The sequence below is a fragment of the Liolophura sinensis genome, chromosome 5 (assembly GCF_032854445.1).
Source record: "Liolophura sinensis isolate JHLJ2023 chromosome 5, CUHK_Ljap_v2, whole genome shotgun sequence".
NCBI classification, from domain to species: Eukaryota; Metazoa; Mollusca; class Polyplacophora; order Chitonida; family Chitonidae; genus Liolophura; species Liolophura sinensis.
Window position 1 is genome coordinate 2,561,417 of NC_088299.1, and position 279,693 is coordinate 2,841,109.

Below are 279,693 nucleotides of genomic sequence, written 5' to 3' on the forward strand. Positions count from 1 at the left end.
GAGAAGAAACAAACCATGCGTCGTTGATATTCACAAGTATGTTGTGTGCTTTTATTCTGTTGTCGGAATCTGCAGATGGTTGTGGGTTTCCTCCCAGCATAATGCTGGCCGCCGTCATATAAATGAAATATTCTTTGAATACCACGTAAAGCACCAATCAAATAAATAAATAAATTGTTCTGTTGTCTGACATACTATAATTACTGGTCATTATCTGGCATACTTCTAAAAATATATATCATTGGTGTTCATTTTCCCACGCGAGTGAATGGCCAGGAGGGGTGGGGGCTTGAATAACTAGTTAATAAGTAATAAGTAACTCAGAAAATTTGTGAATTGTGCTAAATTGTTATGCAGCGGGTGATGAATACACCTCAAACTTACTGATGGTGAATATTTTTATGTTTTTTGTTCAGTAAATTTGATCAGAGAGCGTGCTTCTCTGTTGTATGTATTCTTGGCCCTCAGTTAAATGACCCTGAATGCATACTAAATCTGATAGAGTAAGGGAGATGGGAGAAAAATCCATTTGTATTAATCAGTAGTATTCCTGTGTCCTGTACCACAACCGTAATGGATTGGGAGAATTAAATAGGAGTACATTCGGTTCTTAAATTTATACAGAGTTACAATTTGGTTGCACACGGTGCGATTTGTCTTTGTGTTAAAAATATCAGAATTAAGAAAAATCAAAACGTCCAAACTGTCCATGGATATTCGTCTAAAGGTACAAATCTTATTGAAAAAGATTTTGTCGTAATTTGATTTGATTCGTCAACAAGTCAAATTGTGGCACCAAACCTGTTTGCCAACCTCTAAAGTAAAGTCACCTTTTTCCTTGTCCATAATCATAGAAGCTTGTCATCGTGTTACATTATCATATGGTTGGATTATTGTACAAACTCATTATCTTGCATTGTTAGTGTTCTTTGTTGAAGAATGACATCGGTGAGACAGTTTAGATACGTGTAGTTGTATCTACATGTAAAGTGCACGTGTCTGGTTTAAAGTGTATCATGTGTCATAGGGAACATAATTATATCGTATCGTAACTCCATCATCTCGTCGTGTCATCATTAAATCGTATATGTATAACTCTCTATACACTTGTTCTGTTTTTTCTCTGCCTCTAATTCTAAGCCTTCTGCTTTGATTTATTAATGAAGATACAGTGGTGTTAGCACACGATTATACTGACTTCATGATACCTTGCGTGGATATCGACATAGCAGACGACAAAAATCCTGTTCATTGATATTGCATTCCTTATTCAGCAAAACATTTTAGATGATGTGGAAGCATCTAGAATGGAAGTAAACCAAGGTACATTTATACCCTGGTTTTGGTTTACCATGTTTCGAGAAGCAGTTTAGCGTTGGTACCGCGTATTTGTCCACATGTGAGAAAGTTCGTCAGTACCTTGTGGAAATTCGCCCACCTGTTACCTCCAGCCCTAGTTCAAATCTTGTTTAATTTGGTTTAATATCATATCACCGTAGCAGATCTGCCATGTGACCATGATATAGATGTCATATTGCAGTAGTGGTAGTAAGAATCTTTGATTCAATTTTCCATGAGATCACATGAATCAAAGCCGGGAGATTCATCGGGTATCTGACCAACGGCGGAAGTCACATCAGCTTTTTGACGCTTAACACACACACAGTCTGGAAGATTCTCATATTGCATACAAATAGAGAGCTATAAATGCATTTTCTGAATAAACTTTAACACGAACAATTTCTTATGTTTTTTTTTCGTCCACAAACGTATAAAAATCTGCGCTTATATGGCAACATTTTAGACTACAGGATACTTCATTCTGTTCTTTGGAATGTTCCATGTTTTTTACTAAGCCCTATGATCCGATAGGCCACTAAGTTTTGCACAGGTACACGTGTAGAATGGCTGTTACCCCCCTTAGAGTAACATATGCAGAGAGACTTGCATACTCCCTACAGCGAGTGAACCGCTTTCTGCGATCACTGTATGCACATCATTGCCACCACTTGCAAATTTTGTACAGGGCATAGTGAGTGGTGTATTCGCTGTAAGGAGTATGACCTAGAGTTGTATGTAAATGTAAGAGGTGGTATAAGTATTACAGCGCGACGAGCCAACTCAAATGCAAACTGTGTCCGTTACGATGTTGCAGAAAAAAATGCTTTATATTTACCTGTACCCACGGGCTATAGTTTGTTCAGTAGGCATGAATACTTTTTATTTCTTCAACTATCATTCCAATACGTACACGTTAATTTGAAAAACAGATAATATTAATTACTTCCGTTGATAAGTCAATAGTCCTTTGATGTTTCGGTAGGCCATCTTGATTTTCTGTACACATTCTAAGCTCGCCTGTACCAAGTACATGTGTAGTTTATACCCTACCCGAGGGTCGGCGTCCCATAACAGGGGCGGCAATGTTAAACACCGTGTTATATATATATACTGAGCTCAGGTTTTTCACAAATGTAGTTCACAGCAACACGTGGGGTATACTCCATCGTTGATTCGATATGTGTAGATTAAATACCGTAAATAGCAAAATTCATTTACTTAATGTATTGTGTATTAGAATCAATGTTAAACAAAATTATACGGGAGGTATCTTAAATAGTACTGCATATATTGACCTGAAGTTTTACATGCATGTAAAACAAAATCACAAGAGGGGATGTTCCAACGATGATTTGTGCATATTAAAAACCGTAAATTACCAAAGTGATGACTGCAGTACTTTATGTATGGAGGTGAAGTTTTGTATTCATATATCTCCTAGAAGCGAACTCTTAGGTATATTTGAGCTGTAGGCCATAAACTCCTAAAAGCTTCTAGCTTTCTGCAGAATAGAGTGTTTTCATGCCATTGGATAAGTTGTCTTTATACGTCTTGATGTCACCAGTGAAACCCAGAATTGCACCATTCAGCAGACCTCCCTATATGAGAAAATGTCGCCGTGTCAACGAAGACGTGAATTAAGGCCCATCCTATTTGAGAGTGCATGTAGCCTTGATTTCTTGTGGCTTAAGACTTCGTGAGAGAGGAAATTGCATGTATGCGAAGAATTTACAACACCAGATACTAAACAGATGTGTAAGCCGATAAAGGCAGCAAGCGAACCTCCGAGAGTTAGAGATAAAAATAAAGCTTTAAAATGAGGAATACATAGTAAATGATAAAGAGAACTATTTGCCTCTTTCAATCTAACACAATGCAAACATTTAATTCTTACGTGAATATGTCATGTGCAGGTACTATGAAAGATGACAGAGGACATATTTTGCCACCTCACTGTTCCTATACTTTGCATGGGTCACTAAGGTCAAGGTAGAGAACTGGCGAAAGTTCCCTTCCTGGCTCCAATAATGAGCCATCATTAGGCCTATTTACCACTTTAAATCTTCCAGTGGTTGGTTTCATGTCGCTTGCACGAAAAGAAATCACACTGTCAATTAGAGATGTACATGACGTCTTTAAAGCTATAGATTCCGAAGAACGACCGCGCGCGAGTGTCTTCACCTGTTTCCAGTTGCCCACCACCTAACCCGCGCGAAAGTTTTAATTATCTCGTACACAGTTCTAGTTATGCAGTGATGAGGAACGCCAGTTAAGCTATCGTATCTACAGCCATGTGTGAACTGTACTGAGAGAGAAAATAACCGATCAGTGAGTGTAAGTATGTATACCATGCACGTGTTAGCGTAAAGTCAGACTTTGAGGGACAACAGTTCTGGGGTAGTCACGTGTATATACAGGCTTAACCTGACCCGGATTGTTGTAAGACTAAATCTGAAGACCTACCCAGTGTCAGTGTTGTGTTGAGCTGTGAGAAAGCCAGATGGATACGGCTTAAGCCCTGACAGAGACTCTATGAAGGATGAAGACGGAGGCATGCATCGCAGGCGGGCCACTGCTGACACCGCCTTCCTAGACCAGGCAGTCTATCTGAACTTCACGTGGCGTACGTAGGGGCCTACGTACATGGTGGGACTAAAATATATAGTCTATATACATATATATGATAGATGTACACGCTCTGAATTCACTGTTTCCTCCTTCCGACGGCTCATGTGCGCCAAGCCAGATTGTAGCAGTCTAACACCGGACAGGGATTGGAATTAGGTAATGTTGATAGTCGCAAATAATCTTTTTCACCCCACCCCCCCTCCAATCACCCCTACTCTCTCTCTCTCTCTCTCTCTCTCTCGCTCTCTCTCTCTCTGCTTTATAAACACTTTTATAAAACGCACGGACCACCCTACAGATGTCCAAAACATATAACACAGTTCCACATATTGTACGCTCCAGTCTTCTGAGGATCGTGAGCTCCTCCCGGGCTTTGCGATTAGCATGTAAGCGGAACACAATGAGCCAAAAATCTCACAAATGTGATCGCTGTAAGCTTTAGTCCTGCTCGTACTGGCTTCCTCTCCGGCCCTAGGAGAGGTCTCCGTTGGAAGGTCTTCTAGCAACATGAAAATGGCCGTGAAGCCGGGTGTGAATGTAATTTTACGGTATGGGTGAGGTGCCAAGTCTGTTTTTTGGGGCAGGATACCTCAGTGGCGGCGGTACTTTGGCGGCATGCATTCGCCCTGCCGTAAGAAGATACCGTATACGTACATTTACACACCTACTGATTCCTCGTCGTCATATGACGTAAACCTCCAAGCATACACACATACTATATCGGGATCTGGGGCTATAGGCTCACTCCGCTAGTCTTCAAATCCCAGTGGTTCTCCGTTACTAACTAAGCCAGTGGACTACTCCTCTACCGGTATGTATTTACTCTGTGCTGGAATGGCGCGTCGCACCATGTCTTTGTTATACCCCTGTAGCCGCTTCCTCAAAGCAATTGAAGGCTGTTGAACTAAATGAACCTACATAAATAAACCCCAGTAGGTACATGTACAAGAAGCTTTATACCATCATTTCGAGTACCAGTACTATATAAGTCTCACTCTAATTAGCGAAGGAAGTTTATGGTCAACAGTTAACATACATGAGGTGTGTGTACGCCAGAGTTAGAACATCGACCAATCCACTCACAGTAACTAGACTGAAACATTCCGTAAAGTGCACATGACGCTCAGCACTGAGAGGTTAGAACAAGGACTGGACAGGACTGGACAGGACTGGTTGGCTCAGTGTAAGTACAATGTGACTGGGTGGGGGCCAGTGTCATGTGTGGTGTCTTCGGCATAACACTTCAGTGACGTCAGCACTTTGGCGGAATGGACTCGCTCTGTCACAATAAAACACGGTATATGCACACGCATCGATTGCCTTCTCGCCGTGATACCACCTGTGTCAGGTGTCAACAACGCCGGCTTGACCAAATAGTATGCGTTACAGTACGCTTATGAGCGTTGGTCGATGAAAAACAAGGTCCTCATATGACGACCTTGTTATTTATAGTTTGAGCCGTTCGGTAATATTAAAAAATTCGACCTAATGCATTGGAACCGATTCAACCGTCCATGACCGATGGCATATAACGATTACGTTCAGATTTTGGAAGTTTAAATGTGTTCTAACTGCATTTTCTTTGCATAATATTGAAATCAAAAATAACGATGTATAGAGCTAATGGTGTTACGGGCCTCTAACGAAAGTCAGTTTTGGTAGTGGATATGAGGGATTTTACGTTATAATAGTTTGGAACACTGTACGGGACATAAACGACAATTACATTTTCTATGTTTATTTTATTTTATTTTTTTTTTTTTTACTTATTGTTTGGTTTCACTCTTGATGAAAACTAATATCTTCTGGATGAAAAGGTTTTTACCGCGGTGAAAAGAGTTTCCACTTGGATTAATAGGTTTTCACCTTGGTGGATACCCACGGTGATCTTGTACCAGAGACGTTGTTTGGGGTCAAAATACAGTTTAGAGGTGTTGGAGAACAGCTTTGATCAGGTAAGTTTTGTGACAACAGTTGTATTTCCATACTCCATTGTGGTCGTTTATGTAAATCCCCTAATTAATATGTATACATGTGGTTAGAATGCCCTTTTCCGGCCAAGACTTCTTATGTCACACAAGTTTCTACCATTGCGGAAAAGTTTTCCCACCCAGGTGAGAAGTCTTTCCAAAACTTCCCACCAGGCTAAGAACGTGTTCCAACCATGTCAAAACACCCAGGTGGAAACTAAAGAAAAAGTTACAAAACTTTTTAAGAAATGTAAATGTCGTACATGGACCACGGTTGTTAGTGAATATAGATTATAACTGGGGGTCTGCTGACTGTCGCTCTCTGTGTAGTGTCTGTCTTGTAGTTATAATACAGGTGACATATAACGCGTATACATGTATCTAGCCTAGACGTCAACGAGGTTCATTCACCGCAATGCTAATCTATCAGATCATCGCAGGCTTGTATGTCACGTTTTTGTGAACTTTAGCCGCAAATACATAACAATTAACTTAAATATGCTCCGTTTAACTGTGATGAAAAAAGCAACATTTTTGTTCTGAATACCAGGCCGCGGAGATTCTGATCACGTGATTCTGCTTGGAGCATCCTCACATCAAGGTTGAGTTTTGTTTACTGAACTAGCAGTATGTATGAAGGCTGTGTTTATGTCTGCTAGCTATACAGGTGCTGGATAGCGTGTGGTTAGAAGACCGTTAAAATCTGGGACAAATGTGCGTGTCAGGGTGAGTTGAGCCAGTATAGATCGATTGCAGGTAGCCTTGAAGGTCAATATAGAGGTGTAAGTACATGATGTAAAAATGGTAGGATTTAACAGAGCCCGTATAGTTGTTATTGGGTATTACACTTCTTGGATAAAGCACAGATTCTAGTGCTGAAAACTGCTAGCATTTGTTGTTCAGTAGCGATGATCGGCTCTGCATTGCCATACCTAATCGCAATAATGAAAGGTTTTGTTACAATATTGTATTAATGATAGGCTTTGTTACAATATTGCATTAAGGATACACAGTAAATGACCTTAAACGTTGCATTTAAGAGGCAAAATAGGGCTTACTTAAGCATTACTTTTACTGGTGAATATCACATTTGCCCAGTTTGATATCATACTATTTCCAAACAATCATAAAAACACCATTCCAAGGCCAATAAACCTTTCATAATCAGATGTGCGCTTCTTTGTCACGAACGAAATTTTAGGTCAATGACTATCGTAGGCTTTGTTTTACGGTGTCGGGAATATGCTTTGTTGTACAGCATATGTGTTGGCATTTATTTATTTATTTGTTAATGTATAACACTTTTGCTATCACCTTCACTTGGCCTGTTTCAGTGTGTTGACGATCGGTTATAGTGGCAGAGTGAAAGCGACAGGTCGTTCTCTGCATTAGGTACATGACCCGCACCTGTGACGGGAGCTGAGGAACTCCTCACCAACATGGCGGCCTCTCCGCAGAGTGGACAGGCGACAGAACTGAAGAAAACAGTTAACTTTTTACACTGCACGGCAATTCTCATAGCCTTAACGGGACACATCGCCATCTTTATCCGTCCATCGGACATTCTGGCGAACATCGGCTCCATCGGTGGCTTCTTCATATTTTTATTCGTCACGGGTCTGACGAATTTACTCCTGGCCCTGTGTTTTGCCGAGGTCGGGACGATTTACCCGAAGGCCGGCGGTCCTTACGCCTTCGTGTTGATCGTGTTTGGCAGCCTGCCAGGCTTTCTGACCATGTGGGGATACGTGTGCCTTGTATCGGGGCCCTTCTGGGCTCTCATGGCTTACACTGCTGTTGTATACCTGGTCAAGCCATTCTTCCCAGGCTGCGATCCACCGGAGACCGTCCTCAAACTACTGTCAGCCTGGACATTAGGTACGTACTTGTATACTATGATACCCCGTTCAGATCAAAAATCATTGAGCCTGCTTTAAACTATTAGCCCGAGATTGCTAGGTTTGGGAGATTTTTCGGGAAGGAAACTATCTAAGTATAGAAAAAAAGTTATTTAAATTCCTCCTCAAATCCTGCAAAAAAGAACCATTGTCAACATTTATTGTACCGTGAATGTGAGACACGGTGGATTCTATCCACAGTGGATGCGCATGATCCGTATATATAGATATGTAGCCCCAGTTATAACGACACGCTTTTGAAAGTACTTACAGTGTTGAGGTTATATTTTAGATATACATGCTTTTGTGCCTTTTTATGCTCCCACATAAAATGAGGGGGTAAGAGTAATGAGATCGATTTTCCTGTTTGTTCACCATGCTTGTGTTATTAAAACTAAGTGAAGAAGAAACATGAATCTCACATGTTATGAGAAAACTAGCCGAATCTTTGCATAAGTAATTGCATAGCTACGCCAGATGTTTTCCGAATTTGGTAAAAGTCTGTGATATTTCAGTTTAAGGAACACCAGATTTGTCTCCAATAACGTTGCTTGCAATCAGCTATCGGTACTTTCGCCTTCCTGTCTTGTCCATTTTCTCCAGTGACGGTGGTGTGATCAACTGTCAGAACTTTAGCCTTAACGTCTTGTCTTTTCTCTCCAGTCACGGCGGTGGTTGCGATCTGCTGTCTGTACTTTCGCCCTATTGTCTTCTCCATCTTCTCCAGTCAGAATGGTTGTGATCAACTGCGTGTATTTTCGTCATATCATCTTGTCTTTTCTCTCCAGTAACGGTGGTCTTTCTTCACCAGTCACAGTGATCAACTGTCTGTATTTTCACCCTGTCATCTTTTCCTCTCCAGTTACGGTACTTGTGATCAACTGTCTGTACTTTCGCCTTATTGTCTTGTCCCTCTTCTCCAGTCACGGTGGTTGTTGGCAGTTGTCTGTATTTTTCATATTATCGTCCTGTCAATCTTCTCAAGTCACGGTGGTTGTGATCAACAGTCTGTATTTTCTTCTTATCGCCCTGTATTTGTTCTCCAGTCACGGTGGTTGTGATCAACTGTCTGTACATGAAGTACATCACCCGTGTCCAGACGTTCCTGAGCGGAACCAAGATGGTGGCCATGTTGATCTTGATCATCGCCGGTTTGATCCAGTTTGGACAAGGTACGTGAATGATCAATTTCAGTGTTTGTCCGAAATTACGGTACTATGGCAAGGCTGTCTGTCTAGGTTAATCCTGGTATTTAGAAGCTGGGTAGTTTTATAGAGAACAAAATTCTTTGTTTCACGGTAACAACGTTTCTGCATACATGTGATATATTTTTTCATTTTTTTTTCTTTAAAAACCTTATCTTTCTTGGGAAGACTGCCATTATTTTTTGCAACGTTGTCACTTTATCGTCACGCACCCCATTTTCGCAAACCTAATCGTCACTCACCTCATAGTCACACACCTCATTGTTTGACACCCCATTGTCTCATATCCGGTAGGGAGGTTTCCCGTTCGAGCTCTTTTATCGCTGATAAAATTCCTATTGTACCTTGTGACCTGTCAAAGATGTTAAGCAACTGTTTTTGATTATATTTACTGTAACATGGGCGTCTGAAACATTTCACGAAATGTTAATTAGAGCAGAAGAACGACGGAGAAAATGGAGAAGTTTAACGTTTGTGAAAGGAAAGCGGTGTAATTTATCCCTCCAGAACAAGGTGAGGTAGGTTATCCGTAAATTATTGTTAAGGAAACCTGCCTAACATTTTTCCCAAGTCACACGAAACAGTAGGACTATTTTTACCTCTACTGACGAAAGAGTTGTCAATGTGTCATAATTAACTTTCTTAAACCACATTGTCTCACACCGGAATGTCATACAGTCCATTTTCACGCATCCCATGGTAACACACCACATTGTATCATAGGCACACACCTCGCTGTCTCATATATAACTGTCTTAAACCACGTTGTCTCACACCTGATTGTCATACACTCCATTTTCACGCAGCCCATTGTTACACACCATGTTGTCTCATATTGTCTCATTGGCACACACCTCGCACCTTGTTCTCACTCAACTCATAGTCATTCATGACCGTGTAAACATGATTCAAATGGTTAAAGGCGCCTTGCAGATGTAGTCCCATAGAAATGCCAGAGTTGTTGAAAATTTGTGGTCTTTGGGTCGTAAATGACTTCTGAGTCATGTACATGGGACAACTGTAACCATTTCATGTCCAAACAATAAGTATCTCATATGAGGAACATTAGGTACATTAAACAAGCCGTCCAGGTGGTGGGCTCTTTTTTCTTTCTTTCTGTGACACGTCACTGTTTCTGTATCCATGTAGTTGTGCTCTTAAAGTAATTAGCCTATGACTGACGTAGTCCACAAGTACTAGAGCGTATCATCAAATACTGATGACGTGGAACGGGTTTGTTTGGATGGGAAATAGTGTGGGAAGCGCTGTCATTACATCAAACACACGTCAATTCTGATTTCACGTTAATCATCTGGTCTTTCTTTTCTTATCCCTACACAGGAGAGAGGGCTAATTTCGATGACATGTTTACGGGCACGACCACTGACGCTGGCGGATTTGCTATGGCAGTCTTTGCTGGAATATTTGCCTATGGTGGCTGGTGAAGAAATTTCTAAACAGTACATTCATTTTCTCCGTAAAATATTTTCTGTCTATCTGGTGCATTTAGCGGTACGTGCAGTTCAACTTTCGGCCTACGACATGCAGCTTGCACGAAATTGTTGTGTCAATTATTTCCCCATGTATTCTGACATGACGTCTCTGTCACGTTTCCAACCCGTTTACATTGGGTGTGTTGCGATCCTGAACAGTTCGTGTGGATATTTTTACACTTTTTGATCAGACCTTTTCCGCATGCGGTTAATATTTATATCCTTATAATAATTCTCTAACTGCACATTCCTAATCTGCTTTAATTTAATTTTAGGGGCCTCCGTGCCTCAGTTGGTTAGCGCACTAGCGCAGCGTTATGACCCAGGAGCTTCTCACCAATGCGGACGCTGTGAGTTCAAGTCCAGCTCATGCTGGCTTCCTCTCCGGCCCTACGTGGGAAGGTCGTAGGTTTCCCCTGGGCTCTGCCCGGTTTCCACCCACCATAATGCTGGCCGCCGTCGTATAAGTGAAATATTCTTGAGTACGGCGTAAAACACCAATCAAATAAATAAATAAATAAATTTAATTTTTTTTTACAATTTATGTTGAAAAAAAAACATCAGCTCTGGAAACATCTCATCTTATTGTCTGATTTTCAACTTTCATATGGATATACTTATATGGTATATTCTGTTGCAACTTTCTGGGTAAAATATACATTATATATTTTGTTGATTTTGAAATAAGCTGTATTAGGATTATCATAATGATTATTGTTATTTTTATCATATTAGGCAAGTGTTACTGAGCCTACTGGAGGAAGTCAAAAGACCTAGTCGGTAAGGAAAGTCATTGCTTTTTTGTGTGTGTTTACGCAACCGCCTGCATCTCACATACTGTAAATGTCGTTTCGTTTGCAAAGGCCTAAATATACGCCTAATTTAACCTTTATATTTAGAGCATTGACATGGTAAAAACTATTTCGATCAATAAGATTCAGTAAACTGCTTTATAAGTTTGAACGTCTTTCACATGCTAAAATTTTCCCTATAAACTGTTAAACAGATCTCAGAACTACTGAAATACAATACTCTACATGGAGATACCTTTAGTTAGTAACTGATCTTTGACAAGAAGTTTGTGGATTCCTCGGCTCTCACTGTTAGCCACTTTTTGGTCACAATAACCGATCGAAGACGCCTTGTGTGAATGTTTGCGAAATCTAACGTTCGTTGAAAACCACACTGGTTTTTAAGAGTATAGTGTGCATATCTGTATATCTCCTGTTTGTCAGAAACTTTCCAGAGGTCGTTAGTATTCCCTAGGCACGTCCATTTCGTCCACTAACATAACTGACTGCCGTCGTACAAGTGACAATTCTTGAGCCTGATGTTAAATAGCAATCAACTAAGTAGTACAGTGCCCTCTTTGAATTCACACCGATATCACATATCTGCTGGCGCAGGTAGATCGAGCCGTGTTTTTAGGTTGGGATACAATAGGAGACAGCGAAGGCCTCCGTGACGAGGTGGTTAGCACGCCAGAACGGTGCAAGAACCCAAGAGGCTCTCATCAATGCTGTGAGTTCAAGTCCATTTCTGGCTGACTTCCTCTCCAGCTGTACGTGAGATGGTCTTGCAGAAACCTGCAAATGGTCGTGGGTTCCCCCGAGCTCTACGCGGTTTCCTCCCACCATAATGGTGGCCGCCGTCATACGATTGAAATATTCTGGAGTATCGCGTAAAACACCAATCAAATAAATAAGTAAATTAACACAGCCTGTGCGGACAGGTATAGCCAGATGTTTGCTCTCTACGAAGAGAACTGAAATAGTCATGAGCAATGGCACATCTGTTGCACATGCACAAACAACACAATGAATGCAGTTTTTATTTTCACTGTTTTCGAGTGTTTATGTATAGTTATGTTTCGTGCAAGATTTGTGAGCATACTGCTTATCTGACAAGGGTTGTATCCTGCTGAACCCGCATGTATACATATATGTCCATAGATTATATATCTGCTTATAATGCATTTATAAATCGGTGCAAAAACAGCAGTATTCCTCTTGACGCGTCTCGCGAGATATCCTAACGCGGCCTCCGTACAATATACATGTACTTCCAATGACATAATGTACCAGAAGGATATCACCCGAGATTATCGGCTGTGATCAGTATGCACAAAATGTATCAAATCGTGTTTTAATGTCACAAATCTCAATTAAACAAGTGCTGTACTCATACACGTCCTGGTACTCGTATTACAGTGTTTTGAATGAAAATGTAAACCGCTAACGTAAGTAACTGTCAAACTCTCCAGATTGTAAAACGGATATTTTTACCCGTGCAGCAGTTGTAGCATTGGTAACTTAAATCGATCAGATGGGCTCCGTCGACCGTTTATTTCCATTAAAACCCGAAGAATAGTGCATGGAGGAAATAAAAATGGTAAAATTCCTGTCCGAGTCTGGAACTGAAGTTTCGAATACAAGACAATCATTTGTGATTCTCAGATATATCTAATGCGTGTTATAATTTCATTTATGGATTTGATTGGTTCTCTAGGACGACCTTCTATGTCGATATTTCGCCCCCCCCCTCCGTTCTTCATCACATATGAAATAACCAGTTAAAGCACAGGTGGTGTAGAATCCTGATGCATTAGTAAGACGTTGATTTTGTCGATTTGACGACTTAAGGCCATAGTAAAGAAATTTCCCGGCACTCCTATTTTTGAACATGCAGAAAAATAAATGAAAACAGTCCCTATTTGCCTACACCACTAGTTACCTTATCCACAACAAATATGAAATATATCAATTTTGGTGTGAAAAAGTATCATTTTTTGCAATGTAATCGCCTAACATGTAGATGTAAAATTTCCAGTCTCCGTACAGCTACTATTTATCGATTGAAAAGTCACTTCAAAAAATGCTTTGAATCATGATCTGTGCAATAAGCGAGCTTTTTAATTTAGGTCCCCTCGAATTAAAACATTAGAATTTTTGTAAAGACCATGTAAAACAGTTTTATGAAGATTTAATATCATTGTATTAATACCGTTGTATAAGCCAACAAGTTTATCATATACCGGTCTTCTTTCCCCAGAGACGTACCACTCTCCTTGTACACTTCGTTTGCCATCCTGATCGGGTTCTACATCCTCAACAACATGGCCTACCTGACACTTCTGACACCACAGGAGATGACTCACTCCAACGCCGTAGCCTTGGTGAGTGCATCTATCTCACTTGGATAAAGCATTCCTTGCGTCTTTCCGTCATCACTGAAAACTGTTCACTGCTTCTCCTTTCATGAATCCGTCCTAATTTCTTCCTTTATTTACTTTCTTTAACTTCTGTGCTGGTTTGTGTTGAACATGGTTTTGAGAATAGATTATTAGACCTCGCACGATGCTCAAGGCCACATCCTTCTTCTAAACACCTATAAATCGGCCCCTATAACTAGTGAGGCCGCAGGTTCGAATCCAGCTTTTGCATGTTCGGTTGCGGCTTTAAGTCAGGATGTTTGTCAACTGCTGGGAAATGTGGGGTTGTTTACTGTGGGCATCCCGTTTCCTACACCCATAAACTTGGCTACTCTCAAGAAATAGTCTTAGATTTTGGAACATGAAGACGATTTCGCAAGATTGGGTATCTGACCCGAGTGCCATCAATATTTCCCTACTTACATTCCGTGATAAAAACGTTTCTTTGAGCTACAGGCTTTATAGATTCAATTCAACATAGACGTGGTCAGCTGTATGTTACCAGTTATCTTGTTGAAAACGGCACTTTTGGAGGATTGCTGACAATGTATGGGCAAATTATATGTTATTGAGACTGTAGAAAGTTTGAACAAAGAAAACTTGGTTCACAAATAATGCATAGGCATCGATGGAAAAGAAAACAGGCCAATCGTTTGAGACTGTGAATACATCCAGTATTCTGAGACGATTCTGTTTACCACATAACAGCTTTGTTCAATCGGAAGCAACAAGTGGAATGATTGTAAGGCCAATAGGGCATCGTTAAAACGTCATCAAAAAGGCAGAAATGAAAAACAGACTGTCGTACACACCTTTGGCCCAGGATTACATGTACTATAACCAGAAAAATTTTCCCATTGGGACTTTCATTGCCTTGGTTTTTGAGGCTGACATTCATGTGTTATTGTTTGTCTGTCAGATGTTTACGGATCGCGTGGCCCCGCCCCTGACGCCTGTCATCTCCATACTGGTGGCCGTGGCCGCCATTGGTGTACTCAATGCTACCATCTTAGGCCATTCCAGGTAAGGCTTCCACTGGAAGAGGAGAAACACGTACCGTGTCCTCGATTATAAGATTTGTTAGCGATTTGGCTGGCATTTTGCCAGCAAACACCAATGTGATTTAATTTATTTTCTTGGGCTTAAAGTTAAATTTATCTGGGCGTGGGTCATGCTTTAGCGGGTACTGTTTAAGTTGATACGTAAAAAATGTATTGTTTCCTTCAGAATCAGACTAAAACAACCAAATTGTACAAACAAAAATGACACTATTTTTGGAGATAAATACTCATTTCTGGGTTTTCTCTCATTGGAGGAAATTTTGATCTCGCTTAAAAACTCAGAAAGCCGACCGAAAATTTTGCCCAGTTAAAATTACATCGGATACAGAGGAATGGTGATTTATGATATTTCAGTGGAACACAGTGAGAATCTAATAAATTTAAACAATACGAGACACCTTGAGGCAAACTAACGTCTGGACACCATTACATGCTTTATGGCGATCATGCATACATGGTATAAGTTATTTTGTTTCGATATTTTTTAACTCGACAGAGTTTCCCCCCTTGTTCCTCTTTTCCGTGCATGGTATTCCGTGCTGATGGCTATCAGCATACATGTTTACTACGTCAGGATGTTGCTTTCATAAACAGTTGCAATAAAACCGCGACTGAGGTACCTGTATACTAGTATATCACCTGGATATTATTCACGGACTGCAGGTTTGAAATTTGGATGTGGATATTATTACAAGAATGTCTGTAAAGTCGTCATTGTAATCTGATGCCTGTTTTTCTCTTATATAGTACCTCCTTTAATTGGTATTAAGTTAAATATTTTTCATCTATTCCTTTGGGAACTGGTGTTTTAGGTTGTACGGGTAATAGATCTTGTGACTCGTGACATGGAACACCCCTTCATGGCGTACGTGCGGTATATGAATGTCGGATTTTGATGTGTAGGTACTAAATGCTCCCAAATCCCTGTGGAGACGTTCACTGCACCGGTATATGCAATTGCTTTGTTTTACGTCTCTTCCCACAGAGTAGTGTTCGCCGCAGCAAGGTCCGGTCATCTCCCTCAGGTCTTCTCCATGATTAACCGGAAGTACCTGACACCCTGGCCTGCCATTGGCCTATTGGTGAGCACGTGATTTTATCGGCTTCCCGATTAGAACACTACCTAGAACAATGCAGATAAAATATACTATTGTCATGTTAGATTATTTAAGGATTTAACGCCGCCGTAGCGATGTTTGTTATGCAACCCGGTAATGCTCAAGCTTATTTCGTACCTCGTGTCTTATTGTTGCGTGACGTAGAAATGTAAAAGTTTACTGTACATGTATTATGACGTCATACCGCTGAGCTCAGATTGGAATGTCTTTATTATTTATTCATAAACTGTGGGAAATAACACTTTTATCACTGAAGGAAATTCCGATAGTTCACCTTTACATAAATCACGAAGAAAATCTAACAAGTAAACAAACTGATATTCTTGTATTTGTAGACATAAAAAGTATGAAATGATATTACTCGGGGAGGTAAAAGCGTTGCGTGACACACTCGATGTTGTTCGAAAGATCATCTCTATTTAATATGTATATTTTGCACACGGCCCGCAACTAACAGCAGGGGTAGAATAGCTGAGTATCGGTATGTGACACATGTTATCTTACGATGAACCGACATTCCAAGCCCTACTGAGCCACACTGACCAGTGGCATTTAGCGAATCTGTGCTTTTGGGCTGCAGAAAATTAGGTGTTAAACTATATCAATTTGTTCGACCCTACTATAACTGGTTCCCAGGACCACACAACACGTTAAGGAACTCTTCCAAACAAACACGTTTTGTTTGTTTGATTTGTTTGACTGGTGTTTTACGCCGTACTCAAGAATATTTCACTTATACGATGGCGGCCAGCATTATGGTGGGAGGAAACCGAGCACAGCCCGAGAGAAACCCACGACCATCCGCAGGTTTGCTGCCAGACCTTCCCACGTAGGGCCGGAAAGGAAGCCAGCATGAGCTGGACTTGAACTCACAGCGACCGCATTGGTGAGAGACTCCTGGGTCATTACGCTGCGCTAGCGCGCTAACCGACTGAGCCATTTACAAGGTCAGGGTAAGAATTAAAATTTTATGATGGGAAATAAGACCTATCTTTCATGTTATCTTGAATCATACCAGAAATACATAAGGTAGCTGACCAGCTCGGTGTGGAAGTACAATGATAAATCTGATGTCAAATTCATTCGTGGAGCTAGTGTATTAGCTAACTTTTCAAAACGTCAAAAATACCATTAAAGAGAGTCAGTGAAAAGAAATAAAATGACATTTTGTGTTTATATAAATAAGTTAGATTAGTCCTAATTCTTAATTTTGGCAAAGCGATTATAGGCACAGACTATAAATCTCATGGTCTTAAATGTTGTTGCTTAGCTTTAAACATAACGGTAGTCATGCTTAGATAAATGCTCGGGAAGATATAATCTTCCAGCAGTTATAATCATCACGCAAAACTCACCCAAGAAAATTATCAATTAATAAGATTAATTCCAATGCTTTTAGTTAGTTTTCGATGATCTATAATAGCAGATAAAACTGGCACATTTACCTTATTGTGCTGTGAAGTGACCATCACGTCCCGTCGCAAAAATGCCTAATTTTTTACGTCACTGTGACAACCGACGTCTTTCGTTTCCACAGTTGCTCATCTCACTGGCCATGCTGTTCACCGGTTCTGTGTCACTTCTCGTCGACTTCATCAGTTTCTTCTCCACACTGTTATCGTTTACCATTGTCTGCTGTCTGCTCTACCTCCGATGGTCCCAGCCAGGTATTGATCGACCACTAAAAGTAAGACATGATTAAACATGATTTTATGAGGGCAGCAGGGTCTGTGCGCCAGTGCTAGCGTAGAACTATGACTCAAGAGCATTTGGCCATTTTCGCTCGCTGTGAGTTCGGTTCGGTGAGACTCGGTTTATCTCCAATGCCACCTGGAAGGTCTTCAGCGATCTGCGGATGGTCGTGGGTTTCCTCCTACCATACTGCTGGCATCCGCCGTATAAGTGAAATATTCTTGAGTACGGCGTAAATTATATATCGATACGAGTAATATGTGAAGATGGCCACTTCTCCTTTGACAACGTACAATAATAATTCTAAATTTTTCCCAAAACATAAAATTTTACAGTATTGGGTAATTGTTGGTTTCTGAGAAAATGAACAAAAATAAATATGTGTTCACAAAAGTAATATGGGTAAATGATGTGTGCGATCAGAACATCTGATTAAATGGCGTGGGTGGGACCCTATGACCCTATGCCTTGGAGTAGACGAAAACATAGGAATAGATTCTAATCTTTATTATAGAAACTGTTCTAATGAATTGGCCCTAATATAGGGGAAACTTTTGATATAATTACTTTCTGATGTGAACAAAGTGTTGAATTTTCTTAAATCTCTTTCAGCTAAATTTGGCCATTCCCATTTCGCAACTTTTCGTCACTATTTTTGTGGAAGTGTTAGCCATTTATACACGTCCTCGTAAGATGGGCCTGGCCATTCTCATTATGGCTGCCGGATTTCCTGTCTACTGGGTGGGAGTCTGCTGGAAAAAGAAACCTAGGGCTATTTGCAGGATATCAGGTAAAACTTCACCATGTCTCTGATCCACATTGTATGTATGTATGTATGTATGGGTATTTTCTCAGTTATATGACGGCGAAGAGACATTAGTTGTGTGTACATATAGTGTGTCTTTTTGTGGTATGGCGAGTGCTGCCGCCACTGGAGTATCATGCCAAAGACACCAGATATGACACCCCACCCAACTCAGTTACATTATGCTGACACCGGGCCAATCAGTCATATTACCTTGCTCTAACCTTTCAGTACTGCATCATCGGCAAGCGATGCACCAACACGTTCTGACCATTTTTGAAGTCTTTGGTATGACCCTACCCAGATTTGATCCTAGTTCTTTCGACTATTAGGCAACAGAAGGGATCCATGCTGTTTTAAGTGGCTTTAAGTCAGGTTGTCTAGCAAAGGGCGGTGGATCACTCTAGTTACCTTTGTTCACTAGCCTGACAATCGCGCGGTGTAAGCGAAAGACAATCTGGAGAATGGAACTAAAGATCATGCAGCCAAGGAATATATATCAAACCAATAAAAGAACGGAGACATGACACGTTAAATCAAAATGTTATCTTTTATCCTGACTTTAAAAACTTCCTTAAGTTCATAATACTTTTTCGGAGTCATTTGTTTGGTGGTGCATGGGGGTTGGGAGGGGGGCTGGTTTGAGCTCTTTCGGATCGCTAATTATCAGGTGTATTATTTTTCTGTTTTCAGATCAAATTACTCGCACAATACAATGTGTATTTGAGGTGAACTACCCCCAGAATCTTTGATCTCCCCATCAGCACAGACTATGGTGCCCAATTGGCAGCTTGTTCCAAGACTATGTCGGTTACTGTGGAGAACCTCAAATCTCATACCGCTGACCGGAAGTGTTGATATATGCGGAGTAATGTCGGTAGCAATATGGGCCACGCAGGGATACATTATCATCGAACTGTAGTCAGGAGATTTTTGGACAATTGAGTTGTTTTATTATGAGTTTTATGCAGATCGTCTATAACATACCGGTGTTTCTTTGCTGTTTTGATCGAAGCCTCTTGTACACCTCTTGGTATCCGAGATTACTTCTGGACTATACCTCAGTAGATTTTGATGACAATGACTGGAACTTTCGCCAGCAGGCCTTTTCCATCTGATTCACTGCTGGACCGTTTGCCAGTAATTATTTATGATATTTGATTTACTATTGGACTGTTTGCCAGTTGATTTTCGTAACTTCTGATTTACTGTTAACGGTTTGCCAGTAGATTTTCATGACATTTGATTTACCGTTGGACTGTTTACCAGTAGATTTTATGACATTTGATTTACTGTTAACCGTTTGCCGGTAGATTTTTATGACATTTGATTTACTGTTGAACCGTTTGCTAGAAGATTTGTTGACGTCGTATATACTATGGCGCACTAGTAGATTATCAGGACATCGGAAATTACTAGAAGATTTGTAAGAAGAATGCAAAAATGAGCTGGATACTACTGGCAGTAGTTGATACGAATGTACATTTTTTAATATAACCCTGATCCCATGACTCATTAAATATGTTTTCCTATTTTATCAAGGATTTTTGTTGGATTTGTGATTCATAATTTTGTACTGTTTGATTGTGCAAACTTCCGGGTAGCAGCATTTAAATTCCCTTCAATCACTACAAAGGGATAATATTCTGCATATGATGTTTGTTTGATTTGGATCTAATCGTTTTCAACATTATCTCGGTCACATCACGACGCTACTTAGTCAAATGTCGAGGGGGAGGTGAGAAGGGGGAGCGGTATGTGTCAGGCTATTCCAGTCCCAAAGGCGAAGGTTCTGGAACAAGGTTTTCAGACATATGATGACGAAGGAGTCCTTGGAGTGTATGTAATGTTCCTCCTTGTTGTAGGACGGATTTCCAGTGCTAGGGAAAGTAAGCAGCCCCGCCCGAGCCATTATACTGATACGGGTTGCACTATCCCCTTAATGCTGAACGCCAAACGAGGAAGTAACAAATTCCGCCTTTTCGGGGTCTGAGGTGTGACTCCACTCAGGACTGAACCTGGATCTACCGTCTCCGAAGCGGACCTTCTACCAACTGTGCTATTGTGGCAGGTCCCACTAAGGGCTACTTAAGACCCGCAAGCTGTGATGTGTCAGACAGCGATACGTTTTAGGAAATTTCTGGTGACAAAATCAGGGCGTGAATCAGAACAAAATACATATTTGACTCTTTTTTAATTCTTTTATCGTCAAGATTCATAACGTTTATTTTCCGGACATATTTTTAATACCCGTGTTTTTATGGTTTTATGAGATGGAATGTCTACCAATATTGGGACAAATATAGTTTATTAGAATTCATTAGCTAAAATCCAAGGTTGTCCATCGAGAAACCCACCCCATACTGAAACCAATGATAATCACAGAAGCCCCATATGACCGATAGAAACCATTCTGACAAGCTTCAGAAGATGTGCTTTCAAAACTGTTGTGTTGGCGTGTATTTGTAAAAACTTCCATTTGGTACATCTGACATTTGCGACTTAAAACGTGAACATGAATGATAGTGTAGAGGCTGCGGTTATACAGTGGGAAAAGGCCACATTTGTCGTCATGTAGACTTAATGACGAATTTTAACAATCGTGCCGTGGAGAGTGTGATCACGTGGTTCTGTTAGGGACGTCCTTTGTTCGTATTTGCTGTTGACTAAATTCAAAGAGTATCACTTTACAATGAATACTGTGTTTACGTACGATAGCTACATACATACTGAATAATGTGTTTTTGAGGGCGGTTTAAATCTGGGGCGAATATTTGTATCAGAGTGAATAGATGCTATAGGAAGATGGCGGTATGTAAAGGCCTTTACAATTATACATACCATTGAACGATTTCGACTGTGGAGATATACTCTATAACATTGGTAGGGTTTAACAGTATTGTCGTTATTAGGGAGTAGTCTCTCTGGATATAGCACCGACTCCAGTGCTGAGAATTGGTAGGATTTGTTACAATATTATATTGATGATATTATATATCGATGATTTTAATAGAGAAAATGTTTATTATTTATAGGCTCAGTTTTCAAAATATAAGTTTGACGATATATTGTATTACAATACTATATATATCAATCATAGGCTTTGTTTTACAATATTGTGCTAATGATATAGGCTGTGTCTTAAAATATTATATTACTGACATGCGGTAAATGACCTAAAACTTCACTGAAAACATTGCATTTTTGCAGATAAAAATGCGTGTGTAAATATTATTTTTGGTGCTGAAACTAACATTTTCCTCGTAGGATATCATACTGCTTTCCAAGACACCTGACAACACCTTCCTAAGATCAATAGAATCCTCACAATCAGCCTCTGCACGTACATGCATGACCTGTGACGGAAGTTGAGGGACTTCTCACCAATATGGCGACTTCACCGCAGAGCGGACAGGCGACCGAACTGAAGAAAACAGTTAACTTTAAACAGTGCACGGCAATTCTCATAGCCTTAACGGGACACATCGCCATCTTTATCCGTCCCTCAGACATTCTGGCGAACATCGGCTCCATCGGTGGCTTCTTCATATTTTTATTGGTGAGCGGCCTGACATGTTTACTCCTGGCCCTGTGTTTTGCCGAGGTCGGGACGATTTACCCGAAAGCCGGCGGTCCTTACGCCTTCGTGTTGATCGTGTTCGGTAGTCTGCCCGCCTTCATAATCATGTGGGGATACATATGCCTTATTGTGGGACCCTTCTGGGTTATCATGGCTCACACTGCCGTTCTATACCTGGTCAAACCATTCTACCCAAACTGTGACCCCCCGGAGACCGTCCTCAAATTACTTACAGCCTGGACCCTGGGTAGGTATATGTACCACTATACATATTTCAGCCAATGTCAATTGTCGAGTTCAAAGCTGTGTCGTTTAATAAAGCTAGCGATGTCCAACATCATTTACCTTGAATTACTTAGCCTTATTAACTCTTCAAAGCCCTGAGCCTGGGTTCTAAGATATGCATGATTCACGTCCCAGTCAGGTTCCGGTTTACAATGCTCCGAAGTTACTGATGCTGAAGTGCGTTCACTGGCCGGCGGGGTGAGTGAGTGAGTTAGTGAGTGCTTGAAGTTTCACGTCGTACTTAACAATTTTTCAGTCAAATGACGACGAAGGAGTCCTTAGAGCGCATGCAATGTGCCTCCTCGTTGCAGGATGGATTTCCACCGCTTTTTTTTTCATCTAGTGCTGCTTCACTGAGACGACTTACCGAAGGCAAGTAAGCTGCCCCGCCCGAGCCATTATACTGATACGGGTGAACCAGTCGTTGCTCTATTCCCTTCATGCTGAACGCCAGGCGAGGATGTTACAACTTCCTCTTTTAAAGTCTTAGGTGTGACTCGACCCAGGATTGATCCTGGATCTACCGCTCCTGACTGGCCGGCGGAAAATCCCCTAGCTGAGGAACGCGAACCGCATTGCCATTGCCATCATTTCCAGTCGAAAAAGTAGGTTTCTGAACAATTTGGTATCTATAGTCAGGGAAGGGAGAATACGAAGCCTACAGCTCAGTATCAACCTTGCTGGTAGGAACATGGGTTTTCATACTGATGTTATTTAAAGTTAAAAAAAAGCTAAATTGTGACGTAAGGTTCATCATACAGGCAACTGAAAACTATGCGTAAAAATACTTTCATTTTTTTTTTGATTTTTCTATGAGTGTTGAAAGGCATTCAAACATTTGAAAACTATGATGGGCTTTATGAGCCATACTGACGATCTATAGGAACTCTGACGTTACATCACCTTTTTTTCCTGATGTTCATGAGAATGAAGGCATTTTTGGGAACATTATTTCAGCAATCTTTCACTCATGGGTAAAAAGACTCGTTCCAACATTAGGTGTCGTCAAACAGTTCAGAAAACTTCCTGTGACCTCTGACAGTATGGTCCACAAAGCCCACTTTAGAATTCAAATGTGTGAGCGCCTTTCACTCTTTTCACAAAAATCTGAAAAAAATAAATGAAAGCATATTTATATACAGTTTTAAGTGGTCTATTTAGTGATGCCTACTTCGATTGTTAGTGGTCTTGTCCTTTAATGAAAGATTCAAGCAACTCTATGAACAAGACATGCTATAAGCCGTAACACTAGTATGTAGTGGAACTGAAGAAGATTTTGTTGCCTTTGACGTTAATACAGCAATGACCGGTTTTATTTAACTAAAAACAATTGATGATAAAATTCCATCAGTTAAATCTTTGAGAGGAAATAGTGGTATTTAGAGTAGTGAAATACCATGTGGATATGTCCCAAAACACATTGAACGTCTAGTTCTTCAGTGAGACGTTTGAGTTTTAGTAAAAATCCACATGTAGCTAACGTATGGATTTTTTTGCAACTTTTTTGCAAATATGTTTTCCAAAATGACTCTACCTTTTACAGCTCCCTCGTGAAGAGGACAAGTACAAGTTTGGTGATACAGCTTCTTGACTCCGCAATAAAGCGAGCTTTGTCTGTGGATGCTGTATATTGGTGTGGTGTGAAGGTGCATATGGGCACCTTTCGATGAGATAAGATTGAATTGTTTCTTTGATTTGTGTTTTACGCCGTACTCAAGAATATTTCACTTATACGACGGCGGCCAGCATTATGGTGGGAGGAAACCAGAAAGTTTCCTCCCAGAAGGATTGTTGTTGTACAAAAGCATGATAGCAATAGTTCTACCAGACAAATGTAATATTGTTTTGAGCTTTGTTGGCGGGAACAATAACGTATTTCTCATCATTATTTAGGTCATCAAGTCGACCTACATTTTGTAAGACGTTCACAACTTGCTTGGCTCTTGTGTGACCATTAGTATTTATAAGATGGCTTGCATACACAATCGTTTTCTTTACAAATGCCAGAGACTGAAGGTTCTCCCTTGTCCTGTTTTACCCCTTTTTTTAGTCTCCAAGTGCCGAAAGGACAACTTCTTATTAGCTTTCATATTTATGTTTCCAGGCTCCCTATACCTCAAACATCTCACAGGTATATTTCGAAGGTAATCATTGATTACAATATTAAGATAACTCGACATGTTAACATGGATAGTAGGTAAAGTTTGACAATTTACAGTCACATTTGTATCTACAAGATGTGTACTCAGACATCACAAAATCTTTGCTTTCGCGTAAGACACTCAGTCTATAACGAACGTCAGACTGCGCGAACAGCCTGACAAGCACCGTCATTTGATGTTACGTCAGGCTCTACAAAAACTGGTAGGATCCCTGCCTTACCTTTTGCATATTTAACTAATTCTTTGAATCCGATTGGTTGCTGATTTATGTGCAGTAACCGGTTTAATATTTTGTCCTATTTAATAGATAAACTGTACAGGCCATAAATCAAGTTTTGAACCAGCTTAATCCATGGATGATATTTGTACACATAAAGTGGAATACGCAATCTCTGAAATCCGCTGGTTAAATTATATTATAGTTATATGTTATAGTTATTTCATGTCAGTTTTTCGTAATTTGCTCATATCTTGAAAAATAATGGAAGTGGCAGGTTACATTGAGCCATATTCATATCATATTGGCATTTAAACAATTAAACCTCTGATCCCGGGATCACGAAGCTATCCTAGATTTAAGTCGAATTTTAAATTTTAATCATTTAAATTCAGTATATTCCTTTATTTTTGCTGAAATTTGTCGTAGAATAACTTATCTAGAAATTACGTTGTCTTGCGATATTTTGAGCTTGTAACATCAGAAATAGCAATTATAAAATGATCTGGAATTTTGACTTAAGCCCAAGATCGCTTCGTTATCCCTCGGACTGGGTCTGAATATACTTGAGTACACATGAATGAGATGCTGTATGATTATAAAAAGCAGGGTTAGTGGACATACTCAAAATCTTAGATTTTAAACTAACTTTGTTGATATTAAATGTTTGAGAGGAACGGTACATAAATTGTATGTTAATCTGGACATTGGTACGCTTCAGTGGTGAAAGCATATTAAGTCTTGAGTATGTTCATGAAATGGCAGAAATTTGAAACACGATGTAGTGGTTAACGGTTTATTGGCTACGCTTCTCCATTCCTATCTTTAGTTCCATTGTCTTGTTCTTGAGCCCTAGACAAGACTGTTGTAATGAGCTGTCGCCATTTTCACCAGATCGCCTTGTTTTTGTGTCCCCGTCACGGTGGCTGTGATCAGGTATCTGCATTTTCACTGTGTCGTCTTGTCGTTTGCCTCAGCCTCGGTGGTTGTAATTGGTTGTCTGCATTTTCACTTTGTCGTCTTGTCTTTGTACTCCCGTGACGGAAGTTGTTTGTATTTTCACCTTTTTCATCTTGTCGTTGTGCTCCAGCCTCAGTAGGTTGTGATTAACTCTCTGTACTTTCGCCTTATTTTTTTGTCTTTGTTCTCCAGTCACAGTGGTTAATATTCAGCTGTCTCCAAACTATTAGGTCCCCAATCCCTATCGTCTTGTCCTTGTTCTAAGGTCACGGTGGTTATGATCAACTGTCTCTACCCAAACTTATCGTCTTGGCTTTGCTCTCTGGTCACAGTGATTGTGATCATCCGCCTGTAGTTGTCCCTCCCATCGCCTTGTATTTGTGCTCTAGTTAGGGTGGTTATGATCAACTCTCTGTGCCCCCCCCCCCCCCCCCTACGCCCTATCGCCTTGTGTTTTGTCTCCAGTCATAGGGACTGTGATAACTGTCTTGTATTTATGCTGTATTTTGTGATTAGCTGTCTGCATTTTCACCTTGCCGTTTTGTTTTTGTACTGCCGTCACGGTGTTGTGACCATTTGTCTGTAATTTAACCCTGTCGTCTTGTCTTTGTGATCCCGTCACGATGGTTATGATCAACTGACTGTATTTTCGCCGTTATATCGTTTTGTATTTGTTCTCCAGTCACGGTGGTTGTCATCAACATTCTGTATTTTCATCTTATCATCCTGTATTTGTTCTCCAGTTACGGTACTTGTGATCAACTGTCTGTACTTTCGCCTTATTGTCTTGTCCCTCTTCTCCAGTCACGGTGGTTGTTGGCAATTGTCTGTATTTTTCATATTATCGTCCTGTCAATCTTCTCAAGTCACGGTGGTTGTGATCAACAGTCTGTATTTTCTTCTTGTCACCTTGTATTTGTTCTCCAGTGACGGTGGTTGTCATCAACAGTCTGTATTTTCATCTTATCACCCTGTATTTGTTCTCCAGTCACTGTGGTTGTGATCAACTGTCTGTACATGAAGTACATCACCCGTGTCCAAACGTTCCTGAGCGGAACCAAGATGGTGGCCATGTTGATCTTGATCATCGTCGGTTTGATCCAGTTTGCACAAGGTCAGTGAATGATCAGTTTCAATGTTGATCCGAAATTATGACCGCATAACCTTTATTTTGGTAAATATATATAGGGGTCATGTCCGACATTCGTATACCATTCGTAGCCCGTAAGCGGCGTTCCAAGTCGATAATCGCAAGATCCATGTCCAAAACAACGTTTAACACTAGTTTCCAAAGACAAAGGTATGTAAGAAATTATACAAATAGGAGATAAAGCTGGTAACACACAAGAAAGAAGTGGTCATCAGTTTTCAATGATGCCCGGCAGACAGAGGATGTTCCAGGCATGAACTCCATATCAAAGTTCAAATCCGTAGTCCATGAATGAGTTCCAGGTCAAATAACAATTAAACAAGGTATCTCAGTCGCGCTTTGATTGCAACTGTTCATAAAGGCATCATGCTGCCTTTACGGCCCCTATCCCCAGGTTAAGCGGTATTTGATACAGTTCAAAAAATGACGAGCGTTACAGACCTTAACCGAACATTCTAAGCAAATTATGATAATTAGAAGCTCGTCTATAGTAAATTTATGTTAGTAGTTGTATGGTAGAACGTTTCAGCGTCAATATATTATACCATCATATCCTTATGTTGTTCCTTGCAACTCCTTCAGAACTCATTGCCGCACACACACACCCCCATTGTCACACATCTCCTTGTCACAAGACCAATTGTCTCACACCGCATTGTCTCACACTGCATTGTCACACACCCAACTATCACACACTGCATTGTCTTAAATATCAATCATAGTCACACGTGTAATTGTCCCACACCTGACTCATACATTAAATTGTCTCGCACCTCAGTTTCTCGTGCCCACCCTTCATGCTTTATACCTATGTTGCAAATATCATTTCAGTCAGTGTTGGCTACTGTAATATATAAGCCTAAACACTTCCTTATTGTGTACTGTATGCTTGACACCGATCGACCAAACTATACTACACTGTTGCTCAAGTTGGAATGAAATATTTTTACCACTTTTATAAACTGACGGCCAAAAGAAACTTTACGACTCCGTGAGTTAAATTTAACCAGCCTTTGTAGCAAATTAATACCAAATTATTGTAGGAAAACATTGTACGAAGCATATGCCCATGTGCAACAATTGTCATATACGTCCACACGAATTTGTTGGTAATAAGTGGTATAAAAACTTTACACACAGTGTGCTGGACTTGCACACTGACCTAAAAACCACCAAAGTAATTTCTCGATTGACTCCAGAACAACGCGAGAGGGCCCTGGGTATGGTATCCATGGGAGCCACCCATGCCCACGTTGCAAGAACCTTCGGCTGCTCTCGTGTAACTGTGTCAAACTTCATGCAACGTTACAGACAGACAGGGCAGACATCGGACAGGCCAAGAACAGGCAAGTCTAGGGTAACTACGCCCAGAGAAGACGGATACCTGCGCACCTTACACCTGTCGAACCGCTTCCTGACAGTGACGTCATCGTCAATAAAAGCCTTAGGTCCAGGAGAATCATAGCTCACGGAATTAGGGCCTATCGACCATTCAGAGGGCAGTTGTTGACAGGTGGGCTCGAATTGTACGCCGTTGACAGCGACGTGATTAGCAACGTGTTGTTTTCATGGATGAAAGCCGCTTCTGCCTGTTCCGAGCCGATGGCAAACGTCGAAGAGGCAAACGAACGGCTGCATCATGCGTCCAGGAGGTGGGTACCGTTTGATGGCGGCAGCGTGATGGTGTGGGATGGGATTTGTGGAGAGGAACGGACACCACTTTTCATCACCTACGGTAACAGCTCAACGTCACGTGGATGAAATTCTACCTCCTGATTCAACAGCAGCCAGGTGGTGTCCTGTACCAATATGACAACGCCAGACCCCATACAACTGGAGTTGTGCAGAACTTCCTGGATGCCAATGATGTCAACGTCTTGCCGTGGCCTGCACGTTTCCCCATATATGTCCCCCATAGAACACCTTTGGGATATCATGGGTCGTCGAGTAAGACAACGGCCACACCTTGCAACCAAGCAAAAAGAACTGGTGTTCGTTCTCCAAGATGAATGGCAACGAATCCCTAGTCATCTCATCAGACGACTGACTTTTTCTATGCGTCAGAGAGTTTTTGCATGCATTGAAGTAAGGGGTGGCCACACGTGATATTGATAGGTTTTGATATTGACTAATTTTAGAAATAATCAACTTTCACTTGTTCACTTGTAAAATGATTTGAGGGCTGCTTGGTCCGTTCTTACTCGAGACTTCAATATCTAAAGTCATTGGTCTTTTCAATATATTAAACTTCAGTCATCCTGTTTTTTGCTTTGGCAAAATAAATTGATTTGAACTCTTTGTAAAGTTTCTTTTGGTCGTCAGTTTAGATTGATTCTTATAGTATATGTTACATGTATTTATGACATCTGAGGTGTATATCACCACAATACTTGATTGTTCAGTCTCTTCAGAACTGCATACTCAGCCTGAACTAAAGACTGAGAGCACAATCATTACTGCCGAGTGCGGCCACCCCTGGAGGAAATCGGGGCCTCAAGACGTTGGGGGTACACTTTCCACAAGGTTGTTAATGATGTCAATGGGCGGGGCTTCCCACTCAGTCAAGAGCCTCAGCTAACTTTTGTTGATTTTGGAGCTGATTGTTCCTGCCATTGATGGCTCGGCCTAAGACATCCCAGGCATGCTTGATAGGGTTGATATCTTTGGAGGAAGAAGGCTTGAAGAAATTCTGTCACTGCAGCTGCCCTGTGCGGCCTAGCGTTGTCGTCTTGCAGTCATGATTTGTTTCCATAAACCCTTCTTGCGAGTGGAAGGCAGTGGTTTCCCAGAATGCCCACGCACACGATGGCGTTGACGTTTCCTTCCGGCATCACCAGCGGCGTTTTCCCTCCATCATTAATACCGGCCCATATTATCGTTGAAGTGCCACCATCTTGAGCCCCTCCCTGAATATAGTCATCTCTGAGGTTCTCACCACGTAATCGTCGAACCCTTTATCTTCGATCTACACGGTCAATGACGTAGTGGTTCTCGTCCGTAAAGACGACATGTTGCCAGTGCCCGGGCAGTTATCTTCTGTGCTCTCTAGCCCAGCGTATTGGAGCAAGTCTGTGTTGAGCACTTAGGCGTGAACATTTGGTCTTTCGTCTTGCTCGGTAACCATGTTGTGGCAATCTTCAGTTCACAGTTTGGCGGGAAACGTGGATTCCATAGTGCCTTCTCCACAAACGACGAAGACGGCTCGTTGGCATTTTCCGGTTTCTACTGCACATATTAAGCAATCGGCGATCATCTCGTCTGGTAGTGTGGTCGTGCTGGAGATTTTCGTGTCCTAAAAATAACCCATCTCTCGATGACGTTGGAGGATTTTATAGACCGCACCCTGTAATATGCCGACCAAATCGGTGACTTCGGCTTGTTTTACCTTCTCCGTTGGAGTACAGGCACTCATTGGCGTATTGGCAATGCCGTTGGGCTCGGCATATCCTAGAAAACCTATGTGTCAGTTTTTGTTGTGAAGGTAACAGCCAATCGTGAAGAACGTGAGCTCCTTTCATACGGGATTTGCGCAAGGAAGAGAACAAAACATCAGACGTCTGGTCCTTTATAGCTCCCAGCAGAAGGCTTTGTTACATAATTCAAGATTTGCATGAATTTGTTTCACTCAGGTCGTGGGCACGCATTATAAAATCATTAACCGGCTCTAATATAATTACTGAGGCGCTCAGAGAGAAATAAATTTGAAGATAGGGCCTGAAATATTTTTATTTTAAATTTATGAGCAGCAGTGTATATAAAATGTTGTCTTCCTTCTTTGATGGCTATTAGCCTGAGATTGTGTAAGGTAAATTTCACATGATCAGCATGCTTTTCCTCACCTGAGCTATTTATTTGACTGGTGGTTATTCCGTATTCAAAAATATTTCATTTATACTACGGCAGCCAGCGTTATAGTGGGAAGTTATCAGGCAGAGCCCGAGATAAACCCACGGGCGTCAACAGGTTGCTGGCAGAACTTATGTACTGCCAGAAAGAGAGAGCAGTATGACCTGGACTTGGCTTTTCTTCAAAAATCCCGATGGAGATCTTTTTTAATCCTGTGTCATTTACAGCAGGTGACTTTACACAGCTTGGAATCGCATGCTATTTTTGGCAGAATAATTTATGTAGTTAGCTTACTAAGTACTGTTAATTACCGTTAATTACTGCGACCTACTTTATTGTTCTCTACATGTCAGTGTCTTCATTTTTTTTATCCCTACACAGGAGAGAGGGCTAATTTCGATGACATGTTTGCGGGCACGACCACCGACCCAGGCGGATTTGCTATGGCAATCTTTGCTGGAATATTTACCTATGGTGGCTGGTGAAGCAGATTTCTAAGTGAAATTTTCACTGAAAAACATCTGAAAATCTGAAAACCTCTCTGTCTCTCAGTATTACATTCAATTGCACTTTACTATTGGGGCCCCACATACAGCTTGTACAGCATTGGAATTTCAATATTTATATTTACATTATCGCTCTCATATTTCCAACTCGTTCACACTGGGTGGGTTTTTTTAATAGTCCTTGTGACACATTTGTCTGTACTGCGTAAGTCAGCTATGTTATTACAATATAACAATGATAATTACAAGTTTTATCATTATAAGGCAGGTATTATCAAGCCTGCTGGAGGAAGTCAAAAGACCTAGTCGGTAAGATACAGCAGAGCTTCTTTTCACCTAAACGCCCGATGTCATTGTGTCATTTGTATATATGAATTTTCAAACTAAATGAATGATTATGGCTTAATATAATTAAAAACGTACAGCATAGAGAGTAAAACCAGAGTAGCGACGACTGTGTGGTAGCTGGCAAATGGTCACACGTAACTGATGAAATACGGCCTCTTGTCTATTTACCCCAGTCAAGGTTTTATTCTGACTGTTTATGTAAATGCGTAAATAGCAGAAATTTACATGCCCCCCCCCCCACCCCAACACAATGTTTTAAGCAGAATTAGGTACAAAATCTTTCAGGTCGTTTATAATATGATATGGGCTTAGGTAGCACTCTACAGATAGGTCTTATCTAATCATGAACAGAGAATTTGTGGATTAACCCGTTCATGTGATTTCATTCCAATGATTCCATTCTGGTGGCCATTCGTTGGTACATTGCGTCTTTTAGTATACATGTAATCCATAATTCTGACTACCACCATATACGCGAAAATTCTTTATTAAACTAACTTCGATAGTAAAAGTGAAAAATTCTTGAGTTAGGCAACTATGAAATACAAATTAATAAGTTTTTTGCCCCAGAGACGTACCACTGTCCCTGTACACTTCGTTTGCCGTCCTGATCGGGTTCTACATCCTCAACAACATGGCCTACCTGACACTTCTGACACCACAGGAGATGATCCACTCTAACGCCGTAGCCTTGGTGAGTGCATCGTAGACTTCACAGGAGCCTTGGTTCTCATCGCAAACCAGTAAGACCGTAGACTTTGCAGCGTAGGAACGGTTTTTAAAGGTGGAACATCGATATTTACCTTTGTATTCTTCCTAAAAGTGTTTATCGACTGCGGTTGTAGATCAGTAAGTGTGTCAGGTACCGAGGGAAAGTCGGTGGTTTTCTCATAAAGCTACCCACCATCGTATAAGTGTAAAATTCTTGAGTGCAGTGTCACACATCATTGAAATAAATAAATAAGTAAATAAACAATTGAATAAATAAACAAATAAATGTTTGTTTGTGCTACGAATAACTGAATCAATTCAGGACTATAGCCGTCAGCTGTAAGCTAATCATGCTAAAACAACACTTTTGTAGCTAGGGTTGATGATAGTGCAGGCATGAATACATCTTGCTGAAAACGTAGCTTAGGCAATGCCAACTTGGCTCACAGATAAATAAATAAATAAATAAATAGGTAGTGCTGGACAAGAGAACAGGTCATTTGAAAATGTTACTTTCGGTATTCCATTTCAATTCTATCCAGCAACAGCTTTGTTCTTCTAAGACCACAAGTGAAAAGATTTTAAGTGTGACTTTCGTGTGCAATGTATGGGAGCTTAAAGTGTTATATGTTATTGTTTGTCTCTAAGATGTTTACGGATCGTGTGGCCCCGCCCCTGACTCCTGTCATCTCCATTCTGGTGGCCGTTGCGGCCATTGGCGTACTAAATGCTTCCATCTTAGGTCATTCCAGGTAAGGCTTCCACTAGCAGAGAAAAAAGCACCTACCATGTCCTCGATTATAAGGTCTGTTAGCGATTTAGCTGGCACCCCGCCTTTAAATATTGTATTATACATTTTTTCTATTTTACTATGTCAATGCCTGACCTACATTTCCCCCCTTTTGTACGTTATATCCTGCACTGTAATTCAGTTGAGCGTTCTCAAGGCTTTGTTAAACAGGGTATACATATGCATCGGTGTTGTAAACCTGTTGACGATCAAACCATCCAGAATATTTTGTACGTTAGTCTATAAATATTTAGCTATTAATCAAGTTCACTTGAAAGCAATCATTTATTCAAGTCCATTTGAGAGCAGTCACATTTACCGTCATCCACCGTTAAGAATTTTGCTGGGTTTGGAGACATGGGCTTTCATGCCATTCAACACTTGTACTCCATTTTCTGTACAGAACACTTTGTGAGCTTGTGTTTCGCCACTTACTATTTTTGGAGACGTTATGTTGAAGCCTGTATCGCTCATTGTCTTTGTGCGATTACGTACATTTCATCCGGGTTTACCCTGAAAAGGACTTTGTGTATATTTCTGAGGCATGAAACATAGCTCGACACCTCGGCATCACAGACGCCACTGAGAAGTTACACATTAACAGGCAGTTGGTGAATAAACCACTTATAAGACTGTCATCCGTAGATTGGGGAATTGATCTTAACGGTGGATTCTATATTTACGTGGACTGACTAGCCTTTGAAAGCCGGAATATTCCACCCGGATTTGGGGGCTGTAAGCGTCGTCGTGTTTCTTTGTTCGATCTTGTGTAAGGCCTATCGCTGATCTGAGAGTTAAACAAGAAAGTTATTTTTCATCTGTACTTTCCGATAGTGGCACACTGACACATTTGCCAACAAACACCATTGTGATTTAATTCAGTCTGTGGACACATCTTGCCTAGAACAACGGCTATCTTCGCTGCATGACGGACAGTCACCATCATACGTGTAACCGACAACTTTGGTGGCCTAATGATAGAGCGTCGGCCTCGAAGACTGGAGACCAGAGGACTGTCTATCTGGTTATTTTTCTCATATTTTTTTGGGAACACGTGAATTACCTTTGAAATGTGTCTCTCGATTATCAACTTTGGGACATTCCTTCATTGTCTATGGATGGTATACGTATGTCGGACTTGCCGCTTAGATTCGAAATGTTGCCAAACCCCAGTATGGACTTTTACTGTGGATAGTGCTGTATTTTTTTCTTTTCCCACAGATTAGCATTCGCCGCAGCAAGGTCCGGTCATCTCCCTCGAGTCTTCTGCATGATCAACCGGAAGTACCTGACGCCTTGGCCTGCCATTGGCCTACTGGTGAGCACGTGGTTTTATTTGCTTCCTGTTTAGAATCCTGCGTCCATCAAACACAAAGCAGAGGAAACACACATTGTAGTTGTCAGGTTCCCATACTAGCTAATTTCTAAAGACATCAAAATTACAAATATACTCCAAGTGCTGGTAGACTTGCATCCCCGAGGCCTAATCTCTTTGAATTGTTTTAATGTGATTGTATATTAAATGTGATGACAACACAGCATTTTGAGTATTTCTAGACCAGTGACGTCTAATAAATTGTAATTAACATCACTTTTTTTTATCTAATTCTGCCTAAGCCAGGGTTCTAGGGGGCGTGTGAATTGCTACTATGCAAGCACTTACGTGAATAGTTAGAATAAAACCCTGACTGAGGTAAATTGACATGAGGTGACCATGTTTAAACCGGCAGATTTACTCTATTGTGCCGTAAAGTGGCGACGTCGTCACATCGCAAAGGGACGTCACTCTGATGTCGTACTGTTGGACGTATTGTTCCGTGACAACCCGTGCCTTTCCTTTCCACAGTTGCTCATCTCTCTGACCATGCTGTTCACCGGTTCTGTGTCACTTCTCGTCGACTTCATCAGTTTCTTTTCCATCTTCCTATCCCTTACCGTTGTTTGCTGCCTGCTCTTCCTCCGATGGTCCCAGCCAAATATTCACCGACCGCTGAAAGTAAGGCCTTTTTAAAACATTATTTGTAAGTGCAGCAGGGCCTCCGCTACCGAGTGGTTAGGGTGCTACTGCAGTGCAATGACTATCACCAATGCGGTGGCTGTGAGTTCAAGTCCAGTTGAAGCTGGCCTCCTTTCCGGTCGTACGTGAAAAAATCTCCCAGCATCCTGCAGAAGGTGGTGGGCTTGAGTGCGGCGTAAAACACCAGTTAAATAGATAATACACATATAAGTGCAGCTGTTATTGTTAACAGTTCTGTATGAAATTCGCCGCCGCACTAATAACTCTACATAAATACAATTTTACAATAATGAATAGTTGTGAGTTTTTTGAGAAAATGAACAAAACAAATAAACATGGTAGCAAAAGTTCCATATGGGTAAAAGATGTTTGCGTTTAGAGCATCTGATGAAATGTGACGGGCGTGGTATCAGGAGCACAGGGATGGAAGTCGACAAAATATAGAGATTCCAGTATTTGTAATTGACACTGTTCCAATGAGTCAGCCCTAATGTGAGTGAAAGTTTTGATGTATTCATTCTCTGACGTGAACAAAGTGTTTAATTTTCTTAAATCTCTTTCAGCTAAATTTGGCCATTCCCATTTCGCAACTTTTCGTCACTATCTTTGTGGAAGCGTTAGCCATTTATACACGTCCGCGGAAGTTGGGTCTGGCCATTCTCATCGTCGCTGCCGGACTTCCGGTCTATTGGGTGGGAGTCTGCTGGAAAAACAAACCTAGGATGATACGTAGGATATCAGGTAAAAATACACCAACTGTCTAATCCGTGCTATTTTATTACATGTAGTTCGGCTGTGGATTTAAGTTTAGTGTCTAGTGAAGGATCATGGATCACTCCGGTGGTCTTCGCCCATAGGCCTGACCACCGTACGGTGTAAGTGAAAAACGATCTCGAGAACAGCTCTAAACAGCATGCAGCCAAGGAATATATACAGCCATTAACTGCCACAAGTCACATGGCACCTTGTTATTACAATATATCGAGTTTTATAATTATATAATCCTAACTTTAAAAACTTCTGTAATTTATAATCCTGGGGCCGATTCCACAAAGACATTTCTGGCTTAAGTCAAAATTTTAAAACGTTACCACAATGTTAAGTTTTCGGTAATGGAAGTTGGAATCTTGATACATTTGTCCTAAGATAGCATTGATGAGGTGATCAAAATTTTAAATTTACAGGGCTAATAAGCTCTAAAATTATGTTTCAAATTTTTGACTTAAGTCTAAAGTGGTAATGGGCCCTTTTGTTATCTGCTATATTTTTGTCTGTTTTCAGATCAAATTACTCGCGTAATACAATGTGTATTTGACGTGAACTATCCTCAGAACATTTGATCTTCCTATCAGCACAGACTATGGTGCCCAATTTGTCGCGTATTGGTGCCCATTTTGTCGCGTATTGGTGCCCATTTTGTCGCGTATTCCAAGACCATGTCAGTTATTGTGGAGGACTTCAGATCTCATCCTGCTGACCGGAAGTGGTGATTTATGCGGAGTGCTTTGGGAGGTAAATGTGGACCACAAAAGGGTACATAATCATGGAACAAATTGTGACATGCCGTCAAACGTTTGAAATCATATCTGGAGACTGCTGGACACTTCAGCACCATGAATGTGGTCCAAAATAAAACAAACATTTCTTTGCTGTGTAGACCGCCGCCTTTAGTACCTTTAACATCTGAGCTTACTTTTTATGGTCCACCCCAGATTTTTATGAGAATGACTAGAACTTTGCCAGAAGGATATTAGCACCTGATTTATTGCTGGACTGGTTGCCAGTAGATCTTCAGGACATTTGACAATACTGTTGGACCAACTGCAAGTAGATATTTTCGACATTTAAAAATACTGATTCAACGTTAACCAGAATATCACAATTTAAACAGCTTCTTTCCGATTAATTGCTTTACCATTTGTCAATAGATCTCCATGACATCATATTTAGGGCTACTTCTTGACCGTTTGCTAGTAGATATTCAAGGCATCAGATAACTGCACAGTGCCAGACACGACATCGGAAAGTACTAGAATTAGATTCTACTTCTGTATACGAGTGTACAAATGTGCAAGTTTGAACACAACTCTGTCCATGATGCTTTTTTTTTTATGAATGGCTTTGTTGGATAGTAAGATTAAATGTTTTTTTCAAATTTACAAGACTCTTTTGATTTACCATTAACCATGTCGTTCGGTTCGATCCACATTTTTTCTTCTGAATTATAAGGCACAACGCGAGTGCAAACCTCCCCGTGGATCATTACAACATAATCTTGTGCATGTTTTGTTTGATTTGGGTTTAACGTCGCTCATATCACGACGGGTTGCCCTCGCATCAGACCAGATCCAATAACGACACAGTGCTGCCTCACTGGAACGCCATGCCATGGACACCAGACATGACGCTCCATCCAGTCACATTGTATGGACACCTGGTCGATCAATACTTGGCCTCGTTTTCTCATACTGAGCAGCAAGATTACTGATGTTAGTCTTTAGTACGAATCTATTTAGGATTGAACCCCAGTTCTCAGTATTTGTCCTCCAAATAGGGAAGAATCCCTATCCAAATCAAATAATGAAGTCCTGAACCCGGATCCGGAACCAAACTTTTAATGATTTACCATTAGCCCAAACATAACGTTTGCCAGAGATAATTTTGCGTGCATGTTTTGTGTGTGCGAATCCTGAATTCGCTGGTTTAATTTTTTTTTGTTTTTAAATGAGAGGTCTAATTGAACGGTCCTCCCTCCACAAACCCGATTGTTGGAAGGCACTTGTAAATTTTCTCACGTAGAGCATAGAACACCCACATTTCCGACACGGTGAGCTTAAAATGCAGAACAGCTCATTTTCGACCCAGATCCTGGATCTACCGCTCCCGAAACGGACGCTCTACCAACTGCTATCCGGGCTGGTCATAATCTAAGAGATTCGTATATTACTTATTTATTTATTGGACTGGTGTAATACGCCGTAGAATATTTTCTTATACGACAGCGACCAGCATTACGGTGAGAAGAAACAAAACAGAGCCACGGGGGGGGGGGGGGGTGGACCCACGGCAATCCACAGACTGCTGTACCACTTGTAGACCAAGAAAGTGCATTTTAAGTCAGTAACCACAAAGACCCAGTTTTCTAAACTAAGCTTCAGTTCCCAACAAATCTTGAAGGAGCAATATATATAAATAGTAAATAAAAACCGATAACATGTACCTTTGTCAAGTTACTAACAAAACTTTACCACGAATGACGAACATACTTGAACGCCAGATTGGAAAACTGCCTTATCAGTTGAACTACGGACCAGTGTGGTTCTGTTCTCGTACAGTGAAGGTTAGCCGATAACAGAACTTTGAATAGAAAAAAAAACAAATCCTGTTTCAGCGAGATGTACAATGTAATATATCTATAAATTCATTTTATATACAAAATAAGTACAATTCAGACAATTTTTAATTTTTCTTACCCAACAATTTTCATTCGCTGCAGATGACATTCCATTCGAGGACAATTTCCGCAGTAACAAGAAAAACACAAACGTACGAATTACGAACTCTTGATTAGAATAACAAAGAAAAACGTAAAACCAAAACAATTTCAAGGATGTTCACGTTAGCGCATTGATTTCACAAATGCCTTTGTTTTGTCGGAAGATGTTCTTGGTGTTGTACGTGAATATGTTTGCGTATCCACACAGACCGACGACGGTAAGGCCAGGAGGGTTGTAGGGGGCCAAAAAGTGGATATCCCCGGAACACGGAAGCTGTTCCATTCGCTTACGGGACCGATGTCTGCTCGTTCGGGTCGCGTCTCTGTCATAGCCACGGTTTGCAGCCCGTCGATTTAACCTAGACGTCTGGACAGTCACCGGTTTGGCCTCTGTCACAGGGTCTTTCCTCAGACTTCGCGAGATTGACTGCAAGGAACTTTTGATGTCATCGGTGAACCATTTCTCCAGGCCGGGAATGGCGAATCTACCATGCTCTCCTCCCTTCATGCTTGGATTGACCCGTGGGATGAAGCCGGAAAATTGCATAGGGTTTAATCCTCTGTCCCGCATCCGACGATCTGGCTCTGGCGAGGCGCTCTCGGTAACTGCCTGCAAGGGGCAAACAAAAAACATTTCTTTTATTCCACAACGGCTTCCTGTGGGAAGCCGGTTCGAGTAATAACATTTTTAGTGCTAACTCACTGGAACGCCAGACAGATAAAATCCAGACAAAACGCCTCAAGTTACAAACGTACAGCGGGCCGACCAGTGATTGGTATTTGTAAGTAATACGAAATCCCGCTTCTAAACCGGAGTTTTCTTCAAAATGATAGTACTGACAGAATTCGCCATCCCTTCTACCAAGTTCAACCTCCTTGCTTTGTGGAGTTGGTCTAATTCTTGCATATTTCTGAAGCTGATTTCACACGAAGCGAAGTTCGGATAGAGAGTCCTTTTGCACACTATGATTATGTACATCATTTACCCGTAGTTGGTCTCGGTTGGTAGCAGACAGTCGCGTCCACTCTCCAACGGTAGAGAATGTTTTTGGATAGGAAAAAAAAATCCGCAATCTCTGGTAGTACTCGCTAGCAGAATACTCGAGCGAGTGAGTGCTTGGGATTTAACGTCGTACTCAATCTTTCAGTCCTATGACGAAGGAATCCTTAGGGTGTTTGTAATGTGCCTCCTTGTTGCAGGCCGGATTTCCACCGCTCTTATCTAGTGCGGCTTCACGGAGACTACTTACCGAAGGCAAGTAAGGCGCCCCGCCCGAGCTATTATACGTATATGGTCAACCAGTCGTTGCACTACCCCTTCACGCTGAACGCCAAGCGTGCAAGTTACAACTTCGTCTTTCAAAGTCTTAGGTGCAGAATACTCTATCTGGCTCGCTAGTCGAAAGTGCGTTCGCGCGAGACACTTTAGTTAAATAAATGTTACTCAATCTTTTCATGCTCGCAGTCACTCCTGGTTATGTATTGTTGGAAATTTCACGTGGTTTCACACATCGTCCTATACAATATGACCGCGTTTTATAATTCAGACTTTACAGTCTTATGCTCGTTTCATAAAAAGTGTAAAGGCTTAGCTTAGACGGTTAGCAGGCTAGCAATTTTGTCTAGCCGTTTTCAAATTTTGAAAGTCCACGGACAGAAGAAGAGAAAAAAAAATCCCGTCACCAGACGATTTGATTTTATTTATTTGATTGGTGTTTTACGCCATACTCCAGAATATTTCACTTATACGACGGCGGCCAGCATTATGGTGGGTGGAAACCGGGCAGAGACCCACGACCATCTGCATGTTGCTGGCAGACCTTCCCACGTACGGCCGGAGAGGAAGCCAGTATGAGCTGGACTTGAACTCACAGCGACCGCATCGGTGAGAGGCTCCTGGGTGATTACGCTACGCTAAAGCGCTAACTAACTGAGCCACGGAGGCCCTAGTATCAACAGATTTAGACAAGCATCCGTTGTTTTGCTTAGACTATCTGGTGAAAGTTATAACCCTACGTTTGCAAATAATCCGTTTCTTTTAGCCAGCCACCTATATACATTCGGTACCAAAATTCCCTTTAGTCAGTTACACCTAACAAGCTTTACACATGTAAAAGTTGAAAGTTCATATTCTTCCAAAGAAAATGAAGATAGAACACTTACTCTAATTCATAATGTTAAACTGCATGAGCTCGGTTTCGACGGCAAGAACTCATTCCCGGGTAACGCCACAATTATTAAAAAAACAAGTGCCACTATTCTTACTGCATTTTCTTTGCAATAATATGGACGTCCAACATATCAATGCGTAGAACTTCTAGTTGTACGGGTCACTAACGGAAAGCAATTTTGGTAGCCAGAAGGACTGATTTTTACAGGTATGTAAATGAATATAGGCGAGTGGGTAACATTATAGAAAGGAAAGTGAAATCATCTTCGACATTTATATATGTAGTAATTTATATGTATTTTGAAGTCGATTTAACAATTATTGTGGATTCTACCAATCATATTGCTGCAGAGCGGCCACATCACATGTTCTGGCAAGCCGGCTAAGCTTTAGACACTTTTGTGAAACGGCGTAGTCTTTTTCGCAGCTAGTTTACGTTAGCCGGTTAAAAAGATCCTTCGTCGACTAATATACCTTTGACGGCTGCGTAAGTTTTGTGAAACAGGACCCAGGTCTTATTCCTGGGCTAAACGAAACGAAAAAAAAACGAAACAAAAGCACGAAAGGGCCTAGTGAGCGTTTACGAGGACGAAGTGGCAAAACCTGGTTTTGCTTCGCACTTCCAGTTCTGTTTTTCCTCTTTTTGTCTTGCTCTTTTGCCTAGTCCTTTCGTTGTTTCGTCCATTCGCATTTTTTGTAGACTAAATCAATAGAAAGGACGAAAACACGCATGGCCGCTATCGGCTTCCATACAGCCATACATCGATCAACAAGGCATCGATCGCAGCCAACCTTTTCTGCCATGAAGTCGAAGTGCCGATTAATCCACGGGAGGTTTTGAAAAAAATCTGCGAACGACAGGTTTCTATATATTAGTGCACAATAAACGCAAAAGGTGATATAACAATTTACCTGCACTTCGAACAATCCACCCGTGTGCGAGCAATTCATCTTTAATTCCACAACCCAAAATGACGAGTTCTGCCTTCGTTCCCACAGGAAGTTAGATTTAGCCAAGTTCAGCGCCTCACTGGTACAAAAACAAAAACTACGATAGATCGCCTGTCAGAATTGCCATTGAGTTAAAGATGATTACATATTTTCCATGACTCACACCAATGAAATCTTAAGACCTTTGATAAACCTTTAACCCAAAGAGCGCATGCACACAATCTTCAGATGGCCATCATAGCATTTACAAAAAGGTCAAAAAGACAAAGATTTCATTTATACATGCATTAAAAAAATATAAATAAAAAAAGAAAATTGTTTATTGCTTGTAGAAAACCGAATGTTCACCATAAAAATTCAAAATTAATTCTGGAAATGTATTCATGTGATGATGCGTTATAAAAAGCCATACCAGTACCCAGTTTTTCACTTCTACTATTGCTGTCCCTTTTTATAGGTGGAAGAAGCCGGAATGCTCGGCGTACAGCAAAGACTTTTCCCCACGTACGAGGTACAGATATATATGCAGATCACAGTGGTGGAAGGCGAGTGACCGTCAACGATTGTTAGACTACACCAAAGACAAGAGGACCGACAAGTATAGAGAACTTTGGAATCAAATTCTCTGCTAAAGGCTGGACTCACACCAGCATCTCTGGTCTCTATATCTCTGGTCTCTATGAGACAGGTTTTTGGAAAAAAAAAAATCTCTTAATCTACTGACTTTGAAAATCATACAAACTTTCTTTTTTGACATGTAATTTCGCTGGACCAGAATTTTAAGGGTGTTATATTTAGAAATACTGCATGTACTGAATACATACTAGACAATATTACTAGTGACGTTCTATCGTTAATACTGTACCTTTTGTACAAAACAATTACAGCAAGTTCACGATTTCGCTTCGCAATGGTATCAATGTTAAAAGGTGGTATCGCAAAATGTACTGCATATATTGACTTCCCCGTTTTGCATACTTGTAAAGTGCAATACTACGAGGGGTAAGATCCATCATGGATGCCCTACATGGGTTTTTTTTTTGCTAGGGTAAATGCTTAAGCCCTTTATACGCGTACCTTAAGTTTTTAATTCAGCCCTGTACATTCCCTGCAACTTTTGATGACCATCTCCACAAAATTTCATGAATTTCCAGTGGAGGTAGTTACGCAAATTAAGCTCATTAATATGCAAATTAATGTAAGTATATATTTGAAACCGCCCAAAGACACGTAAATGATTAATAACAAATCTGTACAAAATGAATTTTGATAGAGGTTAAGAGATATAGCGATGCCGATAGTTTTGCAAATTGAGCGGATTAATATGGAGTTTTAATCCCAGGAAAAACCTAAAATAACCAAGAGGTGGAAATCCCATCGATCATCAACCATGAATTCCATGTAAATACGTTCAACTCGTAGATGCAACAGTGAAGAAAGAGCCGGTAGTAATGGATATTAAACTGATTAATATGCAAATTAATGCAAGGATAAACCTAGAAATGCCAAAAGACCGACAGGGCTACCTCAAAAAGCTCAAAAACTACGTAATATATATGCACCTCGCAGTCATCTTCCTAGTAGGGGTTCCTAGTGCAGGCTTATCAGATGGAGAGTTTGGGGCCTGGTTAGCTTCGGGTCCATACATGTCTAGAAAGTTGTCCCCTATGGCTGAGGCGCGATAATAGTCATCGCCGCTAGAGGGCATCAGATGCTCAATGGGAATGGAACAGGGGTCGTCCATCGACGCACTGCCGGCACACTTATCTTGCGAGCCATTTACAAATCCGCCTTTTAGATACACTTCATCGAAATTCATATTAGCGAACTCTATGATTATCACCGTTCTGTCCGATGGTTCAAATTTACCTGCAATATATTAGAAGAAATGAATTATATTGTTGCGTGGGTTCTAGATTTTGTGGCATATCTTAATACCAGACACGTCTTCTCTAGTCTCCCAATATCTTTTGTCCTATTATAAGGATGTTTTGAGAGTCCCAGTGCTATACTTTCAAAAAGAAAACAAATTATGCAAATCCCACAAGTGGTGGGAAAGGGGAATTTATAAATATAGTAAATATTTTCCACACTTTTTCAGGAGTACAGGACATTTAAAAACAATGGAGTATGATGGACGTTTAAAACCACTCCTTATAATGGAATCCGACACATTCATGCATAAATAAATGCTGACGAGATCTGATCTTGTCTAATTTGTATTATAATTTGGTCTTCAAGAAACAAGTGTTCATATTTCAATTTAACCTGCGGATGGTCGTGGTTTCCCCTCTGGCTCTACCCGGTTTCGTCCCACCATAATGCTGGCCGCCGTCGTATTCTCGAGTACGGCTTAAAACACCAAACCAATAAATAGTTCAGTTTACTTATATTTTCATGATTCGGATTTCGATTTTGCATGTAAAGAAAGAGCAAAAAATATCAGATTACTGTGTTGTATTTTCTCTGCATTATCCTTCCATTTCGGGTTTATGATGATACATTAGCAAGGCTAGGTACGATGCGCATTTTGTCCATGCCAGCATGTATATAAATTTATCTTAGTTGTCCTATTTAAATAGGAGGGTATTTTTTTTTGGAAGGGCGGGGGGGCGGGGGGGAGAATCCTTGCCTTTCATAACACAAGATATTGACGAAGGTATAAACTAACTTCATTACCGATCTTTAATCTCCTTTTTGGTGAAAGTAATTATTTGGGCTACACTAAAACAAATTCCACCGAATTTGTTCTTTTCGCTTTTTTTGCCAAAAATCACCGGTATAGTGTTTGTGCAGGTCAGCGTTATATGCTGGAAATGTATAACATTTTACGCCACTAGTCAAGAGTCAGGAATCTATTACCAGATTTGTTTTCAGTGAAACCTTTAAAACTTAAATATTTTGCATCTAAATATTGTTCACGAAGTTCAAATTGGAGACCGTGCATCTTCAACGTGAAACTTGTTGCATTTTCAAAGTTTTAACTGCCAAGATCCTTACAGGTATATTCAAGTCAAATGTCAAAGTTTGACGGCAGTCCTTACTAACTAATCGGCCAAGGTACCCGTGAGTAATTACAATATCCACTCTAAAATGCTTTAACAGTTCATAATTTTCTTTTTTAAATTTTATTTAAAAGAAAAAATTACTTATTCGGTTATGACTTCCATACGATGCCAGAATTGCACATTTACTTGTGTGTGTCACCGTTATTTTCAACGTTACGTTAGCGCCTTACTGATAAAAACATTAGAAATTATTTAAGGATCGACTAATTTTTTAGGTTTATGGGGTATAAACGAAAAATTCACTGTATGAACTGTATGAATCCTTCTCTATAATTTAATTTAAGGAATAAAAAGGGTACTCAAATGTTTTACTTTCATTAGAAACAGAAATGTTAATTGTTTTTTTTTCAGAAGGGAGCGCATCAGGCTCCAGAATAAACACATTTTAGGAGGGAGATTCTTTGGGCCAATGAAATTGGTGATCAAAGTTCTACAGTTACTAAGCAACGTCATGTGCACAGGGAACCAAATGACGAGACAGTTTACATCTCCGGGTCGTTTCAAGAAGAATTGTGAAGTTTTTCGAAAACCATTCGAAAACCATAATGTGAATTACGAGCTAGGGAACTTTGAGTTAGGCGCAGAAGATGCAGAGGGAGGTAAATTTATTTCACGAGATGCATTTTCTAGAGAAGGCGTTTGAGCGGTTTATAAGAGACTACTGGTGTTGTATGCCAAGGACATGCAGGTAGGGACTTCGTCATGCCGGTTGCAAAACACGCGTAGTTGTAGCATATGGATAGTACCTCAGTATTTCAAACATACTGGTTGTCCAAGAACAATGTATGTTAAACATCAGTTGGAAAGTGATTTTGATCAAACTGGCTTGTGCTTGTTGAGCACTCGCATTTGGCTATACATATGCCCTCGCTGACCCAGTACGTCAACGCGTGTTTGTGATCAAGAGGTCTTAATTCATCCCAGACTGTCCACAGAATTTGCACTGATGCTCCGGTTTATGAATGTCGATACAATGCAGACGAAAGCAGATGTATTATGTATTCTGTGTGTCATTTTACACGAGGTGCGTTGTCTCTTTCAGTTCTATTCTTAGAAAAAGTAGTTCTACGTGGGCGTGGTTACATTTTTTCCGGTTTATTGGGGTATAATCGCAAATCTGACCAATCGGATTGCGCCTTACAAGTGTACATTCAGGAATATTAAAGTATATATCTTTACCATTTATAGGTTACAATGAAAACCATAACAATAGTAGCGGCGTTACAACTCCCGGTCACCTCGTGTTTTATTTATTTGATTGGTGTTTTACGACGGCGGTCAATATTCTTGTGGGAGGGGACTGGGCAGAGCCAGGGGAAATCCCAAGACCATCCGAGGTTGTTCCACACCTTCCCATCCACGGTCGTAGAGAAAGCCAGCATGAGCTGCTTGGTATTTAAGAAACAGTTATACAAGACAATAGGGACTTACCAGTTTGCCGTCGTGCCAACCTGCTATCAAGGATATGGCCTTCAGCCATCAAGATACTCAAGCAGAACACGACCGTGCGAAACATAGTCATCCGTGCCCCGTCTGTAACAAGCGCAAAATCGGGTCTGAAAGGCATGCAAGGCGACATCAAGGTTTACAGCGAGATTCACAGGTTGGCAGATACACTCGTGTTTGCAGGCAAGTCCTATAATTGCAAAGAAAATTCAACTAGAAAAGCGGGATTTAGCAGTACATGAACCGTATCCTCTGGTCAAGAACAGAAGAGACGCTCCCTTCCACGCCTGTACATTTCGTGGGACTGTTTTAAGCTGATGCTGCTGTAATGTGGTAAAGAGACCTCAATGGTAGGGGGCTTCATCGACTAGCAAAGGCATAAACAACTGCCGATTTCGAGTAGTCTTCCACACAGATCCCGTGTTAAGTGAATGGTTCATGTTAATTTATAAGATGTCAAATATTTGACCAACTTACAAACCTACATTGTACTTGTTTGCAGCGGAGGCTGGTGCCTATGCTTCCGAACTGAATTTCCAGCCATAGAAGGAAGTCAGTTTATGAAAACAGTAGACATAAAAATAGTATAAAATTTAAATACGATAAATGTAAGCACCAACACAAACATGATTTGGTATCCTTTAGAAATATGACGTAGATCTTGTGAGAATTAGCAGATTACTTACCTCCGCACGAAAGAAGAAAACAGAAATCGACGCCCCAACCACCGCGGCCACCAGGACCAACCCTTCTGTATGGCAGAGGGCGGGCTGTGCTAAGACTTTATAAAGGCCTGCCAGAAAGAGGCGCGCGTCGGTGAGTTAGACCGTCATCAAACAGTTAATCTGTATGTACGACGACACGAATAAAAAATTCACGAAAAAGTTCTACAAATCCTCTACTATGCATTTGCGCAGGAAAAATCTGTTGGCCAGCATGTGTGTATTTGATGTCGATGATATATGATTAAGGTCAGTACAAACGTATGTATTCAGTGTTGACGGCGAAGCTATAGACTCCATTGCTGATTAAACACTTCATTACAGGCCATACTCTCATCTCAACACTTTATGCTTGGTTTCGGACATGCTTTACATTGGTACATGTATCTGGAATCTTAAGATGCCAGCATTTTTATTCAATCACATTAGCGATGACCGGCATTGTCTACCTTAACTTAGACATATTAACTATATTTATTCAAAGCACTGTGTTGTGGCGATATTTCTTTGATAAATATGGTTGACTCGCAGTTCATTTCACAAGGATTGACTGGCACCTTAGCTACTGACACTGATAGGAGTTTAAGCAACATGACGTTTGAAATAATCTGTAGTGACAAGTACGCAGTGTATGGAATAAGTTTATTTCACAGTAGAAAAAACAACTCACTGTACATGGACTTGTTTGAAAGGCTATCGCAGGACTGTCATTTTAAGGCAAAATAGACGTGATAGAAATTAATGGCGAAACCAAAATAAAACAGGCTACACTGACCGGCCGATCTCATAAAGTGACTTTACGTTGCTCGTTCAAAACACTGCGTATTGTAGCATGTTGTATGAAGGGAACTCGGGACATACAGTTTATTTCTTGTGGAAAGTCGCCTACATTCAGCGGTCTGTAAAATCAGTCATACTCACTATCACGTATCACGTGTCAGTGACACGTAACTCATTGCCTCAGTGACGCAATAATTATTCCAAAACCACTGGCATGCTGGATATTGGGTATCAACGTGTTTTGACGGAGGTCGACACCAGTTACCTAAACTGCTATCGGTTTTACAGTAAACCCTGTTTGTAACACTGTCATATTTGAAATTATTAACACGTTTAGTATAATATAACCTTGCGGGACGCAACCGTTGGCTGTCGAAAAAGTGGGTTTCTGAAGACCTTTACGTTTGCAGTGAAACAAGGGAGATTACGAAGCCTTTAGTGGAGAATCAACCTTGCTGATGACAAAGCAATAGAAATTTTTATCCTCTAGCCAATGTATTTATTTATTTGATTAGAGCTTACGTCCAAATCAATAATATTCCACCGATGACGGCGGCCATCGCTATGATAGGAAGAAAACGAGGGAAACACACGACCGTCCGCAGGTTGCCCCACGTATGGCCGGTGGGGAAGCCAGCATGAGCTGGCCTTGAACTAACAGCAATCCCAAGACAATGTTTGTTGTGGGATGAGACATGTTATCTTTCCTGGCAGTAGGTGCATCCGGTTAACCTTTCTGTTGAAGTCCGTTTTATTCCAATCCCCGGTTTACTCCCACGATAATGTTGGCCGCCTTCGGATAAGTGAAATATTCATATTGGATAAGTAAAATTATTCCAGTCTACTGGCCCAATCGTCGTCAAACTTTGTAGCATATGGTTCTTAGCTTAGCTTCCACACTAACGCCCTACACATTGACATGTTGTACGTTTATCTTATTGCCAGGAAAATGCAATTAGAATACTTGTTATAATTTATAATTTTAAACTTCATTAGTCTTGTTTCAACACGATTATTGACGGGTGACGTCATAATTATTCCAGAACAAGTGGCATGCTGGACAATGGGCGTGGAGAGTAATTTGTTTTACAATAGGTGCACCAACATTGCAGTTAGATCAAACACCATGCAGTAACACAGCCAACACCAGTGTCCCTGCGAATAAACTACATGTACATTGTTTTAATAACAAAATTTTCTAGCATCCAGCGCTACAAACATACTACCGTGATATCATATACAGAAAAAAAAAGAGATTAAATAAAATTCATTTATGAAGGTTACTAGTATGTTACACTAAAACGTGCGGACCATGTGAAATATGGCAGTGTCAGAAACAAGTCGATAGCAGTTCGGTAACTGGTGTCATTCTCATTCAAAACATACATGTACTGAACTCCGCCCAGTGTTCAGAATGTTACCCGAGGCAATGAGTTCTTGCCGTCGAAACCGAGCCTGTTCCGTTTAAAATTACGAATGATAAAAGTGTTCGGACATTTTCTGTGCAGTAGAAATTATGGATTTTCAACACATCCATATGTAGAGCTTGTGTTGTTACGTGCCACAGATGAAAGCCAATTTTGGCAGACGGTATGACTGATTTCACAGACAGCTGAATATAGGCGGCTGGCTAAAAGAAATTGACTGTTGTGCCACCCTAACCACATTTTTGGAAATTTCTGACAATATTATTGTCAAATTAATCATCCAAAATTTACAATTAGTGTTGGTTACATATCTTTATCAGTTTGTAAATATAACATATTTCGACAAGGACAGATTGGGTGCCCCACATTACCACATGACGGTTGTTTTTTTCGTAATAAATCTGGCTTTGCTAAGGAAAAATAATGCAAAGTCACAATATTTTTCTTAAAGGAATGGCTCTCCCGAGGTGGTTTTCTTACCAGCTGACCCTGACAAATTACTATGGTATCCTGCCCAATATGTACTCATTGTGACACGGGCAACCGTTCTCAGTTCCCTGCTCAAATGTGTGGTCCAAAATGCATCATTTTAACACTTAAACAGCAAAATCCAATTTATGGCATCGACATCTGTCTATCCACTATAAGAAACCAGACTGACAACCGAGAGCTAATAGGTTTTTTGGACGTGACAGCAAGTTATCACGTGATGCGTTCAGCGCTAATAATTGGCCAAGTTCATAAGGTCTTCTACAACATGGCTACTCTGAGTGAATTGTCCGTCGGTATCATATCCCAAATGATGAACTTCATCTTCTCGGCTTTCAAAACTTCATAGAATTTTTTAAATATTTTTCTGTGATGGAAAAAATGATATAGGACACAACTATGTATATACAGTGGCAGACTTTATGTTCACTTTAAATATTCCTACGTGCGGCATACATCGATCAAATAAACGATACTTAACCTTATGAAGTCTGTCGTTGATGCCTACAAAGCCCATTGTGTGAGAAAACTAATACGCATGTACCCTTATGATTGTGAGACAATACCCGGATTAATTATAAACCTTACAGCATATTCGGGTTGTCAAAGGCATGCCCTTGGTTCACATTCCTTTCTGCTAGATCATTTATTAATCTCATTGCCCCCACTGAAGTATCATGCCGATAACACGAGACTGGAGACCCTACCTATTCATATTACACTGACATCGGGCCAACCAGTTATGTTTCCTTGCTCTAATGTATCAGTGCAGAGCGCAAAGCGAGGCAACAACAACTACTCACAAAAGTGCCATTTTTGTAAGTCTCTGGTATGACCAGACTGATACCGACTCTTTTGGTTTGATCCCAGGTCTACCGGCATGTCACGTGCGTATATCCTTCACCCTTAGTTAAAAGAAAAAGAGAGGAACCGAAAAACACACGATTCAAGAGCTTTAATTTGGACTTGAAAACGTTACATTCGGAGGAAAAACAAAACAAGCCTGAAAATACAAGGATGATTTCAAATAAAGTTTCTGTAACATTCAAGTAAAACATAACGACTGAAAAAAAAACCCCAATGAAAACAAAAAACAAAACTTATCTGAAAACCAAAAATGAGATAACAGTTGGTTATCAAGTAGAGGTGTGAACTTGAACAATGCTGGCATGTAGGTTACATGTTATAGTTCCTACAGGTCGATGATCTTGTTTACTTCACAGTAGCTTTTCTTGTAATAGAATATATTTGCATATCCGCAGAAGCCGATGTGACTTTCCGCTATATACGGGATGTCCCCACCGATCCCACCCACGCAGGACTCGTCCACAGCTCTATTCGAGGCAGTCTTACCCTCGATGTCGTGTTCGAACCAAAGACGGTCAATCCGAGGCAATTTACCCACCACCTGTAAAGAAGAAAATACTATCAGTATGCCTGTTGCACAAGCTCACTCTAGAATTCCAAAATTTAAATGCGTTTTACTATTTTAAAATTTTTATTTATTTGTTTATTTCAATAGTGTCAAACGCCCTACTCAAGTAAATTTTATTTATATGACGGCGGCCATCATTATGGTGGGAGGAAACCGAGCAAAACTCTAAGGAACCCACGACCATCCGCAGGTTGCTCTCAGACATTACATTTGGTGCGGAAATAAAGGACAGCGATAACGACTTTAGAGGAAGATGTACAAAAAACTACGAGAATGGAAGTTTTGAAATACCACTAATACTAATAACACCAGATTTTATACACAAACACAGGGATTTTATACACAAAGAACTTATTTAAGCACTCCTCTGATTGTCACTGTGGTGATTTTGTACACACGCTATTAACGTTTTTCTGTACCGAAAGAATGTAAAATGTGATTGGAACCCTGTGACCCTTTGGCTAATGAAAAACGACAAAATGATTGGAATCTTATGTGTTTTAATGGTAACGCACATGAATTTCTATCACCACTGGTTTTATGCTTTATGTTGAAGCAGTAGTTGACATTACTCATTAAAAACGTTTGGTGCTGTTTTAGTCAAGATTGGGTGTATCCGTCGAGTGCCTGGAGGACAGCCTGAATTCTCGCACCACAGTCAGCCTTCTGGTATTGTGAAGGGGAAGTTAATGCAATACCTCGTGCAAAGCAGCTCCCAATTGTGTCAGATGATCGTCGTGTGCAAGAAAGGGATCCGCTAGTACGTGATCTGGCCTAGTTGGTTATCGTTCAAACACATGGAATCGAAGGTGTACAATATCGCATTGTGAAAACCAGGGAGGTGCTTAACTATCTTCTTTGTGTATATATTATTCTTGAACAGTGATAATGAATTGCATGATTTTTTAAACGATGTCATAAAACGGGCAAATTTAGCCAACAAACCTTTACTTCGAAGAAGCCGTAGGTTTCCGAACAATCCATATCCAGTTCAACCAACCAGAATGTAGACTTGTTGCGGTCACGTGTCGTCTTCGTCTGCTTTCCGCTCGTGTCCGAGTTGCATCTCGACAAAGCGGCCCTGTTCAGTGAAGAGATAAAAGGCTACTAAGTGATTATAGCGGCATTTTGGAATCTCAGGCTGGATTATCTAGAGCACGTCATCGGTTCATGTGTACGTACAAACTTACATGTAAATGTCTGTTTGATTGAGATTTGACGCCATCCTCCAGAATATCTGACTTATGTACATCATCCATAAGCAGATACGTTTCAGTTAAATGGCAAACGCATCACAGAAATAGCCATTCGGTACGGTATTTCATCGTTTCAATCAATTCATTCGACAAATCTCACTGTTTTAACGCGGCTTTACCAAGATTCCATTTTCCTCATGGGCGTGCCGGCAGCTTCTCTGCCGTCGTGAAGCCCCTGGTTCTCCTCCGCTCCCAGCATGTCCAGATACTTCTCCCCTTGAGCCCAGTCCGTGTAGTTACTGTTATCGCCTTCAGGGATCAAGTGTCTCATCGGGATAGAACACGGATTGTTCGAGGCTATTCCGGAGCAGCTAAATGTGGACGAGCCAGTGTATCCGCCACGGAGAAACACGCTCTCAAACAGATCTTTGTCGAATTCTATGGCGATGATGGTTTTTAGACCAATCATATCGCTGGCGGATGGAACTTCTGTGGGGTCTTCCGTCAGCCAATCAGGGTCATTATCGTCTGGTTTCATAGTGGTGACGGGAGCCTGCATTTCTGTGGGAAAACAAAGAAAAGTAATTTATAATTGATCAGCCAGATGGTGTAGACTTTCCACTTACAAGTACTTCACTGAATGAATGTGGAGGCAATTTTCTACATTCGGTCATAAGATTTATCTGTTAATTTGGTTTATTCATTAATACATTATTTGTTTATACCATTAGATCTTTATAAATGTTAGTAATGCGTTCACCACATTGTAATTAATATCACCGATTTTTTTTTTTTTTTTTTGGCCTCATTTTGCTTAAGCCTTAGTTGCGAGTGTTTAAGTATTTACATGGACATTGGGGTTAGTCATTGAGAGACCGGATGTATCGGTTACGTTTCACCATTTAACAACGAAGACACAGTCGTCTCGGATATAGATTCCTCGGCATGCTGCAGCAGTTTATATTCATAATCCACACGCGAGACTTTATCACCTGAATGACGGTTCAAGTTTATGAGCGACGCAATTTGGTACATAAAATTGCGAGTCAGCTTACATGGGGTTGGCAGGAGCTCATGACGTTCCGGTAATCAAATCATGAACTTCATATTAAACATGCATACTGGAAGTATTGCGAAAGCAAGATATGGCCCTGCCGGTTTGAGTCGTCGAAATTCACAAGATAACAAAAATGATCAGAATTTTGTTCAAAGTACACAAAACGCCTGACAAAACCGTATTTATCAAACGTCTTAAGGGTTGAGTCAAAAATTCAAACACAGCTACAATTAAAATGTTTCGATTTAGAATATATAAAATTCGTAAACTTATTTTTTTACTGCAGAGCAATGTACTAACCACAATTTTATTTCTTTTTTGTTCTGAGTTTGGCTTTTCTTGCCATTGAGGATTTAAGTCTAAAGTTGCTTAATAAATATAGGCCCTGGTTTGTAACAAGTATAGGTTAGAACAAATATCCAACCGTTTTGAAAATCAAGCCCGAAAAACCGATTCGTCACGGACAGACGGATCGACGGACTGACAGAAAATCCGGTAATCGGATTCGTGGAGGACAGACAGAGGAACAGACGGACTGAAAGACTAGTTGTAAACCTATAGTTCCATCTGGTATAGCGGTAAATGAAATTTACAGCAAATAAAGTCACCTGGGTTCTCTTCTTCAAAATCATCCCAAGTCATATCCCGGGATAGATCTGAATCGAGCTGGTTGACAACTGCGGCACGGCATACTGTCAGACACGCCAAAGCCACGGGCAACAGCATTCCAAGGAGTTTCCCCAAGGCACAAAAGTCTGAAGAAAATGACAAGACAAAGAAGACGAGCATATACATGATTATATAAAAGGAAAACAGTTATTTATGCTTTGCTTTATATACTTCAGAATGTTTCATTCATAGGATCATGACGGTTACACTACGGGAAGTGGAGTCGGATAAAAGCGGGGTGGTGGTAGGGGCTTGGCGTGCATTTGCCTTCGGACAAATCTTCGGACGTATTGCCTAACACGGGATGCCAAAAGTGAAGGACTTGTGGGTCATAGAAATGCCAGTTAGGTACTGAATTGAAACTGCTTCTATCTTGTATGCAAAGATGGAATCCAGAAGCAATTTCCTTATATCACATTTAGGGTTGGAGATACTCAACATTTTATTACAGATGTTGTGTCTCTAAAAGCCTAACTACCGGATAAACTTTTAATTTCGTCTTTAGCAATTCTTGAGTATGGCGTTAAACAATTAATAAGATTTATCAGGTTTGAGAACATTTGAGAAAATAAAATCCGTTGGAGTTTCATACCAGATGAGGGGTTGCTTCAACGTAAACAGCACACGAATTTGCTTATTTAGATGAAATGACAATTACACTGTGAAAGTCTATCTCGTCCCCAACACAGGACAACAGAAAATAACAGAAAATAATAGAAAACAACCGAAAATAAATAAAAAGAAATCAAACTACAATCCGAAAAAAATGAAAAGAAATCAAGCTTAACTAAAACGGACTTTAACAGAACCGAACTGAACCAAAACTAAATGGCAAAAGCGTCGGACCACGCCAAAGAATCTGTATTTATACTAAATCCACCATGTAATATCTTCCTGAGACATGTTTATGGACATGCAAATTTCGTAATAACATATCTTCATGTAAGATTACACCAAAAACGTCATTCGTGGTCGGAGTAGACAGGTGTGTGAAGGTCTGGCATGACATGCACAGTGGTGTAAAGGCATATCTTTATCGTGTCGTACTCTTGTGTAGATTTCAGTTTTCATTTCGAGTTTTTCGATAGCTTTAAACAAAAAATGCGGCTTTATTTCAGTAGAACTATATATACTCAGTGATGATTTGGCGGAACTGCTGATGTATATAAGCTGGCTGCAACAGCGTGATGCTTTCGTCTTGCATGTATGGTAAAATGAGGTGTGCCGCAAGGTTGTACTTGCGACCGTATCAGTATAATGGCTTTGGCGGAGCGGTTTACTTGCCTTCGGTAAGTCGTCTCAGTTAAGCAGCTCTGGATGAAAAAAAAAATCGGTGGAAATCTATCCTGCAACAAGGAGGCACATTACATGCGCCCTAAGGACTCCTTCGTCGCCATTTGACTGAAAATTGTTAAGTATGACGTTATTATAAAAAAAAAAGAATAAGAAAGCATCTTGTTGAACGAGATAAATCGAGGATAATATACAATTGTAGAGCGTACGTTTTATTGGATAATCAGTCATGATGTCCAGATCTGACCAATCAAGTACAGGGTATTGCCATCGAAATCACTAGTAGCTCCGCAAAATATCATAGCAGTGGTAAGATTCCAATCCTTTCTCCATGTAGGCGTGATCTATTCATGGGTATTCCTGAAACACGCCATCACTGGAAATATGTTTTTCGGATTAGGGTTAGGAAACAGGGTTAGTTAGACGTGTTTCGTTGATATTCATGAATAGGCCACGCCCAGCTTGGAGAAAGGGTCGGAATCTTACCGCTACCAAATATCATACTGCATCGCGTGATGCTTGGAAACCAACGGACAATGGTAGGTTCCGAATAGTAAAAAAACCCCACCCATTTGATGTAAGGGAAATTTGGTTGGTTCTCTATGGCATTACAAATACGCCTAGATGAGTTTCTTTTCTCAGTCTGTATGAAAATAGGCTCAAGTGCGGAAACCAATTTTTAAAACCTGCCGACATCTTTATAGTTTTTAACAAGTGAGTGTCGATGACAGTATTGAAGTTTCTTGACCGTTACAGACTGACTGTCCTATGGCAGCCCGGTAACATGAAACAAAATTTTAGACACATTTAAATGTGTAATTAGTTTAATGTGTAATGAAGTGTAATGGAGTGACTGGTTTACCTTCTATGTTGTATTTTCATATTGTACCAGAATTCTACTGGCGGAAGCGTCCCCGAGGTCTGGTCCCTTTGCATTGTTTTGAAGAGTTGTAAATTAAATGTAAGAACAATACAGTTTCTTGAGTAATTCGATCAGCCACATCTAATAAAGCAGTTCTAAGAAAAATCACGCACATCGAGAAAACCGAAAACCAAGTTGTTAGTTACAACCAAGCAGGCGCCAGTTTTACAGTGGTGGTTTTACACATTACAGTGGTGGTTTAAATCTGTTTCCACTCTTCTTTCTAAGTAACTCGAGTTATATTATTTGTCGTCTTTTCTATTAGTAAGACAAAAATAAATCAGCGTAAATCCAGTCGAATTTTTTTGACATTATTATATTTATTTACTTGATTGGTGTTTTACGCCGTACTCAAGAATATTTCACTTATACGACGGCGGCCAACATTATAGTGGGAGGAAACCGGGCAGAGCCCGGAGGAAACCCACGGCCTCCGCAGGTTTTTGCAAGACCTTCACACTTACGGCCGGAGAGGGGCATTATTATACAGTAGCCCAAATACAGTAATTGCCTGAAACAAAAAATCAGCCTAGTCTGTGTAAATCGGCGATGAAGTCCCGAAAATTAATAAATGGGGCTGCATTAAATCTTTTTCAAAGCAGTTTCATTCTAGAGCTACATATAGCACAAGTCCGAGTCCTGTGTTTACAAGTAATAATTTGAGCTATTCTTGCCAAATTTTGCAAAAAATGATTTGATTAGAGAATAAGAATATTTTGGCCCAAAAGCTCCGCTAAAGCCTCTTTAAAGACTTGGACCAAAGTCCAGGATCAAGTGTTTTCGTCCGGAAACCATATTTGTGATCATGGAGTCAATAGTCAGATAGACTAATATAAAATGCACAAAATTTGTTGAAATGTGTGTGATTCCCAATGGCTAGGATGCCCTAACCCAACCACGTAGGCTGGTTGGTCATGCAGCAGTCATTTACACTTGAAACCGCCGTCTTGCTTTTTGTTGCACTACCAAGATAAAGTTAGTTATCTGACATCAGGAAGCATGGTAAGATTTGTTTGGTGCCAGTGATGTGTATTTTTCTACCCAGTGAAAACAGAGAGTGTGTCCAGCATCATATCTATTCTTGGAAGAATAAAACACGAAACAATAATGTGGCAAATCTTGACTTGTTTTATTATATGAGCTCTACCTAGATCTAATAACAATAATATGTACATTGTAGTAGCACTCTTCTAAAAGCACAACGATAATGTTTGCTTTAAGTGATGTTAAAACGTCACTGGAGTAAGGAAGTTAGTCCATCTGTCACACAAACACAACCCAATACACCTACTCCGGCTCCAATACGTCAGAGAAAGAAATACTATTAACTTGTCTGAATGGGTTGACAAGTTCGGCAGATATCGACTGTATTCCAGGTTTGGTTAATGTCAAACTTAGTACCAGCACACTTGTTCAAAACCATATACCATGGTTCCCACTAGTTTATCAAGGGCTTTTCAAAGATATCATATCCTAGATTTCACAGGACTTTCTAGGACCATACAGTTCAAGCGCAAACCTTCAAAATCTTCATAAGGAGATTAACGTTCGTTTCTGGTAGTTAATTTATTGGCCCATTCAAACATAATGCATTCTGATATTGTACTTTAAAGGAACTGTACTTCATGGACTTTTCTAAGGACTTTTTAAGCTTTCATCCAAATTCAAGAAGTTGTAGGACCAGTGAGAACCCTGACATACACAATTAGCTAATGTAGTCGAAAATCACTTTTTCTCGGGTGGAGGTTGGTTTTCTGTGCCAGACTGCACCTGTTGCGCCGGTTGTGTCTCGGACTCGCGGAATGACGGGAACATCTCCCATGGGGAACTGTACTCAAACTTCCTAAACTCCTGCGTCAGCTCTATAGGCTCAACAACAACACGCTTCACCTCATCATCATAGCGCACCTGGTGAACAGAAACACAGGGAGTTAAGGTACAGTGAGATGGCCAGTGATTCATGCATTCAAGAAATGTTAAAGACAGCCAACTAACATATTAAAGTCATCAATGTCATCTGCAATAAATCACCCAAAATCAGTCCTTTTTTGTCGCACTTAGAAGAAACTTATAATTTTTAACCTCCCTATAAACTAAGTTTTAAAATCAAGTCCTCAGACATAAGCCAGTTTAGCTCTTATATAATAATTATGTACACTGTACCATATTTCTGGTTGATGTCCAGACAAAGCTAATCAAGTTGAAAATAAAGATGGTCGCAACAGCTATATTATTTTTAATACTCCCATCACTATATTTATTTATTTATTTATTTGATTGGTGTTTTACGCCGTACTCAAGAATATTTCACTAATATGACCGCGGCCAACATTATGGTGGGAGGCAACCGGGCACCGCCTGGGGAAAACCCACAGCCATCTACAGGTTGCTGGCAGACCCTCCCATGTACTGCCGGAGAGGACTTGAACTCACAGCAACCGCACTGGTGAGAGACTCCTGGGTCATACCGCTGCGCTAACACACTAACCCTCAGAGCCACAGAGGCCCTCTCCGCCAACATAAAAGCCACTCTCAGCCAACATATCATTTTAATGTCATACCACTTTCCAAATTGGAAGGTAATTGGCTTATGTGTTCTGGACTTATTCTCCCAGCTTAATTTTCTTGACAGAGACAAAATCCCCTTAATCAATCAGAGACAATGAATGAATGAGATGGATGCAAAACTACTTCCAAACTAACTTTAACAAAGTTGGGAACCTTACACCAGAATATATATTTGAACATACTTGGGTATTTATGTCATACTCAACATATGATGACATAGTGTCATTAGGTGTATGTACATTTACTGTGTCTTCTTGTGTCCATGTGTTAGTCCATGCTAACAAAGTGCTACCACTACTGAAGTACCATGTCAAAGACACCAGACTGTCATGGCACACCACCCAGTCACATTATACTGACACCGGGCCAATTAGTCTTGTTCCCTTGCTCTAACCTCTCAGTGTTGAGTTCTGGGCGCCAAGTCTGGCAGCAACAAATACTACCCTACCTCGTTTTGATCCATGGTCTCCTGACTTCGAGGCAGACGCTCTAACCATTAGGCCACCGAAGTGGTGTTACAGCAGAATAAGCGGTGATTTTACTCTTATTTGCACAGATGGTGTTGCGTAGACCATCAGATTCTCCCAATCTGTTTGGATCCCTGTAGTTTATGATATTTGAACAGTTAGCAATGAAATGTACCTCAACATAACCACTTAAAGGGAAATCTCTTCTTTGCGGGTGTCCCTCAAAACCATAGTCAGTCAGAATCCTCCGCAGATCAGGGTGGTTGGCAAAAAATACACCGTACATGTCCCAGATCTGTAAATGTAATTGTAAAACACAAAGATGTTGCAGTATGTTCATCACTATAGAAAAAATTCAAACATTTAAACACACTTGATTTTTCTGCTGATGTGTATCGGTACCATAGAAAAAATTCAAACATTTAAACACACTTGATTTTTTTGGTGATGTACATCAGTATGGGTACCTTAGAAAAAATTCAAACATTGAATCACACTTGACTTTTCTGGTGATGTATATTGGTATTGTGTTTTAGGCTATGCTTTTCTTTTAAGGAGCAGAACAACTCAAAATCTCAAATGAACTTGTATGAAACGTTTCAGTGCGTACCTCTCTCTCATACCAGTCAGCAGCTGCAAACACAGAGCACGCAGAGTCAAGGGGAGTTAACTCATCTGTGTAGGTTTTGACTCTTATTCGGCTGTTGTATCTCAGGGAAAGCAGATTATATATGATCTACAAAAACAAATACAACAGATTAGGTTTTTTTTAAAGTGATAATACCATTGCATAGTCCATGCATGACCACCTCTGCAAAACTCCATGAATCTCCTTTCAGTGAAATGGCATTGCCCACAGGAGCAAAGATACAGACAGACAGATAGACACGGCAAAATGACACATACTGAACACAGCAATGTATTAAACAACAGTCTTACAAGGGTACCCTGTACTACAGGTCTGGGATGGGGTCAAGGTGGACACCTTTCCACATGTACTGACAGGAATCAATATTTAACACCTTTTGAGGTTCACATACACAGTACAACGCTTCTTATCAATCGGGCATCAGAATTCCACCAAGCCATTTATTATCCAGGCCAAAGAAGATCAATGTACAATTGTGACAGGTATGTTTTGACATACCACTGCTTCAGACATTATGCTCTCCAATCCTTAGATCCAACATTAACCATTGAAACAACACTTGTCACACACCCAAATGTGAAAACCAATGTCCACCACCAAACCTAACAAACCTCCAGAAAGAGTCTTTTTAGAACCAGTGAGAGCTGCACCTGAGTATGTGACCCTATAGGTCAGGGGACTGAATGCTTGCTGCAGTGAGTGCTTGGGGTTTAACGTCGTACTCAACAATTTTTCAGTCATATGACGACGAAGGAATCATTAGGGTGCATGTACGTGTATTGTGCCTCCTTGTTGCAGGACGGATTTCCACCGCTCTTTTATTTAGTGCTGCTTCACTGAGACGACTTACCGAAGGCAAGTAAGCTGCCCCGCCCAAGTCATTATACTGATACGGGTCAACCAGTCGTTGCACTATCCCCTTCATGCTGAACGCCAAGCGAGGAAGTTACAACTTCCTCTTTTAAAGTCTTAGGTGTGACCCGATCAAGGATTGATCCTGGATCTACCGGTCCCGAAGCGGACGAATGCTTGCAGGAAGAACCCTGACATAATAGGTCAGGTGCCTTCACTGCTTGCAAGGAGAACCCTGACATTAAAGGTCAGAGGCTCTGATTGCTTGCAGGAGAACCCTAACATTATGGATCAGGGGCCCTGATTGTTTGCACAAAGAACCCTGACATAACCCTGATTGCTTCCAGGACAAACCATGACATTTAATGAATGATTATACCTTATGTCACTTCAACAATATTACAGCCATATATTGTTGCCACAATGACATTAAAGCTTTACCTCAAATCTATACTGTCTAGAAGGGACGTCCATTCCAGCAATGTCTGACAGGTTAACGAACTGGCCATTGTGATGATCCTTGAGGAAGCTGAGTACAGGTATGACCCCCTCCGGGTGAATCAGTATCTCCAGCTCCCCCAGTGCAACCTGGGCCTTCTGGACGTACTTAGGCAGACATTCAGCCACGTATGCCCCAAAGTCTTGTTGGGTTGTCCTCCACAACTCACTATCAGGGCGACGCACTGTGGCTTTAGATGGACAGATGAAAAATTGTATTTTTCACAATTTCCGTGAAATTTAAGTCAAGAAAATATATCTGCACACAATTATTTATATTAAATGCTCACAGGTTAACTCACAATGCTAGATGTGGCGGTCTACAACAGTATGGAAACATTTCAACAATTTTTACGTGTACACGTGTCATAATAATGACAATAAATATCAAGGTACACTACAGTACAGACCACATTAAAAAGAAAGTTATCAGCTTTTATCTATCACGTATCTATCAGCTGTCTCCCGCTTGTCTCTTGGATATCTCTCGCGTTGTTACTGTATTTCTTTCCCCCTCCTCAGTTAGCCTAATCAGTTAGACTGTTTACTGCCATCGGGGCTGTCTGAGATGTCCACAGTCCCTGTAAGCCAAACACGCTGGCTACCGCAGATCTATCGCAAGTCTATCACTGGTAGATTAACAGCCTTTCCGTACCTATTTTGTATTCTGTAAATGTGTAGGGGATACCTTTCAACCTCAAAACTCTTCCAGATATGGAAATATCCAAACCATCTTTGTGATTACCTAACTAACAATGTATGCTTTGCAACTCCACATAAATAAAAAATCCCATACTCATCTAAACTTTTAAAAAAAAGTAAAGGTTTCTCAAAGACAAAAGTGTATCTTGGTTATGGCTGTTGAAATTGGTCTTATGCATTCCAAACATCTGTCTTCAGAACAGTTGTACATTTTAGATGAAAGTTGTTTGGATATGAAATGCTTGTATATGTTTTCAGGTTTACAGATGGTTACTTATATCCCTGGTCTAGGAGACATCATGTTGTCTTTCTGTAAACGACTGTAAATGACTTTCACAACGACCTATAAATATACATGTTCTCTGTATGATGTATGCTTTGTAGTTTCACGCAATAAATAAATCCGATAAAATAAACTCTTGGAAATGCCAGGTCCATCAAAGAAAAAACTGTATGTTGGTTAATATTGCCGTCTGACTTAGCGCACTGAAAAAACTATGTACAGATATCAAGTGCTTCTATATATTATCCAAAAGTCTTCCCGCAACCTGCATATGATTATGGTTTCCACAAACATCATCCATGCACAGGAGACATCACTCGTACAGTTCAGTTTTTTTAGTCATACAATGTAATTTATTTAAACACTCACGTTTACTTTCCTCAGGCGTGGGAGACTCAGTGGACTGCTTTCGGAAGAGTACTGCTGTGGGCCTGGTGTGTCTTAACACTGGCATGCAGAAATTAAAAGCCATGATGATATGATGTCATTTAATAAAAATACAATTTTTTTTGTTATTTTAATAACAGACATTATTCAAGTTACTTGATATATCTTGACCTACTAAACTCAATTCTGTAGCTAATTTTGATTGTCATCATTTTAAAAGCAGCATTATTTCAGTCCAAGAAAATTTAAGTATGAGAGCCTTGACAGGTCTTGGCCTAATAGCCAGTTTTTGATCCGGCTGGGTATTCCACAAAAATGGTTACAGATCGAATGCTATCGATTTTCTCTAATCAACAGTGTATAATATACGAGGCTTGACTCCGTATTTACCAAGTTATCGTATTTCTATGGCACATATCAGACATCTCTGCTCGATTCCTGACTTTTCTAAGATGGCAGTTGATGGATAACATAAAATTTTGTTTAAAATCCAGTAACAGACTATAGCATTGTTTTGTGGTATAAATGAAAAACCTGGCTCAACTTGATTACCATATCTTGGGATTCATGTTAATAATGCACGATTTTAAACACCTCGATGCTTTTCTTTTCACTTCGACATTTAAAATCGTGCATTTAACACTTAACTGTAGTTCAATTAAACCAAACATCAAATGCCAAATATTTCCTGCTTGTTCGTTAAAATAACTTTGTGCAGTCATGAGTGTCGGGTGTACCAAAAATCTCAGAACCATACTCCAAAAGATACGAAATCAACCTAACAAGGCAGGAACATGCAACCAGTTTTAAATCTGATTTCAGTTTAGCGATGGTTTCACCAGTCATCATGGTTGTAGAATAGAAAGAACAATTTGCCTAGTCAGTCAAGCAAGAAGAGTCAACACTAAAGGTTTCAGTGAAGGCTTGTGGTTATTGTCTGCACAGTTGTCTCATTATCCAGGTTTTCTGCGCTTGGTCTCAGTAATAATCTGGATTTTGGATGCAACCCATACATCGTTGCTGCACACCACGATTTCAAAAAGAGGAAAGTCATCACTTGATCAGTTTTTTTTACCTAGACTGAAATAGATTTAAATGTGTATGAGTGATTGAAAGGATGCTTTTCTCCTCAGTCCACACAAGAAATCGACGTGTGCAGCTGTTTTAGAGTGGAATTAAATTCTTACTTCGTTCCGCGGAATTAACCAACTGGATTTTTCAGCTCAAACAGTCAAGGATTAAACGTTGATAGGTAAATTGTTGAAAATAGACCTCGGCGTTTAGTTTAACTGAACTAAGTTAAATGTTGTCGAAATCTGACGATCTCATATGTATATCCCTTCATGTGTCTTGCACAGCTACGCTACCCAGAAACCAAATGGCAGGTATCGAAATTTGGACTTGGAGTAATACCTTAGCCTCCAAAAGACATATAACATTTTTCATTTCATCAGTTGACACTTGATGACAGGTTACCCAACATGAATGACCACACCGTGAGATGCAGTTGATACTTATTGGTGCCATTACTGATTTTATTAAATAACAATTCATCAAGTTACCTCCTTGTCTTGCGAGATTTGAGACCATCGGCCTTGCCAATCTTCTAAATGCAGACGCCATTTTGCCCAACAACCCGGCCTCGTACCTTTGGTACAAAAAACTTACGCGCTCTTTTATTTCATTTGAAGCCTGTTTTGTCTGATATGTTCTTCAGCGCTAGGTACTATTTTATACTTGTGTCAAAGACACAAAGTGGAAAACTGGATTTATTTTTTGTAACACAACTTTTAAAATCGAATGTCTTGACACTTAAAACTTCAGAAATGTACGAGCCGTGCACTGACAAACATAAAGAGGGTTTACCGAGAGAGGCCGCAACATGTGTAGAGATGCGGTCTTTTGAATTTTAAAGCTAGAAAAACAAAACTAGCTGCGTCATATCATACGGTATATGGCAGACATTTTTTTGTTTATTTCGTAGGGGTTTCGCAAAGGTGAGACGAGGCGACAGATGCACAAAAAAAAAAAGATTTCAAAAGATTTGTACCCGGTACCGGTGATACATGTAATCAGCAATGTTAATCATTAATAAACTTAATTGATTCACTGTGGCTACAATTGACAATAAACAGCCCAAATTTATAATGAATATTTGTCAGGAAAGAGTGGTATAAGATAGAGCTGTACAATGCATGTAGACTTAGCCTACAATGCACAGGCAGACAGGTGTTCTCATGCAGTGCATGTGAGCCTGTTTTGTTGTCAGCTCAGCTTTCTTGTCAGACTGTGGCTATATATGTCTTCATTTCATCCCAGGCTAGAATGACTGAATGACTGAATGAATGCCTGGGATTTTATTCATGCCTAACAATTTTTCAGCCGTATGATATTGAAGAGTATTTAGGTTGGTAAACATATATACTATATGTTTTCATGTGGAAGGGTGAGTCCATGCTGCCTATATGCGGCCACCACTGAAGTATCATGCCGAAGACACCAGACTTGACCGACCGCCCAGTCACATTATACTGACTCCATTCCAACTAGTTCTGTTTCCTTGCTCTACCTCCCAGTGCTGAAGACAAGTACCAAGTTCTAAAGTCTTTGGTATGACCCGACCCGGGTTTGATCCCGGGTCTCCCAAGGCGAGCGCTCTAACCATTAGGCCACAAAAGTGGTCTCCCAGGCTAGAAGGCTAAGATTTTAACCTGCCAGTCTAACTGGGGACATAATACACATAGGTTAAATACAGTTTGAACTGTCATTATGAAGGCGTCAGTCATATGTCAGAGGCCTAGGTGGTTAGCATGCTAGTAAAGCACAATCATCTAGAAGCCTCCCATCGACGTGATCACTGAGTTCAAGCCCATTTCATGCTGGCTTCCTCTCCGGATGCATGTGGTCGTACATTGCCAGCAACTTGCAGATGGTTGTATGTTTCACTCAGGCTTTGCACGGTTTCCTTCCAACATATAATTTACCGGCTGTGATCATATAAGTGAAATAATGCGTCTTAAAACTCCAATTAAATAAATAAATAAATAAATAAACTGTCATCACAGCTTACTGATAACCTATAGACCCACAGCTCAGTGGAACTTACCTAATCCTAAAACATTACTATCAAACTACATGTAACTACATATGTTGGCTAGCAGAGCTCTAATTCCTCCATAATTTCTTTTATTCATTGGATTTATTACTTCATACTAAAGATTGTTTCATTTTAAGTGACTGCGTTCAAGTTTATTGGTGGAGGAAATTAGGGGGGTAAAACAGGTGCCTCAGTGAACAGAGTCTGCACTAGTATCTGCCAATTAAATCACAAAATGGACTAATACAGTTTAGACTGATTTATTAAATATCTTTGCATGTTGCAGATTTGGAGACCGAGAGATAACTCAAGCATGTTGCATTTGCAGAGGTTGGGATGAAAACGACGATCGTCTTGTAGACAAGACTGATGACAGCTGGCGTGACTGCTGACTGAGTTGATCATGGACACTGGTCAGCGGGACTCTCTTAAAGGCCGGGATGAACTGTGCCTGTACTCCATGTTGACTGGGGAATATATAGAGATACCGGAGTCTCACAGGGTACTTAATTAGATGTGTTCAGAAACTTGTACCTCCACTGATTATACAGTTTTATATCTAACACACATGCAGTGTGAGAAGAGAAACTCCAGATTTTGGTCTAACACTACTTTTATACATGTACATGATGTAATTCTTCATTTACATATCATTCATGTACTTTTTTAACTTGCGTTGAATTGTTGTTTAAATGTTAAGAGAAGGTTACATACATGTATATGATTTTGTCAAGATTTACAAGTGGAGGAAAACTGTAGAGCACTGAGCGGCCACCCAACAAACGCCCTGACTAAAGGTGTTACTCCAGCTTCAAGAGAAAGGTGGAAATACTAAAGTGATATGAAAGAAAGCCTGTGGAACAGAGTTAGCACTGTGGTTCTGACGGATTATCAATAAATAACTCTGGTTAACCCTTATAATTAAAGAGTCATCTAAAACAAAAACTTGGCCAGTTTTCATAAACTTTAATTGATTGATGTAATTGAGGTAATTTCAGACAAAAGTGGACATGACAGAAAACTTTTGTTTCGGTATTATCCTAGGGCTGAAACTTACTACAAAAAGTGGTTTTAAGACAGTTCAATTTTTCATATTGAGAGAAAGCAACTCAGACTATCTCGATCTGTATTTTTTGAAATCTGCATTTAAGACACATATGTTTTGATGCTGGTGTGGCTTTTTAAACCTGAACCAGCATGAACTGGATTTGAACCTGCAGCATTATTGGCCAAACTAGAGCATTGTAGCTGTGGTATGAGTGAAGTTAAATCAGAATAACCCATTGAAATGTGTTGCTACCATCACAGACTTACTCCTGTCATTTTATTAATTTTCATTTTAGTTAGGAAAGTGCCGTAGTGTCACCGAATTCGAGAAGATGAATCGAGTAGGAGAGGGTACATACGGAATAGTTTGTGAGTGTTGTCGTTCATTGAGAAACAAAATGGAAAGAGATTGATGATAGGCAGATATTTTATGAAGTTTAAATATTATCAATATTGGGTGCAACCATGTATTGTGATAATGTTTAATGGAGAGTGAGCAAGTCACTGTTGTGCCTGGATTATAAGCTCTTTCTCCATATGTAGGCTTATGTTTGATTTTGAATCCTACTCTATCGGGTAATTAGCTTTCACTTTAAATTGTAAGGATTGTTAACTATATGTACTTCCTAATATAAAGTGGAATATAGAAGTTGATAGATGGGGTTCCCACTGGTCCTTCAAATACTTATATTTATTTTTGTTGAAAGTTTTGTGAGACCTTGAAAGTCCTTGGGACAGAACCCTGTAACAATGCATTTTAGGAAAAGTCCTTGAAAGTAATGAATGAATGCTTGGGGTTTAAGGGCGTGCTTAACAATGTTTCAGTCACATGACGACAATCCTTGAAAGCGAATGCATTTTGGGCAAAGTCCTTGGCAGTGAATGCATTTTGGAAAAAGTAATGAATGCATTTTGGGCAAAGTACTGAATGCATTTTGGGTAAAGTCCTTGGAAATGAATGCATTTTGGACAAAGTCCTTGAAAGTGAATTGATTTAGGGAAAAGTCATATATAAACATTATAGTGCATTATTATTGAAAATGGACCAGAAGGTAAGGTATCAAAAGAGCAAATAAATGGTCCTGGAAATGTGCTGGAAGGCAGAAATCATTAGGCCCCTGAAAATCCTTGATAAACGTTTTATTTGACTGTTGTAGATAAGTAAGGCAGCAAATTTTGAGATGGATGACAACTTTTGGTTTATCACTGGTGACAAACTGTGACTGTTGGTTCTAATATCCATTATTTTGATAACGATGTTAGAACCAACATAGAATCATCATACAAAGAAGTTGACATCTATGGGTAATTTGTTGACTACAGCTTTATATAAGTATCTACATCATGTATATGTACATACAGCTGTCCAGGGTAGTTTCTTCCTCACAACAGTTTCCTCACCACTTGTTTGTTTAAAATATTTTTGAATGTCAATTAAAAAAGTCTACTCTATTTGACCTAAAATTTCATCAATGGCTAACTTCCTTATTTTGATTTTAAGTGATTTCTTGATCTCCCGACATTATCAGGCAGATTTTTACAACAGAAACACAGAAGTGATGTAGACCAAGTCAGTGGCTTAAAGGTTATAACATTTGCCTCAAAGTCAACCTTGGGTCGGATCAAACCAAAGCCTTTAGAAATGATACTTGTTGCTGTCTCATTTGGCGCTCAGAACTAAGAACTAAGAACTGAAACTGAACTGGTTGGCTGGTGTCAGTATGATGTGTCTGGGTGGGTGTCATGTCTGGTGTCTTCGACATGAAACTTTCAGGGGCGGCAGCACTTGGGCGGCATAGACCCGCCCTGCCACAGGAAGACACAATACATATACACACACCTACCCAAATTCCTCGACCTTTTCGCACTCCAAGCATTTATGTACCTTTTTGATTTGTTTTTAGAAACAAAACTACATTAGTTGGATTGTTGATTTCAGGACTTCACAAAAAGTATAATTTTATCAATCTGCACAGAGTAATACCTTGCAAACATTTGAAAAGGTTGACGAATTACATTAGTGTCTCCTTGTTGTCATATGACTGCAAAAATTGCTAAGTATACTGTAAAATCCCATTTCTACATTATAGACACATCTGTGACCAATATCTATTAAAGCATTGTTTGGCTGTTCGCAGATCGAGCTCGGGATACACAGTGTAATGAGATTGTAGCTCTGAAGAAGATGAGGATGGAGAAAGAGAAGGATGGTAATATAGTGTGCATATGGTCACAGGAGTAACTTGTGAACCCTTCAGGCTCATAGCTTTCTTCAGTATTGCGATTCGTTGTCTGGGACTAAATTGAGTAGATGTAATTTCCTACACAGATGAATCGAAACCAGCGAGAATACTTACTGGAGTGAGACTTGAACTCAGATTTAGAATATCTAACCCCAACACTCTACCAACCGAGCTATCCAGCCAGATGGGAAACGTGTGTCTGTGAAAAATCTTTCCCTGCATATAACTAGATTTTAACGAGCAAGCTGTTCCCATCTTGTTGGATAGCTCAGTTGAGGAGAGGCTAGACACTCTCACAAGTTGTGAGTCCTAGTCTCGAGTCTGGATTTTCGCTGGTCTGGGTTTATCAGCGTAGGAAGTTTTCTACTTGTTGCTTCAATATTTTGCTCCTTCCTATCGCTAGGTGACGCAAAGTAGAGATTTAATCCCAGTCTTGCACAAGGAATTTCTGGAGACCCAATTGCTCATTGTTTCTGAGACATGGTGGTGATAAGAAGCGGTTAACAACACTCATATGTGTGGTTATCCCCAGGTGGCCACTTGAACTCTTCTCTTTATACTGGGGTGGAGCAGTATCGTAGCGGAGCAGTATCGTAGCCACAGGGGCAACCAATGGTAAACCATGCACAGATACAAAACAATGGCTGCGATCCAAAATTGGTGTCAGCTTTGGCTCTTACCTCTCAGCACAGGACATAAGAGACCCAAATTCACCTCACAGTCATCGCTAAAGCAGCAGCCTCCATTTTGCCTTCACCACAGTTATGGGCCTTGAAAAGTTATCATTCCTAGATGGCGCATGCGTGTTAAATCTGAAAAGACAAGCCTTATGGCCGCCTTGTTCAGAAATGGCTTGACATGTCGTGAATACGAGGCTGGTGTGCCATTACAAAATGGAATATACATGGGATGTTGAGTGTGCGGGCGAGCTGAGAGGCAAGAGCCAAAGTTGACGCCAGTTTCGGACCGCAGTCATTGTTTAGAAAGGATCTATCAGACATGGCGTGAATCAGTGTATGATTTACCATTGTAAGAGCTGAAGTATAATATATGGACATATGTGCAGCCTAACGTTGGTTGTTGGCCGTTTGTCTTCCACCAATAGGTGAAGCCGCGTTTAGGAAAAATCATCTGTAACTTGCCAATTTACAAGTTTAGCCCCCTTCACTCCACCAGTAAAACTGATCGCCATGAAATAAGCGAAAAATTCAAGACTGCGGCCTTTAAGAACAGTCGAAAACCCAAAAAGGTAGGGCTTCTATAGATTATTTTACGTCTCTGTCTGCCTTAATTTGTGATTCGGGGCCTCCGTGGTTCAGTTGGTTAAGGCGGTAGCGCAGGGTAATGACCCAGGAGTCTCTCACCAATGCAGTCGCTGTGAGTTCAAGTCCAGCTCATGCTGGCTTCCTCTCCGGCCATATGTGGGAAGGTCTGACAGCAACCTGCGGATGGTCGTGGGTTTCCCCCACGCTCTGCCCAGTTTCCACACACCATGATGCTGGCCGCTGTCGTATAAGTGAAATATTCTTGAGTACGGTGTAAAACACCAATCAAATAAATAAATAAATAAATCAATAATTTGTGATTCAAGTCAACATAATTTTAATGTAACAGTATTGAGTTTATTATTATTATTATTATTCTGTGCTTCTACATTATCATTGATTGATTTCTTCAGGTATCCCAATCAGTGGGCTAAGGGAGATCAATATTCTACTCAACCTGCGCCATGAGAACATTGTGGAAATGAAGGAAGTGGTTGTGGGAAAGAGTTTGGAGAGGTGAGAGTTACTAGATAAATCAGTCACCATCTGTTCCCTACAGGAGTTCTCTCCCATATACATATACTTGCATGTGGTTTATGCAAATTCCGACCTTTTAAAGATGGTCCTCTTATCTCTTGTCTACATGTTCATTTCTTTCGAAAATGTATCTCTCTTTTTTAAACAGGTCTAAATTTTTATTTTAAGAATGATACTTTTTCAGTGTCAGAGTGCATAAAGTTGAAATTGACAAATAGTCTTTTTTCTGGAAAAGGTGCACTGTCCCAGTACTTTTTTGAGTTGAGGACATATTTAAATAATTGAAAAGTCTTGAAAAAAAGATCAACAAAAACATCAAAACTGAACAAAATCAAAAAGTGGATTTTAAATTTTATTTTGATTTTTGGATTTTGTTTTAGTGTTGGCATGTCCTTAAAAGACAAAATAAAATTGGTATTGCCTATTTGAAAAAATCTTTCATGCACGAGAAACCCAGTTGCTGAGACATGTTTGTCTTTTCGTCTTACTTCCATGAGGATAGAATTATTGGTATTGAAACTTTGATTAAAGTATCCTCTGTTGTTTCAGTATATTTTTGGTGATGGAGTACTGTGAGCAGGACCTGGCCTCACTACTGGACAACATGGCATCCCCATTCTCTGAGGCTCAGGTGAGTTCTCTCAACGATTCAAATTTAAACAAGCGCAGGTTCGCAGTCAGTGTGACATTCCATAAAAAAGTAACAAGCCTGTGTTGTCTAACAGTCAGGCCTCTGGTTAAGTCAGTGGCACATGGTAAAAGATAACATGTTAAAAATTTTAACTGACCAACAGGCAGGCAGAGGAACTTATAGATCTGGTTGTTGCAGCTAAACTTCTAGAGTATACATGCTGAAAACATGGATCAGATTAACAAGAACAAATGTGCAGTGGTGTCTTGCACTCAGCTACCTTGTGAAGTGAATGGCCGGTGTTAAAAAAAAAAGTTAATGTAAGCCAGATGGATACAGTAACTTACAGCAACCATATCATACATGTGGATAATATACAGAAAAAATTCTAACATTAATTGTGATATAATTCATGTACATGTATCATATTTATTTTTAATTACAGGTAAAATGCATCATGATTCAGGTGTTTAAAGGACTGCGTTACCTGCACGAGAACTTCATTGTTCACAGGTATAATAAACAGGTTCCCTTCTGAAGAGCCTGTTACCCTTCAGGCACTTTCTAGAGTACTGTAAATCACACATATTGTAAATGGCTTAAAATTTTCTCTATGAGCATGTTTTGTCTGATTGTGAGAATTTCATTGATCCTAGAAAGGTGTTTTGAGGTTTGTTTGGAAAGTAGGCTGATGTTGTACTGAAGAAATGTTAGTTTCAGCAGCAGGGGCATTGTTGTATGACATTGATTTATGTAAATTTGCATATTTTGGGGCAAGATTTTAGGTCTGTCAGTGATTCTTTGGTAATCACATCAACACCTGATAAACCTTCCCGTCATGCCAAAACTATTACAATTGTAGTATGTTTTTGTGACTTGATGGACTGAAAGATGCATTTGTTGTAAGGTTGTCTTTTTTCTCTTTCAAAGACTACATTACTAGATTACAAACCGCCAGAGCTGAGCTTTTGAGTTTAAAAATATTGTTTATTTGTTTTCAGGAAAGACTAAATCTGTTAAAATGCAGAAAAATTTGCTTCACCAAAACATCATCAACATCTGTCTCTATTTTTCCACAATAATTTCCATAAACTAAGGTACTTACTGAGTAAAGAAATGTAGTAAGCTCTGTAGATTGATAGATACACTTTAGCTATACTTACATTGTTTGATCTTGTTTGGTTACTTCAGGGTTCGATAAGAGTTTCTTATCAGGCAATCGTAAATATTTCACTTCAGGAAACCAATAATGCTCTTTAGATTGATAAATACAGGTTAATTTTTTTTTCAGAGATCTCAAAGTTTCTAATCTACTTATGACAGATAAGGGATGTGTTAAAATAGGTAAGGCAGCATATATTTTAATTTTGTGTTTTACATGCGAGCTGATACTAAAAATACAAAACTGGAATAATTTATTTTTCCATGATTTTCCTGTTTTTCAAGGCTTTTCGATCACATGAATTTTCAGGAACAGTTTCTGAGACAGTCCACATCTCCCACAAATTAGATTTTAAATTTTCAGTTTTATTTTTATTGTTATTCTTTACTGTGACATTGAAAAAAGATTCATTCTGCCCATGACACAAAGACTTTTATTGGTGTGGTCTAAAGTAGGTTGAAATCTGAAAAACAGATAAACATACAGCAATAAGTAACGGTAAGTGAATTGATCAGTAATGGTTAGGGCCATATACTGGTGGTCACATACAGGAGATGAATTTCTTATCTACATTCTTTAAAGAGATAGACCCAGCTGTCTCCTGAGGTTAAAGCGCTGACTCACAGCAACTATCAGGCACTTGACCAATGAGGTCACATGTTTTGGTCTAGTTCTCGCGGTTTGACTGCAGCTTTGTCTTAGTACGTGGCAGTCTTGGTGAGGGACAGTGGTTACTTCGTCCACCCCTGTTTCCTCTACCCATAAATTAAACGTGATCAAAAAATTCTTCAGTATGGCGTTGGAGCATGACAGGATTATAGAACCCTAGGAAATTCAATCTGTAGAAACACTAACCAGCAATACATGAGCTGAAGGCTCAGTTTACATAGCTTTAGGTTTGTATGCACGTAAGTGTTAAATGTTTATTTCAAGTTGCTTGGAAAATGGGAATTTTGGACATAGAAACAGCCGGGAAATTTGACATTTTTTATGGCCAGTCAGTCAATCAGATCTTTAAAAGATTGTTTGTGTTTCCTAGCTTGTATTCTGTTGTGTGGCTCGATAACTGTTGCCATAGTAATAGAAACAGGGATCCTTGATCTCCAGATTGCATGGGATATTTTCTCTTGAAAAATGTTAATGGAGTTAAAATCATATGTGTGGACCTGGTAATGCACTGTGAAAAAACAAACAATAAAAATAAAGAAAAACTCCCACACCAACTGGATAAAAGTAGTACTGTAATTCTTCAAAGTTTTGCATGTTTGCAAGATGTTTATTCAAGCACATTATCAAGAACAGTATTAAAAATACTGTTTATTTGTTTTCAGGAAAGACTATATCTAATAAAATGCAGAAAAATTTACTTCACCAAAACATCATCACCATCTGTCTCTATTTTTCCGTAATAAACTGATAAAATTATACATTTTGTGAAGCCCTGAAATCTGCCAGCTAAACCATTGTAGTTTGGTCTCCAAAATCAAATTAAAAATGTAAAAACCTTGTACTTACAGTTGTTCTTTCATATATGAAAAGGATGAGGAATTAGGTTACATGCACTTGTGTGATATGTACTGCTCAAATAATTCCCGCGTTCACTTTTGTTGGCTTGTAGCTGACTTTGGTCTGGCAAGGAAGTATGGCGTACCTCAGTGTCCGATGACACCCATGGTGGTTACTCTCTGGTAAGTTCATTCTCCCTATAGCCAAGGTCATATACCTGCATTTCTGTCGAGTTCACTCTGGCATCTTTGCTGTGTAATTCAGGTTCAGTTCAAATGCATCCAATGAATTGCTAGGGCAAAGGATTTATTTATTTCTTTGATTGGTGTTTTACGCCGTACTCAAGAATATTACACTTATACGACGGCGACCAGCATTATGGTGGGCGGAAACCGGGGAGAGCCCAGGGGAAACCCATGACCATCCGCAGGCTGCTGACACTAGGACAAAGGAGCCGTGACCTATCAATGTCCATCTCAAAATGTTCACCACGGATATGATACGATCTGCTTGACTCGAGGTATGTGCAGAGAAATTTCATTGCATGACCTAGATAAGACCTGTAGCTAAATCAAACTAGCTGCAGTGTTAAATTCTGCAAGGAGCCCTACATGCACTTGTACTGCCACGAAGCCAAGGAGAACTATTGACAGCGTGAAGGTGTGGTGAGCCAAGATCAATTCTTTATTAGATTGTGTTATGGACTTTAGTGATAAGAAGTGTCCTACGACCGCCTGGGTAAGCTAATGGTTAAAGCATCACTGGACGCTCAGAAAACAGGACTGGTTGGCACGGTGATAGTATAATATGACTGGGTGGGGTGTCATGTATGGTGTCTTTGGCATGGTGTTTTGGTGATGGCTGCACTTTGGCAGCATGGACTCGCTCTGCCACAAGAAGACACAGTGTATGTGCACACACTTCATCATATGACTGAAATATTGTTCAGTAAAACCCCAAACATACACACATACACAAAGTGTCCTACAGAGTCCAGTGACTTCCACTGTGCTCAGTGTCTTGTGCGTTATCTCCCACTGTTGAAATTGTAAATGCAGGATTTCACCTAACATTAAGTATGTAAAATTTCACCTTCTTAAGCACATAAAGGCCATAAAATGATACTTTTGATGACAATACTTAAGCTTTTCTGGTAATCAAACCTCGCTGAAAACTTCTGAATAGCCCTATAAGGTAGGAAGATCAATGAGAATCAAGCAAACTTTATGACTTGAAAAAGGCCATACTTTTATACTGTAGAAATACAGTAGGTCAAATTCATGAAACACATTGTCATCTAATACTGTATGCGTCCTGCCACTATGGAGAAGTTTCTTCCATTCCATGTGTCAACGATGGATTTTAACGCCAATTGAATATAAAACCAAAAATTCCTAGTCTACCAGTATCATTTGTTTGTCAAGGCTTTGTATTAACACTGGCATGATTTTCACACCTTTAACTCCTCATGTTCCAGGTATCGGGCCCCGGAATTACTGTTAGGTGCTAAAACACAGACAACTGCCATTGATATGTGGTAAGTCAAATCAGGATGTATTGAATTTAACCCGTGTAAGTGAGCAGTACCTAGGTCTAGTGGTGAAACTAAATCGCTAGAAGGGGCCTCCGTGGCTCACTTGGTGAGCCTAATGACCCAGGCTTCATGGTCATGCTGGCTTCCTCTCCAGCCGCAACTGGGAAGGTCTGACAGCAACCTGTGGATGGTCATGGGTTTTCGCGAGGCTCTGCCTGGTTTCCTCCCAACTTCATGCTTGTCGTATAAGTGAAATATTCTTGAGTACGGTGTAAAACACCAATGAAATAAATAATTAAATAAATAAATAAATATGTAAATAAATAAATTGTTAGGACACACAGGTGCAGGCTGAAAAGCTTGCCTTAGGCAGGGAATTTGTGGCTTCCTCCACTTTTACTGCTTGTGGGGTCTTGGTGACAACAAGCACTGTACAGGGCATGTATGGCTGTTTGCACAGTCTAATGTTAATTGAAGACCACATTTGTATATCACTTGTGGAAAAGTTAGCCAGGTGGGTGGTTTTGTACACCAAGCACTTCCCTCACCAATAAATCTCGTGGCCATCGTATGAGTGAAGAATTCTTGAGTAATGTGTTATGCAAACAATTAAATAAATATGGTAAATGATGTAAAATGTCCCAAATGTCTAAATGCTAATCTTCCCTGAGTTCTCTTGATCTTTGAACCTTGTTTTCAGGTTTGTTTGAAAGATAGAATGTGATCCTAGTTTAAGTTTCAGTTACTAAAAGTAATATTTTATAACATTTATTTGCCTCTAGATGTAAAAATTGTTTTTGTTGGATGGAGCAAAATTTAAGGTCATTTACAGTAAGCAAAAGTCAAAACTGAGTGAAGTCCCATATTTGACTACTAAGTCACATGTTTGACCACTATGTCACATGTTTCACAACTAACTCACATGTTTGACCGCTAAGTCACATGTTTACCACTAAGTCACATGTTTGACCGTTAAGTCACATGTTTGACCGTTAAGTCACATGTTTGACCGCTACATGTCTGCCCGCTAAGTCACATGTTTGACCGCTAAGTCACATGTTTGACCACTAAGTCACATGTTTCATCACTAAGTCACATTTTTGATCGCTAAGTCACATGTTTGACCACTAAGTCACATGTTTGACCACTAAACCACGTTTGATCGCTAAGTCACATGTTTGACCACTAAGCCACATGTTTCACCACTAACTCACGTTTGATCGCTAAGTCACATGTTTGACCGCTAAGTCACATGTTTGACCACAAAGTCTCATGTTTGACCACAAAGTCACATGGTTGACAGACTCTTTCCATCTTCCTCTGTACACCAGAGAAGCTGAATAGCGTACAACTGCATTTGCTTTGATGTGTGTTGTGTCCAGTGCAATAATAAACTTGGCAAAAATATGCTGTGTTTTACTTTGATAGAGATCCTATGACTTCAGGAAAAGCCAGGGATATGTTATATAAATACAGTATGGTCTATGTGTCTGTTGAGCTTTGCTATGCCATAATTACTTTGAAATATAATATTGCCTGATCTTGATAAAATTGTGTGTGCAGGTTCATTTTGTCGAACCTCAAATCAAGTTTCATAACCAACCAAATCTGTGCATAATTTTCGCGTGCCTAAAGAACTGAATGAAATTCTCATTGGGTGTATGTTTCTGAACAATAACTGCTCGAAATACTGCCTGATTTTGACTATGCTCGAAATCCAGCCAGATCCATTCAGAAGTGTTTAGCATTCAGAATATTTAGCATGGGATATTTAATATCCTGAATTTAATTTTTGTGTGATTCAGGGCTGCAGGCTGTATACTGGGTGAATTGCTGGGCCACCAACCATTGCTACCTGGCCGTTCAGAGATACACCAGATAGGACTAATCGTGGACATGTTTGGGACGCCTAATGAGAGCATCTGGCCGGTAAGTCTGTACATTGTTAGCTTCATTTTGTACACTGAAACCTGTCAGTTGTCTCATTATCACAGAGAATAGTTTAACTTAAGACAGTGTTCTTTCATTTTATTTAGATTTACTAATATATGTCTAGAGTAGTATTTGTGGAAAGCTGCCCAGTAGACAAAACAGATAGAGAAATCAGTAAACTTTACACACTTTATAGGAGCCTAAGCAGAATAGCATATTCTTCATTAATCTTCGTTGTCGTGATATTCGTTGCACAAATTACTAACGTACATGTATTACGCATGTATTGCTGGGGGGCCTCTGTGGTGTAGTGGTTTGCAGCACAATTACCTATCCAGCAGCCTCTCACCAATGCACCCGCTGTGAGGTTAATTCCAGCCTATGCTGACTTCCTCTGCGGTCGTATGTGGGGAGGTCTGCCTGCATCCTGTGCATCCTCTCACCATAATACTGGCTGCCATTGCATGAAATATTTTAGAGTACTGCGCAAATCTCTTATCAAATAAATAAAACACGCACTCAGAGCTTGGAGGGGAGTCACCATTGAACAGGAAAAAGTACCCCCTTTTTTTGCGAGATTATTCAGGAGTCGTTGCCGGATTTCTGAGCTAAGGCGTTGGTGTCGGCATACATATAGCTGAATGGCCCTTGACTTGGGAGGTTGGGTGCTGGAATCTGGCACTGGTTGGTTTGGTAGCAGCTTTACGTCAGAAGGTTTAGGAGGTACATGGTGAAGAGCAGTGCTTTACTCCATTTCAGTCACTCTGTTTCCTTCAACCCTTTACCCTCACGGTGACATATTCTTGATTGCGCTAAAACAAAAGAAATATAGAAACAAAAAATTTTTGTAATGAGCCAGATTCAAGATAATAATTCTTTTTGGTTAAAGATTGTTAAAATGATAATAGGAAGAAATCTGCATCATCCATGAAAAGCAGTAAAAAAATAAATGACACCGCAATACATAAATGACAATGGTTGAATGAGGGGAGTATCTTTTTTCATGTATTTCCGTGTGTTACTTTGCATGCATGTAGTTTGAAACTACATTGTGCAACATGTATTTATAAATGTGGCTTGGCAAAATGCAACAAAAAGTCACATTCTAAAGAAAAGCTCTGTGCAGAAATTAAATCGGTTTACATGAGATTTGTTTTTTTGGCAGAACTGTTTGAAATTCTTAGAATTACAGCCTGCCAATTTTAATTGTTGGAGTATGCTTCATTCACATTTGTATTTTGGACAATCTAAAGCCAAAGATAAAACTTCGATTTAGACTGAATACCAATATTTAATACTAGATTTGCAGGAATTCATTTTTCAAAATTAAAGAAACTTTTGAACCAAATTTGTAAGATGAAGTGAATCATGGAATTTTAGAATTTCCTGGATATTTGATTATGTTTCTGTCCTTAGCCTGTTTTCAAAACTTTAGGAGTATAATGATTTTGAATACATTAGCCATCAGTAAGACAGTGCTAGTAGATGTTTACCGTTTCTTTTTCTCAGAGTCTCTATCATGTCCTGGATTGAATACCAGTGTTTATTGAGAACAGAAAAGCTCATCCATTTAGATATCTTATCATCATACCATAGCTTTAAAAATGGCACTTGTTGCTGCCTCGCTTGGCGTTTAGTACTGAGAGGTTTGAGGAAGGACACAGGACTGGTTAGTACAGTGTGAGAATAATGTGACCGGTTGGAATGTTATGTCTGGTGTCTGTGGTATGATGCTTCAGTGGCAGCAGCACTTTGAAGACATGGACTTGTCTTTCAACAAGAAGATACAGTATATGTACATGAACTTATTGACTCCTTGTCGTCATGTGACTGAAAGATTTGCTGAGTATACAGTATAAACACTCAGGCATGTCTGCATACATATATATATACAAATCACTGTCAACCAGTTGTCCAGTCCTGTTCATCTTTTAGGGATTTGATGATCTTCCAATGCTGGAGCAGTGTACGCTAAAGTCACAACCGTAAGTAAAACCAAAACTTAAAAACAAACATGGCTGACTTGTCTGTGAGTATCGTCAAAGCACAGAATCAGTTTTATTTGTCAGTATTTTTTTCTGCCACAATATCTGCTTGTGTACCATACACAACAAGGAATAGGCCAAGTGCTGTTTGGCCCGGTGTCAGTACAGTGTGACTGGGTGGTGTCATGTCTGGTGTCTGCGGTATGAAATTCCAGTGAGATAGCACCATTACTATTTATTTATTATTTATTTGATTGATGTTTTACGGCGTACACAAGAATATTTCACTTATACGACGGCGGCCATCATTGTGGTTGGAGGAAACCGGGCACCATTACATCTGCTGCAATGTACTGTGCCAAGGTCATACAGTTGTAGTGAGACTGAAATATTGTTGAAACCAAAAAATAACCCCAATTAAAAAAATAAAAAAAATTGTAAGCTGTGTCCTCCACTCCATGTGGTTAATAACTTTGGTGACAAGGGGTTGTCTAACGTTTGTTGAAGACCACTAGCCTTGCACCAATAAGGAGTAGACATCTCAGTAACTTGTCAGAGGTCAGTGGTTTAGTCCAGGCACTGTAATTAGTGTCCACCACCTGTGAAATTGACCCCAATCATCAGGGCCATATTTAGAGCCAATTAGTTAGACAAAACTTTTGGGCATCCAATCTAATCGGATTGGATAAAACTAACAAGTATTATAAACTTGAAAATATGATGTTTTTTTGTTTTTCAATAAAAAATTTAGTTTTCATATAAATTTCTTTCATTCACAGACTTAAATGCTCTTGGATAGCATCATTTGGATTTTAGTTGTATTAAATTTCTTCATGCACGATATCTGTGCCTTCTTAAATTATTTTTAGACATGGCCTTGATCATATCACTGAAAAAACCTTGAGTATGGCGCACAGCATTCAAATAAATACATTCTTAACTTGCTACTTCTACTCGGTCAGGTACAACAATCTGAGGCACACCTATCCATGGCTCTCAGAGGCTGGTGTCCGACTGCTCAACTTCCTCTTCATGTATGACCCAAAGAAACGGTATGTCATCATTACAAACTTATCTTGTGTCAATTAATTTATATTTAACATACTCAAGAATTTTTTCACTTATACCTCATTGGCCAGCATGAAGGTTGGAGGAAACTGGGTAGAGTTCAGGGGAAACCCACATCCATTCACAGGTTTCTGATTGACCCACATACGAATCCATCATTACCAGCCTGCTATCCAAGCAGTAGCATGCCTTTGGTGCATGAAATTTAAATTAGTATTCTAATATTTAGAATAGGGATATAGTTTACCGGAAGGTGTTTGTTTGTGCTCAGTGATGTTTAAAACTGACCATTATTTTGAGAGTATGGTTCGTTTTTGTTTTTCTTCAGACATGGAAGTTCATTTTAATTATGTCATAAATAGTTTCAGGCTCAGGCCTTTAACGTCTTCAAAGCAGTTTCCAGTATCATACCTAAAAAATTTTTTATGAGCTGAGCTAGACACTTGTATGTGTTTATATGTGAGCTGAACTACTGGCTTCTGACAGAAAGGGGGTGTCTGTCTCTCTGTACCACGGTATTTCCTTTGATTGTTTTCGACTCAACATAAGTTTTGGAAGGAACTTGTTTGGCACTGAGTAGAAATGATTTTGCCTGATTTCCACTGGTCATATTTTCATTCTCTTTATAGTACATTTGTGTGAAAAAATACATACATGTATTTATTTATTTCTTCTCAGGGCCACAGCTGAAGATTGCTTGGAAAGTTCCTATTTCAGTGAAAATCCTCTCCGTAAGTAAAAAGTGTATGCACAGTGTGAAAAGGACAGAAAATCCAAACATTCAAAGAATGTACACTAGATTTGGAATGTAATGTTGATAAAACTTCAGTGTGTTATTTCACATTGAATTTTGTCAAGGAGTAATTCCATTGGAGAAAACCATTTAACATAGTAAGTACGAGAAGTATCATCATCATCATCATCATCATCATCAACATCAACATCAACATCATCACTGTTCTGATGACAGAAGTAAATTTCGAAATACTGAGTCAAGATGAAGGCTTATTTGACAGGTGAACAGTACTTGTGTACTCATTATAAACTGATCAGTGAAACTATGTGTTTCAAGAAAAGATATTAGCAAACATATATCATTAGCATCATGAGATTATGTGTTTTACAATAAATGTATATTCAAGTGAATTGCTTTGGAATTTAGACAAAAGCACTCCTGAGAAAGTTGGAGGTATAAAATATACAAGAGAACAATGATGTCCCTAATCAGAGTGTCAGTATAATGTGAGTGGACGGAGAAGTCATGTCTGGATGATACTCCAGTGGCGGCAGCACTTTGATAGCATGGGGCCGCTATGATATGGCCACAGTATTGCTAATGTGCAGTAAGCCATAATTGTGACATTATTTCATTCTTTTCTTTTAACGTCTTAATTACCAGCCTGCGATCCAGAACTCATGCCATCTTTCCCACAACATCGTTTGAAGAGGAAAGCAGCAGAGAACTCCAAAGAGGAGAGCAAGTAAGCCCATCTCTCAGCAGTAATGACAGTTAATTAATCTGTTAATGCTAGTGAACCGTTTCAAAACAGACATCACAGCACCAATGAATGACCTTAGAAGAGTTAGGTGAGACATTGTGATGCCATGTTTCATTGCTTTCACACGAGGATTACAATGTTTGTGACACAGGGGTACAGTGAGTTGCTTGAAGCCATTTCTACTTCTGAAATCAGTGGCCTAATGGTTATAGTATCCAGCTGAAAGTTAGGTAACCTAGGATCAAACCTTGGTTGGGTCATACCAAAAACTTTGTTTCCGCCTCAGTTGGGGCTCAATACTCAGTGGTCAGAGCCAGGTAACAGGTCAGAGGTCAGAGCTGTTGTAGGTATAACATGATTGGGTAGGGTTTCTTGTCTGGTGTCTTTGGCATTGTACTTGTGTGGAGGATACACTTTGGCAGCTTGGACTTACCCTGCCAAAAGAAGACATGATGTATGTACCCACATCTAGTAATCTTTCGCCATCATATGATTGAAAAATTGTTAAGTATGACATAAAAACCCAAGCATACATACATACTTATAAGGGGCCCTCCATTATAGCTTTGATAAATTAAAATAGATTTAGCTGTAAACTGTGGTGTGATAAAATATATGAATCTGACATTGACATTAATGATGAAACTTACCTTGTAAATGCTTGAACAAAATGTGCTAAAAAATGTGATGCTTAAAATACATGTGCAGTATCCCATAACAAATGCCAAAATTTAATTCAGCTAGTTTAGGAAGCTGTGCCGAAGTGTTTATGTCTAAGTAGGGGCCTCCGTGGCTCAGTGTAATGACCCAGGAGCCTCCTACCAATGCGGTCAGTGTGAGTTCAATACCAGCTCATGCTGGCTTCCTCTCCGGCCGTACATTGTCTTCCAGCAACCTGCGGATGGTGGTGGGTTTCCCCCAGGCTCTGTCCGGTTTCCTACTACCATAATGCTGGCCGCTGTCGTATAAGTGAAATGTTCTTTAGTACAGCATAAAACACCAATGAAATAAATATGTCGAAGTACAGTTGGTTCAAGAAGCTGTGTGCAAGCTTGTTTTTATACAATAATTTTCTAGTTTATGAAACTTTGTCCAGCCATTACATTTCTAACGCTACAGTAACTTCAAGAATCTTTGTCAAAGCTTGTGTGTTTAAGGCAGTCAGTGACAATTTAGAAGAAATGTAGCGTGAATGAAAATATTGATGTATTGGTTTAGTCATGGGTTGTGGTACGTTGGCAGTTCTTTTTTCTGTCTGAGTCCTGGTGAAAAGACTTGAATTCCCAAAAGTAATCAGTTGGTTTCTTGTTTAGCTCCAAAACCTAACTGTTGTTTTGCAGTTGAGTCATTCTTGGTGAAACACCACTGATATATATATATATATATATATAAAGGAAGTTAATCACTTTTTGACAAGGTAGCAAGCATTTCTACTCCATTAGTAAGATGGCGGTTAAATAGTCTGCTTTACTTAGAACAAACGGTGTCATAGATACATGTGATATGTTGTTCCTATTGCAGACCCAAATCATCAGGCAATCGCTCATTTCAGGATCTAAATTTGGACACAACATCAAGTTTTATGGTAAGTTTTCTGCTATGATAAATGATGTGATGTTGGCATGACTTCCATGTTGTTCTCACTGCAGATTCATCATCATTATGATGACAGGTTTTGTCAGGTTTGGCTGGTTTCCTCAACCAAAGACATCTCTCGCTTGTTTCCTCAGCTTATTACGGCTCAGGTTGATTTCTTCAACCAAACATAACTCTGAATGGTTTCCTCAGCCTAACACTGTTTTGACAGGTTTCCTTAACCAAACACAACTCTGACTGGTTTCCACACAAAGCACTGCTCTGCTTGGTTTCTTCAACCAAACTCAGGTGTGACTGGTTTCCCTCAGCCTAATACAGTTCTGACACATTGAAATCTCAATGCAGACCTGGCGTAAATATGTGTTTTTCTGCTAATTGCTGTTTTCTTTACGTGTATGATGCCTGTCTTAGAGATTTTTATAAATGAACCTCATGTGATTGTGGACAAAAAAAGCATATACAAAATAAACTTTCTCATATGAATTAATCATTGTAAAATTAGTCAAGGCTGTACATATAAATGTCATTATAATGTCATGCAAATGAAAGTTGAAACTGTCGTGTCTTGTTCATGGTTCAACTGTGGCTTTACATCTGGAGATATGTCAGGTACCAGGTGAAAGAAGGACAATGGTTTTCCACTGAGTTTTCTCCACACCCTAAACCTGATCATAATTAAACATCCTCTCATATGGCTTAAATTAAACCCATGCTTTTTCAGACAAAGAGGAAGAAGTGAGCCAGTGATGAAAGAAAATCTGCCAAGCGGGTTGTAAAAGATTGTGAATTGATAACCAACCCAAACAGCAACCAGTACACATTGCGATAAGGGTGCAGTGTTCAGATGGACAGGCTTGTGCACAACTAAATCATGGATTGGTGTAAGGGGGAAACCCCTTTTTTGATGACATCACCAGACATGTGAGAGTAATGGATAGCTTCATGTCGGGAGGACGCTTTAGGCTGTTAAGGGTACCTAGTGTGGTATGGTCTATGACAGGTTGATGTGAACCGGTAGCATTTGGCAGTCGACTGGAGTGTTTTGGGATATCCTTGAAGAAGTTGGCTCGCAGCTCTTTTGCTGTCATTGACCTTTTGTTCACAACCTGTTTCGTCAAGGCGCCCTTGTTTGGCTTAACGCAGTAACAGTCTCTTCTGGGACTATGTTATTGCCGCTTTCATGGAGACCCAGGTCTGATCATACCAAAGACTTAAAAATTGTACTTCCCAGTTGCTTCCCAGTTGGGTGCTTTGTGGCACGTGTTTCTTCATGACGTGTCCAGGTATCAACGGAAAAGTGGGGCCACCAGGACTGTTTCTGGTACCATGTTTCTTATTGGTAACTATCTTTCAAAATGGACAATGCGTAACAAAGGGAAATTGTTTTGAACAGCACAGACATCGCAAACTACAGAGAAAGCCTGTGTCATGCTATGTATATTGATAAAATTCTTTTGTTCTGTTATATGATAGCATAGCTATCATGACATTTAATGGTTTGACATTCGTTTATTCAGTGACTAAATTCGTAGAAACAACTATGAAATCATGAGCCGTGGGTAATTTGCTGTCATTTGGAACTTTTTGTCATTTGGATTTACCCGCTTTGGGGGCGGTAGATCCAGTGTCAATCCTTGGTCGGGTCACACTTAAGACCTTAAAAGAGGAAACCACGCTTGGCGTTCAGCATGAAGGGGATCTTGCAACGACTGGTTGACCCGTATCAGTGTGATGGCTATGATGGTGCGGCTTACTTGCCTTCGGTAAGTCGTCTCAGTGAAGCAGCACTGGATGAAAGAGCAGTGGAAATCCGTCCTGCAACAAGGAGGCACATTACATAGACTTTGAGGACTCCTTTGTCGTCATATGACTGAAAAATTGTTAAGTACGACGCTAAACCCTAAACACTGACTCACTCGCACTCGTTTGGACTTGTAGCTTCACGTTGGTAAATTTATTCCGTTCCTGACAATGTGCAGTGGTTTTTCAAGGTCAGATTTGCCCATAAATTTGAAAGCCAGTGTGGGACTAACAGATTCTTTACCGAATGGTGTGAAGAAACAGCCAGATGTGGATGTAAAAGGTGGATGATATAAACAAATATATCAGTTTCCTGGAGTGTAATATTATGATACGTGGTACTTTGATGAGCAATGACTGGCTCATTCAAGTAAATAGTTCGTCACTCTGCAGCTTGCATTCTGCTCTTGCTGGAGTGGCTTTGGCGTAAGGTCGAGGTTTGTCGGGTACGTGGCAAAAGGCGGTGATTTGCGTATGTACTCCATGCACTTGAGTTTCATCTGTGCACGTCGATTCCATCTGTGCACTTTGGTTCCTCCGCTTACCTCTGCTGCATGTCGCATAATATGGAGGAAAAACGTTCATTGTCAATCCTAACTGATTGGGAGGTTAAATGAACTTGGAACTGCGAAAGAGTTAGCTGATAATGACCATGGTCATTTTGGTCTAATTGTTTTTATTAACCCGCTAATAACCTGGTGTCATAAAAAAAGACTTGGGGATCACGACCGTAAGCATTTGTGAATTCGTGAAATTTGATTAACGAAATCTATCATAGGAAATTGTAGTTTAAAGCCATTTTGACTCACCAAGAAGAACGGTGAGAAACTTTTTTTTTCTACTTTTATATGTTGAGCCACACGATAATATCTATATTTGACCTAAGAGATAAAAACCAATCGTTTCATGGATCCTTTAATTATGAATACTTTCTGTAGACACCATGCCTTATCCAGCCCTCTCTACCCGCGGCCTTACATGCACAGTGCACATAACGAGCCGGTAAGACTTTCACATCAGGAATGCACAGAGCACCAATAATGTATGTATGCATGTTTGTATACTTGGGGTTTAACGTCGTACTTAATTTTTCAGTCATATGACGACGAGTCCTCAGGCGTGTGTACATATATTGTGTCTTCTTGTGGCAGGGCTAAAGTGTTGCCGCCACTGAAATATCATGCCGAAGTCATCAGACGGGACACCCCAAGAGTTACATGATACTGACACAGGGCCAACTGGTCATGTTTCCTAGCTCTAACCTCTAAGTGCTGAGCGCCAAGCGAGGCAGCTGCAAATACCGTTTTTAAAGTATTTGGTACGACCCGACCCTGGTTTGATCGTGGTGTATCCCGACTTCGAGGCAGTACGTATAATAAGCCGGTAAGACTTTCACACCAGGAATGTATACAGTACATTTAAAAAAAACAAAACACGGTGAAACACTGACATCAGGAAAGCACATTGTAAACATAATGAGCCGATAAGACTTTCACCTCATAAATGTACACAGTACACATAATGAGCGGGCAAGAGGATCACCTCTGGACATCCATGCTCGCTGAGCCTACAGTTGCCTCCGTTGTCCTCCTGGATGGAGTAAGAGAACGTGACACACTTGTCGCTCTGTACACAGAGCTTAGAACACACTAGGAGACTATCGACCGAGGTCCGGTACAGGACACTAGCAGGGCTGATGGCAGAGTTGACAGAGGCGCGTCTAAAGCCTACCTGCTGGGTGTCATTCTCGATACGAACTGTCAATGAAAAAGGCAATGCAGAGTAACATGACCGTTTTGAATCAATGAATGAATAAACGATTTAAAGAATCAAAAAACGAATTAATCAACGAACCACCATGAAATCAGCGAAAGATTCAACCAAACCAACGAATCAACCAACATTTAACACCATACTCAGAAATGTATCACGTGTTCGGAGGACGGGTTCTCCGTGGTCGAGGTGGTTAGCATGTCAGCGTGGCGCAATGATCCACGAACCTCTGACTAATGTGGTCAGTGTGAGTTCAAGTCCAACTCATGCTGCTTTCCTCTCCGGCTGTACGTTTTTACGTTTACTTTTCTTTTAAGTACTTACGTATCGAACGAGTGTTAATTCGTGAGGCGGACGGGCACACACAGTTCGTAGAAGAGGGTAAGGTTTCTGAAGTCGACTGCGTTGCACTAGTTGGGGAAGATTCTAGCTCTTTGACGTCTGTTAAACCTTTAGGATGGACTGTAGTTACGGAGTCATAGTCTGTCGCCGTCCTGTTTGCTCTTGTATGACTTCCGTCAGTTTGTGTCGCAGCTGAACCGGACACAGCCATTGTCTCTGGAGTTCCCGCGGGCGTTGAAACTGTCGAAGTTATCTGGCTTCCAGGCAAATTGAGAAAACTCATAGTCTCACCTGTACAATGGAACTCGGAATGATCAGTACGGTAGGCCTACATTATTAATTTTACTTTTATGGGTGTAGGATGCCCGGCCTAAACCACCGATCTTTGGCAATATACTAACTTTCCCACATGTGACGTAGCGATATGCACGCCATACCGGCAGAAGACTGCAAACAGTGAGATCGGAGGGATCAGTGCACCAATAATGTTTGGTCATTTTTGTGCTGTACCGGTACTTTAATTTTATTTAATATACAGACATTGGCATGTTGTGCTTAATACATACATATAAGTATAAGGTCATTATAATTCGCATTTATCTCCTGCAAATGAGACGTCCTTGATATATGTGTGTTTGATCAATTCATACATTTGGCATAGAACAGAATCACTTATATGTTTTACATGTATTTCAGTTTTGTATGTGTATGCATGCAGACTTCCGCGCCTTGTGTGTGATACGGTCCTCATGTACACTTACGGTGAAATCTAACACAGCACCTTGTCTTGTTTTCATTCAGAATTGTGTTACCCTACACAGACATGTGTTAAATAAATGTGAAGTAATTGTGTTTGTCTTACAAAAATGAACCAAAATGAGGTAATTAATGCAATACAACAAAAACTTGTATAGTTTGCAACGAGTGTGGTGTATAACCTCTTGTGTTCAATTCTGTCAACACAACATAGTTGTTCAAATATGACACATTTGTTGGAAAGAACACAAGTTTGTGTTCATATATCACAAGTGTTTTTTTTGTGTGTGTGTGTGTGTGTGTAATTCTCATTTATGTCTATTTAGGACATGTTATATAGGTATTTTTCCTTGCGCTATGGCCACCCGCGTGAATGCTGGATTCTTTTGCAAAGTGTGAGTACTGTGTTACCAGTATATCGATATTTCCTCATCACAAAGGCAGCAATGAACAAAATAATACACATTCTGGACCCGCAATACTTTAAACCCGAAAATACCCATTCAGTTTGACATGAAAGGTGAAAATATTCACACATCATGTAAGTACTTGTAATCTATGCGTCGAAATAGACATTTGTATACAAGCCCTCACGCAACAAGGACGTTTCGGATATAAGCGTCAAGTCCGACATTCATATAGGCCTACCATTCGTAGTCCGTAAAAGGCGTTCCAAGTCGATAATCGCAAGATCCATTTCCAAAACAACGTTTAACACTAGCTCCCAAAGATAAAGGTATGTAAGAAACTATACAAATAAGAAATAAAGCCGGTAAAACACAAGAGAGAAGCGGTCATCAGTTTTCAATGATGCCGGGCAGACAATGAATATTCCAGGCATGAATTCCATATCAAAGTTCAAATTCGTAGTCCGTGAGTGAGTTCCATGTCAAATAACAGCTAAACAAGTATCTCAGTCACGCTTTCATTGCAACTGTTCATAAAGGCATCATGCTGATGTAATTAGCATGGCTACCTTTACGGCCCCTAGCCCCAGGTTAAGCGGATAATTAGATATAGTTTGAAAATGACGAGCGTTACACACCCTAACCGATCAGATTATGATTCAATATTTGACGTTGTAGTGACCAACTTACCTAAGACAGCACTGGGGTCAAACCAAAGGTCCGGATTACAGTCATCTACACGAGCTTTAAATGCCCCTTTGAAGAGAGCAACATTGTAAAACATAACGCACGATATGTGTCCGTCGAACCCTGAACTCTTTGCCTCGTTGAAAGAGGCTCCAATCCTAAGGTTGCCTCGTGTGTTCAAGGTTTCAGACTTTGTTTCGAAAACTTCAAAATTCTCGATTCTTTGCTTCGCGTTGTCATAATTCTCCAGTTTGACGGTTTCTAGCGCACCCCATTCTGTTGTGTATACCACACCCAAGAAAGTCCACTCGGAAGCTGTGAAGACCTCACTGTGTTCATGACTCCCTAGGAACTCTCCTGCAACATTATACACGTCAACAATCAAATCTTCTTCGTTCTGAATGAAGGTTAGTCCTTTGCCGGATGAATCTCCTTGGAATTCGAATATTACCCTGTCTTTGTTTTGCACGGAACGCGGGCGAACACTCAGTATCCAGGTGAAACTGTCACCTTCCTCCAATAGACCAGAGCTTCCACTGATTTCAACAAACGACGCGCCTCCGCCGTTGAAGTAAAGAGATCCGGTGCTGGGTATGGGACCCAAGGGGGTAAACTCTGCACCACTCACCGAAGCAGATCTGGTTTGGCTGCTATTAGAATGGTGTGGAAGATCCAGCGGCCAGTGGCGGACAGGCAAAGGCGTGTCCGTCTCCTTAGACACAGCGGATGGACACTTTGATCTCACACCACCACAAGGGGCTTGCACTGAAAAAGCACAAGAGTTTATAGTTTTCAATGATGTTGGAGAGACGCAAAGAATGTTTTAGGCAAGTGTATGAAATCAGTATCCAAATCGTGTACCATACTAGTATATAAGTTGTCGATGTTAACATATGCGTCACAGTTGTGGTTTGAGTACAGTTGTTTATTTACTGGATTGATGATTTACCCCGTACTCAAGAATATTTCACTTATATGACGGCTGCCAGCATTATGGTGGTTGGATGGTTTGAGTAGAACCATGAACATATCCAATGTGCCAGTCTAATTCAACACGATGAATATACGGGCTCTAGCCCTGGGTTGAGCAAAATTAGGCACACTCGTGAAGCAGAGTGCAATAGATTCTAGATATTCAAGAGACTTGTGTCCATTGTAAAACTTATGAGTGAGGCCGTTTGGTGAGAAAACAACAATTTTTGCACTAATATGAGCTGCCAAAAAAAGTTAAATTTTCAGCCAACCCAAAAGCATGCTGGCTCGACAACTCCACTCTCATTGATCGTAGGGACAGCTGATTGGTGCTTCATGCTAGCAACACTTGAAGGTATCCATTGTTGATCGCGCTATTTTCAGGTTAATACTTGTCGAAGGGAAGAGCCTAGTGGAGATCTAACACGCCTTGGATTTTCAAATACAGATACCTTTTGAAGGAAAGCGGAAACATTAAATGACAAATCTTCCACATCTCAAGTTTATCAATACTAATCTAATGAGACCAGAAAGAGCCAAAGAGAAAATCCGCACCTCGGTTTTGCAAATACTGATCGAAGGACCGAAAATATAGGCAAAGGGGAGATCTTCGATGTACATCTCTGTTTTACAAATATTAATATAACGAAACCGGAAAGAGCCAAAGGGAAGATCTTCCACACTTCAGTTTTGCAAATACTGATCGAAGGACCGAAAATATAGCCAAAGGGGAGATCCGCGATGTACATTTCGGTTTTACAAATATTTATATAAGGAAACCGGAAAGAGCCACAGGGGAGATCGTCACACCTCGGTTTTACACATATACTTATCTACTTATCTGGGGCAATAGTGTGTACTGATAATATTGCCTTAAGACCGTGAGCCAGCGTTTTCTCACCCTGAGGCGGGTTCCAAAGACATTAAAATTTAGTCCTGACTTAATTGATGTTGGCGAAGTGGATATCCAGAGTGGATTTGTCCTCATGTCTCTACACTGTGTAAAATCTAGTATCAGTAAACTCCTGTATATATGGCGCACAAATGACTAATTCACCTGTTCATTACAAGCCGTGAGTTGAGCTCCGGTGGGTCTAATAAATTTCAAAAATGGTTACAGGGTACATATATTAATGAATGATAGTAAAACTAATTGTATGCCGGATTACAGATCAATTAAATTTGTGGCTTAATGTCATAGTATTCATTCTTTAATAATTATACAAAATGAAAATGTTTAAATCTATCGACAATAGGCCATCGAGCTTACCTGGTCGAAATTCCGTAATGACGGTGAGAAGGCCAAGCAGGTATGTCAGAAAGTGTACCATCACGCTGTAGGATTAATTTATAGCTTCTCCGACGTGACAGCGATATGTTGAGAATGGAGAAACCTTACTGCTCGAGTTTAGCGTCCATTCACTGTGTCTGAATATATGGAAATGTTTTTGTGGCGGAGGCGTCGTTATAGCCCCGCATCCGTCACGACAATGATCACGTGATACATCCAGGAACTCTCTTTGGCAAAACAGAGGATCGATTGCTTGGATGAAAACAAACAGGGATAAGAGATCAACACGGGGCGAAAATTCAAACCAGATACGCAAGGATGTTTCTAGCAGCATTTCTGTTTGTGTATTACTTGAAGAAAAATACAACCGAGCTCAAGTTAATTTGCACATACTCGGTACAGAACAACTTCTGCATCACGCGTGATAATCCTTGACACAAAGCGTGGGCTTGATAAACAGAATTGTGTAAGAAAATTTCATCACGATTGGTTAAATATCTTGGGGCATATCAAGTAATTAACATTTTGATTTGTTTATGTATTTATTTATTTATCTGATTGCCGTTTTACGCCCTACTCAAGAATACTTCACTTATACGACGACGGCCAGCATTATGGTGGAAGGAAACCGGGCAGAGCAAGGGGAGAAACCCAACGATCATCCACTGGGGCGCTGGAATCTATGCGATGAAGCAGACATTCGTATACCAGCCGTCAACCTGTAAGGGCGTTCCAGGTCAATAATCGCAGAAGGCCTTCCCACGTACGAGCAGCGAAACTAGCACCAGCTGGACTTAAAGTCACAACGTTCGCATTGGGGAGAGCCTCCATGGTCGTTGTGCTGCGCTAGCACGCTTACCACCAGGCCACGGAGGCTCTCTCCACATTTTGAGGGGGAACTTAGGTCTAATTCTATTGAGTTATCAGAGATGTATAAGGCAAAAATGGTTAATAGGGCATGAATCTCTGATTTTGTTGAAAGAAAATGAACGTTGGAAATAGGTGGATTTTACATGCTGTTGATTATGTTATTATCTAAGGAACTATGTAATTTATTTATTCATTTGATTGTTTTCTTGATTGAAAAAGGGATTAGTCTGCACGTACAACGGGACTTATAGAATGATGCCGCGTTTTACAAGAAAAGGCTACACTAAACCAAATGTGTGTATATATATATATATATATATATATATATATATATATATATATATATATATATATATTTATGCCTGGGGTAAGAATGACGCGACATCGTGTTTCCGTTTTTTCTAACATGACACATCCCATTAAGACTCGTAAGAATTCCTCATTGGAAGTTGATTTACAGAGTTACCAAGTACGTCAGAAAATATTACCTGTGGTCGTTTAGGTCTGTTTTATTTATTTATTTTTATTTATTTATTTGACTGGTATTTTACACCGTACTCCAGAATATTTCACTTATACGACGGCGGCCAGCATTATGGTGGGAGGAAACAGGGCAGAGCCCGGAGGAAACCCACGACCATCTGCAAGTTGCTGGAGACCTTCCCACGTACGGCCGGAGAGGAAGGCAGCGTGAGCTGGACTTGAACTCACAGCGACCGCATTGGTGAGAGGCTTCTGGGCCATTACGTTGCGCTAGCGCGCTAACCAACTGAGTCACGGAGACCCCCTAGGTCTGTTTTCACTCCACTTCCTTAATAAATCATGCTAAATTATTTGTCTTTTCTTTTGAAGCATTTACTTACAGTTAGGCAAATCGGCTTCAAGCCTACAGAGGAGAGTATGAGGGCATACTTTTTATCAGTCGCTGGTGATACTGCTACGTATCCGGCGTCAAACAACAATCCATTTAAACCCGGGTTCGGACAATTCGTGTGCAAATACGAAAACAATTTGTTCCCATGTGTTGTGATGGACATCGATTCTCGGGGCTGTATTCATGTATATACATGCATGCCCTTGACAGGCTGGTGTAACACTCGGCTGGCATCACAGCTTCATGCAATAGCTAATAGAAATCGATGTTCTTGCATTTCATCATATGTACGGTACCGTACTTTCCAATCTCGTCTCAGGCCTGTGGCTGATCGGATAAGTTCACACGTGAGCATGTCTTGGAAGGGCGTTAATATCAGAGTCATTTTCCTCTTCACGTAGCTTTCGACAACCCTTCATACATCCACGGATGTTCAATCCACGGCATCCAGCAGCATTATGTTGAAAGGAAAACAGGAACTTTTTGAATAACTGTATATAGGCTAGACACACTTCAATTTTGCTTCCACAATAACCGTCCTTTTTCGAAACAATTGCCATCAACAGACAAAACACTTATCAGCACTTCTGTCTGTCACAGAAAAAAAAATCCTTTTACCATTTGTGTCCTGTATAATCATTTCTTTGCAGAAAATCTATTAACTGCTTACCAACTTGTTTGGAAGAATTGGTTTTCAATTGATCGTTTATCTTGTGATGTGTTACATATTTATATATCTAAGCTAACTTTTTCCGACTCAATGAAAAATACAGTAAAGATATTCCAAAGATAATTTATTTATTTATTTGATTATTATTTTACGTTGCACTCAAGAATATTTCACTTATACAATTGTGGCCAGCATAATGGTGTAAGGGAGGAAAACTTGCAAAGCCAGGGGAAACCCACTACCATCCGCAGGTTGCCAAAGATAATTTACATTTGAAAGGAAAGGCCACATAAAAATGAAGTTAACATCCGGAGAACGACAATTATCTGTCTCTAAAAATATGCATGGAGTTAAGTGCATTCAAATGTTTCAATAGCAAGGTTGACCTCACTGCCAGTAGCAGGGCAAAGCTACATTCAAACAAAATGTCAGTGATTTCTTACCTGGACCATTTAAAACATAACACCAGATTGTACAGCGCATGGCGTTAAACATCAATAAAATAGATAAACGAATAAATATTGTAATAATGGATAACCACACTGCTTACATGAAACATTGGTTTAATGCGATAATTTATTTATTTATTTCTTTGATTGGTGTTTTGCGCCATACTCAAGAATATTTCACTTATGCGACGGCGGCCAGCATTATGGTAGGTGGAAACCAGGTACAGCCCGGGGGAAACCCACGACAATCCGCAGGTTGATGGCAGACTTCCCCACGTACGGACAGAGAGGAAGCCAGCATGAGCTGGACTTGAACTCACAGCGACGGCATTGGTGAAAGGCTCTTGGGACATTACGCCGCGTTAGCGCGCTAACCAACTGAGCCATGGAGGACCCGTTTAATGCGATAATAAAGTTTGAACAAACCAACACGATATTTTAGGCTATTTGTCTTGCATAGGCTTGGTTTTATTTCTCATGATAAAGACTTTACATACCAGTCAAGCAACTTAATGAAGGAAAGCATATAAACTGGCCCATCCTTTTATAAGGAAAGAAAAAAAAAAAAAAAGCCCACATGCAAACTGTGCCAACACTAGTATACCACCTAAAAATGACGGCTTTCAGACTGCGCTCTAACAAACTCACTGTTTCCGTATGATTTAGTGGCACAGCTGGTAAGTTATTGGGGTTTTCGTGCGATTCAGTTTGTGAACTTCAGTCTCACTCAAGTTGGTGGTTTCACTGGCTGGGTGACAAAGTTTGCAGTAGCTTGTAAAACACTGCTTTGTCACACAAACGAATGGGCTTTGCACTACTTGAAAAAAGACGAAAATATGAAAATGATTCTAACTTCAGATAAAAGTGTGTTTCAAGCTTTTGGTATAAAACATCTTTGAATAATAATGTTCTAAATAAGAAAGTGAAGCATGTCCAACAAATATGGATGTAAATTTGTTGTTTATAACCAAACATACACCTTAAATCTGATTTACAAAAATATTTAAGAGGATATAAAAAAGTAAATATGGTAAAAAATCTGGTTTCACCTTTTTGTTAGGAGAAAAAAGCCAAATCTGAGCATCAACAAATTTGTTACACATGCATCACATCTTCAATTAGAGCATTATTACACATAAAGGATATATATCAAAAGGTGGCCCTGAATACTCACCATACACAAATTATTTTCAAATATCTATTTCTCCTTTGAATAAAAATTGGAAAAACATGTGGAAAACTACATTTACAAATAACTTTTCATACAATTTTATGTAAAGTTTGTATCATTTTTTGTTTTCTCCATCTTCAAAATCATATGAGAGCTCTTCTCATATGACTGTGTACACAGATTTAGTTGGCACAGCAGAGGGGCTGTATGAACCTCACAGCACGAGGCAATGTCTCTCTCGATATAGAATGTTTATTGGGTGCAATCATGATTTGGTAATTTAATGACAATTTAGTACTCAAGAAATTTTCCTCTCCACGGTAGTGCTTACTCAACAATTTTTCCTTTCCACAGTGGTGCTTACTCAACAATTTTTCCTTTCCACGGTGGTGCTTACTCAACAATTTTTCCTTTCCACGGTGGTGCTTAGCACAGGGTAAAAACTACCAGCATTTGGCGAAGTACAGACAAACTTTCCCATGTGTGGAATATAGACATGCACGTCATATATCATATGCCATATATCTGTATTTGTGAAAGACAAGTGATTTTCACGGAGCTTTAGACAGTGCAAACACATCATTGATGCCCGAGGCTTCACAAAACAGTAACAGCAGGAGAATGTACTACTTCCTTGTCAAAGACTAGAATTGAACCCAGACATCGTGTGTCAACTGAAAAGCAAGCCTATGAACTACTCGGCCAGAACTCATGACCTACTTTCTTCATTCGGGGAATAACAATATAGGAAATTACATATCAAATAAAATATTTTACTTTACTGGCAAGTTTTTATATTCTTGGGTGTAGACCTATGCACACACATGCAAGTAATTTTTTGAGCAAAGGAAGAGTAAGGAAATTATGTATGTGTATGAAAAAAATTAATGCTTTTTATCATTATGGTACAGCTTGTTGGATGCGATTGTTCTTCGAGACTTCATGTGTTTGCATATTTTATCATGAGTTTTGGTCAAAGATTTTCATAAACAATGACAAAGAGCTCATGCACAATGCCAAGGGTGACATGCTATCATCCAAAAAATCTGCATATAAAAAACATCTTCAGTACCTGTAAACAGCAGCACAAGGGTCCACCTGATTTTCAAATGCTTAAATGCAGCACAACACTTTTTAAAACTCCTTTACTATATTCCAAATTCTACATCCATAAATTCCTGTCCCAGTACATATTTTTGAATTGTTTTCTCCAAAATTAAATAGTTCAAATACATGTGTACTTAAATTCTTAAGTTCTATTTTTTTCATTAACTTTTATGTCCTAAGATGTCTACATTACATACAAAATGATCAGGATGACTTTGACTTGTTCTGTTCTCGTTTTTCTTTGCACTTTCTCACGACTCTGTCAAAACTATCGAGGTAGAAAAGGGAGATAATTCGAAAGAGACCCATAGTGACAACCTGTAAAGGTAAACAAAAAACAACTCATATTTCAGCACAGTTAGTAAGACCAAAAAAACACTGGAACCATTTGACTGGTTGTAATTAAACATTAACATGACTGCTCTTTGGTGACGGAGAAAATCTAGTTAGAATTTAGCCGGGTGTTGACGTGCTCCGGAAATTTTCACTTTTCTGACAGCGCTGGAAATAGAGGAAAAACATCAAGAGCTGGATTTGAACATACAAGTTCACTGGTTAAAGGCCTGACGGTTGTTGTGAGCCAGTGGTTCAAGTTAGCGACACACACCTACACCAACTTTGGTAAAATCCTGCAAAATGCAGTTTCTTCACAAGAACCCTCATCACAGAATTTTGAAGATCTTCATCGTTCCTTCAGGATCAATACTGTAATGCTGTAAAGTATACTAAGTGCTCAGCAAACAGCGTTTGGTTTTACAAATCCTAAACGTTAATATATGTATACATGTACTTGTCTGATGTTTAACCAATATCTTCATAATAATTTTAGCTTTACTACAAACTCCTACCTGTTGAGTGGCTTCTGTTATAGAAATGACAGGTGACATTCCACAAGTCAGGGATGTCAGCATGTATCCATCCACGCCGATATAACACAGGAAACGTCCTAGCTATAACAGTAAACAGAAACATACAGACCTTTCCTTAACACAGTCACTGATGACTTAAAACAGAATGAATGAATATATGCCAGTGTTTCACGGCGTACTTAACAATTTTTCAGTCACATGACGATGAGGAATCATTAGGTGTGGGCACATATATACTGTGTCTTCTTGTGGCAGGGAGAGTCCATACTGCCAAAGTGCTGCCACCTCTGAAGTATCATTGCGAAGACACCAGACATGAAACCCGAACCAGTCACATTATACTGACCCAGGGCCAGGGTCATTTTTCCATGCTCTAACCTCTCAGTGCTAAGCACCAAACGAGGCAGCAACAAGTAATATTTTCAAACTTCTCCACATCTCTAAATATTAAGCAACCGAAGCGGTCTGACTCAAGAAAAAGGGGTGAAGAACCAGAGAAAACTACCCAACTGCCGCATAATTTTGTTGTTTTTTGTACTTACTGCTAAATCCAGAACATTTTTCGGTAAACAACCAAAGAGGAAATCTCATGTCTGCTGAGTTGCCAGCATGCCTTTGTCAGGCCTTTGTAAAACATTGAGATGATGCCGTGAATAATCTCAATGCAAAAAAAAAAAAAACCAAAAAAAAAAAAAAAACCAAAGTCTTCATCAATGCTCCTCCAATTTACAATCTGTAAAAGCAAATGGCTGAAAAAAAAAACATTCTTCTCAGGTTAAAACAGATTGACTGATTGACTGGTCTTTAATAAGCATGGATCACTTATATGATGGCCATCAGGATTATGGTTGGAGGAAACTGAAGTGCACAGAATAAACCATCGCCTGATACCAGTACCTGACAGACCTTTGATTTAAAACCACAACTAAAACACCAAGAGCTGGATCGAACACATGGGTTTAAAAACCTCAACAGGTGAATTGTCACTGATAGGCCTTGATAACTGTAACATTCAAAGTTAAGGAGCCATTGTATTTTGAAACAAAGTTGACCACTGACCAGAGCATCAGACAAGATGGACCTGGCAACAACATCAGGCTTAAATAGTCCAGCAGTCTCTGAGATCAGCCTTGTCTCTTCTGGCTGAAAAACAGAACGATGACAAAACTGTATCAGTCAGTTTGACAAATGAATGAATGATTAATGCTTAAAGTCATATTGGCAATATTTCAGCTATATTGTGGCGAAGTTTGACAACTGAACATCATAGTGAGTTAGTCACCTGTGACTTGCTGTGCACACATGCCCCTAAGCATGAAACTTAGAACTGGTAGCAAGCTTACCAAAGAGCTTACCTGTATGAGACACATGGATGCAAAACTTCAGCTCAGTGCATAAAGAACGGAAATTGTGAATTTGGTAATTTACAGCAATTAATATGCTCACAGAACTCACATGGAACATCTCCCATGAGCCATTGTGTTTTATATACACGTAAAACTTCAGGTCAATACATACAATATAATAAGATACCAACACTAATATTTTGTTTAACAGTGATTCTAATACACAATACAGGAATTCAGTAATTTATGGCATTCACTATGAATGAACCCAATCAACGATGGAATATTGTGCTATTCTGCTCTACGTGTGCGCAAATCCTGAGCTCAATACATGCAGTATTTTCTGAGCTAAAAGGTACACAGAGTAAATAACCCTCACTGATCAAATCTGCTATGTTTGTATGCTTGGCCCCGCAGATCACGAAAGCGATCCCAGACTTCAGTCAAAATTTCAAACCACTTTTAAAATTGTTATTTCTCATGTCATCATATTGCTTGGCGATGTAAATGATGGGAAAGTTATGGTACAACACATTTCAGCTAAAATAACACAAAAAAACATGCCAAATTTGACAATAAAAATTTTGACTATCACTGATTCATTACCCCGGGGCCAAGGGTTTATTGCATCCATAGTTCATTTATTTAATTACCAATTTAAACCTTAAATAACGCTACTCAGGGACATATCATCCAAAACAAGGTGGCCAGGTTTGTGAGTGGAAAAAAACACTGGGCAGACAGCCAGAGATCTCACAGGGCATATGTGCGTAAAGACAGCCCAAAAAGACAAAATACTGTGCTTCACCTTAATATATCTGGCTTGTAAAAATGCACATAAAGGCCTTAAAGTGATATTTTTGATGCCAGTGCTTAAGCTTTTCTGATAAGAAATTAATCAAACTTCACAAAAACCTTTAAATGGTCCAATAAGGTGGATGAATCAATCAGAACCAAGTAAAATGTGCCACTTGAAACAAGCTAATCTTTAGGTGAAATACAACAATGAATGTTTAATCATGAAAACAATCATTAAGAGGTATTAATGATGAAATAACAAAGTATGGTATTAAGGCTAAGGCAAAACACATGTAACCACATGTTAATTACCACGTCAAACAAAAACAAAAAAAGACAACAGGAACAAAATCAAATCAGGGAAAAAGTTTTCAATTTTACTTTTTAATACCTTAGAAATTTGTTCCTCGGCAAATCCTGGAGTGTCTGTATCAGGTGGAAATGCTAGGGACACATAAATATTGTGAGGTTTTAACTGAAACAAAAAGAAATAGAACACAGGTGTCTGAAAGATAACATGTTTTGAAAAGAGAATAAATATAGCATAATATGCGGGTATTGCCATGAAACTTGTCATTTTTCATTTTGTCATTTTTTATTTTTAATTCTTTTATTTTCTGTTGCTGGATGGATTGGGGTACAATCAATGAGTTCATTTTCCTGTATAGTGATTTTAATATATTCCACTTATTAATAAACTCATGTCAGTAGTGGCACAAGTCATATGATACATTTAACTGACCTCTACACGAAAACAAGTAGAATGGTTGACACTGTCATACACAGACATTATGCTCTAATTATATAGTGCTTCTTGCCATTAGATCAACAAGAAAAACTAAAATTGTTATACTGTCACAAATATCACTGTTTATCGTATGCGTAAGGATTGCAGAGCAATGACTTTATGTGTTATAGAGTCGTAAATCATTGTGGAGGTAAAAAGACATTGTGGGCAGTTCGTGCACAACTTTACCACAGAGGTCTTTGATATGCAAACTGCAAATTGCATTTGGCAATCCAAGTACTATGGGAGGCCACTGCAACCCTGTGTATAGCTTAGCAAAATGATGAGCTGTGTCACAGAGGTAAAAGACTTCCTTGGTCTGTCATATGCAAATCACTACCGATGATTGGCTATCTGTGTATGGGTGGCCACTGCAACCCTATGATTGGAAAACTGGACACTACCACCTCTTTGATCTCTGATAGCAAAAATAGTCTGTAACATGAAGAGTAGTGTTAAGTTTATCACTTACATCCATGTTCATAAATTTTATCACCAACAACAACAGATGATGCTGATGTTTTAGCACATGTATTATACACTGGACAAACTGCTCACAGCGTCTGCTCACCTCCATGTGTAAGGCCTCTGCCAAACCTCTGAGTGCAAATTTTGAGGCAGAGTATGCAGTGTAACCAAACAGACCCAGCTGCCCTGCTTGGGAGGACACAAACACAATCCTACCATGCTGCTGAGACTTCATACTGGGGACTACAGCTCGAGTGGCATGCACACTCCCCATGTAATTGATATCTAACATACGCTGAAAAAGAAAACAAAAAATACTGGACATCCCCAATAAACGCAAAAAAAAAAAAAAATTCCATCATGGTTTCACTCAGCACAGAATGCTAAACAACACTGTCTTCAAAATGTAAATAAACCAGCCTTGTAAAATTTAGTGTCTGAAATATAAACGACAGCATCTGTCTTGAACTAATGTTCCCCAAATGAAAAACATGCAAACTAAATCTCTCTTAATTCTTGCAAACTTAAATCTCTTAAAACTACTTTTCATAGTGGTGATACATGTACATGTACTCTGGTTTAAACGTTATATGATACAGATGAGTACAACTGGGTAAACACCAGAAACAAGTTGAGAGTGGGTGAATGTTATGAAAGAGAGACACATTCATGATAACCCAGCCTGTAAATCTACACACCCCCTGGAAAAACCCGAGCATTTCTTCGTGAGTTGTCACTTACATACACACATACATAATCAGATCCCCTCTTGACATATGTTCTCTCTTATATGGAAGTTTACTGTATCAGACCAAGAAAATTGTTCATTATTTCATTGTGTTCTAGAATTTTTTTTGATCTGAGATATCTGAAGACGTATTGTTGAAGAACACATGTATACTGCATATATGTGTATGTGCTTGTTAATGCTGGTATACATATATGCACTTGTTCCAATCTATAAAATCGGCTGGATGGCACATAAAAGAATTCTCATATATACCTGTTGGTAATATATATATACAATTATAATTTAATTATTTATATTATTTATTTCATTTATTCAGTAGTGTAACATACTTGTATTTATGTATATTTTTTCTGTGTATTTTGTTGTTTAATCTGAATGTTTTTGTACTGCACTGTAAGCCTGCTAAATTTTGTTCAGACACTATCCTGGAGTGATGTTTATATAGGCATTGTACCTGTTCGCCAATCCACTTTCATTATTGCGAAATAAATGTTGCTTAAACCACGAAAGTGAACATGTATTTAACTGGTTTAACAAGAGATACAGTTTAGCAAGTCTCTGGCATATTTTTTATATCACAGCATTCACCTTTTCATGTGTTAAAGCAGTTAAAGAGAGCTACAGTTTAGTATGTGATTGTCAAATTGTGTACAGGGCAACATTAACCCCCAAGATCAAAAACTGACTGAGACTCTAGGAGCACAAAGTGATCTTAGACTTTAGTTAAAATTTCAATCATTAACCTTATTATGTTTCTTTCGGTTTTTTTAGCTGAAATTTTTCTTCCAAAATTTCTTACCCAGGATTTACGCTGTCAAGCAATATTTTGTCACTGTTACTTGAAAAATAACAATTTTAAAGTGATCTGAAATGTTGACTAAGTCTAAGATCGTTTCATGATCCTGGGGCCAGATCACTTTTCTAAACTACACGTAATCTGAAGACAGATATCTACATGTATAAGGAAATGAGAGAAAGTTTTCCTAATGATTTCAACCAGATTAAATTCCATAAAAGTCTTACCTTAAACTCTGTCAGTGGTATTTCCTCAAATACACCACTGATCGAGGTACCGACACAGTTTATCAACATCTGAACAGGTCCCAGATTTTGTTCTGCCTACAGAAACACAACAAAGGACAACAGTGTTAACAGTGTGCCACTACCAGACAAGTCCACTAAACTATAGACCATTACATGTAGTATTTATTTATTTATTTAGTTGGTGTTTTACGTCCAGACTCAAGAATATTTCACTTCTATGGCTGCGGCCAGTATTATGGTGGGAGGAACCATGCTAAGCTCGGGAGAAACCCACGACCACTGCAGTTGGACTTTCCAACGTAGAGTCGGAGAGGAATCCAGCAAGAGCTGGACTTGAACTCACAGGAGCCGCATTGGTCAGAGGCTCCTGGGTTATTGCGCCGCGCTGGTGTGCTAGTCCCCTCGGCCACGGAGGCCCTCATGCAGTTTTAAGTTTAGTTACTAACATAGCTACAGAGTGGGCCAGCTAAAGTATATATATAATTATATCAATATCAATTCAGTTAGGGTGAACATACCAATGCACTAAAGTAAATGACCTGAAGTTTTGCCCCAAAAATTGCACTTTTATGGGCAAATAAATGTCATAAAATATTACTTTTTAGGCTGAAACCTACACTTTTTCAGCAGAATATAATCCTACGTATCTTACAACAGAACTCTCACATTCAGGTTATGGGCCAAATTTTAGGTCACTTACCAAAGCGATGATGGTTTGTTTTGTTTTTTTTTTGACTTGGTTAGACAGTAATTTCACTCACTTAACCCTATAACACTGATGTGTATATATTTATTCATTTGACCAGTGTTTTACGCAGTACTCAAGAATATTTCCCTTATACAACGGTGGCCAGCATTATGGGGCGAGGAAACCAGGCACAGCCCAGAGAAACTCACGAGAGACAAACCCAGCATGAGCTGGGTTTGAACTCACAACAGCCACATTCAGTGGTTTGTAAGCAAGAAAGTACCAAACTTCACTTAACTTGGAAAAAATACCAGATCTCCCACTTTTATTGTCTTTTTTAAGATTTGTTTGTAAATCTGCATGTGTCTGTGAAATATGTAAGCAGTATCTACTCACCTCCTTGACAGTCCTCTCTACCTCTGAGAAGTCCCTGGAGAGATCCACAGAGATACACTGTACCTTCTGAAAACAACAAAACACACACCACACAACTAAAAATGAAAAAAAGATAAACCTTCTCAGAAAAGCAATAGTTCATGTTTTAATGTATGTTACTCCAGAGCAAGACAAGCTTCCATAAAACACAGAAAGAAAGGACTTTTTGGCCGTTTTTCTTTGGGTTGTATCACACCACACTTAAACAAAATTTACCTAAAAATACAAGAGCGGTTGTAAAATGGAGCTGAATAAAAATGACTTCAAAATGAGCCCCAGTTATCACCAAGATGACTTCATTTCACGTAAATATTCATGACTTCAGACACATGTGTTTATTGTATTTTATCCACCTCTATGTTGTTTTATGATGATTTATTTATTTATTTATTTGATTGATGTTTTACGCCGTGCTCAAGAATATTTCACTTATACAATAGTGGCCAGCATTATGGTGGATGGAGACCGGGCAGAGCCCGGGGGAAACCCATGACCATCCGCAGGTTGCTGGCAGACCTTCCCACATACGGCCGTAGAGGAAGCCGGCATGAACTGGACTTGAACTCACAGCGACCGCATTGGTGAGAGGCTCCTGGGTCATTACGCTGTGCTAGTGCGCTAACCAAATGAGCCAAGGAGGCCCAAAAATCAAAATCGAAATCAAAATACATTTCACCCCTTTATATCATACTGGATGACCTTAATTTTTATTGAGGTCATCGTTCTGAAGAGTGCATTATGTTATTTCCAGATGCAGCCGTTCCTGTGATTTTTACATGTATTGTCATTTTGAGTAGTCTTTCCCTTTAAAGATAGTACCTGAGTATCTTTATTTTTCACATATTTTTCCACATCAGCTTTAGCAGCTGTAAGCTTTGCCTGAAAAAAAAAACACAAATGTACCAGAATTAACAATTAAGCTGAAAGCCATGATGACAAGTCTCTGCAGCCTGAGGAAAAAATTTTGAACATAAAATCAACAACGAAAGATGTCCATAACCTATGGCCATAATTCTCTGAATTAATTTCTTCAAATGATGTTACAGAATGTTACAGAACAGATTTAAATCTGAGATTACACTATTCATGTATTTAGTCCGCAAAACACCTCTGGGATTAATTTTTAGGCATAAACAATGACAATAAATTTATTAACATTACTGAGGTATTTTGTAGGTTTATTTCCAAGCAGATGCTCATAAAATGGACCAAACTAGCTTAGCACTGGTGTAGAAGTAATAATAAAAAATACAAGAACAGTGTCTAGTCTTGTTAAAGGGGTCATTTATAGTTCTACTCAAAGGATATAATGATACCAGGCTACACTGTCCATCAACTGATGCTTTCAAACCAAATTAAATGCTTTTCAATTTTTCTAAACTCTAATGCCTATCTGAAATCAGTTTATAGAACAAAGGCCCATATGTTTCAATTCCCTTCAAGTAGGTATCACTTTCATGATTTTACCTGATTTCTTGCCAACAGTGAAACATTAGCTCCTGCCTTGACTGCTTCCACGGCTATAGCCTGACCAATTCCACTTGATCCCCCGGTTACCTGTGAACAAGACAGAATACACATGCAAATATGCTTAGTCAAGTTACATATACATCAAGAACAATATGGTTTGGGCAATATCCTAGGCGCAGCCTGTTGTTGTGGAGAGGTAGGTATTTTCTGACCAGGAATGGCGATGGCGATATGTCTCTGTGTCAAGTCAGGACTACATGTACTGTGCATCCCAAACAACCCGATCATTGGGTCTCACAATGATGCATGGTAATGTAAAAATCTGTCACTCACAGTAAACCAGGGACATGTTATTTGGTTTGTCAGCTTTTGGGGAAACTAATGCAGTGGAGGCATGATTGGCGTAGGGTATTCGGCTGGAATGCGGCGGTACTGTATTTACAGGTTTGGACTAATATAACAGACATCTGTCATATGAGTCTCAGACATAGGCCTACCTCCTTGATCTGATGTAATCAAAGTGTCCTTTCAATATTTTCTAACATTTATGTTGCCATTGCTGATTGCACGGGGCTTGCTTTTAAATTAGTTTTTCTGTTTTCCTGGGTCTTGTCAATTACAAAAAGTAGAAAACAACAAAAATAAAATGTAAGAATGTCACTTTGATTTTGAGTCGTGTGCTGTCATTTGAAACTTCCTTATTTTTTTGTAAGCAGATGGATAAATGCATGCTGACAAGTTTCGGAAGACATACCATGACATGAGACCCTTCAAGTTTAAATGGTTTTGGAGCTATCAAAGGAGAAAGTACATAAAGCACAATAATGAACAAGCCAAATAACGAGATAGCCACGATCAGAAACATTTTGTTCGTGTTGTCGTTGTGGCTGTTTATCTACGCCATAAACCGGAGAGCTATAAAAGGGGGGATAACTATTAGGAACCTTTTTCTTCGTGACACCATTAATCAGGGAAGCCTTCTTGTTGGACTTACAAGCAGCATTATAACCTTTGTTTCTGTTTCCAGTATGGTTTGGTTGCAATATCAGGTGTACTACACACAATTTTTAACCCTTTTTAACGATATATGGGATCCAGGCCAATGTAAAGTGTTTTAATCATAGCAGAACTTTCATAAACAATCAGTTATATTCCAGTTAGTAACGTCTCGCTTCCTAACAATGTTAAGGGATCATAGATATAAAAAGCATGGCAACACAGGTAAAAGAAATATATAGAGCAGCTTCATAGTTTCCCAAATTCCTGACAAGGAGCAGGAGTTGACAAATAACATGGAGCTAAACGGGTGAAATGCCGGTTTGCCGATTCCTAAAGTGATACATGTCCTCCTAGATCATGCTGAAACTATCATATTTGAAGGTAGACCCATTGTGATTACATTTCCAGAAATAATTTCCTACCTAAAAGCAATAGTTTTCATTCTCTGTGCTAAAATCTTTTTCAGTGCCTATCTCACCTAGGTTAAATTCACTTTGTTTTCACTTCCAGTGCTTTAGTCACGTGACCAAAGAGTGTGCTTATGATTGGTTCAGAGCATTTATGACATCACTCCAAAACTATGAATTCGTAAACCAGAAAGCTTCATTATTCTGTTGTCTGTCATCCTGTACTGTAATTTTCCATTATTATCAGATGTATCTCTCTGAGTATCGTCCAGTGTTGCTGATTTCCCTATGCATGTACCTTCCCACGTTATCTTTCACCTTGTACGAGTGTCTGCAGTCTTGAATAACGTGGTGTAACGTGAGTTTGGTGCCAATGCTGGATAAGAGGTAAAAAACCTTTGCAGTTCACCTTCAACCTGAGGGCTAGGGCTTTATATGCATTGTGCTGAAGATTTACCTCCCTTCAGTTAGGGCAACAATCTTATAGTGTAAGTGAAATATTTTTGCGTACACAGTGCTTCAGTGTTCAGATGGACAAAGCATCCAACTTAAGTTGAGAGACCTGGATCAAACCTGGCTCGTGTCATACCAAAGACTTTAAAAAATGGTACTTGTTGCTACCTCACTTGGCGCTCAGCACTGAGAGGTTTGAGCAAGGAAGCAGGACTGGTTGTCCCAGTGTTATAATAATGTGACTGGGTGGGGTGTCTTGTCCGCAGTACTTTCAAAGCACGGGACTTGCCCTGCCACAAGAAGGCACAATATATGTACACACACGTCATCGTCATGACTGAAAAATTGTAAAACCCCAAGCAACCATACATGTACATAGCCTACATACAAATTCTGATTTTTGACAATCTATACACCCAGGTTGAGGAGTTTCTTGAAGCTCAACGACCATGAAGATATAGAAAACATGTGTAGCATTCAGACTGCCCAAATAATTTTAAATCTTTAATTTTATGCGGAAAAACTGAAAGTACATTTCTTTATTTGTACCAGGGTTTTAAGATTGCGCCGCCATAATCCATCTCCATGTGACTATGGCAAGATATAATACTAATAGTTACTGACACCATATATTTCCGTAATGAATTTAGCCTGCAAAAGCCCCATCAAATTCAGCGTAGAAGGCTGATGTATCAGTAAATTGCTCCAGTCACCTGTTGTCACACCAAAAGCAAGGGAGATAACCTAGTCAAAACAAAACACATACAGCATTGGCTGCAGAATATGAGAACATACACTATGCCCACCTCACTGTTGCTGTCCAATGAAAATAACTGTAGTTTGTCTAATGTGGGATAACTGTGTTTACAGTGCTCCCAAATTAAGTGCCATGCCAGACACCTGACAGGACACCTTGCCCGCTCATAATATAAACCAGGTCAAAAGATCTGTTTCTATGCTCGGAGCTCCATTAAGTGATCTTGATGTGAGACATTATCAGGCTTAGTATGCTCAACATAGCCGCGAAATGCACATCGAATAGGAGAAAGAACACAGCTGACAAACTGGTATACATACGAAAAAGTTTTCACTTTATTGTGTCGATATAAAATAAGCCATTGTTTACTAATAAACCGACACTGCCTTGGTTCTAGCTAGCGACTACAGATTTACCCGTGCATAATGGTGCAGGGAGAAGAAACACAGGTGAGCTTTGAGCAGTGACAAGCTTTATACGCAGTTTGGAAGTTCTCTGGCGTAGATAAGTTGATGTGCAATAACTTAAGACGTTGATGATAGATACAATGTACATGCAACTTTTAGTTAGATAAGTTGTAGCATGGCAGACATGTTTGTTGGAAAACATACACAGGTACCAATACACTGATTCTGCATGAAATACAGTAATTATTCTTAATAGCAACCAGACGCAAATTTCCGTCTCTGTTATGACAAAACGGTAACCGTTTGAACATACAGCACAAATATGATTGTTCTGTCAGCATTAATTTTAACATTACCGGTACTGAATTCTTGCTCACAGCTAAAGCTATTATTGCACGTTCATCTTATTTACAGGGCTTACTTTCAAGTGTAGACCAGTTAAAACCAACAACAACAAAAAGTTTTGCCAAGTAACCATGTTGACTTAAATGTTTAAATGCCGAGATAATTTCTGGACAACGCAACAAAAAGACCAAAATTCTTTGTTTTGTACAGTGAAACCAAAGCAAAAATGAAATAAGTAAGTACCTTGGGCTGTTGGGCAGCTGTAACCTGTTACGTAAAACACTCATGAAGTTATGGCATGTGTTTAATACAGGTTACTAGATGCATGTAACAGGTAGGGTCTGCCACAGTGGACATCTGACATCTACATTTATCACTGGCTTCACGTCAACATAGCTCTCACAACGAACTTGCGATTCCAAAACAGACACCAGGAAAATAAAAACTGGTACTTCAAATGTAAAGCTTTGCACTGTACAGAAGTCATCATCCTATTTGATCTGGACAGGTGCAGTATCAGTGCAGTAGAAATACCACACCTTTACATCGTCAAATTCTGAAAAGTTTACTTTCAGTAGTAAGGCAACACCAATATTATTTTGTGTTATACAAGCAGACACCAACAAACCCAAGAATAAAAATAATTCAAAATCCACCCTTTCATTTTATCTCATCTTAATGTTTTAGGTGATTTTCCTATTTTCAAGGCTTTCAATTGCACAAATATGTCTTTAATGGGAAAAATTGCTGGGACAGTCCACATTTCCCCTGAACAGTAGATGATTTTTCAGTTTTATTTTTCAACCCTCCTCTAATATTGAGAAAAACCTTCATTCTGCCAATAAAACAAAAATTAAAATGGGCGTCGCCTAAACTCTGTAAGGCCCTGGGAAATCGTGTCTGATTTTTCTAGGAAATTCATAAATTACCACTTTATGGTATTCATTATTTTCTACATGGGAACATCAGTGAGACTTTAAAGTATCAGTACTGCTATCTCATGACACTGCAGAGTATTTCAGCATACAACATATCAATAAAAAAATGTAATAACAAAGACACTAACAATGTAAAGGTAAAAATTACAAGTTGAAAAACAATAATAAAAGCATGAGGACAGAGATATAACTCATTAGTTGACAATTTTCTCACCTTTGTGATTTTAAGCGAGCATATCCCCTAGTTTCAGTTACCTGTATTTTCCTCACTGACGATAACTCAACATCCAATGCTGAGCGCTTATCACTATCTACGCAGACAAATGTACATCACAATTAGACAAAGGGCCATGAATAAATTAACGTTATCTATTAAACAGATCATCAGTGAAGATGATGACCTGGCTACACTACCACAACAGCTACAATATTACAATCAGCAGCCATCTGGGAAATGAGGGCTGAATGTGAGCGTAAATAGCACGGGTATAGGCCAGTACACATAGTACATATCTGGGCCTGTTTTCATTAAACTTCCAAACTTCTATTAACTGCTGATAAAAGCTGGTAGTTTTTTTGGCTCTCGACATCCAAGAATTCCTCGAAAATAAAACTTCGAACACTACATAGAACTCGAATAGCTTAGCTATTAAAGCAAAACACTTCTGCTTAAACTTTCTACACTAGAGATTCTTGGGAAAAAATCAATATTTGTTAATCAAATTAAATTTTCAGTATTTACTTACAATAGCCCGCAAATATCACATTCGTGTCTGTACTATTTATAGTGTTATAAAGTTTGAAAAACTTATGTGAGCCAGCTTTTAAAATTAAGGAACTTTATTTTTTTTAACAATAATACACTGTATGTGCACAGACGAGCTCATATTTGTGAAAGGTAGTTATTTGGGCTTTTCTAAAATAATGGCATTAACTGTAATGAATTTGTGCTGATTCATTTCTTTTGACAAAATTCTAGGGCATAGACTTTTTAAGCAAAAAAATTTACGAAGTTTCGAGAAACCAGGCCCAGCCGAGTGACGTATTCATCCACATAATTGAGTTCTGTAGAGTTGGTTAGAAATCAGGCGTGTCATCGGCGAGTCAACGCCTTTTCAAATACATTGTACAGGCAGCACCAGCTCAATCCGTGTCACAGCAGTTCATAGTTGCACAAAAAACAATCAATTAACAACAATCACTGAACAGCAATCATTTATGTTGTAGCTCAAAGTTCACAACAGTTGAAGACCTGAACAGCAAACAGTTCACAAACTGATATTTTCTCTAAGTCCTCTATAACATGCTGATTAGCTTGCCAGTTCTTTTAGGGATCATGAAGGCCATCTGTTAGAAGTGACAGGCAAACCATTAACATGAGAGTTGGCCCAACCTTTTTCACGACTTGATAGCAGTAATATTTAGAACGGACAGAAAAATATTGATTGTTTAGCTAAGTGTATTTACATGCATTAAAGTGATACATTCATGACATGACATGCTGTTTTCAAGCACAGAAGATAGCTAAGTAAGCTATGAGCAGCAAGCCACATAGAGAAGAACATCGGGTTCACCTCACTACATAATGTATGAAATAATGACAAAAAAGACGAGATTAGAAAACTTCTCAACGTAAATCAATGGAAGTCGAAATGAACCATTTTTAAGTGGTATAAAATGATACAATGACAATGTGAAACTCCTTTGTTTGTGATCTGATCAACAGCCTGTCTGAACACCGACTGATCAGAAATTGCACTTCTTTGTTCTTCTCATTCTCAAATATGATCTAGCGATTAGGAGTTCAAACCCAACATTTGGCAGTGATAGCCCCACCAGGACAAAACTGCGGGAGTCGGCCGTTGGTGGATCAGACAGACTGGAAGAGCCACAACCAAAAAATTGTAATGGAAATCCAGAAGTTATGGTGGGGGTCACAGAACTCTGCAGTAGCTTCCTCTCACTCAGCACCATGTCATTTAAAGTCACAAGTTACACATTGGTCCTTCAGTAGTAAAATTCTGACAATTATCTCCACTTTTGAATGGGAGCGCACTTTCTCCTTGCGTACTGTTGTCCTACGTCTTTGTTCTTCAGGGTGATGCAGTTAAAATATTGATTTCTTTTTGTTCTTCTTGTCACTGAAATGTAAGAAGTTTTTCATTAATATTTATCTGCAAGAAATTTATTCCCACTATGTATTTTGCTTGTATATCAAAACTTTTTGAATCCTCACGAGACATAAATGAGAAAAACAACACAGTACCTGTTCACTAAATTCGCACAATTACATAAAAACTCCAACAACATACAAAGCCCACAAAAGTTTTCACAGTTAAATGTAAATGAATTACAAAAATGTCACTAGCTATGGCGTTAACACCACTAATGGAGCACAGAGCCATAGGTGGGAAATGGTCTGTAAATGCTAGAGAGAAAACAGTTTTATTTCATAAACAGCTGATAGTCTTACTGTGTGTGAGCAGACAGCTCGATTATTTTTGCACTGAACAGTTTGTTTTACCTGGGTATATTTGTACTACATGAGTAGTGGATAGTTGTATTGTGTGAACAGCATTCATATGTATTGTGTGAGCAGTGGACAGCTGTATTGTGAACCGCAGATGGCTGTATTGTGTAAGCAGTGGAACAGCAGAGTTGTGCTGTGCGAGCAGCGGACAGCTGTATTGTGAACAGCAGAGTTGTGCTGTGCGAGCAGCAGATAGCTGTATTGTGTGAGCAGCAGATAGCTGTATTGTGTGAGCAGCAGACAGCTGTATTGTGAACAGCAGAGTTGTGCTCTGCGAGCATCAGATAGCTGTATTGTGTGAGCAGTGGACAGCTGTATTGCGAGCATCAGATAGTTGTATTGTGTGAGCAGCAGATAGCTATATTGTGTGAGCAGCAGACAGCTGTATTGTGAACAGCAGAGTTGTGCTCTGCGAGCAGCATACAGCTGTATTGCGTACAGCAAAGTTGTGCTGTGCAAGCAGCAGATAGCTGCTTTGTGAACAGTGAAGTTGTGCTGTGTGAGCAGTGGACAGTAGTATTGTGAACAGCAGATAGCTGTATTGTGTGAGCAGTGGACAGCTGTATTGTGAACCGCAGATAGTTGTATTGTGTGAGCAGCAGACAGCTGTATTGTGAACAGCAGAGTTGTGCTCTGCGAGCAGCAGATAGCTGTATTGTGTGAGCAGCAGACAGCTGTATTGTGAACAGCAGATAGTTGTATTGTGTGAGCAGCAGATAGCTGTATTGTGCAAGCAGCAGACAGCTGTATTGTGAACAGCAGAGTTGTGCTGTGCGAGCAGCAGATAGCTGTATTGTGCGAGCAGCAGACAGCTGTATTGTGAACAGCAGAGTTGTGCTCTGCGAGCAGCATACAGCTGTATTGTGTACAGCAAAGTTGTGCTGCGCAAGCAGCAGATAGCTGTTTCGTGAACAGTGAAGTTGTGCTGTGTGAGCAGTGGACAGTAGTATTGTGAACAGCAGACAGCTGTATTGCAAACACTCCAGCTGTATTGTATGAGCAGCAGATAGTTGTACTGAGTGAGTGAGTGAGCGAATGCCTGGGATTTAACATAGTATTTAACAATTTTTCAGTCATATGATGATGACGGAGTCCTTAGAGTACATGTATGTGTAATGTGCCTCTTTTTTTTCCACTGCTCTTTTATCTAGTGCTGCTTCGCTTAGACAACTTACCGAAGGCTAGTAAGCGGCCTTGCCCAAGCCATTATACTGTTATAGGTCAACCAATTGTTGCACCTTAATCTCCTTAATGGTAAATGCCAAGTGAGGAAGTCACAACTTCCTCTTTTTAAGTCTTAAGTGTGACCCGACCCAGGATTGACCCTGGATCTACTGCTCTTGAAGTGTGAGCAGCATACATCTGTGTTGTGTGAACAGCAGGTAGTTGTATTGTGTGAGCAGCATACATCTGTATTGTGTGAACAGCAAAGTTGTATTGTGCACACAGCTGACTTGTATTGTTTTATCACTGGAGAATTCCGCTGTATGGGCAGTTGACAGCTGTAATGTGTGGGCATAAATGTGTATTTTAATATCTGTTGCTTTTTCCCAATATTAATATACTAGCTTTCAAAATGTACAACGATCTTGATAAGGTTCCACAATCAACAAAAACAAAAACAGAAGACAGTGAGCAGCCAAAGCACATTCAACCATGCATTAAAAGTATGGTGGGGATAAGTGGGTTGGAAAGATGTGTGTCAAAAATATCAAATGACAAGACCACCGTTTACAGCCCCAAAATTTTGTCCATGACTAAATTTTGCCAGATTCCAAAACTTCAGTTCAGGTTAAGGAGCCGATAGTTCAAAAGTGTATTATAAGTTAAGCCAGGTTTAAACCTTAACTCCAGTTTTGTTCTAATGCAAAATGCATGACTATATAGTTTATACCGGGAGTTTTAGCGGTTAATGCACTTTTGAACAACTGCCCTCAGCTGAACACGTGTTAGGTTTGTTAAGAAGGTGGGTAATACACTCCTACCAGAACAGATTTGGTAGCGCGACCTCTACGAGACACATGAATGTAAACCTTCAGCTCAATATAAGAGGTATTTATTTATTTGACTGGTGTTTTACACCGTACTCAAGTATATTTGATTTATATGATAAGTACACAAAACTCATACACAAATAAGACTGTCTTGTTTTTTGGTGTTTTTGTGGTTTGAATCTATGATGGAATATTCCTCTTTTGTAACTGTCCTTCATATGTAATAAAACCTGAGCACCATGCACATGCAAGGGAGATAAGTGGCTAAGTGTTTTCATTCATGCATACATATAGCAAAGGATACATGTGAAATACTGTCCACTTGAATACTTGCTTTTTTTTTTCTCTCTAGTTTGTGTTACACCAAATTTGGCTAACAGTATATGTTTGGGTCAGCATTTGCTCTTGTTAGATTTCCAACAAAAACCTAACTATGGTCAAATAAATTCCTGAGTGTAGTATTAACCACAAAACATCATAAAAAAATTTATTTTGTGGCTGCTAGCAACCCTGCATGTACTTTGGAAAAATGCTAGTCTGATGAAAAAAACAGGTGATTGTTAGCTGTGTAAGGGGAGGTAAGTGATGCCAGACACAAAAGCCACACTGGGACAACACTGACTCTAAGGACCTCTGTTTCTCTGTCTCCTGTGTGTCCTCCCACGTATGTTTCTCCTTCTCGAATGCCTTCCACTTCTCGTCCAGCTCTTTCTTCTGCTGTTCAAGACTCTTCTTCATTTGCTCAGCTCGTCTCTGCAACTACAACAAGCAAGCGGAAGACTACTTTACCTCGTCTCCTATAACTGCTGGCACAGATTCATACTGAAATAAAACAGTTTGGGAAAAAGAACAGACACTGCCATGAGACACTGTTTAGCAGCCTCTAAAATGAAAAATATATGCAAATGCAGTGTGGGGTATTTTAAACCAAAGTTATTTATTCGATTCATGTTTTATGCCATGCTCGCTTACATTTCATTTATACTAGGGCGGCAAATATTCTGGTGGAAGAAAACCGGGCAGAGCCTGCAAGAAACCATGTGCAGGTTGTTGGCAAACCTTTCCATGTAGGACAAGAAGAAAAAATCCCATGTTTTACCAGCACAAAATTAAGTTAACGGGTTGGGACTCAGATCCTGACAAAATTACTAACAACATGAATGATATTCAGGTATCTCAGACAGAATCATCATTTAAATTAGATAATAATTAATTATTTACTTGAATGGTGTGTTACTTCACTTATACAACAGTGGCCAGCATGATGGTGGGAGAAAGGCAAAGCCCAGGGGATACCCACTTCTATTAGCAGACCTTCCCACATACGACTGGAATGGAAGCCAGCACGAGTGAACTTGAACTCACAGCGACCCCATTGGTGAGGGCCTTTAATTGTGCTTTGCTAAGGCGTTAATCACTTGGTCATGGAGTGAGTGAGTGAGTGCTTGGGGTTTAACGTCGTACTCAACAATTTTTCAGTCATATGACGACAAAGGAATCCTTAGGGTGCATGTACGCGTCATGTGCCTCCTTGTTGCAGGACGGATTTCCACCGCTCTCTTATTTAGTGCTGCTTCACTGAGACGACTTACCAAGTAAGCCGCCCCGCCCTAGCCATTACACTGATACGGGTCAACCAGTCTTTGCACTATCCCCTTCATGCTGAAGTTACAACTTCCTCTTTTAAAGTCTTAGGTGTGACTTGATCAAGGATTGATCCTGGATCTACCGGTCCCGAAGCCGACGCTCTACCAACTATGCTATCCGGGCCGGTCACTTGGTCATGGAGGCCCCTTGAATTATATAATGATCTCAAATGTATACATGAGACACATATGTTGTATTTTTTCACAGGAAATCTTACATCTATCTCGGAATCCTTCAGCTTCTGTTTCTTCTCTTTCACTTTCATTTCAAACACTTGTTCCATTTCAGCTTCCATCTTCTTCATTTTAGCCTCGTGTTCTTTCTTCTCTTCTTGCATCTGTGTTAGAGGATCTCTGCAGATTGTCAGAAAAATTGATCAGTAATTGACATTTCATTAATACCATTCCATTTTAAAGAAAGCTTTTATTTAAAAAAAAAAAAAAAAAAAAAAAAAAAATGGACACCGCTAGACCAAATGTATACATGCATCAATACAGTATGCAATGAAGTTAAAAAAGAGCATACCTTCTCATTTTTGTCACGTGGCATAACCAACATACCACAGTTTAAAGTAAGAATAAATTGAGAAAAATACAAAGCACTGTCATGTTATCAATTTTAACCAATCAGACATGAGTTATTTCTATGACCCAAGCAAGCAGCTGTTTTGGCTGAATAGTTCTGCCTTTAAGTGATGTGAAAGTGGGGCATGGGTGATGCTATATTGTGGGTTTGGCAAGGTCTATGGATACAGGCATTCGTCTGCTCTGCACGAAACAAAAGTTTTCTCGAACACCAGTTGTAATGTGTTAATGTAAACAACAGGTCGAATAAATCACAGCATGATCATGTGATCATTACAGATGTCACCTTTCTATTGTGTATTGTGATCGTGCACTTACTTGGAGAGGGAGCCAGCCTTGACTTTGCCTTCCACATTGACAGGTGCCAGTTTACTGTAGCGGTAATTCTCGTAATGAACATTGTTTGTCACATCTTTCAAATCCTGCATGTGGGTTCTGCCAACAAAAATATATTTATTTATTTTAATTGAACATGCTTTTCCAGGAGTATATCTTTCTATTTATTTATTTTTATTTGATTGGTATTTTACGCCGTACCCAAGAGTATTTCACTTATACGCCGGTGGCCAGCATTATGGTGGAAGGAAACCAGGCAGAGCCCGGGGGAAACCCACCACCATCCGCAGGTTGCTGGCAGACCTTCCCACGTACGGCCGGAGAGGAAGCCAGCATGAGCTAGGTTTGAACTCACAGCGACCGCATTGGTGAGAGACTCCTGGGTCATTACGCCGCGCTAGGGCGCTAACCAACTGAGAACAAAAATATAAACCGAGACCTCTTATTATCTGCATTAACACACCAGATGACCAAACATATAAAAGATATATTCAAAAGGTCCAAAAAGGCTTCCAAACTTTTGGGTGGACAATCTGATCAAGCTGTATTAAAACAATTAAACTTGTAGATAGATGGTTTACCAACAAAAAGTTTTTATAAAAATTTCTTTCATTAACAGGCTTGAAAGCTCTTAGACAGCTTCATTTTGATTTGCGTTTTATAAAATTTCTTTATGCATTATCAAAATGTCATCTATGTGGTTTGGGATCAGAGCCTTCCAATTTTCTCTCTACTCGTTGCCCCGCTTGTCGAGATTATCAGAAGAGGAAACGACATGTACATGTAATTAAAGCTTGGAAAAAGCCTTTTCAGTGTGAGGATCCCTTGTTACATGAAGGTTTTGTCAGCTATCTGACAAAGGTCATTCACCTGTGAGCAGGTCTCTTCACTCACCTTATTAACATGTTCCTCAAAGCTATGAAGTCATTATGTTCCAAATTTTCCACTGAAAGACAGATAGAGGGATGCGTAATTATATGATATCTCGTGTGACATAAGCAAAGGTAAATATAACTTATAAAGCACAGTTGCAAAGTGTACTAAATTTGAAACTTGTACTTTCAATAAATGTTTTCAAAAAGAAATTAATCCACGCAGAGGCTGAAAATCCAGCTCATCAACACTGATGTCACATATTCTTGCTTGCTTTAATGTCCAAGGTTGTTAATTTACTTGTAAACTAAAGAAAAAAAAAATCTTAGCTGTCATTGTTTAGAACCAGTTGTTTCCAGTGTGGACCATGGAGAAAAGTAAAACTTTCTGATCACTGACAAAATAAAATGAAAAACAATGATCTTTTATGTAAAGGCACTTTGGGGAAAAGGGTGATGATATACTGATTTAACACAATATTGCAGAATTGTGCTTCAGCTGTCAATCTGATTGCAGCTCACCTTCCACTACCCCCCAGGGGTATTGTCTACCTCGCACCCGCTTGCCACCACTGTCTACAATTGTATTGCTGCCCACCACTGCAAATGGTACTCTATCCTGTAACATAGAAATAATGTCAAATAAACTTATCATGCACTTGGTTTCATACTTGTATGTTTGACTCAGTTACTCACTTTCATGTTCACAAAATACGCCAATTTTAAAATGTCAACTGTCTGTGAATTGAAGTACGAATCCCCAGCACATAAACATGGAAAGCAACTGAATGTTGTATGATATATCATGTTAGGCTTACTGCAGTCTATATCAGCCAATATGTAACCAAAAAGTCTTGTCATGTTGTTGAAAATCATAGCTCGCAGGATTTCAAAATTTTGACTTAAGTCTCCAAATTGCGTTTTGAATCACCTCAAGAACCAAGCCAGGGTGATTTCTAACTCCTAGTTTTGAAGATCCTTAGGCATGTAACACATCATTATGTTGATAACAGAAGTCAGCTGATGATGACAGAAGAAATGTTCACAACCAGATATAAACTTTGTACCACTGAATTAGAATCTTCAACAATAAATCAATACTTAAAGGATTCATTTATTCTATTGGATTGGTGTTTTATGATGTACTCAAGAATACTTCACTTATACGACGGTGGTCAGCATTATGGTGGGAGGAAAATGAGCAGAGTCCAGGGGAAACCCACAAGAGATGACCCAATACTGCGCAATGCAGTGAAGTAACAACAGATCCAGGAATGTCAAAAAAAAAAAAAACCCAAAACATGCATGTCACAAACCTTAAGTTTCTTCTGATGTTTGTTTTCATCTTCATCATCACAATCTGGGAATTCATAAATTTTAATTTTGTGCTGCGCAATCTCATTTAATATCTGGGGAAAAAAAAAAGAAGAAAAAAAAAAATTCACATCAATAGATAGATTAAGGCCAGGACTGTGCGTTTGTTTCAGATAATGAACTAATGGGTTCTATTCTACTTTCGCACTGTTTAAATAAAATCGTCTTACTGAAAAGCACAGGTGGATGACACACTCTACCACTCCCCAACCCCAATAAGATTTCACCCTTTAAGAAGAGGTTGGCTTATACTCAGTAACAGAATGGTGGGGGATAGAACTAAAGATAATCTGTCAATGGATAGTTCTGATTTTACCCACACACCAGATAAACAAGCACACGGTGAGAGGATCAAGTAAAAACAAAGAAAGCTCTCACTGATGAATAAAAAGTCTTTGTTTCGTTGCTGTTTAACATCTTAATAATAAATAAATAAGCAAATATGACAAATGACCTGAAATTTTTTTTCGAGGCAAATAATACCAGAAAATAATACTTTTGGTGCTGAAACTTTAGATTTTTCCAGCTGGATATCACCCTACTTTCCAAACAAAACTTGAACGACCTTTCTATGATCAACAGAACTCCCAGAATCAGGCAAAATGGGCTTAGTCAAGGTCACCGTAGTCAAGGTGAAAGTTCAGGTCATTTACCACAGGTCAAGGACGCATGATCTTATCAGTGAGATGCTGGGTCAGCCAGTAAAGAGAGAACTTTCTTTCCTGATAGCAGGTATGAATAAATAATGGGCTGGAAGAAGGAAGCTTACAGTTTTCTTGAATTCTCTACATTCGTCTGGTGTCATGGTGTCGGATTTAGCGATGAGCGGGATAATGTTGACCTTGTCATGTAAGCGCTTCATGAACTCCACGTCCAGGGGTTTTAACCTGAAGCAACACACAGCATACACAATTATCATATGGAATACAGATTTATCATGTAGAATATACAATTATCATGTCAAATATACCATAATTATGTGGGATATACTATTACCATGTGAAAACCAGAATTACCATGTGAAAGACAGAATTACCATGTGAAATATACAATTGTCATGACAAATTTACCATTAATATGTGGGATATACTATTATCACATGGCATATAGTATTATCATGTGGCCTATAGAAAGTCAATTTTTCGTGGCAATGTACATTCAGGGGGCATAACTATGCATTACATGTAGAAGCTTAGGCACCATCAGGGTAATTCCCCTTGCATAAGGATAACCTATCTGTGTGACCCAGAACAGTGCTTCTTTGTGTATGAAGTGAGCTGTTGACAGATAGGATCAGAATGTGAGCATCAGCTTACAGCTGTTCAGATTAGCCTCTCCACAAACAGCTGATTGTCTGACTGGTCATAGACGAGTCTCCCACAGCTAGATAGGTTGTTTGATGGGACAGCCTGGAATGTTTCTCAGGCAAATAAACAGTCACATTTTGCATGGCTAGAGCAGAATATAGTATATCCTCAAATATGCAATGAAACACACCACATTGGGTCTCTGTGTTAACGTGTATAAACCAAGACAGTACAGCCATTTAAAATGCCTCTGTGCTGTGTATCTCAGATCACTAATAACATAACAATGACATGATGTGTTTCTTTAGGACGTCACTAATGTTTAAATCATGATGGAATGTAACACAAGGCCTAAAGGCCGCTGTAACATAAACAGGCTGTCCTACAGATAGCACGCAACCCAACAACTTTCAACAAAAATTACTATAGGTGCAACTTACTGAGTCAAAGGTTATCAAGTATCAACATGAATGACCCCTTGATATCATTTCGACCTTCATATAAACAAAAATAATTAAAAAATAGAAAACTGAAAAATTCTGAAGAGATTATTTTTATATTTAAAGTGATATAGCTTCTTTAACCAGTTCATTCCTCAGCATTACCATAAGAATAAAATTTCAAATGTATTAGTAACTTGGAAAAAATTCTTAATCCTTTATTTTCCTCTCCCATAAATGAAACAGTTACAACTTTGCTTGTTTTCCATAAGCTACAAGCAAATGCTATATCTGAATTTGTACATGCATAGCTGTTAATTCATCATTTCAATCTTTTAATTTAAGGTACAAACATAAAGTGAATGTCAGATGACCATCAAACACTGTATAAAAAAAAAACAAAAAAAAAACAACAATCTGATTTGTGTTTTTTAAAAACTTTTTGGGTGATGTCAAATGCATTTTGAGCCCTGGAATCTAGAATGGCCTATTCTGATGATACTGTGCCAAACATAGTTTATCTACTGAATACACATAACCTGCGGGAGGTCTGCATTCTACACTCTCCAAATTGATCCTGAAACAAACTAATCCACGCAAAAAGTATGGAAGTGACATTCCTGATACCCACAGAGTAGACCACTGCTGTATCATTAATTTTAGCATCATTTTACTCGGTTGGAAAAATTAAAAAAAAAATATTATCATGGGGTTCAAAAAGATCATTCATAAATCATTAATATTAAAGCATTTTAATCGCCTTGAAAAATCCCCCCCCCAAAAAAAAAGAGCATTAACATGGTGTTTTACATTAGAGTGCAATTCTCGCCATACTGAGGTCAGGTCTAACCGATACTCATGTAACAGGAAGAAACTAGGTCTTTGTTGACAAATAATTAACTAACTGCACTTCCCAGTATAAAATAACTGTTTTCTATCAGGATTGTCTGAACTCCTGTCAGACAACGTCAGCATTACAAGCTCTGATCAGTTAACTGCCCGGGAGAGTTCAGCTCATTTGTATATTAGTCACCAAATCTTATCACCAATCAGTAATTGTCAATATAAATGTACAATGCGTGAGTAAGGCATACAGGGAGACGGCAGTTTGACACATGTACATCAGATGTTCCTTCTAGTGTAAGCTTAATATCAGGTGCCAGGATCATCAAAGCGATCTTAGATGCAAGACAAAACTTTAATCATTAAACCTTTCCATTATTTTAGTTGAAATTTGTTTTACAACTTACCTAGAAACAACAATTTTAAAGTGATTTCAAATTTTGACTTAGGTCTAAGATTGCTTTGAGATCCCGAGCCTTAGGTCACCTAGGGAAATGTGGGGCAAAATTTCGTTGAAGCGACAATGGTTAAAATGAAGTGACCGAGTCATTTTTAGCTTCCACAGCAGTTCTGTACATTAATTTGCATATGTCAGTCAAATTGTTGACACCCTATCTTTTAACATGGGTCGGTTAATCAAATTGTTTACACCTTACACTATCTTTTAACATGGGTCTCTTAGTCAAATTGTTGATATCCTATCTCTTAAAATGGATTGTTCTTTCAAACTGTTGACATCCCATCTTTTAACATGGATTGGTCTGTCAAATGGTTGAATCCAATTTATTTACTGTCCATGGGTCATTCTCTCAGCAAAGGGACCAGATTGCAAGATCACACCGACTTTTAGCAGTATGTCCCTCTTATCGCAAAATGTATGTTATATTTGTACACTAAAAACAACCTCAAAAAAACAGATTTTTCATGACCATGTGTGAAGGGTTAATCACCAGAAACCTGTCCGCCAACCAATTACTGAAAGCACACTACATTAAATGACAGTATCCTAAACGATGCTGTTGGATTCGTTATGATATGAAGCCCGGGAGCAGACCTGTGTTGTATGTTATCAATCTTCAGATTACATGTATAGTACACAATACAAACAAATATAGGAAGAAACAAATAGAGGACAGGCCACCGCTGAAGTCTGACTTACTTAAAGTAAATAGCTTCACTGACTATGCTGGAGAAAAATACCAGCAAAGTGATTAACAGTAAATCTCCTACAACTTCACAAGTTTATTCACCAACTAATCAACCTTCTGGCCTACAGTTCACATAGCAGGGTGATAAGTTCACGAAAAATTCCATTAAGTCATAGGTGATTTACTGTAGACTTCATATCGCTAGGTGATTTACTGTAGACTTCATATTGCTAGGTGATCTACTGTAGACTTCGTATCGCTAGATGATTTACTGTAGACTTCGTATCGCTAGGTAATTTACTGTAGACTTCATATCGCTAGAGGATTTACTGCAGGCTGCATATTTCTAGGTGGTTTACTGTAGACTTCATATCGCTAGGTGATTTACTGTAGACTTCATATCGGCAGATACTTTACTGTAGACTTTGTATCGCTAAATGATTTACCGTAGACTTCATATCGCTTGATGATTTACTGTAGACTTTGTATTGCCGGATGATTTACTTCAGACTTCATATCGCTAGGTGATTTACTGTAGACTTTGTATTGCCGGATGATTTACTTCAGACTTCATATCGCTAGGTGATTTACTGTAGACTTCATATCGCTAAATGATTTACTGTAGACTTCATATCGCTTGATGATTCACTGTAGACTTCATATCGCCAGATGATTTACTGTAGACTTCATATCACTAGATTATTTACTGTAGACTTCATATTGCTAGATGATTCACTGTAGACTTCGTATCGCCAGATGATTCACTGTAGACTTCGTATCGCCAGATGATTTACTGTAGACTTCATATCGCTAGATTATTTACTGTAGACTTCATACTGCTAGATGATTCACTGTAGACTTCGTATCGCCAGATGATTTACTGTAGACTTCATATCGCTAGATTATTTACTGTAGACTTCGTATAGCCAGATGATTTACTGTAGATTTCATATGGCTAGGTGATTTACTGTAAACTTCATATTGCTAGGTGATTTACTGTAGACTTCATATTGCTAGATGATTTACTGTAGACTTCATATCGCTAGATTATTTACTGTAGACTTCATACTGCTAGATGATTCACTGTAGTCTTCGTATAGCCAGATGATTTACTGTAGATTTCATATGGCTAGGTGATTTACTGTAAACTTCATATTGCTAGGTGATTTACTGTAGACTTCATATTGCTAGATGATTTACTGTAGACTTCATATCGCTAGATTATTTACTGTAGACTTCATACTGCTAGATGATTCACTGTAGTCTTTGTATCGCCAGATGATTTACTGTAGACTTCATATGGCTAGATGCATGGATATCATCAGTACAACGCAGAAGATTTGTTACTTACCCATGGCCTGTGGGGGCAATAAAATACAGACAGGTGTGAACTCGGCTATCCACGATTGTAACACGATTCACACGAGATTCAGCTGTCAAATACTCTTCATATTTGCTGTCAATAAAGTCTGTAATAGGCTGCCAGCTGAAAAATGTAATATTTACCTCATGAAAATTTCAAACCAACATGTATTACAAAAATTTTGTCATTCAAGAAAAAAATTTATTGTCACTCTCCAAATGACAACTTGTATGCTTGTCAAATCAAGAGAGACGGTCTTTATAGCATCCAAACACAGACAAATGCAGTGGTGCCTCAATGTAATACCACATCAAAGACACAAAGCATGGTACTCTTAGTCACATTAAACATCAATGAACATTGTCCAATTAGTTCAAGGCCCATACCTTTATTCTGAGCCAAGTTAAACAGTACTGTACCAAGATTTTCGTATTTCACGCCTTATGCCTGATTTAATTGGGATTAAGCCCCTTTTACCTGTGAGCTCCATTCATACCAACTTAACCACCATATTCAACTTATTTCTCACTGAATGAATTCCTTAGGGTAACAAGAAAGAGCACCCACCAATTACTGTTGTCCACAGCGTCCCCAAAACCAGGCGTGTCCACTATAGTCAGCTTCAGATGTACACCATTCTCCTTCAACGAAACTTGTGTTGTGTCCACCTGTCACAAACACAACATTACATACGTGTATACCATCATACATCATCATTCCGGCTCTCAGTTCTTAGCCTTCACTTAATGTACTTCAGAATAGAATTAGAAAGTGTGGGTGGGTCAGATTTTTCCCCTCAATCTGATTAAAAATTGCACCACATTTACCATCATTATCTGAAGATCATATTGTCAAAGGGAGCCAAATGTTAAAGAAGCAGCAAAGTTTGTCATCCATTCATTAAAATTCTCTGTGTTCCAATGCTTGAAGCCAAGAAGAACATACAACTGTTAAATGTTACATCCTTCTTCAAATCCTTAACATCTGAATTTTCAAAAAATTCAAATTCAAAAAATTAACGACAATCTGAAATTCCTGATTTATTCGTATGACTTGAGCTTTACTATATTTGCTGATTATCTCAAAGCGAGAAGAATGTGTACTTTGAGTCAATACTAATTGTCAATTTTGCAAACTTTCCACAAAGTCATAGGTGATGAATCCAGCAGCCATGTGTTAACATAGAGGTTTTGATTTATTTATTTATTTCATTGGTGTTTTACGACGTACTCAAGAACATTTCACTTATACGATGGCGGCCAGCATTATGGTGGGTGGAAACCGGGCAGAGCCCAGGGGAAACCCACGACTATCCGCAGGTTGCTGGCAGACCATAGAGGTTTTGAACTATCAACCTAAGAAAGCTAAAGTGCAATGAATACTGAGAGAGAAGAGAGACTTTTTCTATGAAAATAAGCTTAAATTTCTTCTACTAGTTGACTCCTATTAGAAAAAGTTTTAGTTTCAGCGATTCTGGCCAAATAGTATATTCTATGAAACTCCAGAATTCCCTTAAAATCAGCTAATCAGTTGAAAATTCTCATCCGTGTGTATTGGTGATGATACCTTGACAGTTTTCTGTATCCTATGTGAAGGGCCGGGATATTCAGCACTGTACAGATCTGTGAGGAACAAAGAGTTGATCAGCGTAGATTTCCCTAAACCAGATTCACCTGAAACACAGAAAGATGAAGACCATTATTTATTTATTTGATTGTTGTTTTACGTCGTATATGGCCAGAATCAAACCCACAACCGTCCGCAGGTTGCTGACAGATCTTCCCATGTCAGCGGGTAAGGTGCTTTCAGTGAGTTAGTGGTAAGTGGAGAAACATGACATATTAATTTGAACAGAATTTAAACTTTCACTAGTCAACAACTTCCCATGAACTGGTCATCACTGACATTCACTCGTGTCAGTGGTTATATTATTTCACCCTGTGGACAAAACCATTTTATCAGACGGGAATGGTGAGGGCACCACAAGCCAGTCGGATTTTACACGTACTACAAGCAGCTACTTATAAAAGTAAACACTGTAAACATTAATCATCAAAAGAGAAAAAAGGTCTGGCCTTGAAAGCCATGTGATGCTCAGTGTGTATGACATATATGTTTTATTGTAGCTTTCTGATCCACCCCGATCTATTTTCATCACCGTTCATGCTGTGGGCCGCCATGTACATGTAGCCTTTGTGCGATGCGAGGATTCTGCTGGACATGTATGATGGTGGACTATACTGCAATACAACCAACTTCATGTGTAAATTAATAAGCTTTGCCAAAGTTACAGCAAATAAAAAATCTGCTGTAGATGGCGTTACCAGCCACATGTTCACATAACCAAATTGCTAGAGCGCTTGTGTCTCTTTTCGCATTGTAGCGAAACCGAACAATTGGTTATTCAAGGCTTAAAACCTGTAACCGATTTTTTAGTTATGTCAACTACCCAAATCTCATGGCCTGGTGCCCTTATATAAAACACAGTGATGCCCTCAAACCAGACAGCGGTGCCCTCAATTGGGACAGAAATGCCCTCAACCAAGGAAGAACAGGTTCCTTTCAATGAGCTTACAGTACCAATATGTAGGCACACTAAAACATAAAAGATAATACATGTGACGAACACTGTCAAGTCTACAGAAAAACTAGGCGAGATGAAGGTTTCAATACAGACTGAAACACTAGAGAAAATTAGAGTATCAATGAAGCTGTATACTGTAAAGCATATGGGCGGATTATTTAGTGTGTTTATCAAGTCTTGCCAGCTTCTCCCCCAGGTGGAAACTCTGGCTTGTCTCTACACATTAATACTGGCCTAGTCCTGTTAACTCTGACCTCACTCACTATACTACACTACTCACAGTTGGCTTTAATCAAAAAAACGCGATAATTTATCCGCCTGTAATTCTATAAACAGTCTCTCTGGCTGTGGCAGCTGGGACAGGAATTCTCCCATGTATACAGCTCTGACAGATATTGATATAAACTTAGTTCCCACTATCAAAGAATGTACATGTACGCCCCTCAAAGCATGCCTGAACAGTGGCGGACAAAACTTGCACTGTTAAACAGCCAGCCAGTGCATAGTAAAATACATGCATTCCAGACACATTCTTCCAAGGAATAGAAATTATCCGATACTGTGTAATTTTAAACCCCATCAAATCAAAAGTCTAATGGATCTATGACTTATGTTCTTAAAATAAAAACCCAACTTACAAGCACTGAATTTCAAACCAGACAAAAAATATTTCTTTTGGAAGAAGAACTCATAGATGTACATGTATACATGTACATAGATATTATACAAATGCTTGCCTGGCATCCAAATGCTTGCCTGGCATCCAAATGCCTACCTAACATCCAAATGCCTGCCTGGCATAAAAATGCCTGCCTAACATCCTAATGCTTGCCTGGCATCTAAATGTCTAACTAACGCATAAAAATGCCTGTCTCACATCCAAATGCCTGCCTGGCATCCAAATGCCTGCCTAACATCCTAATGCTTGCCTGGCATGCAAATGCTTGCCTGGCATCCAAATGCTTGCCTGGCATCCAAATGCTTGCCCGGCATACAAATGCTTGCCCGGCATACAAATACCTGCCCGGCATACAAATGCTTCCTAGCATACAAATGCCTGCCCGGCATACAAATGCTTCCTAGCATACAAATGCCTGCCTGGCATACAAATGCTTCCTAGCATACAAATACTTGCCTGGCAAACAAATGCTTGCCTGGCATCCAAATGCTTGCCCGGCATCCAAATGCTTCCTAGCATACAAATACCTGCCCGGCATACAAATACTTGCCTGGCAAACAAATGCCTGCCCGGCATACAAATGCTTCCTAGCATACAAATGCTTCCTAGCATACAAATACCTGATCATAATAGATCATAATTTTCTTAGCATCAATACATGCTGTGGGAAATACTCATATACAAGTAAATCATTACTTAGCTCTGGGTTATAATATGAACATTTCTCAACATGAACGAAATAAATACAGGTGTCTAATTTTTATTGCCACAGGGTGCCACTATATCTCCCATTTTGTTTGTTTGGTCTAGCTCTGTACACTTTTAGGTCCCTCATTTCCTGTTATCAGAATGAGTTTGATATTTTTATAGCATGTGAAAAGCTGGTCCTGTGGATGGTACCACACAGCTCATTTCAGCTGTCCATTTGGCCCAGGATGCCCTTCACACAAACTGTTACTGACAGAATAGATTTTGCCTGCTTTCCCATTAATTTAGGCAGGATGGGGAACTCATTAGGCCACAGGCATGAGTGAGGAGAGCCCCCTGGACTAGTGGACATCTTATCTTGGTGGACATGTATACCATAACAGAATTTATACACAGCAGAATCCAGGAACTAACTTCCCAGACCTCTGCCACAGATTACAGTAAATAACTGTATATTCACATAGTCCAGAGCACATAATCCTTGAGCTTGTACAGTGTATTTATCTCCCCTAATGTTGAGTAATGCCCAGTCATAAAACTTAAACACACAGAGGTAGAGTCTGCAATACATGTACATCAAGTCTGCAGCATATTCCTAGCCCTGCACCCCGCCTGACTAATGTTTAGGCCAACATTAGAAAAACTTTTGTTGGGGGGTAGCCTGACCAACCCACTTAAAAAGGGCCGCACTTTTTAATTTTAGTTTTTATTGGGCTTTGATAATTTTTTTTTTTTTTTTTAGAAATGCCTATCCCTATTTTGCCTACTGACAGACCCTAATATTTCTGATAAGCCAGTGCTATCCAGGATAAAGAATTATTTAACAATGCCCTTATCTACTTCCCCCATCCTCCAGATGTTCTGGCTGTAGCCAGTCTAATTCTGCTCACACACACACAACATCGTTATCTGCTAAACTGATGTACATGCCCAAAATGATCTAAAATTTCAACCCAAAACGTGTATTTTTGGAGACATACAAATGTCATAAAACACTATTCTTGGTGCTGAAAATTACATTTTCCCAGTCTGGCACTTTTCTAACATCAACAGAACTCTCACTTGCTTGGATTAAATTTGAGGTTATTTACAGTATATATGACTAAGCTAAAAATAAACTTTGGCCCAAATGTCACTATATACATTGCATTTATTTGTGTATTTTAGTTTTAAAACATGCATGTAAAACAGTCATTTGTCACACACCTTTCCTAAAAATACATAGATTATGAATGTGGTTAATATGGTTGTGTTTTAATCGAACAAGGCATTAAATCTTCGCACCATGATTACTGTGCCTAGAGATATTTATTTATTACATTTAAAACGTTCCTAAAAGATAGAACCAATTTTGACTAAAACACACAAAGAGCATAGACTACTTTTTATAAATAAATATGTACAATAAACTATTTATTTGATTGTTGTTTAACGCCATATTTAAGTATATTTTTCACTTTCATGTATACATGAGCTGGTGGTCAGTTTAAACTAGGAAATTTGCTCTACATTTATCCATGATATAAAGATGAAAAATCTGGACTCTAGGAAACCATCAAGCTCAACACTTATCTAAGATATAAGGATGAGAGTACAGCGTAAAACACCAATCAAATAAATATAAGGATGAAAAATCTAGACTGCAGGAAACCAGCAAACTCTACAGTCACTGTATGTAGATAAGATGCAGATGACTGAATCTAACCATACAAATGTAGCATAGGCAAAAATATTTAAGAATACAAGGTGTGGAATAGAACAGTCAAGTTTTTTACTTCGAGAATTAAAAACAGAACAAAAAAAAAGGTGGCATTAGATGTAATTACAGACACAAAGGCTGGATCTTCAGGTTTTTGGGGACAGGTGATGAACTGACAAAAGTTACAAATTAGAGGGTAGCTCTGTGTGAGGCCTCTACACTGTATATCATGTAAATCTACACATTTATGTACATGTAGGTAACATCTGCACCCTGAGTATTAACCTTAAAACATACATGTATCTTCAAAAATGACATGCTTGTTTGACGTTGAGGAACATAACATGGGAGATAATCAATAACATTTTCGCAGCAGCATCTGATCCAAATGAAAAACTCCATGTGTGTGTGTGTGTGTGTGTGTGTGTGTGTGTGTGTGAGTTGAATTACGGTAAATAACCTAAAAATTTGGTTCATAAAAGTACATTTTAGAGACAAATAAATGTCATAAAATACTACTTTTCCTGCTAAAGTTTATATTTTTTCCTAAGGTATCACCTTACCTTTGAAACAAACAAACCTGTACTAAGATCAACAGACATCTCAGAATTAACCGAAGTTTGCAACTTTGTCGTGGCTACCACTTTGTCATTTACAACATAAATATGATTTATCAATGGGGTAGAAGTAATCTGAAATCTAGATATTATTTTTTAACATTATGTAATATACCCTGTACCTGTGAAGATTTTTTTTTTTTTTTTTTTTTTTTGATTGGTGTTTTACGCCGTACTCAAGAATATTTCACTTATACGACGGCGGCCAGCATTATGGTGGGTGGAAACCGGGCAGAGCCCGGAGGAAACCCACGACCATCCGCAGGTTGCTGGCAGACCTTCTCACGTACGGCCGGAGAGGAAGCCAGCATGAGCTGGACTTGAACTCACAGCGACCGCATTGGTGAGAGACTCCTGGGTCATTACGCTGCGCTAGTGCTTTAACCGACTGAGCCACGGAGGCCCCTACCTGTGAAGAAAAACATAAACTGTGAATGTGTAGCCTGATGAAAGGGCTAGTGTACTTTATCTTCCTTGCATACAGTTTGCATTACCCGATTAATTTTCATTGGATGTGGAGATAAAATCATAAATCTTTAAATGATGTTATCTTTGAAATAGATATACACATAAAATATAGTGTCTGGATTGCCTTGTCCCTGACAATCTTGTTTTCTTCTTTCCCTCTTTCTTCCTTTCAGCGCTTTTATTTATTGTTCATCATACATGTACATGCAAAGTAACACAAGCCAGATACTTGTAGAATCTACACTGTATACTACACACTGTTGTGACAATGCCAGCATACTGCTTCCTGGGTTCAATAGTATGCTTTAAACCCACCAGACTCTCGTTATGCACTCCCATTGTGGGATGTGACCAGGTGAAAAGAGGTCGACACTTGTCAGGTGTGGCCAGGTACTCAAAGCTTACCTGTCCTTAATCCACAGAGTTAGGATCACAGCAGCTACCTGGAGAGGAATGCCCTGAGTAAACCATGGTCAGTCACGCCTGGTACACACCAATGTGTCTCTATTGCTTAAACTTCAAACAGCCTGGGCCTTTACAAACCCCATACACCTGATTCCTACATGTACATTTATGAACTACTGTTGTACTGTATACTTAGCCTGCTTTTCTTGGACAGTTTAATTTTTGTATGTGACAACCAGTGCTGGACCTTAATGTTAAGAGGCCCTAGTAACATCAGATTTGGTCCACCCCTCAAACATAGAATTTAAAATAAAAGACATATTACCCACTGTACACATAGACTTCAGTTTTCTGCATATACAAATTTTACACGAAAAGTAAATAGATAGCAAAATTGAGTAAGTTTTCTATCTGGAGTACACATACTTTAGAACTGAGAGCATAAATTATCTTAAATTTTAAAGCTATCATGGTTTTAAAAAATGGAAAAATCACTGTAATTTTGTATAGTCATAGAGGAGGGAGGGAGCCTTTTGCCACTTTTATCCGGTTGTGGGGACAAGTGATTGAAAGAAGAAGCTTTTCTACATGTAACACAACTCTAAAGCGTACATAATATGACAGGTAATCAGACATGTGAATGTACAGGTGTATTTATTTATCTCACCATTATGGTTATAAGAGATTCCTGCTGAGTATAGTGAAACATGTTATTAATTATTGCTCATACACAGCTTGCCAAAGAGTGATTTTTTTATTGACAATTACCAAATGGTCATTTTTTTTTTATACTAACAAAAGGTCATGAGTGAATTTCTTGAGTAACATTATCTGTGAAATACAATGAGGCTCAGTAAAAAAACAAGACAAACAAAAATGTGCTCCATATATCATCTCACTGAGGAAAAGAAAGGGGTTCAGACTGAGTCGCTAGTGTAGACACCTTGACCACAAAAAATCATCCAGACCAGAGATTTTTCAGTTAAAAGACACATTCTGTTATCTCAGGTCCACCTCACTGCCTTACTTCAAACTGAATGGTATAATGTAGGCAATGCAAAAGCTGATATCTTCATGGATGTTTAGTAAACAAGACATCATACATCACAGAGGCAGATAGACAAATACCAGGTCAGGTAGAGAAAAACATCTGTCATACATGAGGCCGCCTGGTGTAGTGCCCCATTGTTATTGTATACCTATTTAAACCTCAGCTCTCTAACTCAGCTGGCTACATTCACTCACAGTGTCAAGATCAACTTGAGCTTAGGCACAGGGTAGCGTGGTTGGATTTGTCAGTCAATATGCGCTCACGTGCTCCTTATCTACACCTACATAATGCAAAACCATATACACTTATATTATACATGACAACTGTTCTCCTATACCATGAATGCGAACTAGTTGTGAAACACAGTGTTTATGTTCTAGTTTGTTGTCATAGGGAACCATGAAGTGTAACACTCCCGATGAAATTTGATATAGTGTTTAACACAGGCAATGTGACATGTACAGGCCTCCTATAACAGGATGAGTAATTCATGAGGAAGCTGATACACAGCAGGGGAAAGAGTTAGATGACCTAAAAAGTGCATTTTTAGAGGAAATGTCATGACATTATCTTTGGTGCTGAAACATGCTTTTCCAGGAGTATATCTTTCTATTTATTTATTTATTTGATTGCTGTTCTATGCCATACTCAAGAATATTTCACTTATACGAGGGCAGCCAACATTATGGTGGGAGGAAACCGGACAGAGCCCAGGGGAAACCCGCCACCATGTGCAGGCTGCTGGCAGACCTTCCCACGTAAGGCTGGAGAGGTAGCCAGCATGAGCTGGACTTGAACTCACAGCGAATGCATTGGTGAGAGGCTTCTGGGTCATTACCCTGTGGCAGCACGCTAATCAACTAAGCCACGGAGGCCCCTGATACGTTTCTACCTTCCAGATAAACCTTCAGACACATGAAGTTCTAAGACTAATTACACTCTCATAGGCAGATAAAACGTGCAAACAGGCACAGGTGAAATGTTAGCATTGTTAACCGCATCTCCAGAAACTGATAACTGTTTTGTCTCTGGAAATACTAGAGTAGCTCGCAAGTATTGTGATCAGCAGGTGTGTTAACAAGTATATATCCAGCCCACCTTAGGACTATAACACTTGTGGTCTATGGTACACCTGATGAGCTAAAGGTTACAGCTGACACACTCTCACCTCTATCATAATCCAGGCGGGATCTTACACTTGACTTCTCAGCATTAACAACATTCCTATCCACAAGATCAATGTGCACCTAAGTGTCATGTAATGAATGTGTAAATAAATTTTTTAGAGCACTCGGTATCTGTCCTACTTTCACCAGAAGAGACAGCTACAAGAATAATTGTTGTTATATGAAAGTTGTAAACAAGATGAAAATCTATTAATAAAGCATCTTACATCAATCAACCAGAGAGGCAATTATGTATACCTGTATTCTTGATTTCTTCTTTGCTTATTTAATGGTGTTTTATGTTCTCAAAAATATTTCACTTCTATGACGGCAGCCAGCATTACTGTGGGAGAAACTGGGCAGGTTCTGTGGGATCTTGATTTCTGATTTCACAAAGCCAACAGATGTCAATATGTCGGCTGTATGAAAATGAATACCTATCAGACCAAACTTTTCTTTCTGATTTTATGTATCATTTTTGTAAGTCCTTGATGAAATTGATTTTAAACATGAAATGTACAGGTCTCCACAGATTATTGCCCAAAAAGACAGATTTTTTTCATTTTTCTTTATTTGACTGGTGTTTTATGCTCAAGAATATTTCACTTATACAACCGCAGCCAACACTATGGTGGGAAAAAAACGGGCAGAACCTGTGGTAATCCCCAACCATCCGCAAATTCCTGGCAGACCTTCCCATGTACAGTCAGAGAGGAAGCCAGCATGAGCTGGGCTTGAACTCAAAGCAACCACATTGGCGAGAGGCTCCTGTGTCACAGAGCTGAGCCATCATGCTCACCACCTTGTCCATGGAAGCCCCTGGCTGGTATTAGAAGTGTGGCACATAACTGTGTGGTGCCGAACTGCTTGTTCATAACTGATACACAGCTCTTCAGAATTTCCTTGCAAATAAAGGTACCTGTAGAATCAATCACACAGCCTGCCTCCTCAACCACAGGCTGGTTTGCCTGTAGCAGAGGATCCATTAAGCGCTCTCAGCAAGGGACAGAAAAAGTATTGTAACAATTCAGAAATGCACATCCTGTGTGTATGTTTGGAACATCTCTCTTAAGGCTGAAGCCCTATAGGAAGTGGACGCTTAGTGCTGACAGGGTATGCTAGAGAGTAGAGTATGTGTATTAGAGATTGAGACGCCAATTCCTTAGTACCAGATGTGACCCACATACATGTTCAAATGTACAGCACTGTCAGGCCAGACTGCCATTCAGTATACTGTATATCTAACCTTAACAGCACATATCCCATGAATCACATTCCGTTACTGGGCTTCATACAGCTTACAGAATCCAGAATGGTTAACGATTCTTTCCCTCAAATATGTAGACATCTGGAGTCACTTTTGGAAAACTTTCAAAAGTCTCAAGTTAGATTTCTCAGTCAGCCTAATGGTTGTTTTGCCGATGTACAGCTAGTTGTTAAGCCAGAGGAAAGGGAATATTCATAAATATGTGTATGAATGTAAGCTAGAGTATTGCATGATAGTTTAATTAATGCAGTATTTATAATATCTACATTACCTAGATGTAAGCAACTTCCCTATAGTCTCTACAGCACATTACACTTTTCTCCTATCTAATACACATTAACTAACACATTATGTGACATATCTGCACTGCCATGTATTTTCACCTCTCTGTTGCGTAGCTAACGTTTGAGAAACGGCTGATGCATGAAGAGATCCACATGCGGTTGTGTTGAAACAGGCTTTAAATAATTATTTAATAATTTAAATAATTACGACAAAAGGAGAGTTTTGTAAAAGAATAACAGTGTCTTGGATAGTAACTGTTTTAGAGACGCTTGGAAAAATAAAAATAGTCAATGGGTTTATAACTGCATACCAATGACGATTATTTAAATCGTAGTTTTTAAATACGCAGTGGCCAGTTCTCGTAGCAGCTGTTTACAATTAGATTTCCCATGATTTAGTTCACAACTTCCACCTAAGAGGTTGACATATTTCTCCATCAGGTGGCCTAACCTTCCACAGATGACGTAACAGGTGTACTGTGCCATGGAGGCAAGCTATAGGGAAGTTACATACTTCTAGGGACTGGACTTCTGACATATATATATGGGTACTGAATGTTTATAACCATATTCACTACATGCAAGCCTGTGACCGAATGTATACAAGACAGGGGGTTCAGCAGAAGGCAGTTACAAAGGCTGAAGAAAAATTGCACGTAGACACCAACATTTCATTTAATTCTTTGTCCGATAACTTTCTACTTTTTCGGGGTAGCCATCTGTTCAAAGAGATAATGCAAGCCCTGCAATGTGTGTGCAGGATACAAACACTTCCGGAAAACAGCTCATGTGCTAACAAATCCAGCTTATCAACATGAGTTTGCTTCTAAATGACAGCTAGGACTGGCTGGTGGACACATGTAAAATAATGAAAACTATTTCATGAAAACAGCACTCATAATCTCATACACGAAAGCAATATATTGTTTGACAATCTCTTCCAATTGGTTTCGTAATCAAAAGCAGATGAACCATTTTAACTGACTTTATGAACGGTACAAAACCAGTCTCAACATTATTCATCCATGTGCATGACAACATTCCCACTGAATCAAAATTGGCTAAGGACTGATAACGCGATACATGAACGGATGTAACTTCACAGAGGCAAGTATATTTTACCTAATTCCTTAACTATATCACCTTAACTATATTTTACTATCATTAAAATGTGCCTAAACAACGAATCCGATGAGAAAGTAAAATAATTATGCGTCAACAACACAAAGTCATACATAATGCATTAAGTTTAAAAATTCACATTCAGTAACCAATTTTAACAACTCACCTACAACCATCAGAGTAAACTCAAAGCCTCGCTTCACGCTCTTGCGGTAAACTTGGTTAGGTAAATTCGCAAAGCCGACGTATCCCTCCAGTTCCTTATGGTTGTCACGGTGATTCTTCTCCATGTAACGATCATGGTCGATGGGTTCCCGCTCGCGAATGTGAGGCCGTTCACGCTCCCTGTCTGAGGTCAGTCCTGACCGGGCGCTTGGGTCAAACTTTGGCGCCGGAGGTTCCATTTTGAAAAACGCTTCTCTCTTAGCACTGAGCTGTAGAAGAACAAGAGAATGGTAAAATAAACAACAAGCAAAGTTGAAAATTTATTTATTTCACTTGTGCAACAGTGATCAGCATTATGGTGGGAGGAAACTGGGTAGAACCCTGGGAAAACTGATGACCATCTGCGGGTTGCTGAGAGACCTTTCCATGTACCAATGGAGAGGAAGCCAGCGTGAGCTCGACATACAGCAGTCACATTGGTAAGAGGTTCCTTGATCCCACAAAGTTGAAAATGCCTACACATGCATACAACCGAGTGAACAATACCCAACATTATTTCAGCTGAAAAAGAGGTACTTGAACAAATGTATTTAAAACAACTAAAGGCTAGTATTTATCAGAACAACATGTAAGTTTACACATGATATCACAGACCTTCTGGTTCAACATGCATATATTATATAATTGCACTCCGTTAACTTCACATATGCATGTACGGTACATGTAGTTCCTGATATGAAATCATTTCCTGAAAATCGCACCAACACCAACAGAATGAATCATACATGTATAAATTTTAATTCTACAAGTGTACACAACGTTTTAGTATACACCTTACTTACAATTCAGAAACGCTGCATGTTCTCCTGTAAACTTATCACAGTATTAAACTGATGATCCGGTGAAATTAACACTCGTTTAGTACTCTAGATCATGCAAGGGATGATCTGAGGCCTGATACGTACATTTACACAACATGGGCATGGTCGATGTGCTGGTACATATGTACCTAACATGAGAAGTACTGTGTATGACACAGAGAGACCACAGACAATTTGTCAGCAGGACACTCCCCCCCTCCACCACCACCACACTTCTGAAGTTACCTTGATTCCTCAACATTTTCGCATACGAATAAGCTACATGTACGTGTTGCTTCCAATGCAATTTACACACATTTTGAAGTTTATTTTGGAGACAAAATTACTGTACCTTGGTTGAATGGGCCAGTTTCAGGGCTTCACAAAAAGTGTAATTTCGTCAGTCTACATAGAATGATGCCTTCACAATGTGCTTGAAACACCTTACAATCATGCCAAATGGTTGAGGAATTTTAATTATAGTATTAGAAAAGGAAACTGATCTACCCAGAGTATACCAATGCCATTTGCCCAGTACTGTTGATAACCTTACTGACTTAAAAATACCCAACCAAACCACTGAGGGCTGGATTTGAACCTGCAACCTTAATGGTCAGAGGGTAACTGACTGTGGTGAGAACTGCGTGTACACAACTTCAGCTACAGGTACATAATAGCTGCGTGAACTAACTAGGGCTCTTGCTGGAGGGCATATGGGGAGGATTTGTTATGTATATGTAAAAGTGTAGCTTTTACACAAGTAGGATTGTCTGTTTCCAGTGAGGGGTGGGGGTTGGGGGGTGGTAGGAGGGGCTGCACACACAGCTTTGTCAGGAATGCATTGATTGGACAGAAAAATATGATGAACAGTTCATGCTCCGTTAATACCCCTAGAGCGTGTATACAGGTACAGTAAGCTGGACAGGTCAGGCAGCTAACATTAAAATATAGTGATAAAATCAAGTGTTATCATCCGTGAATCCAGACGTGCTTTCTGCGCACACAAAAGTCGTGGAATTGAATTGTAATGAGTTCCTGCCTGTATGCGAATGAAATACATGTGGCTTGTAAACCATGAGCATAGTTCAGCAGGTATATTATCACTCCCCTCATCCCCCCTCCCCCCCCCCCCCCCCTCAACACACACACTTTCACATACATACATATACATGCAGGTATTTTGTACATGCGTGACCTAGATATCCCCATGTACATGTATGAAGTCACGTTACCCCATTCCAAAACCTGGACATGACAATGAAAACAGAGCTGGTCCACAACACAAGCCTAGAAGTTCTCTCCACTGTTAGCACACCTCAAACCCATCTCCATACATGCAGTCACTTTAAAAATAAACAGGTGAAAATATTTAGGTCATAACAAAAAAAAAAAAAAAAAGAAAAACACAACAAATTGGCACAGTCTGTTTACGAAATGCCTGAGGGCTGCAAAATACCGTCTTCATATGCAGGGGTAGTGTAAAGAAAAGGTAATTTAAACCAAGAAGCTCATACAGGACGAATGCAGCAGAACCTGCGCCAAGCACTGTCAGATGAGGGCTAAACCTGCACCTGTAGTTTACAGTAAAGTCGGCTAATCCGATGTAAGGAGGCAATTCATACCCTGCAGATGGTGTAATAGCCTGACGTGTACTAATAGATATATACCCTGTCTGCTGAAGGCCCAGGCATCCAGACCTAACCAATCAGCACGGGCCTCCAGACCTAACCAATCAGCACGGGCCTCCAGGCCTAACCAATCAGCACGGGCCTCCAGACCTAACCAATCAGTATGGGCCTCCAGACCTAACCAATCAGCATGGTCCTCCACACCTAACCAATCGGCACGGGTCTCCAGACCTAGCCAATCAGCCCGGGCCTCCAGACCTAACCTGTCAGCCTAGGCCTCCTGACCTAACCAGTCAGCCTAGGCCTCCTGACCTAACCAGTCAGCCCAGGCATCCAGACCTAACCAGTCAGTCTAGGCCTCCTGACCTAGCCAGTTAGCCCAGGTATCCAGGCCTACATGTACCTACATGTAGTCAGCCCAGGCATCCAGATCTAACCAGTCAATCCTAGCCTCCAGACCCAGTCAGCCCGGGCCTCTAGACCTAACCAGCTTCCAGACCTAAACAGTTAGCCTAGGCTTCCAGACCTAACCACTCAGCCCGCGCCTCCAGGCCTCCAGACCTAAGCACTCAATCCTCTTCTCTAGACCTACATGTAACCAGTCATTCCTCTCCTCCAGACCTAACTAGTGAGGCCAGGCTTCCAGATCTAACCAGTAAATCCAGGTTCCCAGGCCTAACCAGTGAGTCCTAGCCACCAGACCTAACCAGTGAGCCCTAGCCTCCATACCAGGCATCCAGCCTTAACTAGTGAGCCCTTGCCTCCAGACATAATCAGTGAGCCCTTGCCTCAAGTCCTAACCAGTAAGCCCTAGCCTCCAAACCTAAAGTGAGCCCTGGCCAAATACATAACCACTGAGCTCCGGCCTCCAGATCAAACCAGTGATCTCTGGCCTCCAGATTCAACCAGTGATCTCTGGTCTCTCCTAACCAGTCAGCCTGGCTTCAAAACATAACCTAAACTAATCAGCCCTAGCTTTCAGACCAAACCAGTCCATCATAGCCTTCAAAGCTAACTAGTCAGACCAGGCCTCAATTCCTAGTCTTCGAACCAAACCAGTCAGAAAAGGCATCCAGACCTACCCAGTCAGACCTACATTTTAGACCAAACCAGTCAACCCTGGCCTCCACTCCTAACAAGTCAGTCCTAGCCTTCAGGCCAAACCAGTCAGAAAAGGCCTTCAGACCAATGAAGGGTAACAAATAATTAACAGCTCACACACCTCCACTGTCTGCTTTCCCAATGTTTGTAATTAACCCATCACAACCCAATTTGACCTCATCAATCTTCTCTTAGCCGCGTGTCTCACATGAAATCAAGTCATTAACTTCATGTATCACCTTCCGAAAAAATTAAGTGACATCTATTCTTTATCATACTTGTATATCACATCTATTACAACCCCATACAAATAATTTACATGCAGAAAACAGGAATAATGCAAAACACAAAGATATAAACTATATGTTGTTATTTTAATACATGCTTACATATAGCTCAAGGTACTTTACACGATTAGGTTCAATGTGTCTGCATACCCGGTAAGTTAGGAGGAACTGGCCCAGATTGTTTATGATCAAACAAAGATGAATGTACACATGTGCTAAGAAAAGGTGCTAAGAATACATGCATATTCATTGTACCTGTGTGTACCCAAATGAAAATGTCTGCTGATAAGGCTGGCAATATACAAGTACATGTGTATTATGAATCGATTTTACAGTGTATTTAAACAAAGATGTGAAAGTAACAAGGCCTTTTGTGGAAGATTTATTTATCTGCTGTGTGTCTTACGCCACACTCAAGAATATTTCACTAAAAAGACTGTCATGGTGGAAGGAAACCGGTCAGAGACCAGGGGTAAACCATTCTCCGACTCCTTTCATGGAGGAGGTAGATGTGCAATTCTACATGCTATATTATGCAGATGGACACACAACAATAATGTGATGACAGATCACAATCACTGATACATCCAGGTCTAGCTGTACAGAAGCCTTGTTCAGAAGCACACCCAGGATTGAACAGCAGCATGCAACAAGCTAGCTACACTACATGGAGGCATTCCCTAGAGCTCACAGTTTACAATGACATGCCAGTAACAGGGGCTTGAGACTGTGTTACAACTGTGACACCCTAGCCCCTCTGTCTCCTCCTCCCCCACCCCCTATCCCCTCCCCTGTCAGGCAGACAGCCTCAGAAGCTGGCTGTACCCAGCAGGTCAGCATTAACCTGCCCCAGAGCTGGGTGACTCATACAGAATGATGCAGTGCTATGATCAGCCTCCTTCAGATTCCTCTGTTACAGAATGAGCTGGCGGATGGGCTGACTGGCTGCTAGCTTTGTGCTACACACCTCTGCCAGGCCAAGCAGGATGGCCAGTGACTGCTGGCATGTAATTTCATACCTCCAGACTGTGTGCATGTATGTATGTGTACAAGCAGCAATTAAACTGCCACACAAGAGCTCATCTGGTCTCTGAATTCCACAATTAGGGCTATTTTTATAGGGAGAAACACCAAATAAATACACACCAATCACTCAGCTTTTGTACCCACTGTATGTAATTAGATGTGTGGCCAGGGAGTCGCTGTTGTAAAGGGCTTCTGTATGTTCACTTTGGTTACATTACCAAAGAGTAAAAAATTATCAGGGAACCGTTTCTTACTGTACTTCTATCAGCCTTTGGTAGTGTTTGGACAAACTTGGTGATTTATAAAAAAAAAATGTTTTCAGAATGTTTCACTATAACATTAAGAAGGGAAAGCTACACGTTCCACAGATACACGTGCATATATCTGGTAGAGGTCATAATGTCTAAATTATCAATGCAGGGCAGAGAGCAGATGTATATGTATACAGCTTCTTCACCAAAGATCAAAACCTTCATCATTACATGTATATCAATGGTTTTGAGAAACCCCAGCATCAAACTTTTTTATAAATGTTCATTAAGCCTCAGGTGTACAAGGTGACAACGGCAAGGCTCCATAAAATGTTATTCTGGGACTAAATGCATAGAAATTGGCACAACTTGATAATTTGGAGAAAAAAAACGAAACTCAATGGAAAACCCTCAAAATTAAGTCTTCTTAAAAGTAAGTCAAAAACCTGGTAATTAAAAACAAACGAACCTATATCATCACAGAATAAAGAGGTCTACATCTTCAAATCATGATCAATTCATAATGCACGAAAATGCTGGGAAATTCCACATGATTCTGATTCGCAGACACGGTCTGGGACAACAGGTACTTGACCTTAGTACTAATAAAATATGCATTACCTGGTAAGAATCTCAATGTCTAAGCAAAGGTGTACCGTTTATTACATGTAATTCTGTCTTAGAGAGGTTAGTGTCATAGCATGGACACCACATGGTACAGTACATCAGCTCAAAAGTTGATTTTAGTCAATTTCTGTGGACCGACAACTGCTGACTCAGCAGACGTACTTTTCTACAACTCAAGCATCCAATTGTATCCAGTTGTCAAAACCAGAGTTTTGTACACCTTTTTTGACTGTTACATAACATAACTGTTACATGTAAGTTGACTTTGTTGAGTCGGAACCAGTTGCTTACCATTGAAAGATGACATACATGTATGCTTGGCTTTGGGTGCTCTATACACAGATACCAGACACTTGACCAATGAGGATGAGGTTTAGTCCTCAGCCCCTTTGTAGCCATATGTTGGATGGTTTGTCACATGCTTGGTGATAGGTGGTGTTCGAATGAGAATTATAGAGGGATGAGATTCCACTCTGAATGCCTCATATCTGTGCCCCATCCGCATGTCTTCTGGAACAACCTACTACCTACAAACCTTGATTCCTCTGTGTCCACAAAGCCGACCCAAATCGCCCAAGAGAAAAATATTCCTTTGTACTACAATGTTAAACAGGAATTAACAAAATAATACATGTGACAAGGGCACACATGTACATGTGTTTATGCAGCCAACCATCAATGCTTGAGCCAGTAACGCATGTAACAGAGAGTAAAGGTATTACTGTATAAAATGAATGTATAAAAACATGCATGAGAATCCATCTCATTGTGCCAATAAAATATAGTGACAAATCTGACCAGGCAAAGGACATTGGACAAAATTAAAACCTACATGTAATTATATACAACACTAGTGAAATAATTTTAGCCACTGTATTTCACCTAAAGGTTGGAATGTAAAAATGAAATGAAATGAAATTTCAGTACTTTAAGGTCTTAAAAAGATACTTTGATTCTAGCATTTGAGTTTTTCTGATAAAAAGTTAATCAAACTTTAAAGTGGCCATGTAAGGCAAATTTATTTTAAAATAAGCCACCTGAATAACGCTTAAACTTCCAGTGAACATACACAGGTATGTTTTTATCAACCACTACATACATAGATCTCCTTATAACCATAACGAATTAACAACAATTATGAAGGCTCCTCACTAGTAGGAGTTCCAATTCTTGAATCTCCAGCCTGCTTTTAGCTCAGGACGATCCAATATTAATTTAGTTGTTACAGGTCAGAAAAGTAAATTACTTTATCAGCTTCACTGACTTATTACACATGCTGTACAAACAAATTAGTTAACTACACGCTGTCTGCTCCTGACCTTGAATCTATCATTACAAGGGCTTCACAAGCTTAATTACATGCACTATTTATAATTATTTATATAGGCTTGAAGTATTTTGCATTATGTGAATTCTGGTGATGAAATGATGTTTTCCACTTGTCTGAGTTTCGCTTGATGTATCCCTGCAACTTGTTACATCAAACAGAAAGGGCAGAAACTGGCAACAGAGATAAACAAATGCTCAGAATTTATCTGCTTCTTTGCCTCAAATAGATATTGACAGTTTTAAACAATTTCCTAATCTATAGATAATGTACATAGGTATTTATGTACCCCCACCCCAACCCCACTTCACACACACCCTTCATCAGCATATGTTTATTGTTAGCTCACAGCATGTCATTAGACCATCACAGCTGTTACTTGTCTCTATCTTATCATACATATATCTGACATAAAGTGTTCAATGTCTAGAACTTCTATGTGTGCAGGCCTCATAAAGTAATTGAAATGTTAATCACCGTCTGTCTCATCTGTCCACCACGCGCCATCCCAGCCCAATCTGTCCACCTGATAATTTTTATACACATACTGACATATGGCCTTACAAGTAGACTAACTTATATGCATCCAAGAGGCATTAACTGAAAATTCTTTTTGTATGCAGCAGACATGGGTTCAATTCCATGTCCAGTCAAACATAAAACTTCCCGATTTGGCATATCTTGTTTTTTTTTGTGTGTGTTGTGTGGTGGAAAGAGAGGTGGTGAAGGGGAAAGGGGGATGTCTTTTTCCAGAAGGCAGATATTGGGGGAGGGGGGGGGGGCACAGAGCAGGCGTTCAAAGCAAAATCTCAGAACTATAGTTTTTGTTTCACAGAACACAGATACAAGAGACTCACTAATGAGGAGGCAGGCAAACACTGTACATCAGCTACATTTTCCATATGTGTCAGAACTGAGAGTATGGGATACAAAGACAGTGTACCACATCCCACTTCAACAACATACCAACATTAACTATAGCTTGTGCATGCAGTATTAGTGCTGAAGTCAGACTACACAATACTGGTGGACTAACAATAACCCTTCATCTCAGCCAGGTATTAATTCCAAGAAAGACAAGCTATGGATCGGGGAGCAGCACCACAGGGCTACAGAAAAAACAACTGAATTTGCCACATGAGCTCCTTGTTTCTGCGAAGATTTCGGGACGAACAGACATGACGAAGAGGCAGGCTTGAAGTGAAATGAAAATATGGAGTTTCCTGGGTGACCTGAAATGAACAAGACTTACCCTTGACCATCAATGTGCTTCCTGGTCTGACAGCTGCTTGGGGCCTGATTGCACCTACCAGAGAACCATCTGGGGCTAGTACTATCTCCCTGGTATGTGGAATGTATCTGCTGGCAGCCAGCACAGCATAAAGACTGTGCCTTACACACATTCCCATCTACATGCTCTCACAGACAGTACCATCAGATGACAGCACCCTGCATGATGAGAGAACACAGCAGAGGGATGCAGGAACCAGGCACCTCCTACACTGACTAGCCTACAGCCAGCAGGCAGCAGGCCCTCTGATCCTCAGTCAGACGGAGCCCATGATCAATGCTTACACATAGGACTTCTCCAGCCAGCCAATACAGACATGAATGACCGACAGTGCTTCCCTCATTCACAGCGCTTCTGCATTTGATACAATGCAGCGCTTGCCGCCACGTGGGTCGGGCTTCCCCATCCCAATACAGATCACCCAACACTCACTCACCCACCCACCCACTGCTCATATAAGAATCAAAGAAAGCCTACGGGTGAGGCTCTCAATTGATGACTCAATGGTAGCATTGCCCTGCCTCTAACTCCACAAGAACTACATGAAGAAACACTGTGCACCCAGAACTACCATGAAGGCATACAATGTATCCTTTGCTATTGGTGACAAAGAGGATTGTGTAGCATTTTGTCATGTCTAGGTTGACATGTAGATGAACATATGACTGCGAGTGCAGCCAAATATTACCTGCAGTTTTGACTGGGATGGTCAATGGTTGAATTGTACAGATCTGTTGGTGTATTATAACAACAGAAACACTCCATGAAATGTGATCCAGGCCTATGCACATGTATACATTGTACATATGTACTTGGCCCTTTGAAATGTACATCACATTTCAACTGATTCAGTTACTGACTACACTTAATTACATGTAGGTACTGCAGTCACATATATACAAATAAAATGTATACCAGACTAACTTAGACTGGTCATAAATACATGCAAATATATGAATTTCGGTGTAAACATTATCCTACAATCTCCATATTTTTTGGAAGTAAAATTCGGTTTCCTTTCATTCAGGTCTATACATGACATCAAGGTCTCCCAGATGCATGGGTGATGCATGGGCCTACCTTTCATTCTCGTCCATGCATGACATCAAGGTCTCCCAGATGCATGAGCTATGCACTGGCCAAAGTCATGACATTTCCAAAGAACAGGGACACCTTGAGTCAGTAATCAGATTTCTAACCATCTGTCAAAATTAACTTCAGCAACAAGTGGATATTTATCTGCAAACCACAAAATAACCAACCCAAAATTATTAACCATAATGACTCCACCATAGGAGAATAATATGTGTTAATCTGCTTACAGAAATAAGATCCAGTCAATAGTGCCAGTTGCCTTTAAAGCAGAAGAAGGGAAATGTCCAATAAGTTAACACGGGAAAAAAGCCAGACTAACTCAATGGTCTTCTCCAAGTCAAGAATATTTCTCTTATTACTTCGTCAACAGACACACACACAAAAAAAACCCAGCTCTCCTTTCACTTAATACAGAAGAAATCCCTCTGGTTGAACAAGAACTTAATAGGAAACCTAAAAGTCGTTATAACAGGGGGAAGGGAAGGAGTCAAACTAAGACGCATACCGTAGCCACGAACACGATCCACAAAATGGCGCCTTCAAGTACACTTAACTAAATGTACAAGAGACTCTCAGAAGAAAAATTGCCTTCATACATGATATTCCGGCCTGAGCAATTCATCCTATCACCTCCCCTGAAGAACAAAACTTCAGTTGTACATGTTGATAAAGACTTTGTGAGTACTGAATGACAAACTTACTATTCCAGGTTTGATGCTCTGTAAATCCTTGTTTGAGAGGTCTGATGAAGAACTCTCGCGATCAGGACTATTCACGCCACTACGTTCCGAGTACGAAATGTAACGTGTCACATTGGATCCTGGAGATGGTGAACGTTCCCCGTTCGAAAACGAATTTTTATCCGCTCCTGAAGTCACAGTTGAACGACTGGGACTATTTCTGTTTTCGTACTTTGCCTTCTCGATGCTGTTGTTCAAATCAGCCTCTCTGCGGAAACTTGACCTCTGTAACAATTTGGCTTTATCCGGCTTTTCTGGAGTCGGTGGTGGCACGCGACCACTACCCTTGGTGGCTGCTGCTGGTGACTGTGCCGGGGACCGTGGCGGGGTACTCACTGATTGGGCTGTAGCCTGTCCTTCCGACATTTTTTCCTGTTTCTCCAGTGTTTATGTAAATGAGGAGAGACTGAGGGGCCAGAGACAGAGAGAGCGAGTCAGCGAGAAATACAGAAGGTAGCTGCAACTTTCCAGCGACTAGCGATGAATTAATCTGAGCCGAGAAGCTGTTGACTACCAAGCCCTCATGTCAGCTCTCACCCAAGCTGCTAGCGATTCCTCTGAAACTTGTCCCGTTAGTGGCCAAAGAAGAGTCACTGACTACATGCAATTTGCTAGCCCTGCTTCAAACAACAGTTCCTAAAGTCTAACCTCCTCAATACAGGCTTCCAGGGTTCAACCCTGAAACTTAATACAGCTTCATATGTACTTAAAACCAGCCAACTTCATCTGGAGGAGAAAAAGGGGGAGTGGCCTGTCCTCCTTCACACATATACACACACATGTGGTCCTGGTTAAGGGAGGGTGGGTTAACTTGGTCTGGTAATCTATGAGCACTCTCCCCAAGGCCTTGACAGAATTACAGATTACTCCAGACTCTATTCCAGCAGTAATAGCTGCTGTGTGTACGCCAATGATATCATATCTACTTGACATCAACAGCACTTATATGTTATAAACATACATGTACTAAGCAAGCCCAGATTTCTGATCCAGGTCAAAATTAACCAGCAATGTTACAAAAACAAAAAAAAAACAAAAAATTAAAGACCAGGCAGTTTATAGTTTTAATGGAGCATGTAAATAAGGTACATTAAGGGTAAGTTAATATAAATATTTAAAGAAAGACATCTATATGAAAAAGTTGTGTATGTACTGTATACATGTACATAGATGTAAAACAGATAACATACACTCATCCAACACATAAGCATATCAATCACCCATGGAGTGTGTGTGTGTGGGGGGGGGGGGGGGAGGGGGGAGGGGGCTGCAATGTGCATTGCAGCATGCTTTAAACTCTATTTCACCAAGAGATACGTGTAATATGTATGTGTGTAGCTGGATATGAAGTCATTCAGCTCTGCCTCCTACATGTATGTCACATGTGTGGGAGTATTTATCACAGGCCCTATATCAGCTTAAGGCAGACATAGGACCAAGGTTCCACAGATACTCAGACCTGCAGGAAGTGAAATCTGAGCTTAACCAAACTCCTGAAGTACCCATACTACTCTGATGAAAATGTGTACATGTGTCTAATACTTGTACACATATGTGAAAATAGTTCACACCACAGAACATGCAGCCTTATGTCACCCTACTTATGTCACACCAACTAACATTATATAACTGTAAATGTACTGCCTAATACTATGCATATACATGAAATTATTACTACAGTTGACAAAGCTTGGGTGTTCTTTTTTTTTTTTTTGGGTCTGAACAAGTAAGTCTTCAAATTTTTGCTTTACATCCAAACTGTCAGCAGTGCAATTCACCTAGGTTGAGTTCACCATTATTTTTAACATTACCTTAGTGATTCATGTCATAACTGCCTCCTTGTATCATGATATTAAGGTCATCATTTAAAATATGTTTCTTGTGGGGCAACCTGGCTCCCCATTCCCCCCCCCCACCCCCGGGAAAAAGACCTTACTCTTATGTTTTTATTCGGCTTTTGTTGATGGAATTTTCACATTCTATTTTCCTTTCTATGTTAATTTCTCTAAAATCAATATCTCTTTCACTGGCCAGAACAGAAAACAAAATATTCCCCACCCTCCGACCCAACCTTACTTCACAGGGTAGGGTTACCTTCAGCTAGAGGACAATGAACATGAGACTCCACCACCCACATGTACATGCAGAGTCTGGTTCTTACACTAGCCTCTGCTTGCTGAGCAATAAACCAAAAGCCTGAGCAATAAACCGAAAGCAAAAGTTGGTCATGTTATTCGACTTGCACATTCTTAAATAACGATCTATAAGCATTGAGATGTACTTGGAAAGTAGGGGGATTTCCTACTGTTTAAAATGTAACCGCAAGCACCAAAAGTACTGTATTATCACACTTACACGTATCTGCCTCTGAAACTTTCCAGTCTAAATTCTTACTTACTGTTATTCTATTTCACCTTTTCACATGTTTGCAAGGTGTTTATTCAGACATATTCTGAAGGCATTATTCTGTGTAGACGAAAAAATGATGCCTTCTGTGCACATTGAAATTGGCCAATCCAACCAATGCCGTTTTGTGTACACAATAAAATCACAAATGTGTATAAACTATGCTGAAAGCTGTTCTTTCATTTGCAAAAAAAGGTTGAGGGAATAAGGTATATACTTGTGGGCCATTTGCCATATACAATTTGACTGTTATTTGACACCATCCGTATATAATATACATGTACATGTCTGTCTATAGATACACAGATCTGCACATACAGTGTATGCATACACCGGACAGCCAGCTATCTGTGTCAATCATATACATATATGTAGCCATAAGTCTATCAGGATTATTTAATTAATAAGAGAGGAAAGCTTTTAGTACAGAATACATAATTAATTAGATGCTTGATTATTAACAACTGACATATGCCTCATTTAGACTGAGCTGTACCCGAAATAAAAAAAAAAACTCACATGTCAATTTCCTTGACCTTCAACAGCTAGATTTCATCTTATCTTCTTCTTATTGGTGTTTTATGCCTTACTCAAGAATATTTCACTTACACGACAATGGCCAGCATTATGGTTTGTGGAAACCGGGCACAGCTCGGAGGAAACCCATGACCATCCGGAGGTTGCTGGAAGACCTTCCCACATATGGCCAGTAAAGTTGCTTACACACTCACTGACACTTGGACAGGACAACTCACAAATGTGGTTCTTAGCTGAATACAAGAAACTAAGAAGTTATGAATTTGGAAAGAGTCAAACCTCACTTTGTACGTTTGTACTTAGAATACTGCAACTCCCTACATAACACATTTATACGTATGTATAATTTCTTAAAGAATGCATGAAACGCTTGGTTTTTATGTCTTAAGATGGACTACACATGTATAAATGATGTGGCCTTGTTAGCATATAAAAGTACACACAAGCTTCTCACCTCCCTTCTTGGGGCATAAAAGTGGCTTTATACTACACTTTTCCTAAGGTCCCACAAAAATTATAAAGCAGCCTGCCAGGGTGACATCAACTGGAATACCTTTTCGTGTATCCTTTAAAACTTCGTTGACCCCCAAACTTTCACAAATTACTTTTCTCGCAACTTTAATGCCATATACATTTTTTTTTTAGTAGACCAAGTTGCTTGCCTATGTCTACTGATTCTTCAGGTCTAAAACCAGGGCACTAGGCCATCATCATAAAACTCTTTGTTGGTGGCGATGTGGGTGGAAAAAGGGTCGCTCACTTTGTTTCTTTTGTTTTTCAAAGTCTGACTGATGAAAGACGTAGGCATTTTTAAGAAACAAACATTTTTCTTCATGGCCTTAGAGATAATTTTAGCCCAACCTTTTTGTCTTTATGAAATAAACAAATACATATGTAAATGCAAGTGAAATGAAACACTATATATGGCACACCCCGTTCACTTAGCAAATGTGAAGTACTGATGTAAAGATCACTATTCAGTCAAAGGTATGTACTTACCGCTGGAAATATCAGTTTCGATATGGGCATTTTCGTGTCACGGCCAAGCGAATATGAAACAAAAGAAAGAAAAAATATCGAAGTATTAGCCCAACGACCTGACTTTAAAGACCTAGCAGATGAAGGGTATAACCAATTCTGGTTTCATCTGGATACATACTAGTCAGAGACAAAAACACATGCGGTATGGCTATGATATATGACAAACAGGAATATTAACAGCTGTTATTAGACCCAGCTGTAAACTGACCCAAATTTATGCAGTAGTCATCGATAATCTCTCCATAATTACACAATTTGTGTCACGGGCAAATGAGATGGCAATTAAATAAACGGCGACGTGTACACAATCATGCGATAAGGTATTCAAATGTTTTCAATGTGCTAGAAAAATGCAGTCTACCCGTTTTGCATTCCATAGTAATACAACATTTATTATACCAGTCAAAGCCACATAAAAGCATGTACTCCAGGGGCATCAAAATAAAGCAACAAATTCACCCAAATGTTTAATTTGTTTCTTACGTGTGAGTGTTTTTAACGTAATACTCAATAATTTTTCACTTATACAAGGGCAACTGCTAAGACTTTTATGGGTGGAGAAAACTAAAGCTCCTGGTGAAAACCACCGACCTATGCCGAGTTACTGACAAACTTCCATATGTGAGGCATATATATCATACTGATGGAAGGAAAATGGTTTCCAGTGAATTTCTTGCAAGACAAAAGTCCACTCTCAATATTTTTTGTCACCATAACCCTGAAAACAAAGCCGAGGAATCAAAAAAAGTCCCTGTATAAGAAGGGGATTAAACTCATGCCTCCAGTGACTCATGACTGAAAGTCCAGCATCTAAACCAATTTGACATGGCGAATTCCACACAAATGTTCAAAGGTAAAATAAACAAGAAAGATCAGTCAAGTTATCATTATCAGGACACCAATTGTTAAGCGACACATGTTTATTATATATGGTGACAGTGCAAGTCTGGCAAACTCTTTTGCCAGCCACCCGTCCTCCCACCCTTTGCAGGGGTAATTCTTCCGAACAGATGGGGAATACATCTGAAGATGGGCTGATAAAAATTCACCATTAGGGCCCTACCCACAGAACTGCTCTATTTAAAAATGAAAATTACAACAACAGCGCATCGAAGCCGTCAAGTTCACCAAGTCTTGTCTGAGCTCCGAACGAATACTGGTTCATAATCTCTGCCACACTAATAGGATGGTCCACAGTGTAAAAAATCCTGATGTGACAGTCGCATACTTATCAAGAACAGCGGAGGCACTCTTTGTGAGCGCATAAATGCCTGTACTACCAATGTATGTTATTGGCTAACATCAAATCAACCTGCGAAACTGAAGTGTGTTGAAAATACATGTAGTTTCAGTTCTACATGTTTTAACTGTCAACATTTATCATGCAAAGTGATGTATATGTAATAAATTCACTTAAGACTGATCACCCCGACTTTATTTTAATCTAAATTAAAACAAAACTAACTGGGTGGTGATTAGAACTGTTTATACATGTATCTCGAAGGTAGCTTTTTTGACTCAATCCGAAGGTTTGATGCCACTGTCTTCACTGACCACAGATCTCAGCCAGGTGCCGGTCACTCAGATTAGCTGCCAAGACCATGTTGAGAATGGCTTCACAAAATCTGCACCCCATTTATGGTACTAAATTAGTACCTCAGTTATCTGCACCATTTTGTTTCTCTCAAACATCATCTGACGTACTTTTTGTAGTTGATGGCATTTGTTTGCCCTTGTTCTGAGTGTTTGGTTTATTTATTTATTTGATTTGTGTTTCATGCCGTCCTCAAGAATATATCACTTATACGACCGCGGTCAGCATTATGGTGGGAGGGAACCGGGCAGCGCCCAGGGGAAACCCACGGCCATCCGCAGGTATGGCCAGAGATGTTCTGAGTGTGATCTTGTGAGTCTGACGCCCATGAACACCCATGTTATGTGTGAGCTCTATTAAGTATGTACATGTAGGCCTATGTATGTGTGCTTGGGGTTTTACACTACAACAATCGAGTAAACAACTGATCACAGGTATATATATATATATACACATGTATATGAATTTCAGAACCACTCAATCCTAGCTACAAATGCCCTTTTTTCTATTTAGAAAATATGGGCAGAAAATGTCAATATCCTTGTCATTTTGATATTTTTCTTATAGGACGGAATTTGGAAACAATTACTTGAACAACTCTGAACTATTCATGTATGCCTAAATATAGGGACCTACTGTCTGTGTGACTTTGCTAACCTCAACCTGACCTCTTTTTCTTCCTGTAAGGCTAAGCAATCTCTGACATATCGAAAAAGACACACAAAAATGGACACCTGTAGCCTTATGAATTGTTTTCTAGACTGTCTATGCACTTTTGCCTCTTCAAAGCACAATTTGGTTTTGTATCCTTTTATTTTCACAAGTATTAAATTACATATGTAAGAAACATTTTTTCCATGTTATTTAAGAGAGTAAACAACACCTTTTGAAATAGCTGTTAGTTGGAATATTAGACCAAAAAAATGTTCGGCGGGCCCTGGGCCACGGCCTGAAGGGCTAGGATAGCGGACTGGCAGTTTTGCAATCCTGGCAAAGCCACTGTTCAGAATCAAGATCGAAGAACCAAATCTTAATACTACATCAGACTAACATGAATATCTAGCATAATCAGGAAATATATGAAACAACAGAACTGAGCTTAATAACACCACCTTAAAAGACACCCACCTTTGTTTTCTTTTTCTTGAAAAGGTGGAAGTCTAAAATCTGTTAGCCATTACGCAGCAGGTTGTAAATCCAGAAATCAGAAGATTAAGGAAAAGTAACATAGCTGTGGCATGCGCATGTAGTCCATCTAGATTGACTGTACTGAAGCAACCAGCACTGTTGGTCTCATATCACCATGGCATTTATGAACTAGTAATGTTAACAGGACTTTGCAAGTGGACACTGACATTCAGCATCCGGTTCATCCAGTTCTTCAACAAATTCCTGAGCACTGACCAATCTTGTCAAGTCAATCAGTTGAGTACCATCATTAATCCATGTAGAAAAATGTTTTAAAAACCTGCTATTTTAAAATTCTGACATTCATCATAATACTGCGTCCAGATTTTTGAATGCCAGGTTGATGGAGCATATCTCAGTGAGGAAGGCATTTGTGACACCTAAAGTTACATGCATAAGCAACAAGCTCCTTTTGCTGTCCTTCTCAGGTGAAATAGATGTTTGAAAATTAAACATGTGCCTACATCTGGTAAATGCAATACAGATTTCAGGACGTTTTTAATGCCAGAACTCAGTTACACTTCTGAAACCAGTTCAGCTGCACTTCTGAATTTCCAAAATGGCCATCCACTGTGAGCAGTTTGGTACGTTCAAATCTCACAGTGAATATGTCCACAAGGCAGCAAGTCTATTAGTTTTATAGGTGCAAGTAGTGATTTAACAATATTGTGTTTAAATTCAACCAGAGAAAAGCCTAAATGAGCTAAGGAGGTCAGTTCTATTGCCATGAGTGGGATGGCGATAGGGGTTTGAAATCAACACCATGCTTTTTGAGTGACAGGGATGGCCTTACATGTATAATGAATGTCAAGATTTTAAAATAGCACAAGGACTCCATCTATCACATCACCTTCCTGCAATAAGTACATCACTGAAGCAAATTTTCAAAATAGTGGTTAAGAGTAACTGGTGACCAGTCCTGTACTGTCAAAATGCAGATGTACCCACAAAAGGGTAAATGCTTACTGGCATTGGGGAGGAGGACAGTCAGTGAGCTATCAGAAATTAGTCAAAAGGTCAACATTCACCCATGAATAGAAACAGGACGAATCACGGAGATGTATTTGGCTACCACAAAGAAACTTGCCTTACTATTTTTTTTTAAAATTGTACGGATTTACAGAATTTCCAAATAGCGCAGTGAGTTCATGATGCATGTCTGATCCCTAATCCTACAATGTAGCCCGAGACCTCAGTCAAAGGTCCACCCTTAGCCTGTGATGTGTGGAGCTGATTATGGTATAATGTTTACAGAGTTACCCACTCCTCAATTCGATGCATGCGCATTAGACTCGTCCTAAATCCCCATAAAGCATGGCAATTCTGAAAGCTAAAATGTTTACACTCATTTTGCCACAATCGCTACTTGCTTTTACATCACCATTCTCCTGTAAATCTTGGCCGAAGTCGAAAATAGGCTCATTTTTAGCAGCTTGTCGCATGCTGCCATGTTTTTTAAATCTGAGTCAGCAAGGCGCACATGCGCAGCAGCGGCTGACCTTTCTATAAAATTCAGAATGGAACGGATGCCAAAGATAACTCCCCTTTTTTACTGCAAACTTAATTTGATACCTGAAGAAACATGACTGTCTGTCCGTCAAAACTGAAAACCAGCTGATCAAAACATAGTGACAGAGTGAAAGGTCAACCACGCATGCACTGGGAGCAACAGCCTGATTTATTAGGTCACAATGTTAACATGAGATGTGAGCGTAAGTCATAACTGTGTATTATTTTGGCTTTACTGGTCGTAAAGGCTACAACATATGGAAAAATTTCTCTGTGCTACGCTGTTCTCAAATACCAATATTTTAACCTAGAAGACTGCTCGACTGTGATTTACGCCTAACCCCACATTAAAAGATCACAGCCAAGATCCCTGGCTACTACAAGGCAACATGCATGCGTAACAAAATTTTTAAAAGTTTCCACTATCTGGAGTTTCGAATTACACACGTGAACAAATCAGCATTAAAAGTAACCCCACTTCCATTACTACCTTTAATTAATCTTAAGTAAATAAAAGGCGAAATAAAAAAAATTAAACAATGTTGTTGTTGCAGCACAGTCATGTGCTTTGTATATTAGTCTTCAAAGCCCTTTAGCCAGAAGGGAAATTAAAGTTTTACAAAGGATCGTGTTCTTTTAGTTTTACTGAACGCAACACTGTGATCCCACCATGGTGAGGCCGGACTGCCGGCTGATCGGACAGTTTTGTCTGACATTCGTGTCAACTTCGACCCAACGCTAGTTTAGTAGGGGGCTGAATGGCGAGGTTCGGACACTGTGTAGAAGATGACCCGTCTCATCTGATAAGTCCCGTGGGCTTACACCAAACAGGCCCAGTAAATCGCCGACTGTCAATGGCACGTGGCCCTAAACTCTCACTACCCTTGATATTTGATCGCACCCGTGTAAAACAATACGACAGGAAGATAAAACATACCCATTTTTCACCTACTGTACTTTCGCCGCCAAACCGATCAACTGAAGATGCGCCTGCGCACTGGGCTCAGCTTTGCTTGCACGACTGACTGTCCATTATCAGTTTTACGAAAATTTTCTGCAGGTTGTCACGTATTCTCTGGTATAATTTCCAGGCGTAGATGGATCTTTGTGCTTTACGAGCTTATTTCAGCGCAGCTGAAATGATTCCTCAAGAGCTCGACAAACGCACTGTTGTGGCTTCCTAACAAAGAAAAACGACATCATCAACGATGTGAAGGAGGGGAGATAACCAACTTTTGCACGTTACATGTCCTGTCCTATTGAATTGTGTCCCCTGTATAGAGTTGCGGAGAAAAGAACAAACAAAAAAAAAAAAACAAAACAAAAAAAAACACACACACCCATTAGTGTACAGCCTTAGCCGTGTGATGTTCGCCAGTGCACATATGATAGTCGCACTTGTCTCGAGGAAACCAGGCGAAGCCCAGAGGGAACACACCATAAAGTCAACTTGCAATAACTGACCTAAATGACTGCTTATTGCAGTTTTATGTGATAGGATGAGTATTGGTATACCTTTCTTTTTTAAAATGCCTTACAAACAACGCACATAGACCTTTAACATTACATTTCTGACTGTTTTGTTGAATTTGGGATGAATCAGAAATACTATGAAATTTTCTGAGGGTCAAAATAAATAGCCCGAGTGTAAACTAGAATATTTATTTATTCATTTGGTATTTGAAGTAGAAGAAAACATAAAAATGATACCAAAATCAGATGAAAGAGCGTGAAAACTTTTTGCAAACATGGTACGGTATTTTTTCGGTTTATAAATATATCAAAATAAAAATATTATCAAAGTCCAAGTTGAACACATTTGGTCCGCTGAAAAGAACAAATTTTAGTGCACCTATTTTTTTTATTAAACATGTGCTAAATCCTAGTAAATAACATTATTACTCAAAAGGCAATATTTATGAAGGGATGGTCCCAATTACCCACCATACCAAAGATATTTTCAAGTGCCCTTTTCTCCTTACAGTAAAAGAAAGCTAAAATATGAAGTAAGTTTCATCATACAGACAGCTGAAGACCATGTGTTAAAATACTTTCATTTATTTTTTTAAAGATTTTTTTGGAGAGTGTTGAAAGGGATTCAAATATTTGAATTCGATGGTCTGCTTACTATGAGCCATGCTGACGGTATATAGGAACCGGAATTTAGGAATTAAAAAGAGTTCTTACAACATTCAATGTCATGATTAGAGTTGGAAAAACTTCCTGTGATGTCTGAGTTCCTAACCTCTGATAGTATGGTCCATAAAGCCTACCCTAGAATTAAAATGTTTGAACGCCTTAACCCCCCCCCCCCTCCCAACAAATAAATGAAAGTATATTTATGCATAGTTTTAAGTGGTTTATTTAGTGAAGCCTAGTTCGATATTTAGAGGTCTTTTCCTTTAAAGCAAAACTGAAAAAAATATTGAAGAACACTCTGTGGGTAACATTACGGGAACGTTAGCAAAGGTAGAGTCATGTAGGCCAACAAATAATGCTACACTGTATGCACACATGTTGGCCTATTACCTTTCAATAATAATAATTCTTCAATAATGAAGTTAAGACATCACCACGTAAAGGTAAAAGAAGTCTTATACTATTATCTTTCATCTTTCCGGCCGTAAGTCTGCCAGAAGGTCTTGCAGCAACCTGCTGATGGTCATGGGTTTCCTCCGGGCTCTGCCCAGTTTCCTCCCACCATAATGCTGGCTGCCGCCGTATAATATAATATAATATAATATAATAATATTCTTGACTACGGCGTAAAAAACCAATCAAATAAATAAATAACTATTATCTTTCAGTTGGACCTATGTCATCCTTTCGGTATGCATCCCTAGCCTTTTGGTCTTGATGAATATTGTTGAGGCTTATTTTACTTTTACATGGTGATGCCTCCATTTCATTCTTTTTATTGAAAGAAAATAGGTCAACATGTGTGCATATAGTATTGTTGGCCTACGTGACTGCCTTTGCTAATGCGTGCTGTGTATATTACCACCTGAACTGCGTAACAGTTGTCAGTTTCGTTCAAGGTGAGTCAGCATGTGGATATATCCGTCCATATACTATTCCTATAGCTTTCTTGATACTTTTTTATTTGTCAAATATGATCATGAAAATACTTAATAAGCCTACTTGTTAAAGGAATACTAACCTCCTTAACTACGTTCCCTGAATGAAGATGAATTGCACTTTGGTCGATATAACAGATTAATCCGTTCGTGATTATAGAATAATTCGTTACCAGGAATGGATTAATCTGTAATCAAGATTGGATTAATCCGTTAGAACGGCGAAAATGCAATCCGTCGTAAAACTCAGCGAACGGATTTAACGGCTGAAGACTTTCTTAAGGGTAATCGGATTTTCTTTTTATTTCATTTTTCTATTTTATGCTTTCACTCATTAATTCGTTCCATGGCTAATGAAGAAATAAATTTCTTCCTGATTACGGATTAGTTCTTATAAGGAATGGATTAATTCGTTAGGTAGATAAAAATGCAATTCCTCATCATTCAGGGAAGGGATTTAACGAAAGATATTTTTTTTATTTTTTATTTTTTTATTTATTTATAATACATGTAATGGTTAGTGATTTAATCCTAATACTTGTGCCAGTATCCTGTGACTGGATAGGGCAGCATGTCTGGTGTCAGTATCCTGTGACTGGATAGGGCAGCATGTCTGGTGTCAGTATCCTGTGACTGGATAGGGCAGCATGTCTGGTGTCAGTATCCTGTGACTGGATAGGGCAGCATGTCTGGTGTCAGTATCCTGTGACTGGATAGGGCAGCATGTCTGGTGTCAGTATCCAGTGACTGGATAGGGCAGCATGTCTGGTGTCAGTATCCTGTGACTGGATAGGGCAGCATGTCTGGTGTCAGTATCCTTTGACAAGATAGGACAGCATATCCGATTTCAGTGTTTATGCTACTTATAAATTTGATTAATTGTTTGTTTCTTTGGGTTTTTCTTTTCACTCATAGGTGTTTGAGAAGTGATACCTTCGAAATGTGTAACAACAGGAGGACGGAGTCCACGGAAATGAGGTACATATGGGTGGAAAATTGTACGCCTAGCCCCCGAAGAGTACTTGTCAAAGTATCAGGACTTATGGACCTGATGGAAAAGGGAAAGGATAAGTTGGATATACCTTCAAGCGATGAAGTACACGTTGTCCTGCCAGACAGTGGATTTAAGATCGAGAACGAAGAGTGTTTTATGCAGCTGCGCAACTTCACTGTCTTGACACTGGTTGATGTTACCAGAAGGGAAATGTGGACCCGTCCTCCTGGTAAGATATGCTCGTTTTCACATACATTGAAAATTTGTGTAACATGACGTGAAATGGAACTTAATATAATCACTCAGCACTAAACACTAACACTCAAACCCAAAACATCTCTGTTTTCCTTATAATAAATCGATTATTATACTTTTTAATAGGCAGTGGGTCAACGTTTAAACACACAAATCAACCGAAATATATTCCAGTACTTTTTTTTTACACATTACGGCTCACCATTTGAACAAATTAATCTTATATAGCAAATTACTTTCCTGTTTAACCAATTATCCTTTGAATCTTTAATCGATGCAATATATCGTTTCGGCATACTTACGCAACGTCATTACAGCCGACAAGTACGTCCAGGCAAATTTGCATCACTTTTTAACATGTAACGGATAAATAATTTATTAATTTAAAATAAACGACTCAAAGGCGCGATAAATTTTGTCCTTAAATGCCAGGCTCAAACTTTTAATCACAAAAATGAGGCAAACTTGCTTTCACTTTTCGCTACTATATGGCTTAGCATTTAAGCATAAATAGAACAGAACAGACCACTTTTCAATGCTACTCATTAAACACGACTCAACATTTAAAGGAAAACATCCGTGTAAAATTGCTTTCGGTGTTTTAAATTTTTTAAAAACATTAGTTTCCACCATTTCACGACTCAACATACCTATCTAGAAATTTGCTTTTATTTTTGGTAAACGTCAAGCATTTAAAAACAATTGCTTTATTTTTCTTAACAGTAGTGAGACAAGAAGTTCCATGCAAATGAGTCTTTACTTAAAAAAACTTAAACAGATTTGGTTTTAACACATTTTAACATGTTTAAACGACCAAATCCGGGCTAAATTTCTGTTGTTTTTTTTTATGTTATATGAAAGATAAACATTCATACACGAAAATCAAGGAATTTCAAGGCTGGTTATACTTTTCAACATTGATACATTTGAAAAGCAAAAATCTTCATAATATATGACATCTCAACATTTGAACACGTTCTGCCATTCTTTCTTTATCTGTTTTTTTTTCTGATTTAAAGATCCCAACTGGTTGGCGATCCTTTGGCACCTTATAGATCAGGTAAGTGCTGAACATCACTGCAGGGCATGCTGGCTTCCCCTCCAGGGAGAAGGTCTCCAGCAACCAGCAGATGGTTGTGGGTTTCCCCGCGCCATACCCAGTTTCATCTCACTATAATATGCTGGCGCAGAAGTGAAATATTCTTGAGCACGGCGTAAAACAAAAATGAACTAAAATGGATGGAGGACGTCTTCCCGACCCAATAATACACGGCCCGTGTAACAGCAAGTTTATACTTCCACGTCTCAATGCCATGCACAGACTGACTGCTCTACTGATAGCTTGGCCGATGTCAGAAAGCGGCACATGTCGATATCTGTCAATCACCCTGGCCTGGTTAACGTCTAGTAAAGAAGACAAGGTGTGCGCAAAACAGAGCTAACTTTTACAGGCCTACGTCGTTTGCTGTTGTAGTTCTCATTCTAAGCTATCAAATACAGGACAGCATAGCTGTATGTCATCGTACAACCGTCTCGGGAGATCACGGACAGTGGAGCAGAAAGCATCAGGTGAAATACTATAAACCCAGTCCAGTTCCCATCTAACTCCATGTTAAAGCAATAGGATTACCATCTTTTTCTAAAAAAAAAAAACGCTTCTAGCGAGAAAATTATTGATCGTAGCTCAAATCCGTTGGCATACACCAGAAAGACCATGTTTACTATTTGGCGCAAGTTGCACATTTCTAGCTCCCATAGTTCTCGAGTTACAGGTCATTTAAATTACGTAACAAAGTTTAGTATTTTGACTATATCTCAAAAAGTTACAGAGGTATGCAAAACATAAAAGCATATTCGGAATCACCGGCCCAACATACACCAGAATACGTTAGAAAAAACTGAAAATTTTTCTTTTTGTGACGTCACAACTTCGACCAATGGCGAGCTTCCAAAGTTTTAACCGGAAGGCAACGATTTTTGCAAACTTTTTTGTAACTACCAACGGTCTAGCTGCATATCAAATTTCAGAACAATCGATTCAGTGGTTCTTGAGAAGAAGATTTTTAAAGGTTTCACACAAAATTCAATACAGTGGCCTAACCAGGTGACCTAGAAAAAAATTGGAGAATTTACCTCTAGAAAATATCTGCCAGATAATATGAGCGAAATTTGGGACTTGAATGTTGAACGGTGTCGGAGATCTCCTGCTAATGGAGTCGGTGACAAAAAAATTATAAGAAAAAGAAAAATAATAACGATTACAATTAGTATCCCGTTCCGAGAGAACGGGATCCCTAATGAAGTTTTATTATTCCCTCTAGGTGGTCAGTCGGATGTCCCCAGTGATCCAGGTTTACAACATCCATGCCCATACGGTACATGTCGGCGACCATTATGCTGTTGTGTATGTGGGCATTTTCTTATTATATTTACTCTTTATTGTAAACTATGGTATACCGTATCCATCAACACAGAAGCTAATTAGTGCATGGGAAGGTCAACCAGCAACCAACGGATGGTAGTGGGTTTCCAGCGGTTTCCTCCAACAATAATGCTGGCCGCCGTCGTATAAGTGAAATATTCTTGAGTAAAGCGTTAAACACTAGTGAAATAAATAAATAAATAAATAAAGAGAAGCTCATTACCAAAATCCCGAGAATATACTTGTTATTTGTGATATTTCGGATAAATCACTGAGGTAAAAAAATTATCTCGTCGTGAACGTAATCTCCACTGTGCAAGGGCTTCCAGTGTCCAGGGAATACCGGTTACAGGGCTTCGGATTGGCAGCCTTGACTGTGGCAAACTCTGACTGTTGACCAAAGAGTTTATGTGCTCGAAGCCAGTTCTCGTTGTTTCGGCAGCGGCTTTAGGTAGTGTCAGGTGTTTGTCAGGTATCTGGTAAAGGTCGATGATTATTTCAGACGCTCCGTTTTCCTTTACCCATAAGCCTGTGCCACATTCATGAGTATATGGCGTTAAACATCAATCAGTCCGCCAATCAATCAATTGATTAATTCATCATTCACTATGGAAGCACTTCATTCATCCGACCACCTTTACATCTAAGCTTTGTTTTTTGCAGGATCCGTGGAGCTCCATCTGGGACTGCAACGGACGACGACCAAGAAATCTAACACAGGAGTCATTCGATTCACTGCTGTGTTCATGTATGTAAAGTCATTAGCGATCCTGTTAGAATTTAGCTTCGTTTGGCGAATGTCTTTTGTACAAGGTCTTATCTGAACGATAAGCCTTAATCATCTGGTACCTGCAGCAAAACTGCAAGCAATAGCAAGTAGTTTGCGGGATAAAGCTTGTTTCATGATTTCAAGTATAAAAATAATCAGATTATAGGCTTACTGGCAAAACCTGGCCGGAAGTTTCCTGTTAATACATGTTGGTATTGGTGTACCATAATCCACGTGATATGGGAACTAAGTGTCGGGTTTGTGTAAGACTGGTGATATATGGTTATGGATTGTTTAATCAATATATCCTGAGTTGCACTCATGGCTGCAGCAGTCGACTGAGCTGCCAAATGTGGCGCTCTGTCGCTAATTCTGGACACAGCTACGTGTCTGTATGCGTGAGCTGCCAAATGTGGCGCTCTGTCGCTAATTCTGGGCACAGCTACGTGTCTGTATGCGCGAAAATTGTGTTTACTTGTAGAATTAGGCATGTTTTTGCGCACTACAGTGTCATGTACAGTTACCGAGTGTTAAACCGCATCTGTTTTATTATTACTGCGATGACGGGCGTTGTCGCGAAATGATTTGTCTGCAGCCCTGGAGATGACCGTAAGGGTTTTCCCTGGGCGGTAGAGACATGCAGCTGAGAGCTGCATGTCTTCCTTTAGGTAATTTTATGTTTATCTATTCATCTGGTGGATGCGCAGTGGTTGTCTGCGCTCTCATCATTGCTGGTGGGTAGTTGTTGCTCCAATGTGGTTTTCACGCGCATTGTTCGTGAGACGATGTACATTTTACGTCTGTTTTGTTGTAGCGGGCTAGATACCTGCGTGGCTCATTTGGTTAGAGCGCTAGAAGGGCGAATTGACCTTTGAGCCTCTCACCAATGCGGTCGCTGTGAGTTTAAGTCACGCAGGTCATGCTGGCTACCTCTCCTGTTAATACATGTTGGTATTGGAGTACCATAATCCACATGATATGGGAACTAAGTGTCGTTTTTGTGTAAATCTGTTGATATATGGGTAATAGTTATAGTTGCACTCTGAGCTGCCAAATATGACTATGTACATTTATGTACTATGAGAGCTGCATGTCTTTCTGTACATAATTTTATGTTGATCTATTCAGCTGGTGGATGCGCAGTGGTTGTCTGCGCTCTCATCATTGCTGGTGGATAGTTGTTGCTCCAATGTGGTTTTCACGCGCATCGTTCGTGAGACGATGCACGTTTTACGTCTGTTTTGTTGTAGTGGGCTAGGGACCTGCGTGGCTCATTTGGTTAGAGCGCTAGAAGGGCGAATTGACCTTTGAGCCTCTCACCAATGCAGTCGCTGTGAGTTTAAGTCACGCAGGTCATGCTGCCTACCTCTCCTGTTAATACATGTTGGCACTGGAGTACCATAATCCACATGATATGGGAACTAAGTGTCGTTTTTGTGTAAGACTGGTGATATATGGGTAATAGTTATAGTTGCACTATGTACTATGAGAGCTGCATGTCTTTCTGTACATAATTTTATGTTGATCTAATCAGCTTGTGGATGCGCAGTGGTTGTCTGCGCTCTCATCATTGCTGGTGGGTAGTTGTTGCTCCAATGTGGTTTTCACGCGCATTGTTCGTGAGACGATGCACGTTTTACGTCTGTTTTGTTGTAGTGGGCTAGGGACCTGCGTGGCTCATTTGGTTAGAGCGCTAGAAGGGCGAATTGACCTTTGAGCCTCTCACCAATGCGGCCGCTGTGAGTTTAAGTCACGCAGGTCATGCTGGCTACCTCTCCTGTTAATACATGTTGGCACTGGAGTACCATAATCCACATGATATGGGAACTAAGTGTCGTTTTTGTGTAAATCTGTTGATATATGGGTAATAGTTATAGTTGCTCTCTGAGCTGCCAAATGTGACTATGTACATTTATGTACTATGAGAGCTGCATGTCTTTCTGTACATAATTTTATGTTGATCTATTCAGCTGGTGGATGCGCAGTGGTTGTCTGCGCTCTCATCATTGCTGGTGGATAGTTGTTGCTCCAATGTGGTTTTCACGCGCATTGTGCGTGAGACGATGTACATTTTACGTCTGTTTTGTTGTAGCGGGCTAGATACCTGCGTGGCTCATTTGGTTAGAGCGCTAGAAGGGCGAATTGACCTTTGAGCCTCTCACCAATGCGGTCGCTGTGAGTTTAAGTCACGCAGGTCATGCTGCCTACCTCTCCTGTTAATACATGTTGGCACTGGAGTACCATAATCCACATGATATGGGAACTAAGTGTCGTTTTTGTGTAAGACTGGTGATATATGGGTAATAGTTATAGTTGCACTCTGAGCTGCCAAATGTGGCTATGTACATTTATGTACTATGAGAGCTGCATGTCTTTCTGTACATAATTTTATGTTGATCTATTCAGCTGGTGGATGCGCAGTGGTTGTCTGCGCTCTCATCATTGCTGGTGGGTAGTTGTTGCTCCAATGTGGTTTTCACGCGCATTGTTCGTGAAACGATGCACGTTTTACGTCTGTTTTGTTGTAGTGGGCTAGGGACCTGCGTGGCTCATTTGGTTAGAGCGCTAGAAGGGCGAATTGACCTTTGAGCCTCTCACCAATGCAGTCGCTGTGAGTTTAAGTCACGCAGGTCATGCTGGCTATATCTCCTGTTAATACATGTTGGCACTGGAGTACCATAATCCACATGATATGGGAACTAAGTGTCGTTTTTGTGTAAGACTGGTGATATATGTGTAATAGTTATAGATGCACTCTGAGCTGCCAAATGTGGCTATGTACATTTATGTACTATGAGAGCTGCATGTCTTTCTGTACATAATTTTATGTTGATCTAATCAGCTTGTGGATGCGCAGTGGTTGTCTGCGCTCTCATCATTGCTGGTGGGTAGTTGTTGCTCCAATGTGGTTTTCACGCGCATTGTTCGTGAGACGATGCACGTTTTACGTCCGTTTTGTTGTACGAGGTGATGGTATCACTTCTCATCACGTGTGCGAATGAAATAATTCGCTCCCTATTTTATCGCCTTAAAACGACTTGAATTGCAAACTGCAGTGTGGAAGGTATTTTTAACAGGATCACACAATGGACTTTACTTACATTTTAACTAGCGGTGGATTGACCGACCTTTCGGGAAATTGAATATCACTATTTAAACATAATCATTAAAATGGTCAGTGAAATGTTTTAATAATTAGTAAACGCTAATAAATGACAATATAGATATAAATAGACAAATAAATTTCTTTTCCAATATGAATGTTGACTTTGATTTATGTAGAAAGCTATCTTTATCATGTTTTTGCCTTATAGTTGCGATTGTCTTTTTATTGAATTATCACCAGACATAACACCTCATCCGTCACAATAAACTGACACTATACCTAACACTCGATCTATTTCAAGGTATACCAACATCGCACATGACACTTCATCCGTCACGGTATACTGACACCATACCTGACACTCAGTCTACTCAAATTATACCGACACGGCACATGACACCTCATTCATGACGGTATACTGACACAATACCTGACACTCAATCTACTCAAGCTTTACCAACACCGCACATGACACCTCATTCATGACGGTATACTGACACCATACCTGACACTCAACCCATTTAAGGGATACAGACATCGGATATGACACCTCGTCCATTACGTTATACTGACTCCATACCTGACACTCCACCCGTTTAGGGTATACTGACACCGGACACCTCATCTACTCGAGGTATACCGACGTTATGCATGGAACACCCTTCAGGCAATAAGACATACAGGCGAAAAGATACAACATCCATGCAGTTACAGTAAACTGACATTCGGCATGACCAACCACAAGGACACAATCTGCAAGGACCAGTACAACGAAATGGAATACGTACACCTGCTTTGGGTTTCACGTCCTAAAATTTTCAGCCGCAAGGTGACGAGGAGTTATTAGGTGTGTATACATAGAATGTGTCTTCTTGTGACCAGGCGAGTCCATGCGTACTAATAAAATAGATAAAAAAATTATAATGGAGTTGCGTTAAGGGGACATACAACCTGACCTCAAGGTCATGAAGTTCTCAGTCAGACTTAGTCTTGTTCGATAAGACTTAGACATATAACCTGATCTCAAGCTCATGAAGTTCTAAGTCAGGCATAGTCTTGTTCGATAAGACTTAGACATACAACCTGACCTCAAGGTCATGAAGTTCTCAGTCAGACTTAGTCTTGTTCGATAAGACTTAGACATACAACCTGACCTCAAGGTCATGAAGTTCTCAGTCAGACTTAGTCTTGTTCGATAAGACTTAGACATACAACCTGGCCTCAAGCTCATGAAGTTCTCAGTCAGACTTAGTCTTGTTCGATAAGACTTAGACATACAACCTGGACTCAATTCATGAAGTTCTAAGTCAGGCATATTCTTGTTCGATAAGACTTAGACATACAACCTGGCCTCAAGCTCATGAAGTTCTCAGTCAGACTTAGTCTTGTACGATAAGACTTAGACATACAACCTGGACTCAATTCATGAAGTTCTAAGTCAGGCATATTCTTGTTCGATAAAACTTAGACATACAACCTGACCTCAATTCATGAAGTTCTAAGTCAGGTATATTCTTGTTCGATAAGACTTAGACATACAACCTGACCTCAATTCATGAAGTTCTAAGTCAGGCATATTCTTGTTCGATAAAACTTAGACATACAACCTGACCTCAAGGTCATGAAGTTCTAAGACAGGCATAGTCTTGTTCGATAAGACTTAGACATACAACCTGACCTCAAGGTCATGAAGTTCTCAGTCAGACTTAGTCTTATTCGATAAGACTTAGACATACAACCTGACCTCAAGCTCATGAAGTTCTCAGTCAGACTTAGTCTTGTACGATAAGACTTAGACATACAACCTGACCTCAAGCTGATGAAGTTCTAAGTCAGACATAATCTTGTTCGATAAGACTTAGACATACAACCTGACCTCAAGCTTATGAAGTTCTAAGTCAGGCATAGTCTTGTTCGATAAGACTTAGACATACAACCGTCAGTTTGTTGTGGTGTCTGTGATCAGTACGGAAAGGCATCCATATCCTCCTGTATGACCGCCAGTTTGTTGTGGTGTCTGTGATCAGTACGGAAAGGCATCCATATCCTCCTGTGTGACCGCCAGTTTGTTGTGGTGTCTGTGATCAGTACGGAAAGGCATCCATATCCTCCTGTGTGACCGCCAGTTTGTTGTGGTGTCTGTGATCAGTACGGAAAGGCACCCATATCAGGGGTGTAATTGCGTAGGCCTATTCATCGGGGGATGTGACAGCTGGATGGCAATGCTAGCACTAAACCGCCCCACTGGGAAAGTATTCAATATTCAAATATTCCGATATGTAACTCTGTTGCGCAAAAGACATGTATATGGAAGCCGATAGCGGCCATGCGCCCGCTTGTCGTCCTTTCTACTGATTATTTAGTCCAGTAAAAAATGTGAAAGGACAAAAGAACGAAAGAGTTAAGCCAAACTACGAAAGAACGAAAGTGGTTTTGCCACCTAACACTTTTGTACTTTCCCCTCGCCCTTTCGTGCTTTTGTTTCTTCCCTTGGGTCTTTCGAGTATTCATTCATATAAAGCATGCGAAAAAACGAAACTACAAAAGGATGAAATTTTATAAAAAAATTTAAGATCATTAAGAACAGTTATACTCACATGTTCTGTCAGTGTTTTACAGTCTTGTAACTTCGCTGGTCTTGACGTTTATTTTGTTTGATTCCCTAGCAATCCGGCGTACCTGGTAAAGGACGGGCATGTAATCTGGTAAACGAGTCCTAAATCTGCGTGATGTCACTTCTAATCTCAAACTGTTCATATCCAAGGCTATAAATAAAGTACGGTGTAAACTTGGGCAAGCTGAGTTTTATCACTCCTTTAACCCTGCTGTTAAACTTCATAACAGCCTCCATTTTTCTTTTTGTAGCAGAAATCTCATGTTCCCTCGTGTGACGGCCATAGGGTCACATGGTAAACTGACAAAATGTTGACCTTCATGCATCTCTCACACCACACAAAACTTGCCTTAAGTTACCTCCATTCTTTATACTGAAATAAAATCGAAATGTCCATATGCAATACTGAGTACACGTTTCTATGACATCGAACATTGTTTTGCCAAGCATACCTAGAGAAGGAATACGGCGCATGGCTTAGTTCAGATTGATGGGTTCCTTCAACTCTTAAAGCTGGCCGACGTCTTATCAGAAATATGCTTGAACACGGCGCTAAACACTATAATCCGTAAGGTTAATAAATGAATAAACTACACAGGGTAAGATGAAAGGTATGTGTGATGTCGGCGTGGCAATTAAAGTGTGATAGTTTACACTGAAAACTGCGATTACCTCTACCCATACAGAGGACGTCTTGTCCTTTGGCGACTTTTTTCAATGGCTAATCAATACAGATAATAAATATATAAGCTAATAAGGATGGCAACGGCAGATGATAGTCAGAAGGTTTGCCAGACAGCCACATGGCAAAGGGCGGTGATTTACTCGGCCATGCTCTGCTGTTACCTCTAAACCCATAAACTCAAGCGCTGTCGTATCCTCGTATTTATTTATTTATTTGATTGGTGTTTTACGCCGTACTCAAGAATATTTCATTTATACAACAAGGGTCATTATGGTGAGAGGAAACAGGGCAGAGCCCGCGGTTTAAACTCACGACGATCTGCAGTTTGTTGGCAGATCTTCCCACGTACGGCCGGAGCGCCGTCTTATAAATGAAAAATGCACGCAAGGGTGCGGCCTTTAAACATTAATAATAAGTCACAAAAAGGCCTGCAACGGTTTTATTTTAACATTTAGTGAATGATATTGCCATTATTGTACCATTCTTACACTGAGATAATAATAATAGAGCGGAATAATCATAATGAAATGAGTCCATGGCTCAGTTTTTTTCAGATACGGCCTAACGTTAATTTTCGTTTTCGGATCGACAATGCGAACGGTGGGATTTCCATTGATCAATTCACTGCGCGGTAAGTAAGTGCATGTGTCTCATTGGTCCGCAGTTAACAGGTTATACGTTGGCAGTAAATCATTGGCTGGTAGGGTACACACAAAAAACTAACCATCAGCGATAGATACTGAAAGTAAAACTGTAACCGTTCAAGGGCAATATTGCAAAATCCGGACTTCGTTTAACTTGTTGCAAGAGTGCAACGACACTATTTAAGGATTCCTATTCTGTAATTAGTATGCATTTTTGTAACTAGAAAAGGAACTACCTGTATTAGAGACGTCTTACGATGCAGAGGGGTAGGCTACGTCATAAAAATCCCATGGGTATTCCCCTTTTTAATCTAGGGTCCAGAGTAATGAGGGTATATAAGCCTGTGCGCGGGCCGGGGGCGGCGAGGCTGGGCTGGATAACACGACACCTTGCATCTTTCGGTAAGTTGGTTTGATTAAGCCTATTTGTAAAATTCCACATATCGACAAACATTGTAACTTTTAAAATTTTATCGCCCATACCATAGTACATGGCATATTGTTATATTCTCAAATGTCAATTCCTTATCTGTATAAAGTTTGAACACTGATATAGAGCTATTATACTCGATGGAGCTGGGTCACATTCCTATCTGCCAGTGCGTCATGTTTATAACGTGTGGGGTCTCCCATCAAGTCGTTCCTATATAGTGCTCGTCTCGCCGCAACCTGTCTCCCACTGACCATTGAAATCACAGGTTCGAATCCAGTTCGCGCTGGTTCGGCTGTGGTTTTCAGTCAGGATATTTATGACTTGTCTGGGGAAGGGTGGTTTACTCCGGGCGCAAAACAGACTAGGATAATGTGCCTTCTATCCCTTCTGCATGTGCCACTCTTCTCTCCAGTGCTGAACCAGGTTTCCTTGAAAATGCTCACTAGACCCTATTAAGTGATTCATCTATTCCAGAACCATGAAAATAGATCCGAATAACGGTTCCCATGGTCATGAGAGGACATCTGAATAATTATTCCCAGAATGATGTGAACATGTTTGAACCGTTGTGCCCGTAAGGATGGCAGCAGAACTGGTGCATGTTTCTAATGACCACGTGAAAACATCACGTTTTCCGCCCTCTCGGCAACATATCTGAATTAATATTCCCTTAATATTTCCAAAATGTTTGATGCATCATTTTCCCAATAAGAATGACAGCAGATCGGTTACATGTTTCTTATATTCATGTGAAGCCACCTGAATCGCCTTTCCGGAGACCATGTCTGCAGAAAGCTTTTCGTAATCCCAAGTAAATAGATCTAAAACTTCTTCTTTTGACTACATGAAAAAATTTAAATAACGTCCCACATCTCATTCTATTTTATGACCATGGGAACATATCTGCATCATGTTTTTTATAAAAAATGTCGATATTTCTGAACCGTGTATCCTGTCCATGACCATGGTAATATATAAATAACCTTTTCCATGGCCATGCAAGAAGGTCTAAAGCTCATTCCTTATCACCAATGGCGTTGTCAACAGATCTCATGCGTGCTTCTCATGACCATGTCCACAAATGTGAACCATCTGTGTGATAACCATTCTGAACGGTTCTGAACCATATTTCTCATGGCTATCCTAATATATCTGAATCTTATCTACGTTGACCGTATCAATAAATCTAACGTACATTTTAATCTGAATCACGTTTACAAATGGATAGCACCTTATTATATCTGAGCGTCTCATGATTTTCAGATTTGGTTGAGAATTGATAGTGTAACATGGGCAACATTTGGGGGGCGGTGTTTCGAAGGAAACGGCTTGTGCGGTTTCAAAACTGCAGCGGAAGCCAGAAAAAGATGGCGATGGCCGCTGACCTGAACGAGTTTCGTGCCATTGCCAGAGAGAAACTGGGTTTTGGTGGACACGATGACATCAAAGTTTTAGAGTCAACCACAGGGTTTGAACTTGAAGACGATGATGTTTTCGTCCACCTGGACCCAAACATACCGCTGACAGTGGTGAACCTAACCCGAGGCCAGGAGTGGACCCGTCCCCCAGGTAAGAGGCTAACCCAGGGTTAAGTATGGAAGCCGGTTAAAGTCATTGTACCAGTCTGTCATCTTAGTACTTCCCGACAATGGTGAGATGTGATGACAGGATGGCGCGAAGTGGGCGATACTACGATGGTATACCACGATTTCAATGGCTAAGCGACTGATTTCAATGGCTAAGGGACTGATTTCAATGGCTAAGGGACTGATTTCTTCTCACAGTAATATTCTGAATCATACAGATATGGTTTTTCAAGCGGTTTCATAATCTCCATAATCCCACTAGAATCTTTGTTAAATGAAAGGTGCCCAAGAATGAGGACACAGAGATAAATATGTAATATGAAAGACTACCACGTAGAGAGTAACACTCATAGCTGGCAGACGGTCACACGTATTACCAGTAAAAGTCGACAACTTGTGAATTTACCTCAGTGAGAGCAGCACCTAAGCAGAATACATTGATAATTTTTGCTAAGTACTCAAATGCTGTGCTGTCGTCCCATTTAATATACAATCATATGAATACAATACAAAGGGACAACCCTCACAGTTCGGCAATAGCCCCCTCTACAGTCGAATGCCTCACCTATTTAGGTAAACATGACATGCTTGTGGCGATGAGCCGAATGCCAGAATTATAATTCTGAATTCAGAATTTTGGCCGAGATGGTAAGCACGCTAGCGTAGCGAAATAATCCAGCAGCCTCTCACCAATACAGTCGCGATGAAAAAAAATATTGAAGACCATATTTTCAAATAAGTTTTGATCCTCATGATCCTTTATCAGTTGTTTACTTATTCACACTTGGTGTTTTTCAGATGTGCCCTCGTTAAGTCAATCTCATCCGCTGTTCGTTCAGCCACCACACCATCAGGTGAGTAAGTTTGAATTATATGTTCTCGTCTCAGCTATCTGTAGCGAAACCTTCCACACTTTATTTAATATATGTGTACTTGCTTTGCTTTCCCAGGTGGCAGGTCGTGATGCAAGCGGGACGTACACAATCACCAACAATGTGTACAACATCCGAGCCCAGCTGGTGCAAGTGGGCGATAGACAGACTGTGTACGTAACACTTTTGCAATTTTATAGAATTCCAGTAAGCCGTGTGGATTACATAGTTTATATAGACAGCACATTGTGACGTAAAATTCTCAATGGTGTTATGGTCAGAAAACTAATTCACAATAATATACATCACTGTGGTGAGTTGGGATAAAATTTTAAGCAAATTGATCTGGAAACGTTGACATTTAATTTGGCTAAATGTTTTACTATTAGACTAATTTTACTTCAACTTCCACGTGTATTATCATTATTATTATTATTATTATTATTAATTATTATTAATATTATTATTAATCTTTCAAGAAAATGACAACTATTGAAGGAAAATATATATGTTGTGTAATATATATTAATACAAATTTGTGGAATTTCCTCTCTAACCATACTAATTAGGACTAAGGTCTTTCCATGATTGAGTTATTGCCGTCTTGTGGACGTTTCTGTTCACAGGCTGTCCGGAGTTCCGACAGGAGCTACAGAGGACGAGGACTCCCAGTTCTGAGTCGCCACTTAAACCACCGCTGGGTTTCTGGATCTGACTTCCACAGTAGACTCGGGCACTGTAGCGCACCCTCCGCATGAACACAACGGTGGGGTAGTGTGACACATGGGTAGGGTACGTCCTTTTGGTGTGATGCTGGTGGGCAACAAGGATGCTCTGGGCTGTTAGCTGTAAACGAGAAGGGGGCCCTTTCTGGGGGCACGCATGAGTGAAAAACACTACTACTGTTTAACTCAATTCACTGTATGCGGTACCTAGTGCGATCCGATTGCGCCCCTCAGAGAGCAGCTTGTCCTGATCGTCATGCAGTATTTCGCCAGGATTTACTGACCTGCTCACGACAGAGAACATCATTTGGCAACGGCCATGTCTGTGTCTCACATTCCCACACGGAGTGTATAAAGAAAAACTAGCAGTTTCAAGTCATTTCAGGGGTAAAACTTGTTTCCTGGTTCCAAGTTAAAATAAGATCAGGTTTCCCCCAAATCAGCTGCACAAGCCTGGGGTGTCAAACAGGGTGTGTGTAGCAAAAAGTATCTTTTCTCAACCAAACAAAAACATTACAATTCTCAACCAAATCGCAAGAATGCAAAATGCATGAACTGCCTCAATTTTACCTCCAATGAACGACTTGAACTGCTACGTTTGGAGGGTGCGTGTGTGCTCGAGCCTGCTGTGGACATCATTTCTAGACTTGCTCACGGATTCAGCGGATGATCGATTAGACAACAATTTTAACTTTTTAAAAACAAATCTTCTTTAAAACGTAACTAGGGTGTTCCGTGAACTTATTAGCTATGTCTGACACAATATATTGGAGAGGTATTTGGAACAGAGGACAGATAAACTTGCAAAATCGAGCAAGTATTGAAATGAATCTCTTACTTGTAAACCTATTGGCATACATTGTGCCAGATTTAGACCAATATGTTCACGTACTATTTTAATTTTCTAATTTAAACACGTAAATTGTCCGTTTTAAGCAAGTCAGTTAAAGCTGTAAAGAACAAACTTCCTGTTTGTACCACGATTTAAACTTGTATTGCGAACTGATAAAGTTAATAACAGAAAGTCTGTTTCAAACCTATATTTCGCCTAATAAATGGCCTGTGAAAGAACTGCATATATTAATTAAGTACTTAAAACACTGCTAAGGGTATTATTGGATGTACCCTGATCAGTGTAATCACGCAACTGTCTCCTCTGTAAAAAGTTACCGTGGTTCTTAGCGCATCTGTTCTTTTTAAATGTCAAACTTCATAGCAATACTTTTTCCTCAGTTTTTCGTAACATTTTTTCATTAATCACGACGCCAGCAGTCGATGAAACTTGATTCCAAAGAAATCTTACGTGAAGTTGAATTCACTGGTAAATGTTTTTCGATTTTTTACTTCAATCACCAATTTTTTGTAACTTTTTTCATTAATCACCTCGCCACTAGGCGATGAAACAAGGTGATTTCCGAAAAAACTTACGTGAAGTTGGATTCACTGATACATACCTTTCCATATTTCACCTCAAAAACCAGTTCTTCGTAACATTTTTCATTAATTACGTCGCTTTAGAAAAAATATAGCTGAAGTTAGATTCAGTGGTAAATATTTTTCACTTTTCCAGAATAATTCGTTACTTAGCTTTTAATTTACCCATAGCCTTCAGGCTTTAAATCGTTGTACAGACAGGACGACCGCGCTTTGTATAGATGAAATATGTGAACACCGTTATTAAATATATTTATGTCACTGTTAAAAGTTAACTCCTTGTCTGTATTGATCTTTTCTCCCGACGGGCCTGTTTCAGGAAAAGTTCAGTAAATTGCTTTAGTTGATGCTTTTTTTTCCCGTAATCCACCTTGGAATGTATTTAAATCAAATATTACACAGAACTGCTCAATTAAAGCAAACGGTTTTGCTTTAGTGAGCAAAAAAAGTTAAAAGCGAAAAAAGCGAAAATTTTGGAAGTGTCGTTTTACTGTTGATCCAAGGAGGAGAGGACAAGATTTTAATTGTTTGTATATTCGTTATTTATGGTCGCTTTTAGTATTATTTCGGGTGCCTCCTTGTAGCAAGGCCGTCCCAAAGCAGATATACCAGTTCTTGCCTTTAACGCTTACTCACTGGACTTTCACACCAATATACTGACTCCGGGTCGCTTAGAACGTGGCCAATCCAAGCTGAGCACCAATCGATAGAAGTACCATCGATAGAAATTCACAGTCAAAGGCATGTGACTTGAATCAGAATCGAACCCCGTATCGTCCGCTGACGAAGGTTTTCCCCTCATGGAGAAAACCTGAGGTTTGGGAGCCTGCTAGCCGCGTTGATGCACTGGTGGACATGTCAGCCTATATAGTAATAAAGCCACTAATAAGCCTGGGTGATCATTCAGGTATTCGCTATTTATTTGTTTATCTGATTGGTGTTTTACACCGTAATCAAGAATATTTCACCTATACGACGACGGCCAGCATTATGGAGGGAGGAAAGCGTACTTCAGGTAGACGTACTATTACAGTATTTACAGTAGACCTTGTAAATGTGAAGTACGTGTCTTGACCTGCCTTCTTTCGTTCCTATCCACATAATTATGGCAGGGAGACCTACCAGTTTTGAAGTTTCAATACCCTAACAAAAACGCTACGCTTCCACTTCGGCCGTACGAGGTAAGGTCTGCCAGGAACTTGTGGATGGTCGCGGGTTTCCCTCAGGGTCTTGCCGGTTTCCTCCCACCATAATGCTGGCTGCCGTCGTATGAGTGAAATAGTATGGCGTAAAACACCAACCAAATAAATAAATAAATCAGAAACGCTATAGGTAACATCGATGTCACTATAATCACCATGGTAACATTATTATTACATGTGTAACCCTTGACAACGGCAGTTATTTTAATAGGGGATCGTTTGTGCAAGACATCTTAACTGTATGAACATTTAAACATGGTATTTCATGGTTTGATTACTTATCTTATTTAACTGATTGGTGCTTAATACCACAGGGTCTCCGTGGAATCGGTATTTAGAGATGAGGTTGTCACGAGGATCACATAAAATGAGTTTCATAGCCTTATACACGAACGTGACGGAGAGGAACGTGACGGATAGCGTAAGTTAGCTCAAATATTGGCCTTTGATCCCATTTTCAGTGGATTTAGGTAAGGAATTGGAACTTAAGAATCAGCATTTAATTATCGGTATATTCACTCATGGTTATCGTTAATTAAGTGGCACTATCTGGAATTGGCAATTAGTGAGGAGATTGTCACGAAGAAGATGTAGAATAAGTTTCGGGTTCACGGGGCCGAGCTGGTGCTTAGAATGCTATAACAGCACAATGACTCTGGAGATAACCCCCAATGTTGTCGCTTTGAGTTCAAGTCCAGCTTGTGCTGTCTTCCTGTCTGGTGATATGTGGGAAGAGCTGTCACCAATCAGCCGATGGTAGCGGGCTTCCTCAGAACATTATGCTGGACGCCGTTAACTCTATCAGATATATTTGACAAATATGACTGTGGCTAGCATATTTGTGGGAAGAAACCGAGTCCAAGGGGACCCATGACCCTTCGCAAGTTGCTGATATGTCTTCATACGTACGATCGGAGAAGTATTCCAGGTTAAATTTACCAATGTAAAATTCTGGGAAAAAACTACCAGAATGTCAATGTCAAGTAAAATAAACAGCTTTATTCAGCCTCTTGACGCAATGCCCTATAATACAATCACACCCAACGAACAGCACATTTGGCTGTAGTTAGTACTATAGGCCCCAAATGTGGATGCCTTCAGTAAATATATCCATCAGCAAGCTGCTATCATCTACTTCCGATGGACCACATTTAAGAGGTGAACTTGCACAAGGTCACTTTCACGTATATAGTAACATCACGTAGCTGTCGCTATTGAACTGCACTTGTAAGATAAATCAGGGAAAAGATCCCCAAATCAACCAAAACGAAAACACATTACTTGAAACTAATATTAAACATTCGTGGAAATAAATTCTCCATACATATCTGCAAACATCTTTTCACAAACAGTTCATTCCATACAAGCGGAATGGGGTCAGGTTCATATACACTACAGATTTCGATTTTTACGAGATATGCTCTCGTTCCTTGTCTTACATCATTTGCATTTCACTGTTTTTTAGACAATGTACACGTGAACAATGTGATATGTCAGGCGCAGGCGAGATCAGCTGGAGATCTGCGGCAGTATATAGGACCGTGTCGCAAGATGGAAGTTTGTAGGCCTGAGACAACAGGCGGTGCAACTGACTGTAGCTACATGTAGTTGGCGACCTTTAGCTGTAGATACAGTTGATGATCTGTGTCTTAAGATGAACAGCTGTTATTTTGTGTGCGGATAAAGAAAACGAGATGTAAATGTGGACAGAGCTGCTGTTCAGACAAAACTGTGAAATGGCTGACAATCGAAGTCACTCTCTTCCAAAGTTGGAGCAGTGGACATCTCTCTCATAATGATCCGGGATGTTTCCCTGAAAGAAATGAACAGATTTCGTTTAGGATCCGTTAGAAAGGTGGAAAGATTACATTTCGATTGAAGTACTCCCAAATTTACATTTGTACCTCAGAGGCATTTTACCCCTAAATTATTTTACCTATATAATAGAAATAAATTTTATAAGTTGATTATTAATTTTGACACTCCATGCAGCATTGTGATGACAAGGATACCGGGAAGAACCCGCAGAAAACCCACAACCATCCGCAGGTTGCTGCCAGACCTCCCCAACCCACCCACCTCCACGCACGACCGGGGATTCAGACTCCATGAGCTGGACTTGAACTCACAGACACAAGTCTTTTTGTTGAGGGGCTCCTGAGCCACCACACTGCGGTAGCAAGTAAACTCCCCATCCATTTAAGCCCTTCGGCTTGGTAATAATGTTTCGAGTTCCCGTGCGATAAATTACTTCATAATTTAATACAAGTAACACAACTGTTACCATACAGAAGCCAGAATTTAAGATAAAAGTAAAAATAATCAGCAATCAACCGAATTGGAGATGAAATGAATCCAATAAGTCATTAAATATTTGTGGAGCTCCCAGAAGTAAGGGAAAACAACACAAATATATAACCCTGCTCTACGGGCTCTCACACCTAATCTTTTCTCAAACTGAGAAATAGCCTTTTGTTCATACTGTTTCTCATGAAGCATTGCTTTTGTTGTGCATTGCTGTCTTGTAAGTAAGGAGGCACACAAAGTTTGTTTCTGAGGCTTGTCATTTTGACGATTTCTCCAAAACATGAAGCTGTAAGAAGCTGTAAACCCTCCTTTCCCTATACCAGGTCTTGCTAGCACTTTGTTTTCTTGTATTACATTCCACAATTTCGGCTTGAGAGGTGGTTATCTAGAGAAGCGGAAATGTTTCATTGTAAAAATGGTGTTTAAACAGTGTTGTCAGCACCTGGAATAAATCAACTTTTCAAATGCCTACTGCATATTTTAATGTTATCAAACTGGAATTCAAACTGGCTGGACAAAACCATGTTGAAGAGGGCTTTCTGTTCTGGTAGTTCACTCCAAGATTCAAGCAATTTCTAAAAGAAAATTACCCTGGATGCTGTGCCCACCCAATACTCTGTGTACGGCAAAAAGAGGTAATCATTGTCAGCAGCTGAAGCCTGCAGGTCTGCTCATGGCAATATCTACAGATGAGATGGAGCAGTAGTTAATCATCATGTTTCTCACGTGATCATTAAGTCCTCCCATGTTCCTGTATTTTGCACGTCTTGGGTTTCTCTGCTTTAACTGGAGATCCTGGAAAATAAAATGACTCGTTGTCTTTAGCAGTTCAGGGAATACCTGAAATTAGGTGTACAAAGGCACTAGTTTACTTCAACTGTCAGGGCCCTGATAACCAACAACGTTGCCTGTTTCATTTATTTATTAAATATATACATGTATTAAACAGCATTTAAATGCAGAAAGTCAAAATTATGAGGAGTAATACATTGTAATACGTGACACCTGTCTTTGCTTTGGGTGTGGCCTTAAGACAGGAGGTGTCACGTATTATAATGGACTACTCCTCATAATTTTGGCTTTCTGTATTTAAATGCTGTTTAATACAGCTTTAAACACCAATCAAATAAATAAAGCAATCATGCTATCTGAGCAGTTCTCGAGATTAGAAAAAAATTAATCACATCTGCTACTGTAGTCACTTTAATCCAATTATATTTTTTATAAGTCAAATTTCTCAACATTTACATGACATATAAACTTGCTAAATAATAGTTTCTGAACAATCTAGGTGACTTTCCCCAGGTAACTGACAAAGTAGCAATCCTCTCAAGATGTGACATAAAATTTACCACTGTACTTGTTCTTTGGTTGGTGAAAAGTTGGCAAGCTGTCTGTGAAACATCTCTCCACTTGCACTTCTCCCGTCTGGATGAAATGGTAAAGCATTAACAGCAGAGCTGCTAGATGCTTGCAGGTGTCATGTGGTCCCTTACCCGCAGGGCACTCGCAGCCGGAATTCACTGGCTCACCACGTCTATCCAGCTTTGGTTTGTAATTGTAGGTAACCTGGGATAAAAATGTGATAGTCAAGGGTATGATGTAAACGCATGTTTAATAAAAGTAAAGTTTTAAATTTTTGAAAGTAAAAAAAACCCTGCAAAATTCTAATTAAATACCCTCGACCTCATGGCCATTTTTAACTTTTAAAAGCAGTATTGTAACACCTGTACATTTATATAACCAGCATAAAGAAAGTACTGAGCTGAGTTCTGAACAGGTTCACACATTCATAACGCAAGTGTTTACCTTGGTTTTCACAGGCACTCCCACAATGTCACTGGGGTAAACATGCGAATGTGTAATATACACACCGCAGGCCAGTATGCAATTTCCGGTGTACATCTTTTCACCTTTCTGAAGTGCTTTCATGTATAGCGATGCCTGTCTGTCACCTGCCAGTCTGTAGAGGAAGTAACCTTCAATCTGCTCCATCGTCACTGGAGGGAACAAAACCCTCTGTTGTGCTGTAAGCTGCTGAAAACTGGTTGAAGGCCATTCTGGCTCTAGCGGCTCCGGTATTTGAATGGCAGGGGCCTTCAAATTATGATTTCTGTCATATGCACGCAACCTGTAAGAGTTCAGTACAATATTTTTATGTTATACCCTATAAGTTTATTATTTACTATTAAAATATTCCATCATCAGCAGACGTCACAACAGGATTATTTCAGAAGGTCTGCTGACCTCACCATGGTGATGACAACTTATGATTTTGCTACGTTAAAATACATGTACATAATCCTCCTAACAATGCCCCCTCCCCCGCCAAAAAAAAGAAGAAAAGAAACAAACAAACAAAGAAAAAAATAATTAAGATGCTTAAAAATTTCACAAACACGTCATTATGATGTAAAGACCAAGCAAAGATTCATTACTGTCACAGGAGCGCCATTGTTATAACCTCTCTCCTGTTGTATATACGGCAGTCTCGTACCCCTGGCATCCCCTCACCCATCTCATCCCCACCCTCATGTTTCAAAATGTAGATGACGTCTTAAAGACAGAAAAGAAAAGGAGTCAACAGTTTTCAATGATGTTAGAAAAGCGCAAGGTATGTTCTAGGCGACTGATTAAAATCAGTCTTCAAAGTTTGTATCATTTTTAGTATATAAATCGATAATAATATATTCAACGTGGCGACCTACTTGAACACGATAAATATACTACCCTTTACACCGGGTTAGGCGGAATTAGACATAAGCAACAGGCATCGTGTCAGAATTAGTGGATGCTCTGTCCATATTTACATATAAGAGAATTGTACTCATAAGAAACATAGAGTATAGGGGTTTGATGGAATAATATTGAGACACTAACTTTCGCCCATGGCCCATGCTAAAGGGTAGGATGTGAACATTCTGGCCGACGGACAAACCGACAGACAGAGCCATTTCTTACATGTGTAGATGAAATGATTTTCATGTTATGTTGTCATATTGATGAAGACAGTGTATATAGTATTGCTACAGTTGAAACCGAGGATAAATACAGGAAAATCCATGAAAGGAATTCAGAACCGTGCTAGAATGATCGCGTCAGAAGTAAAGACGCTTTAATGTGATCACTTGACAACTCCACAATCTTTTGTGATTTTGTCTTTCGTACTTGTTTTTTTCAAACGGATTTAACACCCTGGACAAAATAATTTCATTTCCAAGACTGTGAAGAGATTACGCTTAGAGGACACCGTACCTCCCCAGGTACCGGATTAGAATTCGGGGAGCAGCCACGAAAGTAATAGGGAATGTTGCAAACGTGTCACGTGTGAGGAGTTGGGAGATTGATGAGGTCCAGGTGTGCCGTTGAGTCCGCGCTCTGCGCGTGACGTCTGCTGTGTGACGTCACATGTTCCATGTCCCGCCAAAATGTCACGCGCGAGAGCATCAGCTCCATGTCGCGCCAAAACGGACCACTAGGAGAGCTTCATGTCGTTAGAGCCAAAACTGGGTGAGCTCCATGTTATTCGCGCCAAAACAGATGTCACGCGCGCAAGTGCAGCTCCTTCAGCTCCATGTCGCGCCAAAACTGACCAGTGGGTGAGCTCCATTTCTCGCGCCAAATCTGAACGTCACCTTGTAAAGTTGGGTTGAGGAGCTCGTTCAGCTCCATTCGAGTGAAAAAAAAAGGTGTGTGAAGAGAGTGAACCTTATTCCGGATATAACGCCTAGACAACACCAGACCGCGTTCCAACAGATAATTATGTGACATGACAAGCTATTCTATAAGACAATTCCGAAGCTATAGACCACATGAAGAAATTCGTCCCGCAAAAATATTACACAGGAATATGTCTGTTGTCAAATCGATGTCAGTGATAGGGTATTCGTCGGATTTGTGTCATTTCAGCTTTCCAGATAGCCTAGGTGCTTTTTCTTTTTGTGATGTGTTTTGTACAACATAACGCTAGACCTGAAGACCGTCGACTAAAACTGACATATTTATCATACGATCCTGCAATAGGAACCCATGCCGTATTTCGTACAAAGAATAACTATGGGTTGTTTGTTGACACGGCTATAGACTGGGAACAGCCTTTGGCGCTGTATGGCTAAGCTAAGCCCACCTGTTTACACAGATTGGTGTAAAATTTAATAAAATAATAATTATTGGATATCATAGATGGCGCTGTAGGGCTAATCTAAGCCCACTTGCCAACATTCTTGCTAGGTTATCGCCCGCCGCTATTCGCTTCTGCGCATACATGAAGCTAGAGGCCACATGAAGAAATTCGTCCCGCAAAAATATTCGACAGGAATATGCCTGTTGTCAAATCGATGTCAAATATTCTAGACTCTACTCTACTTAGGCTACTATAGGACACGCTTCTGTGTTACAGATACCCGCTGTTCCCACCACAACCACCACCACCGCAAACAAAGCCAGCTCAAGTGGAGCAAGTCTAGAGGCGGAGGAGTCGCTCAAGCAAAAGTGGAAGATCCCGTCGCGCCAGTTCCAACCCGACCCGACCCAACCCAGCGAAGATCTCATGCCTAGCGGTGAGAGTGATCTATGGGAACTGTATCGGCGGTATTTGCGCTCGATTCGGAGCCATTTTTATCGCGGCAAGCCGGTGCAGGACCTCTATGATTACCGGCTCAGCGTTCTCGGAACCATCCGCTCCTATCTGACCGCGATTTATGAGGACCAGCCGACCGCTTTCACCATCAGCTACAGCTTTGGGTATATCCTGCGCCACAAGGAGACCGGGCAGTTAAGGTATTATTACCCTAGCACCAACAATGCCCGGGTACTCGATGCGCCGTATCATGTGGCGAGTCGGGCTGAACTGCGAGAACTTCTCACCTAGCATCTCCCCAGCCAAGATCCACTCGCCTGGGCACAAATACCAGATGCAAAGTCGTGCACCTCCTCACCAACGTGTTGTTTTTTGTGCATAAACTTCCCCACCAACCCATCTGTGAGGGCGGGATAACGTTGCTGAATTACCCGGCGGGGAACAAGGGGCTGTACACGTTGGTGGCGGGAGCTCATGGTCCTTATAGGGACTATTTATGTTTGTTTAGATGCCTGGCTCTCCATATAGCCAAGGCCAACCCACAAAGCTGTGGACATCAGGCTCACCTTTACAAGGACGTGTATATGGAGGCAGTGGAAATGCACCCGAGGTAATTCCGTAGGGTACCTCTCAGTGCACTGGACACGTTGGAGAGACTATTTAACGTACACATTCAAGCGTACCAGCTCGTCCCCATGGACACAGTCGTACTCGGCTCAGTTCATCCATTGCAGTGCAGAGCGCTCTACTTCGCCCACCATGCGGTTAAACCTGCACAATCAGCATTTCACCTACATCAAGGACATGAGGCGTTACGTCCAGTCTTTCACCTGTCAAGTGTGTTCTAAGAGCTTTAATAAGCTATAAAAATTACGACGGCACGGTCAAACGCGCACCGACGCCGTTCGCCGAAAGTGCCGGGGTGTGTATTCTATGATTAACCCACTATTTTCGAAGTGTTGGCGGACATGGGTATTTACCTCCAGGAAGGTGATGACGGAATGTTTCCTTACCGAGCATGTTACGACATCTAAGCATAACGGAATGGATGTCCCAACACATCCCCATGGGTGTCACCGTGAACTCCAATGTACCTGACTACGACCGGCCCATGTGCTTCATCTCTACCGGCGATCCCAACGCGCTCGTCGAGCGGATGATGGCTTACCTCAAAACCATCAGCGAGACCAGTAGCGCCTGTCTCACAGAGCGTTATGCCTACATCCTGGATGAGTTAGACAAGTGTATCGATCCCAACGACACCAAGCCGTCTTACACTCGGCGGGTGCGGGACAAATTCGTCGCCTATATCAACCAGCTTCCCGTCCTCGGCTTCAACTCGGGTAAACTACGACCTGAACTTGATCAAACAACAGCTTTACTCCCACCTGGTCAAGAGCGGTGATTTGGAGTGTGTTATCAAGCGTGGCAGTAAAAACATGGCCCTCAGCACCACGCAGCTGAAATTTCTTGACATTCGAAATTACCTTGCCCCTGATTACAGTTACGACAAGTGAGTGAAAGCTCACCAAAGGGAAATTTTGTTACAGCTACACAGACTCCCTCGCCCGGTTGAAGGAAACGGTGCTTCCACCCCGCCACGCTTTCGATAACAATCTGACCCACCAACCGTGCACAGACGCTGAGTACCAGACTCTGCAGGAGGTGTGGAGGAAGCACGGTATGCGTACCGTAAAATTTGTGCTGCGGAGGTATAACAACCTGGACGTCATCCCCTTCATGGAGGCGGCGTAGAAGATGTTCGTATTCTACCAACCATGCACGTCGACGTCTTCAAAGACTGTAATACCATACCAGGGCTCACCCTCCGTTACTTGTTTCATGTTTCTCGCTTCGTGTTCACGCTCAACGGTGAGAAAGACAAAGACATGCACGACTGCCTAAAGAAAACATCGTGGGTGGGCCGAGCATCATCTTTCATCAGTACCACGAACGAGGCGTGACCCGTATACGGGGAGGTAAGCTCTGTCAACGGATCGTTGGTTGGATGCAAACGCATTGTACTTGGCCTGCCTTGCCTCACCTATGCCGGCGGGTCACGACATCCGATGGCGATGAGACGGGGAAAAGTTCGTTCTCTCCAGCACCACCACGCGTCTGGCAGAGAAATGGCTGGACTGGCAGTCGCACCAGCTGGGGATACCCATCCGCCACCGGCTGAACCACACCGAGAAGCGGGTCGTTGATTGGCAACTGCCCGTAGACGGGTTCGCCCACATCGACGGACGTCCCACCGTCTTCCAGTTCCACGGTTGCTCTTACCACTACCACGGCTGTCACCACGACCGACACCAGGGTAAGCTGCGCTACAACAGCCGGCGAGGGTTGACAGATCAAGACTTGCGCCGGGAAGTGAAGACGAACAATGACTACATCTGCTCCCAGGGATAGTACAAGCCCGAGCGAGCCTTCCAATCATTCGCGGACGCCATCACCCAAACCCTGCGAGATTGGGACGCCGACCCTGCCAAGGCTCTTATCGGGGAAACCATGAAGTTGTTGGGAAATGCCGGCTATGGCAAAACCATGACAAACCAAAACCGGCATGTGAATGTGAAAATCTATCACCTGACGAAGACGCACAAGTTACTGGAGAGTGTACGGTGCCGTACCGTAGACCAAATCGATGACGACACCTTCGAAGTGTTGAGCAGCAAGCGGATCATTCGTTACAACCTACCCTTACAAATAGGAGGTATGGTGTACCAGTATGCCAAACTCCGTATGTTGGAGTTTTACCATGATTTCATGACTCCTTTTTTCAACAAGGCGGACTGGCAGTACTGCGAGATGGATACGGACTCCGCGTACATGGCGTGGTCTGACCCAGGCTGGGAATCCTTGGTTAAACCTGAGATGCGGGCGGTATACGAGGAAGAGCGGGACAAATGGTTACCTCAACCCGACTGCTACGACTTTGATAAAAGTAAGTTGGGGCTCGTCAAAGCCGAGTGGACTGGTGATGCTATCGTCAGTTTGTGTTCGAAGACATACTATTGCTACGGCGGAGAGCCGAACAGTAAATACAAGCTCTCCTGCAAAGGCAAACGTAGTGCGAAGGATGGAGTTCCCCTCGACGTGAAACACTTTCTCCGTGTTGGTAAAGAGCTTCATGTACGTTCTGACGAAATTCCCGGCCTCAAAGTCAGGTGTTAGGGGCTTGGCAGGAATTTGACATCCACCGACATGCAAGGCGACGACGTTTGTGTACAAGTGGTGGAAATGGAACGGGTTTTTAGCGTAGTTCCCGTCATAAGCCGTGTTGCTCACACATTCCTCCACTAAACGTGTCGGTAAGCTGCCCAGAAATAGGTTTTGTTCGTTGATTGGGTTGTTACCTTTGGGTGCGGAGAAGTACTTGGCAGGGGCTTTGGCCAACGCTTTCAAATAGCCCAGTTGAACACCGCTGGTGACTTTGACTTTGCGCACAAAAATCAACACCTTCAGGCGGGCCTTGTAGTCGGGAGCCTCTTCACCAGACATTAACGCAAACGCGTCCTTGGACGGGGTGAGACGGATGCGGACGCTCACGTTTTTCAGCAAGTGACGCCATTGCAGGAACAAGTCGCAGTGCAGGCGTCTCATCCGTCCTGTCAAACTTCCCTGGGGTGTCCATATACCACAAGGCGGAGGACAGCTGGGTGTTCTTGGCCTCTACGCCGTAAGACTACAACGTTTTCAAGTAGGCACGGTACGGGTACATGTTGGTGGAAGCGGTGATGAATTTGTCGTTCAGGGAGACGTCAACCTGTTGCCACAGCGAATACAGCCACAGGTTAGTCGGAGCTACACTCTTACCATCCTTCACAACCCCTCCATCCTCGTCGAGGGTTTTTGCCTTCACGTACAACATGGTGTTAGCCAAGGTTGAGAAATTCCACGCGCCCCACATCGCTCAGGCTGGCGATGGGACTGTAGGCATCCCATCGACCTTCTCGACCGCTGGTGTCGGCAGGAGGCTAAGATCCACAAATCAAAGTCACTGCTGACCGACGGACAACATTCGGTGTGCGGAAGAGCTATGGCATTAGCTAAAAATATCCGGTGCGGAGCGGGGTTTGGTGAGTCGAGGTTAGCGCGGGAACGTACGTCTTCTGGGCCCAACGGGCAGGCGAGGACAAGTGGGAGTGGTACGTCCTCAGGGCCATGCGTGCAGGTGACGAGTGGGAGCGGAGCTTGCCCAGCCTCCAGCGCTGGGCGTAGCGATCGGCTTTGACCACCAGCTGTTTTCTCCCCTCCAGATCTCGTCGTTTCAAAGCCTGACTCACCGGCACTCCCTCGTCCCACACGTTGTCCATGACTTTCAGTCCGGCACGCAAAGCAGTTTTATCCAGCGCTTTCACAGCCGGCTGTAACAACGGCTTCACCATTTTGATGAAACTGCCGAGCAAGCCGTGACGACGCTGTACAAGGGCACCCCGAAACACAGGTATCCCACGTCCGTCGGCTTGTTTGGTGTAATAGTCGATGTAAGATCGGCACAGTGCGGGGTCATCTACGTTCTGCCGCGGCCGTCCCCGGCTGCAGTTCAGTCTCGTAAAACGTCCCGAGCAACCGTTCCCCGTTCAAATCCTCCAGCGTGTACACGACAGGCTGACGAGGGTGGGTGTGGAAATTGTGGAACATTTCCGTGCTCCAATTCGGGAGGTAGGATTTTTTTGGAATTTCCCCTTCACTTTACTTACACGCCGGCACGATAATGGTACACCGATCGTTTGGACGTGGGTGGCTTGGCGCACTTCTTTCTGGTTCTGGATGGTGACTTCGATGAGGGGCACGCCGTATAATACACTCGATTACGCTCCGGTAATACGCTCGATTGCAGCCCGTTTGCAGGTACAACGGTCGACGTTCCGTCTTGAAAATATGTTTAAACGCCTCGATCAGACGAACACCTGTTTTTGTGCGAGGTGGAACCACCCAGGAGTGCTTGGAGAGGACATCAATGCAGGTAAGTAGGTAACGGTTGTCGTCGTCCTCTTTGGCAAACACTGTCATATCGACTAGGTCCGCCTGCCACTGACTGTCTATACCCCCAACCACAACTCCGTTGCGCCGTCGCGCGGGACCGTCCAGCGTGTACGTGTCCTGTTGAGCCAGCCAAGCCGACACGCGGGCCCGACTCACTTTGAGTCCATGTTGCCGGACTGCCTTGAGCAAGGGCTGAACGCCGCTGTAAGCTGCTGGACTGTCGGGGTCTTATTACAATGCATATAGAGCGGTATCGACCGGGTCTGAGTCGATTGGACGCATATGATATGCGAATCTCCGCCTTACCGTCTCTCAATCTTTATATCAGAAATGTCTAATAGGTTGGTCAACAACAGGATATGAAGGGCCCTCATTTTTAAGTATTACGAAGTGGCACAGAACCATAAAGAATTAGGAAAAGGATAAAGACTACTGCGGAACCTGCTAAACCACTCGGCCAAAACCTTTTAGGGATCACCTGTATTAAATTCATTAAAACACTGAATAAATCGGGTTTTTTTTCTCTTAAACTTACTATCACAGTCCTACCCCACTCAAGAATATTTTACATTTACGATGGCCGTCAGTGCTATGGTGGGAAGAAAGTGGACAGAGTCATTTGGCGATACTCACGACTATCCGCAGGTGGCTGCTGCTCTTCCCAGGTACCCGAAATGTAATTTGGAATATACTGGTGCAACCATTGGATGTATCCTCGTTCATTAGTATATTTATTTACTTATTTTATTGTTGTTTAATGCTATATTTATTGTGATTTTTGAAATTTAACGCAATTTTGTTCATTCTAGCTGATTTAAATTGCATCTGTTTACTGTTTGTTCTGATTTTTGATGTTATTATTCTCGAATTAAAGGTGGACAATACATGAAAAATTACATAAAGTTCAGATCAAAGAGTGTAAAAGTTAGTTTTAACGGTGGTAATCAATATTTCTTTCGACTTGAAAGCGAGACATGAAATAAATTTTTGTATGGTTGGTAATTTGGACAAGCATTTGGTATATAGTGTCTCAATTGTAATATTTTGGCGTGATCATTTTATAAATGAGGATGTAACATATGTTTAGAACAAACAAACTAGAACAAATGTGTTCAACCTAGATTTTAATCATATTTATGTTTTTAATATATCCCTACATGTTATTATAATTAATATCAAATGCATGTATTTAACAAACAAAAACTTTACATTTAAATACATCTGGTAAAAATGCATCACATCCTTGTTTATAATATTATTATGCAAAGACGGTATACATCAACAAGTGGTCCCAAATATCCACTGTATGGAAACATTTTCAAATGCCCTTTTCTCCCAGAAGAAAAATCGAAAAAAATGTTATAATAAATACTTTCAACCAAATTTTCACGATCTTTCATCTGATTTTGGCATCATTTTTCTTTTAAAATCTCTCTTAATGGTTCTCATATGTTCTCGCCTATATGCCTGACGTAGCATGCTTAAAAATTAAATGATGATTCGGAAATGTCTGTGGGAATAATGTTCTGTGGGGAAAATTTGATGGATTTATGAAGTTGTAAGTGAGTTAGTGAGTGTTTATGGTTTAACGTCATACTTGATAATTTTCAATCATATGACGACGAAGCAGTTCTTAGATTGCATGCAATGTGCCTCCTTGCAGGAAGGATTTCCATAGCTATTTTAGCTAGTGCTGCTTCACTGAGATGACTTACCTTATGCGAGTAAGCTGCCCCGCCCTAACCATTATACTGATACAAGTCAACCAGACGTTGCACTGTCCCCCTAATGCTGAATGCCAAGCGAGAAAGTTACAACTTCCTCTTTTAAGGTCTTAGGCGTGACCCAACCCATGCCAACCTGTCCTGTTTCGTTGCTCAAACTTCTCAGTGCTGAGCGAGGTACAAGTAAGCGCCATTTTAAAAATCTTTGGTATGACTCGACCTGAGTTTGATCCGTGTCTCCTATATAGGAGGCGGACGTTCTAATGATTAGACCACCGAAGTTGTAAACAAACAAAATCAATATCTTTTTTGTGTTAAAGTACGTCTTACATTGTATAAAGTAAACTGTATGAAATTATACTAAACGTTAGCCGATGATAATAAGGGTCCAGATATTAAAACTAACATGAACTTTTTATCCTGACAAGTATATCATTATTTAACACAAGATTTTGTCTTGTTTGCGATATATAAATGACCTAATATGTCAGCCAAAAATTCCTACAGGCAAATAAATGTCATAATATATTACTTTTGCTGCAGAAACTTTCTCAGCAGGACATCATCCTACCGGTCACACAAACCACAAATAACCCGTCTAAGATCAAAAGAATTCTAAGAAATACGAAAAACATGCAAGTGTCATGGGCGAAAATTATTAGGTTATTTAAGGTACATGTGTCACGTGAGGTTAAGTCCTGCGGGTTTTACGCATGTCTCTTGTACATGTACACCAGATATAAATATCTATATAAATATCTATATACTATGGCCGTAAAGAGAGTCTCTGAGATGACTAGCACGAATGTGGCCTGTAAACATAAACGTGAATACTCACTGCAGACGTTTGAATAAGCATCCATGCATGTTTTATGTCAGTAACCCACATACGACTTGTCTGCAAACGCTGCTACTCTATACCAACAATGCTACTGTAAAGGCCTGTATTGTGGATGTGTCCGACAGATTTCTTTTCTCAAAAGCCCATCCAAGCCACAGAAGGTTCCAAGGGTCAAGTTTAGTGCCAGTGATGTAAAGCGAGCGTACGAAAAACGACACGTGCCCTGTAAGGAGTGTGGTTAATCTGATTTAGGAAAGACGACGGCGCAAATCACAGCTTTTAACTAAGGACATACAGGTGGGATTCACAGCTCTTAGCCAGGGATATACAGGTCCAAAGCACAGCTCGTAAGCAGGGACATACACATGCAAACCACAGCTCTTAACCACAGATGTGACAAAATTTCCTTATTTAAAGCCCCCCCCCCCCACTTAACCAAGCCCCTAGTTACATGAAGCGCACATAACTAAAGTATCAAGAAAACTAAGCATGCTGTAGGAATATTAAATACACTTATCTAAGTGCTACTCAACACTAAGGAGGCCCACGCTTCATGAAAACGGCCCTAGAGTCACATGGTTAACTGACAAATGTTGACCTTCATGCATATCTCACACCACACAAAACTTGCCTGAAGTTACCTCCATTCTTTATACTGAAATAAAATCGAAATGTCCATATGCAATACTGAGTACACGTTTCTGTGACATCGAATATTGTTGTAAGAGATTTGCCAAGCATACCTAGAGAAGGAATACGGCGCATGGTTTAGATCAGATTGATGGATTCCTTCAACTCTTAAAGCTGGCCGACGTCTTATAAGAAATATGCTTGCACACAACGCTAAACACTATAATCCGTAAAGTTAATAAATAAATAAACTACACAGGGTAAGATAAAAGATATGTGTGATGTCGGCGTGGCGATTAAAGTGTGATAGTTTACACTGAAAACTGCGATTACCTCTACCCATACAGAGGACGTCTTGTCCTTTGGCGACTTTTTCCGATGGCTAATCAATACAGATAATAAATATATAAGCTAATAAGGATGGCAACGGCAGATGATAGTCAGAAGGTTTGCCAGACAGCCACATGGCAAAGGGCGGTGATTTACTCGGCCATGCTCTGCTGTTACCTCTAAACCCATAAACTCAAGCGCTGTCTTATCCTCGTATTTATTTATTTATTTGATTGGTGTTTTACGCTGTACTCAAGAATATTTCATTTATACAACAAGGGTCATTATGGTGAGAGGAAACAGGGCAGAGCCCGCGGTTTAAGCTCACGACGATCTGCAGTTTGTTGGCAGATCTTCCCATGTACGGCCGGAGCGCCGTCTTATAAATGAAAAATGCACGCAAGGGTGCGGCCTTTAAACATTAATAATAAGTCACAAAAAGGCCTGCAACGGTTTTATTTTAACATTTAGTGCATGATATTGCCATTATTGTACCATTCTTACACTGAGATAATAATAATAGAGCGGAATAATCATAATGGAATGAGTCCATGGCTCAGTATTTTTCAGATACGGCCTAACGTTAATTTTCGTTTTCGGGTTGACAATGCGAACGGTGGGATTTCCATTGATCAATTCACTGCGCAGTAAGTAAGTGCATGTGTCTCATTGGTCCGCAGTTAACAGGTTATACGTTGGCAGTAAATCACTGGCTGGTAAAGTTAACACAAAGAGTAACCATCAGATATAGATACTGAAAGTAAAACTGTAGCCGTTCAAGGTCAATATTGCAAATTCTGGAATTCGTTTAACTTGTTGCAAGAGTGCAACGACACTATTTAAGGATTCCTATTCTGTAATAAGTATGAATTTTTGTAACTAGGGAAGGAACTACCTGTATTAGAGACGTCTTACGATGCAGAGGGGTAGGCTACGTCATAAAAATCCCGTGGATATTCCCCTTTTTAATCTAGGGTCCAGAGTAATGAGGGTATATAAGCCTGTGCGCGGGCCGGGGCCGGCTAGGCTGGGCTGGATCACACGACACCTTGCATCTTTCGGTAAGTTGGTTTGATTAAGCCTATTTATAAAATTCCACATATCGACAAACAACCTGTCTCCCACTGACCATTGAAATCACAGGTTCGAATCCAGTTCGCGCTGGTTCGGCTGTGGCTTTCAGTCAGGATATTTATGACTTGTCTGGGGAAGGGTGGTTTACTCCGGGCGCAAAACAGACTAGGATAATGTGCCTTCTATCCCTTCTGCATGTGCCACTCTTCTCTCCAGTGCTGAACCAGGTTTCCTTGAAAATGCTCACTAGACCCTATTAAGTGATTCATCTATTCCAGAACCATGAAAATAGATCCGAATAACGGTTCCCATGGTCATGAGAGGACATCTGAATAATTATTCCCAGAATGATGTGAACATGTTTGAACCGTTGTGCCCGTAAGGATGGCAGCAGAACTGGTGCATGTTTCTAATGACCACGTGAAAACATCACGTTTTCCGCAATCACGGCAACATATCTGAATTAATATTCCCATAATATTTCCAAAATGATTGATGCATCATTTTCCCAATAAGAATGACAGCAGATCGGTTACATGTTTCTTATATTCATGTGAAGCCACCTGAATCGCCTTTCCGGAGACCATGTCTGCAGAAAGCTTTTCGTAATCCCAAGTAAATAGATCTAAAACTTTTTCTTTTGACTACGTGAAAAAATTTAAATAACGTCCCACATCTCATTCCATTTTATGACCATAGGAACATATATGCATCATGTTTTTTTATAAAAAATGTCGATATTTCTGAACCGTGTATTCTGTCCATGATCATGGTAATATATGAATAACCTTTTCCATGGCCATGCAAGAAGGTCTAAAGCTCATTCCTTATCACCAATGGCGTTGTCAACAGATCTCATGTGTGCTTCTCATGACCATGTCCACAAATGTGAACCATCTGTGTGATAACCATTCTGAACGGTCCTGAACCACATTTCTCATGGCTATCCTAATATATCTGAATCTTATCTACGTTGACCGTATCAATAAATCTAACGTACATTTTAATCTGAATCACGTTTACAAATGGATAGCACCTTATTATATCTGAGCGTCTCATGATTTTCAGATTTGGTTGAGAATTGATAGTGTAACATGGGCAACATTTGGGGGACGATGTTTCAAAGGAAACGGCTTGTGCGGTTTCAAAACTGCAGCGGAAGGCAGAAAAAGATGGCGATGGCCGCTGACCTGAACGAGTTCCGTGTCATTGCCAGAGAGAAACTGGGTTTCGGTGGACATGATGACATCAAAGTTTTAGAGTCAACCTTAGGGTTAGAACTTGAAGACGATGATGTTTTCGTCCACCTGGACCCAAACATACCGCTGACAGTGGTGAACCTAACCCGAGGCCAGGAGTGGACCCGTCCCCCAGGTAAGAGGCTAACCCAGGGTTAAGTATGCAAGTCAGTTAAAGTCATTGTACCAGTCTGTCATCGTAGTACCTCCCGACAATGGTGAGATATGATGACAGGATGGCGCGAAGTGGGCGATACTACGATGGTATACCACGATTTCAATGGCTAAGCGACTGATTTCAATGGCTAAGGGACTGATTTCTTCTCACAGTAATATTCTGAATAATACAGATATGGTTTTTCAAGCGGTTTCGTAATCTCCATAATCCCACTAGAATCTTTGTTAAATGAAAGGTGCCCAAGAATGAGGAGATAAATATGTAATATGAAAGACTACCACGTAAAGAGTAACACTTATAGCTGGCAAATGGTCACACGTATTACCAGTAAAAGTCGACAACTTGTGAATTTACCTCAGTGAGAGCAGCACCTAAACAGAATACATTGATAATTTTTGCTAAGTACTCAAATGCTGTGCTGTCGTCCCATTTAATATACAATCATATGAATACAATACAAAGGGACAACCCTCACAGTTCGGCAATAGTCCCCTCTACAATCGAGTGCCTCACCTATTTAGGTAAACATGACATGCTTGTGGCGATGAGCCGAATGCCAGAATTATAATTCTGAATTCAGAATTATGGCCGAGATGGTAAGCACGCTAGCGTAGCGAAAAAATCCAGGAGCCTCTCACCAATACAGTCGCTATGAAAAAAGATATTGAAGACCATATTTTCAAATAAGTTTTGATCCTCATGATCCTTTATCAGTTGTTTACTTATTCACTTGGTGTTTTTCAGATGTGCCCTCGTTAAGTCAATCTCATCCGCTGTTCGTTCAGCCACCACACCATCAGGTGAGTAAGTTTGAATTATATGTTCTCGTCTCAGCTATCTGTAGCGAAACCTTCCACACTTTATTTAATATATGTGTACTTGCTTTGCTTTCCCAGGTGGCAGGTCGTGATGCAAGCGGGACGTACACAATCACCAACAATGTGTACAACATCCGAGCCCAGCTGGTGCAAGTGGGCGATAGACAGACTGTGTACGTAACACTTTTGCAATTTTATAGAATTCCAGTAAGCCGTGTGGATTACATAGTTTATATAGACAGCACATTGTGACGTAAAATTCTCAATGGTGTTATGGTCAGAAAACTAATTCACAATAATATACATCACTGTGGTGAGTTGGGATAAAATTTTAAGCAAATTGATCTGGAAACGTTGACATTTAATTTAGCTAAATGTTTTACTATTAGACTAATTTTACTTCAACTTCCACGTGTATTATCATTATTATTATTACTATTATTATTATTATTATTATTATTATTATTATTATTATTATCAATCTTTCAAGAAAATGACAACTTTTGAAGGAAAATATACATGTTGTGTAATATATATTAATACAAATTTGTGGAATTTCCTCTCTAACCATGCTAATTAGGACTAAGGTCTTTCCATGGTTGAGTTATTGCCGTGTTGTGAACGTTTCTGTTTGCAGGGTGTCCGGAGTTCCGACAGGAGCTACAGAGGACGAGGACTCCCAGTTCTGAGTCGCCACTTAAACAATCGCTGGGTTTCTGGATCTGACTTCCACAGTAGACTCGTGCACTGTAGCGCACCCTCCGCATGAACACAACGGTGGGGTAGTGTGACACATGTGTAGGGTACGTCCTTTTGGTGTGATGTTAGTGGGCGTCAAGGATGCTCTGAGCTGTTAGCTGTAAACGTGAAGGGGGCCCTTTCTGGGGACGCATGAATGAAAAACACTGCTGCTGTTTAACTCAATTCACTGTATGCGGTACCTAGTGCGATCCGATTGCGTCCCTCAGAGAGCGGCTTGTCCTGATCGTCATGCAGTATAACTCGCCAGGGTTTACTGACCCGCTCACGACAGAGAACATCATTTGGCAACGGCCATGTCCGTATCTCACATTCCCACACGGAGTGTATAAAGAAAAACTAGCAGTTTCAAGTCATTTCAGGGGTAAAACTTGTTTCCTGGTTCCAAGTTAAAATAAGATCAGGTTTCCCCCAAATCAGCTGCACAAGCCTGGGGTGTCAAACAGGGTGTGTGTAGCAAAAACGTATCTTTTCTCAACCAAACAAAAACATTACAATTCTCAACCAAATCGCAAGAATGCAAAATGCATGAACTGCCTCCATTTTACCTCCAATGAACGACTTGAACTGCTACGTTTGGAGGGTGCGTGTGTGCTCGAGAAAGCTGTGGATATCATTTCTAGACTTGCTCACGGATTCAGCGGATGATCAATTTGACAACAATTTTAACTTTTTAAAAACAAATCTTCTTTAAAAAGCAACTAGGGTGTTCCGTGAACTTATTAGCTATGTCTGACACAATATATTGGAGAGGTATTTGGAACAGAGGACAGATGAACTTGCAAAATCGAGCAAGTATTGAAATGAATCTCTTACTTGTAAACCCACCGGCATACATTGTGTCAGATTTAGACTAATATGTCCACGTACTATTTTAATTTTCTAATTTAAAAACGTAAATTATCCATTTTTAAGCAAGTCAGTTAAAGCTGTAAAGAACAAACTTCCTGTTTGTAACATGATTTAAACTTGTATTGCGAACTGATAAAGTTAATAACAGAAAGTCTGTTTCAAACCTATATTTCGACTAATAAATGGCCTGTGATAGAACTGCATATATTAATTAAGTACTTAAAACACTGCTAAGGGTATTATTGGATGTACCCTGATCAGTGTAATCCCGCAACTGTCTCCTCTGTAAAAAGTTACCGTGGTTTTTAGCGCATTTAGCGATTCCAAAGAAATCTTACGTGAAGTTGAATTCACTGGTAAATATTTTTCGATTTTTTGCTTCAATCACCAATTTTTTGTAACTTTTTTCATTAATCACGTCGCCACTAGGCCACTGATGAAACAAGGTGATTTCCGAAAAAACTTAAGTGAAGTTGGATTCACTGATACTTACCTTTCCATATTTCACTTGAAAAACCAATTCTTCGGAACATTTTTTCATTAATCACGACGCCAGCAGTCGATGAAACAACGTGATTCCAAAGAAATCTTACGTGAAGTTGGATTCACTGATACTTACCTTTCCATATTTCACCTCAAAAACCAATTCTTCGTGACATTTTTTCATTAATCACGACGCCAGCAGTCGATGAAACAACGTAATTCCAAAGAAATCTTACGTGAAGTTGAATTCACTGGTAAATATTTTTCGATTTTTTACTTCAATCACCATTTTTTTGTAACTTTTTTCATTAATCACGTCGCCACTAGGTGATGAAACAAGGTGATTTCCGAAAAAACTTACGTGAAGTTGGATTCACTGATACTTACCTTTCCATATTTCACTTGAAAAACCAATTCTTCGTGACATTTTTTCATTAATCACGACGCCAGCAGTCGATGAAACAACGTGATTCCAAAGAAATCTTACGTGAAGTTGGATTCACTGATACTTACCTTTCCATATTTCACCTCAAAAACCAATTCTTCGTAACATTTTTCATTAATTACGTCGCTTTAGAAAAAATGTAAGTGAAGTTGGATTCAGTGGTAAATATTTTTCACTTTTCCACAGTAATTTGTTACTTAGCTTTTAATTTACCCATAGCCGTCAGGCTTTAAATTGTTGTACAGACAGGACGACCGCGCTTTGTATAGATGGAATATGTGAACACCGTTATTAAATATATTTATGTTACTGTTAAAAGTTAACTCCTTGTCTGTATTGATCTTTTCTCCCCATGGGCCTGTTTCACGAAAAGTTCAGTAAATCGCTTTAGTTGGTGCTTTTTTACCGTAATCCACCTTGGAATGTATTTAAATCAAATATTACACAGAATTGCTCAATTAAAGCAAACGGTTTTGCTTTAGTGAGCAAAAAAAGTCAAAAGCGAAAAAAGCCAAAATTTTGGAAGTGTCGTTTTACTGTTGATCCAAGGAGGGGAGGACAATATTTTAATTGTTTGTATATTCGTTATTTATGGTCGCTTTTAGTATTATTTCGGGTGCCTCCTTGTAGCAAGGCCGTCCCAAAGCAGATATACCAGTTCTTACCTTTCACGCTTACTCACTGGAATTTCACACCAGTATACTGACTCCGGGTCGCTTAGAACGTGGCCAATCCAAGCTGAGCACCAATCGATAGAAGCACCATCGATAGAAATTCACAGTCAAAGGCATGTGACTTGAATCAGAATCGAACCCCGTATCGTCCGCTGATGAAGGTTCTCCCCTCATGGAGAAAACCTGAGGTTTGGGAGCCTGCTAGCCGCGTTGTTGCACTGGTGGACATGTCAGCCTTTATAGTATAAAGCCACTAATAAGCCTGGGTGATCATTCAGGTATTCGCTTTTTATTTGTTTATTTGATTGGTGTTTTACACCGTAATCAAGAATATTTCACTTATACGACGACGGCCAGCATTATGGACGGAGGAAAGCGTATTTCAGGTATACGTACTATTACAGTATTTACAGTAGACCTTGTAAATGTGAAGTACGTATCTTGGCCTGCCTTCTTTCGTTCCTATCCACATAATTATAGCAGGTAGACCTACCAGTTTTGAAGTTTCAATACCCTAACAAAAACGCTACGCTTCCACTTCGGCCGTACGAGGTAAGGTCTGAATATTTAAACATGGTATTTCATGGCTTGATTACTTATCTTATTTAACTGATTGGTGCTTAATACCACAGGGTCTCCGTGGAATCGGTATTTAGAGATGAGGTTGTCACGAGGATCACATAAAATGAGTTTCATAGCCTTATACACGACCGTGACGGATAGCATTTTCCTTGGTGTAAGTTAGCTCAAATATTGGACTTTGACCCCATTTTCAGTGGATTTAGGTAAGGAATTGGAACTTAAGAATCAGCATTTAATTATCGGTATATTCACTCATGGTTATCGTTAATTAAGTGGCATTATCTGGAATTTGCAATTAGTGATGAGATTGTCACGAAGAAGATGTAGAACAAGTTTCGGGTTCACGGAGCCGAGCTAGTGCTTAGAATGCTATAACACCACAATGACTCTGGAGATAACCCCCAATGTTGTCTCTTTGAGTTCAAGTCCAGCTTGTGCTGTCTTCCTGTCTGGTGATATGTGGGAAGAGCTGTCACCAATCAGCCGATGGTAGCGGGCTTCCTCAGAACATTATGCTGGACGCCGTTAACTCTATCAGATATATTTGACAAATATGACTGTGGCTAGCATATTTGTGGGAAGAAACCGAGTCCAAGGGAACCCATGACCCTTCGCAAGTTGCTGATATGTCTTCATACGTACGATCGGAGAAGTATTCCAGGTTAAATTTACCAATGTAAAATTCTGGGAAAAAACTACTAGAATGTCAACGTTTAGTAAAATAAACAGTTTTATTCAGCCTCTTGACGCAATGCTCTATAATACAATCACACCCAACAAACAGCACATTTGGCTGTAGTTAGTACTATAGGCCCCAAATGTGGATGCCTTCAGTAAATATATCCATCAGCAAGCTGCTATCATCTACTTCCGATGGCCACATTTAAGAGGTGAACTTGCACAAGGTCACTTTCACGTATATAGTAAGATCACGTAGCTGTCGCTATTGAATTGCACTTGTAAGATAAATCAGGGAAAAGATCCCCAAATCAACCAAAACGAAAACACATTACTTGAAACTAATATTAAACATTCGTGGAAATAAATTCTCCATACATATCTGCAAACATCTTTTCACAAACAGTTTATTCGATACAAGCGGAATGGGGTCAGGTTCATATACACTACAGATTTCGATTTTTACGAGATATGCTCTCGTTCCTTGTCTTACATCATTTGCATTTCACTTTCTTTACACAATGTACACGTGAACAATGAGATATGTCAGGCGCAGGCGAGATCAGCTGGAGATCTGCGGCAGTATATAGGACCGTGTCGCAAGATGGAAGTTTGTAGGCCTGAGACAACAGGCGGTGCAACTGACTGTAGCTACATGTAGTTGGCGACCTTTAGCTGTAGATAGAGTTGATGATCTGTGTCTTAAGATGAACAGCTGTTATTTTGTGTGCGGATAAAGAAAACGAGATGTAAATGTGGACAGAGCTGCTGTTCAGACAAAACTGTGAAATGGCTGACAATCGAAGTCACTCTCTTCCAAAGTTGGAGCAGTGGACATCTCTCTCATAATGATCCGGGATGTTTCCCTGAAAGAAATGAACAGATTTCGTTTAGGAACCGTCAGAAAGGTGGAAAGATTACATTTCGATTGAAGTACTCCCAAATTTACATTTGTACCTCAGAGGCATTTTACCCCTAAAATTATTTTACCTATATAATAGAAATAAATTTTATAAGTTGATTATTAATTTTGACACTCCATGCAGCATTGGGATGACAGGGATACCGGGAAGAACCCGCAGAAAACCCACAACCATCCGCAGGTTGCTGCCAGACCTCCCCAATCCACCCACCTCCACGCACGACCGGGGATTCAGACTCCATGAGCTGGACTTGAACTCACAGACACAAGTCTTTTTGTTGAGGGGCTCCTGAGCCACCACACTGCGGTAGCAAGTAAACTCCCCATCCATTTAAGCCCTTCGGCTTGGTAATAATGTTTTGAGTTCCTGCTCTACGGGTTCACACACCTAATCTTTTCTCAAACTGAGAAATGGCCTTTTGTTCATACTGTTTCTCATGAAGCATTGCTTTTGTTGTGCATTGCTGTCTTGTAAGTAAGGAGGCACACAAAGTTTGTTTCTGAGGCTTGTCATTTTGACGATTTCTCCAAAACCTGAAGCTGTAAGACGCCATCTCCTTTCCCTATACCAGGTCTTGCTAACACTTTGTTTTCTTGTATTACATTCCACAATTTCGGCCTGAGAGGTGGTTATCTAGAGAAGCGGAAATGTTTCATTGTAAAAATGGTGTTTAAACAGTGTTGTCAGCACCTGGAATAAATCAACTTTTCAAATGCCTACTGCCTATTTTAATGTTATCTAACCTAGAATTCAAACTGGCTGGACAAAACCATGTTGAAGAGGGCTTTCTGTTCTGGTAGTTCACTCCAAGATTAAAGTAATTTCTAAAAGAAAATTACCCTGGATGCTGTGCCCACCCAATACTCTGTGTACGGCAAAGGGAGGTAATCATGGTCAGCAGCTGAAGCCTGCAGGTCTGCTCATGGCAATATCTACAGATGAGATGGAGCAGTAGTTAATCATCATGTTTCTCACGTGATCATTAAGTCCTCCCATGTTCCTGTATTTTGCACGTCTTGGGTTTCTCTGTTTTAACTGGAGATCCTGGAAAATAAAATGACTCGTTGTCTTTAGCAGTTCAGGGAATACCTGAAATTAAGTGTACAAAGGCACTAGTTTACTTCAACTGTCAGGGCCCTGATAACCAACAACGTTGCCTGTTTCATTTATTTATTAAATATATACATGTATTAAACAGCATTTAAATGCAGAAAGCCAAAATTATGAGGAGTAATACATTGTAATACGTGACACCTCCTGTCTTTGCTTTGGGTGTGGCCTTAAGACAGGAGGTGTCACGTATTATAATGGACTACTCCTCATAATTTTGGCTTTCTGCATTTAAATGCTGTTTAATACAGCTTTAAACACCAATCAAATAAATAAAGCAATCATGCTATCTGAGCAGTTCTCGAGATTAGAAAAAAATTAATCACATCTGCCACTGTAGTCACTTTAATCCAATTATATTTTTTATAAGTCAAATTTCTCAACATTTACATGACATATAAACTTGCTAAATAATAGTTTCTGAACAATCTAGGTGACTTTCCCCAGGTAACTGACAAAGTAGCAATCCTCTCAAGATGTGACATAAAATTTACCACTGTACTTGTTCTTTGGTTGGTGAAAAGTTGGCAAGCTGTCTGTGAAACATCTCTCCACTTGCATTTCTCCCGTCTGGATGAAATGGTAAAGCATTAACAGCAGAGCTGCTAGATGCTCACAGGTACCATGTGGTGCCTTACCCGCAGGGCACTCGCAGCCGGAATTCACTGGCTCACCACGTCTATCCAGCTTTGGTTTGTAATTGTAGGTAACCTGGGATAAAAATGTGATAGTCAAGGGTATGATGTAAACGCATGTTTAATAAAAGTAAAGTTTTAAATTTTTGAAAGTAAAAAAAACCCTGCAAAATTCTAATTAAATACCCTCGACCTCATGGCCATTTTTAACTTTTAAAAGCAGTATTGTAACACCTGTACATTTATATAACCAGCATAAAGAAAGTACTGAGCTGAGTTCTGAACAGGTTCACACATTCATAAGGCAAGTGTTTACCTTGGTTTTCACAGGCACTCCCACAATGTCACTGAGGTAAACATGCGAATGTGTAATATACACACCGCAGGCCAGTATGCAATTTCCGGTGTACATCTTTTCACCTTTCTGAAGTGCTTTCATGTATAGCGATGCCTGTCTGTCACCTGCCAGTCTGTAGAGGAAGTAACCTTCAATCTGCTCCATCGTCACTGGAGGGAACAAAACCCTATGTTGTGCTGTAAGCTGCTGAAAACTGGTTGAAGGCCATTCTGGCTCTAGCGGCTCCGGTATTTGAATGGCAGGGGCCTTCAAATTATGATTTCTGTCATATGCACGCAACCTGTAAGAGTTCAGTACAATATTTTTATGTTATACCCTATAAGTTTATTATTTACTATTAAAATATTCCATCATCAGCAGACGTCACAACAGGATTATTTCAGAAGGTCTGCTGACCTCACCATGGTGATGACAACTTATGATTTTGCTACGTTAAAATACATGTACATAATCCTCCTAACAATGCCCCCTCCCCCGCCAAAAAAAAAAGAAGAAAAGAAACAAACAAACAAAGAAAAAAATAATTAAGATGCTTAAAAATTTCACAAACACGTCATTATGATGTAAAGACCAAGCAAAGATTCATTACTGTCACAGGAGCGCCATTGTTATAACCTCTCTCCTGTTGACGTATATACGGCAGTCTCGCCTCGCATCCCCTCACCCATCTCATCCCCACCCTCATGCTTCAAAATGTAGATGACGTCTTAAACACAGAAAAGAAAATGAGTCAACAGTTTTCAATGATGTTAGAAAAGCGCAAGGTATGTTCTAGGCGACTGATTAAAATCAGTCTTCAAAGTTTGTATCATTTTTAGTATATAAATCGATAATAATATATTCAACGTGGCGACCTACTTGAACACGATAAATATACTACCCTTTACACCGGGTTAGGCGGAATTAGACATAAGCAACAGGCATCGTGTCAGAATTAGTGGATGCTCTGTCCATATTTACATATAAGAGAATTGTACTCATAAGAAACATAGAGTATAGGGGTTTGATGGAATAATATTGAGACACTAACTTTCGCCCATGGCCCATGCTAAAGGGTAGGATGTGAACATTCTGGCCGACGGACAAACCGACAGACAGAGCCATTTCTTACATGTGTAGATGAAATGATTTTCATGTTATGTTGTCATATTGATGAAGACAGTGTATATAGTATTGCTACAGTTGAAACCGAGGATAAATACAGGAAAATCCATGAAAGGAATTCAGAACCGTGCTAGAATGATCGCGTCAGAAGTAAAGACGCTTTAATGTGATTACTTGACAACTCCACAATCTTTTGTGATTTTGTCTTTCGTACTTGTTTTTTTCAAACGGATTTAACACCCTGGACAAAATAATTTCATTTCCAAGACTGTGAAGAGATTACGCTTAGAGGACACCGTACCTCCCCAGGTACCGGATTAGAATTCGGGGAGCAGTCCACGAAAGTAATAGGGAATGTTGCAAACGTGTCACGTGTGAGGAGTTGGGAGATTCATGAGGTCCAGGTGTGCCGTTGAGTCCGCGCTATGCGCGTGACGTCTGCTGTGTGACGTCACATGTTCCATGTCCCGCCAAAATGTCACGCGCGAGAGCATCAGCTCCATGTCGCGCCAAAACGGACCACTAGGAGAGCTTCATGTCGTTAGAGCCAAAACTGGGTGGGCTCCATGTTATTCGCGCCAAAACAGATGTCACGCGCGCAAGTGCAGCTCCTTCAGCTCCATCTCGCGCCAAAACTGACCAGTGGGTGAGCTCCATTTCTCGCGCCAAATCTGAACGTCACCTTGTAAAGTTGGGTTGAGGAGCTCGTTCAGCTCCATTCGAGTGAAAAAAAAAGGTGTGTGAAGAGAGTGAACCTTATTCCGGATATAACGCCTAGACAACACCAGACCGCGTTCCAACAGATAATTATGTGACATGACAAGCTATTCCATAAGACAATTCCGAAGCTATAGACCACATGAAGAAATTCGTCCCGCAAAAATATTACACAGGAATATGTCTGTTGTCAAATCGATGTCAGTGATAGGGTATTCGTCGGATTTGTGTCATTTCAGCTTTCCAGATAGCCTAGGTGCTTTTTCTTTTTGTGATGTGTTTTGTACAACATAACGCTAGACCTGAAGGTCGTCGACTAAAACTGACATATTTATCATACGATCCTGCAATAGGAACCCATGCCGTATTTCGTACAAAGAATAACTATGGGTTGTTTGTTGACACGGCTATAGACTGGGAACAGCCTTTGGCGCTGTATGGCTAAGCTAAGCCCACCTGTTTACACAGATTGGTGTAAAATTTAATAAAATAATAATTATTGGATATCATAGATGGCGCTGTAGGGCTAATCTAAGCCCACTTGCCAACATTCTTGCTAGGTTATCGCCCGCCGCTATTCGCTTCTGCGCATACATGAAGCTAGAGGCCACATGAAGAAATTCGTCCCGCAAAAATATTCGACAGGAATATGCCTGTTGTCAAATCGATGTCAAATATTCTAGACTCTACTCTACTTAGGCTACTATAGGACACGCTTCTGTGTTACAGATACCCGCTTTTCCCACCACAACCACCACCACCGCAAACAAAGCCAGCTCAAGTGGAGCAAGTCTAGAGGCGGAGGAGTCGCTCAAGCAAAAGTGGAAGATCCCGTCGCGCCAGTTCCAACCCGACCCGACCCAACCCAGCGATGATCTCATGCCTAGCGGTGAGAGTGATCTATGGGAACTGTATCGGTGGTATTTGCGCTCGATTCGGAGCCATTTTTATCGCGGCAAGCCGGTGCAGGACCTCTATGATTACCGGCTCAGCGTTCTCGGAACCATCCGCTCCTATCTGACCGCGATTTATGAGGACCAGCCGACCGCTTTCACCATCAGCTACAGCTTTGCGTATATCCTGCGCCACAAGGAGACCGGGCAGTTAAGGTATTATTACCCTAGCACCAACAATGCCCGGGTACTCGATGCGCCGTATCATGTGGCGAGTCGGGCTGAACTGCGAGAACTTCTCACCTAGCATCTCCCCAGCCAAGATCCACTCGCCTGGGCACAAATACCAGATGCAAAGTCGTGCACCTCCTCACCAACGTGTTGTTTTTTGTGCATAAACTTCCCCACCAACCCATCTGTGAGGGCGGGATAACGTTGCTGAATTACCCGGCGGGGAACAAGGGGCTGTACACGTTGGTGGCGGGAGCTCATGGTCCTTATAGGGACTATTTATGTTTGTTTAGATGCCTGGCTCTCCATATAGCCAAGGCCAACCCACAAAGCTGTGGATATCAGGCTCACCTTTACAAGGACATGTATATGGAGGCAGTGGAAATGCACCCGAGGTAATTCCGTAGGGTACCTCTCAGTGCACTGGACACGTTGGAGAGACTATTTAACGTAGACATTCAAGTGTACCAGCTCGTCCCCATGGACACAGTCGTACTCGGCTCAGTTCATCCATTGCAGTGCAGAGCGCTCTACTTCGCCCACCATGCGGTTAAACCTGCACAATCAGCATTTCACCTACATCAAGGACATGAGGCGTTACGTCCAGTCTTTCACCTGTCAAGTGTGTTCTAAGAGCTTTAATAAGCTATAAAAATTACGACGGCACGGTCAAACGCGCACCGACGCCGTTCGCCGAAAGTGCCGGGGTGTGTATTCTATGATTAACCCACTATTTTCGAAGTGTTGGCGGACATGGGTATTTACCTCCAGGAAGGTGATGACGGAATGTTCCCTTACCGAGCATGTTACGACATCTAAGCATAACGGAATGGATGTCCTAACACATCCCCATGAGTGTCAGCGTGAACTCCAATGTACCTGACTACGACCGGCCCATGTGCTTCATCTCTACCGGCGATCCCCACGCGCTCGTCGAGCGGATGATGGCTTACCTCAAAACCATCAGCGAGACCAGTAGCGCCTGTCTCACAGAGCGTTATGCCTACATCCTGGATGAGTTAGACAAGCGTATCGATCCCAACGACACCAAGCCGTCTTACACTCGGTGGGTGCGGGACAAATTCGTCGCCTATATCAACCAGCTTCCCGTCCTCGGCTTCAACTCGGGTAAACTACGACCTGAACTTGATCAAACAACAGCTTTACTCCCACCTGGTCAAGAGCGGTGATTTGGAGTGTGTTATCAAGCGTGGCAGTAAAAACATGGCCCTCAGCACCACGCAGCTGAAATTTCTTGACATTCGAAATTACCTTGCCCCTGATTACAGTTACGACAAGTGAGTGAAAGCTCACCAAAGGGAAATTTTGTTACAGCTACACAGACTCCCTCGCCCGGTTGAAGGAAACGGTGCTTCCACCCCGCCACGCTTCCGATAACAATCTGACCCACCAACCGTGCACAGACGCTGAGTACCAGACTCTGCAGGAGGTGTGGAGGAAGCACGGTATGCGTACCGTAAAATTTGTGCTGCGGAGGTATAACAACCTGGACGTCATCCCCTTCATGGAGGCGGCGTAGAAGATGTTCGTATTCTACCAACCATGCACGTCGACGTCTTCAAAGACTGTAATACCATACCAGGGCTCACCCTCCGTTACTTGTTTCATGTTTCTCGCTTCGTGTTCACGCTCAACGGTGAGAAAGACAAAGACATGCACGACTGCCTAAAGAAAACATCGTGGGTGGGCCGAGCATCATCTTTCATCAGTACCACGAACGAGGCGTGACCCGTATACGGGGAGGTAAGCTCTGTCAACGGATCGTTGGTTGGATGCAAACGCATTGTACTTGGCCTGCCTTGCCTCACCTATGCCGGCGGGTCACGACATCCGATGGCGATGAGACGGGGAAAAGTTCGTTCTCTCCAGCACCACCACGCGTCTGGCAGAGAAATGGCTGGACTGGCAGTCGCACCAGCTGGGGATACCCATCCGCCACCGGCTGAACCACACCGAGAAGCGGGTCGTTGATTGGCAACTGCCCGTAGACGGGTTCGCCCACATCGACGGACGTCCCACCGTCTTCCAGTTCCACGGTTGCTCTTACCACTACCACGGCTGTCACCACGACCGACACCAGGGTAAGCTGCGCTACAACAGCCGGCGAGGGTTGACAGATCAAGACTTGCGCCGGGAAGTGAAGACGAACAATGACTACATCTGCTCCCAGGGATAGTACAAGCCCGAGCGAGCCTTCCAATCATTCGCGGACGCCATCACCCAAACCCTGCGAGATTGGGACGCCGACCCTGCCAAGGCTCTTATCGGGGAAACCATGAAGTTGTTGGGAAATGCCGGCTATGGCAAAACCATGACAAACCAAAACCGGCATGTGAATGTGAAAATCTATCACCTGACGAAGACGCACAAGTTACTGGAGAGTGTACGGTGCCGTACCGTAGACCAAATCGATGACGACACCTTCGAAGTGTTGAGCAGCAAGCGGATCATTCGTTACAACCTACCCTTACAAATAGGAGGTATGGTGTACCAGTATGCCAAACTCCGTATGTTGGAGTTTTACCATGATTTCATGACTCCTTTTTTCAACAAGGCGGACTGGCAGTACTGCGAGATGGATACGGACTCCGCGTACATGGCGTGGTCTGACCCAGGCTGGGAATCCTTGGTTAAACCTGAGATGCGGGCGGTATACGAGGAAGAGCGGGACAAATGGTTACCTCAACCCGACTGCTACGACTTTGATAAAAGTAAGTTGGGGCTCGTCAAAGCCGAGTGGACTGGTGATGCTATCGTCAGTTTGTGTTCGAAGACATACTATTGCTACGGCGGAGAGCCGAACAGCAAATACAAGCTCTCCTGCAAAGGCAAGCGTAGTGCGAAAGATGTTGTTCCCCTCGTCGTGAAAGACTTTTTCCGTATTGGTAAAGAGCTTCATGTACGTTCTGACGAAATTCCCAGCCTCAAAGTCAGGTGTCAGGGGCTTGGCAGGAATTTGACATCCACCGACATGCAAGGCGACGACGTTTGTGTACAAGTGGTGGAAATGGAACGGGTTTTTAGCGTAGTTCCCGTCATAAGCCGTGTTGCTCACACATCCCACCACTAAACGTGTCGGTAAGCTGCCCAGAAATAGGTTTTGTTCGTTGATTGGGTTGTTACCTTTGTGTGCGGAGAAGTACTTGGCAGGGGCTTGGCCAACGCTTTCAAATAGCCCAGTTGAACACCGCTGGTGACTTTGAATTTGCGCACAAAAATCAACACCTTCAGGCGGGCCTTGTAGTCGGGAGCCTCTTCACCAGACATTAACGCAAACGCGTCCTTGGACGGGGTGAGACGGATCCGGACGCTCACGTTTTTCAGCAAGTGACGCCATTGCAGGAACAAGTCGCGGTGCAGGCGTCTCATCCGTCCTGTCAAACTTCCGTGGGGTGTCCATATACCACAAGGCGGGGGACAGCTGGGTGTTCTTGGCCTCTACGCCGTAAGACTACAACGTTTTCAAGTAGGCACGGTACGGGTACATGTTGGTGGAAGCGGTGATGAATTTGTCGTTCAGGGAGACGTCAACCTGTTGCCACAGCGAATACAGCCACAGCTTAGTCGGAGCTACACTCTTACCATCCTTCACAACCCCTCCATCCTCGTCGAGGGTTTTTGCCTTCACGTACAACATGTTGCTGGCCAAGGTCAAGTAAGTGTTACAGTCCGCGTTGGTGATGAGAAATTCCACGGGCCCCACATCGCTCAGGCTGGCGATGGGACTGTAAGCATCCCATCAACCTTCTCGACCGCTGGTGTCGGCAGGAGGCTAAGGTCCACAAATCAAAGTCACTGCTGACCGACAGACAACATTCGGCGTAGGGAAGAGCTATGGCATTAGCTAAAAATATCCGGTGCGGAGCGGGGTTTGGTGAGTCGAGGTTGGCGGGAGAACGTACGTCTTCTGGGCCCAACGGGCAGGCGAGGACAAGTGGGAGTGGTACGTCTTCAGGGCCATGCGTGCAGGTGACGAGTGGGAGCGGAGCTTGCCCAGCCTCCTGCGCTGGGCGTAGCGATCGGCTTTGACCTCCAGCTGTTTTCTCCCCTTCCAGATCTCGTCGTTTCAAAGCCTGACTCACCGGCACTCCCTCGTCCCACACGTTGTCCATGACTTTCAGTCCGGCACGCAAAGCAGTTTTATCCAGCGCTTTCACAGCCGGCTGTAACAACGGCTTCACCATTTGGATGAAACTGCCGAGCAAGCCGTGACGGCGCTGTACAAGGGCACCCCCAAAACACAGGTATCCCACCTCCGCCGTCTTGTTTGGTGTAATAGTCGATGTAGGATCGGCACATGGCGGGGTCATCTACGTTCTGCCGCTGCCGTCCCCGGCTGCAGTTCAGTCTCGTAAAACGTCCCGAGCAACCATTCCCCGTTCAAATCCTCCAGCGTGTACACGACAGGCTGACGGGGCATTTCCGTGCTCCAATTCGGGAGGTAGGATTTTTTTGGAATTTCCCCTTCACTTTACTTACACGCCGGCACGATAATGGTACACCAATCGTTTGGACGTGGGTGGACCGTACAAGGCTTGGCGCACTTCTTTCTGGTTCTGGATGGTGACTTCGATGAGGGGCACGCCGTATACTCCGGTACTACACTCGATTGCAGCCCGTTTGCAGGTACAACGGTCGACGTTCCGTCTTGAAAATACGTTCAAACGCCTCGATCAGACGAACACCTGTTTTTGTGCGCGGTGGAACCACCCAGGAGTGCTCGGAGAGGACATCAATGCAGGTAAGTAGGTAACGGTTGTCGTCGTCCTCTTTGGCAAACACTGTCATATCGACTAGGTCCGCCTGCCACTGACTGTCTATACCCCCACCCACAACTCCGATGCGTCGTCGCGCGGGACCGTCCAGCGTGTACGTGTCCTGTTGAGCCAGCCAAGCCGACACGCGGGCCCGACTCACTTTGAGTCCATGTTGCCGGACTGCCTTGAGCAAGGGCTGAACGCCGCTGTAAGCTGCTGGACTGTCGGGGTCTTATTACAATGCATATAGAGCGGTATCGACCGGGTCTGAGTCGATTGGACGCATATGATATGCGAATCTTCGCCTTACCGTCTCTCAATCTTTATATCAGAAATGTCTAATAGGTTGGTCAACAGCAGGATATGAAGGGCCCTCATTTTTAAGTATTACGAAGTGGCACAAAACCATAAAGAATTAGGAAAAGGATAAAGACTACTGCGGAACCTGCTAAACCACTCGGCCAAAACCTTTTAGGGGTCACCTGTATTTAATTCATTAAAACACTGAATAAATCGGGGTTGTTTTTCTCTTAAACTTACTATCACAGTCCTACCCCACTCAAGAATATTTTACATTTACGATGGCCGTCAGTGCTATGGTGGGAAGAAAGTGGACAGAGTCATTTGGGGATACTCACGACTATCCGCAGGTTGCTGCTGCTCTTCCCAGGTACCCGAAATGTAATTTGGAATATACTGGTGCAACCATTGGATGTATCCTCGTTCATTAGTATATTTATTTACTTATTTTATAGTTGTTTAATGCTATATTTATTGTGATTTTTGAATTTTAACGCAATTTTGTTCATTCTAGCTGATTTAAATTGCATCTGTTTACTGTTTGTTCTGATTTTTGTTCTGAATTTTACAAACAAAACTTTACATTTAAATACATCTGGTAAAAATGCATCACATCCTTATTTATATTATTATTATGCAAAGACGGTATACATCAACAAGTGGTCCCAAATATCCACTATATGGAAACATTTTCAAATGCCCTTTTCTCCCTAAAGAATAATCGAAAAAAATGTTATAATAAATACTTTCAACCAAATTTTCACGATCTTTCATCTGATTTTGGCATCATTTTTCTTTTAAATCTCTCTTAATGGTTCTCATATGTTCTCGCCTATATGCTTGACGTAGCATGCTTAAAAATTAAATGATGATTCGGAAATGTCTGTGGGAATAATGTTCTGTGGGGAAATTTTGATGGATTCATGAAGTTGTAAGTGAGTGAGTGACGTTATGGTTTAACGTCATACTTGATAATTTTCAATCATATGACGACGAAGCAGTTCTTAGACTGCATGCAATGTGCCTCCTTGCAGGAAGGATTTCCATAGCTATTTCAGCTAGTGCTGCTTCACTGAGATGACTTACCTTATGCGAGTAAGCTTCCCCGCCCTAACCATTATACTGATACAAGTCAACCAGACGTGGCAAGTATATCATTATTTAACACAAGATTTTGTCTTGTTTGCGATATACAAATGAAATAATATGTCAGCCAAAAATTCCTACAGGCAAATAAATGTCATAATATATTACTTTTGCTGCCGAAACTTTCTCAGCAGAACATCATCCTACCTGTCACACAAACCACAAATAACCCGTCTAAGATCAAAAGAATTCTAAGAAATACGAAAAACATGCAAGTGTCATGGGCGAAAATTATTAGGTTATTTAAGGTACATGTGTCACGTGAGGTTAAGTCCTGCGGGTTTTACGCATGTCTCTTGTACATGTACACCAGATATAAATATCTATATAAATATCTATATACTATGGCCGTAAAGAGAGTCTCTGAGATGACTAGCACGAATGTGGCCTGTAAACATAAACGTGAATACTCACTGCAGACGTTTGAATAAGCATCCATGCATGTTTTATGTCAGTAATCCACACACAACTTGTCTGCAAACGCTACTACTCTATACCAACAATGCTACTGTAAAGGCCTGTATCGTGGATGTGTCAGACAGATTTCTTTTCTCAAAAGCCCATCCAAGCCACAGAAGGTTCCAAGGGTCAAGTTTAGTGCCAGTGATGTAAAGCGAGCGTATGAAAAACGACACGTGCCCTGTAAGGAGTGTGGTTAATCTGATTTAGGAAAGACGACGGCGCAAACCACAGCTTTTAACTAAGGACATACAGGTGGGATTCATACCTCTTTGCCAGGGATATACAGGTCCAAAACACAGCTCGTAAGCAGGGACATACACGTGCAAACCACAGCTCTTAACCACAGATGTGACAAAATTTCCTTATTTAAAGCCCCCCACTTAACCAAGCCCCTAGTTACATGAAGCGCACATAGCTGAAGTATCAAGAAAACTAAGCATGCTGTAGGAATATTAAATACACTTATCTAAGTGCTACTCAACACTAATGAGGCCCACGCTTCATGAAAACGGCCCTAGAGTCACATGGTAAACTGACAAATGTTGACCTTCATGCATATCTCACACCACACAAAACTCGCCTGAAGTTACCTCCATTCTTTATACTGAAATAAAATCGAAATATCCATATGCAGTACTGAGTACACGTTTCTGTGACATCGAATATTGTTGACCGGCCCGGATAGCACAGTTGGTAGAGGGTCCGCTTCGGGACCGGTAGATCCAGGATCAATCCTTGGTCGAGTCACACCTAAGACTTTAAAAGAGGAAGTTGTAACTTCCTCGCTTGGCGTTCAGCATGAAGGGGATAGTGCAACGACTGGTTGACCCGTATCAGTATAATGGCTCGGGCGGGGCGGCTTACTTGCCTTCGGTAAGTCGTCTCAGTGATGCAGCACTAAATAAAAGAGCGGTGGAAATCCGTCCTGCAAAAAGGAGGCACATTACACGTGCATGCACCCTAATGATTCCTTCGTCGTCATATGACTGAAAAATTGTTGAGTACGACGTTAAACCCCAAGCACTCACTCACTCACTCGAATATTGTTGTAAGAGATTTGCCAAGCATACCTAGAGAAGGAATACGGCGCATGGTTTAGATCAGATTGATGGGTTCCTTCAACTCTTAAAGCTGGCCGACGTCTTATAAGAAATATGCTTGCACACAACGCTAAACACTATAATCCGTAAAGTTAATAAATAAATAAACTACACAGGGTAAGATAAAAGATATGTGTGATGTCGGCGTGGCGATTAAAGTGTGATAGTTTACACTGAAAACTGCGATTACCTCTACCCATACAGAGGACGTCTTGTCCTTTGGCGACTTTTTCCGATGGCTAATCAATACAGATAATAAATATATAAGCTAATAAGGATGGCAACGGCAGATGATAGTCAGAAGGTTTGCCAGACAGCCACATGGCAAAGGGCGGTGATTTACTCGGCCATGCTCTGCTGTTACCTCTAAACCCATAAACTCAAGCGCTGTCTTATACTCGTATTTATTTATTTATTTGATTGGTGTTTTACGCTGTACTCAAGAATATTTCATTTATACAACAAGGGTCATTATGGTGAGAGGAAACAGGGCAGAGCCCGCGGTTTAAGCTCACGACGATCTGCATTTTGTTGGCAGATCTTCCCATGTACGGCCGGAGCGCCGTCTTATAAATGAAAAATGCACGCAAGGGTGCGGCCTTTAAACATTAATAATAAGTCACAAAAAGGCCTGCAACGGTTTTATTTTAACATTTAGTGGATGATATTGCCATTATTGTACCATTCTTACACTGAGATAATAATAATAGAGCGGAATAATCATAATGGAATGAGTCCATGGCTCAGTTTTTTTCAGATACGGCCTAACGTTAATTTTCGTTTTCGGGTTGACAATGCGAACGGTGGGATTTCCATTGATCAATTCACTGCGCAGTAAGTAAGTGCATGTGTCTCATTGGTCCGCAGTTAACAGGTTATACGTTGGCAGTCAATCATTGGCTGGTAAAGTTAACACAAAGAGTAACCATCAGATATAGATACTGAAAGTAAAACTGTAGCCGTTCAAGGTCAATATTGCAAATTCTGGAATTCGTTTAACTTGTTGCAAGAGTGCAACGACACTATTTAAGGATTCCTATTCTGTAATAAGTATGAATTTTTGTAACTAGGGAAGGAACTACCTGTATTAGAGACGTCTTACGATGCAGAGGGGTAGGCTACGTCATAAAAATCCCGTGGATATTCCCCTTTTTAATCTAGGGTCCAGAGTAATGAGGGTATATAAGCCTGTGCGCGGGCCGGGGCCGGCTAGGCTGGGCTGGATCACACGACACCTTGCATCTTTCGGTAAGTTGGTTTGATTAAGCCTATTTGTAAAATTCCACATATCGACAAACATTGTAACTTTTAAAATTTTATCGCCCATACCATAGTACATGGCATATTGTTATATTTTCAGATGTCAATTTCCTTATCTGTTTAAAGTTTGAACACTGATATAGAGCTATTATACTCGATGGAGCTGGGTCACATTCCTATCTGCCAGTGCGTCATGTTTATAACGTGTGGGGTCTCCCATCAAGTCGTTCCTATATAGTGCTCGTCTCGCCGCAACCTGTCTCCCACTGACCATTGAAATCACAGGTTCGAATCCAGCTCGCGCTGGTTCGGCTGTGGCTTTCAGTCAGGATATTTATGACTTGTCTGGGGAAGGGTGGTTTACTCCGGGCGCAAAACAGACTAGGATAATGTGCCTTCTATCCCTCCTGCATGTGCCACTCTTCTCTCCAGTGCTGAACCAGGTTTCCTTGAAAATGCTCACTAGACCCTATTAAGTGATTCATCTATTCCAGAACCATGAAAATAGATCCGAATAACGGTTCCCATGGTCATGAGAGGACATCTGAATTATTATTCCCAGAATGATGTGAACATGTTTGAACCGTTGTGCCCGTAAGGATGGCAGCAGAACTGGTGCATGTTTCTAATGACCACGTGAAAACATCACGTTTTCCGCAATCACGGCAACATATCTGAATTAATATTCCCATAATATTTCCAAAATGATTGATGCATCATTTTCCCAATAAGAATGACAGCAGATCGGTTACATGTTTCTTATATTCATGTGAAGCCACCTGAATCGCCTTTCCGGAGACCATGTCTGCAGAAAGCTTTTCGTAATCCCAAGTAAATAGATCTAAAACTTTTTCTTTTGACTACGTGAAAAAATTTAAATAACGTCCCACATCTCATTTCATTTTATGACCATAGGAACATATATGCATCATGTTTTTTTATAAAAAATGTCGATATTTCTGAACCGTGTATTCTGTCCATGATCATGGTAATATATGAATAACCTTTTCCATGGCCATGCAAGAAGGTCTAAAGCTCATTCCTTATCACCAATGGCGTTGTCAACAGATCTCATGTGTGCTTCTCATGACCATGTCCACAAATGTGAACCATCTGTGTGATAACCATTCTGAACGGTCCTGAACCACATTTCTCATGGCTATCCTAATATATCTGAATCTTATCTACGTTGACCGTATCAATAAATCTAACGTACATTTTAATCTGAATCACGTTTACAAATGGATAGCACCTTATTATATCTGAGCGTCTCATGATTTTCAGATTTGGTTGAGAATTGATAGTGTAACATGGGCAACATTTGGGGGACGATGTTTCAAAGGAAACGGCTTGTGCGGTTTCAAAACTGCAGCGGAAGCCAGAAAAAGATGGCGATGGCCGCTGACCTGAACGAGTTCCGTGTCATTGCCAGAGAGAAACTGGGTTTCGGTGGACATGATGACATCAAAGTTTTAGAGTCAACCACAGGGTTAGAACTTGAAGACGATGATGTTTTCGTCCACCTGGACCCAAACATACCGCTGACAGTGGTGAACCTAACCCGAGGCCAGGAGTGGACCCGTCCCCCAGGTAAGAGGCTAACCCAGGGTTAAGTATGCAAGCCAGTTAAAGTCATTGTACCAGTCTGTCATCGTAGTACCTCCCGACAATGGTGAGATATGATGACAGGATGGCGCGAAGTGGGCGATACTACGATGGTATACCACGATTTCAATGGCTAAGGGACTGATTTCAATGGCTAAGGGACTGATTTCTTCTCACAGTAATATTCTGAATAATACAGATATGGTTTTTCAAGCGGTTTCGTAATCTCCATAATCCCACTAGAATCTTTGTTAAATGAAAGGTGCCCAAGAATGAGGAGATAAATATGTAATATGAAAGACTACCACGTAAAGAGTAACACTTATAGCTGGCAAATGGTCACACGTATTACCAGTAAAAGTCGACAACTTGTGAATTTACCTCAGTGAGAGCAGCACCTAAACAGAATACATTGATCATTTTTGCTAAGTACTCAAATGCTGTGCCGTCGTCCCATTTAATATACAATCATATGAATACAATACAAAGGGACAACCCTCACAGTTCGGCAATAGTCCCCTCTACAATCGAGTGCCTCACCTATTTAGGTAAACATGACATGCTTGTGGCGATGAGCCGAATGCCAGAATTATAATTCTGAATTCAGAATTATGGCCGAGATGGTAAGCACGCTAGCGTAGCGAAAAAATCCAGGAGCCTCTCACCAATACAGTCGCTATGAAAAAAGATATTAAAGACCATATTTTCAAATGATCATGATCCTTTATCAGTTGTTTACTTATTTACACGTGGTGTTTTTCAGATGTGCCCTCGTTAAGTCAGTCTCATCCGCTGTTCGTTCAGCCACCACACCATCAGGTGAGTAAGTTTGAATTATATGTTCTCGTCTCAGCTATCTGTAGCGAAACCTTCCACACTTTATTTAATATATGTGTACTTGCTTTGCTTTCCCAGGTGGCAGGTCGTGATGCAAGCGTGACGTACACAATCACCAACAATGTGTATAACAACCAAACCCAGCTGGTGCAAGTGGGCGATAGACAGACTGTGTACGTAACACCTTTGCAATTTTATAGAATTCCAGTAAGCCGTGTGGATTACATAGTTTATATAGACAGCACATTGTGACGTAAAATTCTCAATGGTGTTATGGTCAGAAAACTAATTCACAATACTATACACCACTGTGGTGAGTTAGGATAAAATTTTAAGCAAATTTATCTGGAAACGTTGACATTTCATTTAGCTAAATGTATTACTATTAGACTAATTTTACTTCAACTTCCACGTGTATTATCATTTTTATTATTACTATTATTATTATTATTATTATCAATCTTTCAAGAAAATGACAACTATTGAAGGAAAATATACATGTTGTGTAATATATATTAATACAAATTTGTGGAATTTCCTCTCTAACCATACTAATTAGGACTAAGGTCTTTCCATGGTTGAGTTATTGCCGTGTTGTGAACGTTTCTGTTTGCAGGGTGTCCGGAGTTCCGACAGGAGCTACAGAGGACGAGGACTCCCAGTTCTGAGTCGCCACTTAAACCACCGCTGGGTTTCTGGATCTGACTTCCACAGTACACTCGGGCACTGTAGCGCACCCTCCGCATTAACACAACGGTGGGGTAGTGTGACACATGGGTAGGGTACGTCCTTTTGGTGTGATGCTGGTGGGCGTCAAGGATGTTCTGGGCTGTTAGCTGTAAACGTGAAGGGGGCCCTTTCTGGGGACACGCATGAGTGAAAAACACTACTACTGTTTAACTCAATTCACTGTATGCGGTACCTAGTGCGATCCGATTGCGTCCCTCAGAGAGCGGCTTGTCCTGATCGTCATGCAGTATAACTCGCCAGGGTTTACTGACCCGCTCACGACAGAGAACATCATTTGGCAACGGCCATGTCCATGTCTCACATTCCCACACGGGCGTATAAAGACAAACTAGCAGTTTCAAGTCATTTCAGGGGTAAAACTTGTTTCCTGGTTCCAAGTTAAAATAAGATCAGGTTTCCCCAAATCAACTGCACAAGCCTGGGGTGTCAAACAGGGTGTGCGTAGTAAAAAAGTATCTTTTCTCAACCAAATGAAAACTATAACAATTCTCAACCAAATCGCAAGAATGCAAAATGCATGAACTGCCTACATTTTACCTCCAATGAACGACTTGAACTGCTACGTTTGGAGGGTGCGTGTGTGCTCGAGAAAGCTGTGGATATCATTTCTAGACTTGCTCACGGATTCAGCGGATGATCAATTTGACAACAATTTTAACTTTTTATAAACAAATCTTCTTTAAAAAGTAACTAGGGTGTTCCGTGAACTTATTAGCTATGTCTGACACAATATATTGGAGAGGTATTTGGAACAGAGGACAGATAAACTTGCAAAATCGAGCAAGTATTGAAATGAATCTCTTACTTGTAAACCCACCGGCATACATTGTGTCAGATTTAGACTAATATGTCCACGTACTATTTTAATTTCCTAATTTAAATACTTAAATTTTCCATTTTTAAGCAAGTCAGTTAAAGCTGTAAAGAACAAACTTCCTGTTTGTACCACGATTTAAACTTGTATTGCGAACTGATAAAGTTAATAACAGAAAGTCTGTTTCAAACCTATATATCGGCTAATAAATGGCCTGTGATAGAACTGCATATATTAATTAAGTACTTGCTCGGATCAGTGTAATCCCGGAACTGTCTCCTTTCCTCTGTAAAAAGTTACCGTGATTGTTTTGCGCCTTTATTTGATGTCCTTTTTAAATGTCAAAATTTATAGCAATACTTTTTTTTATCAAGTTTTCATAACATTTTTTTCATTAATCACGTCGCCAGCAGGCGATAAAACAACGTGATTCCAAAGAAATCTTACGTGAAGTTGAAATCACTGGTACATACTTTTCAATGTTTCTCTTCAAAACCAATTTTTCGTAACATCTTTCATTAATCACGTCGCTGTTGGGCGATGAAACATTTTCGAAATTTCCGAAAAAATATAGGTGAAGTTGGATTCAGTGGTAAATATTTTTCACTTTTCCAGAATAATTTGTTACTTAGCTTTTAATTTACCCATAGCCGTCAGGCTTTAAATCGTTGTACAGACAGGACGACCGCGCTTTGTATAGATTGAATATGTGAACACCGTTATTAAAAACATTTATGTTTTTGTCTAGTTTACCTCCTTTTCTGTATTGATCTTTTCTCCCCGCGAACCTGTTTCACAAAAACTTCAGTAAATTGCTTTAGTTGGTGCTTTTTTTGCGTAAACCATCTTGGAATGTATTTAAATCCAATATTACACAGAACTTGAATTGCTTAATTAAAACAAACAGTTTGGCTTTAGTGAGCAAAAAAGTCAAAAGCGAAAAAAGCAAAAATTTTCGGAGTATCGTTTTACTGTTGACCCACGGAGGAGAGGAAAATATTTTAATTGTTTGTATATTCGTTATTTATGGTCGGTTTTAGTATTATTTCGGGTGCCTCCTTGTAGCAAGGCCGTCCCAAAACAGATATACCAGTACTTGTTTTTAACGCTTACTTACTGGAACGCAGACACCAATACACTGACTCCGGGTCGCTTAGAACGTAGCCAATCCAAGCTGAGCACCAATCGACATGTCACCCTTTATAGTATAAAGCCGATAATAAGCCTGGGTGATCATCCAGACATATGCTTTTTATTTATTTATATGATTGGTGTTTTACACCGTTATTAAGAATATTTCACTTATACGACTACGGCCAGCATTATGGACGGAGGAAAGCGTACTCCAGGTATACGTACTATGACAGTATTTACAGTAGATCTTGTAAATGTGAAGTACATATCTTGACCTGCCTTCTTTCGTTCCTATCAACATGGTTATGGCAGATAGCTGAGCTGGTGATCATCCAGATATATGCTATTTATTTGTTTATATGATTGGTGTTTTACACCGTTATCAAGAATATTTCACTTATATGACTACGGCCAGCATTATGGAGGGATTTTTTTTTTTTGATTGGTGTTTTACGCCGTACTCAAGAATATTTTACTTATACGACGGCGGCCAGCATTATGGTGGGAAACCGGGCAGAACCTGGGGGAAACCCACGACCATCCGCAGGTTGCTGACAGACCTTCTCACGTACGGCCGGAGAGGAAGCCAGCATAAGCTGGATTTGAACTCACAGCGACCGCATTGGTGAGAGACTCCTGGGTCATTACGCTGCGCTAGCGCTTTAACCGACTGAGCCACGGAGGCCCCATTATGGAGGGAGGAAAGTGTACTCCAGGTATACGTACTATGACAGTATTTACAGTAGACCTTGTAAATGTGAAGTATATATCTTGACCTGCCTTCTTTCGTTCCTATCCACATAAACTCTGTCAAAAAAGAAACACAACCCCCGTATTTTAGAGATTTTAATATTTAGTTTTAGGACGGCACAACTTTTTCCTTATTGAAGACAGAAGTCAGAAATTTGGCAGAATAATAATCAAGATGGCCATGTTTAAAACTGTCTTTTCAAAAGTCATCTCACAGACACCAGTTGCTCACCAGGGGGCGTCTTCCTCAGTATGTCGTATGACCACCACGAGCTGCAATCAATGCACGGCATCTCCTTGGAAAAGAACGGATAAGACGCCGGATTCTCTCCTGGGGAATGGCCCTCCTGTAACGCAACGGCCAGCTGTTGAAGCGTCTGTGGCGGTGGCTGACGTTGACGCACGTGTCGATCCAGAGTATCCCACAGGTGTTCAATAGGGTTGAGGTCTGGTGATTTAGAGGGCCACGGCAAGACATTTACGTTGGAATCCTGCAGAAAGTTCATTGTTGCACGTGCAGTATGAGGTCTGGCGTTGTTCTGTTGAAAAAGCTGTGTCTGTCGGTCAATAATCGGGAGAAGGTGAGGCTGTAACACGTGGTTGATGTACCGTTGGGCTTTCAGGTTCCCTGGAACGATCACCAAGTCTGATTTCTGGTTGTGCGAGATGGCTCCCAAAACCATAACGCTGCCTCCGCCAAATCTGTCCACCTGTCGGACGCAGATGGGCGCAAAGCGTTCATGACGTCTCCTATACACACGCTGTCTTCCGTCGTGACGTGTTAAAAGAAAACGGGATTCATCAGAAAACCAGATGCGCCTCCAGTTTTGTAAAGTCCATATCCTTACGTTGTTGCACAACCTGAGTCGTAGGCGTCGATGTAAGGGGCGTAGTACAGGTCCAACAACTGGTCTACAGGTACGTAAAGCCGCTTCTTTCAGACGGTTCCTAATCGTTTGAGCCGACACTCTCCTCAAACCTGGTATTTGTGTGGCAGTCACGGTTGGTAGGGCATGCCGATTACGCAGGTGAAGGACCCGGATGTACGGATCTTGAAGTGGGATCGTGATTCTTGGCCTTCCACTTCTCGGGCGATCGTTGGTCGAATTAAAGTTGTTGTAACGGCTCCAAAGTCGGAATATCGTTGTTTTGTGAACATTTAGGTGTCGTGCAATAGTACCATAACTTTCTCCGGCTTGAAGACGACCAACGGCGATATTTCGGTCGACAGCACTCAGTCGCGGCATTTTACCGACTGCCTTTCGTCGATGAATGAATGAATAAAATACGAAAGCACATGGGCTTTTATACACCCCCACACTATAACTGCCATTGACATGATTTGCATGTAAATGGTTCTGTGTGCGACGTCAACAGGGTCAGCCCATGCGTTGTGACGTCATAGGCAATAAAATACACTTAGGAGAGAAAAGGCAGTTGTTTGGATGGTAATCTTCATTAAAAACGTGTATAATTTCATTACATTTGGCTCAAATTTAGTTTGGAAGCAATAACTTTATTCGAACGAATTTTTAATATCCGAGGACAGGGTTTGCGTTTTCTTTTTTGACAGAGTTTAGTTATGGCAGGTTCAATACCCTAACAAAAGTGCCACGCTTCCTCTCCGGCCGTACGAGGTAAGGTCTGACAGCAACTTGTGGATGGTCGTGGGCTTCCCTGGGGGCCTTGCCGGTTTCCTCCCACCATAATATTGGCTGCCGTCGTATAAGTGAAATATTCTTGAGTATGGCGTAAAACAGCAACCAAATAAATAAATAAATCAAAAACGCTATACGTAACATCGATGTCACTATAATAACCATGGTAACATTATTATTCCAGAAGTGTTCCAGGTTAAATTTACCAATGTAAAATTCTGGGAGAAAACTACTAGAATGTCAACGTTTAGTAAAATAAACAGCTTTATTCAGCCTCTTAACGCAATGCCCTATAATACAATCACACCCAACAAACAGCACATTTGGCTGTAGTTAGTACTGTAGGCCCCAAATGTGGATGTCTTCAGTTAATACATCCATCAGCAATCTGCTATTATCTACTGCCGATGGCCACATTTGGAAGGTGAACTTGCACAAGGCCACTTTCACGTATATAGTAAGATCACGTAGCTGTCGCGTTTTGAATTGTACTTGTAAGATAAATCAGGGAAAAGATCCCCACATCAACCAAAACGAAAACACGTTATTTGAAACTAATATTAAACATTCGTGGAAATTAATTCTCCATACATATCTGCAAACATCTTTTCACAAACAGTTCATTCCATACAAGCGGAATGGCGGTCAGGTACATATACACTACAGATTTCGATTTTTACGAGATATGCTCTCATTCCTTGTCTTACATCATTTGCATTTCACCTTTTTTAGACAATGTACACGTGAACAATGTGATATGTCAGGCGCAGGCGAGATCAGCTGGAGATCTGCGGCAGTATATAGGACCGTGTCGGAAGATGAAAGTTTGTAGGCCTGAGACAACAGGCGGTGCAACTGGCTGTAGCTACATGTAGTTGGCGACCTTAAGCTGTAGATAGAGTTGATGATCTGTGTCTTAAGATGAACAGCTGTTATTTTGTGTGGGGATAAAGAAAACGAGATGTAAATGTGGACAGAGCTGCTGTTCAGACAAAACTGTGAAATGGCTGACAATCGAAGTCAATCTCTTCCAAAGTTGGAGCAGTGGACATCTCTCTCATAATGATCCGGGATGTTTCCCTGAAAGAAATGAACAGATTTCGTTTAGGATCCGTCAGAAAGGTGGAAAGATTACATTTCGATTGAAGTACTCCCAAATTTACATTTGTACCTCAGAGGCATTTTACCCCTAAAATTATTTTACCTATATGATAGAAATAAATTTTATAAGTTGATTATTGATTTTGACACTCCATGCAGCATTGTGATGACAGGGATACCGGAAGAACCCGCAGAAAACCCACAACCATCCGCAGGTTGCTGCCAGACCTCCCCAACCCACCCACCTCCACGCACGACCGGGGATTCAGACTCCATGAGCTGGACTTGAACTCACAGACACAAGTCTTTTTGTTGAGAGGCTCCTGAGCCACCACACTGCGGTAGAAAGTAAATCCCCATCCATTTAAGCCCTTCGGCTTGGTAATAATGTTTCGAGTTCCCGTGCGATAAATTACTTCATAATTTAATACAAGTAACACAACCGTTACCATACAGAAGCCAGAATTTAAGATAAAAGTAAAAATAATCAGCAATCAACCGAATTGGAGATGAAATGAATCCAATAAGTCATTAAATATTTGTGGAGCTTCCACAAGTAAGGCAAATCAACACAAATATATAACCCTGCTCTACGGGTTCTCACACCTAATCTTTTCTCAAACTGAGAAATGGCCTTTTGTTCATATTGTTTCTCATGAAGCATTGCTTTTGTTGTGCATTGCTGTCTTGTAAGTAAGGAGGCACACAAAGTTTGTTTCTGAGGCTGTTCTGAGGCTTATCATTTTGACGATCTCTCCAAAACATGAAGCTGTAAGACGCCATCTCCTTTCCCTATACCAGGTCTTGCTAACACTTTGTTTTCTTGTATTACATTCCACAATTTCGGTCTGCGAGGTGGTTATCTAGAAAAGCGGAAATGTTTCATTGAAAAAATGGTGTTTAAACAGTGTTGTCAGCACCTGGAATAAATCAACTTTTCAAATGCCAACTGCATATTTTAATGTTATCTAATCTAGAATTCAAACTGGCTGGATAAAAAAATGTTGCAGAGGGCTTTCTGTTCTGGTAGTTCACTCCAAGATTAAAGTAATTTCTGAAAGAAAATTACCCTGGATGCTGTGCCCACCCAATACTCTATGTACGGCAAAGGGGAGGTAATCATGGTCAGCAGCTGAAGCCTGCAGGTCTGCTCTACAATAAAGATATCTCATGGCAATATCTACAGATGAGATGGAGCAGTAGTTAATCATCATGTTTCTCACGTGATCATTAAGTTCTCCCATGTTCCTGTATTTTGCAGGTCTTGGGTCCTCCAGCATTCTGCCTGGGAACTTCCTCTTGTGAGGCAGTTTCTCCGCCTTAACTGGAGATCCTGGAAAATAAAATGACTCGTTGTCTTTAGCAGTTCAGGGAATACCTGAAATTAGGTGTACAAAGGCACTAGTTTACTTCAACTGTCAGGGCCCTGATAACCAACAACGTTGCCTGTTTTATTTATTTATTAAATATATACATGTATTAAACAGTATTTAAATGCAGAAAGCCAAAATTATGAGGAGAAATCCATTGTAATACGTGACACCTGCTGTCTTTGCTTTGGGTGTGGCCTTAAGACAAGAGGTGTCACGTATTACAATGGATCACCCATCATAATTTTGGCTTCCTGCATTTAAATGCTGTTTAATACAGCTTTAAATACCAATCAAATAAATAAAGCAATCATACTATCTGAGCAGTTCTCGAGATTAGAAAAAAATTAATCACATCTGCTACTGTAGTCACTTTAATCCAATTATATGTTTATTAGTCAAATTTCTCAACATTTACATGACATATAAACATGCCAAATAATAGTTTCTGAACAATCTAGGTGACTTTCCCCAGCTAACTGACAAAGTAGCAATCCTCTCAAGCTGTGACATAAAATTTACCACTGTACTTGTTCTTTGGTTGGTGAAAAGTTTGCAAGCTGTCTGTGGAACATCTCTCCACTTGCACTTCTCCCGTCTGGATGAAATGGTAAACCACTCACAGCCGGAATTCACTGGCTCACCACGTCTATCCAGCTTTGGTTTGTAATTGTAGGTAACCTGGGATAAAAATGTGATAGTCAAGGGTATGATGTAAATAGCTTAACGCATGTTTCATAAAACTAAAGTTTTAAATTTTTGAAAGTAAAAAAAAACCCTGCAAAATTCTAATTAAATACCCTAGACCTTATGGCCTTTTTTTTAATTTTTAAAAGCAGTATTGTAACACCTGTGCATTTATATAACCAGCATAAAGAAAGTACTGAGCTGAGTTCTGAACAGGTTCACACATTCATAAGGCAAGTGTTTACCTTGGTTTTCACAGGCACTCCCACAATGTCACTGAGGTAAACATGCGATTGGGTAATATACACACCGCAGGTCAGTATGCAAATTCCGGTGAACATCTTTTCACCTTTCTGAAGTGCTTTCATGTATAGCGATGCCTGTCTGTCACCTGCCAGTCTGTAGAGGAAGTAACCTTCAATCTGCTCCCTCGTCACTGGAGGGAACAAAACCCTATGTTGTGCTGTAAGCTGCTGAAAACTGGTTGAAGGCCATTCTGGCTCTAGCTGCTCCGGTATTTGAATGGCAGGGGCCTTCAAATTATGATTTTTGTCATATGCACGCAACCTGTAAGAGTTCAGTACAATATTTTTATGTTATACCCTATAAGTTTATTATTTACTATTAAAATATTCCATCATCAGCAGACGTCACAACAGGATTATTTCAGGTCTGCTGACCTCACCATGGTGATGACAACTTTTGATTTTGCTACGTTAAAATACATGTACATAATCCTCCTAACAAGGCCCCCTCCCCCGCCAAAAAAAAAGAAGAAAAGAAACAAACAAACAAAGAAAAAAATAATTAAGATGCTTAAAAATTTCACAAACACGTCATTATGATGTAAAGACCAAGCAACGATTCATTACTGTCACAGGAGCGCCATTGTTATAACCTCTCTCCTGTTGACGTATATACGGCAGTCTCGCCTCGCATCCCCTCACCCATCTCATCCCCACCCTCATGCTTCAAAATGTAGATGACGTCTTAAACACAGAAAAGAAAATGAGTCAACAGTTTTCAATGATGTTAGAAAAGCTCAAAGTATGTTCTAGGCGACTGATTAAAATCAGTCTTCAAAGTTTGTATCATTTTTAGTATATAAATCGATAATAAAATATTCAATATATTCAACGTGGCGATCTACTTGAACACGATAAATATACTACCCTTTACACCGGGTTAGGCGGAATTAGACATAAGCAACAGGCATCGTGTCAGAATTAGTGGATGCTCTGTCCATATTTACATATAAGAGAATTGTACTCATAAGAAACATAGAGTATAGGGGTTTGATGGAATAATATTGAGACACTAACTTTCGCCCATGGCCCATGCTAAAGGGTAGGATGTGAACATTCTGGCCGACGGACAAACCGACAGACAGAGCAATTTCTTACATGTGTAGATGAAATGATTTTCATGTTATGTTGTCGTATTGATGAAGACAGTGTATACAGCATTGCTACAGTTGAAACCGAGGATAAATACAGGAAAATCCATGAAAGGAATTCAGCACCGTGATAGAATGATCGCGTCAGAAGTAAAGACGCTTTAATGTGATCACTTGACAACTCCACAATCTTTGTGATTTTGTCTTTCGTACTTGTTTTTTTCAAACAGATTTAACACCCTGGACAAAATAATTTCATTTCCAAGACTGTGAAGAGATTACGCTTAGAGGACACCGTACCTCCCCAGGTACCGGATTAGAATTCGGGGACCAGTCCACGAAAGTGGTAGGGAATGTTGCAAACGTGTTAAGTGTGAGAAGTTGGGAGATTGATGAGGTCCAGGTGTGCCGTTGAGTCCGCGCTCAGCTGTGTGACCTCACACGTTCCATGTCGCGCCAAAATGTCACGCGCGAGAGCATCAGCTCCATGTCGCGGCAAAACGGACCAATAGGACAGCTTCACATCGTTAGCGTCAAAACTGGATGAGCTCCATGTTATTCGCACCAAAACTGATGTCACGCGCGAGTGCAGCTCCTTCAGCTCCATGTCGCACCTAAGCTGACCAGTGTGGGTGAGCTCCATTTCTCGCGCCAAATCTGAACGTCAGCTTGTAAAGTTGGGTTGAGCAGCTCGTTCAGCTCCATTCGAGTGAAAAAAAAAGTGTGTGAAGAGAGTGAAGCTTATTCCGGATATAACGCCTAGACAACACCAGACCGCGTTCCAACAGATAATTATGTGACATGACAAGCTATTCTATAAGACAATTCCAAAGCTAGAGACCACATGAAGAAATTCGTCCCGCAAAAATATTACACATATTTTTATATTTGTTATCAAATCGATATCAGCGATAGGGTATTCGTCGGATTTGTGTCATTTCAGCTTTCCAGATAGCCTAGGTGCTTTTTCTTTTTGTGATGTGTTTTGTACAACATAACGCTAGACCTGAAGGTCGTCGACTAAAACTGACATATTTATCATACGATCCTGCAGTAGGAACCCATGCCGTATTTCGTACAAAGAATAACTATGGGTTGCTTGTTGACACGGCTATAGACTGGGAACAGCCTTTGGCGCTGTATGGCTAAGCTAAGCCCACCTGTTTACACAGATTGGTGTAAAATGGAATAAAATAATAATTATTGGATATCATAGATGGCGCTGTAGGGCTAATCTAAGCCCACTTGCCAACATTCTTGCTAGGTTATCGCCCGCCGCTATTCGCTTCGGCGCATACATGAAGCTAGAGGCCACATGAAGAAATTCGTCCCGCAAAAATATTAGACAGGAATATGCCTGTTGTCAAATCGATGTCAAATATTCTAGACTCTACTCTACTTAGGCTACTATAGGACACGCTTCTGTGTTACAGATACCCGCTTTTCCCACCACAACCACTACCACCGCAAATAAAGCCAGCTCGAAGGGAGCAAGTCTAGAGGCGGAGGAGTCGCTCAAGCAAAAGTGGAAGATCCCGACGAGCCAGTTCCAACCTGACCCGACCCAACCCAGCGATGATCTCATGCCTAGCGGTGAGAGTGATCTATGGAAACTGTATCGGCGGTATTTGCGCTTGATTCGGAGCCATTTTTATCGCGGCAAGCCGGTGCAGGACCTCTATGATTACCGGCTAAGCGATCACGGAGCCATCCGCGCCTATCTGACCGCGATTTATGAGGACCAGCCGACCGCTTTCACCATCAGCTACAGCTTTGGGTATATCCTGCGCCACAAGGAGACCGGGCAGTTAAGGTATTATTACCCTAGCACCAACAATGCCCGGGTACTCGATGCGCCGTATCATGTGGCGAGTCGGGCTGAACTGCGAGAACTTCTCACCTAGCATCTCCCCAGCCAAGATCCACTCGCCTGGGCAAAAAAACCAGATACAAAGTCGTGCACCTCCTCACCAACGTGTTGTTTTTTGTGCATAAACTTCCCCACCAACCCATCTGTGAGGGCGGGATAACGTTGCTCTTTTACCCGGCGGGGAACAAGGGGCTGTTCAAGTTGGTGGCGGGAGCTCATGGTCCTTATAGGGACTATTTATGTTTGCTTAGATGCCTGGCTCTCCATATAGACAAGGCCAACCCACAAAGCTGCGGACATCAGGCTCACCTTTACAAGGACGTGTATATGGAGGCAGTGGAAATGCACCCGAGGTAATTCCGTAGGGTACCTCTCAGTGCACTGGACACGTTGGAGAGACTATTTAACGTAGATATTCAAGTTTACCAGCTCGTCCCCATGGACACAGTCGTACTCGGCTCAGTTCATCCATTGCAGTGCAGAGCGCTCTACTTCGCCCACCATGCGGTTAAACCTGCACAATCAGCATTTCACCTACATCAAGGACATGAGGCGTTACGTCCAGTCTTTCACCTGTCAAGTGTGTTCTGAGAGCTTTAATAAGCTATGGAAATTACGACGGCACGGTCAAACGCGCACCGACGCCGTTCACCGAAAGTGCCCGGGTAGTGTATTCTATGATTAACCCACTATTTTCGAAGTGTTGGCGGACATGGGTATTTACCTCCAGGAAGGTGATGGAATGTTCCCTTACCGAGCATGTTACGACATCTAAGCATAACGGAATGGATGTCCTAACACATCCCCATGAGTGTCAGCGTGAACTCCAATGTACCTGACTACGACCGGCCCATGTGCTTCATCTCTACCGGCGATCCCCACGCGCTCGTCGAGCGGATGATGGCTTACCTCAAAACCATCAGCGAGACCAGTAGCGCCTGTCTCACAGAGCGTTATGCCTACATCCTGGATGAGTTAGACAAGCGTATCGATCCCAACGACACCAAGCCGTCTTACACTCGGCGGGTGCGGGACAAATTCGTCGCCTATATCAACCAGCTTCCCGTCCTCGGCTTCAACTCGGGTAAACTACGACCTGAACTTGATCAAACAACAGCTTTACTCCCACCTGGTCAAGAGCGGTGATTTGGAGTGTGTTATCAAGCGTGGCAGTAAAAACATGGCCCTCAGCACCACGCAGCTGAAATTTCTTGACATTCGAAATTACCTTGCCCCTGATTACAGTTACGACAAGTGAGTGAAAGCTCACCAAAGGGAAATTTTGTTACAGCTACACAGACTCCCTCGCCCGGTTGAAGGAAACGGTGCTTCCACCCCGCCACGCTTTCGATAACAATCTGACCCACCAACCGTGCACGGACGCTGAGTACCAGACTCTGCAGGAGGTGTGGAGGAAGCACGGTATGCGTACCGTAAAATTTGTGCTGCGGAGGTATAACAACCTGGACGTCATCCCCTTCATTGAGGCGGCGTAGAAGATGTTCGTGTTCTACCAACCATGCACGTCGACGTCTTCAAAGACTGTAATACCATACCAGGGCTCACCCTCCGTTACTTGTTTCATGTTTCTCGCTTCGTGTTCACGCTCAACGGTGAGAAAGACAAAGACATGCACGACTGCCCAAAGAAAACATCGTGGGTGGGCCGAGCATCATCTTTCATCAGTACCACGAACGAGGCGTGACCCGTATACGGGGAGGTAAGCTCTGTCAACGGATCGTTGGTTGGATGCAAACGCATTGTACTTGGCCTGCCTTGCCTCACCTATGCCGGCGGGTCACGACATCCGATGGCGATGAGACGGGGAAAAGTTCGTTCTCTCCAGCACCACCACGCGTCTGGCAGAGAAATGGCTGGACTGGCAGTCGCACCAGCTGGGGATACCCATCCGCCACCGGCTGAACCACACCGAGAAGCGGGTCGTTGATTGGCAACTGCCCGTAGACGGGTTCGCCCACATCGACGGACGTCCCACCGTCTTCCAGTTCCACGGTTGCTCTTACCACTACCACGGCTGTCACCTGAATCACCGACACCAGGGTAAGCTGCGCTACAACAGCCGGCGAGGGTTGACAGATCAAGACTTGCGCCGGGAAGTGAAGACGAACAATGCCTACATCTGCTCCCAGGGATAGTACAAGCCCGAGCGAGCCTTCCAATTATTCGCGGACGCCATCACCCAAACCCTGCGAGATTGGGACGCCGACCCTGCCAAGGCTGTTATCGGGGAAACTATGAAGTTGTTGGGAAATGCCGGCTATGGCAAAACCATGACAAACCAAAACCGGCATGTGAATGTGAAATTCTATCACCTGACGAAGACGCACAAGTTACTGGAGAGTGTACGGTGCCGTACCGTAGACCAAATCGATGACGACACCTTCGAAGTGTTGAGCAGCAAGCGGATCATTCGTTACAACCTACCCTTACAAATAGGAGGTATGGTGTACCAGTATGCCAAACTCCGTATGTTGGAGTTTTACCATGATTTCATGACTCCTTTTTTCAACAAGGCGGACTGGCAGTACTGCGAGATGGATACGGACTCCGCGTACATGGCGTGGTCTGACCCAGGCTGGGAATCCTTGGTTAAACCTGAGATGCGGGCGGTATACGAGGAAGAGCGGGACAAATGGTTACCTCGACCCGACTACTACAACTTTGATAAAAGTAAGTTGGGGCTCGTCAAAGCCGAGTGGACTGGTGATGCTATCGTTAGTTTGTGTTCGAAGACATACTATTGCTACGGCGGAGAGCCGAACAGTAAATACAAGCTCTCCTGCAAAGGCAAACGTAGTGCGAAGGATGGAGTTCCCCTCGACGTGAAACACTTTCTCCGTGTTGGTAAAGAGCTTCATGTACGTTCTGACGAAATTCCCGGCCTCAAAGTCAGGTGTTAGGGGCTTGGCAGGAATTTGACATCCACCGACATGCAAGGCGACGACGTTTGTGTACAAGTGGTGGAAATGGAACGGGTTTTTAGCGTAGTTCCCGTCATAAGCCGTGTTGCTCACACATTCCTCCACTAAACGTGTCGGTAAGCTGCCCAGAAATAGGTTTTGTTCGTTGATTGGGTTGTTACCTTTGGGTGCGGAGAAGTACTTGGCAGGGGCTTTGGCCAACGCTTTCAAATAGCCCAGTTGAACACCGCTGGTGACTTTGACTTTGCGCACAAAAATCAACACCTTCAGGCGGGCCTTGTAGTCGGGAGCCTCTTCACCAGACACTAACGCAAACGCGTCCTTGGACGGGGTGAGACGGATGCGGACGCTCACGTTTTTCAGCAAGTGACGCCATTGCAGGAACAAGTCGCAGTGCAGGCGTCTCATCCGTCCTGTCAAACTTCCGTGGGGTGTCCATATACCACAAGGCGGAGGACAGCTGGGTGTTCTTGGCCTCTACGCCGTAAGACTACAACGTTTTCAAGTAGGCACGGTACGGGTACATGTTGGTGGAAGCGGTGATGAGAGGGAGACGTCAACCTGTTGCCACAGCGAATACAGCCACAGGTTAGTCGGAGCTACACTCTTACCATCCTTCACAACCCCTCCATCCTCGTCGAGGGTTTTTGCCTTCACGTACAACATGGTGTTAGCCAAGGTTGAGAAATTCCACGCGCCCCACATCGCTCAGGCTGGCGATGGGACTGTAGGCATCCCATCGACCTTCTCGACCGCTGGTGTCGGCAGGAGGCTAAGATCCACAAATCAAAGTCACTGCTGACCGACGGACAACATTCGGTGTGCGGAAGAGCTATGGCATTAGCTAAAAATATCCGGTGCGGAGCGGGGTTTGGTGAGTCGAGGTTAGCGCGGGAACGTACGTCTTCTGGGCCCAACGGGCAGGCGAGGACAAGTGGGAGTGGTACGTCTTCAGGGCCAAGCGTGCAGGTGACGAGTGGGAGCGGAGCTTGCCCAGCCTCCAGCGCTGGGCGTAGCGATCGGCTTTGACCACCAGCTGTTTTCTCCCCTCCAGATCTCGTCGTTTCAAAGCCTGACTCACCGGCACTCCCTCGTCCCACACGTTGTCCATGACTTTCAGTCCGGCACGCAAAGCAGTTTTATCCAGCGCTTTCACAGCCGGCTGTAACAACGGCTTCACCATTTTGATGAAACTGCCGAGCAAGCCGTGACGACGCTGTACAAGGGCACCCCGAAACACAGGTATCCCACCTCCGCCGGCTTGTTTGGTGTAATAGTCGATGTAGGATCGGCACAGGGCGGGGTCATCTACGTTCTGCCGCGGCCGTCCCCGGCTGCAGTTCAGTCTCGTAAAACGTCCCGAGCAACCGTTCCCCGTTCAAATCCTCCAGCGTGTACACGACAGGCTGACGAGGGTGGGTGTGGAAATTGTGGAACATTTCCGTGCTCCAATTCGGGAGGTAGGGTTTTTTTGGAATTTCCCCTTCACTTTACTTACACGCCGGCACGATAATGGTACACCGATCGTTTGGACGTGGGTGGCTTGGCGCACTTCTTTCTGGTTCTGGATGGTGACTTCGATGAGGGGCACGCCGTATAATACACTCGATTACGCTCCGGTAATACGCTCGATTGCAGCCCGTTTGCAGGTACAACGGTCGACGTTCCGTCTTGAAAATACGTTTAAACGCCTCGATCAGACGAACACCTGTTTTTGTGCGAGGTGGAACCACCCAGGAGTGCTTGGAGAGGACATCAATGCAGGTAAGTAGGTAACGGTTGTCGTCGTCCTCTTTGGCAAACACTGTCATATCGACTAGGTCCGCCTGCCACTGACTGTCTATACCCCCAACCACAACTCCGTTGCGCCGTCGCGCGGGACCGTCCAGTGTGTACGTGTCCTGTTGAGCCAGCCAAGCCGACACGCGGGCCCGACTCACTTTGAGTCCATGTTGCCGGACTGCCTTGAGCAAGGGCTGAACGCCGCTGTAAGCTGCTGGACTGTCGGGGTCTTATTACAATGCATATAGAGCGGTATCGACCGGGTCTGAGTCGATTGGACGCATATGATACGCGAATCTCCGCCTTACCGTCTCTCAATCTTTATATCAGAAATGTCTAATAGGTTGGTCAACAACAGGATATGAAGGGCCCTCATTTTTAAGTATTACGAAGTGGCACAGAACCATAAAGAATTAGGAAAAGGATAAAGACTACTGCGGAACCTGCTAAACCACTCGGCCAAAACCTTTTAGGGATCACCTGTATTAAATTCATTAAAACACTGAATAAATCGGGGTTTTTTTCTATTAAACTTACTATCACAGTCCTACCCCACTCAAGAATATTTTACATTTACGATGGCCGTCAGTGCTATGGTGGGAAGAAAGTGGACAGAGTCATTTGGGGATACTCACGACTATCCGCAGGTGGCTGCTGCTCTTCCCAGGTACCCGAAATGTAATTTGGAATATACTGGTGCAACCATTGGATGTATCTTCGTTCATTAATATATTTATTTACTTATTTTATTGTTGTTTAATGCTATATTTATTGTGATTTTTGAAATTTAACGCAATTTTGTTCATTCTAGCTGATTTAAATTGCATCTGTTTACTGTTTGTTCTGATTTTTGATGTTGTTATTCTCGAATTAAAGGTGGACAATACATGAAAAATTACATAAAGTTCAGATCAAAGAGTGTAAAAAGTTAGTTTTAACGGTGGTAATCAATATTTCTTTCGACTTGAAAGCGAGACATGAAATAAATTTTTGTATGGTTGGTAATTTGGACAAGCATTTGGTATATAGTGTCTCAATTGTAATATTTTGGCGTGATCATTTTATAAATGAGGATGTAAAATATGTTTAGAACAAACAAACTAGAACAAATGTGTTCAACCTAGATTTTAATCATATTTATGTTTTTAATATATCCCTACATTTTATTATAATTAATATCAAATGTATGTATTTAACAAACAAAAACTTTACATTTAAATACATCTGGTAAAAATGCATCACATCCTTATTTATAATATTATTATGCAAACACGGTATACATCAACAAGTGGTCCCAAATATCCACTATATGGAAACATTTTCAAATGCCCTTTTCTCCCAAAAGAAAACTCGAAAAAAATATTAAAATAAATACTTTCAACCAAATTTTCACGCTATTTCATCTGATTTTGGCATCATTTTTCTTTTAAAATCTCTCTTAATGGTTCTCATATGTCCTCGCCTATATGCCTGACGTAGCATGCTTAAAAATTAAATGATGATTCGGAAATGTCTGTGGGAATAATGTTCTGTGGGGAAAATTTGATGGATTTATGAAGTTGTAAGTGAGTTAGTGAGTGTTTATGGTTGATAATTTTCAATCATATGACGACGAAGCAGTTCTTAGACTGCATGCAATGTGCCTCCTTGCAGGAAGGATTTCCATAGCTATTTTAGCTAGTGCTGCTTCACTGAGATGACTTACCTTATGCGAGTAAGCTGTCCCGCCCTAACCATTATACTGATACAAGTCAACCAGACGTTGCACTGTCCCCCTAATGCTGAATGCCAAGCGAGAAAGTTACAACTTCCTCTTTTAAGGTCTTAGGCGTGACCCAACCCATGCCAACATGTCCTGTTTCGTTGCTCAAACTTCTCAGTGCTGAGCGAGGTACAAGTAAGCGCCATTTTAAAAATCTTTGGTATGACTCGACCTGAGTTTGATCCGTGTCTCCTATATAGGAGGCGGACGTTCTAATGATTAGACCACCGAAGTTGTAAACAAACAAAATCAATATCTTTTTTGTGTTAAAGTACGTCTTACATTGTATAAAGTAAACTGTATGAAATTATACTAAACGTTAGCCGATGATAATAAGGGTCCAGATATTAAAACTAACATGAACTTTTTATCCTGACAAGTCTATCATTATTTAACACAAGATTTTGTTTTGTTTGCGATATATAAATGACCTAATATGTCAGCCAAAAATTCCTACAGGCAAATAAATGTCATAATATATTACTTTTGCTGCCGAAACTTTCTCAGCTGAACATCATCCTACCTGTCACACAAACCACAAATAACCTGTCTAAGATCAAAAGAATTCTAAGAAATACGAAAAACATGCAAGTGTCATGGGCGAAAATTATTAGGTTATTTAAGGTAGATGTGTCACGTGAGGTTAAGTCCTGCGGGCTTTACGCATGTCTCTTGTACATGTACTCCAGATATAAATATCTATATATATACTATGGCCGTACAGAGAGTCTCTGAGATGACTAGCACGAATGTGGTCTGTAAACATAAACAATGTTTGCGTCTGCAATGAATACTTACTGCAGACGTTTGAATAAGCATTCATGCATGTTTTATGTCAGTAACCCACATACGACTTGTCTGCAAACGCTGCTACTCTATACCAACAATGCTACTGTAAAGGCCTGTATTATGGATGTGTCAGACAGATTTCTTTTCTTAAAAGCCCATCCAAGCCACAGAAGGTTCCAAGGGCCAAGTTTAGTGCCAGTGATGTAAAGCGAGCGTATGAAAAACGACACGTGCCCTGTAAGGAGTGTGGTTAATCTGATTTAGGAAAGACGACGGCGCAAATCACAGCTTTTAACTAAGGACATACAGGTGGGATTCACAGCTCTTAGCCAGGGATATACAGGTCCAAAGCACAGCTCGTAAGCAGGGACATACACATGCAAACCACAGCTCTTAACCACAGATGTGACAAAATTTCCTTATTTAAAGCCCCCCCACTTAACCAAGCCCCTAGTTACATGAAGCACACATAGCTGAAGTATCAAGAAAACTAAGCATGCTGTAGGAATATTAAATACACTTATCTAAGTGCTACTCAACACTAAGGAGGCCCACGCTTCATGAAAACGGCCCTAGAGTCACATGGTTAACTGACAAATGTTGACCTTCATGCATATCTCACACCACACAAAACTCGCCTGAAGTTACCTCCATTCTTTATACTGAAATAAAATCGAAATGTCCATATGCAATACTGAGTACACGTTTCTGTGACATCGAATATTGTTGTAAGAGATTTGGTAAGCATATCTAGAAAAGGAGTACGGCCCATGAGTTAGTTCAGATTGACGGGTTCTTTCTCTTAAAGCTGGCCGATGTCTTATCAGAAATATGCTTGAACACGGCGCTAAACACTATAATCCGTAAGGTTAATAAATGAATAAACTACACAGGGTAAGATGAAAGGTATGTGTGATGTCGGCGTGGCGATTAAAGTGTGATAGTTTACACTGAAAACTGCGATTACCTCTACCCATACAGAGGACGTCTTGTCCTCTGATTACCGATGGCTAATCAATACAGATAATAAATATATAAGCTAATAAGGATGGCAACGGCAGATGACAGTCAGAAGTTTTGTCAGAAAGCCGCATGGCAAAGGGCGGTGGTCTACTCAGCCATGCTCTGCTGTTACCTCTAAACCCATAAACTCAAGCGCCGTCTTATACTTGTATTTATTTATTTGATTGGTGTTTTACGTCGTACTCAAGAATATTTCATTTATACGACAGGGGTCATTATGGTGAGAGGAAACAGGGCAGAGCCTACGGGGGAAACCCACGACCATCCGCAGGTTGCTGGCAGATCTTCCCACATACGGCCGGAGCGCCGTCTTATAAATGAAAAATGCACGCAAGGGTGCGGCCTTTAAACATTAATAATAAGTCACAAAAAGGCCTACAACGGTTTAATTTCACTTTTAGTGCATGATATTGCCATTATTGTACCATTCTTACACTGAGATAATAATAATAGAGCGGAATAATCATAATGGAATGAGTCCATGGCTCAGTTTTTTAAGGTACGGCCTAACGTTAATTTTCGTTTTCGGGTTGACAATTGTGAACGGTGGGATTTCCATTGATCAACTAACTGCGCAGTAAGTAAGTGCATGTGTCTCATTGGTCCGCAGTTAACATGCTTTACGTTGGCAGTAAATCATTGGCTGGTAGGGTACACACAAAAAACTAACCATCAGCGATAGATACTGAAAGTAAAACTGTAGCCGTTCAAGGGCAATATTGAAAAATCCGGACTTCGTTTAACTTGTTGCAAGAGTGCAACGACACTATTTAAGGATTCCTATTCTGTAATTAATATGCATTTTTGTAACTAGGGAAGGGACTAGCTGTATTAGAGACGTCTTACGATGCAGAAGGGTGGGCTACGTCAAAAAAATCGGTTGGAGATTCCCCTTTTTAATCTAGGGTCCAGAGTAATGAGGGTATATAAGCCTGTGCGCGGGCCGGGGGCGGCGAGGCTGGGCTGGATCACACGACACCTTGCATCTTTCGGTAAGTTGGTTTGATTAAGCCTATTTGTAAAATTCCACACATCGACAAACGTTTTAGCGTTTTACTTTTTATCGCCCATAAATCTGTATAAAGTTTGAACAGCAATATAGAGCTATTATACCCGATGGAGTTGGGTCACATTCCTATCTGCCAGTGCGTCATGTTTATGACGTGTAGGGTCTTTCATTAATGCGTTCCTATATAGTGCTGGTCTCGCCACAACCTGTCTCCCACTGACCATTGAAATCACAGGTTCGAATCCAGCTCGCGCTGGTTCGGCTGTGGCTTTCAGTCAGGGTATTCATGACTTGTCTGGCGAAGGGTGGTTTACTCCGGGCGCAAAACAGACTAGGATAATGTGCTTTTTATCCCTACTGCATGGTCCACTCTTCTCTCCAGCGCTAAACCAGGTTTCCTTGAAAATGTTCACAAATATCTAGACCCTATTAAGTGATTCACCTATTCCAGAACCATGAAAATAGATCCGAATAACGGTTCCCATAGTCATGAGAGGACTTCTGAATAATTATTCCCATAGTAATGTCAATATATTTGAACCGTTCTGCCCCTAAGGATGGCACGTGAAAACATCACGATTTCCGTGGTCATGGCAACATATATGAATTAATATTCCCAAAATATTCCCATAATGTCTGCAGAAAGCTTTTTGTAATCCCAAGTAAATAGATCTAAAACTTCTTCTTTTGACTACATGAAAAAATTTAAATAACGTCCCACATCTCATTCCATTTTATGACCATGGGAACATATCTGAATCATGTTTTCTATAAAAATGTCGATTATGTGTATTCTGAACCGTGTATCCTGTCCATGACCATGGTAATATATAAATAACCTTTTCCATGGCCATGCAAGAAGGTCTAAAACTCATTCCTTATCACCAATGGCGTTGTTAACAGATCTCATGTGTGCTTCTCATAATGATAACCATGGCAACGGTTCTGGACTTTCTCCCAACACTTTTGAACCATATTTCTCATGGCTATCCTAATATATCTGAATCTTATCTACCTTGACCGTATCAATAAAACTAACGCACATTTCTAATCTGAATCACGTTTACAAATGGATAGCACCTTATTATATCTGAGCGTCTCATGATTTTCAGATTTGGTTGAGAATTGATAGTGTAACATGGGCAACATTTTGGGGACGGTGTTTCGAAGGAAACGGCTTGTGCGGTTTCAAAACTGCAGCGGAAGCCAGAAAAAGATGGCGATGGCCGCTGACCTGAACGAGTTCCGAGCCATTGCCAGAGAGAAACTGGGTTTTGGTGGAAACGATGACATCAAAGTTTTAGAGTCAACCACAGGGTTTGAACTTGAAGACGATGATGTTTTCGTCCACCTGGACCCAAACATACCGCTGACAGTGGTGAACCTAACCCGAGGCCAGGAGTGGACCCGTCCCCCAGGTAAGAGGCTAACCCAGGGTTAAGTATGGAAGCCGGTTAAAGTCATTGTACCAGTCTGTCATCGTAGTACTTACGATGGTATACCACGATTTCAATGGCTAAGGGACTGATTTCAATGGCTAAGGGACTGATTTCTTCTCACAGTAATATTCTGAATAACACAGATATGGTTTTTCAAGCGGTTTGGTAATCTCCATAATGCCACTAGAATCTTTGTTAAATGAAAGGTGCCCAAGAATGAGGAGATAGTAAAAGTCGACAGCTTGTGAATTTACCTCAGTGAGAGCAGCTCCTAAGTAGAATACATTGATCATTTTTGCTAAGTACTCAAATGCTCTGCTGTCGTCACATTTAATATACAATTATATGAATGTAACACAAGGGACAAGCCTCACAGTTCGGCAATAGTCCCCTCTACAATCCAGTGCCTCACCTGTTTAGGTAAACATGACATGCTTGTGGTGATGAACCGGATGCCAGAATTATATAACGTGTGTTCCCGAATATCTAATATTGTCATGGGGTCTCAGTGGCGAGATGGTAAGCACGCTAGCGTAGCGAAATAATCCAGGAGCCTCTCGCCAATACAGTCGCTATAAAAAAGATATTGAAGACCATATTTTTCAAATAAGTTTTGATCCTCATGATCCTTTATCAATTGTTTACTTATTCACACTTGGTGTTTTTCAGATGTGCCCTCGTTAAGTCAATCTCATCCGCTGTTCGTTCAGCCACCACACCATCAGGTGAGTAAGTTTGAATTATATGTTCTCGTCTCAGCTATCTGTAACGAAACCTTCCACACTTTATTTAATATATGTGTACTTGCTTTGCTTTCCCAGGTGGCAGGTCGTGATGCAAGCGGGACGTACACAATCACCAACAATGTGTACAACATCCGAGCCCAGCTGGTGCAAGTGGGCGATAGACAGACTGTGTACGTAACACTTTTGCAATTTTATAGAATTCCAGTAAGCCGTGTGGATTACATAGTTTATATAGACAGCACATTGTGACGTAAAATTCTCAATGGTGTTATGGTCAGAAAACTAATTCACAATACTATACACCACTGTGGTGAGTTGGGATAAAATTTTAAGTAAATTTATCTGGAAACGTTGACATTTAATTTGGCTAAATGTTTTACTATTAGACTAATTTTACTTCAACTTCCACGTGTATTATCATTATTATTATTATTATTATTATTAATTATTATTAATATTATTATTAATCTTTCAAGAAAATGACAACTTTTGAAGGAAAATATATATGTTGTGTAATATATATTAATACAAAGTTGTGGAATTCCCTCTCTAACCATACTAATTAGGACTAAGGTCTTTCCATGGTTGAGTTATTGCCGTCTTGTGGACGTTTCTGTTCACAGGCTGTCCGGAGTTCCGACAGGAGCTACAGAGGACGAGGACTCTCAGTTCTGATCGCCACTTAAACCACCGCTGGGTTTCTGGATCTGACTTCCACAGTAGACTCGGGCACTGTAGCGCACCCTCCGCATTAACACAATGGTGGGGTAGTGTGACACATGGGTAGGGTACGTCCCTTTGGTGTGATGCTGGTGGGCAACAAGGATGCTCTGGGCTGTTAGCTGTAAACGTGAAGGGGGCCCTTTCTGGGGGCACGCATGAGTGAAAAACACTACTACTGTTTAACTCAATTCACTGTATGCGGTACCTAGTGCGATCCGATTGCGTCCTTCAGAGAACGGCTTGTCTTGATCGTCATGCAGTATTTCGCCAGGGTTTACTGACCTGCTCACGACAGAGAACATCATTTGGCAACGGCCAAGCCCGTGTCTCACATTCCCACACGGAGTGTATAAAGAAAAACTAGCAGTTTCAAGTCATTTCAGGGGTAAAACTTGTTTCCTGGTTCCAAGTTAAAATAAGATCAGGTTTCCCCAAATCAGCTGCACAAGCCTGGGGTGTCAAACAGGGTGTGCGTAGCAGAAAAGTATCTTTTCTCAACCAAATGAAAACTGTCACAATTCTCAACCAAATCGCAAGAATGCAAAATGCATGAACTGCCTACATTTTACCTCCAATGAACGACTTGAACTGCTACGTTTGGAGGGTGCGTGTGTGCTCGAGAAAGCTGTGGATATCATTTCTAGACTTGCTCACGGATTCAGCGGATGATCAATTTGACAACAATTTTAACTTTTTAAAAACAAATCTTCTTTAAAAAGCAACTAGGGTGTTCCGTGAACCTATTGGCTATGTCTGACACAATATATTGGAGAGGTATTTGGAACAGGGAACAGATAAATCGAGCAAGCATTGAAATGAATCTCTTACTTGTAAACCTACCGGCATACATTGTGTCAGATTTAAACTAATATGTCCACGTACTATTTTAATTTTCTAATTTAAAACGTAAATTATCCATTTTTAAGCAAGTCAGTTAAAGCTGTAAAGAACAAACTTCCTGTTTGTAACACGATTTAAACTTGTATTGCGAACTGATAAAGTTAATAACAGAAAGTCTGTTTCAAACCTATATTTCGGCTAATAAATGGCCTGTGATAGAACTTCATATATTAATTAAGTACTTTAAACACTATTAAGGGTATTATCGGATGTACTCGGATCAGTGTAATCCCGCAACTGTCTCCTTTCCTCTGTAAAAAGTTACCGTGATTGTTTTGCGCCTTTATTATATGTTCTTTTTAAAAGTCAAAATTTATAGCAATACTTTTTTCAAGTTTCATAACATTTTTTCATTAATCACGTCGCCAGCAGGCGATACAACATCGTGATTCTAAAGAAATCTTACGTGAAGTTGAAATCACTGGTACATACTTTTCAATGTTTCTCTTCAAAAACCAATTTTTCGGAACATCTTTCATTAATCACGTCGCTGTTGGGCGATGAAACAACGAAATTTCCGAAAAAATATAGGTGAAGTTGGATTCAGTGGTAAATATTTTTCACTTTTCCAGAATAATTTGTTACTTAGCCTTTAATTTACCCATAGCCGTCAGGCTTTAAATCGTTGTACAGACAGGACGACCGCGCTTTGTATAGACTGAATATGTGAACACCGTTATTAAAAACATTTATGTTTTTGTCTAGTTACCTCCTTGTCTGTATTGATTTTTTCTCCTCGCGAACCTGTTTCACGAAAACTTCAGTAAATTGCTTTAGTTGGTGCTTTTTTTGCGTAAACCATCTTGGAATGTATTTAAATCCAATATTACACAGAACTTGAATTGCTTAATTAAAACAAACAGTTTGGCTTTAGTGAGCAAAAAAAGTCAAAAGCGAAAAAAAGCAAAAATTTTCGAAGTATCGTTTTACTGTTGACCCACGGAGGAAAGGAAAATATTTTAATTGTTTGTATATTCGTTATTTAGGGTCGGTTTTAGTATTATTTCGGGTGCCTCCTTGTAGCAAGGCCGTCCCAAAGCAGATATACCAGTACTTGTTTTTAACGCTTACTTACTGGAACGTAGACACAAATATACTGACTCCGGGTCGCTTAGAACGTAGCCAATCCAAGCTGAGCACCAATCGACATGTCATCCGTTATAGTATAAAGCCACTAATAAGCCTGGGTGATCATTCAGATATATGCTCTTTATTTGTTTATATGATTGGTGTTTTACACCGTTATTAAGAATATTTTACTTATACGACTACGGCCAGCATTATGGAGAGAGGAAAGCGTACTCCAGGTATACGTACTATGACAGTATTTACCAGTAGATCTTGTAAATGTGAAGTACATATCTTGACCTGCCTTCTTTCGTTCCTATCCACATAGTTTTGGCAGATAGCTGAGCTGGTGATCATCCAGATATATGTTCTTTATTTGTTTATATGATTGGTGTTTTACACCGTTATCAAGAATATTTCACTTATACGACTACGGCCAGCATTATGGACGGAGGAAAGTGTACTCCAGGTATACGTACTATGACAGTATTTACAGTAGACCTTGTAAATGTGAAGTACATATCTTGACCTGCCTTCTTTCGTTCCTATCCACATAGTTATGGCAGGTTCAATACCCTAACAAAAGTGCCACGCTTCCTCTCCGGCCGTACGAGGTAAGGTCTGACAGCAACTTGTGGATGGTCGTGGGCTTCCCTCGGGGCCTTGCCGGTTTCCTCCCACCATAATATTGGCTGCCGTCGTATAAGTGAAATATTCTTGAGTATGGCGTAAAACACCAACCAAATAAAAAAATAAATCAAAAACGCTATACGTAACATCGATGTCACTATAATAACCATGGTAACATTATTATTCCAGAAGTATTCCAGGTTAAATTTACCAATGTAAAATTCTGGGAGAAAACTACCAGAATGTCAACGTTTAGTAAAATAAACAGCTTTATTCAGCCTCTTAACGCAATGCCCTATAATACAATCACACCCAACAAACAGCACATTTGGCTGTAGTTAGTACTGTAGGCCCCAAATGTGGATGCCCTCAGTAAATATATCCATCAGCAATCTGCTATCATCTACTTCCGATGGCCACATTTAAGAGGTGAACTTGCACAAGGTCACTTTCACGTATATAGTAAGATCACGTAGCTGTCGCTATTGAATTGCACTTGTAAGATAAATCTGGGAAAAGATTCCCCAAATCAACCAAAACGAAAACACGTTATTTGAAGCTAATATTAAACATTCGTGGAAATTAATTCTCCATACATATCTGCAAACATCTTTTCACAAACAGTTCATTCGATACAAGCGGAATGGCGGTCAGAAATATGTACACTGCAAGGATTTCGATTTTTACGAGATGTGCTCTCGTTCCTTGTCTTACATCATTTGCATTTCACTTTTTTTAGACAATGTACACGTGAACAATGTGATATGTCAGGCGCAGGCGAGATCAGCTGGAGATCTGCGGCAGTATATAGGACCGTGTCGCAAGATGGAAGTCTGTAGGCCTGAGACAACAGGCGGTGCAACTGACTGTAGCTACATGTAGTTGGCGACCTTTAGCTGTAGATAGAGTTGATGATCTGTGTCTTAAGATGAACAGCTGTTATTTTGTGTGCGGATAAAGAAAACGAGATGTAAATGTGGACAGAGCTGCTGTTCAGACAAAACTGTGAAATAGCTGACAATCGAAGTCAATCTCTTCCAAAGATGGAGCAGTGGACATCTCTCTCATAATGATCCGGGATGTTTCCCTGAAAGAAATGAACAGATTTCGTTTAGGATCCGTCAGAAAGGTGGAAAGATTACATTTCGATTGAAGTACTCCCAACTTTACACTTGTACCTCAGAGGCATTTTACCCCTAAAATTATTTTACCTATATAATAGAAATAAATTTTATAAGTTGATTATTAATTTTGACACTCCATGCAGCATTGTGATGACAGGGATACCGGGAAGAACCCGCAGAAAACCCACAGCCATCCGCAGGTTGCTGCCAGACCTCCCCAACCCACCCACCTCCACGCACGACCGGGGATTCAGACTCCATGAGCTGGACTTGAACTCACAGACACAAGTCTTTTTGTTGAGGGGCTCCTGAGCCACCACACTGCGGTAGCAAGTAAACTCCCCATTCACTTAAGCCCTTCGGCTTGGTAATAATGTTTCGAGTTCCCGTGCGATAAATTACTTCATAATTTAATACAAGTAACACAACCGTTACCATACAGAAGCCAGAATTTAAGATAAAAGTAAAAATAATCAGCAATCAACCCAACTGGAGATGAAATGAATCCAATAAGTCATTAAATATTTGTGGAGCTTCGACGACCCTCGCGTAGTCGTTTGTGTACTTTAATTGTCATCCACCAGTACAGTGTACTTATTCGTGCGTCACAAATAAGCCGGCCTGTTTTCCTCTAACTAGAAAACTGACACCCATTGTATCTTATTAACATTTTGAAATGGCACCAAAAAAGTATCAGTGTTGGACATACTGCAAGTGCATTTGGCGGGACAGAATTCTGCGTAAAGTTTCCTGACGTCCTCATCCGGGTCTCTACAGTCGGCAGGAGTGACGTCAGCGCACACGTCCCAGTCTACATACTGATCGGGATTCTCACAAGGTTCTGTAACAAACATGAAACTCATAAGTGAACAACGCTATACAAAATCACATGTTCATACATGGTCGTATAACAAAGACAAACGAGTCATCGATGTGGTATACGCCCACAGTTCCCACATGGTCGTATAACACAGACAAATGCCTGGACGATGTGGTTTAGACAAGAGTTCCCACATTTTTTAATAGCAAACACAGAAGCCTGAACGATGTGATATACGCATACAGTTCCCACATTTTCCAATAACATAGACAAACGCTTAGACGATGTGGTATACGCCCACAGTTCCCACATTCTCCAATAACATAGATAAACGCCTGAAGGATGTGTTATTCGCCCACGTTCGCCAAAGTAATGCCGCTACTTAAGTATCATGCCGAAGACACCAGACATACCACCCCACACAGTCACAAGCGAGACAGCAATAAGTACCATTAATAAAATCTTCGGTATGGTCCGATTAGGGTTTGATCCCAGGTCTCCCGAATTGTTTCCACTTTACACGCCATTTTGTGGAAATACTGTGTAGGCTTGGAAAGGGATTTGAGATCCCAGCGTTGTAGTTCAGTATCGGAGAATACATGATGCGTGGTATCAGGGGAGTTGCAGGGTATTTCCTGGCGTTGGCAGTTTGAGTGACCTTCGTTAGTGGTGGATTGACCGGATGTGTAATCGAACTGATTACAACGTAATCGTAATAGAACTGAAGGTAATCTTTGATTTGTCCCAGAACTTAATTCCGATGGCAAATAAATGTCACGTTTGAACATTTATATAAAATTTTACTATGTAGATATATTTATGTAACCATGCAAAGTACATAAATGCGTGGTCGGCGTGACATTAGCCCATTATCCACGGTTATAATGACAGTAAATGCAATTAAAGATGTTAATAACACGAGGCCTTTTGATCCGGCGCGTGGGTTCAGGGTTCAATAACCAATCGATGGTCATCAACCCAATTTGTAGGCTGGAGGGAGACAAACAGGTCATTACGATGTAATTACCAGGCAACTATTCATTACTGTCACAGGAATGCCGATGTTATAAGCTCTCTCCTGTTGACGTATATAGGCAGTCTCGCATCCCCTCGCATCCCCTCACCCATCTCATCCCCACCCTCACTACACCGTGACGTCACCCATGCTCTCCCACTGAGCATGTTTCCTAGTTGAGACATGCCTCAAAATGTCGACGTCTGAAACTTAGACCTCTCAATCAATGAATATATGTGTCGTAACAGACATTCGTATACCAGCCGTCAACCACAATGGGCGTTCCAGATCAATAATCGCTAGGTCAATTCTCAAAACAACGACCAAAGAACTAAGACAGCATATATAAAATACCAAATTAGACCGGAATCATTCAAAGAAAAGGAGTCATCAGTTTTCAATGATGCTAGAAAGGCGTATGGTATGTTATAGGCGACTGAGTAAAATCAGTATTCAAATTTTGTATCACTTTTAAGTATATGAATCGATAAAAAAATATGTATCTCGGTTGCGCTTTGGTTGCAACTGTTCATATATTCAAGGTGGCGATCTAACTGAACACGATAAATATACTGCCCCTAACATTGGGTTAAGAGGAATTTGACACAAGCAACAGGCACAGTGTCAGTGATACTGGACCTTCCGTCCATATTTACATATAAGAGAATAATACCCATAATTGCAAAACTTAAGAAACTTGGAGTATAGACCTTTGATGGAATAACATTGACACACTAGTTTTCGCCCATGACCCTCGCTAAAGGATAGGATGGGAACATTCTGACCGACGGACAAACCGACAGACAGAGCAATTTCTTACATGTGTACATGAAATTATGGTGATACTATCTTGTCATATCGATGAAAGATATTATATATAACATTGCTAAAGCTGAAACCGAGGCTAAATCCATGAAAGGAATTCAGAGCCGTGCTAGAATGCCCGCGGTCAGAAGTAAAGACGCTTTAATGTGATCACTTGACAACGACACAATCTTTGTGATTTTGTCTTTGGTACTTGTTTTTTCAAACGAGTTGAACACCCTGGACAAAACAATTTCATTTCCAAGACAGCGAAGAGAATACGGTTGGAGGACACCGTACCTCTTCCGGTACCGGATTAGAATTGGGGGCCAGTCCACTGAACTTGGTATATATATATATATATATATATATATATATATATATATATATATATATATATATATTGAGTTTTGCTTAGGTCAGCAGCTGTCGCCGATTCTACAAAGCCGTTTCTGTACTGGAAGCTAAAATTTGGACACATTTGTCCTAAGATAACACTTATGAGGGGAACAAAATTTAAATTTCTCAAACCCAAAATTTAGCTTTGAGATCGTTCTTTACATTTTGACTGAAGTTATGTGCAGTGTTTGACTTAAGTTATTTTGGAGAAACATCTCACGATTTAGGCAATTTACTAATCTTAAGAAGTTTCGTTAAAACTGGCTACGGACGTAAGTTCATATATGCGTAGGTGATGGATATCACAATTTTGTAGAGAAGGCTTAGGTTGTTGGCAGGTGTGTTGTGTTTTATTTGGAAGTTCAGTAAGCAGGTGGAAACGGTGTAAAAACTCTGAACCAGTGTTGCTGTGGTGACATCTTGTGTTTGAGAGTCTGTATGTAAAGAATTTATCTATCATGTTCCCTCAAAAAGACTTTTGGCCAAAACGGCATTTGTGTCAGACAGAAATAAATCGAAATTTCTGTGACATGTGTCAATAATGGGTCCTTTCTGTTCAAAAGACTATCCAACTTTCAACTTGCCTAAAACAACTGTGTCTATCTGGTCCATAATATTTATTTGATTTATCTGACTGATGCTTTACGCCGTAGTCAAGAATATTTCACATATACGACAGCGGCCAGCATTATGGTGGGTGGAAACCAGGCAGATCCCGGGGAAAACTCACGACCATCCGCAGGTTGTTGCCTGCGGATTAAACTTCGATTAAACTTCTTCATCTCAAAATCATTACTTCAAAGGATCCAAAAATGCATAAAAAATCAATCGAAAAGAATATCGGCATGTTTTAAGTTGACCATAACATCTATAACTATACATAACAAAGTTGATATTTTTTACTCTGATATGTTTCAAAGTTTAGAAATAAAAAATGTAAGAAAATCTTTTTTTCGACCGATTTGACCGAATCTCGGCCTTACCGTCTCTCAGTTTTTATATTAGTAATGTGTAATAGGTTGATCAACAGCAGGATATGAAGGGCCCTCAGATTTAGGTACTGCAAAGTGGCACAGAACGATAAAGAGTGAGGAAAAGGATAATGACTACTGCGGAACCTGCTAAACCACTCGGCCAAAACGTTTTCGGGATCAGTTGTATTAAAAGCATTAAGAAACTTAATAAATCGTTAAATCTTGAACTTACCATCACAGTTCGGTCCCATTCCGTATGCACATGCGCAGGTGCACGTTCTCTCATCCAAGTAGCCAGAACCAACCCCAACAAGTCCGCACGTCTTACGACAATCTGAAATAATGATATATGACTCTATGGAGGTGTAAAACGGTTTAATTTCTCAGTGTGAATTAAGTGCCGTGCACAGGTAGCTTACGAGAACATTCATGATGATATTTCCAATCTTCTGAACAGTTCAAACTCCAAACACACTTACTTTAAATCTTAAGCTGGAGTCACACAATTAAGGGTAAAGAATTATAACGAAGATGGTTAACCCACTGAATGAATATTTTAATTGCTCTTGAAAATATCTTACCGCATAACTCTTCCGACATCGAACAGGGAACTGAAAATAGTTCATAAATCTGATTAACGTAAATTTTCAGTAAATTATTTAAGTGCATCTGGGTCCTTGATGCACGCACAATTTATTCTTGGGAATGATGTTTGCACATATGCGCCAATAGGCCTACCAGGAAACACAGAGCTTGCAGACTGATCCAGGCAGGAATTCTTTGAGGTCACGGTCTTAAGGTTTGAGAATTCAGTAGTTTCACTCTTTGTTCATTACAAATAATTAACTGCATGGTTTCTTCTAAGTAGAGTTGAATTTTAACCAAACATTTTAAGTAATTAATCTCCATGTACTTTATGTGGTAGTTGTTGTAACCGAAATATAATTCATTTATTTATTTATTTGATTTTTTTTTTATCTGACTGAAGCTTTGCACCATACTCAAGAATATTTTACTTTTATGATGGCGGTCAGTGTTATGGTGGGGAGAAAGTGAACAGAGCCATTTGGGGATACTCACCACTATCCGCAGGTTGCTGCTGTTCTTCCCAGGTACCGGAAATGTAATTTGGAATATACTGGTGCAACCATTAGATGTATCCTCGTTCATTAATATGTTTATTTATTTATTTTATTGTTGTTCAATACTACCTTTATTGTGATTTTTGAATTTTAACGCAATTTTGTTCATTCTAGCCGGTTTAAATTGCATCTCTTTACTGTTTGTTCTGATTTTTGATGTTATTATTCTCGAATTAAAGGTGGACAAAACATGAAAAATTACATCAAGTTCAGATGAAGAGTGTGAAAAGTTAGTGACCCTGATCTACCGCCCCAGAAACGGACAACTGAGCTTTGGAGGCCCGTTACATGAAGTTGTAAACTGCAGCTGTAAATCAGCATATGAGGTTTATACTTACCGCACAGCCCTGCCTCACAGAATGATGCCTCTCCCGTACATTTAGAACACGGAGATCCTGTCCTAAATATAGGGTGTTCTAGAGATCTGCTAAAACATACAAAAGAAAAAAATGACTGATCTGTGGTCACAAGCTGCGACGCATGCACATTTCAAAACTGGCGATTTTTTTGCAATTTGCAAACATTGCAATTTGAGGAGTATTTTTTTCTTTTTTGTTTGAGAAACGTGATTGCAAACTATGACGAGGAATTTCAATGTAATGGTATATGCAGGTCTAAAAAGCGACAAGGTTATCATTTCTGTCCGCTGCTGACCTGCTCAGTCAGTGGTTATTGTATCACCTTACCTTCCAGAGTAAAGACAAACAAACAGTTTTTGGTTGGATGTGCCAGTCCAACAAGGACTGCTCTCAGCACATCCTATTCTGTAATTTGCACCAGACATCATCTGAAAATCAAGGAAATAAATATTGTGAAAGTTCATCAGGTCAGATATGATCATTCTCTACAAAGGGTATAGTATGAATCACCTGCTCCTAATTTAAAACCCCAAAGCAGTGTGCCTTAAATGTGTATAGGGTGGGCGTGGACTGAAATGGATTAATCAGATTAAAGGTGAATGGAACAGTATTGGTTAGGCCAGGATATGACATTTTAACATGAGCCGCATTGCCTAGCTTTATGAAGAATTATAGATTTTTTTTATAGATTTGTTAGCATTTTTAAGAGTCAATTCCTACCATTGTCAAAACTTGATACTTGAAGGCAAAATCATTTCATTGGTTTTCTCACATCACTTTGGTTGCACAAGTCATAGTTTTTTTTTACATAAATTATAATTATTAATATTGAAAAATGTACAGTTGACATGTATTTGAAGTCTATTTACCCTAGTGGTTGGCACGACCATCATAAAAACTGCATAAAGATAGGCGACCATAGTGGTATAAATCCACATAGTGTTTTAATATAAGCAATTTCTCAACTATAACAACTTCAGTCTCTCACCGTGGAGAAAAATCTACATATTCCTTTCTGTACACATGCGCCGAATTCGGGGGAGAAATCTGCGATGCCGGAAAACCAATAATTAACCATCTCTGAGGTATTAGCTGTGGTGGATAATGCGACGTTAAGGTTCGCTCTGTCTAGCTGAAGGAGTCGGTTGACGTTTCGACACCTGGCGAGACGTCCTGCACGGTTCGCTAGCGTGGAGCTCCATTTCTGTAGTCAGTCATCAATAAAACCATTGTGAATTCGCAAGCGAAACATCAAAGTTAAAGTTCAGGCAGTCAAAAGGAAAAACAATATCCAAAGTCAAATTGCCGAAGACGATATCCTCAAGAACATTCCAGAGGCCAACATTATTGTAGGAGGAAACCGGGCAGAGGAATGAGGGCCAGGACCATTCGCAGACTGATGGCAATCTTTCCCATGTCCGACCGTGGAGGAAGCCAGACTGAGCCGGACTTGAACTCACAGCGACCGAGAGGCTCCTTGTCTCATTAATAAAATTAACAGCGGATAGTTATCTGGAATAAAGTATATAAATAATCGCCAACGATGTCGAAAAGACGTAGTATATGTGATATTCTTTATACGTTATATCCAAAACCTAGTCCTTAACACTTTACGCTTAAACAATGAAAGAAGACATTGTCTGCCGAGGTCAATGCAAGTGGTGTATTAGTGTCTTTTTTCTGTAATACATCACTGTTTCTGAACAGTTGTGGTTGTAACGCACCGAGTTAGTTCACAATCAGGGTATATAGCGTAATAGCAGAGAATGATGTTTTTTAAACAGCTTGGAATTCATTTGGTTATAATACATGTGAAGAATGGCATATATATTTCATGATTTTTCTTTTTTAGAATCAGAGCACCCTTTAAACAAGCAGAGTTTTTAGACAGAACTCTTATATCGCCAAAGGTAAAAACAGTCTTATGGTATCATGTGACTCGTCACTAATGTCACATTTGCTGATATTAATTAACCGATCACCCATAACGATATGTTGAGACACAAATGATAGCTCTTTCAATTCTTCCTTCAATTTTCTCCACATAGTTCATTTACTCTAAATACCGTTTTGTGAATGCTTTTGCAGACGTAGTCAACATAATAAAAAATAATTGCCTAACATTTCTAACAGGTCACATGGTACCTAGGGCTTTTTTTACCCTTACGGAGTTCGAAATTCCTCAATTTAACAAAGACAGAAAATCCATGTCACACGTCTTGCATTGTGACTGGTTAACTTACAAGTTTCTTCATGTTTGCAACACTAACGCCGTGCCGACCGGACGCGTACTCTCGCCGGAGACGGTTGTGTTGATCAAGAATCTGTAATTCGACAGTAGGCCTTAAGGCCGAAGCTATGGACAAGATTGAAACTGCAAATAAGCACAAGGAATACTAGTTAGACATCTTCAAAAATATCCTCAACTTGTGTAAGTTAACGACGCACTAGTCATATTCATTGGATTTTATTTATTTGGTTGGTGTTTTACGTCGTACTCAAGGATATTTCACTTATACGACGGTGGGCAGCATTATGGTGGAAGGAAACAGGGCAGAACTCGGCGGTTTTCCAAACCAAATCATCATGATGAAATTATATGTACAAGGGATGTATGTATCTTTGCATGTATATTGGCCTATGTGGCGAGAAGGTACGCGTGCGCGGGGTTATGTGTGTATCTGTGATGTCAAACTATCATGATGAAATTACATGTACAAGTGATGTATGTATGCATGTATCTTTGCATGCCTATAGGCCTGTGTGTGTGTGGGGGGGGGAGGTACGCGTGCGCGGGGTTATGTGTGTGTCTGTATATATTTATGTTTGAGCTTTAAAGTCGTACTTGACATATGTGCCTGGGGGGGGGGGATTATTAGGACTTTGGGACTGTTGGCTTTTACTCATTGTGCCTTCGTTCCGGGGCAAATAAATGACGCGTCGTCAGCAGTTACTAACAGAAAAAATAAATGACTGGTCGGAAGCTGCAAGATAGCCACTTACAGTAAGCTCATCAGTTAAGAGTCAATGGGTACCACTGATTACATCATGGTCATTGCTATAATCATAATCTTTTTCTAAGCGTTTTATGTGCATATAATCAACACGTCGATATCAGTTTTGATTCAGCATTACTTGTAATCACGGATCCCAATAGAAACTATTTTTAAGCCCAGAATCTTAGAGTTTCCAAACAGGAAAATATCCAACTGCAGGTTTGTGCCTTACTAAGAGAACGACAAGATGAAACCTAAGACTAAATCGACTAAACCAGTAATTCACCTTGACTGGACCTCCAATCTTTGCTTGCAAAAATGTGATCAATAAGAACAATGCAAATAATGACAAAGCAAAACTGAATACTACATTCTATGCGTGACGCAGTGAAGAAAGGCAAGAAAGTCGTTTGCTTGCTGATAAATTGACCGCTGGGCATGAAATGTGTTCTGTGTATAGAATATTTCAGTATATATAAACATTTTCAACAAAAATGTTATTTCCGAGTAATTTCCTCCACTGTTCCGGCTTATTCAAGACTCAGATCGCGTCGGAAATGTTAGAAAGCTTCGTCATCTTTCAGACTTGTACCTAACCTTGCTCTAAGCCCTGAGTGATGAGAATTTGTTGCAAATAACAGTGACACAGTGTGCCTTGTGTTTAACGTTGTTTGGAAATTGGCATTATTGACCCGGACAGCCCATTAATGTTGACGGCTGGAATACGAGTGTAGGAGTCTGCGTTACGTGGAAATATTTTATTGAAGAATAGAAAACAAAACAGACTTATGGCTTAAATCATGTTTGATCAACTGCTTAACCAAGATCGCGTGCATATTGATCAATTCAGGCATGTCTCTAGCAAGTGGATCTGTTATGTTTATGCCACTCTGTATACTGTCCTTCAATTGTCCACCAGTGCAGAGCCCTTGAAATTGTTTGCCTCGAGTGGAACTCCGTAATGAAAGGCTTGTCAATACGTGTGTGATCTACCGCCTTCCTAAAACTAGAGCAACCTCTCGTATATCTGTCTCCCGAGGGTGGATTTGATGATGAGAGACGCGGGGGAGGGCTGTGTGCGGACGGATTCCACCGACACAGACCAACTTCTATCAATGTTTGCTTACTGTGGTTCTACAATTCCTCTAGTCCGTCGATGGCTGGATTGAGGAACTCTCAATGCCTAATCTCGTCCTGAGAAATGGCCACAAACTCTGATTAGAATTAAGATCCCTTACCCACCCACGCTCGGATAAATAGGATATTTAATGTTTGCCAGTAAACTTCATTAACTGATGTAACATTGCCTGGGGCCTCCCTATCTGATTCTTGAAAAAGCGGCAACCTCCTTGCGATTCAGCCGAAAATCAATTGGTTTCGCTAAGTAGCAACTGTTCCAAGGTTCTCGGGAAAGCGTGTCAGACGACGATCACCGTAGTGAAAATTATGGGGAGGAAAATGTCGTATATCAATTTGTACGCTGTTTGCTGCTTCATGATATCATCATAACCTATATGAGATTGAAGAAGTCATTCCCCTGTTCGTTAATCTCCGTAGTTGAAGCTTTATAGATAAACAACCAAATTAGATTATGGAGATTCTGTATAACATCTTCATGCAATAATGCGGCGTCGCTCGCCGTGGCTTCGATCAGCATGGGGGCTTGATTAACTGACTGATGTTGACGACTCACTGATATAACACTTCTTTATTATTCTATCAATATTATGGTTGGATAAAGTCGGAGTGTCGGCACGTTCATGTGAGAGACAAGAGACACAAAGTGAACTTCATATAAGACCACGTAAACGACATGGTAACGGCTTCTTACATACGAGAACACCGCTTCGTTGGTTTATTCGTCGGAGTGTCCATCTCGGGGTCGGGTGATTTGGGATCAAACCCAATTTTTAAAATTGGTACTAGTTTCTGCCTCCCTTGGCGTTGAGCCAAGGGAGGTTTAGAGCGAGGAAACGGGACTAGTTGGCCGGTTGTGAATATAATGTGATTGGGTGACGTGGCATATCTGTTGTCTTCAGCATGGTGCATTTACTTAAGTGGCGGCAGCACTTTGGAGGCGTAGATTCACGCACCCTCCCAAACTAACAACAGCGGCTTTCATAAAATGTATTTTTTTAAACAATTTAAGAAAGCAATGCCTTTATCCTTATCATTTTACATTGCTTTTAGGACGTACAATTCTTGACGCTGGAGTAGCTCTGTAACAATTTCTAAATATAAGCGTCAAGTCCGACATTCCTATACCATTCGTAGTCCGTAAAGTGCGTTCCAAGTCGATAATCGCAAGATCCATTTCCACAACAACGTTTAACACTAACTCCCGAAGACAAAGGTATGTAAGAAATTATACAAATAAGAAATAAAGCCGGTAACACACAAGAGAGAAGCGGTCATCAGTTTTCAATGATGCCAGGCAGACAATGAATATTCCAGGCATGAATTCCATATCAAAGTTCAAATTCGTAATCCATGAATGAGTTCCATGTCAAATAACAGCTAAACAAGTATCTCAGTCGTGCTTTAATTGCAACTGTTCATAAAAGCATCATGCTGATGTAATTAGCATGGCTACCTTTACGGACCCTAGCCCCAGGTTAAGCGATATTAGATACAGTTTGAAAATGACGAGCGTTACACACCCCAACCGATCAGATTATGATTCAAAAGTAACGGACGATTACGTCTTTCCCGTTGATATGTAAAGATCTCATGCTACAAGGGGCGCCATCTATGATGTTACACATGACATACACGATAGACGGTTACACTGGGCAACCAGCGCCATCTATGTTGTTAAATACCATGTACGTGATAGATATGTACATAGGGATAACAGCGCCGTCTATGTGGTTGATCACAATGCCGATCGCCAAAGATTCTGAACGCTCTGTCCATACCTGCCAACGAGAGTGTTATACTCATTGTAAAATTTGAGAAACTTAGAATGAAGGCGTTTGATGGAGTATCCTTGACAAACTAGTTTTTGAACTAGCAACTTGTGACGCAGATTAAAGTCATCACAATTAACGCAAGATCTGACAAATGCTACAAGGCGAGATATGTATACGCCATATGGAGGACCCTTTGGTATATTGCTATCGAAATAAGGATAATTTACAATATCAAAATTGAAATTATCCCTTTTGTCGTAAAGGCGGCGTGAGAGGAGACCTTGTCCGTCTTTGTACAGATATAGATCCAAATAAAATGTACCATCAGGACTATCTGTTGCCTTCTTTAAATCCAATGAAGGCGGATAGATTTCCTTCACCGCTTCAGCAATATGGGGATTATTTAACACCAGTAGATCATCAATATACCGTTTGGTAAATGAAAAGGATCGAGCTTGAAAGATATTACTTTTAAGTAATTTGACTAGGTGTGTGAAATATATTGTATCTTCCTGCGGCAGGGCGAGTCTATGGCGCCAATTTGCTGCCGCGACTGAAGTATCATGCCCGAAGAAACCAGACATGACACCCCACCCAGTCACATTATGCTGAACTCTCAGAGCAGAGCGCCAAGTCAGGTAGCAGCAAGTACCATTTTTAAAGTCTTTGGTATGACCCGACACTTGTTTGATCCTCGGGTCTCCCGAATGGTAGGTAGACACTGTGACCATTAGGCCACCGAAGGGCTCGTTATTTCATTGGTTTTTCATGTCAGTACACATAGTTTTTTAACTTACTGAAAAGCTCCGAAGAGTGTCACCATTTTGGGGACACATAAATGGATCGGGACCAAGGCTTGGGGCTGTATAAGCACCCATGTTTATTACATTTTACGGTGCTTTCACGAACAGCTGCAATCAAAACGCAACTTATGTGTCTATATTTCGACCTGCAAATTGTCCAAGGAATACCAGTTTGAATTTGAACTGGACATCATGCCTAAAATATCGACTGTATACTTTGCACCACTTAAACCGATAACTGATTTTCCTTAACGTATTACTTGCTTTATTTGGAACTGATGTTTTAAGTTGTTTTGGAGATGGGATTTGTGGTTATCCACTTGGAGTGTTATACGAATGTCAGATTAAACGGACGTTACAATGTACGATCAAACGAGTGCGAGTTCAAAACTTTGTACATTGCCCCTGGTATTTTAAACACCATACTGAAGAACTTTTAATATGACGGATATTAGTTTTATGGCCGGAAGACACCGAGCCCTGGGAAAACCACAGCACCCCGCCACGTATTCCACAGTCTTTCTGACATAAAGCTGGATTTGGACCCCATTGGTCAACATCTTTTGTTAACTTCTAACTACCTGTTAGAATAGCTCACACGTCATTCAAAATATGCTTTTGTTTAATATGTGATTCGAGTTTACGCGGTATTAAAGAGTACTTCACTGCTCATCGTCTGATGTCTGAAAGTTCTCTTCACGGAGACGTAGACGACCCAGAGACAGTTAGTTTTGGGCACGCTACTTCGTTTTACAACTATCGATGGGATGCAACAACAGACATGTCTAAAGGCATAGTTTTTTATCTGTCTTCACAGAACTCATCCACCCACGGTTAACATTCATGCTATTAACGTGTGCCATACTTTCCAGTTATTCATTTTCTCTCCCACATGACACCGCACTCCCTACAGACTCTTGCACGTGTCCTTGTCTCCCTATGGCGATATGCACAGAAGGAAAGGGTGAGGCGGTGGTGATGGTCATTCTATTGATTCCTCACGCTCTTGAAAGACTACTGACCACTGCTAATGCCCCTAATCGAACGTGAACAAAGGAATTTTGAATTACGCCTGTGTCAATGATGCATTTCTCGTACTTCATTAAATGGGGGGATTTTGTTGCATTTACATTTATTTCCACCCCCAATTATCGCTTCTTTATTTGGTATCGGTATTCAGGGCTCCGGTAAAGGAGAGCCTAAACCTTAATGTATGTCCATGCAGTCTCTGAGCAAATATTTACTAACGCGAGTCGTTTTCAAAACTGAGCAATTGTGAGTAATCAACAGAACTCAGGAACAAATTAATGTCAATAGGAATTTGAAATATCAAAACCACAGACGTAAATCTGCTAAATTTCTGAAAATTTTACAATGATTGTTGCATGGCATTCAGCCTCTGATGCTGTACTTGTATTGAAATAAAATAAAGTATAGTGCAGAACATTTTTGCAAGTATATAATAAAAGACTTACAACATGGAGAGTAAAACCAGAACAACGACTACCGTGTGAAAGTTGGCAAATGGTTACACTGATATTCAGTATAACGGTATCAGTAGTGTATATCCTATCATTTAATATGTGATATTTTAGCTTTGGAAGAATACAAAGTTGATGAGAAAAGTGTGATGCTTAAATCAAACATTAACAAAAATAATGCCTGAGGGAAATATTGATTGACGAAAAGCCCCATGGGTTTGGCACATTTAAAACCATGTAGTGTATTTGTAGAGACAGTACAGTGTAGGCTGTGTTACTGCGTGGAGTTTGTTCAGACCGCTTGTTGGTGCAGCAACTGTAAAACAAATTACTCTCCACGCCCAAAGCCCAGCGCGCAACTTGCTTTTAGATAATTATGACGTCACCCGAATGAATGAGTTCTTGGTGTTAAAACTAAGTTTATGGAATTTAACCTGATGAATTAGAAAAAGTATTCTAACTGCATTTTCGTTGTAATAACATGGACGTTGGTGTGTAGAGCTTGGGTTTTTACGTGTCACTGGCTAAAGGCAATTTTGATAGCGACTGATTTTACAGACAGCTGAGTATAGGCGACTCTCTAAAAGAAATGCTAGTTTTATACGCCATGAGTGAGAATGTTGGCCATAAATTTGCCAAAGGTTTACCCCCAGGCACTTCTGTTTCCTTCACCCAAGAAGCTGACCGCGAATGTCCCAAAATTCTTGAATACGGGGTTAAGCAACAATGAAATAAATAAATAAGAAAATTAATAAAAAGAATGTTGTGAACACAAATGAGGAAAAATCAAAATGTGCCCCAGAATCGAAAGAGACATTCGTATACCTAGCTAGGTAAAAAAATGGAGTGATGTTAATTGTGGTTTATTATAGTATACTAGTATGTGGTATTCGATGCTACTTACACTGCAAAAACGGCCGCAGTGAGAGCTGGGGAAATCTACAAATTTCTGCCAAAGACGGGGTTTGAGGCCACACCTGCTTCGATGTTCATAAGCGACACCTTTGGCATGGTAAGCAACATATAGTCAACGGCAAAGAACACCATTTTTTTGAACTCACACCAGATGAACCGTTCACAAATATCATCAGCCTAATCTTGTATAGCGTATAGGAGATCAGAGAACTCTTTTGGCTGATAAATTGAAAAAGGGCAATGTACAAAGTTTTAACAGAGGTAATAGTTTCCAAATAATGATAAATACAAACAAATAAGTCTTAGATAATGCATGCATGAAACTGAAACAAAGAAAGAAAGAAAATGGTTCAATTAACTGAATATACAAGGAATTAATCTTTGGACATTTTGTCCATGTGAGCGCAAAGGTTAATATGGGTTCTTCAGATAATGCTCAGCCGTCTTTGACATTCAACCAGAAACCCCTTTGCACCAATATTTGCAAGGTTAATAAAATCTCACCTGTTAAGAGAAAACTGGATGCTTTAAGTTGAAGCTCCATTCCACATGTGTCTGTGACAGGGGTCTAATCGGTGATGCTGTCTATCAGTCTTCTGTACAATCTCATTTACCTCGACGAAGTTTCCGGAACTGTGTTTTGATGTTGACCAGAAGCTAGCACCACCCCCACGACACCAGGGCGACAGCCAATTGAAACACAGCCAGCAAAGATCAATCATACCACTCCATTTTTGGTCACGAAGGGTAAATATTAGCTCCAGGCCACACTTCGCAGTCGCCTCACCGGATCATGTTACCGCCCCTGACCACGTCTTTGTGCAGTCCTACACCAGATTTTATGACGTCACCAACTGAGCAGCGTCCAAAGCAATAAATGGATTACACAAATGACAGAAAAGTTCGATTCATTAATATCACTGCACACAATGGCTCAGATGATTTTCGGACAATATTCATTATCGGTAGGTAAGAAGCGTTTCAGCTATTCCGCATTTGACGGTAGCCTTCATGGAGTTTTCTGTTTCTTGAATTCCAATATCCAATCCAATTCTGACATATATTTGGGTTATCCGATGCATTTCTCCATTCTTTATATGCACTTTAAATGCTGCCTGTCTCCTCTGGGTATAACCAAGGAAGAGTCTTAAGCTTATAGTTAGTTGTTCCACCAGTCTCACACCCTCATACAGATTCAAATAACAATTATGTCAGAATAAGAACAAGTCATTGAGATGTCATGCTAGATTTCTAGTACAAACATGACATGAATGAAAGAAATCTAGTGAACACGTACGCCCTACACTTTGAAATTAGAATGTGTTGTAGCCTGTGAACTTATGCCGGGTAGCAACCATGTTAAATTACCGCCTCCTAGAGACCTATTTAACTTTACACGTGGCGGATACTTTTTTCTGGTTGAAATGTTTAACATCATCAGTGGTTATGTCCATGTTTGTAGCCAAGTGTGATATACTTTACGCGTTAATATAAATGTTAAAATGTATAAAGTATACGCGTGTGACTGTTTGGGGTTTTACGTCGTACTTAATTTTTCAGTCATATGACGACAAGGAGTCATTAGGTATATGTATATATGCCATCTGTCATCTGTCATCTGTCAAATGTGACGGGGCGAGGCCATGTCGCCAAACTGCCGCCACCAAAGTGCTGCCACCACTGAAGTATCATGCCGAAAACACCAGGCATGACACCCTACTCAGTCGCATTGTACCGAGACAGGGCCAACCCGTCCTGTTTCCCTGCTCTAAACTCTCAATGCTTTGCGCCATGCGGGGTAGCAACAAGTACCATTTTTAAAATCTTTTGTATGATGCGACCCGGGTTTGATGCCAGGTCTCCCGACTGCGAGGGGGACGCTCTAACCATCAGATGGAAGCTCTTGCCATCGGGTCACCGAAGTGGTCGAAGGAATACGTCTAACATGTACATAAAAATGAAGAAACTTTAAAGCTTATGAAAGATTTGAAGGTAGACTTGACTGATGGTAAGTGTTTTACAGATATAACTGTGGCTCACACTAAAAGTGCCCGGTAGACTACATGGAGAATGTAATAACGTATGGTTTTCACCAGGTTTTGTCTGGAGATAACAACTGCAGAATAAGTACAAGTGATCAGTGGATGCTAGCGCGAGATAGTTGACTTTTGTCTGCATGATGGCACACTTAGTTTACATTATACGTTGTAGGCCTACATTTACTTGCAAAGATATTCTAATAACTATTTCTCTGTGTTTTTGTTTTAAACCGAATGTGATGTAGCTGAAAAATTTTGCTAATTAAATATAAGGTTATCAGTTGAAAACACTTCGTAGTGAAAGCAAAAGACAATCCGGTTTTTGTACCTTTGTCTAATCAATGCCATATAATCGCGTACGGCCGATGAAATGAACGGCCTACATATATGTAAACGGGAAGCAACTTATTTGTGTTCCCTGAGCCTACCCTAAATTAAGACGAACAGAGGGGAATAAATCCAAGCATACGGTAATACAATATTAAAAGAGAATCATGGTTTTCCTATCCACAACCTAACCTTACAAACACCTAGCCATGGGGCTAGCGGGTGATATTCTGATATTTGCCATTATTAGCAGCTTGAGGCTAAATTTTAGACTCTGGAGCGGTTGACACTTCTTGATATTTTCCAATAGATTTCAACATGGCGTAACCATATAAACACGACTTATATAGCACGAGAATAGCTTTCATTCGTTTTTTTAAATTCAACTAGTCGAATTTGACGTTTCGATATCACTGATCGTACAGTGTGATCGCGGCTTAACTCTTGTACGCCTCATGGGCAGTATTGTAATCGTATCTTATCAGCAAAACCATGCGGGAAACAGTTATGGCACTAAAATGAGCCCGAAAACATCCAAACTCACTGCTAATGACGTTTCAAATAAGGCGTTCTAAAAAACGTTCTAAAAGCCACAATTTCAAAACCTTGATCACAGCTGTTACGTTCCTTACAGCGATACCGGTGGCCAAGCATCAAGACCCAACTGAATGTCAAATAAGAAAATACCATAAAAGTAATTCACTGAACTAATTTGCCATGATCGGAAAAATTAAGCTATGGGAAACATTTGTTTACAAACAGATGCTAACACATATAACGACGAATAGCTTTATTCAACTGACGAAGTACACAGACAATGGACAATTCAAAACATTCAACCTGCATGCACAAATTGTAACAGTATTTAAAATAACAGGCAACATGGATATCATGTACAATGTGTGCTGAAAACCACCACAGCGTCTCCACAGCGATCACCGTACAGCGATCACCGCACCTGGTTAAGTATGTACATCTCAGGGTGCTCAACACTTAGCGTGCAATCATCCACTCTAGTGTCCCATCTGGTTTGCCTGGGCTCAATTCAGATTTGAGAGCGGGCGAGGAGAGAGTGCATGAAGGTGAAAGGAAATGTTAGGAGATTATAAATATATGAAATCTTGGTCTAAATAGTTAGAAAGAATAACCCGTGGCCTTGCTGTACCGTGACAAGGCGGTGCAGTATTTTATACATATGTACCTGTCTTCCACGAAGACTGCATGCATGGAACACAGTTCGCCCGCAAGGACCACGCCATACCTCAAAAACTGTGACGAGTGCCAGGTAAGTGGATATCTGAAACAAATATGTGCACAGTACTTGGTTCAAGAAAGAATTTAAAATACAAAGCATATGCAGCAATTTACGCCCCAAGGTCACCAATATCATGAAAGTGCCAATGAAACTTTGGTAAATCTGTGCCCGTGAAGAACTGCAGACTGTTGGAAATCGGCATACCGCTAGTAACAGGGGCCAAAACAATTCAGGAATGCCTTCACAAATATTAATATCCTCAAAAGTCTTTATACATCCTGTAAATACAGTGACTCTGAATATAAGCTGAATAGAAAAATAATAACCTTAGTACCCGCTTTGGTTGCATGATTATCTTTTCTGTGTGATGCTCTTATTTGCATGATATTCTTCTTGGTTGCATGATTATCTTTTCTGTGTGATGTCGTTATTTGCATGATATTCTTACTGGTTGCATGATTTTCTTTTCTGTGTTATGTTCTTATTTGCATGATATTCTTCTTGGTTGCATGATTATCTTTTCTGTGTGATGTCCTTATTTGCATGATATTCTTACTGGTTGCATGATTTTCTTTTCTGTGTTATGTTCTTATTTGCATGATATTCTTCTTGGTTGCATGATTATCTTTTCTGTGTGATGTCCTTATTTGCATGATATTCTTACTGGTTGCATGATTTTCTTTTCTGTGTTATGTTCTTATTTGCATTATATTATTCTTGGTTGCATGATTTTCTTTTCTGTGTGATGTTCTTATTTGCATGGTGTTCTTGGTTGCATGATTATCTTTTCTGTGTGATGTTCTTTTTTACATGATCTTTTTGTCTTCTTGATGTTTCTATCTCTGTGTTTGTGTTTGCTGTCCATGTGATTGTTTTGAAGTACAGATAAACACATATATAATTTTTTGTTTTTGAATCTTTTTTCCTTTTTTCTCTCTTTTTTGTTGGAGGGGGGGGGGGGGGGGGAAGAGGAGGAGGGATCCAAGGGCTCCACTGCAAGTACAGAGTACTGTGCGTAAACATATTATGGATATGGATTTGTATATGCTTATATACTGGTTGGGTGTTAACCTATCTATTTTCCATATCAAATGTACATTTAGCTTAGGCGCACAGCATTCGCTAGAATGGAGCCGCCTTCAAAACAAATCATCATCAAAAGGCTTAGCTCATTCTTCGGGATCTGCTTCTGTCCTTACAAATTAACAAGTGTTAAGAAGTAAATCGTTATGATAAAGCGACACATGATGCAGCAGATTAATTTCATTCTAACGTGATTCGTTCATTGGAGTCACAGGTTATAGCGTATTGGTAACCTTAATTAACGTTTAATTAATTCATTAATTGGTCGAGTTGTGTAACGTCCCCATCTCCAGACAGCCATTGCACTGCGCAGTATCCACAGAAAAAAACTGTTCCACTGCCCCGAAACAGTTACTGGCAGCTTGGACTCATCGTTTCTCCGTCCGTATATACAGTAAGAGCATCTCCAGTGCCTGGCAGCGGTCAGTGGGCACCTGAAATAGTTTCTCCGTCTGTATCTACATAAAGAGCAGCTCCAGTGCCTGGCAGCGGTCAATGAACACCTGAACTCGTCGTTTCTCCGCCCGTATCTACAGAAAGAGCAGTTCCAGTGCCTGGCAGCGGTCAATGAACACCTGAACTCGTCGTTTCTCCGTCCGTATCTACAGAAAGAGCAACTCGAGTGGCCGGCAGCGATCAATGAACACCTGAACTCGTCGCTTCTCCGTCCGTATATACAGTAAGAGCATCTCCAGTGCCTGGCAGCGGTCAGTGGGCACCTGAAATAGTTTCTCCGTCTGTATCTACATAAAGAGCAGCTCCAGTGCCTGGCAGCGGTCAATGAACACCTGAACTCGTCGTTTCTCCGTCCGTATCTACAGAAAGAGCAACTCGAGTGGCCGGCAGCGATCAATGAACACCTGAACTCGTCGCTTCTCCGTCCGTATATACAGTAAGAGCATCTCCAGTGCCTGGCAGCGGTCAGTGGACACCTGAAATAGTTTCTCCGTCTGTATCTACATAAAGAGCAGCTCCAGTGCCTGGCAGCGGTCAATGAACACCTGAACTCGTCGTTTCTCCGCCCGTATCTACAGAAAGAGCAACTCGAGTGGCCGGCAGCGGTCAGTGAACACCTGAACTCGTCGTTTCTCCGTCCGTATATACAGTAAGAGCATCTCCAGTACCTGGCAGCGGTCAATGGACACCTGAATTCATCGTTCCTCCGTCTGTATCTACAGAAAGAGCAGCTCCAGTGCCCGGGAGCAGTCATGGGACACTTGAACTCATCGTTTCTCCGTCCGAATATCTGGTCAGCCAATCCACTTGCCGACACCAACATTAGACGCTTGGACATAACGCCCACAAAGCCCATTTGACATCCGTCCACGTTCGTCCACATCCGCCCACATCCACCTACATTCGTCCAAAGCAAACTTTCAAATCCCCAAATTAAATCTCATTTCCCTAATCCAATGTTACACCTTGAGTTAGCCATATTCACAACGGCGTTCACTGAAAGCATTGGATGTTAAGTACTTCGTATTTCAATGAGACTTCTGTTCGATTGACGATTAAGCGAAGCGTTAGTAAGTAGATTATTTATTTACTATATATGATTTGTTTGTAAGAGGGTGCTCAAGTATTTGTCATTTATGTGACGGCGGTTCGGTTTATGGGTGGAGGAAGACGGAATAAAGAATCGCCCGTCTGCACGTAAGAGACTCACAATGGGCATGGGCATCGTCGGTTGTTTATTAACTTGATTAGAGTCAATCGATACATAATTCCCCAAACTTACACATGCTATGTTTATTAATAATGTTCATTAAAATATCCTCAATATGCAAGGTTAATAAAATCAATATACACTTATTGATCCAGACGTGTTTGGTCCAGGAAGATAGTGACGTCACTGGGCATGTAATACTGCTTGCAATCCTCTGTCAATCTGGCGAAAACCACTTCTGTGACGCAATGTTAGAGTGTCCAGCTGTAAACCGGGAGACCCGGGATCAAACCCGAGCTGGGCCAAACCAAAGAAAACTGGTACTTGTTGCTGCTTCGCTTGGCTCTCAGCATTGATTTATTTATTTATTTGATTGGTGTTTTGCGCCGCACTCAAGAATATTTCACTTACACGACGGCGGCCAGCATTATGGTGGGGGAAACCCACGACCATCAGCAGGTTGCTGGAAGATCTTCCTACGTACGAATGAGAGGAAGCCAGCATGAGCTGGACTTGTTTCTCCGCGATCGCATTGGTGAGAGGCTCCTGGGTATTTACGCTGCGCTAGTGCGCTAACCAACTGAACCACGGAGGCCCCCTCTCAGCACTGAGGGGTTAGAGCAAGGAAACAGGACTGGTTGGACTGGTTACGTGACTGGATGAGGTGTCATGTCTGGTGTCTTCGGTATGATGCTTCAGTGGCGTCATCAATTTGCGGACATGGATTTGCCCTGTAGCAGAGTGTGCACAGACGCCCAATGACTCTTCGTCGTCATATGACTGAAAAAATTTTTAACTACGGCTTAAAACCCCAAGCATACAAACATGCAAAGATACCAGATATACAGCTGAATATACAGATATACCACTCAGAGTTTTTTTTTTACTAACCTTACAAGGACTGGTGTCATTTCAAACATGTTCGAGGAGGGTGGTGGATGTATTTATTTCAACCATGTTCAACACCATAATAATTCATTCTTTAACTTGTAAAACGAAACCGTACTGCCCGGAATAAACCCACCGGCTATACATCATGGTGGTGGAAGCCGAGTGGTATATAAGGTAAGGAATTAGAACGGATTCATATTAAGAGAAACAGTCAGCAATGATGATGGAAAGACGCAAGAAATGTTCTAGGCGAATGAATGAAATCAGGTTAGCCAAAACTAGGTTTCACATGTTTTGCTCACCGTAATATGTATAGGCTGTTGGAGTATAATTTATGAAAAATTAAAGTGGTTCAGATAAGGTATACCATATGGAGATTCTGTAGTTTCTTTTAAATCCAGCAAAGGTGAATATGCCTATACATTTTTCACAGCCTTTGCTCTATATGGGTTCTCTCATTCTAACAGATCATCAATATACTCTTTAGTGAATGGAAAAGATCGACTCTGTTGACGATTACTCTTTAATTTCTGTATATAGTAAATCACAAATATGCTGTTGATGTATGGTTTCCTCGAATTTCACAGAGATATTAATAATGAGAACATCAATGAAATAAAGAAAAACAAACAGACACTCCATGAATACTAATCCTTTTATGTAGTGGAAAAATGAAAAAAGCTTTGTTGCCGTTGATATTAATGTAGCCGTGACCGTTTTTATAACATACCGAAACAATTAGAGATGAAATTCCACCAATGAAATCTTCGCGAGGAATAGTAGTATAGAGAGTACAGACTTCCCAAGTGGATATGTCTTTATAAGGGACTTGTATGTGAGCGTCTAGTTCTTCCGTGAAACGTTTTGAGTTTTTACGAATCCACTTAGAGTTGAGGCCTGGATAATGCACCATTGTACTTTTTCCAAAATGACTGAACTTCTTGCAGTGCCTTTGTTTAAGTGAGTAGATACAAGCTGGTGGTATAGCCTTTTACCCCGCAATAAAGAAAGTTTTGCATGGAGATTTGTGCATTTTGGGAATCCAGCAAAGTTGTGTCATATCGGTGTAACGAGAAGGTACAGGTATACTCCGTTGCAGCAGCGGTTGTAGAAATATTTAGCTCCTCTAGAAAACTTGATACTGATTATCATTGCACATACATATAATATTATTAGGAGGTTTGTCCGTAGGAAAAAGCGTATTTTCTATGAATATCAGCAAGTGCCTTTTGCAAAATAGAGTGCATCAGAACTTTTTGGATTGTCGAGGCAGTTGCGACATATTGTGACTACATGTGACAGAAGACCGCAGAGATGCACTGTGAGTGAATGAGTGAGTGCTTGGGGTTTAACGTCGTACTTAACAATTTTTCAGTCATATGACGACGTAGGAGTCATTAGGGTGCATGTACGTGTAATGTGCCTCCTTGTAGCAGAACGGATTTCCACCGCTCTTTTATCTAGTGCTGCTTCACTGAGACGACTTACCGAAGGCAAGTAAGCCGCACGGCCCGAGGCATTATACTGATACGGGTCGACCAGTCGTTGCACTATCCTCTTCATGCTGAACGCCAAGAGAGGAAGTTACAACTTCCTCTTTTAAAGTCTTAGGTGTGACTCGACCCAGGATTGATTCTGGATTTACCGCTCCCGAAGCGGACGCTCTACCAACTGTGCTATCCGGGCCGGTTGGTACGCTAAATATGCTGATATGCTGATATACTCTGGTTACAAAGTCATCAAACACTGAAGTCTGAATGTCGTTCAGAAAGTTTTAGTTTTTTGAGGAAATTCATAAAAGTATAAAATATAAACATAAAAATATAAAAAACATATACGATATACATATAAGAACTCTTTTACAAATAGAGGCAGGCTATAATACATGCAACGCATTTATGTTTTTTATTTTTGTAAGTATCAAATAATGAGAAGGAAAAGTCAGTAGTTAGTACCGGTTGACACGTGTAAAAATAAAAGTGGCAACGCGATGCCACGACGACAACAGTCATCAGAAGGTCAGAGGCCTTCAAGCCCAGACGCCTTCTAACTTCAGTCCTTCTTGCACATTCGCCTCCGCTGACACATTCGCCTCTATTTCTTCCTTAACACCTCACCCCACCCCACGCCATGTACATCCCTCCTACCACACCCTTTATCACCTTCACAAGGTGAGGTCTCATTAACACCACCTGAATGTTTACTATTGCGAGATATATCCTTCCCTTCTGTCCCAAAGAGGGCCGGTCAAAAGTGCTTAGAGAATTTCTATGACGAAAAAGGCTATGTCGGGTACATTACTCCCAGTAACACGATTCACAGAATGCACATTTCATTGATGTAAATAAATCTAACTTTCTAGATATGAAAACTGAATCAATATCAAAACATGATGAAACCTGTGGTTGTGTGCATTGAATCGATGTTTCAAATGATAGGCCATTTCAAGATACTCTGTTACTATTGCATGCTTTAAACGTAAGACTTCACAGTAATTCAAGTTAGTTATGGATTAAAAACTTTCCAATTAGCAATCTTCTTTCAGCTTATTGGTACCACAAAAAATCACAAAGCTGAGTAAAAATGGTTGCGTAGGTCTGTGCTGGAAGGATGCTATATAGTCTATAATCATATATTTGAATTTCTGCAGTGAAATAAAAATCTGAATTTCAATCTAACTCAACCGAGCTATCAAAGGTCTTCTGCACTCAGATCATTACTGGAATATTAGACGTCACAGGTCTAGAATTACTCAAAATTCTTCTTTGTCATGGCATTTAATTCATATACCAACCCACTGAAACAATGCAAGGTGATCAGGCCTCGGGGATGCTTTGACCACCGGCAGAATCTCGGCCTGTGAAGGAATACAATATACAAGACTACAGCACAGAGACTAAAACAAGAGCAGCGACGGTAGCGTGACGCGTAACCGGTAAATACGGCTTCCAGTCAATTTACAGCAATTAGATTTTTTCTAACTCTTCATTTAAATCTTTAAATAGTAGCAATATACACGTTCCTTAATACCATGGCTGGAGCAGATTTAGGTAAGACAGAAACAGTTTAAACGGGTCTAGAAGTTTTCAAAATGCTGAGTTGTTAACAGAATTAATGAAAAATTACATGGGAAATGTTTATACATTACGTTATCATGACAAGTTCTCCAAGTTTCACTATGTGTCATTTATTGAAGTCTCTTACTTATTTATTAAAAATCTGTATGGTTGTGGTCCTTCCCAATTATTCTTGTGAATCCAGTTATTCCTGGTTTCTCAAAATCAGGACGGAATCTTCCTGAGAATGCCGGCAAACCTGGAGGCTCCCCACAGAAGATCAAAGCACCGTCTAACGATCCCTCGTGAGACTCAGTGCAGAGCTGTTACATTAACCAAGGCCACTTAGTCCGGAGTAAGCACGTGCCCCAGGAAGATAATGCCCACACAAGTCCCTACCCACACTCCATCGGTGACGTTAGCATAATTAATTCAATCAGTGTCATTGTAAGCTTTGGATACCCTCTCACGAACATTGACCACGAAAGCTTAAAGATCACGTTCTCATCGAGGTTAAATTCCAATGAAAAATTCATGCAGAACCGATGCCTTCTTCACGGTCAATAAGCAACGTGATTTTCCAGCCAGAGACGAGTAGGGTTGGTCACAATGTTGACTGCTATTTTTTATTGTAGTTGCATTGTCTTACGCAAGTCATAGATTTTTTTTGATAAAGGTGCATATGACCTGACACATATTCGCAAGAAATAAGATAGCGAGTTTCCCTGCATTAGTCTTGTTTTCTACCAAACTGTTACCTAGTCATTGGCTATCAGACGAGCCAATATGATGCTGGGACAGAGACTTTAAGTAATCACTCATCAAACAAAAACCCAAACAACCAACCGTAATGAAACAGTAAGGGCTTTTCATAAACTACAACCATCTCACAAAGTACCAACCGTAATAAGAGTCACAACCATTACAAAAACTTAAAACCGTGGCAAACGTCGATGTTATCACTCAACGACCTTAAAGGAAAATACGGATAATAAATACAGTTATATATGTATGCTTTGGGTTTGACGTCGCACTGCAATTTTCAGCCACGTGACGACGAGGAATCATTAGGTTTGTGTACATATACTGTGTCTTCTTGTGACAGGGCGAGTCCATGCCGCCTAAGTGCTGCCGTCACTGATTTATTTATTTATTTATTTATTTGATTGGTGTTTTACGCCGTACTCAAGAATATTTCACTTATACGACGGCGGCCAGCATTATGGTGGGAGGAAACCGGGCACAGCCCGGCAGAAACCCACGACCATCCGCAGGTTGCTGCCATACCTTCCCACGTACGGCCGGAGAGGAACTGCCGTCACTGAAGTATCATGCCAAAGACACCAGACCAGAAACCCCACGCACTCACATTATACCCTACTAACACCGAGCTAACCAGTCCACTTTCCTGGCTCTAACCCCCCAGTGCTGAGCGCCAAGCGAGTGAGCAGAAAGTGCCTTTTTTTAAGTCTCTGGCATGGTATGAGTTTGTTTCTGCGGTCTGAGAGCTCAGGTTTGCATCTTTTTGGATCCAGCTATAAACCAGGCCTTGTGTTTTATTTTTAGATTTTGGGTCTGTGGTAAAATTTTGGCAAATCTTCTTCATCCGGTCGAAGCGAAATATCCCTTTCCTTGAGAAACATATGGAGACCTCCTAAAAAAAATGCTTTCGAATGTGTTCTCAAGTGTAGAGAATTTAAGTAAATTTAAGTAGAATTTAGTGCAGATGGAGTGGTAGATAATTCTTCTGTAAGAACTCTTCTGCAAATACTTTGCCATAATATTTTTTTCAGGCAAAAGTAATATTATTTGGTGTTTTGTGAGCTGGGACGATAACATATTTTTGATGGGGGTTTGCAAGGACGTCTTGTAAAGGTGCATTTCTCATGACTAGTTATGAACTGCGTCTTATGCTGTTTTCGACATCAGTGAAACGGTGTAAGCCACAAACCAAATCATGTCATGCTGAGAGCAATTTCACGTAGAGATCCTCTGAAGTTCGTCTTTAACATATTCAGCATATACCACATAAATGTCTCAGGCACGATATCAAGACTGAAAATCCTTCTACCATTTACGAGGGAAAAAAACAAAACAATTGGGACTGAAAAATAGCCTCTTAATGCTTGTACATCGATGTTGTCAAAGTTGCTATAGCCGCTCCATGCATGGACGTCGTTGATGCCAAGCGTAACCGCTCAATGCCAGACAAATAACAGCCTACACACACATCGCCCCCATACCAACTGCTGGATGTTAACTGGTCCCTACAAGGTTAAAGTTACACGAGCACACTGACTTTTATTTACTATTTATGTGGTAAAGTTGTCAAATTCAACCTTAAACATATATGTCCCCTAACTTCCGCGTGGTACAATGCCATTCCACCACATACAGCTTGCACTTTTCTCTACAGCATATTTAAAACTCAGCGTAGCATGACCATTATTTTTTTAGCTGCGGTTGCTTGAAGTGAAGCCATAGCATTTTGTTATCTTGGGGTAGGAAGTAACACTGGCAAAAAAGTTTTCAGTTCTATCCCACACTGATAAAGGTCTGGTATATTTTAACTAGGTGCAAACTAACCTAGCAAAAATTTATAGTGCATTAACAACCTAACATGTCTGTGTGGCATTATTACCCAATCAGTGCACCTTCGCTATTCAGTCCGGAGGCAAATCTTCAACCCTGAATTGAGCATGTGTAACCTTAAGAGTGCTCATGTCCGCTGTGTGGATTATCCGTAACAACGTTTTACGTTAAAGGATTTATGCCAAGAAAATTATGTTTTCTAAGCTAATAATGTATTCCCATAAAACCTTCCAAGAAAACAGGTCTTCCTCAGTGTCGACTGACATACACACGTACATAAATTAGTTTACATGACGACTCCATTCCATGGAATGATTTGCGACAATGCCAGTTGAAAGTTACTGAGAGGAATATACATATTTGTGATTTCAAATTGAGGCTATCGCTGCATGACTTCACCATAAAGGGGGTGAGATCAGCTTATCAGGTGCCATTGTCCTATATGTGCGATATGTAGTACAAGTACGACATCTTTGTGAAAGTGGCCCTAGGTTACACCATGAACGAGAACTGAACAACCCACAATGTTTGCCTGTTGAGCACGTTACATTTAAATTGTATAAAGACTAAGTTTTGTGTTGAAACCGAACTAATACAAACCTCACCGCACGCAGTTATTCTGAACCGATCCAATCCCATACTGTAAACAAGTGTATTACGGAATTCATTACGCTGAAGTAAACACGCAAACACAATAAGTGCCAACTCAGGTGCCTTTGATATATACTTGAAATGTCGATGCGCTTGAATATATATATAATGACTGCGACTCAAACACACTTGTACACAGAATTGGCAATTGTTCACATTTTACACCGAAATTTTAACAGAAAGTCTGAGCGATTCCAGAATGTATTCTGTCATTATAACATAATTATCCAACATAATATCCTGTTAGTCTAACAGAATTGTTATGTTGAATTAATGGAATATGTGTGTGATATTTATCAGGCTGAATAATCTGCTACAAGAACAGAATACAATCTAGCGTCACTCAGCCAACGACGGAGCCGTAAAAGGGACAAGGCACAAAATCTCCCAAAGAAGAGATCGAGTTTCTTTTTTTTAAGTAGAGGAAAAAAAAGAAAAAGAAAACTCCCAGAAAAAGATCTTGGTCCTCGAGATAATCATGTATAATCACGTACATGAGTGTTTCAACAAAAGCCCGAAGCAAAACGTAATCCGACTGGCTTATTATATCGGGGACCGAGATCTTTTTCTGGGAGTTTTTCTTTTTTTGCTTTATTTTTCGTCTCCTTAAATAAAAAAGAAAAACTCTGACTGCAAAAGTGGAAAAAAAATGAAAAAGAAACACACAGTTAAAAAAAGAAAACAGCCATATTCCCTTCACGACTCCGTAGACAAAAGACTTAAAAATAACAGATTAATTTTTTTGAGGGTGTAATACCAGTCAACACCTATGATATTCCTCTGTAAATCAGCCACTGAAAAGACCAGAAGGCACGTGGACTACTTCAGTCTGCCAAAGAAAACACTCTACACGTGCATCTGACCCTAGATGCACATCAGTTAGTGTTTCTTGTTATGTTTTACCTATCACGCATGGTATTAGATCATTAGTACACTAATCTCAGTTTTTATTAACAACACACTGCTCGGAATTAGAAACTAAGGTTGACATGGAATTTATTTATTTATTTATTTATTTAATTGAATAAATATTTCACATATAGGACGGCGACCAGCATTATGATGACCTAGTGGCGTACCTTTCTTCAGGCGCATACATGGCCATACAACTGCATGTTTCGAGTCATTAACATCTTTAACAGCTTTTACCAGGATTTATCCGGCGCTGTCGCATCCCTCAGAAACAGACTGTGGTCGGGCTCGTAGCCTGCTAGCGACTTGCTCAACGCCTCTGTTGCCAGACGTCAGTGTTGTGCCTATCTTTTTAACAACTAAATATAGAAGATCTTACATGTACATGTATCGACAATCGAAGTTATCAACCTCCAGCCCCGCCCCCCCCCCCCCCGCCTCACTCTTCGTGGGCGTTTGGTAATTATGTAATAAATCTACATCCTTGACGTCTAATGTCAGATGTGACAAGTTGCCACCTATTAAACTGTAGTCGCTGATCTTACTCTCGATGCTGTAGTCTTTTTATATTGGTGACGAAATATTCGTCGATGACACTCGAGTATCCGTTTACTCAGTATATTAACGTTTGCTGAGGAGTACTTGTCTTTCACTCGTATGGTGGGCGTATATAAAAGTCCGGCCGAAAGTGGGAAGGTCTGCAGCAGCCTGCGGATGGTCGTGGGTATCCCCTGGGCTCTCATACTACAATGCTGGCCGCCGTTGTATAAAAAAGTGAAATATTCTTCAGTACGACGTAAAACACCAATCAAATAAATAAATAAATGAATCGTATAAAAGTATCTATGTGTACGTTTACAGGGCTCTTGGCAGATAAAGCCAGTTTTGCTTACCTTCAGTATATTGGTCGTTTCGGTGGACTAATGGCTACGCCGACGGCGTGCACTTCAAAGTTCGGAGACCTGAGATAAATCCCGGGTCGGGTCATACCAAAGATTTTAAAAATAGTACCTGTTACCGCCGGGGCTCGTCATTCAGCACTGAGAGGTTAGAGCATTAAGTCAGGAGATTCGTCACAATCCTACTGAAAATTGGTGTTTTCCTCTGTGCACTATTGCCGTGTTTTTATAGAAAGAAAAAAAAAACAGAAAGCAATGCGCTCGCAGGGTCGAACTCAGCTCTGACTGGAGAGACTTCAGCTTTAAGTATAGGGATCTGTTATATACCTTCTAAAGGCTGGCGTCTTCGTCCGACAACTATGGTCGTGGGTTTCCCACGGGCTCTGCCCAGTTTCCTCCTGTCTTAATACTGGTGGCCTTCGTACAATTGGAAACATTCTTGAGTACGGCCTAAAACTCCAATTGTTTGCCAGCAACCTGGGTATGGTCGTGGGTTTCCCTCGGGCTCGGCCCGGTTTCCTCTCACTATAATGTTGGCCGCTGTCGTATAAGTGAAATATTCTTGACTACGGCGTAAAACACCAATGAAATAAATAAGTAAATAAATAAAACTCCAATTAGAGAAATAAATGAATTCCTCCGGACACTACGGTTTCCTCCAGACACTCCGGTTTCCTCCGGGCACTACAGTTTCCACCACCTCGCCCCCGCCGTATAAGTGAAAAGCTTTTGTGCATGGCATTAACCATAAATCAAGTAAACAAATAAATGAAATAGTAACTGTTACAAAGCTATCAAACGAGGCTAATGAGAGAAGCTTTCTTAGAACCTTTTTTATTTCGTTTTTTTTATCTTTCACATTTGAACAGAAAACATTACAGCCTGTTAGTATTAGGCCAATAATGTAGTAAATATGATATACTAAACGTCATTTGAGTCTATGAGTCACGTGACACATACTGTCGAGAATAGGTTTACAACAACGATAAATACATGCACAGTCTTTCAACTTCGGCACTCAAAAAGTCTGCACTGTTTACCCGAATATACGCTGCTTTGGTAGATTTCAGCGGCAAGACCATGGAAGTAAGCATAGCGCCTTTCACGCTCCTTACGGTGAACGTGCCGCTCCCTACGCTCGCTCTACCACTAGACAAGCCTGGCCTTTTGGAGCCTGCGCAACGCAAGTAGACTTGCTGAGGCTCAGCCTCATCACTGGTGTCCTCGCGCGGAACTATTTAATCAGCATTTATCAATAAAATTGTTTCAAGTGTTGGTTGAAATCATGCTGTGCGTACTTCAGATAACGTGTATGTGTATGAAGTATTGTTAGAAGCAAAGGCTGACCCTGACCGTGTCCGCAGTGACCTCCGCGTTGATAAAGATTTCTGTGAAAAATTTGCTAGTGGTGGTCGTGATGTAAAGCGAACGAAGAGAGCGGTGCGTGCGCTGTAAGGAGTACTAACACCTTTCCTCTGACACGAAAGCTGAACTGATGCGTCCAATCAAATCACGCCATTCATGTGCATGCGACGAAAACTCTTATGTTGTCATTCAAAGTGACATTTCACTGATTTGAACATGGCAGCGCCCAGGCCTTCGTAGCGTTTTTTGCTTTTTCACGGGAATTCGTTGCCACCAAACTCTATTACTTAAAACAATACACAGTGTTTTAAAACGGCCTGTATGTAGAAAGGGTCCCGAAGTTGAGAGGTTTCTAGTTAAAAACACAACATAGATCCGACAAGCATGTAATAATAAACACCAAACAGTTAACACAAAGGTAATTAGGTAGAAATAGTCTTTCTATCGTGGGACGAATTAACACCCAATGTTTAGCAAACAAAAAGTACATGTAGCTTACCGGTAAATAAATGATGCCACTGGCATTAGCTTGGGTAATCCTCAACTGACTGTATACTGGACGATCTCGTGCTAAACTTCCGTATACCGGATAGATTTTTGTCTAACAATACGTTGAATGACAAAGGCTTCATAATAATGCTCCGTTAGAAGCTAGATTTTATAAATGCTTACATTGTTGGAGAATAAACAGATATGTGGCTCACATATATACGCTACAGACCAGCGAGAAAGTCGTATTTAAACATAATGCATAAAGCTGAGCGGACTAACAAACGGACGGGCACTTGTTTCAGTATGTCATCCTAATAAAGCATGGAGACAGTATACTATAATAAAAGACTTACAGCAAAGAGAGTAAAACCAGAGCAGCGACGACAAAGTGATAGTTGGTAAATGGTCACACATAATCGGTTTAGCTCAGTTTGGATTTTATTTTAACTGCTCATGGAAATGCCCAAAATAGTAGCAAATTACACACGCCCCCTAGCACGCTGCACCATGGCTTAAGCGGAATTAGGTAAAAAAAAAAGATGGGTAATTCATTAATTAGAAGACATTTTACATTGGACTCACGCAGCCATCCAGGGTTTCCAGTACTGGTAGGCCTATGTAATCATCTCCCACAGAAAATGTAAAACTGACATAAATTCGACTCAACAATAAAACAGCCTAACATTGTAGTATACTCATGTTAAAAAGGTATCTTCTTCATGAACACGTAAGACAAAGCAGGCGATCCACGAGGTCTTTACAACTCTCAAAGGAGTATGGGATGATCTTTATAGTAACGTGTTAAGAACTCCAAGAAAAACCTCCACCTTTTGCAATTCTACAATTTTCTTCTTGAACATCGCAAGATTTGCTGGGGTCAACAACTGAAACAACTGGAGATGGTAAAACTGAATGAAAACTTCTTTTGTTTCTGACGCTAATTTCTAGTGCGAAGGTTCTTTTTTTTTTAAACCGTGTTGAAACGTAAAGGGGCTTAATCCATGTCTAACCACATGCAGTTCATTTGTCATGAATCGTCTCCCTTCAAGCTTTTCGAACAACATATTGATACTGAACAGAAACTGTTGATATTATAAACAGGTCAACCCCAAATTACTTTTTCGCAATTGCTGACATGATCTAGAGCAAACCTAATTTCACAGAAGACCACACAGTTTACGAGCTCGATATATTACAAGAAAACAAGTACAAAACACCGCTTGAGGCCGTTTGAGTAGAACGTTGTGTGTGAAATATTTAAAAATCACACACAGGCAATAAATCGTAATATCTTATGTCAGCATTCATATATGACACGTGTCTTGGTAATAATTTTGCAAAACAATAAATAATGGAAATCCCAAATGTACATGAACATTTATACATATAAGTTTTACCAGAGGTATCTTTTCTCATATCGCTACCACTCATTTTCCTGCAAATGTGCTTTGTCTGTTAGCACGTGATTTTGTTTCCTCCTTCACTAATGTTTGAATAGTTCTTCCGACACCGTGCGGTTAGGAAGTGATCTGAGTGAAGGATTTATAACGGAAAAATCATGATTTGCTATCACCAGTATAAGCCGAGAATGTGTACTAATTAAGAGTGTACATGATTATAATTTAAAATTTAAACAATTAGTCAACGATCTTTAATCACAGAATGGAAACAATCTGATGTTTTGGAATTCTTGTTTCGTGGATTTTTCATTGTTTATGAAGAAAGGAATTGGAGTCTCCATTTATACATAGTATACGCACACCCGTGTACAAAAGCAGATTGTGTCTGGGACACATAAACCCCGATTTTGGGGACCTAAACGTTTTGTTTTAGTTTGTTGTTCTCAGAACGTGAAGTGTCAAATGATTTTAGTCGAAATTTAAAAGCAATAAAATGAAGAATGTTGCCAACACATAAAACCATGTCAATTCAGCTATAAATGACACTCAGTGTAAGCCAACCCGAAATGATATAGGTACACGCCATTTTTTGACAAAACGTAAAAAAGGCGTTTAAAAAAAATGGCACATAGGGTGTGAAATACATATTGTCAGAAGTACATAAATGTAGAGAAATATGTCATTCTCACTTAATATGATTCCCAATCTACATACTCCGATGAGTATTGACTTTACAAACAGGAAACAGCCGATCTCGTGTTTCTATTTTTAGACAACTGCGTCGCAATGCATTCTGGTAAAAAGTTTTGCCGGAAAATGGCAGAACGCGGAAGACTTGTCACAATAAAACTCAATGAATCACCCTGATGTGTTTAAAAAAGCAATTACCTTAGCCCCCTGGCCAAGAAAATGGAGTGAGTTGAGGCTGAAGCGTTCGAGTCAAAAAAACATCACGAAATTGTTTGCCATAATTTCTCAGTTAAGCGCAGTCTATTTTTAGTAACATCGCCTCAACTGCCAGTCAGACTTGAGGGAGTCCAGGCCCGCAACTATCGTATGACGCATTGGCATATGTCCCTAGGTTTATGTACTTCTGATATTGCGTATGATAATTTTGAAGTAATATCCAGACAAAGGAAATAGCAGCTGGATCAGTCTCCATCGTGATAAAATGGGGAGAGTCCGAAAGAATTTAAGCCAGTTTATAAACGGAATATGTCCCAGCATGTCAAATCACGTCAGACAGACGTCACACGCCAGGTTTTCACTTTCTTACCAATCAGAACCAATGACTGATAGTTTGTTGGATCATGAAGGTCATCAAGCCATGATCGCTTGCTTTCACAGGGTACAGTGTAATCGTGGAATGTAAGTCAACATCATCAACCGTCAGAGATCGATGTAAAAGGTATTTGGCACGGAGTCAGCACATCGCCTCAACATGACACAAACATACTTCGAGTAATAATTGGGTTTACACATTTCAATCCTCTGCATAAGCAGTAGGCCTAAACGAAGACAAGTAAAGGTCTTCTTGTTTCAGAATGATAAGACTTTCTTGAGCATAACAAAACATCACTCTTAAAGATAAGAAGCCGTGTACGTCTTTCATTTATAGTTTTGGATAATGATACACAGCTCTCTATTACCAGCAGTTGCTTCACCTGTCCATCTTTCCACACGTCAGCATACAATGTGCACACAACCATTTTACACTGCCATTTTCTCTGGTTGTTATCTGGGGGCCGCCATTACAGCGGGGGTGCATCGGATTGGTGGATTACGATCACGTGACGATGTTGTTATGAGCAGAGACTCTTCACGAATAACATCTCGATAAGCAGGACAAGAAAAGATGCAATGTGTCCCACCCTTGGAGAGTCCAAGCCCGAGGAGTCTGGAAACATAGAAAACCTTAGTTAAGACACGTGCCTAGGCTTAATAATTCTAATTCTTTGAAAACAATGAAATTTAATTTTTTTACTGCTTTGATTTACAGACAATAATACATATTAACATATTTAACCATATTGCAACTTAATGAATTCTGAATAGCGGCAGTATGGTATGCTGTGATAATTAAAAATACAGATGAAATTTTTTATTTATTGCACTGTTTGACACCAACAAGTCTTCCAAAAGGCATCACCTAAGAGGACAGGGCTTACTGTAGTCTAGGGATGACATCCTCATTGATTATATTTTATTTCTATAAGTTTCGGTTTAGGGTTAGACGCATTACACGTCTACGTTAACATTAACATCTATAAGGCCTAAAGATCACCTATGTAGAAAAACGAAATTGTTATCCATTGTATCTGTAGAAGTTTCTGTCCACCGTTTCAACCGAATAATGTTATTCAAAGAAGTCATTACTCGGATGATTAATGTGCTTGCATGCTTACTCGGACGATTAATGTGCTTGCATGCTTACTCGTACGATTAATGTGCTTGCATGCTTACTCGGACGATTAATATGCTTGCATGCTTACTCGTACGATTAATGTGCTTGCATGCTTTCCAGCAGAGTTAGTCCATTTTAATTAGGACACATCTAAATGAGGTGAGACGGTAAGGCGGAGATTTGGCCCATAGCTGATGC

The 279,693-nt window shown here is 40.6% G+C and overlaps 10 protein-coding genes and 1 long non-coding RNA gene across 16 annotated transcripts; 7 read left to right on the plus strand and 4 right to left on the minus strand.

Annotated features, from left to right (window-relative positions):
• Window positions 1-7,378: 7,378 nt before the first annotated feature.
• Window positions 7,379-19,491, plus strand: LOC135465944 (cystine/glutamate transporter-like). The gene is made up of 10 exons (XM_064743326.1): window positions 7,379-7,817; window positions 8,884-9,009; window positions 10,384-10,483; window positions 11,271-11,315; window positions 13,587-13,710; window positions 14,666-14,769; window positions 15,793-15,889; window positions 17,463-17,612; window positions 18,230-18,407; window positions 19,116-19,491. The coding sequence occupies exons 1-10, from the start codon at window positions 7,379-7,381 to the stop codon at window positions 19,172-19,174; spliced, it is 1,422 nt and encodes a 473-aa protein (XP_064599396.1). The 3' UTR covers window positions 19,175-19,491.
• Window positions 19,492-21,254: 1,763 nt separating this feature from the next.
• On the plus strand, window positions 21,255-37,081 carry LOC135465946 (asc-type amino acid transporter 1-like). Its single transcript, XM_064743327.1, has 10 exons — window positions 21,255-21,380; window positions 21,690-22,249; window positions 26,615-26,740; window positions 29,918-30,067; window positions 32,049-32,170; window positions 32,836-32,939; window positions 34,199-34,295; window positions 34,824-34,973; window positions 35,558-35,735; window positions 36,276-37,081. Exons 2-10 carry the CDS (start codon window positions 21,811-21,813, stop codon window positions 36,332-36,334), a joined length of 1,425 nt encoding a protein of 474 aa, XP_064599397.1. The 5' UTR covers window positions 21,255-21,380; window positions 21,690-21,810; the 3' UTR covers window positions 36,335-37,081.
• A 20,142-nt stretch (window positions 37,082-57,223) lies between these two features.
• On the minus strand, window positions 57,224-62,606 carry LOC135465947 (NADH dehydrogenase [ubiquinone] iron-sulfur protein 3, mitochondrial-like). Its single transcript, XM_064743328.1, has 5 exons — window positions 62,504-62,606; window positions 61,093-61,340; window positions 59,761-59,886; window positions 59,326-59,445; window positions 57,224-58,023 (listed from the first exon to the last, which is right to left on the minus strand). Exons 1-5 carry the CDS (start codon window positions 62,604-62,606, stop codon window positions 57,841-57,843), a joined length of 780 nt encoding a protein of 259 aa, XP_064599398.1. The 3' UTR covers window positions 57,224-57,840.
• Window positions 62,607-64,379: 1,773 nt separating this feature from the next.
• Window positions 64,380-85,122, plus strand: LOC135465647 (cyclin-dependent kinase 10-like). Its single transcript, XM_064742935.1, has 17 exons — window positions 64,380-64,518; window positions 65,905-66,120; window positions 66,962-67,034; window positions 68,804-68,875; window positions 70,587-70,689; window positions 71,260-71,341; window positions 71,787-71,854; window positions 72,633-72,685; window positions 74,122-74,191; window positions 75,487-75,546; window positions 77,349-77,472; window positions 79,411-79,460; window positions 80,423-80,512; window positions 81,207-81,259; window positions 81,928-82,009; window positions 83,549-83,612; window positions 84,345-85,122. The coding sequence occupies exons 2-17, from the start codon at window positions 66,022-66,024 to the stop codon at window positions 84,360-84,362; spliced, it is 1,161 nt and encodes a 386-aa protein (XP_064599005.1). The 5' UTR covers window positions 64,380-64,518; window positions 65,905-66,021; the 3' UTR covers window positions 84,363-85,122.
• A 10,718-nt stretch (window positions 85,123-95,840) lies between these two features.
• LOC135465663 (3-ketodihydrosphingosine reductase-like) lies at window positions 95,841-106,334 on the minus strand. Of its 2 annotated transcripts, XM_064742963.1 has the most exons (10): window positions 106,203-106,334; window positions 105,446-105,535; window positions 104,798-104,857; window positions 103,940-104,005; window positions 102,835-102,930; window positions 101,164-101,355; window positions 100,197-100,280; window positions 98,721-98,804; window positions 97,641-97,742; window positions 95,841-97,110 (listed from the first exon to the last, which is right to left on the minus strand). In XM_064742963.1, the coding sequence occupies exons 1-10, from the start codon at window positions 106,311-106,313 to the stop codon at window positions 96,997-96,999; spliced, it is 999 nt and encodes a 332-aa protein (XP_064599033.1). In that variant the 5' UTR covers window positions 106,314-106,334; the 3' UTR covers window positions 95,841-96,996. The 2 variants fall into 2 exon arrangements, with proteins under 2 accessions (XP_064599033.1, XP_064599032.1); XM_064742962.1 differs by lacking the exons at window positions 95,841-97,110; window positions 97,641-97,742 and having other exon boundaries at window positions 98,376-98,804.
• A 3,426-nt stretch (window positions 106,335-109,760) lies between these two features.
• On the minus strand, window positions 109,761-150,734 carry LOC135465405 (septin-7-like). 4 transcript variants are annotated; one of them, XM_064742641.1, is made up of 13 exons: window positions 150,583-150,734; window positions 136,409-136,676; window positions 125,759-125,865; window positions 124,760-124,860; window positions 124,181-124,315; window positions 119,861-119,978; window positions 119,034-119,126; window positions 118,240-118,336; window positions 117,740-117,791; window positions 116,828-116,944; window positions 116,143-116,278; window positions 114,901-115,037; window positions 109,761-111,895 (listed from the first exon to the last, which is right to left on the minus strand). In XM_064742641.1, exons 1-13 carry the CDS (start codon window positions 150,610-150,612, stop codon window positions 111,862-111,864), a joined length of 1,425 nt encoding a protein of 474 aa, XP_064598711.1. In that variant the 5' UTR covers window positions 150,613-150,734; the 3' UTR covers window positions 109,761-111,861. The 4 variants fall into 4 exon arrangements, with proteins under 4 accessions (XP_064598711.1, XP_064598710.1, XP_064598709.1 ...); XM_064742640.1 differs by lacking the exon at window positions 150,583-150,734 and adding an exon at window positions 146,602-147,205 and having other exon boundaries at window positions 114,910-115,037; XM_064742639.1 differs by lacking the exon at window positions 150,583-150,734 and adding an exon at window positions 146,602-147,205.
• A 19,070-nt stretch (window positions 150,735-169,804) lies between these two features.
• LOC135465791 (uncharacterized) lies at window positions 169,805-174,204 on the plus strand. Its single transcript, XM_064743135.1, has 5 exons — window positions 169,805-169,883; window positions 171,178-171,483; window positions 172,299-172,354; window positions 172,451-172,545; window positions 172,999-174,204. Exons 2-5 carry the CDS (start codon window positions 171,204-171,206, stop codon window positions 173,048-173,050), a joined length of 483 nt encoding a protein of 160 aa, XP_064599205.1. The 5' UTR covers window positions 169,805-169,883; window positions 171,178-171,203; the 3' UTR covers window positions 173,051-174,204.
• Window positions 174,205-193,449: 19,245 nt separating this feature from the next.
• LOC135465756 (uncharacterized) lies at window positions 193,450-196,289 on the plus strand. The gene is made up of 4 exons (XR_010444063.1): window positions 193,450-193,584; window positions 194,371-194,426; window positions 194,523-194,617; window positions 195,082-196,289. It is a non-coding gene; the product is annotated as an uncharacterized LOC135465756 (long non-coding RNA).
• An 18,655-nt stretch (window positions 196,290-214,944) lies between these two features.
• LOC135465950 (uncharacterized) lies at window positions 214,945-217,044 on the plus strand. Its single transcript, XM_064743333.1, has 4 exons — window positions 214,945-215,524; window positions 216,303-216,358; window positions 216,455-216,549; window positions 216,993-217,044. The coding sequence occupies exons 1-4, from the start codon at window positions 215,245-215,247 to the stop codon at window positions 217,042-217,044; spliced, it is 483 nt and encodes a 160-aa protein (XP_064599403.1). The 5' UTR covers window positions 214,945-215,244.
• Window positions 217,045-237,115: 20,071 nt separating this feature from the next.
• On the plus strand, window positions 237,116-240,618 carry LOC135465738 (uncharacterized). The gene is made up of 5 exons (XM_064743062.1): window positions 237,116-237,196; window positions 238,326-238,631; window positions 239,322-239,377; window positions 239,474-239,568; window positions 240,022-240,618. The coding sequence occupies exons 2-5, from the start codon at window positions 238,352-238,354 to the stop codon at window positions 240,071-240,073; spliced, it is 483 nt and encodes a 160-aa protein (XP_064599132.1). The 5' UTR covers window positions 237,116-237,196; window positions 238,326-238,351; the 3' UTR covers window positions 240,074-240,618.
• Window positions 240,619-242,855: 2,237 nt separating this feature from the next.
• LOC135466010 (cysteine-rich venom protein pseudechetoxin-like) lies at window positions 242,856-259,021 on the minus strand. Of its 2 annotated transcripts, none has more exons than XM_064743397.1 (9): window positions 258,968-259,021; window positions 251,600-251,730; window positions 250,345-250,560; window positions 249,684-249,784; window positions 249,336-249,421; window positions 248,437-248,466; window positions 248,088-248,189; window positions 244,553-244,684; window positions 242,856-243,806 (listed from the first exon to the last, which is right to left on the minus strand). In XM_064743397.1, the coding sequence occupies exons 1-9, from the start codon at window positions 259,005-259,007 to the stop codon at window positions 243,784-243,786; spliced, it is 861 nt and encodes a 286-aa protein (XP_064599467.1). In that variant the 5' UTR covers window positions 259,008-259,021; the 3' UTR covers window positions 242,856-243,783. The 2 variants fall into 2 exon arrangements, with proteins under 2 accessions (XP_064599467.1, XP_064599466.1); XM_064743396.1 differs by having other exon boundaries at window positions 249,336-249,424.
• Window positions 259,022-279,693: the final 20,672 nt, after the last annotated feature.

Coding starts and splice junctions, on each gene's coding strand:
- LOC135465944 (XM_064743326.1), top strand. CDS start 7,379: ATGGCGGCCTCTCCGCAGAGTGGACAGGCGACAGAACTGAAGAAAACA. Junction 9,010..10,383: donor TTTGATCCAGTTTGGACAAG/GTACGTGAATGA, acceptor ATCCCTACACAG/GAGAGAGGGCTAATTTCGAT. Junction 17,613..18,229: donor GTATTGATCGACCACTAAAA/GTAAGACATGAT, acceptor AATCTCTTTCAG/CTAAATTTGGCCATTCCCAT.
- LOC135465946 (XM_064743327.1), top strand. CDS start 21,811: ATGGCGACTTCACCGCAGAGCGGACAGGCGACCGAACTGAAGAAAACA. Junction 22,250..26,614: donor ACTTACAGCCTGGACCCTGG/GTAGGTATATGT, acceptor TTTGTTCTCCAG/TCACTGTGGTTGTGATCAAC. Junction 26,741..29,917: donor TTTGATCCAGTTTGCACAAG/GTCAGTGAATGA, acceptor GGCAATCTTCAG/TTCACAGTTTGGCGGGAAAC.
- LOC135465947 (XM_064743328.1), bottom strand. CDS start 62,606: ATGGCTTTTAATTTCTGCATGCCAGTGTTAAGACACACCAGGCCCACA. Junction 59,446..59,760: donor CTGACTGGTATGAGAGAGAG/GTACGCACTGAA, acceptor TTACATTTACAG/ATCTGGGACATGTACGGTGT. Junction 58,024..59,325: donor CTTTAAGTGGTTATGTTGAG/GTACATTTCATT, acceptor TCTGTTCACCAG/GTGCGCTATGATGATGAGGT.
- LOC135465647 (XM_064742935.1), top strand. CDS start 66,022: ATGGACACTGGTCAGCGGGACTCTCTTAAAGGCCGGGATGAACTGTGC. Junction 70,690..71,259: donor GTGGGAAAGAGTTTGGAGAG/GTGAGAGTTACT, acceptor CTGTTGTTTCAG/TATATTTTTGGTGATGGAGT. Junction 71,342..71,786: donor CCCCATTCTCTGAGGCTCAG/GTGAGTTCTCTC, acceptor TTTTAATTACAG/GTAAAATGCATCATGATTCA.
- LOC135465663 (XM_064742962.1), bottom strand. CDS start 106,313: ATGTTTCTGATCGTGGCTATCTCGTTATTTGGCTTGTTCATTATTGTG. Junction 104,858..105,445: donor CACTGTTGGCAAGAAATCAG/GTAAAATCATGA, acceptor TTTTTTTTTCAG/GCAAAGCTTACAGCTGCTAA. Junction 98,805..100,196: donor CCGAGGAACAAATTTCTAAG/GTATTAAAAAGT, acceptor TCTGTTTTTCAG/CCAGAAGAGACAAGGCTGAT.
- LOC135465405 (XM_064742639.1), bottom strand. CDS start 147,006: ATGTCGGAAGGACAGGCTACAGCCCAATCAGTGAGTACCCCGCCACGG. Junction 124,861..125,758: donor GGATACAGAAAACTGTCAAG/GTATCATCACCA, acceptor TGTTTGTGACAG/GTGGACACAACACAAGTTTC. Junction 118,337..119,033: donor AACATCAGAAGAAACTTAAG/GTTTGTGACATG, acceptor TCTATGTTACAG/GATAGAGTACCATTTGCAGT.
- LOC135465791 (XM_064743135.1), top strand. CDS start 171,204: ATGGGCAACATTTGGGGGGCGGTGTTTCGAAGGAAACGGCTTGTGCGG. Junction 172,355..172,450: donor TTCAGCCACCACACCATCAG/GTGAGTAAGTTT, acceptor TTGCTTTCCCAG/GTGGCAGGTCGTGATGCAAG. Junction 172,546..172,998: donor GTGGGCGATAGACAGACTGT/GTACGTAACACT, acceptor TTCTGTTCACAG/GCTGTCCGGAGTTCCGACAG.
- LOC135465950 (XM_064743333.1), top strand. CDS start 215,245: ATGGGCAACATTTGGGGGACGATGTTTCAAAGGAAACGGCTTGTGCGG. Junction 215,525..216,302: donor GGAGTGGACCCGTCCCCCAG/GTAAGAGGCTAA, acceptor GGTGTTTTTCAG/ATGTGCCCTCGTTAAGTCAG. Junction 216,550..216,992: donor GTGGGCGATAGACAGACTGT/GTACGTAACACC, acceptor TTCTGTTTGCAG/GGTGTCCGGAGTTCCGACAG.
- LOC135465738 (XM_064743062.1), top strand. CDS start 238,352: ATGGGCAACATTTTGGGGACGGTGTTTCGAAGGAAACGGCTTGTGCGG. Junction 238,632..239,321: donor GGAGTGGACCCGTCCCCCAG/GTAAGAGGCTAA, acceptor GGTGTTTTTCAG/ATGTGCCCTCGTTAAGTCAA. Junction 239,378..239,473: donor TTCAGCCACCACACCATCAG/GTGAGTAAGTTT, acceptor TTGCTTTCCCAG/GTGGCAGGTCGTGATGCAAG.
- LOC135466010 (XM_064743396.1), bottom strand. CDS start 259,007: ATGGAGCTTCAACTTAAAGCATCCAGTTTTCTCTTAACAG. Junction 250,561..251,599: donor TTGCAAACATGAAGAAACTT/GTAAGTTAACCA, acceptor GACTGACTACAG/AAATGGAGCTCCACGCTAGC. Junction 249,425..249,683: donor GTTTGTCTTTACTCTGGAAG/GTAAGGTGATAC, acceptor TGTATGTTTTAG/CAGATCTCTAGAACACCCTA.